This window comes from Toxotes jaculatrix, chromosome 23 (genome assembly GCF_017976425.1).
Source record: "Toxotes jaculatrix isolate fToxJac2 chromosome 23, fToxJac2.pri, whole genome shotgun sequence".
Taxonomy (NCBI): Eukaryota; Metazoa; Chordata; class Actinopteri; family Toxotidae; genus Toxotes; species Toxotes jaculatrix.
This window is the reverse complement of record NC_054416.1, coordinates 1,144,031-1,422,168: the sequence shown is the minus strand read 5'-3', so window position 1 is coordinate 1,422,168 and position 278,138 is coordinate 1,144,031. Positions and strand designations below refer to the sequence as shown.

Below are 278,138 nucleotides of genomic sequence, written 5' to 3'. Positions count from 1 at the left end.
CACCTGGTTTACCTGGTAAACAGGGCACACAGGTGTGGATGATGCTAGCCTATCTGGTTTGTTAATGATATCAAACTTTCTGCATCTAATGTCCGACCATGTCCTCTCGTTTTACAGTGACAAAAGCGAGTCTCACCACTGTCAACGACACTAACTGTAGTCCGGGAGAGAAAAACGGCCTCAGACACCTGTGTGGTAGAAGGCAGGCAGCCATGATGGTTTGGCCAGTGAAGCCTGCGAACAAACTCACTGACAGGGATAAACTTTCAAACGCACATGTGCAGAAAACAGGCGCAGATGCTCACATGAACGTTTTTAAAAAGCCATGAAGCGAGGCATGCGAACATGAACACACATGCACGGGACACATGAGGAGAATGAATATTGGCAGTGAGGCGAGAGAACGAGGCTGCCAATAAGTTCACGTGTGTGAGCCGATCGATGTTTAGATTCATCAGCGTCGGAGTGTAGAGGAGACGAACTCTTCCAGGTCACCTGCCTCACAAACTGCATGAACCTCATCAGTGCAGTCAGATACAGACGGAGGCTGTGTGAGGTTTGTCATTATTAATCCAGATGTTTGTTCTGATTCACATTTTCTCTCTTTGGACAGTTTGAGTCTAAACTTTCTTGCATCACATCCCTCCTCTGCGGTCTCACTTCCTGTCACTGCCCCGCCCGTCAAAATAAAGGCTGGCAAATAAAAACAGCAACAGCAACTGCCTTGCTTTTTGACTTTGACTCTCTCTCTCTCTCTCTCCCACACACACACACACACACACACACACACAGAAACACCTTCCTCAAAGCCTAGATGACTAAGCTGTGGAGGTCAAAGGTCGCACGTCAGATGTCTAGACAGCATTCTCCAGACAATTTGACATTACACCCCTTCATGATGTTATTACAGGTGTGTGTGGGTGTGTGTGAGTGTGCCTGTGCCTGTGTGTGTGTGTGTGTGTGTGTGTGTGTGTGTGTGTGTGTGTGTGTGTGTGTGTGTGTGTGTGTGCCTGTGTGTGTGTGTGTCTGTCTGTGTGTGTGATGGCAGTGATAGACAGAAGAATCCTCCTCGGACTCTCTGCAGCTCAGCGGTGCCACGTTCAACCCGCCGGTTTGTGATGTAACAAAGACGAGTCACATTAACTTGTTCAGCTAATTCTTCTAGAAACAGATGTGTTATATGTAGATGTGCAGCTCAGTGGAGAAAGGCACCTCTTGGCCTGGGGTGCAGGTTCAATTCCCACTGTTACCACCCACACTAGCAGTTATATAAACAGGAAATGTCAATTAAAGTTAAAGTTACTAACGTTTTACTAACAATGAGCAATGGAACTGACACAAACACTAAACCGGACGTAACTGACCGCTGTTGCTCAGCCGTCTGGCGTCTCTCAGCGCACCGGACGCCATAACCGATGCCGTTTGACAGTTTTAACTTGACGTTGCTATGGCGGGGTAGAAACGCCTGCAGTCGTGGCACAGCCCAGAGAATAACCACCGTGTCGCGCGGTGTGCTCTGCAACATGGCCAACTCTACAGTCTGCTGCTTAACATCTGTTCACATCTGTCAGAGCACAACTGAACTGCCAATCTAAATAAAACTCACGGGACGCCTTCTCTGGTACATAAATGTAGTGGAAACCATGTGTGTGATCGTGACAATTTTTTTGCTTTGGGTGAATGTTTGAGGTGTGAAAACTTTGAAATGAAATCTTTGCTTTCATCAGGAAAACGTAAATATAGCTTGTTGTAATCAGGCTGAAACAATCGGTCAATTAATCAACCAGTCAGTCAAACATTCATTTTTAACATCAGCAAAAAGTCATGGCCACCAGTAAACTGTTCAGTTAATATGAACATAAAAACAACAGCTGCTCAGTTTGACTGAAGAGTGAAAACCTGACTTTGCCTAACTCCTCCAGAATGCACTGAGAGGCTCTGCTTGATTGCAAAAGTCCATTAGCTCCAATTGCAGCAATGAGAACCACTGCGGTATCCAAAAAAACATTAAAAAATCCATAAACTCCCCATAAAAAATGATCACTAATCAATATTAGCCAAAACCCAGGTTATTGTGTCGGATTACGGGGAAACATTCGCCCATTAATTGCCTGCACAGGAAGTACTGGGACACTTGAGGCCATCGCAGAGTGCCACTCTTTGTGGAATAATGGCGGCAGCTGGAGGCCGTTGGATGGTGCGGTTTGATGTGCGTCTTTATCGACAGGCAGGCGAGACAAAGAACAACAGGATGTGATGGTAAAGCCACCACCTCGTGCATTTCAAACAGCACACAGCAAACCACAGTTATTCCTCTATGCTAATCCTGCCGTGCAGCATTTTCATTTCATCAGCGTCGAAGCTTGAACCGAGCTCGTCCTGTTTCTGCTCTGTTTCAGTAAAGAACCCTGATCACTGGAGACCAGGAAGTCCTGGTCGTCCCTCGTGCTTCCTGATAAAACGTTTAATTAGCTGATGTTTCCAGGCAGCAACCAGACAGATGACTTGTAGCGTGAGTCAGGGCGAAGCCACGGGACGGAGATACGGGAAAAAACGCCGACCATGTCACAGATGCAATATCTGGTTCACAGAAACAGAATCAAATCCAATGCACCTCACATTTTCATTTTTCAAACACACACAGCCTGGATTTACCAAAAGCACTGTAAAGAAAAAACCTCCCATCCTCATAGCACTGTTTCCCTGTCAGAATCTACATACATGACTGTGTGTGTGTGTGTGTGTGTCTGTTGACGCCTGATGCTGCTGTTTCGAAGGACTCATGATGATGTCGTTCTACACATTGATTAATATGACTCTGCTACCAGCTGTGTGTGTGTGTGTGTGTGTGTGTGTGTGTGTGTGTGTGTAACGTATCGTGGAATAGGTTGCAATCATTTGCCTCCTGAAAGCCTCATTGTGACTGTTATTATAGATGAGGAGGAGAGAGTAGATGGGATGAAGGGAAAGAGAGGAGAGGAAACAAGGAGATGAGGAAATGAAGAGAGGAGAGAAGGACAAGACACAAGGAGAGGAAAGGTGAGGAGAGAGGAGCAGAGGAAATAAGAGGTTAGGAAACATGAAGAGTGGAGACAAGAAAAAGGGAAAGGAGAGAAGAAGGAAGGAAACAAGAGCAGAGGAAAGGAGACGAGTGAGAGGAGAGGAGATTCTGCCATATGAATGACAGGAATGAGGGGTGTACGGTGAAAATGGTGAGGTCAAAGGAGGTGAGAAAGCAGGGAAGGAGGGGGTGAGGACAGGATGATTGGAAAAAGGAAGATGCGAGCAGAGGATGAGAAGGAGGAGAGGAGTAGTGAAGTGGAGAGAAATGAGAGGTGAGGTATGGCCCAAACTGAGGAAGACACGATGAACAGAAAACGATGAGATGTGGCCTGTGGAGAAAGAGAGAAGGAGGAAAGAAGAAGTGAGGTGAGGTAAGGAAAAGAGGGAGAGGGAGGGGGAGGGAGGAGATCTCACAAGAGGTGGAATCAGAACTGAAATAGAAAATCAAGCAGAGGGAGACGAGAGGAGGGAAAAGGAGGTTGCGTGAGACTCTCGACGTCATGGCTCAGGCTTCGACTGGAGCGCTGGGAGGAGAACGAGGGAACGGAGAGAAAACAGGAGGCAGATGAGTAAAGAAGGAAACAAGAATGAACAAACGATGGGAGATGAATGAAGAGAAAGACAGAGAGAAGAACAGAGGGAAAGACGAGGGGACAAAGAGACGCGATGGAGGAAGATGGAGGGGTGAGCCGTATGGAAATAAGGATCATCAGCGAGTGATGACAGAGAAAGGGAAGGAAAGATAGAGGAAAATACAGAGAGCAGAGCCACACACGGTGGGATGAAGCACACTGCCTGTGTTTCACTCTGCTGCACAAAACAATCACAGGCCGAGCACCTCTCTCTCCATCTATCTGGAAAATACAAAAAATGAGTGGAGGAGGAAGAAAGAGGGAGAGAGGAAGGCAGGAGTGATCAGGAGAGAGAGAGAGAGAGAGAGGGAGAGAGAGAGAGAGAGAGAGAGGCTTGTGATTGTTTAAAAAAAGTTCTCGCCCACGCGGGTCAGAGCCGAGCAAAAATCACAAACCGTAAAAAGGAAAAAAAAAAGTTTCTCTCTCAGGTCAAAACCTGCTCCAGGTTACACACACGCAGAAACACACACATTTACACACACAATGTGCACCTGCACACCTGCTTAATCAGCACACTCAGCAAAACCGGACAGTTAAAGACCGGAAGTCCCCAAAAAAACTGGCTGTAAATCCACAGGGCACCTTTAACCTGAAGCTAACCAGGTGTTAGCCAGGTGTTAACCAGGTGTTAGCCAGGTGTTAACCATAAGTTTGCAGGAGATCAGAAAACACTAAGACCAATTCTTTATCTAACAGGTAAATGGGTCATTTTGGAGGACAGTGACAAACCACCCATTTTGTCATTCAGGTACAAGGACATGTTAAAAAACCACACACACACACAGACACACACAGACACACACACACACACACACACACACAGACACACACACACACACACACACACACACACACACACACACACACACACACTGGGCTCCAGGTGCTCTTTATTTCTCACGTCTACATTTCAGATCAGCAGTGAAGCTGCAGCCATCTGCTGATAACGCTTGACAGTGCAGTGATGCACAGATAAAGTCAGACCACAGACAGATGTACAGACACCACTCATCCTGTCAGTGCTGCCATTTCCCATCCCGAGGCACAAACTGGGGAGGATTAGCTGATACTGGAGACCAGTCTGCACCATACGCTCCGCCGCCGACAGTTTTAAATCTACGGAGCTCAGATAGGATCTGTTTTTTTCCCTCTCTGCCTGACATCATTCCTGATGTGAACCTCTGGCTCGTCTCTGCACTCCACAGAGCTGAGCCTCAGTCGCCTGATAAATCCTTTCTTTAAGCAAACATTCATATTAAAGCCCTTTCTCCCTCTTTGAGTTCTCCAGTTTTACTCTGTTTCATCACTTCATCTTTTTTTCATCCTTCGGTCCCTCCCCCCTCTTGATCGCTCCTCACCCTTGTTGACTATTCATGTGCTGAAGAAGTCGTCGTATCGCTGTTTTCTTATTTATTGTGTGTTTCAGGAGGAAGACACACCTGCATCACGGGCCACAGCAGGTTGGCAGTAGCTGCATATTTCGAATGCATCCATCTCTGCAGCTGCTGAGGTAACATTTGGAGGCTGGGTGGAGGAGAGGGGGGGGGTCACTGAAGTGTGAGCTGTTACACAATCGACACCATCAGGACAAACATCACACGGCTGAAAAACAAGAAAAACACTGACACTTCATCGTCTCCTGGGAGACGTTCAGCAACAAAAAAAATAAAATGAAGGTGGATGTTGGCTCCTGGTCTGGTGCTCGCAGTGGTGAAGTCAGTGTGGTGATGATCTGTCGTGTGAGCTTCTCCAGACAGTGTCTGCATTTTGCTCATTCGGCCTTCAGTGAATTATTCTTATTATCAACAGATCTATTTACTAGTTTGCAATGACTTGTTCAATCTAAATAAAACTTTTTTTTGTCCAAAATTAATCAATCAATCAATTAATCAATTCACTGCCTCAGCACTTTTTCATATCAACAAAATCTCTGCCTGACTCACCTGTTATGTTTTTAACTGTGGCTTCACACAGCTGCCCAGCAATGACCACACTGACCATTACTCTGCTGCTGTTATCATGGTAATTAAGTGTGATGAACAGTTGGATCAGGATTATTTTACCGTGCTTCTGCTTTCTTCATGTTAATGTCAGGTTTCTCTCACAGAGGCAGGAGCTCAGCCTCAGTGTTTCCAAACTGCTGACAAGCTGATGTTTTATAATTAGCTAAAATCTCGAGATACAATTGGGCACAGTTATTGTTCATCTGCTGCTGGATGTTCATGTTGTAGTTCTGCGGTTTGCCATCTGTGCTGAGGCTCTGTACGTGTGTGTGTGTCTGTGTGTGTGTGTGAGAGAGAGTTGCAGCAGCACAAACTTAATGTTTTGCCTGACATTTAGTAGGAGGCTGCACTTTCCTTCAGGTGGACAGGGGAAACACTTAAGAGGCCTGGCGAAGGGTTTAATATGCAGGGAAAACCCTTTGGGCCAGCCAGCGCGCCGGCGTGCACGCGAGGCACGTAAAGCCACAGCAGCACACACACACTCACACACACACACACTCACTCACACACACACACATTCTGCAGCTTCATCCATCTCTCTTTTCTCTCTTTTTGTTTATTCCTCATTTGTGCGCGCTCGTATACACATACTAACGCACACACACACACAGGTGTGTATATGAATAGAGCAGAACTGCGCCGTCGCTCACACACACGCACACAAGCACACAAGCACACACACGCGCAAAGACTGCGAAACCTCCACCTCGTGCGCACTCAAAACGCACGAACGCGCAAAGAACAGAGCCTACAGAGACCCACACAAACTCTGCAGCCCGCCTCTCTCTCTCTCTCTCTCACACACACACACACACAAAACACACACGAAACACACACTAGCACACACGCACTCTCTGCACCCCCTCTCTTTCCAGCATTAGTCAATAGAGTCAGGATACATAAACCACCCACCAGTCACCCAAAGCATCTCCCAGCCAAACCATCTCTCTCTCCCTGCACAGCACAGTTCCAACCTGCAGCAGCTTCAGCACATCCACGGCCACACAACCAGCATCTCACACTCCCAGATGAACACACTCCCAGCACGAAAACACACGAAGCATCACCAATTTGAAAAATCAAGGCATTCAAATAGGATTCTGGGTAACAGCAACATATCCGTGTGGCTCATCGGCGCGTATAAAAGTGATATGAAGGTGTAATATAGTCAGGACATGTGGGGGGGATGGAGGGAGCGTTTCTCACAATAACACAAGATTTACAGAACAAATTCAGAGAGGCTGCACAGATAAGCCCCAACACGCGAGGAAGGTTTTAGCTAAGGACAAAACCAAAAACGGAGCCAAAGTGCTTCTGAGAAACCTGAATTCAGCAGAGACCAGGCGCAGCCTCACGGTTCCGCCAGGTTAAAACTGATGTTCCACATTATGGCCGACGTTTAATTTGGGAAAAGCGGGCTTAGCGTGACCACAGGTAGCAGTACCGGCTCCGGTCCACCGGCGCTTCAGTTACATTTTTCACGGCCACAGCTGTAGTTAATTAATCCATTATGGATGCTTACAGGTGTTAATTCGCCTGGTTTGAGGTTTGAATCCGGATTTGAAAACCAAAGAAAGAGAAAAACAGTCGGTGTTTTGGTGTCTCTTACCTTTTTCGGAGACCGTCTCTCTCCGCCTGTGTGGAAAAACAAAAATAAACCGTTGCTCTCCTCCAAATTAACGATTAGTCCCTTCTCCCCGGGGGGGCTCGCGCACCTCACGTGCGGCGGTTTCTCACTCGCTCCTCTCTCTCCGCTCACTGCGTGTATCTGTCTGTCAGTCTCCTCTTTTCTCGCGGGATTTCCTCCTCCGCCTTCCTCCTGTCTTCTTCTCCTTCTTCTCCTCCTCCTCCACCTCCTCCTCCCTTCTTCTTGCGCTCCGCGGAATCAGCCCGTCCTCCTCGCGCCACCTGGACGGAGACGGAGCGGCTCGCGACGCTGCTGCTCGTGGTGCTGATGCTGCCTCCCCGTGCGACCCATCCTGATGCTGCTGCGGGAGAGAGCAGAGGATGGAAATGAGCTCTCTCTCTCTGGGTCTCAGTCCTGGAGCTACAGGTGATGGACAGATATGTTTCCAGCCCATAAACAGGCTGATGGCGCAGCTCACGGGTTCATTACACAGCGAGGCTCCATGCGGATCGTCCTGGTTCCTGGTTGGAAACCGGCAGGAGACAAACTACATCTCCTCTCCCTGCCCACGTTTCTGTAGATTCATCTTTTCTGCAAAAACATATGATCAGGTCATAAATAAATTATGATGCATTTTATTCCTTAACACACAGTTTCACAGTTTCCCCTTTCGCTTCCCTCCTGGTTGTTAAAATCGTCTCATTCTTCACCGTCTGTAAATGATGTTTACTCTGAGAGGAGCAGTCAAACAGAAGGTTTTATGTAGTGCCACCTTCTTCTCCTTTTATCACTCATTTATATTTTCGCACTTCTCCACCCACTTTTCCATGGGGAGAGCACCCTGTGCCTTTTTTTATTCAAACCCATTAAAAACCTCCCAGACCTTGTCAAAGGGATTTATATTTGGTGTTATATTCCTTTACTGAGCTGTGTTTAGAGACGTTTGTCCAGGCCTCTGTTGCTAATTAGAGCTGTCAATCATTGCCAGGGGGCGGGTCCCAGGTGCACAGGCCAGCTGGAATTTGGAGAGCGCTGGCTGAATGTTTAGGAGGCTTCGAAGCAAAGGTCCCGTTGGACCTGCACTGAAAGTAAATGAAGCACTTATTCAAACAAAAGTTCACTAGTTCCTGTCTCAGAGCATAGACTGTATAAGACATGGACGTAGCACCCGTGACGTCACCCATTGGTTTCGGGGAGTCGGTTTCATGACCAAACCATGGGCATTTGAGCTGCGCCATCTTGGATTTTAGTGGGAGTGTTCTTTCCATATTTGGCGGAGAGGCGGTTACTCTACGGGTCAGCCGGCGGAGAACCCGCCCACTTAGCTCGGAGCAACCAAGCTATCCTATGGCTAATCAGCTAATCAGCCAGATAGGCTAACAAGCTAAGCGGCAGCTACACGCAGCTACATCCACCACAGGACAGTCCCCGAGTCCGACCCGACTAGCTCGAGCCCGTACGACCGCGACACAGAGCATACAACAGAGATCATAATGTTGCTGCTGTGTTTTAAACATTACTGTTTCAGATAGAGAGGTTTTAGGTGGAGCTGCAGGGTTTGGTGGAGTTGTGGGGGGAAATTTATTTTTAGCCTGTTATTTAACTGTGAAACAATCATTATTATTTCATATTGATAAAATATATTAAAACGTTATACGTATAACGTATATTAGAACATTATTATTAATGATAATAATATATTAAAATGTTTAATATTTACCGGTTTTCACCGCTGCCTCCATCCACTATCCACTTACAGTTACAGCAGCACACAAACAACAGCAGCCGCTGACTGACGGAGCTGCTCTGTCCATGCAATGTCGGACTTTTTAAACAGAAAAATAAGACGAAATAAAATTGTAACCTAGTATTCCCACAATAAACGGACTCTTAGAGCACAGAACACACCGCAACAGCGTTCCTAACATTAGCTGCTCCTCTATCTGTACCAGCAGCGACCATGAATCAGCATAAACTAGCAGCAAAATATGCTAATACATGCTAATTAGTGCAAATATCCAGGTAAAATAGAAATTTACTTACTGAGAAAACTGCAACACAGACTCCTTCGACGGTCGGTTAGTACAGTCTACACTACAACAAGCCATATTGTCACAAAAACCTATCCGAATATTGGCAAACAAACACGGACACTGCAGCCCCTGTCAACCGCTGGAGGTAGCCAGAGGTCTCTGGATGTAGCCGCCTAGCCCAGCCGATGCTTTAGCAAAGAGCTAACTGCCAGTGTCTGTCTACAGAGCTGTTACTCAACGTAACCACGCCCTAATTTATGTAAGAATTTTAAGCTTAAATAACACTAAAACGGTTGTGCTACAAAAAATGTACCAGGCTGTAAATATGTTTTTTTTACAGTATGTACATTTACAGGCTAAATATGTTTTTTTAAAGTTGGCTCTTTTAACATGGGGGTGGAGAATTGCTCACTTCTGGAGCCAGCCCCCAGTGGCAGCCGAGGAACTGCAGCTTTTTGAAACCTACAACTTCCCCCTTGTCTCAGAGCAGTAATCAGGGAAACAAACTGTACATACACTACAAGCGTCCTTGTATTCAGAATTTACTTTGGCTGTTTGGATGCTAAAATTAATTTTTTTTCATCCACGAATCAGTGATTTGTGAAATATTTTTGTGAAAATATGTTTCTGCCATTTGTTAGTAGCAGCCCTCTGTGTTTTTCACATTGATTTGACATGTTTCCCATGCCTGTCCACAGTAATACCGCTGGTCTGAGTTGGCTTGAGAAAGTTGCCCTGTCAGTGTAGGCTGCACCATAACTGCTCACCTGAGAACAGGTTGCTGATAAATTATTCATTTCCTCTAAACTTCACGTGGAAACACTCCACTTTACACACAGTGTGACCTTACATGAGCAAATCACAATATACATTTGGTAAATAACACTCACTTAATCTACACCCCCCCCCCACCCCCCCATACTTGGTCTAGTCCAGTGACATTGCTGATGATGTCACCCAGGGCATAAAGACAGGAAGTGTTTGGGCACCTCCTCCTTTTGTCCCTGGAGCACAAGGTGGCACATGGTGAGCAACAAAGAAGGAAACTTATTAACTTATGAAACACATCAGTTAAACCAATGAACAATAACTAAACTTAACAATATTCCTCTGTGTTTTACTGTAACCAGCAATGATGATGTGAACTGTAACTAAATCTAATGTAAAACACAAACAAACCTGGAATATTGTGTGTCTGCAAGCTACAGATCAGTGGTGGAACTATGGCTAAAACAAATGATTAACTTAATGTGCACTTCAGCGATGAAGGGGTGAAAAAAGGGGGACAAATGGAGTCTCACCCACTTTGTCACACGTGTAAAGAAAATGTTGCCCTGAGCATTCTCAGGTTTAGGCACCTTAGTTTGCTTGATAGTTTGGTTTTTTGTTTGTTTTTTTTTCCAGTAAAACACATCATGTCCTTGTCCATGTCCATCTGTTAGACCATGAGGTCCAACAGTTGGGTTCTTTTAACCATGACTGCTGTTTCATTTTATCCCAAAGCCACAGTCTTTACCTTAAAACTACTCATGATGTTTGTTTGTCTAAACTGAAATGAAATCCTAACCACAGGGGGGTTTCTCATTTTGGAGATCAGTCATAAATGTTGGGGTAAATGTTGCTTTTTTATTTCTGATAAAAAGCTGAAAGAAAAATAATTTAGCTAGTGGGTTGACAGTGATATGCTAGTGCTAAGCTAATGTTATCATGTTGAAAAGAGTTCTGATATTACAGTAATTTTGTCCACATCACCAACCGCTGTGTAACTATACAGGACAATACACTGTCATCGCATTGAATTCACTGCATGTACTAATCTCGTCTGGTGCTAAATGTTCCAAAGGGAATGAATGAATGTCTGTGTGTGTCTGTTTGTCCGTGTGTGTGTGTGTGCGTCTGTGTCTGTGTGTGTATGTGCATGGGAACACGTATAATCCATCATAACGCAGACACCTGGTGCCTCTGCCATTACTCCTGCTTTGGTCTGGACTGTGTGTGTGTGTGTGTTGTGCTCAGTGTGTGGGAGTCAGTATCCATGGGACACCACCTGATTCAATTACTGGATCATCATGAAGAGATGAATGGAAAGGCAGAGAGGGGAGGAAAGGAGAGTTAGAAATAAGGAGTAAAGGGACACAAAAGAGGAGGAGGCAGACACGAGAGGAATATAAAGAAAAGTAATCAAAGAAGGGCAAGAAAAAGATGGATGAGGAAAAAGAGGTTAAAATAGAGAGTAAAAATGGAGGGAGTGAGGAAAGAAAGATTGGACAGGGGGAGGCATGGATGTGAAGAAAAAGTAGATGAATAACAGAGCAGGGGGAGAAGAGAGGAGAGGGAGGGAGGGGGAGGAAATTAAATGAAAAGAGAGATGGATGAGAGAGTGGAAAGATGGAGGAGACAGAGGGTTGTTCATCTGTGTGAGTATGTGACATTTTCCAGGACAGCCACTTGTTGAGGTTAAAGCGTTGTGACGAAAGTGTGTGTGCGCGTGTGTGTAGCATTTGGCTCAGATGGATCAGTCTGAGCTTAATCAGTGTCTACACACACACACACACCGAACCTTTGAGGTATGCTACCATATAAGCAGAAGCCTGGAAAACAGGCTCAGCAATGAATGAGATGAGTGTGTGTGTCTGTGCGAGTGTGTGTGACTTTACATGTACTGACCTCTGTCCATCTCACCTGTATTTATATTTTCTTAAACTTACGATTTGTTTACCACTGCTGTCGTCTTTTAAAAAAAAAAGTTTTTGAAGGCATAAAAATTCTCTGATGAGAAGAAGAATTTGTGTCTGATGTGTTTAAAGAGTCTACAGTGAACAGTTTTGGCCGATATTCATTTCAGAAGTTCAGCTGCTGAACAGAAAGTCTCCTTCACCGAAAAATGAATCCTGACACATCAAATGTCCCCCACGGGGACCCAAACGTTAGCGTCTGGTGGATTTATCCAGTCATGAAATTAGCTGAGCTGATGCTTCATCTCCCCCTGCTGGTGAATCTGTTTGCTACACCACAGAAACCTCCTGTTCCATAAAATTGTCCTGCAGAACCTTGTCTCATTGAAGCCCTTCAGGCCGCCGGCTCACGAGTCCAGCACCCAGATGAAAGTCTGGAGAGATGGAGCTCAGTTTGTCAGAGCTTTAAGGATGTGAGTTAAATTCTTATTAAGCTCACTGTGAATGATGAAAGCTTCATTTTTCTTCGAGCCGGTTGTTGTAGTGCAGCCAAAAACTCTTTAATGTTAACGGGGGTACGTTAGCATTAGCCACAGCCAAGCTAATCATGCAAGCTAACAAGTGGAGGAGACAGGAGAAACAGCTTTCACAGAGATGGATACCAAGCTAGAAAAGGCAATTATAATCGCAGTGGTGAAGGCCCCACAGGGCATCAGCAATGCATTGTGGGACACAGTCGATATGGACTGCTGAGAGCCCCCAGAATGCATTGCTACTCAAAACAGTGTTCTGTATTTGAGAGCAGCTGTTCTTTACAGTGACGGGGTTAATTTCCTTTTGCTACTTCATCCTTGTCCTTCACCTCTACTACATCTTTATCTCCTCTTTCTACTGCTCCTCCTCCTCCTCAGTCACATCTTCATCCTCCTCCTTCCTTCTCTTCCCCATCTCCCCTCGTTAACCGCTAACGAGAAAGTGTCAGCCGTGCCGTTCTGGTTAAACTGTGTGATTTACCTTGCTAACCGCTTCGCTTTGGTCCGACAAGCAGCAAATTAGGCCTGTGTGTGTGTGCTGTGTGTGTGTGTGTGTGTGTGCTGTGTGTGAGTGTGTGTGTTTTAATGTGTAGCATGAAGAGTGTCTCAAATGTGTGCATATGTTTTGTACATCCAGTTTATGTGTGTGTGCTTTTATCACTTTGCACCCAATTAAAATAAGAAGAGAAAGAAACTGAAGAAATAAATGAGAGAAAAACAAACTGGAAATTGAATGTGCAAAAATAATATGTTGAAAATGAAAATAAATAAATAAATTTGTAAGAATCAGAGAGGCTAACTGTAGAAGAGAACATCCCTCGTATGTAAAAATGATCTGTGTCATTTCAGGGATGATGAAAACGGTTTGGCAGAGTTGACGATGATCTGCTACAGCTGGTCTGTGTTCAGCCCAGATCCCTGCTCTGACAGGACTCTCCCATCATCTCACACACCTGCGAGTTTAACGCTGAATTCATCGAGAGCAAAGCAACCAGCAGAAGGGGGAAAGGGGCAGGCAGACATGAGTGAACGGGTGATGGAGGAAACCGTGACTGGAAACATTTGTCCTGTTTAATGTTTGGGAGGATCCATCTTGTTGTTTATGTTGTTTCTAAACCTCCTGCAGCGCAGACGCACTCACAGCGTTCCTCTCTCATCACAGGAAGAAGCTGGTTTAGCTGCTAAACCTTAAAACAACGGGTCAATGCACCACAAAGAAATCTATTCTAATTTCAGGTCGACTTTAATGGAAACCAATGCCTGAAGTCTGATCAAACGATTACACTTCATTTCAGTTTCCTGTGTGCACTGAAGATTGGTCTCTACGCTTTCAGTTTTAGCTGAAAATGTCCTGCTTGCTCTGTTTGTTTTACTCCACAGTAAGTTGCATGTCGCAGTTTGAAACCAGTTCGATCCTGCCTGATGCTCTGGATCAGTGTGTGCCTGTAATCTCCTTACTGAGTGGCCTCTGGGGTGTGTTCAGATGGTAACAAGCTGGGTATCTTCAGCAGAGGGCAGAGGTTGAAGGAAATGGCTCTGAACTCCATGATGTCTTTACATAAGACCATAAAGCCGGTCTCATGTGAATAGAGGGCTTTACAGGACGAATTCAGTCGACTGGAGGATTAGAAAAAAACAGCTCTCTCTGTCTCTTCCTTCCTCTCTTCATCCTTTCTTCCTCTCCCAGAGCTTTTCTCTCCCCCGTGCCTGTTCTGTCATTCATCCTCCTCCCTCTTCATCCGTTGCTCTGTCTGTGTCTCTCTGTGGGTTTTCGTGCGTAAAAACCCAAATTGCTGGATTACGACAAAGTCACCTCGCCCTCGCACTTCAGCTCTCAGACGAGGGACCAAGGACGAAGGTTTGTTTTATCTTTGTAGGGACATTTTTCACCAGATGGCCAATGTACTATGCACTCTTGTTCTCCATGTCTTTTCTCACGTTCTCACATGAAGAGTCTGACTCTGCAGAAAGTGAACTGTTTGCTGATGTGACTGAACTAATATCATGATTTCCTTCTCTGACTTTAAACAGATTTTTTTTGGTACTTTTCAACTAATAGAAATGTTGACGTGATAAATTTTCTATTTAATCTACCTTTTAGTCTCTGAAACACTCCTCTCTTTCTCTCAGAGGCGGAGTGAGTTCAGTATGACCCTGATGGAGGGAGGAGAAATTACAAAGCTTTTGGGGGAAGAAAGAGCAGAGAAGATCTCATGGCGAGCTCATTTCTCCAAGTCCAGGTGAAGGCAGGTCCACTTCGTTTTGGGGGCAGGTGAGATAAACTTGTGTGGGATGATTTAACAATGAGGCAGACGGGACTTGTAAACAGGTGGGAGGGGATTTCAGCAGTAGTGACATCTCTTCACCTAATGCTGTTTCATTTCTTCTTGCAGAGCTCCACACATCGATGGAAAGGATGGAAAGAGACGGAAAGAGAGACGAAGTGGAAACAGGGTGAGAGCTGTGTTAGAGTGAATAAATTCTGGTGAGTTATATCCTCTCCTCACCACACAAACACAGCCGTCGTCCTCCTTTCACCTGACCTGGCAAACAGATTGGCTTCCCATCCTGAAAAAAGCCACGGTACCAATCCCATCAGCCCCGGCTTCCTGTGCACACTACACTCTCATCCTGTCTGTGCCTGGACTCCGCTCAGTGTGAACAGATAACAGTGCTAGAAAAGATGAGGTGGGGAGGAGGGGGAGTGTTTTCATCAGATGAATGCAGTTTCAATTTTTCATTTCCACAGGGTGGAGAGATGGCGAGGGGATAGTGTGTGTGTCTGTGTGTGTGTCTGTGTAGAGAGAGGTGAAGGGGAAGTGAGTGTGAGACAGTGAACTGAAGTCAAACAGACACAAAACACTGAAAGAGGCAGATTTAGTTTCACTAAATATTCTTGGAGGCAGAAATAATCTTATCGGCTGCGTCACCCAGGTGGCTGCTGCACTGGCTGAGAGCTAAAGCCTCAGGGGGCAGTTTTCATGTCGGCGGCTGCAGTGGATAATGTGGGAAAGTCACATTAAAATTGACTGAACACCAGGTGGCAACAAAACACTGCAAATATCACTGGTGTATTTCTACATTCCTTACTTGCACTTTACATCCACGTCTGTGCAGAATCATTAATGCAGTGAAGCATCTGAAGTGCATTTTTTGGAAAATTCCTGATTTGTTAATAAGGATATTTAAATAAAATCGATTTGACTTCACTTTGTTAAGTTCTTGTAACTTGTTCTGCTGTTTTTCTACTTTATCAGTGTGAGAGTTCATTGGAAAAAAACCAGAGTCAGACTCCCCTCATCAGCTGTGTGATCAGTTTTCCATCCATCACTGTGAACGTACAGGATTCAAATGACTGGTGCGCATTCAAATACTCCCTGAGCTCAGAGCACCTGTCTGCTGCTTGTGTCTCTGCGTGTTCGGAGTTTTGTTGTTTTAATCGTGTCTGTGGTGTGCTGGGTTGTCTGGATGCCCCTGAGGCGTTCAGGTCAGGCCACATCTCTGATGTACCGGCTTAAAATAGAACAATATGAGCTGTATAGTCTGTCACAGTCAGCTTTTCTCTGGTCTCGTGTGTTTTCATGGATGGCAAAGCTTTTTCCTGTCAGAGAAGAGCAGTGTTCTTTACATTAATGCCATTCAAAGTGCGGATTTTGGTTAAATGCTAAAAATAAAAAAATATATCCTGTCTCAGCATTTAGCTTTTTCATATTAAGAAAACGTTGGCAACAATTTTGATAATTGATGAAGTAATTTTTAATAAATTGTTGAAAACTGACACCAAACGTCAGCGCAGACTTCAGACGTACCAACTTCACAGGACTTCTGTTTAAAATTCTTTGCCATGTCACAGCTGGAACGAATGCTCTGTAATGCTGTTGATGCACAAACCAGCAGCAATTTATTGTTGAAATCTCTGAAACTGACGTCACTTTGTTACTGTCGATGTGTTTTATATGCAAATAGCAGTGAGTTTGTATAAGTACTGAGGCTGCATTACACAGACAGTACAGTATGTCTGCAGCAGATACTCAGACACAAGAGTCCACAAAGAGACGACACAGAGGGAGGAAGGTCACAGACAGATCCTGATCAGGTTGGTCTTCTTATTACTTTGTAATGTCATCATCTCCATCTTTAATCCACATTCATGTGGACGACTCAAATGCACCTTAAACTTTATCTCACTGTTTGGACACTTGCACAGTTTAAGCTGTAATTTTAAAAGGAACAGAAAGACATGCAGTAGATAGAACTTAAACATTTTCTTTTTCTCTCTTCCAGACATGTCAGTAAACTCTTCCTCCTCCTCCTCCAGTCACTCCCTTCTTCATCCTCACCTTTCCTCCATCAACTCCTCTCTTCCTGTTGCTATTAATTGCTTCATCACCAGACCAGGCTCCTTGATTTTCACCTCGTACAACATCACCTACATCCTCCTCCTCCTCCCTCTCTCCATGTTCATCCTCTACCTGGGCGTCCAGCGATGGCGACAACAGCGTTCGTCCTCCACATCAGCAAAGACGAGTCACTCTGACATCTTCACCTACCACATGGCCACTGTGGAGCTGATTGGTGTCTTTGGGAATTCCCTCTGCTGCACTGGTGTCTACAGTGGTCATTTAAATTACTTATTTTTGGGGACATATCACATGACTTTCACCTGGTATGGAGAGACATTCTTCCACCTCCTGACCTGTGTGGAGCGCTACCTGGCTGTCGTTCATCCCATCATCTACCTGAGCCTGAGAGAAGAGAGAGGGGTCAGAATCAGAAATATCACCATCGGCTGTGTTTGGATGTTTTGCTTTGCAGGGACATGTCTGTATATTATGAGCAATGTCCTCTTAATTTCAGATTTGTGTGTGTTGATTTTCTCCTCTGTTGCCATCTCCTTCTTCAGCCTCTCTGTCCTCTGCGCTCTGATTCGTCCAAAGCCAGGGGAACAGAGCAGGGACAGGCAGAGGGTCGACCAGTCAAAGCAGAGGGCGTTCTACACCATCATGGCCATACTGGGGGCTCTGCTCCTGAGGTGGATTGCTCAGCTGATTTGGGTTGTCCTTTATTCATTGGGAGAAAGCGAGAAATGTGCGTTAATGACCTTTCAGGTCTGGTTTAATCTTCCCAGCGGTCTGGTGTTACCTCTTCTGTTTCTGCACAGATCAGGAAAACTAGTGTGTTAAAGTCAAATCAAGTCAGTTTTATTTATGTAGCACTAAATCATAACAGAGTTATCTCACGTAGAGCAGGTCTAGGCTATTTTCTTCGTAATATAATATCTGATTTGTCTGTCATAGTTTGTAAATAATGTCTTTAAGTTTTTGTCTTGTGTCCATATTGTCTCGTGATTTCCGCTTTTATTTTGAAATCTTAACTTCTCTTGTTTCAGGCTGCTTGCCCTTCCTTCACGTTTCCCGCCAGTCTGATTTTCTTCCCCACCCTGATGGTTTCCAACTGTTCCCCATTATCTTGTGTGTATATATTGTCTGTGTCTCCCATTGTTTGGGAAATAAAGTTCTTACTTCTGATTTTGTCTGTGGAGTCGTGCTTTTGGATTCAGGTCGTGACAGAACGAACTGGCCAGCATGAACCCAGCTGACTCAGACCATTTAACGGCGGCCATCCGATCCCAAGGCACCGGTCTGAACCAACAGGGAGATCAGATCTCCTCCCTGCGTCGGGGCATGAAGGAATTTTCAAGCGGCCATGACCTCCCAGGCTTAATTCACTTTAACCGACTCAGCTTTGTGTTGACTTACAGGCCGGGGTACAGAAACACCAGGCCAGATGCCTTGTATCGCCTGTTTGACCCCGAGCCTACTGCCAAGGATCCTGAACACATCCTACCACTGAACTGTGTGGTAGGAGCAGTGCCTTGGCAAATAGAATCTGAGGTGAAGCAAGCGAATGGTGACAGCCCGACACCTCGTGGATGCCCAGATAGTCGAGTGTCTGTCCCCGTTGCCATGCGTCCACAGGTGATCCAATGGGCTCACACCTCTCTGCTCACCTGCCACCCAGGGTTCAAAAGGACTATGCACACCATTTCCCAGAGGTTCTGACTACCACCCTGAGGCTAACGTCCAGACAGAACACCTGACCAGGAGCTGGAGACGTGCCTCCGGTGCCTAGTGTCCCAGAAACCGGCCTCCTAGAGCAAGCATCTGTTATGGGTGGAATACGCCCATAACTCACTCCCTACGTCAGCCACCGACATGTCCCCGTTCCAGTGCATCTTCAGGTATCAGCCCCCTGTCTTCGCGGAGATGGAGGAGGAGGATGTCACTGTTCTATCTGTCCACGCCATGGTCCGGCACTCCCAGCGCATCTGGGCAACTGCTCGCAAGGTCCTCATCCACAGCATGGACCCCATGATGAGGGCTGCTGATCGGAGGCATTGACAGGTCAATGGCAGCTGCTGTCTGACATGATGATGGTTTGTATGATCAGTAAAATCAATTACAGACACAGGTGTGATTAAAACAACACAACCACACTTACAGAAACAGCCACGGAGCACGGAGCAGGTAATGACTCTGACTGATTTGAATACACAACGTACTTTGTCTACACATCATTTCACTTCTGACATGAATTTGTATAAGTACTGAGGCTGCATTACACAGACTGTACAGTATGTCTGCAGCAGATACTCAGACACAAGAGTCCACAAAGAGACGACACAGAGGGAGGAAGGTCACAGACAGATCCTGATCAGGTTGGTCTTCTTATTACTTTGTAATGTCATCATCAGACTCTACAGAAACTTTGTACTGTTGTGCTTCAAGATTTAACCCCTCCATGTTTCACTACTGTCTCTTTATTTTCTCTCTCTCTTCCAGACATGTCAGTAAACTCTTCCTCCTCCTCCTCCTCCAACCACTCCCTTCTTCATCCTCACCTTTTGTCCATCAACTCCTCTCTTCCTGTTGGTGATGAGGCAATAAATAATTGCTTCATCACCAAACCAGGCTCCTTGATTTTCATCTCGTACAACATCACCTACATCCTCCTCCTCCTCCCTGTCTCCATCTTCGTCCTCTACCTGGGTGTCCAGCGATGGTGGAGACAGCGTTTGTCCTCCACATCAGCAAAGACAAGTCACTCTGACATCTTCACCTACCACATGGCCACCATGGAGCTGGTTGGTGTCGTCGGGAATGCCTTGTGCTGCAGTGGTGTCTACAGACGTAATTTTAGCATATTATTTTTGGGCTTAAATCCTATGAGCTTCACCTGGTATGGAGAGATGTTCTTCCACATCCTGACCTGTGTGGAGCGCTACCTGGCTGTCGTTCATCCCATCATCTACCTGAGCCTGAGAGAAGAGAGAGGGATCAGAATCAGAAATATCACCATCGGCTGTGTTTGGATGTTTTGCTTTGCATGGACTTCGGTCTCGAACATGAACAATGTCATCTCAATTGTAGATTTGTGCCTGTTGTTTTTCTCCTCTGTTGTCATCTCTTTCTTCAGCCTCTCTGTCCTCTGCACTCTGATTCGTCCAAAGCCAGGGGAACAGAGCAGGGACAGGCAGAGGGTCGACCAGTCAAAGCAGAGGGCATTCTACACCATCATGGCCATACTGGGAGTGCTGCTGTTGAGGTGTATGTCTAATTTTACATGGGCTACACTGTACACTTTTAGACCAAGTCACAATTGTGTGTTAATAACTTTTGAGATCTGGTTTAATCTTCCCAGCAGTCTGGTGTTACCTCTTCTGTTTCTGCACAGATCAGGGAAACTAGTGTGTTTAAGTCAAATCAGGTCACTTTTATTGATGTAGCCCTGAATCATAACAGAAGTTATCTCATATAGAGCAGGTCCAGACTGTGCTCTATATAAGATTATTCACAGAGGCCCAACATTTAGCTCCTGAGTAAGAACTTGGCGACAACAGAGAGGAAAATCAAAGGATTAGATCAGATTTTCATCAAGAAAATTAATGAAGTATAGAGAACAATAGAAAAATTCTTTGGCTCATATAACCTGTCATGTTACTGCAGTGTCACTGAATAATCTTGAATAAAAAACTAAACAATGAGTCTGAAAGGGTTTTATTCAAATGACTTTGCGTGGTTTTATTTAAAGATTTTCTGTGCACCAGGAAAAAGTGTACAGAGAAATCTGTAATACCATTAGAACATCTGTGCAGAACATCTGTCTGGTCTGAGTGCTGATGAGGTGAGTGGCAGCTGCTGTCTGACATGATGATGGTTTGTATGATCAGTAAAATCAATTACAGACACAGGTGTGATTAAAACAACACAACCACACTTACAGAAACAGCCACGGAGCACGGAGCAGGTAATGACTCTGACTGATTTGAATACACAACGTACTTTGTCTACACATCATTTCACTTCTGACGTGAGTTTGTATAAGTACTGAGGCTGCATTACACAGACAGTACAGTATGTCTGCAGCAGATACTCAGACACAAGAGTCCACAAAGAGACGACACAGAGGGAGGAAGGTCACAGACAGATCCTGATCAGGTTGGTCTTCTTATTACTTTGTAATGTCATCATCTCCATCTTTAATCCACATTCATGTGGACGACTCAAATGCACCTTAAACTTTATCTCACTGTTTGGACACTTGCACAGTTTAAGCTGTGATTTTAAAAAGAATAGAAAGACATGCAGTAGATAGAGCTTAAACATTTTCTCTCTCTCTCTCTCTTCCAGACATGTCAGTAAACTCTTCCTCCTCCTCCAATCACTCCCTTCTTCATCCTCACCTTTCCTCCATCAACTCCTCTGTTCCTGTTGCTATTTATTGCTTCATCACCAGACCAGGCTCCATGATTTTCACTGTGTACAATATCACCTACATCCTCCTCCTCCTCCCTCTCTCCATCTTCATTCTCTACCTGGGCGTCCAGCGATGGTGGAACCAGCGTTCGTCCTCCACATCAGCAAAGACGAGTCACTCTGACATCTTCACCTACCACATGGCCACTGTGGAGCTGATTGGTGTCTTTGGGAATTCCCTCTGCTGCAGTGGAATCTACAGTGGTAATTTAAATTTATTAACTTTGGGGATGTTACACATGACTTTCACCTGGTATGGAGAGATATTCTTCCACATCCTGACCTGTGTGGAGCGCTACCTGGCTGTCGTTCATCCCATCATCTACCTGAGCCTGAGAGAAGAGAGAGGGATCAGAATCAGAAATATCACCATCGGCTGCGTTTGGCTGCTTAGCTTTATATGGACATATCTGTCAGTTCTTGACAACGTCTTCGTAATCATGGATTTTTTCATCTTCATTTTCTCCTCTATTGTCATCTTCTTCTTCAGCCTCTCTGTCCTCTGTGCTCTGATTCGTCCAAAGCCAGGGGAACAGAGCAGGGACAGGCAGAGGGTCGACCAGTCAAAGCAGAGGGCGTTCTACACCATCATAGCCATACTGGGAGTGCTGTTTTTGAGGTGTAGCTCCAACCTGGTTTGGGCTGTGGTGTATATAATGAGAGAGAATGAAATCTGTGAGATAATCACCTCTGAGTTGTGGCTGAATCTTCCCAGCAGTCTGGTGTTACCTCTTCTGTTTCTGCACAGATCAGGAAAACTAGTGTGTTAAGGTGAAGTCAGTTTCTTTATGTATCACTAAATCATAACAGAGTTATCTCATGTAGAGCAGGTCGAGGCTGTATTCTTTATCATATTATTTCAGAGACCTCACAATCCCTCATGAGCAGGAGCTTGGTGACAGTGAGGAGGGAAAACTCTCTTTAACAGGATCAGCTGGAGAGTCTTTAGAGACTTGTTGGTGCAGCCTGATGACAAACATCTGCAAGAATCCAACGCAGAAGCAACAAAAGCATGGACACGTTTGCTGCTTGTGTTGGACACAGGATGTGTGTGATGTTTGTGATGTTGTGTAGGTGAACGAAGGCAGATTTTGTTGATTGATATTTTTTCCTCTGGTAATTAACGCTGTTCTTTTCTCTTTAATTCGTTCCAGTTGCTGTAAATCTTTGGCTTCAGTTTCCTGTGAAAAACACATAGAAGCTGTCATGTTACTGTGTTTCACTGGATAATCCTGATTAAACTAATCACTAAAATGACTCTGTGCCTGTTTGTGATCCTCATCCTGAGTCAGTGTTGTATTTAGAGAACATCTGTGCAGAACATCTGTCTGGTCTGAGTGCTGATGAGGTGAGTGGCAGCTGCTGTCTGACATGATGATGGTTTGTATGATCAGTAAAATCAATTACAGACACAGGTGTGATTAAAACAACACAACCACACTTACAGAAACAGCCACGGAGCACGGAGCAGGTAATGACTCTGACTGATTTGAATACACAACGTACTTTGTCTACACATCATTTCACTTCTGACATGATTTTGAATAAGTACTGAGGCTGCATTACACAGACAGTACAGTATGTCTGCAGCAGATACTCAGACACAAGAGTCCACAAAGAGACGACACAGAGGGAGGAAGGTCACAGACAGATCCTGATCAGGTTGGTCTTCTTATTACTTTGTAATGTCATCATCTCCATCTTTAATCCACATTCATGTGGACGACTGAAATGCACCTTAAACTTTATCTCACTGTTGATACTGGATTTTAAACTCAGTGGTTTTCCCACAGACTCTCTACAGAAACTTTGTAGAGAGTCTGTAGAGCTGAACTGCAGAGTTGGCTGATAATTCACCAGTTCTCCATGTTTCACTACTGTCTCTTTATTTCCTCTCTCTCTCTTCCAGACATGTCAGTAAACTCTTCCTCCTCCTCCTCCAGTCACTCCCTTCTTCATCCTCACCTTTCCTCCATCAACTCCTCTCTTCCTCTTGTTATTTATTGCTTCATCACCAGACCAGGCTCCTTGATTTTCATCATGTACAACATCACCTTCATCCTCCTCCTCCTCCCTCTCTCCATCTTCATCCTCTATCTGGGCGTCCAGCAATGGCGGCAAAAGCGTTCGTCCTCCACATCAGCAAAGACGAGTCACTCTGACGTCTTCACCTACCACATGGCCACCATGGAGCTGCTTGGTGTCGTCGGGAACGCCTTAAGCTGCAGTGGTGTCTACAGTGGTCATTTAAAAATATTAAAATTTGGTATTTTGCACATGAGCTTCACCTGGTATGGAGAAACATTCTTCCACATCCTGACCTGTGTGGAGCGCTACCTGGCTGTTGTTCATCCCATCATCTACCTGAGCCTGAGAGAAGAGAGAGGGATCAGAATCAGAAATATCACCATCGGCTGCGTTTGGCTGCTTTGCTTTGCATGGTCATATCTGTCGGTTCTTGACAACGTCCTCGTAATCATGGATTTTTGCATCTTCATTTTCTCCTCTATTGTCATCTTCTTCTTCAGCCTCTCTGTCCTCTGCGCTCTGATTCGTCCAAAGCCAGGGGAACAGAGCAGGGACAGGCAGAGGGTCGACCAGTCAAAGCAGAGGGCATTCTACACCATCATGGCCATACTGGGAGTGCTGCTGTTGAGGTGTATCTCCTGCCTGATTTGGGCTGTGGTGTATATAATGAGAGAGAATGAACACTGTGAGTTAATCACCTCTGACTTATGGTTTAATCTTCCCAGCAGTCTGGTGTTACCTCTTCTGTTTCTGCACAGATCAGGAAAACTAGTGTGTTTAAGTCAAATCAGGTCACTTTTATTGATTTAGTCCTGAATCACAACAGAAGTTATCTCATATAGAGCAGGTCCAGACTGTGCTCTATATAATATTATTCACAGAGGGGGGTGAATTTTTTGTAACACAACCGTTTTAGTGTTATTTAGGCTTAAAATTCTTACATAAATTAGGGTGTGGTTACGTTGAGTGACAGCTCCGAAGGCAGGCACTGGCAGTTAGCTCTTTGCTAAAGCATCGGCTGGGCTAGGCGGCTACATCCAGAGGCCTGGGCGGTGTGGGCGGGGGGATTTCAGAGAAAGATAATATTACTTTGTCTCAAATGAGGATAAGGATTAGATCAGATTTTCATCAAGAAAATTAATGAAGTATGAAGAATACTAGAAAAATTGTATGGCTCATATAACCTGTCAAGTTACTGCAGTTTCACTCAATAATCTTGAATAAAAAATTTAAAAATGAGTCTGAAAGGGTTTTATTCAAATGACTTTACGTGGTTTTATTTAAAAATTTTCTGTGCTCCAGGAAAACAATCAGAGCAGAAATATTCACGCAGCTTTGAGTTTCATGAGCAGAATTTGGCAGAATTCCCTGGAAGGTTTTACCTCTGAAATGTTGGTGGACAACTCACTGATGCTGAATTCAAACTGCTCAATTTCACGTGTGGTGCAAAGACGTAGCAGCATCTCTCAGCACCTGACCACTGAATGGAATAGAACAGACTTTACTGTCATTACACAGTCATGTTCAACGAAATTAGGTCTGAGTGCTGATGAGGTGAGTGGCAGCTGCTGTCTGACATGATGATGGTTTGTATGGTCAGTAAAATCAATTACAGACACAGGTGTGATTAAAACAACACAACCACACTTACAGAAACAGCCACGGAGCACGGAGCAGGTAATGACTCTGACTGATTTGAATACACAACGTACTTTGTCTACACATCATTTCACTTCTGACATGAGTTTGTATAAGTACTGAGGCTGCATTACACAGACAGTACAGTATGTCTGCAGCAGATACTCAGACACAAGAGTCCACAAAGAGACGACACAGAGGGAGGAAGGTCACAGACAGATCCTGATCAGGTTGGTCTTCTTATTACTTTGTAATGTCATCATCTCCATCTTTAATCCACATTCATGTGGACGACTCAAATGCACCTTAAACTTTATCTCACTGTTTGGACACTTGCACAGTTTAAGCTGTAATTTTAAAAGGAACAGAAAGACATGCAGTAGATAGAACTTAAACATTTCCTCTCTCTCTCTTCCAGACATGTCAGTAAACTCTTCCTCCTCCTCCAATCACTCCCTTCTTCATCCTCACTTTTCCTCCATCAACTCCTCTCTTCCATTTGGTATTAATTGCTTCATCACCAGACCAGGCTCCTTGATTTTCACTGTGTACAACATCACCTTCATCCTCCTCCTCCTCCCTGTCTCCATCTTCGTCCTCTACCTGGGCGTCCAGCGATGGTGGAACCAGCGTTCGTCCTCCACATCAGCAAAGACGAGTCACTCTGACATCTTCACCTACCACATGACTACTGTGGAGCTGGTTGGTGTCGTTGGGAATTCCCTCTGCTGCACTGGTGTCTACAGTGGTCATTTACATTACTTAGTTTTGGGGACATATCATATGACCTTCACCTGGTATGGAGAGACATCCTTCCACATCCTCACCTGTGTGGAGCGCTACCTGGCTGTCGTTCATCCCATCATCTACCTGAGCCTGAGAGAAGAGAGAGGGATCAGAATCAGAAATGTCACCATCGGCTGTGTTTGCCTGCTTTGCTTTGCATGGTCATATCTGTATACTATAAGTAATGTTCTTTTAATTGTTGAGCTGTGCGTCTTGATTTTCTCCTCTATTGTCATCTCCTTCTGCAGCCTCTCTGTCCTCTGCGCTCTGATTCGTCCAAAGCCAGGGGAACAGAGCAGGGACAGGCAGAGGGTCGACCAGTCAAAGCAGAGGGCGTTCTACACCATCATGGTCATACTGGGAGTGCTGCTGTTGAGGTGTATTGCTCAGCTGATTTGGGTTGTGCTTTATGCTTTGGGAGAAAATGAGAAATGTGAGTTAATTATGTTTCAGGTCTGGTTGAATCTTCCCAGCAGTCTGGTGTTACCTCTTCTGTTTCTGCACAGATCAGGGAAACGAGTGTGTTAAAGTAACCAGTTTCTTTATGTATCACTAAATCATAACAGAGTTATCTCATGTAGAGCAGGTCTAGGCTGTATTCTTTATCATATTATTTCCAGAGACCTCACAATCCCTCATGAGCAGGAGCTTGGTGACAGTGAGGAGGGAAAACTCCCTTTAACAGGATCAGCTGCAGAGTCTTTAGAGACTTGTTGGTGCAGCCTGATGATAAACATCTGCAAGAATCCAACGCAGAAGCAACAAAAGCATGGACACGTTTGCTGCTTGTGTTGGACACAGGATGTGTGTGATGTTTGTGATGTTGTGTAGGTGAACGAAGGCAGATTTTGTTGATTGATATTTTTTCCTCTGGTAATTAACGCTGTTCTTTTCTCTTTAATTCGTTCCAGTTGCTGTAAATCTTTGGCTTCAGTTTCCTGTGAAAAACACATAGAAGCTGTCATGTTACTGTGTTTCACTGGATAATCCTGATTAAACTAATCACTAAAATGACTCTGTGCCTGTTAGTGATCCTGTTTTCCTGCTCTGTGTAGAAACAGCAGGATCAGATTAAAAAAAACTTTCAATGTCCCAACTACTGACCAATCAGATCACTGGAAAAACATCTCTCAGCACCAATGAAAAGTGCACACTTCACTTCAGTGTCTGCCCACAGCAAGGATCCATGATGAAGAAATTATTAGAGACTGCAGGTATTGTTTGTTTGTTTCTTTGTTTGTTTTTGTTTTTTCAATAAACACTGAGTTGTACATGTTCCACAACAAGTGTACAGAGAAATCTGTAATAGCATTAGAACATCTGTGCAGAACATCTGTCTGGTCTGAGTACTGATGAGGTGAGTGGCAGCTGCTGTCTGACATGATGATGGTTTGTATGATCAGTAAAATCAATTACAGACACAGGTGTGATTAAAACAACACAACCACACTTACAGAAACACCCACGGAGCACGGAGCAGGTAATGACTCTGACTGATTTGAATACACAACGTACTTTGTCTACACATCATTTCACTTCTGACATGAATTTGTATAAGTACTGAGGCTGCATTACACAGACAGTACAGTATGTCTGCAGCAGATACTCAGACACAAGAGTCCACAAAGAGACGACACAGAGGGAGGAAGGTCACAGACAGATCCTGATCAGGTTGGTCTTCTTATTACTTTGTAATGTCATCATCTCCATCTTTAATCCACATTCATGTGGACGACTCAAATGCACCTTAAACTTTATCTCACTGTTGATACTGGATTTTAAACTCAGTGGTTTTCCCACAGACTCTCTACAGAAACTTTGTAGAGAGTCTGTAGAGCTGAACTGCAGAGTTGGCTGATAATTCACCATCAGTTTACTACTATGAGGAACTCTGTCACATTATATCTGCTCATTTGGTTTGTTGTTAACAACAATATCTATGTAAACATACAGTTACTGTTGTGCTTCAAGCTTTAACCCCTTCATGTTTCACTACTGTCTCTTTATTTCCTCTCTCTCTCTTCCAGACATGTCAGTAAACTCTTCCTCCTCCTCCAATCACTCCCTTCTTCATCCTCACCTTTCCTCCATCAACTCCTCTCTTCCTCTTGTTATTTATTGCTTCATCACCAGACCAGGCTCCTTGATTTTCACCGTGTACAACATCACCTACATCCTCCTCCTCCTCCCTCTCTCCATCTTCATCCTCTACCTGGGCATCCAGCGTTGGCGACAACAGCGTTCGTCCTCCACATCAGCAAAGACGAGTCACTCTGACGTCTTCACCTACCACATGGCCACCATGGAGCTGCTTGGTGTCTTTGGGAATTCCCTCTTCTGCACTGGAATCTACAGTGTTAATTTAAATATATTTAATTTGGGGATGTTACACATGGGCTTCACCTGGTATGGAGAAACATTCTTCCACCTCCTGACCTGCGTGGAGCGCTACCTGGCTGTCGTTCATCCCATCATCTACCTGAGCCTGAGAGAAGAGAGAGGGATCAGAATCAGAAATATCACCATCGGCTGCGTTTGGCTGCTTTGCTTTGCATGGTCATATCTGTCGGTTAATGGAAGTGTCCTCCTAATCATGGATTTGTGCATCTTGATTTTCTCCTCTATTGTCATCTTCTTCTGCAGCCTCTCTGTCCTCTGTGCTCTGATTCGTCCAAAGCCAGGGGAACAGAGCAGGGACAGGCAGAGGGTCGACCAGTCAAAGCAGAGGGCATTCTACACCATCATGGTCATACTGGGAGTGCTGCTGTTGAGGTGTACCTCCACCCTGCTTTGTGTTATGGTGAATATAATGAGAGAGAATAGCAATTGTGAGTTACTGACCTCTGAGATGTGGTTGAATCTTCCCAGCAGTCTGGTGTTACCTCTTCTGTTTCTGAACAGATCAGGGAAACTAGTGTGTTAAGGTGAAGTCAGTTTCTTTATGTATCACTAAATCATAACAGAGTTATCTCATGTAGAGCAGGTCTAGGCTGTATTCTTTATCATATTATTTCCAGAGACCTCACAATCCCTCATGAGCAGGAGCTTGGTGACAGTGAGGAGGGAAAACTCCCTTTAACAGGATCAGCTGCAGAGTCTTTAGAGACTTGTTGGTGCAGCCTGATGACAAACATCTGCAAGAATCCAACACAGAAGCAACAAAAGCATGGACACGTTTGCTGTTCTTTTCTCTTTAATTTGTTCCAGTTGCTGTAAATCTTTGGCTTCAGTTTCCTGTGAAAAACACATAGAAGCTGTCATGTTACTGTGTTTCACTGGATAATCCTGATTAAACTAATCACTAAAATGACTCTGTGCCTGTTTGTGATCCTCATCCTGAGTCACTGTTGTATTTAGAGAACATCTGTACAGAACATCTGTCTGGTCTGAGTGCTGATGAGGTGAGTGGCAGCTGCTGTCTGACATGATGATGGTTTGTATGATCAGTAAAATCAATTACAGACACAGGTGTGATTAAAACAACACAACCACACTTACAGAAACACCCACGGAGCACGGAGCAGGTAATGACTCTGACTGATTTGAATACACAACGTACTTTGTCTACACATCATTTCACTTCTGACGTGAGTTTGTATAAGTACTGAGGCTGCATTACACAGACAGTACAGTATGTCTGCAGCAGATACTCAGACACAAGAGTCCACAAAGAGACGACACAGAGGGAGGAAGGTCACAGACAGATCCTGATCAGGTTGGTCTTCTTATTACTTTGTAATGTCATCATCTCCATCTTTAATCCACATTCATGTGGACGACTCAAATGCACCTTAAACTTTATCTCACTGTTTGGACACTTGCACAGTTTAAGCTGTAATTTTAAAAGGAACAGAAAGACATGCAGTAGATAGAACTTAAACATTTCTTCTTTCTCTCTTCCAGACATGTCAGTAAACTCTTCCTCCTCCTCCAATCACTCCCTTCTTCATCCTCACCTTTCCTCCATCAACTCCTCTCTTCCTGTTGCTATTGATTGCTTCATCACCAGACCAGGATCCGTGCTTTTCACCATGTACAACATCACCTACATCCTCCTCCTCCTCCCTCTCTCCATCCTCGTCCTCTACCTGGGCGTCCAGCGATGGTGGAGACAGCGTTCGTCCTCCACATCAGCAAAGACGAGTCACTCTGACATCTTCACCTACCACATGGCCACCATGGAGCTGATTGGTGTCGTTGGGAACACCTTAAGCTGCAGTGGTGTCTACAGTAGGAATTTAAATATATTAACTTTGGGGATGTTACACATGAGCTTCACCTGGTATGGAGAAACATCCTTCCACATCCTGACCTGTGTGGAGCGCTACCTGGCTGTTGTTCATCCCATCATCTACCTGAGCCTGAGAGAAGAGAGAGGGATCAGAATCAGAAATATCACCATCGGCTGTGTTTGGCTGCTTAGCTTTACAGGGACATCTCTGTATATTATCAGCAATGTCCTCCTAATTGTGGAGTTGTGCATCTTGGTTTTCTCCTCTATTGTCATCTTCTTCTGCAGCCTCTCTGTCCTCTGTGCTCTGATTCGTCCAAAGCCAGGGGAACAGAGCAGGGACAGGCAGAGGGTCGACCAGTCAAAGCAGAGGGCATTCTACACCATCATGGTCATACTGGGAGTGCTGCTGTTGAGGTGTATTGCTCACCTGATTTGGGCTGTGTCGTATTTAATGAGAAACAATGAAAACTGTGACTCAATCATCTTTGAGATCTGGTTGAATCTTCCCAGCAGTCTGGTGTTACCTCTTCTGTTTCTGCACAGATCAGGGAAACTAGAGTGTTTAAGTCAAATCAAGTCACTTTTATTTATGTAGCCCTGAATCATAACCATTTAGTTTGTTACTTTGTTTGTTTGTTTTTTTGTTAACTGAACACTGAGTTGTAGATTTTCTTTTAGATCATGAACAAGTGTACAGACAAATCTGTAATACCATCAGAACATCTGTACAGAACATCTGTCTGGTCTGAGTGCTGATGAGGTGAGTGGCAGCTGCTGTCTGACATGATGATGGTTTGTATGATCAGTAAAATCAATTACAGACACAGGTGTGATTAAAACAACCCAACCACACTTACAGAAACACCCACGGAGCACGGAGCAGGTAATGACTCTGACTGATTTGAATACACAACGTACTTTGTCTACACATCATTTCACTTCTGTCAACTGTTGATCCTAATGGACCAATAAGATGAATTACAGATGGATCACTTTATTGTTGAAATCTCTGAAACTGACGTCACTTTGTCACAGTCGATGTGTTTTATATGCAAATAACAGTGAGTTTGTATAAGTACTGAGGCTGCATTACACAGACAGTACAGTATGTCTGCAGCAGATACTCAGACACAAGAGTCCACAAAGAGACGACACAGAGGGAGGAAGGTCACAGACAGATCCTGATCAGGTTGGTCTTCTTATTACTTTGTAATGTCATCATCTCCATCTTTAATCCACATTCATGTGGACGACTGAAGTGCACCTTAAACTTTATCTCACTGTTTGGACACTTGCACAGTTTAAGCTGTAATTTTAAAAGGAACAGAAAGACATGCAGTAGATAGAACTTAAACATTTCCTCTCTCTCTCTTCCAGACATGTCAGTAAACTCTTCCTCCTCCTCCTCCAGTCACTCCCCTCTTCATCCTCGCCTTTCTTCCATCAACTCCTCTCTTCCTTTATTCATGCACTGCCTCATGTCCACACCAAGCTCTTTGATTTTCACCTCTTTCAACATCACCTACATCCTCCTCCTCCTTCCTCTCTCCATCCTCGTCCTCTACCTTGGTCTCCAGCAATGGAGGAAACAGCGTTCGTCCTCCACATCAAAGATGATGAGTCACTCTGACATCTTCACCTACCACATGGCCACCATGGAGCTTTTTGGTGTGGTTGGTAGCGCCTTCTGCAGCTGTGGAATCTGCAGTCATCTTGTCAATATATTCAATGTGGGGATGATCTTTCTGAGCTTCACTGGGTGTGGGCAGATGTTCTTCCACATCCTGACCTGTGTGGAGCGCTACCTGGCTGTCGTTCATCCCATCATCTACCTGAGCCTGAGAGAAGAGAGAGGGATCAGAATCAGAAATATCACCATTGGCTGTGTTTGGCTGCTTAGCTTTGTATCAACATGTCTGTTGATGGTATCCAACGTCCTCGTAATCATAAGTTTGTGCCTCTTGATTTTCTCTTTGATCGTCATCTCCTTCTTCAGCCTCTCTGTCCTCTGTGTTCTGATTCGTCCAAAGCCAGGGGAACAGAGCAGGGACAGGCAGAGGGTCGACCAGTCAAAGCAGAGGGCGTTCTACACCATCATGGCCATACTGGGGGCTCTGCTCCTGAGGTGTACCTGCAATCTGATTTTGGTGGTGATGCATGTGTTGGAAGAACATGCCGAATGTGTGTTCATGACCTGTCAGGTGTGGTTTAATCTTCCCAGCAGTCTGGTGTTACCTCTTCTGTTTCTGCACAGATCAGGAAAACTAGTGTGTTTAAGTCAAATCAGGTCACTTTTATTGATTTAGTCCTGAATCATAACAGAAGTTATCTCATATAGAGCAGGTCCAGTCCGTACTCATTTAGTACATTTAGCTCCTGAGTAAGAACTTGGTGACAGCTACATTTTCACAGTAGAATCAGATATGGCTCTGGATGTTTGGATGTTTTGTTTTTTTTTTAAAACCTTTATTGATGGATTTTATTCTTCTGGTAACTAATTTGTTCTCTCTTTTTTTAATTCCAGTCGCTGTAAATCTTTAGCATCATTTACCTGTAAAAAAAAATACAGATTAAACAAATATAAAATGTGTTTTAAAAGGTTTTATTCAAATTACTTTTTCATTTAAATATTTTCCTAAACAAGCACAATGTTTCACCAAATTACAGACACAGGTGTGATTAAAACAACACAACCACACTTACAGAAACACCCACGGAGCACGGAGCAGGTAATGACTCTGACTGATTTGAATACACAACGTACTTTGTCTACACATCATTTCACTTCTGACGTGAGTTTGTATAAGTACTGAGGCTGCATTACACAGACAGTACAGTATGTCTGCAGCAGATACTCAGACACAAGAGTCCACAAAGAGACGACACAGAGGGAGGAAGGTCACAGACAGATCCTGATCAGGTTGGTCTTCTTATTACTTTGTAATGTCATCATCTCCATCTTTAATCCACATTCATGTGGACGACTGAAGTGCACCTTAAACTTTATCTCGCTGTTTGGACACTTGCACAGTTTAAGCTGTAATTTTAAAAGGAACAGAAAGACATGCAGTAGATAGAACTTAAACATTTCTTCTTTCTCTCTCTCTCTTCCAGACATGTCAGTAAACTCTTCCTCCTCCTCCTCCAATCACTCCCTTCTTCATCCTCACCTTTCCTCCATCAACTCCTCTGTTCCTGTTGATATTTATTGCTTCATCACCAGACCAGGCTCCTTGATTTTCACCTCATACAACATCACCTACACCCTCCTCCTCCTCCCTCTCTCCATCCTTGTCCTCTACCTGGGCGTCCAGCGATGGTGGAGACAGCGTTTGTCCTCCACATCAGCAAAGACGAGTCACTCTGACGTCTTCACCTACCACATGGCCACAGTGGAGCTGATTGGTGTCTTTGGGAGCACCCTCTGCTGCAGTGGTGTCTTCAGTGAGCATTTCCATTTGTTGAGTATGGGGATGAATTTTTTTTCCTTTGCCTGGTGTGGAGAGATATTCTTCCACATGCTGACCTGTATGGAGCGCTACCTGGCTGTTGTTCATCCCATCATCTACCTGAGCCTGAGAGAAGAGAGAGGGATCAGAATCAGAAATATCACCATCGGCTGTGTTTGGCTGCTTTGCTTTACAGGGACATGTCTGCTGATGGCAGCCAACGTCCTCGTAATCATAAGTTTTTGCCTCTTGGTTTTCTCCTCTATTGTCATCTCCTTCTTCAGCCTCTCTGTCCTCTGTGCTCTGATTCGTCCAAAGCCAGGGGAACAGAGCAGGGACAGGCAGAGGGTCGACCAGTCAAAGCAGAGGGCATTCTACACCATCATAGCCATACTGGGAGTGCTGCTGTTGAGGTGTGCCTGCAATCTGACTTGGGCTGTGCAGCTTTTGTTGAGTGAAAATCCAGAATGTGTGTTAATGACCTGTCAGATCTGGTTTAATCTTCCCAGCAGTCTGGTGTCGCCTCTTCTGTTTCTACACAGATCAGGAAAACTAGAGTGTTTAAGTCAAATCAGGAACTAGGCTCTGAGGGTTAATCTGCCTCAACCGGTGGAAAGAGACAGAGAGAATTAAAATTTTAAATTAATTAAATTAAATAAAAAAAAACTAAATTAGAAAAAGAGAGAGGACAGAGACAAAGACATGATTCTGGATCTTAACACCAGTTTATATACAAAACTTATATCGTTTTTTTCCTGATTGATTTTTGTTCTTCTGATAACTATCAACTATTTTCTCTTTAATTAATTCCTGATGAAACAAAATGTGGTTTAGTTGGTGTTATTTGGCAAAGCAGTCATTTCCACGCAGCTTTTTCTTTAATGAATTGTTCATGTCAGATTTCACTGTTAGGCACAGTCGTGTTTTCTGTGAGTATTTATGTCAGTTGTCCAAACACCAGGCCGAGTCCAGTCAAACAGAATTATTTTACATGGAAATAAAAGATGACAGAAACAACATCACCTCGCTCTTTCTCTGATCCAGTGACACTGACTTTTCGTCTGTGATCTTGTTTGGACCAACTTTTGACCTTTTGACCTTTTGACCTGCCTCTTGTCCCCGTTTTCTTCCCCTTTGTCTCCAGTTACTGGACTTGTGTCCATGGATACTGGTCCCCAATGTAATAATAATGTTTGTGTGTGTGTGTTTTGTTAATAAAACTCATGTGAGAGACACAGGTAGGAGCAGGACTGTGGCTGTTTTTGCATTCTGCAAATCCAACAAAGATCACATGTTTAGTTTGTGAAGCTCGCTTCTGTTTTTGGAAAAAGGCAAATATTTCCAAAAATTTTTCAGGTCAGAGGAGGTCAGGGGTGCCAGGGCGCGGCTGCCGGGGCGGCTGCTGGGGGGTCGTCATGCATCCAGATTGTGGACTGAACCTGCAGAGGAGGCACAGTTCAGCTGCATTACATTTATGTAATTATATTATCAATTCCTCCTCCTCCTAATGATTTTTTTTTTTTTTAGAATAAACATTGAGCCGTAGTGTACGTACGTGATGCTGTGTGTCCTACACTGTACATGGGGAAGAAGAGCAGGAGATGTTTTGGACTGAGAGGGTTTGATTTGTCGGATTTATCTGATGCTTCCTGTGGGAAGGGAATTTGTTTGGTTCAGTTGTTTACACAGCAAAATAATTGGGGCTTTCCAACATGCAAAAAAGCCTCAGTCCTGCTCCCATCTGCCTCCCTCATGTGCCTGTGTGGTACAATTCATTCGGACAAGAGAGGAAGATCACGCACGAGTGCTGCTGACGAGGTGGGTACATCTCAAAACTCTTGTGCCATATTAAAGTAATATTCACTTCAAGGGAGAAGGTTTCTGTTGAGTTATATTAATATTAAAATGTATTGTGTTTTATATATTTTATGACAGAAATATGGTGAAGTCAATAACAGTAAAATCATTTTAAATGTGTGGTATCTTTTTAATCATGTAATTTGCAGTGTCATATCAAATCACGTTGCTTTTACTGGGATCAGTGATATTACTAACGTTCACTTGAGATTCTTTCTTCTTTAAAATAGTTTTTATTAACTTTTCTGAAGCATCTTTTGAAATTTCCCTCAAACATTTTTTAATAACAAACCCTAAAGAAAGTTCGAGCACTTCTATCAGATCTCTTGCAGTGAAACTTGAGTCGTGCTGTTCAAAGGTTTTTAATTTTATCAATAGAAAGTTAAAACAAAATAAAAGTATTTTAATGTGGAAAATTCCTGGGACTGGCTGTTCCACTTTTCCAGGTTATTCCGTGATCATCATTTTCACGTGTGCATGTGTGATGCTCTGAATTTGGTCCTGTACATGCGTTTGCTTTTTTCCTGTAAATCCGTCATGCGTGTGCACACCATATGAAGCCAGTGCAGTAATGAACTTACAGCCCAGATTAGACTGTAGGATATTTATTCTTATTTTTCCATTTGACTGTGCTTCCATCATGCTCTTCTTCTCTCTCCCTTCATCTCCTCCTCTTTAACTCCTCTTCAGGCTAAGTTATGTCAGCCAACTCCTCGTTCTCCTTTCCCCTCAACCTGACCTCCACCAACTCCTCCCACTGCGCCACTTCATTCGACTGCCTTCACTCCAGAGCTGCTCAGTTAACCAGCATCGCCTTCAACATAACCAGAATCCTCTTGCTGTGCCCTCTCTGCGCCCTCGTCCTCTTCGTGGGTCACCAACGATGGCGGCGGCAGCGCCCTGGCACAATAATAAGCCACGCTGATTTCTTCACCTACAACATGGTCGTCATAGAGATGATTGGTCTCTCGGGATGTGTCGTCAACTGCTGGGCCAGCTACTCCAATGCTCCATCAGTAATGGTGGCGGGGGCGATTATTTTTGCCTTAACTTTCCCCAAACAATTGTTTTGCCACTGCTTGACCTGCATTGAGCGCTACCTGGCCGTGGTTCGTCCCATCACCTACCTGGGCCTGAGAGGGCGGGGCTGGGTCAGAGTCAGATACATGAGCAGCGGGTTTGTGTGGCTGCTGTCTGCTTTATGGGCGTATTCAATCAATCTGAACATTCCTGCACTAACCACCGTACCATTTCTCTGCCTGTTAGTCATCTCCTTGGTTGTCGTCTCCTTCTGCAGCCTTTCTGTTCTCCATGCTCTGAAGAGTCCGGGGCCGGGGGACAAAGACACAGTCAACCAGTCAAAGCAGAGGGCGTTTAACACCATCATGCTCATTATGGCAGTGGTCTTGCTGTGGTTTGTAGGGCTTCTGGTTTGCTTTGCACTGGCCAGCTCAGGGCTGTTGAACAGCAGTGAGTATTGTGTTGTGATGATGTGCGGATTCTTGCTGTCTCTGCCCAGCAGTCTGGTGTTACCTCTGCTGTTTCTGCACAGAGCGGGAAAACTGCCCGGCTGTTTGTACAGCGCCGAGCAGGAGCCCGGGTTAGATTAGAGCACAGTGATATGCTAGGATAATTTTAAATGAGCTCCCAACAGGTTTATACATATAAAGCTCGACAGCTAACGGGCGGTTAGCATGAAATTAGATAGGCTGTTGCTGTGTGTGTCGCCTCAGTGTATTTTCTCCTGTAGGTTTTTAGAACTTGTTGCTCAGAACGTGTGTCTAATTATTGCATTTCCTGAGTTTTTGTTATATTAGTTTAAACAATACATTTACATCCATTCCACTGTGTGTGTTATGAGTTGATAGTTGAGTCGGTGAGAAGCTGTGAGGCTGTGACCCCAACCCAGACACACCTGGATTTATTTCAGCTGGAATAATAATAAAACATGAAATGAAAAAATACAGTGTGTGCTGTTGATCTCAGTGTCGTTGTTATTGGAAAGCATTACCTGCAGTCACAGGTGAGACTGAAATAACACGACAGTGCACGCAGGAACACCCGCAGAGAACACAGTTAATGGCTGATTTGGATACGCACCCGACTTTGGCTTCACATCATTTGAATTCTGTCATCAGCTGAATTGATTTATTGTTGAATTAGCTGATAAAATGATTCTCTATTCAAATAAAGGAATAAAGGCAGGAAGGTAAGTTTGGGTCTGTGTGATGTGCAGTCAGGTTGTGTGAATGTGTGTCTCTGTGTGTTCATAACATGAGATTTCTCTACGTAAATTTTACATACACGCATTTATGTATATGATACGTTGGTACATAATCCATTTGATCTGTTACGGTGATTGTTTATTTATCAGTAGCTTATTCACTGCATGTCAGTCGCTTTATCACTGTCACAGCGTTTTCTATGCAAATAAAACCTTATGTTTGAATTTGAATTGAACTCGGCGGAGGCAGAGTGAGTCTTCGATATAAAGCCAGAACAATGTACCTGGAGCGAATACTTACAGAGGTGAGTCCACAGAGGAGGAACGCAGGGGCCGAGGTCAGAAACAAACACGGGTACGGTTGGTGTCTCTACTACTTTTTAAAAATCATCATCTTTTCAAATCCACAACACTGAGGACGACTGTGCACAGCCGATGCTGCGTTTCGTAAACTCAGCGGTTTGCCCACAGAAACTTTTCTCTACAGTTTCTCTACAGAAAACAAGCTTTGCAAACGGGGGGCATGTAGTTTTAAAGAGGTGGGCACTGAGCAGGCACAGATCATTTAATGAATGATGTGTAACGCTAAATCATTACAGTTCCCTTTAATTCAGGAATTTGTGTTTTAGGTTGATATAAATAGCCTTTGTTAATTTGGCATTTGGAAATTTACACAGCATTTTTTATTTTTTAGCCACGTGGAGGAAAAGCAACAAGCTGCAAACACATTCACATGTTTCGACCCTGTAAAGTTGTGACGGGAACATGGGGATGACCTCGCTTTAAACCCAGCCACAGTTCAGCCAGCTCGGTTTTATCCATTCAGCCCAAACACTCAGGCTCTTTAGAAATTTATTTAAGGAAAAATTTCAAACTGTAACTGGCAGACAGAACGACAGAGGACGGATGAATATACATAGAATTTATACCATTTAATTTTCATGTCTCTCTCTCTCTCTTCCAGACATGTCAGTAAACTCTTCCTCCTCCTCCAATCCCTCCCTTCTTCATCCTCACCTTTTCTCCTTCAACTCCTCTCTTACTTTAAACATCTATTGCCACATCACCAGACCAGGCTCCTTGATTTTCAACTCGTACAACATCATCTACATCCTCCTCCTCCTCCCTCTCTCCATCCTCGTCCTCTACATGGGTCTCCAACGATGGCGGCGGCAGCGTTCGTCCTCCACAAAAGCGGCGATGAGTCACTCTGACATCTTCGCCTACCACATGGCCGCCATGGAGCTGGTTGGTATCTCTGGGAGCATCCTCTGCCTCTATGGTTCCGACAGTGGACATTTGGGGTTTTTAGAGGAGGGGACCTTTACTGTGTTCTTCAACTGGTGTGGAGAGATATTATTCCACACCCTGACCTGTGTGGAGCACTACCTGGCTGTCGTTCATCCCATCATCTACCTGAGCCTGAGAAAGGAGAGAGGGATCAGAATCAGAAATATCACCGTCGGCTGCATTTGGCTGCTTTGCTTGGCTGCAACTTGTGTGTTGAGGATAGAGAGTCTCTTCTTGATCATAAATTTTTGCGTCTTGCTTTTCTCCTTTATCGGCATCTCCTACTGCAGCCTTCCTGTCCTCCGCGCTCTGACTCGTCCACGGCCGGGGGACCAGGGCGGGGACAGGGACAGGGTCGACCAGTCAAAGCAGAAGGCATTTTACACCATCGCGGCCATACTGGGAGTGCTGCTGTTGAGGTTTTCAGCTAATCTGAGTTGGGCTGTGCTGTATGCGAGGAAAGACAGCGACTGTGTGAAGATTTCCTCTCAAGTCTGGTTTAATCTTCCCGGCAGTCTGGTCTTACCTGTTCTGTTTCTACACAGAACAGGAAAACTATCATGTTGTAAACACAACATCAGAAACTAAGACGACAAACACATTGGCTTCACTGATTTGTTTTGCCTCCCAGGGCCAGTGCAACTCCAAACATCATCACATCTGTCTTATTAATTCATTATGGATAATGTGTTAGAAAACAGTTGTCTGTTTAAACACCCTCTGGTTTCTTCTCCACCTCCCACTGAGGCCTTTACCTGCTAAATCGATTGTTATGATGCTGCTTTACTTTACTCACCTATACAGTTGCTTATTTTTTCTGATGTTCAGTGGGTTTATCAGAGCTTGTTTGCTGAAAACAGTTGACTGGAGAAGTCAGAGATCGAACCACGGAACCTTCCGAATGGTGGACGACCCGGTCTGCGTCCTGAGCCACCGCCGTCCCCGTCCCCAGTCTACAGCCACGCAAGCAGCTAATTGTGTGTTAGCTGCAGCATAGTGTTTGCAACCCCAGCTACCACCATGATTCACCAGTTCATATACACATATATAAAAAAATAAATGAAGAAAACCTTTAAATGGTTTATTGTTGATTAATTTAATTCTCTTTAATTAATTCAAGTTGCTGTAAATCTTTGGCATCAGTTTCCTGTAATAAGCACATGAACCTGTAATGTTAACGTTGCTTCACTAAATATTCATGATTAAACAACTATGAAAAGTGGTTTGAATTATTTTATTTAAATAACTTTACATGTTGCTCACAGGGTAAATAGTAATTTCCACACCAAAGTTTACATGCAAATAAATGACAAATATAGCTTGTATTTTATTCCTTTAGATAGCAGACAGGGAGACAGGGAACAGAGGACGGGGACTGAGGGCAGAGGGACATGGGGAATGAGACGTTAGCTCTGGCCAGATGCTATTTTCATCGATAAAATGACTCGTTTCTGATCTCATCCAGATTCCGTGTTGTGTTTACAAGCCGGCAGTTTTCCAGCTCGGTGCAGAAACAGCAGCGGCAGAACGTAACTGCTGGGCAGAGAAAACCACATTCCTGAAATCTGCACCACACAGGCACCGCTGCGGCTCAGCAGAGACGAGGATGACAGCGCGTGGCAAACCAGATTCCCCCCAAACCTCACCAGCAGCACGGCCAAAATGGCCGTGATGGTGATGAACGCCCTCTGCTTTGATTTGTCAACCTTTCCTCTGTTCCCGCCTCCTTCCCCCGGCCCTGGGCGAATCAGGATGCGGAGAACAGAGACGTTGCAGAAGGAGATGATAATCAAGGAGGAAACCATATTCCAGAACAACAGGATCATGTTGTAATCCCTGTTGAGAAGAAATCTTAACGCAATCATCCCAGAGGACAGTAACCAAACACACCCAGTGGCAATATTTCTGACCATGAACCTGCCTATCTTACTCAGGCTCAGGTAGGTGAAGGGGTGAACGACAGCCAGGTATTGCTCAACACAGGTAAGGACATGAAAGAACATGTTCACACTCGAGATGATGGTGAAAATGTCGCACCCCACCCTCATCATCCTGTCATGATGAATGAGGCCACCACAACTGCAGAAAACAGACCCACAGATGCCAATCATCTCCATGGCGACCATGTGGTAGGCGAAGATGTCGGAGGGATTCACCTTTGCGCTGCCATGATGTTTCTGCCAACGCCAGAAACCAAAGAAGAGGATGAAGCCGGAGAGAGGGAGGAGGAGGAGGATGTTGGTGAGGGTGAGGGCCCCGAAGATGGAGGAACCAGGCGTGGAGCCGAAGCAGCTCGTGCGGGAGGAGTTGCGGGAGTTGAGGGAAGGGTGGGGTTCAGGAGGGAGGGAGGCATCTGGAGAAGAAGAGGAGTAAACGTGCATTTCCATGGCGCTGAAGAAGACTGGAGGAACACAAAGGAGAAAAGAATCATGTTACACTCACCACTCTGCTGCTGTGGGTTTCTCTTTTTTAACAGAAACGTTTTCATAATCTGAAAAGCCCAGCTTTAAAAGGTCTGGAGCGAGACTTTTAATGTGAAGGGTCAGGAGGAAGTGAGGAAAAGAGGCCGCTGCCGTACAAACTGAAATAAGACAAACCATAAATCTATTTACCTGTAGGTTGAATCAGTGAGTGACTCCCTGAGTACGATGCGTCTTTAAACATCCAACATCTGCACGTTATCAACAACAAGTGAACAGCGAACAAACATCTATTAAATATTAAAACATAAAAGAAATGTCATGAGTAGCCACACGTAGCACAAGCGTGTTGAAAAGTAAACGAATAACATCAATAAATAAAATATATTCTCGATTATCAGTGTGACTCATTAAAGGAACCAACCTTCAGGACCGTCAGCAGTGTGCTGTGCTCTCTGTGTCTCCACATTCACTGACTGATGAACACTGGTATCTGGCCCAAATATTTAATAGGTGTGTGTGTGTGTGTGTGTGTGTGTGTGTGTGTGTGTGTGTGTGTGTGTGTGTGTGTGTGTGTGTATAAGACAGATGAAAACAGAAAATTAATGAGTTATTTATTTTGTCATCATTTCAAAGGCAAATTTTCCCGGAGCGCTGCGTTCAGGTGGACTCGGGACATCAGCACCTTTCACCACTGGGCCACTGGCATCGAACACAATCCATCATTCCTCAGGTCAAAAACCTCCATAACTTATTAATGTATCTGACAATCAAACGCGTGCTAAATCACGTGCTCATTCAAATCAGCTCGGAGCACCTGTGTACACTGCTGTGTGATTTAAATTCAGCCCATTCAAACAAAACATCTTTCATTTTTCTATTTTCATGCAGGACAAACTCTGACACCGAACAGGGTGTCAGGTGTCAGGCTGATTTTGTGGGAAACGTGTGAAAAATGATGCACAACACTTTGTATTTTGAGTTTGATTTGATGTAACAGTTATTTAACTCAGAGTAAACATCCTTTAACTTCAATAACAGGATGAAACAAAATGAAGGCTTGAAGGTTTTTTTTATTTCTGAGCAGTTTTCTGCAGAATGAACGTTCACTTATTGTTTAGTAGGATTCTGAATGCACACATTCACTTGTATTAGCATTTTCACATTATTGTGTTATTACTTTTACTGAAGTATGGTAAGTCTGACAAATGTCCATATACTTTTAACGATCCCTCTCTCCCTGTGTCCATTAACGTGGCTGTTTGACAGCATTCAAATGAGCTGCAGCTAAAACTGGTGCTTATTCAAATCGAACAGTGTCATTAAGCCCAGAGCGTGTCCAATATTTTCATACCTGGAAAATCTGGTAACCAGAGTGTACCTGGACATTTTCACACATTTTCTGCAGTTTTGTTTCGGTCTGGCTCATGATGAACAACTCGATTTGTGTTATTCCTCCTCCTTCCTCCTGTTAGTTCGTCGGCCTACTCTTGCATCTTAAACTTTTGTCGTTGTTTTTTGTTTTCACTCAGTAAAAATCTGAGATTTTAGAATTTTCAAACAATTTTACAATTACTCAGTGAGACTCAGTTCAGATTACCTGCATTTTATATCATCTTTCTCTTCAGCTTCTGTAACATGAGAAACCTGAGGCACAAAATCAGGGTGAACATCTGTTTTCAACCTGTTTTTAATCAGTTTATAACCAGTTTTTAAGCAGTTTCACCATCACTAATGAGCCTGACGTTTATAGAGTCAACCAGAGCTTAAGGTAATTCACAATGATTAATTCAAACAGCAGTAAATTAGTTACAACAACCTCCTGTAAACTTATATTCTAATTTACTGCATCTGATTCTTCACTCTTTCGTCTCTACTCTGATGCTCGACCTGACTCAGTGTTGTTTTTAAAAAATGGCAGTTTTCCTGCTCGGCGCAGAAACAGCAGCGGCAGAACGTAACTGCTGGGCAGACAGAACCAGGTCCCTGAAATCAGCAGCACACACTTGTCGATGTGGCTCAGTGCTGCTGAGAACGCCACCAAAACGGAAAACAGCTGACCTCCGAACCTTAACAGCAGAACTCCGTTTATGACCACGATGGTGTGGAACGCCCTCTTCTTTAATTGGTCCACCTTCTCCTTTTCCCCGCCCCCCGCCCCCGGCCCTGGATGAATCAGAGTGTGGAGAACTGACAGGCTGAAGAAACAGGTGACAACAATGGCAAAACCCAAGAAGATGGCAAACGGGACTATGGGGAAGTTGGGGCTGTACACAGCCGTCAGCCCCACCCATCCAAAGGACATCAACCAAACAACTCCAATGATGCTATCTCTGAGTCTGACCCAACCTCCCTTTCTCAAGCCCAGGTAGAAAATTGGATGGATGACAGCCAGGTAGCGCTCCAGGCAGGTGAGCATGTGAAAGAGCATCTGTCCAGGTATGACAATGCTGAAAATATAAATCCCCACCAGCTTAATCTGTGGTGTGTTAGTGTAGGTGCCTGAACAGTAGAAGCAGCAGCCCAGCACGGCGATTAGCTCCATGGCAACGATGTTGTAGGTGAAAAGATCCAAGTTGTTCGCCGTCGCAGCAGAGGCGGAGCACGGCTTGCGCCATCGCTGCAGCCCCAGGTGGAGGACGAAGATGCAGAGAGGGAGGAAGAAAAGGATGTAGCAGCAGGCCAAAGCGGCGAAGATGTGAGAGCTGGCTGTGATATCAAAGCACTCGTAGATCAGAAGGGAGGAGGAGGGAGGAGGATGGAGTGAGAGGTTAGAGGAGGAGGAGACGGACATGTTTGACGACACGTCTGGTTATATCAGAGTCTGAGTGAGAGGCTTCTGGAGGAAGAAGAGGACAGAAAGCCACTGTGGAAAGGTGATGGGAGACAGAGAGAAAGACAAAAGTCAGAAACATTCTTATGATTCTTTTCTGTCAGTTATTCTCCATCATTACAGCCTCAGCAGCTCAGGACTCTTCAAAACAAAACCTCTTCTTGCAGCAGATACACTGGTCCAGCAGTTAGTTTTTGGCACGTCAGACCAACATTTCATGACTGTTTAATAAAATAATAATAATAGTGTTGAGCTATAGAAACATTACAAACAAACATTCAGGAGTAAAACCAGGAAACCTCACATTAAAATGAAGGATTTAGGAAATGGATGATTTTAATTTCTATCATGAAATAAACATTTCTCAGATGCTGAAAGTCTGATCTCCCGTCTCCGGCCCAGTCATTACCTTCCTGCTGAAGGAGGAAAGAAACTGTGGAACATGATCTGGCACCAGGTCGTCAACTGCCTAACTGAATACTATCATCTAATGTCTCTTTGATATAATGTTTAGGAAAGGCACTCACCACTCCAGGAGTGTTTGATTCTGATCCTCCGCACGTCCAAAGTCACTGGACAAGAAAGAATATCAGCTGGAAATGAATCAAAGTGTGTGTTTGTACAAGTGAAAGAGAGATGACAGCAGTGTGAGCAGTGTGAGCTTTTTGCATTTTGCAAATGTTCTTTCTGGAGTAACACACACAGGGAGGTCTGAGCGCAGGGTCAGGTACACAGTGTGTCTAACCAAACCACCTCGCTATCCCAAAATATAACATCCAGTCTAAACAAAGACACAAAGACTTTATAACAGCCAGAAAATGAAAATACTCACTATGTGAAGTTTGGATGTTTTTATTTTTTTTAATAGAATCACATCTTTGAAGCCATATTAGTTCTACTCCACACCAAACATTCGACTTTACTACACACTTCAGCGACAAATGTGGAAAATTTACAAATGATAAAAGTCTGAGACCAGTGATGTATTTGACATGCAAATCTCTGAAGATGCTTGATTTAAATTCTCCATTAAAACGAACATTGGACAGGTGGGATTTAAATGACAATGTCAACAAAGACTGCTGTGCAGTCAAATGAAGCAGTGTCATCCAGTGAAGCCCAGAGCGCCTGCTGCTGTGCCTGTGTGGAGCTCTGTGACACTGTCACCACGTCCAACACGGAGGACATTTAGTCAATGTCCCTCACTCACAGTCCAAACTCTTCTCACATGAGTCGAGCCATGTAACTGAACTCGTGGTCGTACCATGACGGCTTTAAATTTCCAGACATGATAGATTCTGTTTATTTTTCTGTAAAGTGCTAATGTGATGGTCAAAATCATAATCCTTTATCTACCACAGATTGACCTGTCCGTCAGAGAACAGATTGCTGTCTCATTGGTTAGTTGCTTTATGTGCTCCTCCTAATAAAATCACCCACATGTCACAGGAAACACTTTGGTCTTTAGCCTGATTCAGTGTTTCTCTTACAGCTTGGTAGTTTTCCTGCTCTGTGCAGAAACAGCAGAGGTAACACCAGACTGCTGGGCAGAGAGAACCAGACTAAAGACTGTGACAAAGCACATGTCTCAGGCTCACTCATACTTTGTGAAGTGTACATGGCCGAGGTGAGTATGTTCCCTCCAAACCTCAAAAGCAGCACTCCCATAATGGCCATGATGGTATAGAACGCTCTCAGCTTTGATTGGTCAATCTGCTGTCCGCCCCCAACCCTGTCTGCTGGCCCTGGACGAATCAGGACACAGAGAACAGAAAGGCTGCAGAAAGTCATAACAAATAACGTGAGGCCCAACATCAGAAACCCAAAGACTGAGATGGAAACGCTGTCTGTTATGCCTGTGGAAGCTGTCGATACAAAGCACAGCAGCCAAACAAAGCCAATGCTGATGTTTCTGATTCTGATCCCTTTGGCGTTCCTCAGGCCCAGATAGGTGACGGGGTGAACCACAGCCAGGTAGCGCTCCACACAGGTCAGGATGTGAAAGAACAGCTGTCCGGTTAAGTTCATAGACAAAAGGTAGATACCCATCATCACTATCTGTGGGACATGAGTGTGGACACCACAAAGGGAGACGATGCACCCGAAGCTGTTTATCATCTCCATGATGACCATGTGGAAGGTAAAGAGGTCGGAGTGGTTGGTCGTCGTGCCGGAGAACCACTGCCACCATTGTTGGCGTCCCAGGTAGAGGATGAGGATGCAGAGAGGGAGGAGGAGGAGGACGCAGGTCATGGTATAGGCTGTGAGGCTGAAAGTGCCGACGGCTGAGATGAGACAGTTGTACAGAATGATATAGATGTTGGAGGAAGAGGAGGGAGGAGGAAGGAGAGAGGCATTACAGCAGGAAGAGGAGTTGGCCGACATAACTGTGGGTAAGGGACAGGGACAGAGAGAAACACAGGGAAAGATGGAGAGTGAGAAATCAAATCAGTGAGTGGAGGCTGTGAAATATGATTTAAAATATGATCTAAGAAGAAGAAATGAAAGTGATGAAACTTTGATTGGATCTAAGTTTACTGTCATAGGAAGAGTGTTTAAAAAGCAGCATTAGTCAGCTGCCAGTTTAACATGTAAGAAGAAAACATGAGGACATTAAACTGGTCATGAATTCAGTAAAACACACTCACCTTGTCCGTGGGTTTTAGCTCCTGATCTCTCTGATCTTCTCTCCCTTCTGTGTCTGGACTGTGTCCCAGTGTGTCCTCTTATGTTTATGTTAGTCTTTGTGCGCATGTGTGTGTGTGTGTGGATATTGTTGTCATTCACTTTGCATTGATTGATATTTGCAGCTTTAAATTGCAGTTTGTCATCGTTCTCACTCACAGCTGCAGAATAGCTCCACTCCACCATGTTGCTCAAGAGCACGTCAGCACTGACAGTTTCTCAACACGACATTATATCCAGTGTGAAGGTAAAATACAACTTTACTGCAAACACAAACCAACAAACAAACAAAAACAACACAAACATGAACCAATAAAACCTCATATCTCTACATTTGATTATGTTTTCCTTTGGTTAGATAGTTGAACCACTGCACTCACAATTCATCAACACACCAACATTGTGTATTTCTTTATCACACAGTGTGTAATTGTCCCATATGTCTTCACCATTCTTCACTCTGTCTGTCCATTAAACTTCATGTTTGACAGGATTCAAATGAGCTGTAACTTAAAACTGGTGCTCATTCAAATCAGACAGTGTCATTAAGAGCAGAGCACCTGTCTGTCTCTGCCTGTCACGTGTTGTTTTAACACACAATCAGTCTATAAACCAGATTTTAATCCAGTCTTTTACTGTTTGGGTAAAAATTATAACCATTTAGAGTTTGTTTAATTCAATATACTATGTGAATCATCCTGACTGCTTGACTACTTTGACCTTAGTCCTGACTGAGGGGTTTCTTACAGCACGGTAGTTTTCCTGCTCTGTGCAGAAACAGCAGAGGTAACACCAGACTGCTGGGCAGACAGAACCAGACTATAGACAGTGACAAAGCACACGTCTCAGGCTCACTCATACTTTGTGAAGTGTACATGGCCGAGGTGAGTATGTTCCCTCCAAACCTCAACAGCAGCACTCCCATAATGGCCATGATGGTATAAAACGCTCTCAGCTTTGATTGGTCAATCTGCTGTCTGCCCCCAACTCTGTCTGCTGGCCCTGGACGAATCAGGACACAGAGAACAGAAAGGCTGCAAAAAGAGATGACAAATAAGGTGAAGCCCAACATTAGAAAAGAGAGGACTGCCATGAAAGTGTTGTTTGTGTTGCTCACTGAAGCTGTCATTACAAAGCACAGCAGCCAAACAAAGCCAATGCTGATGTTTCTGATTCTGATCCCTTTGGCGTTCCTCAGGCCCAGATAGGTGACGGGGTGAACCACAGCCAGGTAGCGCTCCACACAGGTCAGGATGTGAAAGAACAGCTGTCCGTTTAAGTTCATAGTCAAAAGGTAGATACCCATCATCACTATCTGTGGGACATGAGTGTGGACACCACAAAGGGAGACGATGCACCCGAAACTGTTTATCATCTCCATGATGACCATGTGGAAGGTAAAGAGGTCGGAGTGGTTGGTCGTCGTGCCGGAGAACCACTGCCACCATTGTTGGCGTCCCAGGTAGAGGATGAGGATGCAGAGAGGGAGGAGGAGGAGGACGCAGGTCATGGTATAGGCTGTGAGGCTGAAAGAGCCGACGGCTGAGGTGAGACAGTTGTACAGAATGATATAGATGTTGGAGGAAGAGGAGGGAGGAGGAAGGAGAGAGGCATTACAGCAGGAAGAGGAGTTGGCCGACATAACTGTGGGTAAGGGACAGGGACAGAGAGAAACACAGGGAAAGATGGAGAGTGAGAAATCAAATCAGTGAGTGGAGGCTGTGAAATATGATTTAAAATATGATCTAAGAAGAAGAAATGAAAGTGATGAAACTTTGATTGGATCTAAGTTTACTGTCATAGGAAGAGTGTTTAAAAAGCAGCATTAGTCAGCTGCCAGTTTAACATGTAAGAAGAAAACATGAGGACATTAAACTGGTCATGAATTCAGTAAAACACACTCACCTTGTCCGTGGGTTTTAGCTCCTGATCTCTCTGATCTTCTCTCCCTTCTGTGTCTGGACTGTGTCCCAGTGTGTCCTCTTATGTTTATGTTAGTCTTTGTGCGCATGTGTGTTTGTGTGTGGATATTGTTGTCATTCACTTTGCATTGATTGATATTTGCAGCTTTAAATTGCAGTTTGTCATCGTTCTCACTCACAGCTGCAGAATAGCTCCACTCCACCATGTTGCTCAAGAGCACGTCAGCACTGACAGTTTCTCAACACGACATTATATCCAGTGTGAAGGTAAAATACAACTTTACTGCAAACACAGACCAACAAACAAACAAAAACAACACAAACATGAACCAATAAAACCTCATATCTCTACATTTGATTATGTTTTCCTTTGGTTAGATAGTTGAACCACTGCACTCACAATTCATCAACACACCAACATTGTGTATTTCTTTATCACACAGTGTGTAATTGTCCCATATGTCTTCACCATTCTTCACTCTGTCTGTCCATTAAACTTCATGTTTGACAGGATTCAAATGAGCTGTAACTTAAAACTGGTGCTCATTCAAATCAGACAGTGTCATTAAGAGCAGAGCACCTGTCTGTCTCTGCCTGTCACGTGTTGTTTTAACACACAATCAGTCTATAAACCAGATTTTAATCCAGTCTTTTACTGTTTGGGTAAAAATTATAACCATTTAGAGTTTGTTTAATTCAATATACTATGTGAATCATCCTGACTGCTTGACTACTCTGACCTTAGTCCTGACTGAGGGGTTTCTTACAGCACGGTAGTTTTCCTGCTCTGTGCAGAAACAGCAGAGGCAGCACCAGACTGCTGGGCAGACAGAACCAGACTCCGGACACCAGCAGCCCACACCTGACATGATCACTCACCGCCAAGGAGGAATGAATCACGAGGACAACTACATGTCCCCCAAACCTCAGCAACAGAGCTGCCATTATGGCTGTGATGGTGTGAAATGCCCTCATCTTTGATTGGCTGATCCTCTCCCTGTCCTGGCCCCCTTCCCCCGGTCCTGGACGAATCAGAGTGCGGAGAACAGAAAGGCTGCAGAAAGACACAACGGCGATGGAGAGAACTGAGAGGAGAAAGAATGGGACGGTGCTGAAATTCGAAGTCAGAATTAGGCCGGACGATGCAACACAACACAGCCAAACGCAAACGATGGCGACATTTCTGATTCTGACCCCGTCTCCATTCCTCAGGCTCAGGTAGGTGATTGGATGAACCACAGCCAGGTGGCGATCCACGCAGGTGAAGATGTGAAAGAAAATCTGTCCATTTGAGGTGATGGAGAAAACGCTCACACCCACTGTCATCAGCCACTGCACACTGACACAGGCACCAACACAGTAGAAAGCACAAGCAAAGGTGCCAATCATCTCCATGGCGACCACGTGGTAGGTGAAAATGTCAGAGTGACTCGACGTCGCTGCCGTGGAGGCTGAGCGCTGCTTCTGCCGCTGCTGGAGACACAGGTAGAGGACGAGGACGCAGAGAGGGAGGAGGAAGAGGATGCTGGTGAAGGAGAAGGCGGTGAAGATATAAAAGCTAATTCTGAAGTTAAAGCAGACAGGTACGGCCTGATGGAGAGAGGAATTAGAGGAGGAGAGGTGAGGAGGAAGAAGGGAGGCATTAACGGAGGATGAGTTGATGAGCATAGCTGTTTATACAAAGTTGAGAGGAGGAGGAAGAAAAGAGAGAAAAGAAGAAACAGGATGAGAGGGGGAGAAAATAGCAGAAATAATCAGAGAAATACACAAATGAAATAAAAGTTCGTCAATAAAAAGTTATTGTGATAAAAAGGTTGATGTAATTTTTTTACTGAATCAGAGAGACAACAAAACATCAATGTAAAGGTCTAAATAAAAAACAGACACTCGCCTTTGCTGAGGTGTCTCTTCTGGTCCACAGTGTCTCCGAACTGGACTGCAGACCTCTGACATCTCTTCCAAATATAGTCTGCTGTTTGCGTGTATGAGGACGGACTGCAGTCAGTGTGTGGGTTTGTTGCATGTCACGAAGCCATTAAAGGTATCTTATTTTGTACTGATATCATATCATTTAAATCTCAGAAGGCAAATGTCCTGTCTCATGTTGTTTTAATGTAAGAACAGCGTCGGAGCTACAGCGTCACAGCAAAACCTCTGAGCGTGTCACATGTACACGGGCCATCAGCGCACATGTGCAGCATATGTGAGACGTCAGAGAGCAACGCACGCCGATGTAGCACTCACACAGAAGGTCAGAAGAAGAAGAGGAGGAGGTTTGAGAACACACTGAATTCTAAACTCAGGAGCTAACTTCATACACAGTCCTCTGACGTAGGTGGACTTCATTATAACTCTACATTAAAATGACCATTGGACATGATTCAGGCGAACAAACAAAACAAAGATGTTGTATATTCAAATCAGACTTAACATGATATTGTTGCGTGTCGTGAAACTGGTTTGGATATTCGTGGGTCCCAGTGACCCTGGTGATTTAGGTTCATAATTCTGAGTTTTTTTCTGTTCTCCTCCTGGTTCTCTCCGCTGGTTTGTTTTGGTTAGGTTTAGGGAATGATGGTGGTCTGACTAAAGTCTGGCTTTGGGATTATTTCAGTAACCTCTTATGTTTTCTCACTTTGTTGTGCAGCTTATTCTAAAACCCGCCTGTCCCCCTTCATGCTGATCCTCGTCCTGGCTCGTTGTTGTTCTTACTACACGGTAGTTTTCCTGCTCTGTGGAGGAACAGCAGCGGTAACACCAGGCTGCTGGGCAGACAGAACCAGAAACTTGCATCGATCACCACACACCGATCGCTGTTGCTCATATGCGATGAGGTGTACAATGCATTGCAAATCAGACTCCCCCCAAACCTTAACAACAGTGTTCCCAGTATGGCCACGATGGTGTAGAATGCCCTCTGCTTTGATTGGTCGACCCTCTCCCTGGCCCTGCCCCCTTCCCCTGGCCCTGGCTGCTTTAAAACTCTGAGAACAGAGAAGCTGCAGAAAGAGACGGCAGCTAAGGAGACAAGCTGCTGCACGAAATACACCATGAGAATGATATCGAGGGCGTTTAGAGCCACGATGCCCATCTCTGCACAACCCAGCAGCCAAATACACCAGACGATGACGTTTCTGATCCTCAACCTGCCGCCATTTCTCAGGCACAGGTAGGTGATGGGGTGAACCACGGCCAGGTAGCACTCTGTACAGGTTAGGGTGTGAAAGAACATCTGTCCGCACGAGGTGATGAAGAAAACATGGGACCCCACCATCATCATCTCCAGCAGATCAGCGTAGACACCGATGCAATAGCAGATGCCTCCCAAGAGACAAATCATCTCCATGACAACCATGTGATACGTGATATAGTCCCAGTCACTTGCCGAAGCAGAGCAGCGCTGCCGCTGTCGTCGGCAGCCCAGGTGGAGGACGGCGACGGAGAGAGGGAGGAGGAGGAGGACGCTGGTGACGGTGAAGGCAGTGAAGATGAAATTTCCAACTCTGGAGCTAAAGCAGTCGAAAAGGAAAAGGGTGCGGGAGGAGGTGGAAGAGGAGTTGACTGACATGTTGGAGGCCTGACAAAGAGGAGAAGGAAAGGAGGACATGTAGTCAAAGGATGGGAAGAGAAAATATCAAACTTTAAACTGACCTTTATTTCTATTTTTAATCTGCAACTGGATCTGCATCAAAATACACATGATGGTAAACTGTCATTGTTTTTATTTTTGTAACCTACATCCTGGCATTATCAAGATTTCACACAAAGACAGGCATTAGTCTGGAGTTTGAAGTTTACCTTGAGGAATCGTCACGTTTTGTTTTTTAATTTTAAGGAAATTGAAAATTAAGTAAGAGTCATGAAAGTTTATGTCATAGAGGCCTAAAGGGGGAAACTGTGTGGTGTCATTTCATCAGCGTCCACACGGTGGTGCTGTCCACACGGTGGTGCTGTCCACACAGTGGTACTGTCCACACTAAGATCAAACCAAATCAGTTTCTACATTTACAGGGCCACTGAGTTTCCTCTCTAACAAACAGACAAAGACTCTCTTCTCATCACAGGTGATCGGGGTCAGAAGACCAAGTCTTCCTCATTCAGTCCCTTTAAATCGAACTTTCGCCAAATAATCACAAGAGAAACGCTGCCATCAGCCAAAGGAGCTTTGGGATCATCCGTGAGATCAACTGTTGCACAAACTCAGGAACCTTTGGGAAACAAATCCAGCTCATTATTAAATCATCTGCACGAACAATACCATGTTGTTTATTTGTCACTTGGTTCTTATCCATTTTTTTTAGACTTCACTAAATTTAATGGTGTAATTTATTTTGAAAGGGCTGAGTTCTAAAAAAACACTGACAAGCATTAAAGGACTGAACAGATGTTCTGTAATTTAGTTGGTATGGCCTACAACTGTAAATCATCAACTCATCAATCATCTTTGCTGTAAATGTTGAAAGTATACCTTATAATCACAGCTCTGTTGTCTTTGTCTCTGTGTGCTCTGCTGAGTGAACAATTTATGGATTTAATTACACAAAAAATCCCAATAATCCTGACACTGAGCTGATGGTCGTCTTTTCAAACACTCGCTCAAACATTAATCACTAAACTGAAACGCTGAAATATTTAAAAAATACTTTTCTTTATGAAGGACACTCACCTTGTCAGAGTCCAAGACTGCTCAGAACTGGCATCTGATCCAGATGCACTGTATATTAAAAGGTGTGTGTGTGTGTGTGTGAGTGTGTGTGTGTGTGTGTGTGTGAGTGTGTGTGTGTGTGTGGGGGGGGGGTTACAACATGCAAAACCTTTCCAGACTTTGTGATACTTTTGACACGGTTCATTTCTGCAGGCAAATGTTTTCTCTGCTCTTCCAGGGAGACGAGAGGAACATTAAACAAATTCACTCATTCATTCAGACCAGTGTTACACGTCTAATTTTACTGGAACTTTATTGATTTGGAAAAAAAAAATAGAAGCAGATTATAGTTTAAAGCAAAGATTAGCTGAAGTCTTAGTATGAAACCATCAGTCGTGATTTATTTCGTATCTGAGCTGACATTTGTGTCAGTTTCCAGTTTTATAATGAACTGATGCAAATGTAACATGAACATTTGACCCAATTCAAATGACTTTTATGTAAGCAAAGGCTGATATTCAAATCAAACCCGGTGATTTGGCCCAGAGCGACTGTCTGTGTTATTTCATTCAAATATGAGCCTGAAGGTAAAAGATTTCATGGACAATGTGTCGTTTTCTTTTTGTTTGCTGTTGTTGTTGTTGTGTTTGATCGTGAGTTTAGATCATGGATAGTGTTGATCTTGTTTTCTAACCGGCCTCACAGAGGCAGAATCCTTTAACACACCTCAACTTTATTATAACTCAGCATCAGTAAAAAATCAGTAGAAGTCATTTTTCCTGTGTGTCACATTAAAGTCACACTGAAGTTGATTTTACTCATCAGGAGGCTGCAGCTCTTTTTTCAGTTTATTAGCATTATGGGAAATGTAGGCTGCAGCATTTCTGAAGCTTAGGTGACTACAAATCACCGCTGAACCATTTTTGGACCCTTCTCCTTATATGGAGGAAGAATAATCGGCTTTATGATGATGCATATGGACAGTTTTCCTGGACTGCGCTGAAACGACCACCTGTGACACGTGATGCTGCTCTGCCGGCTCCAGGTGTCAGAGCGTGAAGCGCAACTTTTACTGGCAACTTTCCCCAACAACTGCTGATTTAAAGGTTTTTCCAGTGTCCACAGTTTGTCCAGAGAAAACTTTGATCGCGTCATTTTTTCCACACATTGTCTGAAGAGCAGCGAGTCTCCCTCACATCCACGGGGGGAGTTTCCTGTTATACTGAGCGGGAGGAGGAGGGAAAAGTGGGAGGAGAGGAGAGAAGGAATGTCTGAGCCGAGGCATTGTGTTTGGTTGTCCCAGAGAGAGAGACAGAGAGAGAGGGAGGAGGGAGGGACGTAGAAATCCTCTCTGAAGGAGGTGTGATCGTTCACTCAGCCGTCGACGGAGGAGCAGCTCCTTCGTCCCTGGATGGAAGCAGCTGAGCCGGGGCTGGTTTCAGCTGAACTTCGCCTGAAAAACGGATAAACCGACCGGACGCCTTATCAGCGGATCTCTGAAGTTTTTCTGAACTGATCGGAAGTCTGATCGACCAACCGATTTAAGGATCAGCTGATCTGAAGCCCGATTAAGCCCGAGTCTCACTCGTTTGATTCACCAGTGGACTGGTTTGGCACTTGATTGGTCGAGTCTGACCGAAGGCTGGGAATCCCCATCAACTAATTGGAAGCCTGATCAGCCGCCGAGGAGCCGGGCTGATTGATTGATAGATTGATTGATCGATCGATCGATCGGCACAATGAGTGGAACAGGGGAGGTGATGTGTGAAGGCTGGCTGCGAAAATCTCCGCCTGAGAAAAAGCTCCGGCGTTATGTGAGTGCTTCACTTCTCTTACACTTTTTAAGAAAACAGCTCAGGGGTCTGTTTGTTGTGTGTCTTGGCTTGTTTGTTTGTTTGTTTGTTTGTGCCTTGCTCAAAGGCACAGGACTGTTCCTGGAAACTCTCCTGTGTAGTTTTTTTTTTTTTTTTTTTAATTAAGTTTGAAGGTGAGCTCTTGGTTTCAGCACTGTTTACACACAGAGTCATTTCCTACATTTACAGAGTCACAATCATAAACTAATAAAACGTTCTGCAGCTGTTCCAGGCTGGACACACACCGATGGTAGAGTTCAGCTTCGGCTGTTTCTCAGCATGGCTGGCTGAAACACACCAAACTGCTCTGAGCTGAAGTTATCTTTTACTGACCTTTAACAGGAGTCGCTCAGTTCCAGACACCTGCTTAGTGACCTGTCACTCTGGCCACGGGGAACAGCCCAGTTTGTCTGAGGCGTTTCTAACTGGCTGATACTGTGACTGCAGTGTGAAGGACAATTCAAATCAGCACGAGGCTGTTTGTCCAGGGGCAGCACAGCTCGCTTTCCAGTAAAGAAGCAGAACACACACACACACACACACACACACACAGGCTGCATATCTCACATACCATGCCAGCGAGTTGGGCTGATCACATCTCTTCTCTCCATATTTTCCGTCAATCTGTCTTTGTTTCTCTCTTTGTTTATGTTTTTTTTTTTGACCCCTCTCTGTCACTTTCTCTTTCATCCGTTCACTCTCTCTTCCTCTTCTTCTCCCGTCACACCTTCTCCTTTCTCGGAGACGCTGAGCACATGTAAGGACAGTGGAGGAGGAATAAACAGGGCTGAGTCGGTCGGGAAACAGACGAGAACCGAATGAAAAGACTCCACAGAGGTTTATCCCTTTTTATTACAAGAACTCCGATTCCCACAATCCCTGTTATCTGACATCAGCAGTTACAGATGAAGTCCTTCCTGAACAGGTGGAAGAGAAGAAGAAGAAAACAAGAGTAAGAAGAAGGAGAGAGAAGAGAAGAAGAGGGGCTGCGAGCGAAGAGCCCATTGTTCAGACTGTATACAGTCAGTCATGATGGTATATACAACCCAGTGTGTGTACACACACACACACCGTCTGGCCAGCTGTGTGTCTACTGTCAACACACACACACACACAGACGCCTCATAATGGCAGCAGCAGGCTGAGTGTGTGTTCATGTGTTCATGTTAAGTACTGGGCCAAAGTTCGTGGAGTGAACCTCATCATACACTCCCTGTTCTGTCTAAAAGTGTGTGTGTGTGTGTGTGTGTGTGTGTGTGTGTGTGTGTGTGTGTGTGCGCGCGCCCTGAGTTATGTAATAAACTAATCGCTCTCAGCTGGGCCTGTTTGGAAGAGGGGGCCTCCCTGAAGATTTAGGTTTGGAAACACACACACACGTTAGGTCAAACACAGTGTAAGGAAAGCTGGCTCTGTGAAGGTTCGAGTCCTGTGATTTCACAGTGAATCGTGTTATTTTAAGTTCCTGTTGATGGTTTTCAGGGAGTTTCGCGGCTCCTTTCGCAGCGTCTGCAGTGATTGGCATCAAACTGAAAGTGTTGCGCGCTCACATGTCTCCAGTTTGGAGAACTGTGCGGAGGCAAAACAAGGAACAACAGATCCGTGGATGAGGAACTGGATGGCGGGTAAATTGTTTTTCAGGTCTGGTGTTAATTTTGGTCTGGAGGCAGGACGGAGGAAGCGTTATTTTAGATCCATTGTGCCCTTTTCCTGCCAGGGTCAGAGGTCAAAGGAGGAAACCAAACAAAAGTAGAGGAGAAGAAATGAGAGAGAAAAGGATAATATTACTTTGAGGAGCTGGAGGAAACACAAGCAGCAGCTTCCACAGCTGAATGTCAACAGTAAAACTGGGGTGCCTTAGCATGCAGTTCCTCCTCTGACCACGGGGCGGGGCCTAACGACAAGTGAACCACGGGAGAGGTTGCCGGTGAGACGGCAGACGGTATCCATCGTCTTTATGGATGAGAAAAACAACACTTTCAGTCGTTCGCCTCTGTGCGCTCTGCTCTGCAGTGTTTACCTTTCTCCTGTTGCTCCCCGTGAGGAGAACTTCAGGTGTGCAGACACCTCAGCACACCTGTAGACCACCTGTATCCCAGCTAGATTTATTCTGATCAACTGTGCACTGATCACATGTTTTATAAGGAACCGGTGAACAGGAATTACTGACTGAATCACTGACACCATTCCACACAAAATATCTACCTCTTAGCAATTGATGACTCACTAAGATTCAGTCGTTATTAAGGACTTTAATTTACAGTCATCTGGTGCAGCTTAGCCCTGTGCCTTTAATTATAGGAGCCCCCCCCCCCCCCCCCCCCCAATTGCTTTTATTTGTCCAGCAGCCAGAAGACTGATCATCAAACAGAGTGGGGGGGGGGGGGGCAGAGAATAAACACACACGTCCACTGCCAGCATTTCCTGTTCAGCAACTTCCTCTTCCTGTCCGTGTTTGGAGAGAAAGCGGGGGAAATGTGCTCTACGGTATTTAATCACTGTGCTTTGATCATAAACACACACGCGTCTGTCTTTGTGGGGACATACGTTGACATGTCCTGACCCCTCACCCAAACCCAGAACCCAAAACCCAAAACTCCAACCTGAACCTGAAAACCAAGTGTTAACCTTAAACCACCACACAGAGTCACGTTGGTGTTGTTGAGAAACACTATTAAACCTGGATCGGAAGAAATGGATCTGGTTTGTTGGACAAGTGGAAACTCACGGGTACACACACACACACACACGCACACACACACACACTCAATCCAGTGTTTCCAGTCGCTCTTGCTCACCAGTTTTTTCTGATACTTTTGAAGCTTGGTTTAATTCTCTTCCTCCTTTAAACAGATAAACAATGAGATTATTATGTGGAAAGTGTGTGTGCGTGTGTGTGTGTGTGGTGTGTGTGTGTGTGTGATGTGTGTGTGCGCACATGCTGTTATCAAATTTAAACCCATCTTCATGCTCTGCTTCAAACCTTTAAATAATCATGACGTGTCTTTTTCACAGACTAGCTACACACACAATCACTCGCCCCACATGCACACACACACACACACACACACACATACACACACTGGTGGTGAGTCACGTCTGAAATATGAGGCGTCATTGTGTGGATCGCTCATGAGAGATGGACCCTACCCACAATCCTCAGTGTATGATGGCATCAGCCCGAGAGCAGTGACAAACATTTAGCAGTTCACTGTGTGTGTGTGTGTGTGTGTGTGTGTGTGTGTGTGTGTGTGTGTGTGTGTGATGTTACCATTCATGTGCACTGGAGTGTAAAACTTCTGACATGGGAGAGAGAAAGAGACCAACACTGTCTTGAAAAAGTGTGTGTGTGTGTGTGTCTGAGAGAGAGAGATCTGATAATCAATAACCAATATATAATCTATACATCCGTTCTGCCGCGGACTCCCTGACCGTGACGTCTGTGGTAATGACCGTGTCTCTCTCTCTTCCTGCAGGCGTGGAAGAGGCGCTGGTTCGTGCTGCGAAGCGGTCGACTGAGCGGAGAACCGGACGTCCTGCAGTACTACAAGAACCAACAGTCCCGCCGACCAATCAGGACCATCAACCTGAACCTGTGTGAACAGGTAAACGGACGCTGACACGAGCCTGTCCCACACCACGCTGCAACATGGTTTTTACTTATTTTCTGTTCGTCTTTCACCTTCTTGTCTCATCCCCCCCTCTGTGTCCCCCGTCTGCCTTCAGGTGGACGCCGGCCTGTCGTTCACGAAGAAGGAGCTGGAGAGCAGCTTCGTTTTCGACCTGAAGACGGAGGAGAGGATCTGGTACCTGGTGGCCGAGTCTGAGGAGGACATGAACCGCTGGGTGTCCTCCATCTGCCGGCTCTGTGGCTTCAACCCCACTGATGAAGGTACGACGAAGATCAGTTTGGACAGACAGACGGACGGATGGACAGACGGACGGATAGATAGATAGATATTCCTCACACCTTTCTTGTTTTGCATTTGAAATGGATAAGTGTGTGTGTGTGTGTGTGTGTGTGTGTGTGGGTTGTAGCTGAGTCAGTGTGAAAGCTAGTGGGAGGAGAGAGAACATGAGATGAGAGAAATATGGACTTCGGGATAGTTTGTGTGTGTGTGTGTGTGTGTGTGTGTGTGTGTCCATGACTCAGATGTGTGTGTGGTAAAATGTGTTTTCATGTTAAACACCTTTGTCTTGTTCAGTCATTTGAACTTTGTCTCGTTGCTTTTGCAAAGACTTTAATACCCACAGCTCGTCGTTCTGCTCGTATTCACATTGTGGTAACTCCTCTTCATCATGTGACACACACACACACACACACATGACTCATGGTGTGCACACAGGATCATTTTAATTAGCTCCGATCCAGAGCTGGAAGAAGGACTGAACGTCACACATGAAGACAAACTGGGACTTGGAGCAGTTTCTCATCTCTACATATTGTCCGCTGACTTCTCCTTTGGTTCAGTTCCAGAGAGACCGGCTGTCTCTGGCCTGTCCTCCGTCACCACAGTGACCAGCGGCACTGCCGCCATCACCACGGTAGCCGGGTCGGTCCCACCCCCCTACGACCCTGTGAGCGTGCGACACCTGGAGCCTGAAGGCCACGCTGAAGAAGACTACCTGTGGTTATCACACTGCCAGAGCCACATCAGGTGAACACACACACACTGTTCCAGCCTCCTGCCTACACACCTGTATCCTTCTTACTCGCAGTAATTGTTATTTCAGACACAGTGCTTCAGTATATTACATTCAGAACTGAAACAGAGGATAGTTTAGGCTCATGTCTGAGTAAAGTGAATATAAATTACACCAAAGAAAACAGCTGACGATGAATCAACTTGACTTAATGTTCAGAGTTACAGGTTCAGACGTGCTGAGTCTGAGGGAGGGGATTAGAGGTTTATCTGAGCCTGGATCACACCCACACTCTTCTGAAAGTTTGTCTTCACTAAGCTTCACAGGACAGTTCATCAGAAAAACACAACAAAACTTGTTTTCCCCCTCAGTGTGAATAGTTTGGATTTGTTTGTGTTTTAATGTGTTTTTTGGTGAACTGTCCCTTTAAATCCTGACCTCACTCTGTTATTTTGGTATCTCTCTGTCTCCAGGCCTCCTTTAGGTTCCTCCACCTCTCTTGAAACCGACTACAACGACAGCCTCTTCCCTCCTCCCTCTGCCACCTCCTCCTCCTCCTCCTCTTCCTCCTCTCCTTCCCTGCTTCCCAACGGCCTCCAACTTCCATCTTCCTCTTCCTCCGGCTTTAGGACGGCTCCATGGAGCGTTGCCTCCATGACAGGTCCTCTCAGCCAGTCTCTGGATGCCAGCATGACCTCTGACCTCCAGAAGCGAGCAGGCAGACCTCGTTGTCACCCTTCCCCTCACCCCAGGAAGCACTCCCTGGATTTCCACCTGCGTCCCATGGCAATACCACTCAGTGATGGTACACACTCCAACGTGCATCCAAATATACACTCATACACCACCAGCGGTTACCAGGTCCCCCGGCCGGCATCCACCCCACAACCACGACCCGCTCGCCGCCCGTCCTCGACCCCGAGTGTGGACTCTCTAACCCAGGCGGAGCTCCATGCCTCCGCCCCGACACCTCCTCCACGCCCGCCAAAACCCCATGCGATCGCAGCCCAGGGAGAGAGCTCAGCTGTGGGCACGGGACCTGCCACACTCCCCCGATCCACGTTAGAGCCTGAGAGGAAGGATGGATACGTGGAAGGGGGAGGTGGAGGTGTGCCGAGGAGTAACACCGTCAGTATACCGGGACGCACACAAACAGGTAAGAAAGGAAGAGTGTGTCCCGACTTTCATTGTGTGTGTCTCCACCAACTCCAGAGAAAGATATCGTCTGATTGGCTCACCAGCTAATCACTAAATCAGCTGTTAATATAAACAAAATGTTAATGGGGCCTTAGCTCGAGCAGCGGAAGCTAGCAAAGCTCAGGGCTTACTGGTGGCTGCTGCTGCAGAGGGTTTTAAACCTGGTGCGTCAGAGGAGATCACAGAGCACCACGGTTATAAAGAGGCTTTGTTGTGGCAGCGTTGATGGATTATATCCTCACAGCTGAAACAATCTGTGCCTGTTTGCACCTTCATTTGATTGGCATTAGCTTCATTAATACGAGAACTTTGCCCCCAAAGCAGCACAGAGAGTTTATTTCAGCCAGATCTCTGTTTGGTAAAAATGAACATTGTTCAAAAACTGACGATTCACCAGTCTCTAAATTCATACGTGCCCGGGCTTGATGCTTTGAACAGTCAGATCTGGTCAAGCTCTATTTCCACTCAACATTAAACATGTGTGAGAGATAGACACAGCAGTTTTTTATTAGATTGTCTAAAAGCTGCACAAACACAGGGATGTGGAAATGTGTAACAGGAATAGTTTGAGCGTGAGGCTGCTGTGTAAGTGCTGAGCTTCAGGTGGTTCACTGCACACGTCAGTCCCTGTGCTCTGTGTTTCAGGCTGTGAGTCCTTTCACGTCCCTCGGTCGCTGTCTGACAGAGCGAGCATGTTTGAGTTCAGCGAGAGCTTCAACAGTTACTTTGTGAGTTCAAAGTTTTAAAATGTCGATAATAAAACCAAACATCTGTGAGATTATTCCTGCTCTTCCCAAATTATGTTTTTTCTTATGCATACCACTCTGTCATTATCAGCTCTGATGCTGGGTATAAACATTTATCACCACTGATAACATCTAATTTCTTTGATTACATGATGATGAAATGTATTCTGTTTATCACAGAGCTGATTTTTATTCAAAGCCATCTTACTCAGTGATTTAAGCACAAAACGTCCCTGGGTGGGCTCGAACCACCAACCTTTCGGTTAACAGCCGAACGCGCTAACCGATTGCGCCACAGAGACGTGTTTTCATATGCTTATTGTTTCAGACAAATCATAACAAACTGTCGACTTCTGTAAATCTGTCTGACTCTTCTTCTTTCCCTCTCTCTCAGTTTAATAAAGGCATGGTACCTCTGGGTAGTGTTTGCTCCGAAGATGACGATGTGGACGAAAACTACGTTCCCATGAGCGCTGCCACCACTGAGCCTCCTGTTGCTCCAAGGTTAGTCAGAAGATCCATGATATGATGAGACTGTCATCATGTTTAAGAATGGACCTCTCCAACTGTAAGACTTGTCTTTATTGAGACGTAGATACATTCGTTATGGCGCAATCGGTTAGCACCCTGACGTAAGCACCCACATGGACTCACCTCAGGATTCCTGTGGCGGCCTCTCAGATTCAGCTGAAACCTCTTCAGCATGAGCAGAAGCTGTTAGGGATCCCTGGACCTAATTAAAAAAATCAGGACACTTAAATTTCTAATTTCTTCTTCTCTACCAGGGTGCCTCCACCTCCTCCCTCTGACGCCTTTGTCCAACTCCAAGATGGCAACTACGTTCCCATGACGCCCCTCACCCTTCCCCCTCCCACTCACCCCCCCACTGCCACAGGTGACCTGGCTTCCCTGGGTAGACAAGTGCCTCCACCCGTCCACATGGGCTTCCGTAACTCCCCCCTGACTCCAGCTGCTCCCCTCACTCCGCCGCTACAGAGGAATACCACGAACGCTGCCAGTGGGTCAGAGGTCGAAGCCATGCCACCTCCAATCCACCGCAACCTGAAACCACAACGCAGAGGTGAGTACGAACATGTCAGGAATTCGTAGCTAATGTTATTTGGAAAACAGGAAAACTGTGTTTAGATATGTAAGGGGCTCCGGTGTGTACTGTTTAAGTGCCATACTGTGTTTTTATATGCACTTACCTTGAGTACAGGCACACATCACTACCCATACAGGCATGTTCTGATTTCTGTAACCCTTTCACACACCTGATTTTCACTCAGAGCGGCGACACAAAACGTCCCTGGGTGGGCTCGAACCACCAACCTTTCGGTTAACAGCCGAACGCGCTAACCGATTGTGCCACAGAGACGTGTTTGTGTGTCTAAACTGGAGGGGGTGTGGCCTCGATCTTCAATCCTTACCCACCAGCATTTGTTATTTCTTTTACTACTTGTTGCCTGTGGAGATCAGGCTGGGTAATAAAGGAGAACTGTCAGTAATGGCATTTTAAATTTTACATTCATCTGCAATAAATGGATTCTCTCACAGTGCAGGTGCAAATAGACACTTTCACTGATGTCACGTGTTGATTTAAAGAGAGAACGTCCCTGGGTGGGCTCGAACCACCAACCTTTCGGTTAACAGCCGAACGCGCTAACCGATTGCGCCACAGAGACAAGTTCTGGTTTGGAGGGGAAGTGGGGTGGTCCCACGCTTCGATCCACATCTGTCTGCATTTGCTGTTTCTGCTACTATTGGTCTACGGATATAATTCAGGCCGGGCAAGATGGCAGAACTTTTAATCACGACATTTTAAACTTTACCTTCATACAGAATAAACATCTAATAATTCACATGGTGCAGGTGTAAGTACAAATTGCAACTGACAGCAGAAACCAGTTTGTTTATTGTGCTGAAACACAAAACGTCCCTGGGTGGGCTCGAACCACCAACCTTTCGGTTAACAGCCGAACGCGCTAACCGATTGCGCCACAGAGACACCTTTGGCCCCAACTGAAGGGGGTGTGGCTGTGATCTTCTATCCCCGCCCACCAGCATTTGATATTATTTTACAATGAACTCTCACTTTACAAAAGAGCATTTGTTGCTCTGATTTGCCTGAAAATTAAAAAGGAGATTCTGTATTTTAACAGTAAGCATTCCCATTGATTCAGCTCCTGCCTGATGTTCTCCGCTTTGTGATGTTGTGTGCGACTGCAGGGACGTGTGTCACTCAGCCTGCGGACAGAAGCGATGGACAGACCGCTGGAGGACCGACACACAAAACGAGAGGTGCTAAGACCGACACTAACTGACCAGAGTGAAAACACAGGACACAGCAGCAGCTGAAACCGACACTGGCTGCACCTCTCACATAGATTACATTCCTGACATAACAAGTCACAGCTCACTGTTTCCAGAGCCTTCAAAATGTTTTACTGACTTTATCAGAAGAGTTTCAACTGAAAACATGTTGTCAAAGCAGGAATTTAAAAATATTTGGCACTGAACAGAATCCAGGATGCTGCAGAATCACTGCGGATGTTTTTGTGTTTCTGATAGGTTTGTCACTTGAGAACAGTCCAGCAGGTAAAACCGTTTCCGTTAGCCGCAGCTTTTAATTCTGATCACTGCGTTTAGGGTTAGAACAGAATGAGTGATTTTCAAATCATTGTCGTCTCGGCACCAGAAGAACCAGCTGAAGCGGACAGTGAGGCGGCTCCAGGGCTTCTCTGGTTAGATCCAAAGATTCTGATCCTGCCGATTTCGAAACCAGTTAAAATCTGAAATGTCAGCAAACGAGTCTGTTTCTGTTCCTGAATCAGTCGTTTCTCCTCTCATTCCTCCCTCCCTGTCTCCGTCCGTTGCTCGTTTCTCGTCTTGCTTGTTCCTTTCAGCCTCATTTTAATTATTTACCTTCTTCCACTTTGCTCAACGAGGCTGCAGTGCAAGGACACGACAGTCACACACACTCAAACACGCAGCGTCATATATACAGAGCTGGAGCATTAAACATGAATAACATTTCATTTCGTTTGAGATTTTACTTCCTGTAAAGAGCTTTTATTTTCTCAGTGTCAGTGTCTTCGTCCTGTTTTACTGACAGGTAACAACAGTAATTCAGACATGTTCATGTTCAGACAGTTAGCTCCACGAAGCTGATCGTAGTCCATCTTGGTTTATCTGCAAATCAGCAGTCGCTGCATCAGATGAAATCTCTGTCCAAAATATTTCATTACTGATTTATAAGTGATTTATAAAAAGATTTGGCTGCTGGGGTTAATATTTAATCAGTTTACCAGTGTCCATGAACGAGTTAGACCTGTCCCTGTGAGACGTCAGCGTAGACCCTCAGACCCAGCCTCTGCCTACCCACCCCCTGATGCACCAAACTCTGCTGAACGTGATGCACAGATAAAGATGATTCTAATCTTTTTCTACTCTGACAAATAAGCAAATGAAATTGACAGATAAGCAAAAAAAAAGTTCTGTGGTTAAAAAGTAATAACTTCTCTGCGTCTCTGTCTCCCAGTCAAACCAGCTCCCCTGGACATCGCTCCAATGCCGCAGGACTGGCAGGAAGTCCCTCCCCCTGTCCGCTCACCTGTCACAAGAACCTTCACACGAGAGTAAGCTGGTGTATGTGTGCGACAGGAGCATATAGGACATGTTACAGTGAGCTCTGCTGCCCCCGTGTGGTGCTGCAGGTTATTGCTACTCACCTGAGTAAGGAAGGAAAAGCAGAATGTTTTTTTTCATTAATCAGCTATTAAAATATCTACGGATTGATTTTCTGTCAATCAGCTAATCAGCTGCAGTCATCAGTTTGTCTGAACCCCATGATCAATTGATCATCAGTGTATTCATGTATTTCACGTAATGTGTGTGTGTGTGTGTGTCAGTCCCTCCAGCTGTCGGTCAGTCAGGCCGAACTCTTCTCACAGCTCGTCCCCGTCCTCCGACTCAGACGAACCTGATGACAGCTACGTCTCCATGTCCACCTCCAACCTCAGTTTCAGTGCTGGGGAGCCGGTAAACACCCCCCCCCACCACACACACACACACCACCACCATCACCTCTCCATCTTTCATACCCCCCCTTTTTATTTCCTTTCCTCTTTATTTCTTCTTCTCCTGTTTTCTATTTGTAACACATTTACTAAATTCTGTGTGTGTGTGTGTGTGTGTGTGTGTTTGCAGTCTCTGAGGCTTATGCTGCACAGGGCCTCAGAGGGCGGAGTCAGCAGCCCGTTGCTACGGCGAGGCAGAGGCGACAAACAGGTGGAGTACCTTGACCTGGACCTCCACACTGGGCGATCGACACCAACACGACAGGTAACGCTGACACAATATGGTTTAATTTTTTTTATTCTGTTACATACAGTGCAACTCGGTTTGGATCCGGTTCTGATCATTTTCCAATGTCTGGTCAATACATATAGAAATGCTCAGTTTTATCAGGTGAGAGTTCGGCCAGTAGAGGGCGTCTGTCTCCTCCAGCCCTGTGGAACTCATGAAAATCACGTCACTGTCTTCACCTGATATATACTTCATATGTTTACTTCACTGAATATCTATATTTATATGTTTTATACAAATATAATTTCTACAGTTTATTGATAAGTGAGTTTATGAGTTTGTCCATTGGCTGCTGTGTGTGTACCCAGAAACGCTCCACGGAGGAAGGTGGGAACGACGGCAACACGCAGGCCGGAGCCGATGAGGAGCGTGCACGGTGTGAGCGTACACGTGTGGACTACGTGGTGGTGGACCCCAAAAGGACCAAGGCCCTGAGAAACACCAGGGAAGCATGGCATGATGGGAGGATGTCCACAGAGAAGGAGAAATGCTAGAAATCCACAGGAAAACAAAAAACAGACATGCTTTCTTTAAAAGTAATAAATGACATCAGAGGCAGACGTAATCTGTGCAATAAAATAAAATGAAATTATTAGGAGTTTATAAGTTTTAACTAATGCTTCACTAGTGTAAAAACCCCCTGAACGTTACGTGTTGGAAGGACTCTGGAAGTCTCTGAGTCTGTGCCGAGTCTGTCTCCCACTACAAATGGTTTCGTTTTTAAAGACGACTCAGCAACTTCTTAAAATATTAAATGCAGTTTTTAGAGAAAGTATTCAAACAGGTAGAACTAGTGTGTTCTAGTTTTGGCGTTGGATTAACCCACATTTGTCAGTTTAGTGTCTTACTGGTCTAAATGTGTGTTCAGTTTCTAATAGATAAGATACGCCTTTATTAGTCCCACAGTGGGGAAGTTACTTCCTCAGCAGCAAAGAGGAAGATACAGTAAGATACGGGCACTCAGAATAAACAGAAGATCAAGCTGCACCTCCGTCTGTCTGCACACGAGTCAAACCAAGCATCAGAGCTGGGATTTTAAACTTCATGTTTCCTGCTGAATGAGAGAAAAACATGTTGAACTGTGGCAACAAATCAGACGTTTAATTCACGAATGAATTTCATCCTGCAGCGAGGGATTGTGTCAGATCAGATCCGTCCTCGCGACGGGTTTAATGTTACTGCTGAGTTCATTCATTCATTGTGTGAAGTGTCCCCAGAGCAACGACTGTCCAACTGAATAAACAACTGAACGCTGCACAGCCCTGGACTTCCTGTGTGGTTTTCTGTGGGGTTTTTTTTTTTTGAATTTCACATGAAACAAAGCCGAATCTGAATTCGAGCAGCAAATGAAGAGAGGGGAATTTCAGACTTCCCTTCAGGTTCTTCATGTTGTTGCTATCTTTAACAGCTGCAGGGGCTGTCTGCAGGGCTGGAGTGGGCAAAGGAACAGGTTGATAATGTGATGAATCACTCTGACTCTGAAACTCTGAAGCGTAATGTGAGGGGGCGTGTCTCGCCTGCTGTATGACCACATAAATGTCCCCCGGAGCTTTCAGGTGATTTATTTGAACAGAGGCAGGATGCAGGACAAACACACTCTGCTCTGCTGGAAATAAAAGGCTCATCTAAGAACGTGATTTTCTGCTGGTAAGAAATTATATATCATGTCTGAAGCCTGATTCTTGTCTTCCTTAAGCTAACAGGAAAATAAAGAGTAAAACAGAAACTTTTTTTTGAATGAACTGTGTTTTTCACCCTTTGCAGCTGCTGCTACAGGATTTTTCTCTGACAGGAAGAAGATGGTCTGCTGCACCCTGCTGCTCGTCGCCCTGACCTCACTCGTCTGTGGTTAGTTTGCTCCTTCAGATCATTTTACATGAAGGAAAATGTTCAGATTTAGAGCATCAGTGACCTTTGACCTGCTTCCTCTCCTCCTCTCAGGTGTGTTCTTACCTCACAGCGTGGCTCTCAGATACCAGGCCCAGGAAAACAGCAGCATCACGGTGGAATGGTGCTTCTCATCAAAAACAGACATTTCAGTCTCCTCTCTTAAGATCCACTGTGTGTTGTTACCACAGATAAAGGTGTTTTATCATCTGGACAACAGTGTTGAGGAGCCTCAGGATAAGCAGTTTGCAGGACGTGTGCTGTGCGACAAAGACGCTCTCAGCACAGGACGAGTCCGACTCCAGCTGTGCAGAGTCAGGAGCGGTGACTCGGGGGTGTACCTCTGCAGGATGGCCACTGAATCAGGCAGGAAGGTTGAAGAGTTCTCACTCAACATCACTGGTAAGCTGACTGATGTTTGTACACAAGTCTGCTGAAAGGTTAGAGACCGGCTGGTGAACACAGCAGAGCATTTAGCAGCGAAAGAGCCTGATATTTCCCTCATGGGTTGGTAAAGACCAATGAGTATGTGCTAATGAGTACGTGCAGGGAAACTGAGTCTGAATGAAAGTGAAACCAAGTGAAGAGACAGAAAACGAAAGTGTCTTTAACTAAAATCTAAAGCAGGTTGGTTTTGACACAGGAAGGTGATGCACGTCCTCCTCCTCTGATGATCAAACTCTTCTTCTGTGTCTTCACAGCTGCCGTTGGTCAGTCCACACCAGTGAGACCAAACCCAGGTACGGTGGTGACGGATGGATCGTCCTCTCTCGTGGACCGGGCGACAGCAGCAGCCACAGTGGTAGCTGTTCTGACTGTGTGTCGCTGATCTGTGGCTCTGTGCTGCGTCTGCAGGGTCTGATTCGGTGATGGGACATGAACTGTGTCAAATCACTGCAGAGTTAAGTTCACTCACATAAACTGAGAGAAAAAAACACTGTTGAGGATAGTGCTGGTGCACACTGCTGTCCCATAATGCAACTCACCACAGAAATGGAGAAGTCCCCACGGCCTGCAGGGTGTTTGAGCCTGACTGAGCTGATTGTGTAACAAGCATCAGGAAACGTTTGTGTGTGTGTGTGTGTGTGTGTGTGTGTGTGTGTGTGTGTGTGTGTGTGTGTGTGTGTGTGTGTGTGTGTGTGTGTGTGGAGAAATCTGTTCATATTTGTTCTGTTTGTATTTTAATGTTTTGTTTTGTTTTGTTTACTTATCTTGGTTTGACCTCTGTTTTTATGTTTATGTCTGAAGCTCCAGTGTTAATAAAGTTTGTTGTTGTTTTTGTTGATAAACTTCAGATGTTTAAAGACTCACACACAGAAGAGTCACAACAACTTCAGTCATAGAAACAAGCTTTTATTTACATTATTTACACATATATATTCAAATATAATGAACCGTGTATTTTAACAGTGTCCATCAGCAGATAAAGGATGAAGATTTAATCATACTGATGATGATGATGCTGATGATGGTGCGATTCTTTCTCTGTCCCAAACACGACAGAAAAAAGTGTCTCTGTGGATTCAGTTTTTATTTGTGTGACTCTTTTTTTTTCTCTCCTTCGTTTCTACTTCCGCTTCCTGTCCTGTTGCGCCTCAGGTGCACGTGTTGTGTGGAAGAGTGTTTGGAGGCGTGAGAGAAAATCAGATTATTCCACGTGTGGAATGAGGATCCGGGGCAGAGGTGGGCCAGACACGGCGGTTCGTCACCTAAAACACAAACACACACACGGTGAATGTGTGCAGTGATCTGTGCGTAAGTTTTTGGGCACTCATTAAAACTAAACGCCAAACCACACACACACACACACACACACACACACACACACACACACACACACACACAAACAAACACACGCGCGATTTGATCACGTTACACAGTTTATTTACTGAATAGAGTCTGAAGTCGGTAGATGTGTGTGTGTGTGTGTGTGTGTGTGTGTGTGTGTGTGTGTGTGTGTGTGTGTGTGTGTGTTCCCACTTTTAAATTACACCAAACGTCCCATTTTTCCACCTGCAGCAGTGAATGTGACCTGAAGGTGTAACTCGTTGTTTTACTCTGGAACAATGATGCAGAGCTGATGAGGGATTCTGAGGTTTGGATCCAGAAGCACAGAAGCAGCACAGAAACCTCCTGGACTTGATGTGTCAGCAGAGTTATCTACTCTCCACTGTTTCTCATATTTGTGCTTTGTGATGTTTTACCTACAGGTTTTATTGTGTGGGAGGATGTGACCCAGTTTAAAAACTGCGTCACAATGAAACTGAAAGTAAAGAAACATCTTTTGGCGCTGAGAGCAGACGCCATCTTGTCCTGTGTTGCTCAGAGGCAGCACAGCCGTGTTGTGGTTTTCTGGTTTTCTTTTCTCCGGCTTCTCGCTGCAGGACGGCCTGATGAAGGATGTCAGTCAGGGCAGCTGGTTTCCCACTGATGGTAACTGTGATGCTCTTCTGTTGTGCACTGGGTGAGTAGCTGTTAGTTTCATCAGAGATCGCGGTGCATGAGTTCATAGTATTACGGTGGTTTAGAAAGAGAGAAGAAGAACTGAGAAATACAGAATTATACACAAGAAGAAAGAAAACAGTCCTGTGTAACAGAAATAATGTTTTATTGAATATTGATCAGTGACACTGAACCAGCAGAATTATTTTATGTGTGTGAGATTTGTGGTTGAAGCATTTATCAGTTTTACTGTAGCATACTGCACAGTAATGCGTGCGTGTGCTGCACTGTGCCTCTGAGTGAGTGTTTTACAGATTTAATGGTCCTGAAAGGCTGGAGACCACCAGGTGTCACTGTGCTGCAGAGTCTGGTGGAGTCCTGTGAAGAGCTCCACGGTCTCGGTGTGATCTCTCTGCCTCTTGTTGTTCGTTTCCTTTATTTTGTGTGTGTGTCGCCCTGTTAACCCCCTGCAGGTGTGGGTCCGTTCACGGTCAGTGTAGCTCAGGACGTCTACCAGGCGGAGGAGCGCAGTAACGTCACGCTGACATGGCTCTTCCCTGTCGAGGCTGACATGTCTGCTCGCTCACTGTACATAGACGTCACGTGTGTGACAGTGAGCAGGAGGGTTTACCTTTTTGACAGCAGCTATGGAACTGACGTGTACCCCGATCAGCTCTACGAGGGGCGGGTGCGGTGCAACGCAGAGCTCGCCTGGAAAGGACGGATCGAGTGTGTCTTCACTGATCTGAGGCTCAACGACACAGGCACCTATCAGAGCATTGTTGTCGTTGACAAGCACAGCAGCCACAAATCATGTAACCTCAGTGTCACAGGTAAGAAGACACCTTGTCTGTCCCTCACCTCGTCTGTCCCTCACCTCGTCTGTCTCTCACCTCGTCTGTAAATTTATGGTCTAATTCAGAGTTTTTCTCTTTGCAGCAACCAGCATTCAACCTGTGCACGAGACATCGAAGCCAGAGGGCCGGGGTAGGGTCATGCTGTATGTGGGCTTTGGTGTGTTTACACTTACAATACTCAGCGTCCGTTGTCTGACTTTTGTGCACATTCTGTAAAGTTTACAAGCTCAAGTTTCCCCTCAGGAAACACTCCGATAGTATTTCCCAAATGTGAGCTCCAGATTGGCCTTACTACCTCATATTACCAAAATTCGGTTACAGGTCACTACTGCGTTTACCTTGAATTCATTTACCTTGAATTTATTTACCTCTCTCCCTAATGTTGCTGCTATTGTAATTTGCCAGAGTCTCTGTACCTGTTCCACTGAGCAGTGCACCTTTTGTTTTTAAAGAGGCTGAAAATGAGGACTGACTGCGTGGCGTCCTGACCAGGTGCTTCCCACATGTGTTATATGGGTTCAGCTGCTAAGAACTGGTTAGAGATTCACTCTGGGTCTGGTGACATGTTTGGCTCTGTTTTCTGGGCCTAACATGTCATAAACCAAGCAGAGTCCCATCTCCCGTTCCTTTAGAACCCAGCACTGTGCCAGACTGTGATTATAAAGCATCATGTGCAAGCTGTTCCTCATCTGTGGAGCAGTTTATATTTTGAAAGTAGATGTGCAGCTAAAAAGCTACAATAGCTGCCTCCACAGAGTGAGTCACTGTTTGCTAAAAGGCAGGTTGCACTGTGGGAAATGTAGGATCCACTCATATTAGGACAAAAACCGTCAGGACGTCTCGGTCTTTGCTGCTTTGACGATGATCTTTCTTTTTTGTTGTCTCGTTTGTTGATCAGTGAACTGATCAGTCATCAGCTTGACGTGACGTGGAGACGGTGTGGGTGCACTGTGAAGTGGGTCGGGTTCAGAGGACACTGATGTCTCACTGTAGGAGAGCACTGAGCTCACAGGCCGGAGACACTAACGCACGTTTGTCACAGGCTGCACACGTGGTCTGAATCCAAAAATCTACCTCTAATGGAAACGTGGGTCAGTGTGACAGTGTAACCTCACTGAGACGATCAGAGAAAATCAGTGTCCACCTCTTACTTGAATGTCAGGTAGTTTTTTTAAATATTACGCCAAATTATCAGTAGAGTTGTTCTGCACTCTGGTGTCATGGACCCTGAAACATAAATGTTTTGTAGCCGTTAGCCAGCAATAAGCACACAGGGCTTCCTCCATGATCCCATAACAAGATTGGTTTCCCGTTTCATAATGAAGTTTCTCTGTTGTTTTCCCCCGAAATATTTTACATTGTTTTAAACCAGTGAGTGTGAGGCCTCCCAGATTAATGCAATGTAAATAAAGCACTTTATGAATCCTGTGTATATGTGGATTCATCAGTTATTTTAAGTTCTCGTCTGTGTAGTTTCTATAATTTTGCTTACACTGACAATTTATACAATGTATTTTGTAAATGAATATATAAAATACATCTATATATAATCATATTGTTGTGTGATTCTTATGTGTAGCTTGCTCCCACATATAAACTTCCTGTTTACATGGGACGTGTTTTCATCACGCGTAACTTTCTCTGGGCTCTGAATTCTGTAATGATTTCCCCTTTCTCAGTCACAGTAAGATCAATGTGACACACATGGAAAGTTTATTTGTGTATATTTCAACAGATTGTTAATCTGTCTCTAAGTGGAAACTCTAAATGAAGATTAATATATGTAAAGTCAGTTTTATCCAAAGCAAATGATAGCAGTGAGATGTATTTTTATATTTTGCTTTATTTCCTACAAAAAATCAATTCTTAACTGTCAGTATGTTCAGTTATTGTTCTCTCTGTTGTCCCATCAGCTGTTCACTCAGTGAATATTCACTGTAACAGGAGACAGGTTCATATAAATGTTTAGTAAATATTGTAATGTCAGAAGTTCGTTCATGTTTAATTTCATGCAGTTTAAAAGGTTTATTTAAAAAAAGCTAATAAATAATATATTAAAAAGGTATTAGAGTACAAAATCTATTTAAACTGTATCACGTTAAAAAGCGCTTGTGTTTCACGTGTGGTATTTTATTTTGGAAAATTTTAAGGAGGTCACATGACCAGAGTTTATTTTAAGGCAGACGGAGCGAGGAATTGTGGGTTAGAGACGGCATGGACGGAGAAACACGCGGCGGGAAAGCAGCGTCTTCTACATGTGATCCTAGCGGCGCACACGGTAACTGATGGAGCTGTTTGTATCGTGTAAAACATTGTTGATGGACTTTACATGGACTCGGACACATTTTCATTGTTTTTATTTTATTTAAGCACATTTCTGTCGTGCTAATGTGTTTAGCCAGTGCACCGTTGAAAACTAGCTTGAACGGCTTGAAAGGGAGTTGGAAAGATACGCGTTTTTTAAAAGTTGTCCTTTCTTAGTTTCCGTAGTTTTCACGCAGAGAGAGAGAGCTAAATAAACTTGAGTGGCTTCAGGATGAAGAGCGCTGTGGCTCTTCTGTGTGTGAGTCTTTAACCCTTGTACCACCCTCGGGCATTTTTGTACATTTTTTGCCACTTTTTTTGGATTTTCAGGATTTTAACCCTTTAAATGCCAGTTTAATTATTTGAATTATTAATTATTTATTATAAAAAACACAAAACGTTAAATATTTTCCATATAATAAACAGTAGGAGGATGGAGCTTTGGTGGTGATTAGAGTCTTTAATATGTCAAAGATTAACAACAAAATTCATTTGATTGCATTAGTAGTTTTTATGTAGTGCCAGATACTAACACTGGGCACCCTCGTGTCAAAAATGGCCCCATTGACTTCCATTAAAACCACATTTTTTAATCTCACTGCTATCACTGTATAAAACCATGCATTCTCTAATGTTAGCATTTCATTCTGAAGAAAATGGCTGATATTTTACATTTTTACTGTATTTCATCAGATTGAACTGTTTTCCCTTTGTAGGCTGACGCATGAAATACTTATATTTTTGCCATTGTTTTCTATGGAGCCATGTGACCACCAGGGGAAACCAAGAGTGATTTGTGCGTGCGTGCCTGCGCGTGACACACACACACAAAAAAACATACACACACACCCTCTTTCAGTCCTCACTTTCCCTCTCTGTCTCCTCAGCAGGAGCGTTTGTAGAGACAGAGGGGAGCCACAATGCCAGCGATTTTGGTGTGAGGAGCGATGACCGAGGTCACCTCAGTGTCACAGGTAAGTGGACTCAGCTGACTGCTTCTTCTGTCTGACTAACAGTCGCACACACAAAAATATTCAGTTTACAATGAAATGAACCAGAGAGAAGCAGAAAATCTTTACACCTGAGAAGCTGGAACCAGAAAATATTTACTAAGATTATTTTTCTTTCAGCAGCAGTTTAAAGATTTAAATCACCCACATTTTTATGTCCCTTACAGCTGCTGCTGATTCCCCCAGACCTCACAGACCCACTGTGAACCCACTGCCAGACAGTCGACAAAAGCTCGACATCTATGGTAGACTGGGACTGGTGGGAATATTAGCAGCAGCAGCTCTGCTGATCAAACTCTGGTTTTTCTCAAGAGCAGAGGGAGACACAGAGAGTCACCTCCCTCAGTCAGGAACTCCTATGTAAGTTTTCCCCTCTGTCAGAGGGAGAGTACAAACAGTCTGATTTGCCTAATAAAGAAGGGGAAAGAAAACAACGGTAACCTTAGGGATGCACCATATTTCTTAGTTTCTCTAAGAGTTAAAGACATTCATAATCATATCAGTACACACACACGGAAAACTAGATCAGACAGGCCTGACTTTTTAACTATGTTTTAGAGTAGGCATCCTACAAAAAAGATTTTTGAACCACGAGCCTCTCATGGCATGTTTATGAACAGACTATCTGCAAATTCACCATTAGAATGTGGGTATAGTTTTTATTTTTGTAACTGAACAACACAAAGTGAAAGTCTTCTCCATCTTTCTGTCTGCAGCCGTGCCTTCAGGGTGTTTGGGGTGTGATTATTTTCTGGCATCCACACCCAAGTGTCTTATGTGCTCAGGCCAATGCAAGTCATCAGCAGAGTCCTAAAGTAAGTCGACATTTAAACATCTGAAGTGTTTGATGAGAACACAGTCCATTCACTTAACTACTTAGCACTCCTCTGTGGTCCCCAAAGCTTGTTAACCACAGTTTTCCTTCTGGCCAACCAATCGGTGCAGTGTCTGAGAGATTATTTAAATAGAGGTGTTCAGACATTTACTCAATGAATTGTTTCACCACTGGTTCAGACAAAATGTTGAAACATGATGAAGAAACAAAATAGCTTTGTTTTCCTGTATCCATCAAGTTGAACACTTGTGATCATTAATTATGACTGAAAACAAAAAAAAGATCCATATTTCAAAGTGTTTTTGTAAACATACCTACAATAAGTACTATACAGTATGTTGTCATTTTAATCTCGTGGATGATCATGTTCGTGAAAGGTTTAGCAGAGGATGTCGACCACTGAGATAAACCTCCCAAAGCAGTTTTTTTCTTTTCATTTTTCCTCCTGGTCTTTGTTACCTTTAAGAAATCAGTAATTCTATAGATGTGGGTGTATATGTACTATATGCTTCTGTATATGACAAAGAATTGTCAAAATAATCATTTCCGATGGCATCCTCTTTTGCTCATCTGTGTAGGTATGCGAGAGCTGGTGACAGTATTGTCAGACATCTTGCCGATGATTGCAAATGTTCTTGTCCTCTACGCCTTCGTCCTCCACATTTTCGCCGTTGTGGGAGTTCAACTGTGGGCAGGGCAGCCGCTGCTTCCTCGGAGAGGACATCCCCAAGTAAGGAAACTGCATGGTCAGATAACCTACCAAATGTTCTCAATTACTTAATAATAGTTTGGTCAATGTGTTGCCTAAAAAAGGTGAAAGAGTAAAAATCACTTTTGACATTTGTTTTTTCTAACCAACAGTCCAAAACCCCAAGAAAGGCTGTTTAATTTATAATACACACTGATTCATTTATTTCATTTTTTTGTGTTGAAACTGAAGAAATATAGTTAAAACTATATTATTATACAATAAATGCTTAAAACGGCATGTAATATAGGTCAGTTACAGAATGTGCGTGAACTTATTTATACGAATATATATATGAACTATAAAAACTGTGAATCGTTTTAGTCTAGTGATTCTAGTGTGAATAAGCTGTTATCTTTCTTTTTCTGTCTAGAAAGTACAACGTGTCTCTAGCTCCATACTTCCAATCTAAGTATGGTATAAAAAAAAGCCCATTCATTTGTTCGAATGGCAAGAATGGGATGCGGCTCTGCCATGATGTGCCACCTTACACCAAGGATGGGGAAACCTGCTCACTGGCGGACCCTGCATTAGCTGGAGCCAGGGTTAACGGCTGTGTGAACTGGAACGCGTTCTACAATGTCTGTCGTGCCGGGGACGACAACCCTTACATGGGAGCCATGAGTTTCGACAACATCGGCTATGCCTTGATAGCTGTATTCCAGGTTAGAAAGGCTTTGATATGTGCAGGAATATATTCAGATGGAGACATGTCGCAGCAAAAACACAGAGAACAGGGAGTTTAAAATATCTGGGCGAGGCCTTGTTTGGACCTTGAAACTGCATTTTGACAATTCATTATGGTAGCATGGATATCTGAATTTTGAGAACTTCAGAAATCAGACATTACATGAGGATGTGGAACTCTGTCATCCTCCATTATACTCTTTAGGACATAGTTTTGTATTTTGCCCTGATGTGTTTTTCACTGTTTAGTTGTTCAGCATGTTTATAAAAGTTTTGCTACATACTAATGTACTAACTTTTGTTTTAATAATTTTCTGTCTCTATCCTCCTGCAGATTGTCACACTGGAAGGATGGTCAGAAATCATGGCTGCTGTTATAGATGCTAATTCCTCCTGGCACTTTACAGTTTTTCTGATCATCACCATTGTAAGTAAATCAAATCATGTTTTGGTATATATATATATATATATATATATATATATATATATATATATATATATAACATACCTGACTATGTGGTGGACATTTTGAAGAACCAATGAATTTGGAGAGAGAGTTAGAAAATGCACAAGAAAGGGCATGAAAAAGAGAGAAACCACCCACCAAATCAGACATTTACAAACTTTTTTTATGCCAAGTGCCAAGAACCTCACAACATCTCTCAGGGCTACATTAAATTTAGGCCAGTAATTCTTAAACATATAAAATGCTCATGTTGCTGATGCAGTTTAGCTGAAGCAAAGTTTTCAAACTAGTCACCGTTTTACTTTCCCAATCAGATGGGCTCCTTTGTCATGGTGAATGTGTGTGCAGTTGTCATTGCCACACATTTCTTAAAGACAATGAAGAGAAGGACACAAGAGCCGCATGCTGGCATTATCCCAGAGACCTGCTACAAAATAGTCTCCTGGCTGAGGACGATTATCACAGAGACCTGCTACAAAATACGTCACCATTGTAAGTAAATCAAATCATGTTTTGGCTAACCGCTCCACGGCTCCATTAGCCGATAGTTAGCTTTAACGTCTAAGCCGTTACCCTTAACGGCTAACCGGTTATCATATTCATATAACGCCATGGTCCGAGGCAGGTGAGTTGCATGACGACCGTTGCTTGGTTTTTGTTTAACCACTGCCACCATCTTGTGGCAGAAACACGTCACTGCAGCTTAGAACGTAGTTTTTCTGTCATCATAGATGTCAGATGTCCTCTGAGGGAAAAACACACTTTACATGGCTGTGATTGTAGCTCACAGTGTTTTTGCCATCAGCATTAAGGCTTGGTGTCCTGTCCTTTGCTCACTTTGGAATCAGCAGGATAATAAAGAGAAAGGAGCATGGTGATGACTGAATGAAGTCACACTGTAGGTTTTCCTTCTTCTACCTGGAACTTTGATCTCAGGTGTTTCTGACTCTTCACCTCTGTCTCCTCTCACAGGAGAAGATGATCAGCAGGATCCTGCAGCTCATCATCCTGCTCTGTATATAGTTGTACATATTGTTCTCCTCCCTGTTTTTGTTTTATTTTACTTTTATTTATTTGTTTATTGTTATTATTTTTTAATCTTTTCATATATTTTTTAATACATTTTAAGGTATAGTTTATGGATAATAAATTGTCCATAAATTAGAAGTTGTCAGTTTGTCTCGTCCTCTCTTTCCCTCTGTCTCCTCAGCAGGAGCATGATTGTATATAGTATTGTACATATTGTTCTCCTCCCTGTTTGTTTGTATATTTTTAAATACTTTTTACTGTAAATACTGTTTATAGTTTATATTTTGTTGCATTGTATTAGAGTTGATAAGTTCTTCCAGTCAGTTGTACATAAACTAGTAGAAATAAGTAATCAGTTTGTCTGGTCCTCTCTTTCCCTCTGTCTCCTCAGCAGGAGCATTTGTATTGACTGTCACACAGAGCTGCATTTTCCAGTACAGTCAGTGACAGAGGCTGCTCTGTCCTCAGATACCTGGGTTTGGTGTCTCTAAGTGGAAACTCTAAATGAAGATTAATATTTGTAAAGTCAGTTTTATCCAAAGCAAATGATAGCAGTGAGATGTATTTTTATATCTTGTTTATTTAAAAAAAAAATAAACAATTCGTAAAAAACAAATGTAGGCAAAAACAAACATTGAAAATATTGCAAATTAAAACACAAAGGCCAAAAAGCAGTTTGTCTAGTATCACACACAGAGACATTCATCATCTCACTGATTTAAAGTGTAAATGAATGTATGTTGTTTTACAGATTTTGAGGAATTACTGAAAAAAACTATAATACAGAAAACATATTTACAGTAACTGTGGCACAAATACTATTTGGTCGAATTCGCACCACAGAAATATGAGACACGGATTCATACTAGTTTGCTAAGAAGACATTTGTGTAGTTTGAGAATCAGAGTTTAAGGCTGTGTTCAGACTGACCATAGTGCTCCATCAAAAACATGGGCTCATCATTCATTTTAAAAAGACTACTGTGACAACCGTGGCTGGATGACCGATGGGCCTACGGGCACAGGCCCAGGGGCTCAAGAGGTCAGGGCGTCCGAGCTTCTGTATGAATTGACTGTTGACGAGTCTCAAAGGTCCATTACAAGATGCACAATACTAACAAGGAGACGTAAAACAATTCCAGAGAGACAAAACAACTAAAAAGAAAGAAATAATAATCACAATGAGACTCAAGGCGACTACCAATCTTGTAAAGACACCAGCAGTTTAGCTAGTCTCTGGCTAGCTATTTAGCTAGCCAACGGTTAGCACAGGTTAACTGAGCAGACTGAGTTTGTTTGCTGTAGAAACAGGAGCTGAGGACAGGAGGGTAACTGTGTCAGAGGTAACCTCCATCTAGAAGAAAAAAATAAAATAAAAATAAAACATTATCAGACCATTCAGCCTGAAGTGGAGAACGCATACAAACACGGCGCAACAACATGGTTTAAGCTAGCTTTCTGTTTAATAATAATCCATCCTAGCCTGGAGCAGGCTGGAAATGGAATAGAAAAATGTCCCGCCTTTTAAAAGACACAGTCCTTGTCTCCGTGTTGATCTTGGGCTCATTACTGAAGGTGCAGAGCAGAGGAGGAGGAGGTGAAGGAGAAGGGGGAGAAGGGGAGGACAGAGGAGGTAGCTTCAGAGGAGGTGAGGAGCTGATCGCACCACGCCGGCTCGTCCAGGTTTATCTCAACAAATGGGTCACTGGAGCAAACGGCTGATGAAAGGATAAGGAGAAGAGAAAAGGAAGACACAAGTATGACCACGAGATTTTATGAAGGTCAGGAAATATGAGATTTTTCAGTTGCATTATGGGTATTGGATGGAGCTTTTCTTTTTTGCATTTCACTATTACTGGAATTGTCTTCCACTGTCCCACAGCTTTATGGAAATGCAGCACTAAGTCTCTGAAGTTTCCCTTTGAGCCATAACGTGAGTTTTGTGTTTGAATTTTCTGTTCGTGTGTATGAAAGGATCTTACATGGGTTGTTGTTGTTTTCGTTCTGCGGTACCTCTGCCGAAGCATCGAAGAGCAGGTTTGTGCTGCTGGGCGCGTCTGATGTCCTGTCAGCCGGGTCATCGTCTGACGAGGTGCTGCCCTTACTGGTGGGCAAAGTCTTGAGACCGTTGGCATCTGGCTGTTCCTGTGGAGCTGCAGAGAGGGACCACACAGGTAAAGGTAAGGCAAGCTGTAAAGCTTTTCTGTTGCATCAGAGTTATTGAAATGATCTGGACTTGATGAATGTGACCGTGGGACATGTTCAGTGCATGCTGGGTAACATGGCTGAATTTAGATCATATGGATCAGAAACCATAGCTCCGACCCATGAGATGAGGATCAAACTTTCAGACTGGGTGCAAGTTGTCAGAAGAAGCCAAAGAAGCTTAGGATTTCGTACCGTTGTCTCCAGCGGAGCCCTTTTCCTCTGACTGTAGACTTGTGCCGTTGGTTACTGGTGGAGGTGAAAGGTCATCGGTTGTCGTTTGATCTTTAGGGGCCGGTCGATCTGAGATACAACACGCGCAAACCATCACACAGAGTCAGGACAGTTTTATACACACTCATGTTGATTTAAATGCAACCACACACACACAAACACACACCGAGATCATCCAGGTAGACGGGTTCAAAGGTGCCGGTGGGTTCGTTGAATTGATTGATGATGTGATCCGGACGCTGAAGGTCAAACGAGTAAGTCTGGACCAAAAAATACACAAGCAAGTTAAAACACGGAACATAAGGGCGTCTGGTAACTATCTTAATTGTTGCATGATACAGTGTGAATTATGAGTGTGGTGTGAATTATGAATTTTAAAGGGAAATGCCACCAAAAAATAATCTCTGCCTTTCTACAACTCGTTGCCCTACCCTGGCGACTCTCCTGAGAAAGTAGAGGATGGCACACAGGACAATGATCACGAGGATGATCAATACCAGGATCACGTAGCCTGGAGACGGAGAGTTTGTTTTCAGTTAAACAGTGGTCTTTATAACAGTGGGCTTCATAAAGGTTAAAGATAGTAATCGTACAGCCTCCTTACCCCAGAACGAATGGTCCGAGCCTTCAGGCGTTGTTGAAAGAGACAGACAGCTGGTTACTGCTCAATTAATTGATTAATGATGAATAATAATTGTTTATACATTTTAAGACAACAGTGAAAATGCCTGTCAGAATCAGTTTTCATATCAGCTGCTTTCTGTTGTACGTGACGAAGAAAAGCGACGAGTCCTCACACTCGTGAAGCTGGAACTGATGTTTGGTGTTTTCACTCTGACAAACGAGTGAAATGGTTTTTTAAAAATAGCTGTTGATTCATTTTGTTTCAGCTCTAAATATAAAAATCAGGAAATGTGATTTCAACTTTGGTTTGTTGCTATTGGGAAAACACACTTTTGGAAAAGCTTTGTGTATGTGTGGCAGCACTGTGCATGTAAAGAAATGACCTACCACCCACTGGGTGTGTGTCTGAACATGTGTGTTACAGTTTGTTAGAGCAGTGAATGTGAAGGCGTTAGCGTGTGTCTCTGCAGCAGCCAGAGAATGTGAGCATGTGATGGCTGTGGTTTGACACACAGGAAGACAAACTGAGGTGCGCGACTCGTGAAGCTGCCTGTGCATCTGCGGCAGCGACGTACCGGGCTCTGGGTTTGGTGAGGTGCTCGCTGTTGAAACTGTCGTACTGCCAACTCCGCTGCCCTCCCCCACACTCCTGTTGACCGGAGAGGTCACCGGTGCCTTTGTGGAGACATTGCCCTCCGCTGTCGTGTTTATCTGAGACCCACCTTCACCGTTCATCTGTAAAAGATGCCACAGCTTAGTTCCATGTTCAGTTTTTCTGATGTGATCTATCACAGGTAAACTTTATTTAGGGCCTGAGCGACTGACAACAGCTTCTACTTCAGATAAACTGGTCTGGCCTGGTTGTATGGTCACGTTACAGGTGGAGTCACAACTCTAACATAAATGGCTCACGCTGGCACCAGCGTACCGTACCGTAATATCACGCTCATCTGTTGCATTCTGTGATGATTGGTTCTGAGAGGACAGAGAGTCCACCGTGGGCTTGATATCATTAGTTTTATTCTCAGTGTCAAGGGACGGAGAAGCGGTGACGTTGGCAGGGGAACCTGTGTCAGACATCGAGAAGACGTACAGAATCAGCCAGGTGTTTCCTATACAGCAGCAGGTGTGGTGTGACGGCAGGGCAGGACAGGACAAGGTAGGACAGGACAGGACAAGGTAGGACAGGACAGGACAGGGCAGGACAGGACAAGGCAGGGCAGGGCAGGGTAGGACAAGGCAGGGCAGGACAGGGCAGGGCAGGACAGGGCAGGACAAGACAGGGCAGGGCAGCAGTGGTTCCCACAGTGGACGTCAACTTTTAGCACATAAAAAACAATAAGACAGAAGTCCAAACTGGTGGACCAGTGATAGTCCGTGGTCCACTTCACGTCTGGTTCCTGGTTTGGGAACTAGTGCAGCACAGGACAGGACACAACCCACCCTGATCCACAGCGAGTCACATGTTAGCCCATTGTTACTGTACCTTCATCCGGCTTGTTAAGTGGTGGTTCAGTCTTGGCTTCTTGTCCCATGGACATCGAAGAAATTACTAGAACTGAGACAGAAAGAGAAAAGGATGATGGGAGAAACGTAAAACAGGAGGCAGAGGCATGCTGGGAGAAATGTATATATAGATATATAGTATAAGCTTAAGTGCCTAACACAGGCACACAGTCACTTTCAGTATATATATTTCAGACAGAGGACAGAGAAAAGATTGTACAATACAGACTGAATTCACATACATTTTACTCCGTACACTGTGACCTCTGACCTTTGACACTGGTGATCTGGATACTGAAGCTTATAAGCTCTATATTTTATGTAAACAGATTTTTTTTCAGGTTTTCTTTGGCTAAACAAACCAGGCTTTTTAAAAAATGTCAGCGTTGGTCTCCTCCTTATTTTCACTCATCTTTTCCTTTCTACTTCCTGCGTACGGCAGGTTTCCAAGTCCTTCAGTGAACCTTCAGATCATTTAAGTACAGTCAAGTGTAGATTTAAAAAAAAAAACAAGCCCTTTGAAATATTTTTAAAAATAAATCATCATTCGTGGAAGCAACTGAAATAGAGATTTCAGCATAATCAGCGCGGTCAGCAGCGAAACCACGAAGCCTCCGCAGCGTCTCATTCAACTGACGTGGAAACAATCTGCAAGTGGGCGCGAGAGTCCTGATGTGCTGACACATTTAATGCTCTGCTTCTGCTTTTTCACTTATCAGTAAATCTACTTTCTGTGCATGTTCAGTATCACTGAAAAAACTAACCAAAACAAACGAAAAGAATAAAAGTGAGTAAAGTGAGAGAAGGAAGAGGGAGACGAGGGCAGGTTCACAGCTGAGAGCTCAACTCACCGAGGACGCAGAGTCGACTCCACAGCTCCATCGTGGTGAAGAATTTGCTTTTCTCTCTCAGTCGGGTTCAGTTTCTCAGCGACGGTGGACGATCATCAGCGAAGGCTTTTGACTTTCTCTTTTATTTAGTTTTATTTTGTTCCTGTTTCCACGACCCTTCTGCTTTCCCTCTGTTCTCGCTTCTTCTCTCTGAGCTCTCGGCTTTGTGCTCTCTCTTCCTCTCTCCACCTGCTCTTTCTCAGTATCTCTCGACCTCTCCTCCCCCTCCCCTCTTCCTACCTCTGCAGCTCTCAGTCTTTTTTCATGTCTCTCTCTTCCTCCCTTCCTTCCTAACTGCAACTCACTGTCTCATCTCTTCCTATTTGCTTTCTTTACTCTCCCTGAAATTTGAACTTTGCAGATGTTCTTTTTTAGACGACCATGAAAATCTGTGAAAGCATCGCTGCTTTCTATCCTGTTGTTTAGTTTAATTTATGAAACTGCATCAAATTCTCTTCACGTGTTTTATGTGAAAAATCTCAGTCAAATAAATGTGGTGGAGTAAAAAGTACGATATTTCTGGCATGGAACGGAAAAACTCGAGAGCAAGTTCCTCTGATTTATACTCAGTGCACTTGATTATTTTCCACCATTGCTATACTGTATGGCCAAAAGTATGCGGACAGAGAACAGTGACCCGGGCTGTTCCCATTAAATCTGATGAGGAGATAATGCTATGACATTTTTGATCATGCTGATCCTCCAGCTCTGTCGCTGCAGTTTGAGGATGTTCCATCACCACAGTGACCGTGTGTACAAAGCCAGCCAGGACGCTGACTGGCCTGTAAGCTGGAGCTAAAAGACTGTTTGTATCAGCAGAATAAAATAATGCTCATTATTCTGCACCGACATGTTCAGTGTCCACATACTTTGGTCCTGCAGCGTATCTCTGATTCTCCTTTACCAGCCTCTCCCTCTCTTTATCTCCACCTCTTTCCTCGCACTCTCGTTCCTGTACAGTTCAACCTTTTCTCCTCTAACCCCCCCCCCCCCACCCCCCATGTCTCAGCAGCTCGGTCCCTGCAGTCTCTCTCTATGTCTCTCTACCCTCAGAATCTCTCTCAGAAGCAGGAACTGAGTCATCGACCGCAGCACCAGCTCCAGATCAACACAGGATGCTGGCTACGTTTTTCACATCTTACCAAAGTAACACATTAGCAGGACCTGTCTACAGCCAATTTTCACTTTGTCGTGCCTGAAGCCTCAACGTTGAGCAAAGAGGATCAACACGCACGTCTGTCAACTTCACAAAATGGCAGACGCATTCTACAAGCTGTTGAACACCATCGCTTGGTGCTTTCATTCTCATTTTACTGTTGTGTTTTGGGAGATTTTACTTTTTATTTCAGATTAACTGAAGACTTTCATGCTACACATTAAGAAAATTATCTAAAACTTTCATTTTTTTTTTGTTATAGGCCAAACAGTGAAGATGCGACGCCGACAGCAGCTCCAGTGGAGTTTTAAGGTAACAGCCTACATTAGGTGTCAGTGTCCGGGTGGTGGAAGTGCTCACTGTGTGTTCTGTAAGGTGTTGAATCAAAGGACAAACTGAACTCACACATCAAAAGTATGTGAAGTACGGTCACTGTATTTCACATCCTGCTTTACACGTAGTCAGTGGTGGTATCTTAGAATGCAACTAATGATGCATCAACACATGCAGCATTTTAAAGTCACTGCTGCTCGAGGTGGATAGTTTTAATCTACACAGAAGCCTCTAGTTTTACAAGTTGATTCTGTGTTTACATGTAAAATCTGCTCTCCACCTCTGCATGTGTGTAGTCAGTGTCAATACATCAGGCAAGAAAATCAGAACGAATGAGGGGGAATACAGTACAGTTTCATGAAGCAGATTCTAAAAGTTTACATGATTACACAGTTCAACAAAACGTCATCACAACAAGTGTGATAGAAAATGCTCTTTAATGTGCCAGCATGCACAGAACCAGGAGGAGACAGACCAGACAGGGGAGATTGAGGTCAACTTTGGAGGAGGAGGAGATGGAGCTGGTGTTGACTGTAGGTAGAGAGAGAACAGGTAAGCCATTAAAATGCAGCAAAATAGGTGTAAAACAACACTCACAGGACATCACACAGTAAGCAGCACAGGGAGTTAAATGTTTGATGCTGGAAGCTCGGTGACGTAGAGAGAAATCCAAGGCCTGCTTTGCCTAGTTCTGGTTGCTAAGCTATGATTGGGAGTGTAGGCCATGTTGCTGTCTAATGCTGCGCTAACATAAGGAAAACACCAGAGGAAACACAGACCAGAGGAGGCTGAGGTTACCTGAGGAGGAGAGGTTGAACAGGTCGTAGTACTCAAATTCGTATAATGAAAAGTTGAAATGCATTTCAACATAGTTATCTTCTCCCCTTGATAAGATGAGTGTGGCAGCTACATGGAAATAAAGACATAAAGAAGAATTCAAATTGTCATCATTTTTTGCTTGTGACCCCATAAAACCCCATGTGTCAGGGCGGAGTTACAGGCATGAAAAATGTGAGAAGCCTGAAAAATAAACTTATTTTGTGAGACATAATTTTGATTTTCTAATATTTTAATAGTCGCCTCTGGGCCTTTGTATGGGTTCTGACAGCCAGGTTAGGAAGCGTAAAGTGTAAAACCTGTTTTCCTGGAGCATGTCAGCCTAATATTTATGGATGTTCAAAAACAACAGTCAAACTCAAACATAATTACCATTTAAAATGTGTTAACGTTTCTCATTCAAATGATAGAAAAGAGAAGTAGTACTGAAATGATAAAGAGGAAACTGTGAGAAAAAAAGCAGTGAAAGTTCAAAGTGGTAAAAATTCAGAATGAAATTTTTTTGTGCTGATTAGTTAAAGATCAGAACATGATTTGTTTTTCTGATTTTTCCACATGTACCTTACTGGACTGATCAAGCGACTCAACTAAAAGCCACATTATAAGTTAGAATTTCATTTCAGAGAGATCACAGTTAAACACAGTTCACAGACTCACCGAGAGCCAACATCAGCAGGTAACCCTTCATCATCACCATCATCACCCCTCGTCCTCTTCGTCTTTCTCTTCAGATGAAAAACTTAGACCACCTCCCAGCTGACAGAAGGCTGCCACTGTCTCTCTACTGTTTGTGTCTCACTGTGTCTCTCTCATCCCTGTGTTCATATATATTTAAATTAACAGCACCTGACAGGAACTAGCTAACCACAGAAAGCTTGGGACTGTCACGTACAGTCTGCAGTGCTGTGCAGAAGTTTTAGGATCTAAAACTAAAATGAGGAAGTTTTTGAAAATGCTGTTGTTTTATTATTCTTATTATCCATCCATCTTCTGTACTGCCTGAACAGGGTCGCAGAGGAGCTGGAGCCTGTCCCAGCAACCGGTCAACATGGTTGACACACAGAGACAGACAACCACACACACACACTCACACCTAGGGGCAATTTAGAGTAGCCAATTAACCTAATGTACATGTGGGAGGGGAAAACCCACAGAGGCACAGGGAGAACATGTAAACTCCGCACAGAAGAGCCCAGACCAGGGGGTTGCAGATGTGCCGAACTTAAATATGATGACGTGATATGATATCAGCATTTTAGCTGCAGACTGTTGCATAAAGTTAGTAGCTGAACATTGTTTCATGGCACTTTTAGACCAGGGACGCCTCCAAATACATTAAAGACCCTGGTGAAGCACTGAATAATGAAAAATAATAAAGACATGTGAACAGTCAGAAAGAAAAAGACAAAGCATGAACAACCTGTGGGATATTTTATGGCCTTCTGAAAATCTGATCATCAGAATCAGATTATTTTCACATCACATTGGCAATATTTTTTTCCAAAAGGAAAGATGAGACGAAGAAAAGTGTCATAACAGCAGTTCACCAGCGAGTGGCAGTATCGCCACTCAGCGGGCTGAGCCGAGAGCTGAGCAGCTTCGGGTGAACAGCAGATAATGTCACTTTTTCAGGCGGAAAAGGGCAAAAATAAAGAAAAGAAATTTTGTTCATAAAAAATCACACAGTTTACATTAAAAACAACACAACACAGTGATACACGTGCAAATGAGATAAACCCAGGTCTGATATTTGCATCTTAATTTCATGTTTGCATCTCTGTTTAATGCACTAAAATCTCATTGTCAGTTGAAATAAGGCTCTGTCGTTACTCTGTGAGGGTGTTTGTGTTTGTGCATATAAAAGACACATCAGGAAAACAAGCTCAGTTCCATCATTTCAGCTGCAGCAATGAGAAATAACAGACAAGTGAAGCCTCTGTCTTTTATATTATTAAGAAAAACAGTGAGGAAAACTATCTGCACTGATCCCATAAATATTTAGAAAACTGAAAATGATTCATCTTCAAAATAATCTCCAGCAGATCATTTTCACTGCCATAAATATCAAAGCTCGTGGGGAAAACATCAAAATATTCAAGTGCTGCCAGGATGCATGAACAGAGTGTGTGTGCGTGTGTGCGTGTGCGTGTGCGTGTGTGCGTGCATAAAAACAATATAATTTACTCACATGTTGCATTGCCCTTTGAGAAGTAATCTCATCTGTGTGTTTTGTGCTTGTATGTTTAGGACCTTTACGATCCCTCAGTCTTCTGCTCGTGGCCGTTTAGCAGCTTTCGGACGTGCCTTGCTCACAGGCACATCGGTGGCAACACTCCCATTATTCCTCGGCAGAACAGTCCAGTGCGATGCTGTGCTCCTGGGCGATGGCGGCCAGCTCCTTGAGGAACTCGGCGTACAGGACGATGGCGAACACCCGGCTCTTGGACTGGGGGGGGATCGGAGGGCAGGACGGCAGGACGCTGAGAGGAGGCAAAGCCAGAGCGTTCCTCACAGATCCATTAGGAAGAGACGGGTCCAGGATGATGTTGCCGCCCTGAGACTGGAGGCTCTCTGAGGAACAGGAGGAAATGTGACAGTGAAGGTGAATCGATCTGCTTCACACAAAGTTCTTGTCTGAGAACCTTCAGCTGCAGAGCTTCGTATCCTGTTTGTGTGTGTTTGTGTGTGTGTTCATTAACCTCTAAACTTGCTGTCCTGGTCTTTAGCCAACAGGAACCTCCAGGCCTGGGTCACCAGGGCTGGATAGTCTGGTCTGGCTGCCACGTAGCGCTCAATCTGAGCATGCACCGACACCAACACCTACAGAGACGAACACGGGAAAGTAATAAAAATATTATCCTTAAAAACATGAGAGAAATAAATGGAATCAGGCAGACGCGTGCGGATGTTACCTGATACAGTGTGCGTAGGTTGGGCTGGTGTTGTGTTGTGTCTGTGCTGAGCAGGAAGTATCTCAGCAGAGGTTGTGGGTACGACGCCAGCTGGGCCAGGATGCCCGTCACCAGCAGGTTTACAGCGATGGAGTTTTCTAGAAGGTTCTCGAGCCGGGACAACAGGACGCTGATGAACGGACCTGGGACACCACAGGTCAGTGTGAGTATGAACTTTAATAAGTTAGTCTCAGCTTTAATGTGATTCATTTTAAACTCTACAACGAGAATTTTGTCTTCCAGCTTGACTTTTATATACAAACATTTCTAATCCACAATGAAGACGTAGTGTACCAGAGGACTCACAAACACACCTGTAAATGGAACTCCATGCCTCCTGCTGTCCTTCTTACTGCTGCTCCTCATCTCCTCCTCCTCTTTCTCATCCATCACCTCCTCCTCTCCCTCCACCTCTCCGACATCCCACGCGGTGCTAAAACCTAATTCTTCGCTGAGCCCCTCTTCCTCCTCCTCCAGTTTTTGCCTCAGCGCCACGATCCGCTTCCTAAATGTGCTGATGTCATCTGTGATGTCGTCACAGTCTGGATCCACCCCGACAGAGAGCATGAGTTCATGGTACTGGGACAGGAAGTCGTCGTTATCAGAGACTTTGTCATGAGGCAGCTCTGGAGACTTGGCTTTGGTGTCAGAAACCAAAGGGTGATGTGGTTCAGATTCATAATGGCCGTTGGGTAAAGTGTTTGTCACTAAACGCGGCGTGGGATGTTGTGTGTTGTTGTGTATATGCTGTTGGTGTGTTGTGTGCTTGTGATTGAGGTTGCAGCTGAGCATCTTCACCTGGGCATCTTCATCAGCATCATCACATTCTTCGATGATGTGATTCTTTGCATTGAAACCATTGATGATGACTTGATGTCCCTTCGGCTCTCCTTGTACATCTGTCTTGTTTGTCTCAACTTCTTCCTCCCTCCTTCTCCCTGTCTCCTTTCCACAGTCCTCACTCCTTCTCCTCACCTCCTTCCCATAATCTTCACTCCTTCTTCTTTCCTCCTTCGCTCCTTCCTCGCTCCTCCTCCTTGCCGACATGATACTGTTAACTGTTTCTATGACCGTCCTCCCTGTTGTCGCTAACATTGTTGTTATCGTTGTTGTTGTCGTCAGTGCCATCGATGCTCGCTGGCAGTTTGAGATGCTTCCACGTGCCCGTCGATTCGCTGCCATGACTCGCTCCAAAATGGCCGCCTTTGTGTCTTTCTGGGCGACTAGATCATAGACCAGGACATCGTCCTCAAACTCAGATTCCTCTACATACGAGCCGTGCACCAACTTGATCGCACTGCGTCGCATTTCCTGGATGTGTTGAGGAGGTAGAGGAGGAGGCGGGACTGTGGGAGATGTACCCACAGTCCCACTGCCATTTGCTAACCCTGTGTTTATCAGCGAGGATGAAGACAGATCGTCGTCTGCAAAAATGTCATCCCACTCCAGCTCCAGGGCAGAACTGGCTCTTCCTGCCTGGTTTCCCATGGAGACGGTATCTGAGGAGGAGGGGGTGGGGGAGAGGGCCGAGGGGGGAGGAGTGACGGCCAAAGAGCAGATGGAGTCACTCTTGACTCGCTGAATGATTTCGTCCTCATCTTCTAAGTCGTCCTCTGGTGTGTCAGATCGGTATTCGTCAGGCGAAGGGTTGATCCCGTCGTACGGGGCCGACCAGAGCCGACATGCCCTGCAGGAAAACAAAACTCATCAGAGCTTAAGATGCTGGACATCAGGATTACTCCTAATGATGCTGCTCATCCTCTGACTTTGCCACTATTTTCCTTTAAACTGACCAACTGTCCCTCATTTCATGGGAGAGGGGAAAAAAAAACATCAGACACACTGACCTGTGGGACGTGGAAATGGCCTGGTGGGCGTCCCTAAGGTAGTGGAGGTAGTTGACGTCCATCAGAAAGTCTGAACCTCGGCAGTAACCAACACTGTCGGATACTGACAGATCTAACAGACAGAGAATCAAAGTCAGTACATGCATGTGAAAGGGTATATGTATTTGTGTTGTACATGTGTTGGTTGTACTGACCTGCTCCTTTGGGCCAGTGGATGTGCTCCGAGTGTGTGTTTGCGTTTGTGTTGTGGAGGTACACGGGGCACCAGGAGGGCATGAGGAGCAGGAAGGAGGCAGCACCGGAGGAGTAACAGTCTCTCTGCTTCAGGGAGGAGCGCTGCTTCCTGCTCAGGTGGCTGCAGGGAATCAGATACCTGAGGACGCACAGACGTGTTAGCATAGATCATCTTAGTCGAGTTTCTTTGTCTAAATCCAGGAATTATGTTTGTCCTGCCTGAGACAGTTTGACCAAAGTCCAGACTGACCTGAACACCAGCTGCAGCATGACGTCTTCACAGAACAGACCAATCAGAGTCCTGAACAGAGCCAGCGACACCGTACCCAGCTGATGGACGCACAAAAGGTTCAAGTTCATCTCACTTACTGGGATAAAGAATCATCGAATGGCAGACTGTAGATCCGTGTGTGTTACCTGAAAAGGTGTGTTGACCCTGCTGACCAGTGTGTCCAGTATGTGCACGTTGTCGTGCGTGTGCAGCAGGATGAAGGACAGGAAGGTCTGGAGGAGGGCGGGCTCAGAGATGGAGCGCAGGAACAGATCCAGGTACGCTGTGGTGGTCATCACCTCCTCCACCGTCAGCTGAACACACACAAACACACCTTTATGTAAACATGAGTGTGACTGAATACAACAGTGTTCAGCCAGGATTACAGAAACTTTATTAACGACTGGTTCTGCTACCTTGTGCAGAGCAGGAGCCAGAACAGGAACCAAGAAGCCGTTGTAGATGTAACCCAGCAGCTGAGACCGGATGGAGGGATGAGCCACCTGAGGGACCAGATACAGACACACAGTGATAAACGTTCTGTTTTTAAATTGGCTGCACCATTATCCATAGCCTTTGTGTGTCTGTGTGTGTTTGTGTGTGTGTGTGTACATTACCTTGGTAACAGCACTGCAGAAGTCCAGTGAGTGCAGGAAGTGGACAAGAGCTGGAACCTGTTGACCCAAACATCAGGTAAGACACACACACACAGGCAGGAAGCATTTGCGGACTCAGATTCATCCATTCATTCATTCCTTGTTTCATCCCGTCACTCGCTGCATGGTTGTCATGGTTACCTGCTGCCAGTCGGCCTGGTCCAGACTGTGCCAGTCTTCGCTGTAAACCTGCAGACGGGCAGGAAGAGACGAGTACAGACCCGAGAGACCTGTGGCCAGCACCTGTAAACACACACACACACACACGGGTTAATTCTTCAGACATCATTAACATCAACATAAACGGTGGCGGTGGGGGTGGGGGTCAAACAGCTGCAGTCTCGAGTCTCGTTAACAATCGGGCAACCGTCCAATCACGTGCAGACTTACTAATCCCTCTCTGTGTACGAGCCAATCTCACGCTGATTTACTAATCTGCTCTCCACATAAAGATTGAGGTCAGAGTGTGGTCACATGGGCTTAAATCTGAGACACACACACACAGGTGGCACGTGCTTAAGTGTCTTTGTCACCCTTTCACATAAACACAAACAGTAAACTGGCAAGTGATGGGGCCAACATGGCCGACACAGGAAGTGTCCACACCTGTGCACAGGTGAACAAAAACTGCTTCTCGTCTTTCAAAAATATGAGAAGGTATCTTTTTTTCTATTTTTAAATCAATATTTTTACAATTTTTCTTTACACAAACTTTTTCCTGCTAAACTAACAACATTCCCATCAGCCTCAGCTGTAGTTTGTGTTTACTGCTAATGTAGAGCTGCATCTGTCGTTTGCTTTTCCCTCTTCCCCCTTTTCCTGTCGTCCTCACCACATTTTCATCTCGACTGCCACTGAATGTTTTCACTCTTTATCTCCATTTCTCTGTGTGTGTGTGACACACACCCACACATTCCAGCCGCCCCTGATGAAGCAGTGTGAGCTCATTAGTTAATTACATAACTGTGATAATGAGATTACAGTGCAGAGGGGAGATGAATGGGGACAACAGACTCATGCAGCCACCTGAAATTGAAGAGTTTTTCTCACTTTTAACATTGAGTGAAAAGCAGCAGACGTACGACGGCCATGAAACGTGCAGAGGCGTCGCCTCCTCAGTTATCTAGGAATGAACCTTCAAGGTTTAGTGATGAAGGATTGTGTGTGTTTGTGCACTTACAGGACAGAAGTATGTGTTCTCGCTGATGTGCTGGGCGACTCGAGGCTCAGAGGCCGACAGAGACATGATGAGCAGCAGAGCGTCTCTGGCCTGCTGCCCAACCAAACCCTGTCTGAGGCAGAGAGGGATAATAAAGGTTTTTTTTTTGTATACTAACTGTGTGTATGTGTTCACCTGTGTGCGTATACCTACCTGTGTGTATATGGTATGAGCAGGGAGAAGAGGAGGAAGTTGGCGGCTCCCTGGTCCTCACTGGTGTGGAAGAACAGTTCCAGCACTGACGGATCTTTGACCAGAGCCACGCACAGCTGGTTCAACAGGAGGACCAGCTCCGCCTCCACCACCCCGCCGCTGTCTGCAGAGGGGACGCAGGTGCTTAGCTAACCAGGTAACTGATTAAACATCTTACATCTGCACCTGCAGCATGTGAAACACTTAATTAATCCCTTAAAACCAATTAGATGTCATGAGACAGCTAAACCAACATCAGGACCTGCCCGGTGCGAGTTGGCCTTTAAACTGATTATTTACTTTAAGCAAAGGGAAAAGAAAGTAAACAAACAAGCGTATTTCTCCTCCAACTCACCGGTTCCTGCTCCAGCACACGAGGCCAGCAGCATCATGAGCGGCCGTAGAACAGGTTTGTGGTGCAGCAGAGGCTGTCTGGCCTGAGACAGAAGCATCTGGTACATCCTGAGCTGCTCCAGCTTCATGTCCTCAGTGAACTGTCTCCTCAGGCTCCACAGAAACAGCCTCTCCATCACACTCTCCAGAACCACAAACTCCAGGATGGGACCCATCGCTCCTCCTGGTATCAGGGCATCAAACACATCAGACCAAATACAATCCAGCAGCGTGGCAGGATGAAGCTCGTTTTGTTTTGGTTCTCTGACCTTGTCCTGCCTCTTCCTCCATCAACAGGAAGAGCATGTGTTCCACGTAGTTCTGGACGGCGCTGGCTTCGTCTGCCGGGATGGGGCCGAGGCGTAACGCTCCAGAGCCGCCACTGCTGCTGCTGGCATAACCAGAGAGGAAACTCAGCGCACCACGACCCGGCTCGTGCTTCTCCAGGATCTTCACCACCTGCAAAGGGAGATTGGACCCACATGATGCATGTTAATGCATATGGATCTCTGAAACTGATCTTTGATCCAAGGGTTTTAAGCTGCAGTTCCTCTATTGACCACTAGATCATTAATATCAATGTTTTGCATCATAAACAAAAAGATTTTAACAACAAGATGATGATGCATGAATGAGAGAGAGAGAGAGAAGAATGTAATTCACTGTCTGGACTTGGGTTAACCTTTGACCTCAGCTGCTTCAGACAAGGGCCACACACACACACACATACACACAATGCACTTGCACACACACAGACATAGAGTGTGTGTGGGTTTTCTTGGCGGGTGTAGAGAGAGGCTTGTTCTAAATGGATCCTGTGTTTAAGGGCCAAAGTCTGGGTCATTAATGCTCACACACACACACACACACAGACACACACACACACACACACACACACACACACACACACACACACACACACACAGTGTCTGCCAACCATTATGAGGAAAATAGGACAGACTGAAGAGACTGAGGCTGAGAGGCAGAAGAGCAACAAAAAATATACCCGACAGTAAAGTGAGTTTTCTGTCTGAGAAGTGATTGATTGATTTAATGAATGATTGATTGACTGATAAACTGATGGAGGATGGGTAGTAGACGAGTTGATTACCTGTGCCCAGTGGTTCTTAAACACGATCATGCAGGTTTCCGGGTCCACGCCTTTCAATGTGAGAGACTTCTTCCGGTTGCCCCCGACAACCACCGAGGCCATCATATTGATTGGCTGCCAGGTGGCTATAGCATGTTCCTGTTCAGTGTGTGGGCGGGGGTTGTGGGATGTTGGCTGTCTGATGTGAGGACAGGGGGCATTAGCTGGCTCTCTCAGCCCAGGATCAGGCTCTTTGCCTGGCCTCTGCAGGCAGTAGCTGGCCTGCAGGACACGGACAGAGAAGACACATGATTATCTGCAAGACTGTCAACCTGTTGTCCAAAGCTTTTAACCTGATTTCCTGAGCCATTGGTTTCATTTCATTTCACCACGTTATGAGAATCAACTGGCAGAGAGCTGCAGGAAGATAATCCATCACAGCGAACGTTATTTTTAGCCACAGCCCTGAGGATGTCAGCGTCGGTTGCTGAAATATCTCAAATCTACTGGATGGATTCAGATGAAATTTTGTACAAACACTATTACCGTCCACCTCAGGGTGAACTGTAATAACTGATAATCCCTTAACTTCTCATCTATCGCTGTCATCTGAGCTTGTTGTGTATCTGCAGCATCCAGTGAATTTATTTCTGAAGTGTAACCGGAGATCTTCACCTCTTTATTTTTCTCTCTGTCCAGAAACTAACAACAGCCGAGGCCAGAACAGGAAGTGTGGGTCGTCAGCGGCAACAAGCAAACAGGAAAAGTGGTCCGAACGAGTCCGAGTCCCACCCTGGGCGTTCCAGGACATTCCATGAATTCCCAGGGAGTTCTCCTCTAGACGTCCTGAGAGACAGAGACAGACAGAGAGAGAGACAGAGAGATGAGTGAAGGAGGGTAATCTGTCTGACTGACACACATACACACACACACAATGACAACTTTAGGATCCAAACAGGAAATTGCACACACATGTATAGACACACTCAGATTAGAGGCCCAGATGGTGAAGGATGGATTTTTAAACTGTGTGTGTGTGTGTGTGTAAGAGAGAAGTAATCTGAGATGAGACAGTGATGTTTAATCCCAAACCACCACCATGAGTGTGTGTGTGTGTGTCCTTGTTAAAGTCAGACAGTCACATGCCATCACACAAACCAGGGATTAAACACACACACACACACACACACACATAGACCAGAGGTGTTCAGATCATTTCTGACCCACTTCATGATTCGTGTTTTCAGGCCTTTAGCTGATTGAGATTTAAATGAAATGATGAAACACCTCGTTCCAGCAACACACACACACACTGAACTATTCTCAGTGTTTGCACAGGTTTTGTATTCCCACAAATTTTTTCTCTGTGATGAGACAAAGCCAACCTGAAATCTGTGCAGCTGCACGTTTCTCACAGAAAACACAGGTGGTTTGTGGTTTGAACTGAAGACACTTGAACGCACCATCACGCAGTGTGTACAGGTCAGCGAGGGTCACTGAACTGTGAGTGTGAGCACATGCATGCTACACCTTCTTAATACTTCTTACATCACTCACACACACACACACACACACCAGCGTTACTCAGCAAAACACACACACAAGAGAATACCAAGTCAATAGAGTAAATCAGTAGATTACAGTGGAATAGACATTAATTACAACAGATGCCTCTGTAATTTTTAGCTCTATAGTTACAGTCTATTCTATTCTATTCTACTTTGATTTCTATTAGTCTAAAAGCTGAATTGTTTCTATTTTCTGTGTCTTTGTATGTCCCTCTTTTTGTTTCAGTTCTGTACTTCATCTGTCTCCTCTGTACTGATTCAGCTCAGTAAAGCCCTCATGACCTGATTTGTGTTTTCTCTTTTAAATTATTTTTACTCTAATCACTTTCTCTGTTCTGTCTTTATATAAAGACAGAACAGTATATATATGGTTCAGAGTGAATAAAGGACACTGAAAATGAATAATTATATATATATTTATATTTATAATTTGTTTTTTTACTCTATTTTGTTTTTAACTGTCAGCTGCTGTTTCCTGCATATAAAACACCTCCAGTCTGATACTTTTGACATGACATTATATTATATGACCTTATTCTGAAGTGATATCACAGCATACTGTACTTTCCAGACTCACCTGCACCTGTTTGGGTTGACAGACGGATCTGACCTCGGCTGTTCACAGATAAAGGACCTCAGTCTCTCTAACTGTAAAAACAAAAGTAAAGCGGCGCCAAACTTTACAGAGTCAAAAAAAGAAAAAACAGCAAAAACAAATCCCGAGGTTTCTCGTTGTAAATCTGACACTTGAGTTGTTTTAAGTCCAGACCGACACCGTTTCTGACCGCGGCTCTGTCCCTGAGGCTTTAAGCCGCTCAGCTGTCAATCACTCTGCTGCTGGCTGCTAGGTAACCATGTAATCCCGCCCCCGCGTGCAGTAAACCACGCCCCCAAAGACGCATGAGACACAGGGTATAGTAATAATTACTACTGAATGCTATATCTTTAGAGTCAGCTATCTGTGTGTGTGTGTGTGTGTGTGTGTGTGTGTGTGTGTGTGTGTGTGTGTGTGTGTGTGTGTGTGTGTGTGTTATAACGTCTGAAACGTAATGTTAATCATGGGGACCTGCACACACACACACACACAGTAAACCCCCGCTGTGTGATGCTGTTCATGAGGCTCCGTTAATCACCGTGGAAACGCAGGTTAATGGCTGGTGTTGCAGGACAGCAGGAGCCATTAATCTGAACAATACACACAGGTCATCTGGATCACAGCCAACAGCCTCATCCTCATCCATCACGATGAAGCTGATAAAGTGTAAACTGTGTATATATGTTTTCATACCTCAGTAATTTAAAAAATAATCTTAAAACACTTTTTCATGAATAGGAAGGAGTGTAAGTCCAGTTTAAGACACTTTTACATTAGTGGAATCAGTTGAATGTGAAACCTGAAGTTGGTCAGTGTTTGCAGTTTATGTTTCTGTACTGATATTTTTCTGTGCACAATGTGTTTTTTATAAATTGGGTAAAGACTGAAACAGATTCAGTCCACTTACAATGTCAGACCTGTTCCACTAGAGGTCAGTGGTGGTGTGTTGTTTCTTCTCCACACTCACCTTTGGATGGAGCTGTCAGTGCTGCACTCCAGTGGCAGAACACTGAAACTACAACTGACTGACTGATCATTGGAGAAAATGTGTTATGGTTGTTTGACCTTCACTGTGCAGAATGATGCACACGCAGATCTTGTTCTCACATTCATCTGCTTGAAGGACTTCAAAATGAAACTTGACACAGGTTTCCTGACTGGTCTGGCTGCATAAGGGACACAAATGAAAACACATTATCCTCAGTGCCAACGACTGCAGCAAGTCCAGACCTGATAATAACTGTTTACATTCCTTCATGTTTTCAACACTGTCATTCTGAGTCACTGTGTCTCGCTCTCTTTCTCTCTGTTGTGTCAGTCATGTAATGACTTTAGCAGCTTTGTTCTTTCTTTCATTTCACTTCAGTTTGTTTTTATTGTCCACAAAGGAAATTCACCTTAAAGTGAAGTGAAACATAAGCACAGTGACAAAACATACACACAAAATAAACCGCCTGTTGTCATAATCTGCCTTTTTTTTTAATTTGTGTATTTATTTTGCATTTTTAGCCGTACTAAATGGATGGTAAAACAATCAGTGTTTAATTGTGTAGCACTTTTCATACAAAAATGCTTTACACAAATCCCCCATCCCGCCATTAACCCCAAGATAAGAAGATGATAACAGGGAGGATCTGTTGAAGTGACTGAAACCAGAAATCAACCAGACGTATCAAAGTAAAACCAGAAATCCAGAAAATAAAAAATAAAAATAAAAAGTACGAATAAACTGATCAATCACTAAATAAGCAAACTTAAAAAAAATTAAAACCCAGACCTAAAAGTAGGTCTAGAGTTTGCTTTGTAACTATCAACATGCTGGTTTTAGTTGTTTTGTGTTATTGTGTTTCTCAGTTGTTGTTTGATTGATTGGGAGTCACTGTTGCTCCATAAGCTAATTGTTTAAGCTAATTGTTTTGTCCGCCATCTTTTTTTTTTTTCTCTTCAGTGGTGACGTCAGGCGGCCGGAGAGCGTGCGGCTCCGTATCTTGAGCTCGCGACCGGGGAGCCGGAGGTGGGGGGACCGACGGAGAAACTCTTCAACCGAAACCCAACACAACGACAAGCGTTGTTTTACCGAGGCAGCAGGTTGTAACGTGTTTTACGCCCCCGTAGCTGCTGAACACCGAGCCGAAGTGTTTCACGGATCCTGGAGGCGGTTTCGGGCTTGAAAGTTGACCGTGTTTGGATGAACTTGTCCCGAGTTGTTGTGGTGGACGTTAGCGACGACTGAACGGGAGGCGGAATAATGCCGTGGCTACCGCTGTCCCTGTTCTGACCCGGCTCCATTTTCCCCCAGACAGCCGGGACACGAAAAAAAGAGAGGATAAAGGAGGAAAGAAAGTTGGGAAAAAACAACTGAAAGAGAGGAGAAATGGCCGAGGCACGGTCTGAAGAAGAGGAGGAAAACATGATGAGGGACACCCGGGAACAAGTGGTCCGACGACAGCCAAACAGCTCCGGAGGTAAAACGGCTAAAAATGCTAACTTATCTCGTCTGTTTGAAACTGATTCCACCTGATGTCGACTACTTTTATCGATATATGTTGGAAAAATAAGTTGTCACAAGTCAACTGGCAAGCTGGCCGTGAGAGTAAAAACCTTAAACTGAAGCTGTAGATGCTCAGTTATCAGAAAGACTGTCCGAACATTTCTAAGGCTCAGAATAGTCCTGTAATTTGTTTTTACTGTTATTTTCGTGGAGTTACAGTGTCTCTGTGGTGATGTGGGTGACTTTAAGACATTTGGCCACAATGGGATCCTCCTTAAGGATCCTCCAGTTCTGTGATATTTGTAGTGTCCCGGTAAAATCTCTCACAGGACTGATTAAACTGTTTGTCCAAGCTGCACTAAAAATACCTGTAACTGAAACCAGTTTCAAATTATAAACTAAATTTTGGGTTTTTGGACTTTTGGTTAACAAAACTGATATTTTTGACATTTCATTTTTACATTTCATATACCAAACAAGTAATCGATTAACTATGCAGGTAATTACCTGATTAATCAATAATGAAAATTAGTTTGCATTAGCCAACTATTTTTACAATTAATTGATCTGGTCCCTTACTAATTAATTAAGAGAAAAACTGGCAAGTTAATTGACAATGAAAGAGAACACAAAGATCTTACAAATTAAAATTTCCTTTATTAAAAACTTCCTTTAAAAACACAAACACACAGGTTTATTCTTAAACTACTGATTGTATATGACTGTGGGTGTAACCTGCTTGAACCCAAAGCCATAAATTCTCGTATCAGTGTGCGAACATGTCATCATTTGGGCTAAAGTTCACACATGCAGGCATAAACACACACACACACACACACACGCATATATACACAGAAACATTCCCAGATGGCTGTAATGGTGCAGGCCTGTGCCAAGACTTACAGCCATTAGTTTAGTGTACGAGTCCTCCCTCTTTGCCTTGTTCGCTCTCTCTGTCTCTTTCAGGGAAACAATGAACTTACAATTTATTTTATTTTGATTTATTATTTGCATATAGCTTAGCAGGGGATTTTATCCATGTTGCCCTCTCCTAACTGGCAAAGATCACTCAGATGCTCACAGAAATGCTTTGTTTCTTGAATGAACTTGGTGCCATTCAGTGCTCATTTTTCAGCTCAGCTTTAGTGTGAATCAGTGAACAGTTGGAGACTTTCAGCGAGTTTTCCAGTTACAGTCTGCTGCAAAGGAAGTGATGCCAGTTTGTTTGGCGTGAGCAGAAGAAGAAATAGGAAATTAAAACTGCACCGACAGGTGATATCAGGTGACAGTTTATCTGACAGGGAAGTGCATTACAGAAACCCTGCAGTAATGAGAGCTGGTGCATGGTGCATGGTAAAAACACACAGATCTGGGAGCATGTGTTGCTCAGGGTCTAAGTCAGCTGGTGTTGTGCAATTAAAGTCAAGCATGTGACTGTGACAAGCTGAGGTCACTGAGTTTTCATTAGATGTGTTTCAAACGTGTGCTTTTCATCAGATACTTTTATTTTTTTTACGCGAGAAAGGAATTTTGATTCGTAATTTAATTGTGTGTGTGTGTGTGTGTGTGTGTGTGTGTGTGTGTGCGCAGCAGTCCCACACTGTCTGTGGTGAATTTTTCTGGCGTCTGAAGTGAGTTGTCTTTAGCCTCTCCTTAGCTTCGGAAAATGCTGCTTAATCACAGCGTTGAAAGTCTCTGGCTGTTTAGCATCTATATGCTCCACTGTGTTTTACCAGCTAGCAGGTTAGCCAGTTGCTAACTTTGCCAGGCAGGAGCGGTACAGTGGCTTTGTCAGTGCTTTTGATTTGACAGCAGGAACCAAAACAACAAAAGGTGCTGAAATGTTCCACGTAGCTGAGAACTGTAGAACCAGGTGATGTTATGTTACTACATGCGAACCCTTTAATGGTTTTATCCTCATTTGATCCATTCTTAGTATAAAAATATTGATTATAGCAGCTGTAAGGAAGTGTAGTCTGATGTCATGATTGTCAGCTCTACTGAAGTTTCCTTGCGCACAGCATTAAATCCCTTTTAGCTCCAATCTTTGACCTCTGACCTTCTCGTGCCAAACGAGAAGCCCAACAGATGACGAGCGCGGAGGGAAATTTGCTGCGCTGTGCATTTGCATGTTTGAACGCAGCTCCAGCAGAAAGCTCAACCAGCCTGCTGCAGGACAAACATCTGGAAGTGTTAAAACTCCTGATGACTCCAGCAGAATCCCACAGCAGCCAATCACAGCCTGGCCTCACGTATGCTCTCTGCCAATCGGAAAGCTGGCCAGCGCAGACGGGCGGTCCGGTTAGAGTTTTAGAGACGAAGAGAGCATAGAAGAAGAAGACAGAGCAGAGAAAAGAGAAAATTTTACTTTTGCCATAGCAGAATAGGAAGAGACGAAGCGAAAGAAAGAAGTGTTGGCAGAATATTTTCCAAACACATCAGTGTTCAGTGTGTGTGGACACTACACGGAGCCAAGCTGACCCGGTTATCAGTGGGGGTGTGAAGAAAAGGACAGGAAAGGAGGTAGGAAAAGGGAAAATGTCCACACTGACAGAAAAAGTCCAGTCCTATTTCTTTTCCTTTTGCCTTTCTTTCTCCTTCCTTTTTTTTTTAACCTTGAGAAGGTGATGTCAGGAGATTCAGGTGAGGACACGTTAATCCACAGTCTTTTTTTATCTTTTCCCTTCCTTTTTGTTGCTGCTCAGTGCTTGTCTCTGTGGTGATCACCTGACCGTCAGACAGGTGTGGTGACGTCCTCCTTCTTGGATTTTATTTTGATGTTGTTTTATGTAAGTGGTGTTGTTTTTATATGAAATTGAAGTTAGCATTTTGACAGTGTCCATTTTTTAAACATATGAGACTGATTTGTTCTTCATTTAGAGGATTTTTAATTTTCCTGATATTTAAGCTGTGATAACTAGTGCCAATACGACCAGAGTGTCTGTACCAAACCGTACCAAACCAGGACTTTACTCTTGGGACATAAACGTGTTTTAACCAAATTTTTTCATTTAACAAAATATGCCAAGTTGCTGAAGGCATCAGTGTTACTTAAAGAACAAGATTGGCCAGTGTCAAACAGGGTACCCCAGAGCTCAGAGGCAAAAATTCAAAACGTGGTCTTCCCTGGCTCATGCCCCATCCACCCACCAAGGTTCCTGCAAATCAGTTCACTGGTTCTTGTGTAATCCTGCTGACAAACACACAAACCAACAAACAGTGACAGGTAAAAGACAGGTAAAAACACAACCTCCTTGTGTGGAGTACGAAATTGTCTACACTCAAAAACAATAGAAGAGGCTCTTCAGATGCACAAAGAACGTTATACCATATGTGCAAAAACTGGGGAGAATCATTACAACTGTTGAAGTGGTTATCAATATGATTTGGGCGTGATGATTGATCAGATCAAACTGGACCCAGTCTGTTCCAGTCAGTCTTAAAAATCCAGTTGCTGCCAGTAGTTTATTTCCTCAGTCCTAAGGTTTATGCTCCTTCCTGGAAGCCAGCTGTTCCTCAGGTTCATCCCAAGCTTAAAAGGCGGCTCCTCACTGAGATTTTCTCACAGAAAATCTCTTTGTATTCTGCTTTATGAAGCTTTTGATCGTCACACCTCTCCGTGGGTTGAATGAGTGAGTAAAGACCTTCTTTCTTTCTCTGCAGGTCGTCCTGACCGACGCAAGCCCGAGCACCGTCACAGGTAAGACGTTTCTCATTCTTCACCCTCTTTGTCTCGCTCGGGAGTTTGGCCGAGAGGAGTAACTGTTACCAGGAAGTTTGCAGTTAATGTGACCCATGTGTAGACGCTTATGACCGAGAGGGTGTTTGATGTTGAAGTCCAGGTGAAAGGTCTGATCTCTTTGATCTCAGCCTGTCGTGACAGATGTTTTACAGTAGAATAGATCAGTAAATTTGTCCTTCAGCTTTAAAAGCATCACAGAACATTTTCAGTCACACATGTGCTCCTTGGGACTGTTTTCTTCAGTATCCTCACAGACTACTTTCCCCCCTTTGGTCTCTGGGTCTGACACACTCCTGAAAGTATTTTGGCTGTTGTCCGGTTGGCATGGCAACTAGCTGGAGAAGTCACAGGGTTTAAAGACCGTGTGTGTCTGTTTATTGGGGAAACAGAGCCTCGGTCTGAGTTTATTTCTCTTTAAAAACAACTGTAACTAGAGAAACAACAGGTTGTAGAAAAAGTAGGAGATTCACCATGAAATCATCTTTGAGCCTGCAGTTTCTGGTGGTGCCAAGTAAATACTCATCAGGACTATGTAGGTGTTATGTTGTTTTACTGTTGTGTGTTGGAGGTTTGACATTGGACCAAACTGAACTGCAGCTGTAGATCAGTTAAATATACTTACATAAGGTGCAGAGTTTTCTTTTAAACAAACAAAAGTTATATTTATATTCAGTGTTTCACATATTTTGATTGTGTGTCCTGGTCCTCGGTTTGTTACTGCCGCCAGCTGTTTATCAGTCAACATGAAACCAGTGTGTGCATATATATAATATATATAATTTTGTTTGTTTTTTTGAGTCATAGAGACTCACTTGTCCTGCTGTGTTTGTGTTTTAAATCAGCCTCTGAGCTGCTGGACCATCAGTCGCACACGCCCCAAAATGATGTAATGGGACAAGCGAAAAAGCTGCGGCAACATTTGCCGAACAGAGAAAAACTGCGTTAGCAAAGAGGGATCAGTGTTCACAGAGTGGACACCTGAACAAAGTCTAAACACTGAAATGTTTTTGTTTGGTCCAAACCTTTTTCAGTGGATAGGGACAAACGTAGAGAGGAGGATCAGAGCAGGATTTTTCCCTCTGTTTGAAGTGAAGCAGTGAGTTCTGGAGTTGTTGGAGATGTGTGGGCAGCGTCAGGGGTGAGTCATGTGTGTCTGTTCATGGTTAGAGGCTCTGTGGCACACAGAGAAAGAGAGAGCAAGAGACACGACCAGAGACCCAGAGAAAGACAAGAGACCAATTAAACAATTAAAAACACAGAGGGAGAGAAACAGATGCAGAGAGACGTCTGACCTCCTCTGTTTCCTATCCTGCCTAGCAACAACTGTTTTTCCATTTCAGTGGGAAGAATGCTGGCTCGGTTTCTGGCTTTCCTCTGATCCTGGAGCTCCTGAGGTCTCTCCGAATCATTCTGACAGTTTAGGTTTCAGGCAGGTGGAGTCTGGGAATTTGATAAACACTCTTAAGGGATGACAAGGAATTTTTTCCAGGTTGTCTCTCTGGGATGTTTAGAAAATTGAGCTTTCAGCTGATTTATTTATTTATTTTTTTGCTCCAGATGATTACAAAGGGGGAAAACAACATTTGCTTCAGAACAAATATTGCTGTTTCACATTTAATGCCAATTCAAGAGTTCAGCCCTGAGAGCTGATGATGGATCTCAGCTCAGCCTCTAGCATGGCTCTGGGGCGCCGGTCATGTGATGGGTCACGTGACAGAAGCGTGTATTTATGTTAAGTGTGCAAAGGGTTTGAACAGTATTGTGTATGAATAGATAAATATGAGTGTGAAGCAGTGTGGAGCTCACAGAGGAAGGAAAGGTTAAAAAAATGGAGAGCTCCAGCACCGAGGACTGGGTGGGACGACCAAGCTATGTTTATCATTGGAAAAGAGAGAGAGTGAGTGATTTACAGGGGGAGAGAGAGGTGAAATAATGTGACTCATGGTTTCCTCCCCCCTCTTTTCTTTTTCTTTCTGTAGCCAGGGTCCTCTCTCTTCCATCAGAGCTGCCATCAAGAGAAGTGAGTACTGATCCTCCAGCTCCTCATGAAGTCCTTCTTCTTTTTCTGCTTTTTGTTCTTAGATGATTTCAGTGCAGTGGTTTGCAGAGTCAGTTATGTCCAGTTAAGTGTTCACAGTGGTGCCGTGAAGAAAACACAGTGTATGAACATTTATGGAAGTGGGTGTTGTGAATATCATGAATAAATAATCAAAAGAAAGTATGCACAGAAACCACCAAAGCTGTTCCATTCAATGTGGAAAACATATTTACAGGAACATAAAGAAATCCAACATGCAAAGTCAGATCAGTCTTTGCTAACTTAGTGTAGCTGGTAACACTGGGCTTGTAAAGATTAGTATAGAGTGGATGTCAAGCATCGAGTCTGAAACTGTACGAGCAAGAGAAAGATGGTAATATGTCAAACAGCTTTGTAGGAATCTGAAGTCCGTTTGAATTGTGGCCTGGAAAAGTTTTTTTTTCTGTTTCTCTTTTTAAAAACAGAAAATATGCATTTTGACCTTTTGTGGGGTAATAAAATCCAGCTGGACGGTCACCAGTCTACTGTTTAACCACATGTATTTATGGAACAAGTGATGGAAGAAGTATTAAGATGTTTCTATTATTACTGATGCATCGAGATATTAGCATCAACATATGAGCATAATTTTATATGTTCAAAGTGGCTCTAAATTTTAAATCTAACTATGCATCATATTTCAATGAAAGTACAAGCACCTCAGAATTGTGCTTGAGTGAACGTGTGTGTGTCCCAGTGAACCTTTGTTGTTCCTGATTCCCCACATTTTTTTGTACAGGTCACCACACATGCAGAAAATGCAGCCAGAAAAACTAGATGTTCTCCAATTTAGACATTTCCACATAAGCTGCTTCATATACTGTATTCTGTATTCTAAACCTGCCTCTTCCTGCACTTCATTGATGCTGTGTGATGCTTTAGTTGACTGTATTTAACCCTGTTCTGTTATCAATCAGCCTCCACCAGGCCGACCTCTCTCTCTGAGACGTCCAGAGATAGAGACAGAGAGCGAGACAGGGACAGAGACAGGAGGTGAGACACTAATGGACTGAAATGGTTTTGTTACATATTTGTGCACACACAGATTCCCTAGTGTTCAAATTGAATCCGGATGATCTGGATAACTGGTGAGAAATCTTCCTTAAACAGGAAACGGAGGAGTCAAAGCCAGATTATCTTCTGAACAGCTGCGAGTCAGACTCAAAGATATTACAGCCTCTTTCCCTTTGTACGTAATATCACAGATAACAATCATCTTCAGAGGCAGATTAAAAAGGCCAGTAGTGACTAGAGTGAGAACCTGTTTGCTCTGTTGTTCAGTTTTATTATGTTGATGCTCCCTGATAAATTTGTCCGGTCAGGAAAAAATATTTTTAGTTAACAAACGTCACCTGCTCCTGACCTCCTTGTCAGGAGCAGTTTGTGGATTTGAAGCAGCATAAACATTTATAAACCATTCACTAATCATTAAACCTCTTGTTACGATGTGTTGCTCACTTCAAACTGAAGCCACAGCTGAGTGAAATTTCTTTCATTTATTTGAATGAGTTTCTTCTTTAATTTAAAACATTATGTATTTTTTTAGACCTGAGTGTTACCTAACGTACACCTGGTAGTCAGACGCTCCCAAAAATGAAAATGTGCAGAAGAAAAAGTTGATTTCCTGCACATTGTCAGCAAATAGTTTTCTGACTGTGCAGCTGAAAGAAGATTTCCTTGCTGTAGCAGTCTGTCACAGTTTTATGTTTTTGACATTATGTGTATGCACGTGTTGATTTCCCTGTATTTGACTTTCTGTTGTCCGTACCTGTTGCCAGGCGACCAGAGATCACTATCCTGTCTGCGGAGCCGCTGGCCTCCACGTCCTGGTTCCCAGGGGCCTCTGGAGGATTCCCACCTCCCCCTCCTCCTGCTGCACAGATCTGGGGACCCACAATCCCTCCGTCCGTACAGGTAACAATCTGTTTGTGATCTCAGTGTGAATGAATATGGATTTTAAAAATCCTTATTTGAGTGTTTGTTATGTGGAGAATCTGTGTCCTGTTAAAACTAAAACTAAAAAACCTCTCATTTTTATAAAATGTTTTTTTGTTTTTCTTTTATTTTCTGTCATTCATTTATTCTTAAAAATCTTCTTTGTTTCTTGACTGCATAAAAACTAATAAATTAAATATTTACGACTATTTTCGGTTTTTATAGGTATTTTTATGTCTTCACCTTTGTGCTTCCTTTGTGAACTTACAGTACTGTATGAATAAAGTTTATTAGTAGTAAAGTTCAATTTTATTATTATTATTATTATAATTATTGCACATTTATTGACTTTCTCATTTATCTGGTTTGACTTCTGGGTCCAAATGAGACGGTACACTTTATTTACAACCTCCTAATCCACACTGTCTGCCTTATTACTCTAATTTAAGAAATTGTACTTCAGACATTAAAAATATAGTTAATAATTTTTATTGGCCAAATTGGGAATGTGGGTGGGAACCGGAGCACCCGGAGAAAACCCACACCGACACCGAGGGGTGCAGTGCAACCACTGATCCACTGTGTGGCCTTTATGAAGAGGGGGGGGACACTGAGAAAGCTGGAGTAGATGTTGCTGCAGGGCTGGTGTTCTGCTTCAGGGGAAGACAGCGATGATGAATGAGAGTGAAAGTCCAGTGTTGTTTAACACTTCTGTCCATGTAAACTTGGAGCCAGCGTTCCTTGCGAGTGAGGCTGAGCACTTCTTGATGGAGGCTTGCAAAAATTCAAATTGTCCAAATGTGGGGGGAAACCGGAGCACCCGGAGAAAACCCACACCGACACTGAGGAGAGCAGTGTTACCACTGATCCACAGTGTGGCCTTTTTTTACATTGAGAAAGTATTCACACCCCTTCACTCCTTCAGGTTCTTCCATGTTATAGCCTTTATAAAGACTGTAACATGGCACAGTCTGAAAAAAGTGAAAAGGTGTGAGAATTGGGGTTGGGGGGCAGGGGTTATATGGAGATCAAATCAACGCCATGATGGCGAAGACAAGGAGAAGACCACAAACAATTGCAATGATTTGAAGCACGTCTTTCCATGTAAGCTTGTTGGCGAGTGCCTCTGAGCACTTTTCGATTTGATCTTGCATAATTTTAATGAAGACATTGTCCACAACAGGATCGTGTAGGACTAATAGGGACTCCACCGAGCGCCTACCACAAAATTTTTTGTCCAGTTCTTTCAACACGGACTTGCTGACTTTCTTGACCTTCTTGGGGTTCGGGCAGAAGCCTTCAGTGATGGTGGCGTCCTCCATTGTCTGCTTCACCAGATGTTTGGTGCGAGAGAGCAACTGTTCTTTACTTAAGTTCTTCAGAGCGTGACACTTGGTCAGCACTTTAACTGTCAGCAGGGTGACAAACACCTTGAGATGATCACATTCTGCCTCCATTTTTAACTCAAGATCAGAGGCAGCAGTATCAGCACACTCAGCTGTTTGATGTGTGTCCACTGTGATCTTGGAGCTGTCTCCCCTCTCCATGGCTGTCTGTGGTCCATCTTCTCCTGATACTCCTACCTCTGTTGTTGACTCACTATCAGAGGCAGCAGTATCAGCACACTCAGGTGTTTGAGGTGTGTCCATTATGTCCATGAAGCTGTCTCCCCTCTCCATGGCTGTCTTTGGTCCATCTTCTCCTGATACTGCTGCCTCTGTTGTTGATTCATGATCAGAGGCAGCAGTATCAGCACACTCAGGTGTTTGAGGTGTGTCCATTATGTCCATGGAGCTGTCTCCCCTCTCCATGGCTGTCTTTGGTCCATCTTCTCCTGATACTGCTACCTCTGTTGTTGATTCATGATCAGAGGCAGCAGTATCAGCACACTCAGGTGTTTGAGGTGTGTCCATTATGTCCATGGAGCTGTCTCCCCTCTCCATGGCTGTCTTTGGTCCATCTTCTCCTGATACTGCTGCCTCTGTTGTTGATTCATGATCAGAGGCAGCAGTATCAGCACACTCAGGTGTTTGAGGTGTGTCCATTATGTCCATGGAGCTGTCTCCCCTCTCCATGGCTGTCTGTGGTGTGTCCTCTTCTGTAACAGTACTTGTTTGGAGTTGTACCATTGTGACTGAGATCTTTGAACTGTCTGAGAAGCTTTCTCGTCTTCAGTAAAGTCTGTGAGAGACCTGGTGCTGGTTATACATATATATAGTGTCACATCATCAAAGGTACATCAAAGGTACAGACACATGTGTGACATGTTACATGGATCTCCTTGGCAGCCGACATATGTGATGTCACAGACATCAAAAGTACAGACACGTGTGACATGTGACATGGATCTCCTTGGCAACCGACATATGTGATGTCACGTGTCATGTGATGTGTGTGAGAGTTGAATATGTATAGTTAAAACCCACTGAGATTACTACAACAGGATCCCTCTGAGCTTGAAACTGGCCTGAAAGTGACTTTCAGGATGTTTACACCTGACATTTGTGAAGCTTGTTTTGGTTTAATGTTTTCTGAGCGTGTCTCTGCTCACACACTATAGTTTATAAACAATGAGTACACAATAAATGTTTATACTGTGTTGCAGTAAATGTCGTTCTCCACGAGAGTATGGTCTCAGATCTTTAACAATAAACCGGGTTATTGAAGCCGTTGTTGCCTTGGCTCTAGCCGAGCTGTGGTTGTGTTTTGGCTAGAAGAAGTCTTGTACGCCTGTGTCCTGTCGTGTCTTTGTGCTAGCTATGCTAGCCTCCTCATCGCCTGTTTCCCCATGTCGTCTCACCGAGTGAGTGGTGAGATCTGTCGTACTACCGGTGTATTTTACAGCGGTTTTATCCAGTGCTCCATTCCTCATATAAAATCCAAATTTCTTCCACACCTTTGACTTGACTTGACGGTGCGTTGTAGATTGTGTCGGTATCGGACATTTTTATTTTTCCCTCGCCAACACAGTGCTATCTGATGTCTCGCGAGAGTGTTACGGGAAGGTGCGCGAGAGAGAGAGGGGGGGGGGGGGGAGATGCCGAGAGGGGACATTAAACCGATTTATAACTTTGCAATCGGGCCATGGGCCGGTGCATCCAGGGCTCTGTGTACCGATGCACTCACATCTTTTAAATCAAAACCGATTTTCCAACTCAAATCGGTTATTTTTTTACAACCCTAATTCCTATGTATTTACTTATCTTGTACTATAGTGTTCTGTCTTAATACTTGATGTGTTTTGTTCCTGCTCAGGGACTACAGATGAAAATTAGCTGGTAGCTAACTCTGGTGTGGCTGAGAGCTATGCACCGTCCCTGTTAAATAAATAAATAAATAAATACAAATACAAATACCCATCTGGGCACAGATAATAAACACCTGATCCTGAGTCCTTTAACAGTTTAAAATCACATGAAGTTTCCATAAATGCCTCCACTATCTGGAATGATATATCATATACCAGCTTTTTCCACATGCTTTTAGAATTTTTCCATATATGTCAATGCAAATGGATTTGAAAATGTTTTCTTTTGTGGAATAAACCTTCCCTTGAGAATAAGACAAGCTTACCTCAGTGTGCTGTTTTAAATGTGAATGTCTGAGTTTGTGAGTGAATCGTGAGCCATTTCCATGAGGTGTTTATTTTAAATGATCAAATCAACAAATTATCGTGCAGCTCTGTGTTCCCATCTCATCCGTCAAGTTGTTGGAATAAACAGATGGAAAATACTGGCTGCCTGGAAGTCATGAAATCTGGCAAATCTAACACATCTCTGCAGCAAAAAGCACCAAAAGATCTCCACTAAATTATCAATTAATCTGCCAGTTATTTAAAAATTAATTGCTTAGACATTTTGTTTTTATTATATATATATATATGAAAACTCAAGGTGAAATTTGATCATTTGAGCTTCATCTGTGTTATGTTTCTCTTCCTCAGCCTCCTCCTTCCTATGAGGAGGTGATCAGGGAGAAGACACAGGAGCAGGTTCTCCTGCCTTCTTCTTCCTCCAGCTCCTCCTCATCCTCGTCGCGTCCCGTCTCCACGATAACCATCGCCACGCAGACTGATCCAGGATCTGCTCCTGATACCCACGAGCCACAGGGTGAGTGGTGCTCACTTCGTTTGTGTGTTTCATCAGTGTGTTCTGTCATGTATTTATTATTTGTTAGTAAATATTTGTAAGTAGAAATAGTCTGTTTTTGTGCAGTGGGAAGACCAGTAAGACCACCACGACCGCCTCTCCCCCACCCTCCCAAATCATCTCACACTGATGACATCACCACCACCACCAGCCAATCAACACACACCTCCCTTAACAGTGACTGTGTGAGACCAAACACACATGTTGAGAAGGTCACAGACACCTCCGCCAACACCCAGTGCTGTGACATCCTCACTGACCTTTGTTCACCTTTGACCTCAACCACTGGTGCTCAGACTGACCAATGGGATCAGTCTGTTGTGGCTGTTGACGTGGCAACTCCTTCTAACTCTTCTTCTCACGTCCAGTTAGAGCGTCCTAGACCACGTCCCCGTTCTAAGCTAGGTGTCCAGCCAATCAGCAGTGAGGTTAGAGTTCAGACATTGGTGAAAATACGTGAGGACGGTTTGGCCACGCTAGCCGCCCGCACAGGAGCTGACACCGCTAACCAAGAAGTGAGCCAGGGGAAGTACCTGCAGGAGCTGCTCGAGGCCTTCAGCTCAGACGACTGGGGTTTCCCTGATCACCACAGCGACAGCAGCGGGCACAGCCAATCAGAGAGTGAGGAAGGAGACGAGGAAGAGGACAGGGAGGACATGGCAACTCTGAAAGCGAGGATACAAGCCTTTGAACAGCAGCAGCAGGGGACTGATGTGAGCTGTGGGGACAGTAACAACAGAGACTTTGTTGTCACAAAGAGACCTGAACCCCGGCCACGCCCTCGTCTCCAGGGGCAACCAGCGAAGTCTGCCCCTCCCATCGTCGCCCCAAAGCCCAAGAACTTTTCACATGCTCCGAAACCATCCAGCAAGGTATTCTGGGAAGATGGCGGATTGGCGGCAGTGGCGGCAGACTCGGGTGGTACAGACATTCTGAAAACAACTGAATCCCCATCTGCAGACTTGAACCCTAAACCCCCAACTTCTACTGAACCAGCACCTTCCTGTGCCCCAAAATCTGTTCCAGCACCGCAGCCCCTCAAAAACACAGAAAAACCCCCAGTAACACCAAAACCCCAGACTGCCACAGAGACCCTCCTTAGTATCTCCTCTGCCTCTGCCTCTGCCCCGGTCCCGGCCCCAAGGCCCCCACCACCCAAACTCACCCCCTCTCTCAGTGACGCTCCCTCCCCATCCAACCCCAAACCCCCACCGAGACCTCCAGTCGCCCCTAGGGCCAGCATGGGAGCACCACACCAGGATAAGGGCACCGCAGCTGAGCCCGCTACCCCAGCTCTGCCTCCGAGACCCTCAGTGGAGGTTGGCAGTGGAGCACAGACAGAGGCTCAGGCTGGAAGTGATGAGACGCAGGAAACTGCAAACCAAACTGGTGAGTGGTTAATGACATTTTGTTTAAAGGTGAACCCAGCAGTCAGTTATGTCTGCTGACCTCTGCAGGCAGCTCGCAGGAACTCACAAAACATATTATCTGTATTTTGTTCCAAGTGGCCTGGAAAGTGGGTTTCGAAAGAAAATATATTTTATCTTGAAATAATGCAACGGTAGAACGGGATAAAATCTTGTTTTTGTTTTTTACCAGAAACTGTGATGAAGAATTATAATGTTTGTAAAATGTTTGTGCTCTAAAGGTGGATGTCGTTCATCACCAAGGCCTGCTGGGTAATATCTGTGAAGCTGTCTGAGTCCTGGACTGACTGACCTTTTATTTTCCTCTTATTTATTTTTGTTGTCGTTTCAGTGAAAACAGGAAGTGTTCGTCCAGGCATCCCGACCAAACCAGCAGCGCTGACCTCACCACGCAGAGCCAGCGGTAAGTGTGTGTGTGTGTGTGTGTGAATGCTAAGCTGGATGTAGCTGTGGTACAATGGAGCATTTAAAAGCTTACAGACATAAATCTTGCTCATTATGTGGCAGAAATATGCAAACGTGGAGAGATTTAATGTGTGTGTATGCAAGTTTGTGTTTGTGTGTGTGTGTGTGCGTGTGTGTGTGTGTGTGTGTGTGTGTGTGTGTGTGTGTGTGTGTGTGTGTGCGACAGAAGAGGGAGAGGGGGTTATATTATGCAATCCAAATGTTGTGAAAGAAAAAGCTGCGATTGTGTGTGAAGAAAAAAGCCCCCACTGTTTGTGAGCTGTGAGTGTGTGTGTGTGTGTGTGTGTGTGTGTGTGTGTGCCACATTATCGGTCTACTTGGCTGATAATTCCCATGATGCAACTAGCCAGGCTTCACTGGCCGTCTCACACAGCAGCAGCTAGATAAGAGGAATTGTTGTTGTCCTGTGGTTTATAGATTTCTCGGCTCTAAAAACTTTCCCGTCTCCACCACTCAGTTGTGTAACCGGACGCAGTTTCAGTATCAGTATGAATCTGTACTTGTATGAACTTGCGGGCTGTATGTGTGGTGCGTGTTGTTACCTTGATCTGGGTGTGGCGTCCTCATCACCTCCTGTCACAACCGAAACTACAGGATACTGACTTCGAGCTAACGCCGGCCATTGTGTATGACGCACGCAGCTGTTTGATCTGATGTGTAGTCTGACTTTTTTTTTTTATTTAACTTCTCCAGCCCCACATTTGGCCCCAAAACCCACTGGAGCCTCACTACTGGCCCCAGATCCAAACCCAGTCCCAGCCAAACCTACAGCTGCCCCAGCTACGCCCCCAAAACCATCAGGACCAGCCGCTGCTCCGGTTCCAGCCAAACCCCCAGCACCAGCACCAGCTCCGGCCCTTAGGAAAGGGCCTGTGGTCCAGACCAAAGCTGAAACCACCAGCACTGCTGACCCAAACTCATCAGACCCTCCTCTTCCTCCACGGTGAGGAAGAGTTTTGCTGAGCAAGATAGAAGATAGAAGTTTAATGTAAAATCAGATGAGTTTTTTTATTCTAAAGGACAAAATTGTCTTTGTATCACAGTTTGATTATTAGGCAGAAAGAAGGACAGCTTCTCGTCCTCTTCAGTGTTGAAGGTCAGTTCACCTGACTCTGTCTTTCTGTCCAGGCCTTCAAGTGTCAAGTTCCTCCCCCTTCGTCCTCCACCAATCAAATCCATTCCTGGGCGTCCGCCACCTCCAGCCGTCAGCTCAGCTTCCTCCGTCAGCCAGATCCCTCCTCCTTCCAGGACCAGTCCTGCTCCCTCTGTCTCACCAGCCAGCCAGTCTCCACCTTCACAGACCGCTCCACCACCTCCTTCTGTAACAGCGAATCAGCTGCAGACTCAAAGGGTCTCAAAGAGAGGACCGCCTCTGCCCCCCCGACCTAAACCAGGACATCCTCTCTATAGCAGCTACACAGTATGAGCACACACATACACACGCACACACATGCACACACAAAATGTGAGATCATAGATTTTAGACTTGTCATTTTGCCGCAGAAACAGGAAGTCCTGATTGTCCTGGACGACCCCACCCCGGAGCCCTCAGAGCGTCTCTCAGATGAAGGAAAGAGTGAGACCACCATCACCCCCCTCATTAACCCATCACAGTGTCTCCTGGACTTGGACACCCAACTAGAGCCCGTCCTCGATCAGGACAGCCAGTCAAAACCTGCCTTGGAGGACCTCAGCCTGCCTGAGTCCCAGGTATTGGAGCAGCTGGCGAGTGTGTTTCCCTCAGTTTAACTTTTTGTTTTGCTGGAAACACGTTGATGATAGTTTTGTTTTCCTTTGTGGTTTAGTCCATTCTGCCTGTGCAGCCCACTGAACAGAAAGAGCAGCCAGACCCTCCTCCTGTCAGGTCAGACACACAAACACACGTCATGATAAGCTACATACAAACCCGGAACTGTAGAACACCTTTGTTTTATTATTGATTTCATTTTGTGCATGTTTTCTTTGACGCGTGTGTGCGGCAGTGGTCCTCGGTGCATCGCCTTGTTTGACTATGAGGGAGAGGAGGACGACGAGCTCACCTTCTCGCAGGGCGACGTCATCGCCCTCCTCGAGCTCATAGGGCAGGAGTGGGGGCGGGGCCAGATCCACGGGCGAACTGGAATATTCCCCCTGAACTTCACTGAGGTGGTGGAGCCGCTCCCACAGCCGGCGTTATCACCAGGGGAAACGACAAAAACCACGTCGATGGATCCTGTGATAGAACACAGCGGTGCGCTGAAGAATCCTGTTTGCTTTCCTTTTTCCTTTGTTTGCTGCTGTTTATTAAATTAATTACAATAAAAATAAATAAATATAAACCAAATATAAAGACCAGGTCACATCAGGAAAGGGGCACAGCAAAATGTGTCTGTGCTTTGCTGGAGAGAGGAAAGACCGAACAGTCCAACAACTGCTGATGTACCTCTTGTAAAGGAGCAGTTAGAGAGACGTAGCTCCCCAGATACACAGTTTGTTTGTGAACAGGTTTATTATGGAGCAAGCATCTTGTTAAAGTGGAGATTTCTCATCTTTAGATTTGAATGTAATGATCTTTTTCTTTTTGTACATTTGTCCTCAGCAGCACCAGAAACCTCAAAGGACGCAAACTCAGAGGTGAGTGTGTTTATCTGTGTGTGTGTGTGTGTGTGTGTGTTTTACTGTTGAACACAGATTAGACAGCAGTGCTGCAGTTAGTTTGTAGTTCAACATATTTCATATTTCCTACTTATTACATGTTCTGTGTTTTCTGTTTTTCCATTTAAGGTCAGATTTCACATTATTCCTACAAGGAATGTTGCTAAAAGTGTGTGTGTGTGTGTGTGTGTGCGTGTGTGCGTGTGCGCGTGCGTGTGTGTGTGCGTGTGTGCAGGCAGAGGAGTGGGCTGTGGCTGTGTTTGACTTCCCCGGTCAGGCTGCAGAGGACCTGTCCTTCCACAAGGGGGCGCTGATCCGAGTGACTGAGCACATCGACGCTGAGTGGAGGAGAGGCAGACTGGAGGGGAGAGAGGGGCTTTACCCCGCTGCCTTCACACAGCCCTACCAGGGTAACAACACACGAGGGACAGAGACACACAAAAATACGGTCTGAAGAAAACACAGTATCCAGACACGGGACAGGCACATCAGTCAGTAATGGAAACAGGTGTTCTCTCTAACCACAGCTTCCTCTTCGTGTTTCCAGTCCAACCAGTTCCCGTCCAACCAGTTCCAGTCCAGCAGTCCGCGGTTAAAGGAGTGGCCAAGGCTCTGTTCGACTTCACCGCAGAGAGCGAGGAGGAGCTCACACTAAAGGTGAGCGAGCGTCTTTGACATGAGGAAGTTTCATGTTTCCATTCTGGACACAGACTGGTATTTAAATCTTTTTGTTTGTTTACCAACAAGTCTGTCCCTCTTCCTGTCCTCCTGCAGGTTGGTGACATTTTAACACAGGTGGAGTCTGTGGATGAGCAGTGGATTTTGGGAGCTGTGGGTGGGAAGCGTGGGATTGTGCCTAAAAACTACATTTCACTTCTCTGACGAGGAAATCCTGAAAGTCGGACATGTAGTCACATTGACTCCTTGATTGACGACCCTGACCTGACATCGCCATGACAACTAAGACTTTGCTCTTCTCACTGTTGTCATGACGACGACAAAGAACAGGATGGACCTGTGCTGCCTTAACGACCGACTAAAACTGATATTATGATGTTGAGTTTTGTCTCCTTGTCCCGTCGTGTTGTGACGCGTCCCCCGTGCTCCGGTGGGACTCTGTGGGACATTTCCTCCTGGGACTGGATTTGACTTTTCTCTTATTGACTCCCGCTCTCGACTGTTTTAGCTCCGCACTAGTGTGATGGGACATAACGGACCAACGTCCAGGTGGGACACGGCTGGACACCTGCGTCTCAGAGGCGCTTTTAGACGACTTCAGCGTTTCCTCTTTGTGTCTGATTACAGATGTTTAGCTAAATTTAATGGTGTGGGTGGAAACGTTTTCCGAATCAGGCCAGCGTGTAGCATCGGAACTGGAACTCGGCTCAGCAGGTTTGGAGAGGAGGACTAATTCACTTCAGCTAACTCCGTGAAAACCTAAAACTACATTTATCTTAAACACAGTGATTCTAATCCAGAGCCAGTTTTCCTAAATATGTTTAACTCGTAGACTTTGCTGATCTGAGGCCTTTAAAAACGCCACCTAACGTTGACTGAATGTTTTGTGACACTGGTCGGTACCTGTAGCTATTTATGAAAGATTCAAAAGATTCTTTTTATGTTGCACAAAAAAACTTTTTAAAAAATGTTTTACATTCCCTAAACTTTGAAGCTTGAACCAGATCCTTTTAGAAAAACAACACTAAGTCTGCTCTTCATCTGTTATCTACACATTGCTCATACATAGATTAGAGCTGACCAACGCACACAAAGCAAAGTGCAGAACAGCATGAGCCTCAGCACAACTCTGCTGTAGTGAACCATCGTTTATTCACCAAATCTTTGGCAGAGAAGTGAAATAACGTGTATTTAATTTGTATTCAACAGATTAAAACTAAAGCTGGACACTAAGAGCGAGCAGCTCAGCATGGAGCTCAGTTATAGAAGCTTCAATAAATATATCTACATATGATGTTAACTGCTTTTCTTTTCTTTGTTTGGAGACATCATCACAACTAATCTGGTGTCAAGTCGTCAAAGAGCAAACCTTAACATGTGGCATCTGTTGGACTGATTGTTCTCCGGAGGGAATGACTGTGACTCGCGTGTGTGTGTGTGTGTGTGTGTGTGTGTGTGTGTGTGTGTGTGTGTGTGTGTGTGTGTGTGTGTGTGTGTGTGTGTGCGTGTGAATCGCTCTGATGTGTTATGTAACCAAACATTCCAACTTTTTAATCCCAATAAAACTTTGAGGCTTTTCAGTAAATCTTAGTTTTTACTTTTTAATAATTCTTTTTACGCAGCTAGTGCGAGTTGTCAGACCAAACTCTTCAAACTCAGCTCTGACTAAATGACTGGAAGCTGAAACAGTAGATTTTGTTTTATGTTCCTGTAGAAATATTACGTTAGTGAGTTTAGCAGGAAGGCGAGAAAGACAAAGGCACTGCGGGATCGATGCGATGCCACTGCATCTCTTTTATTTTCACAGTTGAATGCATCTTTTCTTGGTTCAGATCAGGGTTTTTGTTTTCTCCGAACGCTCACACCCAGATCCCAGCAAACATACATGTTTCATATCAACACACGTCACATCACAGATCATTGTCAGCATTAAAACATGTCCACAACATGTCCTCAGAACACTGTTACTCTCGCGTCTCCTTCCACTTCAAGCTGGGACTAGTTTTCCTAAAAGCATCTCACGGAAAAGACAGACAGCTGAGCTTTAATTCAGATTTTAAAATGCCCCCAGTGCATCTGTGCTTAATGTTCCAGGAACCTTTAAAATGAAATCATTTCAGAGCCTTCATACTTTCACGGGCGTCATGTTTTAACTGGACTGAACATAAATCAGACTCAGAGATTCCTTTCAGGAAAACCAGCCCAGTGGTTTAAATCCTAATTTGTCTACTGCACTTCATTAAAAAAAAAAATCTGCTTCTGTCTAAAATGAGGCATGATGTGAAATGATCACACACACATTGCATCTGATAACAACACACACAAAGGGCCTAACACCTGCAGCCACCCTGGGTCTAACTCAGGGTTTAATCCATTTTCTGTCAATTTCTGGATTTTAAAACATCAGATTTTTTTTTTTTTTTGCAGCTGCAGCTCCACACAGCAATAATCTAACTACACAACTACAACACACAGTGTTAATGTTCTGTGATTGACTTACAGTGATGAATTCAGTCAAGGAAAAATAAGTTTACGAAACAGTTTCTTTTGCGTAAACAGAGAGCAGGCGTCTTCACATCGACACACACTGATAGAAAAATCTGACCCAGCTGTGGCTGCACCACAAACACCATCAACAGAAGGCTCCTCTCGGTTTGGTATAAAGCAAAGAGAAAAGAATTAAGACTACTGGGTTCATAGCAGGCAGAGAAGGTCAGAGGCCGAGCCACTGATTAAACGTTTGGCTGCAGCTCAGCTGAATTTCGACGGTTCATAGCCACGACTTCAGCTGCTCATCCCGCCAAACTCTTTAATCAGAGGCTCCGGCCACAGGTAAAGGCCATGGAAAGGTCGCGGTAAGGTCATAACACTGCATCAGGTCAACACATTCATCCATATGACGACTGACACTTCGTTTCAAGTTTAAAATAAAAAAAAAAAGGCCGACCCCCTTCCCTTAACGTAGACACACACACACACAACGTACTTTCCCCATTTCCACGTGATTTGAAGCTAAAACGTTACGTGGAAATCAAATACCAACACACACACTTATTTACACACACACACAGCTTTCCTTCATCCTTATGACTATAATAACCAGTAACTGACAGCATGATGGATGTGTGGATGGAGCGATATGATTGGTGGATGACCCACTACGTCACATCTCACAGACACGTGACCATGTAAAGAAAGAGATCCGTCACCGTCCGGTTCTTTGTTGCTACCAGATCTTTGTTGAACTCTTTCGTTACAGTTCGCCGACACCCTTCAGAAACCTTGTTTATTTTTATTTTCTGCTTGTTTTTTGTATTTGAATCAATAACTAACTAATTTTTACAGTGTGAAAATGTTTCCATATCAATGTGGAAAATCTTTTTTTTTTTCTTTTTATTAAAGTTACGGTGTCTCTTTGGGAAAAACAAGGTTTTTTTTCTGGGTGCTGACACATCATGTCTGTGATGAGATTATTTCTTTTAATTGTAGAACTTTTTTTTTTTTTTTTTTAACTGCTACTGTTTCCCTACTTCACAACAGACTCACACAGACAGACACCAACAGACAGAGTGATATTTACAGTATTTACAACATAGTTTATCCTCCGTAAACTGCAGGTGGGAGGTGATGGTCTGGACTGAAACGTGCCTTTTAGCTCAGTCATACTGCAGGTACGAACCTCAGACGGCTGTGGAAAATTTTTTTCTTTTTTTTCTTTTTTTTAAATCGTGAGGTTTGAAAGTCTCTTAGTTAATTTGAGATACAGTACGAAGCCTGGGGGACAGGTGAAGAGGACACTGAGTGTATGTAGAGAAGGCTCATTGTTTTCATTTTTCAAAACTGAATCACTCAACTCTTTTTTTCTGATTCTGGTTTTTAAAAAAAAATCTGTACAACCAAAATTCAAGTGGAGATCAGGTTTTAAAAATATAATTTGCAAAGCGGTGGCTCTGTTATTAACCATCCGTGTGCACTGTCTCAGTTTTCTGTTGGCCTCCTCCGGGTTTACTGCGTCTTCCTGGATCAGAAAACACCTTTAAGATGCGTGCGAACACAAAATCCATTCAATTTAAGTTGAAAGGAACAGTTTGACACTTAGCCTAGCTTAGCATAAAGACTGGAGGCAGGGGGAAACTGCTAGCCTGAGTCCCTCCGTTCAAAAATACCTTTACTAACGCCTCTAAAGCTGAATTATTATGAAGAGAAACATGCTGTGCTGTTTCTTGGAAGAGCACCAGTTTTCACGTGTGTGTATTAAACAAATAAAATATAACATGTTAAGTAATGATCTTTATTGGTTCTGTTAGGTGCGGTTTTTAACTGTGAACGGAGCTGAGCTAGTTTAATCACCTCCCGGCTCCAGCTCCATACTTAGATTTAAATATGTCAAACTAAGGTTTATTTTAGCTGAAATCTGTAAAAGCTGAAGACAATTAGCCTCATGTGTTAATACAAGTGCTGCGCTCTGAGCTTGTGGAGGAAAGGGGGAGGGATTCGTCAGCAGCGTAAACAGGCACAGTACTCGAATCCTTGGAATTGTGGGCGCCACGTAGAAGAAATGAGAAACGTCCTTCAGGCCAGCAGAAGGAGAGCTGGAGGGCAAAGGCAGGAGAAATGGGACGTTTCCCAGAATAAATGGAAGACATCCTGGTCGCCAAGAGGCAGCGACTGCAGAGGAAATAATCCCCAAACCAGAGGCAGAGTTTTGTAAATGAATCAGTAGTGAACGTGGACCGAGGCCTTTTCTCAGGGCCTCAGAGTTCAGTCTCACTCAGACCAGACGTAATGGCCATTTTCAAGAAATGGTCCCATGAGACACTGGGTAGTGAAACAGTCCAATAGCACCTTCATGGTGTTCCAGTGTTGATATGGTTTATGTCCTTTAAGCAGCAGTGAGGTGACTTCATTAGTGTCTATGGGAATCCTCTACCAGAGCAAAATGGACCTTTGACAGACGTCCAGTGGAGCTCATCAAAGAGGACGGAAATACTTTCCAGGACAGCAGCGGAGACGGGACTTGAGGATGGGACTGTTCTGGGCCAGAGCTGAGGACAGTTTTCAGGCAGCAAATTAGAAATAATACTAGAGAACTTGATTTGCCTCCAGAGGAGCAGACAGCACGTGTCCCAGACCAGAGGGGGACAGACCTGGCCAGGTTCCAGCAGGTGAGCGAGCCTGTTCGTTTTCTGCAATGGAAAAAGGAACAGGTTCAGGACCAGATCTGTGGGAACTGGTCTCTAGAAGAAGCAGCAGGATTTGTGTGGTTTTCAGTAGAAGAAAGAGGGATGTGTTTTAGTTCAGAGGTGGAAAACTTTCACTAAACTGTTCAGTTTCCAGAGGATGAAATGGAACTTGTCCAAGAACAGTGGTGAGGACACTTGTTTGGTTTCCTGTCCTGGACTGGATGGTGGTGGACTTGAAAATCATTGGTTTTCCAATCATTGGCTGAAGCAGGATGTGTCCTGGACTGGCAGTGATGGAACTCATTTAGCTTTCATTGGAAAAAAACAAAACAAAAACAGGGAACTGGTCGGGTTCTAGACCAGAGGTGAGGGAATTTGTTTGGTTTCCAGTACTGGTGATTCCTGCTCTGGTTCCAGTGCGTCTCCACTGGTCTGGTCTTCAGTGCTGCTCACAGTGTTGGAGTCTACGGGAGCCTCATCCTGCACGAAGACACCGGCGTCAGTGAGAGGTTTTAGTGTGAAAGTTATCTTACTGACAGAAGAAGCTCGAGCGCTTTTATTCTGAAAACCGTGTGCAGGACTTGTGTGTTAACGTGTTTGCATGTGCTCTTACCGTCACCCAGGGGTGCGACAGGACCTCCTCAGCAGTGAACCGCGCATCGACGTTCACCTGCAGCATCTGACTGATCAGCATCTGAGGAACAGGTCACGTGACAGTTAACAGTCTGAACTGATGTTCCACTGAACCTAATGCTGAAGCTGTGTGATTTTAGAAACGGTGTTTGTGTTTTGAATCTTTTAAATTGTGAGGAAACATTTTAAATTCATCATCTGCACTAGTTAATACCTCTAATCCCACCCAGAGTGTTTGTGGGTAATTATTTATTCCCGTTCAGTAACAACAGTTTTCAGAAACAGATTCTGTGGAGTTTGTTTTGTAGCAGACCGGGTCGCGTTGAAAGCTTCGCCTGACAACGCGCTTCCTGTCAGTAAAATCAGCGACTGGTACCTTTGCAGGCAGACTGATGCTGTCCCAGTCCGGAGACGGAAACTCCAGCTTCCCTCTGAGGATCTGATCAAACAGCTCCTCCTGGACGTTGTTCTCACTGAGGGACAGGAGGAAAATGAATTAGCTGGACGAAAACGATGCAGGTGTTTATCCGTCGGCGGCGTAAAAAACATTTCAGTCTAATAGAAAATAAGACACTGCATTAGTAAAATACATGACTGAACATTAGCTCCAGCAGAAGTTTGTGTTCACTGACCTTCTGAATGGAGGGAATCCACACAGCAGGATGTAGGTGATCACTCCTGCTGCCCAGATATCAACCTTCAGACCATAACTACACACACACACACACACAATAATAACATAATAATAATGTTTGGACTATTAAATCATTTAATTATAATCTAAACTTTTTGGTGACGTGCTTTACAGGACAGGTGAGAAGACACAGCGTGAAACTTCTAACTTCTGTTGAACCTTGTCTGGATTTCAGGATCTTAAAGTCTGTCACGTTGAAACACACAGAAACATGATCTCACCCGGTCTCTGCGATGATCTCCGGGGCAACGTACGTGGGCGTGCCGCAGACCGTGTACAGCGGCCCCTCCACCACCGTCGCCAAACCGAAATCACCCAGCTTCAGCGACTTCGTGCCGTCTGGATATTCACACACCTGCAGAGCACAAACACCTGAAACCCTCCCAAAGAATTAAACTAAAAACTCTGTGTGTGTGTGTGTGTGTGTGTGTGTGTGTGTGTGTGTGTGTGTGTGTGTGTATGTGTGTGTGTGTGTGTGTGTGTGTGTGTGTGTGTGTGTGTGTGTGTGTACCAGCAGGTTCTCGGGCTTGATGTCTCTGTGGACGATGTTCATTCGGTGCAGGTACTTGATGGCTCCGGCCAGGTTGAACACCATGGCGCTGGCGTCACGCTCGCTGTACTTGGTGGAGGAGGTGATGGCGTCGAACAGGTCTCCACCCTGAAGGAGACAGAGGCGTGAAAACAGTAACCGATACTTTAAACTATCAGAGAGGAAGCAGAAGCAGAGGAAGAAGAAGAAGGTGACGCACCTTGACGAGCTCCATGACCAGGAACAGCTGAGAGGGCGTTTCATCCACCTCGATTAGCTGGATGATGCTCGGATGTCGAACCCTCCGCAGCACCGCCACCTCGTTCTCTATCAGGTGCTCCTGTTCTCACACACACACACACACAGTCTCAGGGTGTGATGCTCAAACAGTGAACAGTACATGATGTAGATTATATGTCGGTGTTACCTTCCCACAGCAGCGAGCTTTGTCGATGATCTTCAGGGCGTACTCCTGTCCGGTCGACCTGTCAATCAAAAGACAACAGGAGCTCGTACATTAATCGATCAAACTGAACATCATCTGAATTTTCCTCGAGTCGTCACAGTCTCAACAGTTTAACTGAGCCAGTCGTGATTACACTTTGTGATCCTCACCTCTCCACGCACTCCTTCACCACCGCAAAGTTTCCGTCTCCGATCACTTTACCCACTTTGTACTTCTCGTTGATGATGGATGAAGAAACGGATCGATTCCCGTTGACTGCGAGAACGAGAGGAGAGATTTCTCGTCTTTACTCTGGATTCTGATTTTAAATTTCACTGATAAGCTCAACGCTGAACCCACAGCCAGAGTCTGTTCGTACACGCACCTTCCACAGTGGCGTCGTCCGGCTGCTCGGCCTCTCCGTTGACATCGGTGGAGGAACCGCGACGAGGGGAAATCTGCAGAGGAAAATCAGAGACTTATTTTTAAAGCATGATCTAAAATACAACTAAATTCAAAACACGAGAGAGAAACCGACAAAGGACTGAGATCTGTGTGTTTTCTGACGTTAATGGTGAAATAACAGCAACCAATCAAAACCCAGATCGGTCAGTCAATCTGACCTTGAGGCTGCGTCGAGTCCCGGGGCTGGTGGGGGAGGGGCTGGACCTGGATGACTTCCCTGCTGCCTGTGATCCTGACGCCTCATTGGCTACAGACAAAAGAAAGGAACCGTGTGATTGGTCAAAGTAATTTGGGTCAAAACCGGCCCGAGTGATCAGTGCTTATTGATTAGATCTGGTAAGTTCACACCTGGGCCAGGAGACTTCGTCCTGGACGGGCCTTTGGGTGGAGTCTTAGAGGAGGACAGCCCGGAGCTGCTGGGAGTCTTGGGAGTTGTAGTTTTCTGAGGGACAGCGGTGCGGGATGCTTTGGCCCTGCACTCTGAAGACGCAGAAAGAGACGGAGGGGACCCAAATCAAACAGTGAAGCTTCCTGACATCTTTAACACGTGTGTGTGTGTGTGTGTGTGCATATGTGTGTGTGTGTCTCACCATTAACAAAAGCCTGTGTTTTGCTGCTGTGTGTGAGCACAAAGTCGTCCTGGGCGTAACGAAATTTCTCAGGCCCACACGCCATGAACACATCGTCATCCCCAAAGAAATCCTGCAGACAAGTCAGCTACACACACACACACACACACACACACATTGATTTGTCAAAGTTCTGGAAACACTGTGTTGTTGTACATGTAACTGTGTGTGTGTCTGTGTGTGAGAGAGACTAAGCAGACGACAGCTGGGAATATTCAGATCACGTTTCCTGCTGCCAACGCTGCAACAGGACCTAACACACACACACACACAGAAACAAACACACACACTGAAACAAACACACTCTGTGCTGTCTAAGAACTGTCTTGAGGATTAAATTGCACATCAAAATGTCCTAGATTTAGGCAGAGAGAGAGAGAGAGAGAGAGGAGTGAACTGCTGAAGAAAAGATGGATCAGCGGAGGTGTGTGTGTGTGAGGTGTGTGTGTGTGAGGACAGATTAAACAGAAAAGCAGTTCAGGCCCGGTCACACCAGCCAAAGTCAAACACAACTCCTGACTAAACATTTGGTTGTAGAAGCGGCTCGCAGGGCGAGCTGAAGCGAACGCAGCTGCGAGCGAACATCATCCCGTTTGTCTCGTCTCTTCTCCCGTGTTCATGTCAGAACACAGAAAGGAGACGGCCGCGCCGCTGAGGAATTTTAATGCTGTACAGTTGCTGGGAAATTGGCCTCAGCACAAACAAGTGTGTTTCTTTGTGTATTTCCACAGTAACTTCACACTTCCTTCATTCATCTCATTCCTGTTTCATCCTCTCCCTCCTCCTTTCCTTTCCTCCCTCCTTTTGTCCTCGACTAAACCTCACACTCCGTCTCTGTCCCATCGCCATTGCTCGCCCCCCCCTCCCCCCCACCCTCCTGCCACTGTGTGTGTGTGTGTGTAGAAGGGGGTTGTTACTGGACGGCTGGTTGCCATGGTAACCACACTGCTGTGTCAATGTGTATATGTGTGCACTGCATGATGGGGTTTCTGCATGAAGTGACTGCACAAACTGAAAGGGAGGACACACGCACACACACACACTCTCCTGGCTGTGTCTGAAAAGAGTGAAGCCGTCTGAGTTGCTGCCTTCAAAATAAAAGCCTTCGCTGTTTTGTTTTGTTTTGTTTTGTTTTGTTTTGTTTAACATGGAAAAAACATGTAAAACATGAGTCTAACGTCTCTAACTGCAGCTGAATCCAGTTCAGTTATTCCCAAAAGGTCTGTAACTACTGATTATTTTCATTATTGCTTAAACTACATGCTGCCACTTTATTAATGCACCCACACAAATATAGAAATAAAGGTCTAATGACACCGTGCTTTTACTTTGACACACTCAGGCCGTTTGTATGGTTGTTGCTCTTTCGTTTTGTGTGTTTTGTGCTGATCTGACTGATTTTTATTGGCACCAAAGCACTTTTCTATCAACACTGATAAGGTCTGACAACTGGCTGACATAATGGATGCTTTTATTCTGAAGGCAGCGTACGCTTACATTACTTTTATTTTTCATCTGAGCAAATGCAAACAGTTTTGTGCCGACAGGATAATGTGTGTTTTTGTGGGTGGGCTCGGTACACGTGTGCGACTGTGTGTGTGTGTTCGTCCGAGCTGTGTTCACTGCAGCGAGCCTCCTTCAGTCACAGCCCTCTGCTGTCTCTGCTCCTCGTCAGCTCTCTGCTGTCATTATGTCTTATCTGTAACTCCAAAGGAAGTGTGTGTGTGTGTGTGTGTGTGTGTGTGGTAAAAATAGCCACGCCAGTGAACGTGTGATAAGTTTAAATCCACAATCCTCAACTCAATGCGAGCGCACAAAAGACTTCCTGAGAGGATCCGAGCGTCTTCAGAGAGCTGACTGTCGCAGCTTTAAACCGGAACCACGTTCAGCTGGAAGAACCAAGTGTCAGGCTTCACAGAGACTGAAGTCGCTGTCCCATCATAATCCGGACATTTCACACATTTAATAATACGACTTTCAGTAATAATAATAAAATAATAATCGTTAGTTGCAGCCCTGGCCTTCTGTTGCACACCGTGCCTCATGTCCTGTCTCACCTGTTTTCCGTCCAGCGTGTACAGCCTCTTCACAGCCCCAGAGTCCAGCTTGATGGCCTCCGTGATGTCGGCCAGCACCTGTTCAAAGGAGTGAGCCGTCTTCTTGTTCAGCAGGATCCTCACGGCCTTGCGAGGCTTCACGCCGCTGCGGATCACCGTCACCAGCTTGGGCTTGATGAAGTCTTTGCTCTCCCTGGCCTCTCGACCTTCAGGGCGCTCTTTGGAGCTGACGGCGGTGCTCGCCGACACCCCAGTGGATGCGGTGGCGGACCGGGTCGAGCTTGCTGTGCCTGTCCCGGTACTAGCCCCGGGTTTCCAGCTTGGGATGGAGATCTTGGTGTAGTCGACCTTCCGGTAAGGCTCATTGGAGGCACAAACGTAGCACTCACCTGGGCAGAGAGAGGGCGAGAAGCAGTGAAGTTCATTTTATTTATATGATTTTACAATCTGCACAGCACACGACAACTGTTCGCCTGACTGTAGTCAAATGAAGTGCGGTAATAACATAAGCCGTGTGTGTGTTTGTGTGTTGGTATGTGTGGCCCATGGATGGAGCGAAGGCGACAGCAGATGTCAGATTCGCTCCCGTCTCTCTCTCTAAGCTGCAGACGTCAGGTGGAAAACCGAGCGTCCCGTCGCTCAGAGAAACTCAGAACCCAAAAAGATTCCGGTTCCTTTCGTGTGTGACACAGAAAAGCATCAAGGCCTCAAATCTGAGCAGGAGGCAGCAAATATTTGACACATCGCTGCAGCTCTGTGCGCTCACCTGTTTTACCTTACATGGGTAAAAATGACTCACCTTTCTGTATCTCAAGGCAAAACTCACTATGTTTTAGCACACACACACAAACCTGTCTGCACCTGTATCCCTCAGAAACACACACTCTCTGTCTCTGTCTCTCTCCAGGGATTGTGTGTTTGACCTTGTCTCTCCAGGTGGACGGGACTGCCCGGGGTTTTTATTCAAAAACCCGTCCGACACAGAACACCTTCAGAGGTGACAGGTTCAGTTCCTGCTCAGGGCCACGACAACACAGGTGTTTTATCGTACAACATTTTAATATTTTAACATGATCTGCTTTTACAGCGTCTCTGGCTGAGCGGCTTCCTGTTCCTGGCACTCACCCTCATTAGTGGACATTACCACCAGTCACACGTCGATACTGATGATAAGTGATGTTACTCAGCTCTGGTCTGTTTCAGGCTAAATGACTTTGGACGAGGGAGGAGGAGCGCACGGGCTTCAGAGCTGCTGCTGTTTTGGATGTTGTCAGATTTTTCACAGGCTGTTGTTTGTGGTTTGTTATTCAAAGGTTGATGGTTCAGGAAACTATGGATCTGATGGTTTGGTCTGTTTAGAGTTTAAGATGAGTCTGTATTGATTGTGGACTAATGATGCTGCTGTTGATGTACACAGAAATAAATAATTCAAGCGTGTTTTCACAGCAAAGACGGAGACAGGAAGGAGACAGCGTGGACGTTTAAGGAGGACAGATGAGCTGATTGATCGATGAAGGATGGGACAGGACCATGATTCACTCCTACGTAACGTTACAGTGGATCAGAAGTTCACTGATACGAGATAATCTGGGTAAAGAGAGTCAGTGGCAGCAGAGACGAGGGGAAGACGAGTTTCTCACATCCTTTGCTCCTGGTTAGGACATTATTTGACTATTTTAATGGAACTAAATGGTTTATTCCAGCAGGTCAGCTGATTATAAGATATCACCAAGTGCATTTCATCTTGTTAGTTTGATCCAAACAAAACCCAAAATGTAAAAACCACAACTTGTGGTTTCATGGCCAGGAGGTGACCTCCATCCAGAGAGTTTCACTATTTCTTAAACATGAATTAACTGTGAACAAAGCTGGGTAACAACAGGACTGTGAGTCTTACCTTCCACCAGCTCGTCCATACTGGTGATCTTCTTGCTGCCATCTATGGTGTAGATTGTGCGCACCCCCTGTGGCAGATGCAGGTTATCCGCCAGCGAGCGCGTCAGCTCCATCAACAGTGCATCGTAGGAACGGAACCGATCACTGGAGACGGCGTACACCAGGCCCTTGAAGTACCGGTCCCCGTTGCGGTAGAACCGGACCTTTTTGGCCCGTTTCTCGGAGGTGAGCGCCTGCAGGGTTCGGGTCCGGTAGTAGCTGCAGTTGGCGCTGTGGGCGGGGCTGGGAACCAGGCTACTGCCCCTGGAGCTGGGGCCGGACCCCCCACCGCCAGCGCTGCTTGTGGAGTCATCTCTCTTGGCGCGGGTGGAGCGTCCCCGGCGAACCTTGTCACGTTCGTCAAAGTGCTCCAGCTCGAGGGTCTTACTCAGAGACATGATGAATACTGATCCAGTAGCGTTCAACAGAGTCCCTACTACATACAATTCATCTTCCAACAGCGGTGAATAAGGCTTTTATTCTGGTTGCGGGTTTCTTGGAGAAATAACTTGTCTCTACTTTGAAAGTGGTTTTAGATTCTGAAAATCCAGCTCTAACTCCAAATCTTGTTCTACGTGTAGACTTGCTTTGTAAAATGCTTTGTAGTCCAAATGACTGAAGAACCAGCAAAAAGAAAATTTGTTTTTTGATTACCTGGTTCTGGTCCTGCCCGAGGGACAATCCCAATAAAAAGATGGACAGTCTCTAGATCAGGTAACCCTGCTGTAAATCCAGCTGCACGCTCTTCCCTCCTAAATCGACTAAATCCAAAAATCCAAGTATTTCTTTGACGCTTTAACCCAGAAATGTACAATGGTCGATCAGGTCAGGCTTCAGCGTCTTCCTGAAGGCCTCTTCAACACAGGACGTAGATGGACACCATCCATGTGCGTAGATTATTTCCCAAAGTGTGCAGCTGTAGTTCTGACACTGGTGATGATGGTGGTAATGGAAAGGTGGCTGGATTTTCTTGTGCCTTATTTTAACCTCAGATAATGAACGTTGTAGAGCAACTCCGCGGTTTTCCTGACAAAGGTCAACCCTGCTTTGTGATTTGGTCGTGTCCTCGCAGTAACCGTCCTGCAGTCTGAGCAGCCCAGCGGTATCCCCACCGTTCTGGAGTTAAACCCGGCACATTGTTGTCTGGACCTGGTACACGCACGCTGAGTCTCAGCAGTCCAGCTGGGGTGTAGTCCTTGTAATCCCTTTTTTTGGAGGGGGGGTTGTTATCGTCCAGTGTCCTTAACATCCCTCCATCACTGACAAAAAAAAGGAGACAACAGTCACATGGTTTACTGAGAACACAGATCTCCCTGTCGACCTGGGATACAGAGATGCAGCCGGCACATTCGGTTACCTCTCCAGGTCCAGGATGAGACCGGGATTTATGAGGGTTTCAGCCATTTAAGGATTCTGAGGACTGAGCACAGCACCACAGACTCTGGGCTTTCATCGGGAAATCATTACACCTCTGCCTCTCACAGCGTTTCCCTGCACAGTACAAAGAAATTCCTGATAAATGAAACGTGCAAAAGAGGCAGTGGGTGAAATGTAGTCACCATATTTTAGTGACATTAAATTTCCTGCAGAGCCACAGAGAGAGAAAAAAGGTTCATTGATCTCCAGTCAAATTAGATTTATCTGGAGCCGAGAACCAAATCTGAAGGTGCAGAGGAATAAAACCTGCTCGTCTCCCTCTTCATCTGATAAACCGATGGACTTTATCCATCAATCCGCCCAAACACTGCTGAGCTGTGCGGACACACACACACACACACACACACACAGAGGGAGGCACCTACCAATAATGCCGTGAAACCGGTTTGTTGCTATGGAGGCTTTCTCCTCTTCCCCCGGTGCAGTGTTCCGGTCTGTGCCCGTGGATCCGACGGCTCCAGGCGAACTTGAACCGCTGCGACCGAGCCGACCCGGTCCAGGCCGGTCCGCTAACCCGGGATGCGGGGATGCAGCGGCTGCGGGCAGGCTCCACCGGCAGAGGACCGGGATGCACCGAGACAGACGGCGGACAGCAGCATGGCCGCTGCAGCAGAGGGAGGAGAAACCGGCTGCGCACCCCCTCCCCTCCCTCCGCGGCTGTACGTGAGAACAACGTCCCCCCTCCCTCCCCCTCTCTCTCTCCCTCTCTCTCTCAGCTCTTTGTGTAGCTCGCTCCACCGTCTCTCGCCTCTCTCTCTTTTGTCTGGCTCGGTTAGTTTTACTGTCCTGACTGTTTCCATCATTATACATTACACAACTACACAACCAAACAAACACACACAAACACACAGTCACGTTTTATTTTAACATTTTATTCATTGTCTCCTTCAACTTTGAAAATTAAGTGATAATGATCAAACTTTAAATCAGTTCAGCTGTGGACTCTGTATGCAGTGTTACTGTGTTGTAGTGTGACATGTTTATTTATTTATGTATTTATTGTTTAAGGTTATTTCTAATGGAAATGTTTACTGTGGTGTTATATTTCACGTTGCTCTCAGATGTATTCTCTCCTCTTTCTTCTTTTATTGAAATCAGGCTCTTGATGTGCTTCTGGATGAAGAGACCCCACCCTCAGGTTTTTTTTTTGGGGGGGTGTTGACAGCTGGGACTCGAGGCCGCCAGACTGCCCCGCCCCTGTCAGCCAAACCGAGCCAGTCAACCATTCATCCAAATATGACGAGGTGAACAAGCCATTATGTTGTAATACACATGAACCGATGAACAGGGTGAAGTTCGGGGTAGAGCAGCTCGCTGAACCGACTGATTCTAATGGATAGCAGCGGTTAATCCTGTGTAGAGTTCTATGAGATCGCTAAAAACATTGGTGAGAACAATTCAGTAGACAGGACATGTCCCAGCCACCTACTTGCAAATCTCCACCTTTGGTTTTCTCGTGTTAGTTCAGTGAAAGCTTGTTTATCGAAGCTGACAAAGCAATGCAGAGGAATCAGGGTGAAGTTCAACGGCAGGATAGAGCGGCTCGCTGAACTTCGTTTTGAAGGTGTGGAGGCGAATCCGATTGTCGGAGGAAACTCTGTAGAAGGACAGAGTGCCAGCCGGCCAATCCAGATACACCCCCACCCGACTGGAGCGCGAGCAGAGAGAAGACACACTGACACTCTCATTGTTGTTCATAACAAAACAACCATCATTAGAGCAAATCAGACTCCAAGATTTTTCATTGCTTCCCAGCTTGCAGTCATTTGTACCCCCCTTCCTGCCAGTGGTTCTGTATGTTACCCCGATGTTGAACGGCTCCAACACATCAACCTCCCAGTAGTGGCGCTGATCTAGACCCTGCTTACACAGCACCTGTGGGAACTGATCAAACCTCTCTGGGTGCTGGGGATATGACTGCTCCTGCTCCACCCAGGTCACGTTTCTGTTCCCTTCAGAGAGGAGCAGGTTCCTGTGGACGGTGCTGGGGTCCCAGGTGAGCTCACAGGCATCTGGAGGTAAGAAAAGACTTTATTGCAGCAGAAGTTGAACCATTTCTGTTTTCAGCTACAGGTATGGAAGCTGCTAAGCTTGTTTCTTGTTTTGCAGACCACCGGCTGACACTGTGCTGCTGTGTTTGAAGCCCCAAAGGTTCACAAGGCTTCGTCTACCCATCACCAGTAAGAGCACGGAACAGTAACAGGCATCCTTCCTTTCAGCAAACACACAGATACTTACATTTCTTAAAGCCTGGTATCATTCTGTGACTTCCACCGTGTCCGAAGCTGTGGAGAAAAATATGTCTTTAAATTTGTGGAAGCGGTAAACAGAAGTTGTTGGAAACCAAATAAAGTGTTTATGGTTCTTCCTTTCACAATTTCAGGATTGGCTTTGCAACGAACATACAACACTGATTGTATAATTACTTGAGGATGCTGAGCTTGAATCGTGGATCGTTCCTGAGCTCAGAGAGAAGCTTCTCTCCTGAGGCTCCTGGATGGTTGTAGCTCAGGTCCAGTTCTGTCAGATGGGAGGGGTTGGACTTTAGAGCTGAGGCCAGAAAAGCACAGCCTGTCTCTGTGACCAGACAACCGGACAACCTGCGAAAACACAGCAAACAGGTTTAAGACGTGTTAAATGAAAAGGCAGATTTGATCTTAGAAGGAGTGAGAAGTGATTTCCTTTACAGTGTTTGGTGATGGTAGCGTAGAGGCAGAGAGCATCATGGCCCAGTTCACACTGAAAAGTGGATCACATGGAGCAGAACTCTGAGATTCTTATTTCAGCCATTACCATTATATTACTTACCTCAGTGTCTCCAGTCTGCAGCACTGACTCGACAGTCCATCACAGAGAAGCTGCACTCCTGAATCTTTCAGGTCATTGTTGCTCAGATCCAGATGTCTTAGAGCCGAGTAGGAGAACTTGAGAACAAAGGCCAGGGGCTCGACCCACTCTGTGGTCACTTTGCAGTCGGCAAGTCTAAGAGTGGACGTTAAAGTTAATACGTAATGAGAAAGCAGTAGCTTTACCTACGAATAATCACAGGGACCGAAGATAAACCTGCTCTTTCATGGTTGCAACTCATACCTTCACAGGTCACAGTACAAAGAGCTTCATCAAACTGCATCTAGATTCCCACACTTGAGCATGTATGTTGAAAATGACAGGCAGACCACATTACTGTTCAGGAAATTATGAATTAGATTTATTGAATATGATTTATTGTCTAATATGATTTATTGTATAACATGCTACATATTGTAGTGAAAATGAACTTACATGGCCTTTTTGCTGCTCCTCACTGCTGGTATCAGCCTCCTTCTGCCCTCGTCTGATGTGTTGTAACTCTTCAGGTCCAACACATCCAGATCGTTCTTCGATACCTGCAGCATGTAGGCCAGTGCAGAGCAGTACAGGGGACTCAGCTCTGTTTTTGGACGATCTGTCGACCTCAGATATTCTGTAATTTCATCTTTGACTTTGTGGTCTCTCATTTCAACCATGGTCTGGAAGAGAACGATGCAGCTGTCTGGACAGAGGTCTTTCCGTCGGATGGATCTGAGATAAGTCAAGATTTTCTTCTCAGTATCTTGGCTTGGGTCCGGCGACGTCAGCAGACCTCGGAGGACTCTTCGGTTGGTTTCAACCATGAGGCCAAGAAGGAGTCGCAAGAAGTAGGTCAGGTGACCATTGTTCTTCTCTAACACTTTATCAACTGTCATCTTTAGAAGATCAAGTAAAGTGTGTTCTTCGGCCTTCACACTGAGGAACTTGCCAATCTCTGTTGTATTCTTGTTTGTCAAACAGTCGTAGACGTAGAGAGCTGCAAAGAACTCCTGTACGGTCAGATGAACAAAGAAGAGAACCTTTTTCTGGGAAAAGACTTCTTCCCGAAGAACTGCATTGCAAAATCCAGAGTAGACAGATGCTTCTTTTATGTCAATGCCACAGTCTTCCAGGTCTTCCTCATAGAAGATGAGGTTGTTCTTCTGCAGCTGAACAAATGCAAGCTTACCGAGTTTCAGAAGAAATTCTCTGTGTGTCCGCAGAAGGCTCTCCGAGTTCTCCTTTGTCTTCCTGTCATATTTTCTGCTTCTGCGTTTTGTCTGAGCAAACAGGAAGTGTGCCATCATCTCTGTCAGAGTCTGAGGAACTTCAGCTTCCTTGCTTTCATCAAAAACTTCCTGAAATAACATGGCAGAAATCCAGCAGAAGATCGGGATCTGGCACATGATGTCCAGACTCTGTGAAGACTGGATGTGAGAAATGATCCTTTGAGCGAGATCCGAGTCATGACCAAATCTCCTCCTGAAGTATTCCTGTTTCTGTGGGTCATTGAAGCCTCTTATCTCTGTCACCATGTCCACATACTTTGCCGGGATCTGATTGGCTGCTGCTGGACGGGAAGTGATCCAAAGGTTTGCATCAGGAAGAAGGTTACCCTTGATCAGGTTTGTTAGGAGATTACCCACAGATGTTACTTCAGTGACAGATGTTACTGGTTTCATGTTGTCAAAGTCCAGTTGAAATCTGCTTTCATCCAGGCCGTCCAGTATCACTGTAACCCTGGTTCTGAGGTAATCCTCTGACTCTCTCATACTGCAGAGCACAGGGTGAAATTCAGTCAGGAGCTGGTGCAAACTTTTCTCACCTGTACTCAGATTCAGCTCTCGGAAAGCAAGACAGAAAATAAAATCAGTATCCTGGTTTGCTTCCTCCTCGGCCCAGTCAACAATGAACTTCTGCACAGCAAATGATTTTCCGATGCCTGCGACGCCCTTCGTCAGGGCCGTTCGATGAGTTTTCTCTTGGCCAGGCGAAGGTCGGAAGATTTCACTGAGCTTGATTTTATATTTAGACGATAACTTTCTCTTCAGTTTACGTTCAAGGTCCCTGAATTCGTGCTCTGCATTTGGCCCTCCACTCTCCCCAGTGGTGATGTAGAGCTCTGTGTAGATGCTGTTCAGGGAGTTCAGTTGGTCACCGTGACCTTCATACGTCAAAGTAAATTTCTTTTTCATTGAATCTTTAAAACTCTTCATTGCTTTTGAAAGATGGCTGTCCCCTGTAACAAGGAAATGCATGATTCCAAATTTCAAAAACATAATTTTAGCTACATCATGCAAAATAACAAGCAAACACAAAAATCTTCTTAAGTTTTCTTTTAAAGTTTGAACGTACTTTTGGAACCTGACAAACTCACCTCTGTATTCAGAGGTCTCTCCCTGCTGTTCAGGACCTTTTCTGAATTTCTTGCTGCACTTCGGGCAGGGGCGGTCTGCTGGTGAATCAGACTGGTCCCAGTCTGAGCTGACACACTGTTTGCAGAACCAGTGTCCACAGATGCGTTTGACTGGATCCCTCAGAACATCATCACACGCTGAACAGCTGGACGGCTCCACGGTCTGCTGGCTGTAAAACAAATGTCACGTTATTCTCTGCTGGATCTCAGTGAGCTCTGGTTCAGAAAGCTTTGGACAAGTGGAAGGAAAATGAGTAAAGCTAAATTATTTTAAGAACCATAAGGAGATCAAGATCCATAACATTAGATAAGAGCGGGTAGGACAAGAGGAGCAGTTCATCAGCATCAGTCTGATCATGAACCTAACTTTAAAATGCATAAGGTGCAGGTCGTCTTGTTTACAGAATACTTTAAATTAAATTACCTTTCATGTCTAAAATTGATCGGGGGGTATCTGGATGAGTCGCTCTTCATGGAGACAACACTGGGAGATTTGGACTCAGTTTCACTTCGTCTAGGACTAAAATCAGAAAATGTTTAACCACTGCATCCACTCAATATCTCATTTCCTCAATAGATTTGAATTTTTTCTGCTTCTGGAAAAACCAGAATACTTTAAAATTACCTGTGTTTTTCTCCAATTCCAAAATTGATAGGGGGGTGCCTGGAAGAGTCACTCTTCATGGAGACAACACTGGGACCTGTGGACTCAGTTTCACTCCACTGTGAGCTAAAGACAGAGATTGGTACTTGAATGCATCGCTCTTCATAGAGACCCTTTATCCATATGATTGTAAACATAACAGAATGTTTAATTCTACACACACAGTGGAGACGTTTTACAGTGTGTGTTTTTCATGTCCCATCCATGACAGGCTGTAACATTACCTGACTGATGGCTCAATGTCGCTGCTCGTTGGCTCCTCAGATGCCACAGAGTCGGTCCTCTTCCTCTTTACCCTCCCAGCCATCTCTGCTGCTGCAGCTGAAAACACCCACAAGATCATTTCAACACTCTCGCAAAGGAAAAGGGTTTGTGAAGGACAGATTCCAGCTTTCTATCAGTTTCCATTACATCCATAGAAGCAATAGAAGAAATAAGAGCTAAATACGATTCAGTTTGTTTGTCATTGCAGAAATGAGACAGAGGAGCAAAGGTTTCTGAGACAAAGCCTGAGTGTGCAGACAGAGCAGGTTAGAACTGACATTAAAACGTTTAAAACTGTATTACAGCAGAAGCTTAAGCTGTAAAATATATAAAATAATAAATAATAGTAATATATAAAAGTAATATAGTAGTAATATATAAAATATGACGTAACCCCCCCCCCCCCCCCCCCCCCCCCTCCCGAAACCTGTTTGCAAAGTAAGTGGTTTGACCTGTTTCCATAGACCGTGTGAAAAAAGGTTGTTTCAAACGTCACATGACTGAGTGAATGACTCATATTTGAGGAGAAGCGTCTTTAAAAGTTTGAAGTTTCGGATGGTACCTGAGCAGCTGCCCTCGCGCCTCCGGGGAGAAAGATATGCGCATATTCCATTTCCTCTTTTCTGCGTCCACATTTATATTTTTGTAGAATAATGTACGTTTGTGCAAACGCTTTTTTCTTACTCTCCGTTTCTGTTGTTTCATGTTTTGTTTTGTTTTGTTTTGTTTTGTTTTGTTTTATTTCTTGTTGTGTTTCTCAGCTGGAGCAACTTTACGGAACAGGCCGTGGCCTTGTCTCGCTTCACCGCTCCGGATCATGGACTTCCCCGCTGCCGCGTTAAATTCAGGGTGTGGACATTTAGTCACAGTGTTCGGTGAAACTAAAGATTTCTTGAGACCAAAATACGTTTGGTGTCCCGTACAGAGCTTCTGCTGCGAGCTGGGCCGCGTTCAAACGGCCATTTTTTACTTTTTATGTCAATCTCAGAGTAAAATGATGCAAACTTCGGTCGGTCAGTGCGGAAAAACCGCTCCGGCAAGTGTGGTTCACCGGAGCGCAATGAACCGGAGCGCCGGTGGAAAATAACAGGCATAATAATAAAGAGCCACTTACACGTTTTTTTAATAACAGTCCTCAGCTTTTTCAGAGACAACAATCTGCACGTCGAACAAAATGGACGTGAGGACAGAAATTTACTTTCACTTTGGATGTTGGTCAGAAAGCGGAAGGACTCCAACATAAAAGTTTCAGCGCCAGTAATTAAATTTTAGTTTAACATATATAAACAATCAGACTGAGGCTGCTAATCAAATAATAAGCGATAAGTTAATAATAAGTTAATAAATTTCCCATGATAATATTTCTGTGTCCAATTTTTATTTCTTTAGTCAAAGCACAGAAATATTTGAACGGAGTAAATCTACATTGGGCCGTTTCTGCTTTTACCTCAGTAAATTATCTGAACACGTCCTTCACCAGTGTGTCTGAGACACTTTGGCTCCTTATGAGTCATTTATATAGTCAACAGTCAAACCTCATTACACGTAAGACTTCCTGTTTTGCGTCTTCCTGCGGACCAGACAGACTTTTACTGGAAAACACTAACGAACGTGTGCGGTGACATCTGCTGTACAAAAAGCCACGACAGCGCTGAGCTGCACAGATATTAACCTGGATGCTCACCCTCCGTTTTATTTCATGAGGAATCTGAGGCTGAGCTGCTTGGACATTAGAAGTAATGTGATTAAAAACATTCATCGTCTTTGTTTTATTTTTCTCTTTTTGTTCTGAAGCTAAAGTTTCGGCTTCACACGCGCAGTTATAGAATAAAACTAGAATATTCTGGTCACTGTAACACTTCAAACAGCTGAACCCGTTCAGTGATCCTGCTGCATTTTAACTGGCCTTTGCTGCCACCTAGTGGAGAAAAGTGCAAACGACAAGTTAATGGTGAGAGATTGAAGAGCTTTAAACTGTCACAGAAACTAATAATCCTGATTAATGCTTCTGTACCAGAACATAACTCATCAACCAGACTGGTTTTTATGAACATATCAGTCATATCCTCAGTGTGTAATAAAACCCCCACACTGCTCAGATGTCTTTCATTTGCTCATGATTTAATATAAAGATACAGAATATTCACACGTGAAAAATATATATTTCAGAATGTGTAAATACACTGGTGATAAAAACCATCTTTCACTCAGTCCCAGAAAAATTAGCCTCAAAGAAGCCAGACAAACTTTGGAGCTCACAGCTTCACCTGAACAAAACTTTGATTCCAGCTTTTCAGACGACGGCTCTTGAACCTTTTGCAAAAGTAAATGAATAAATCATGATTCTTCAGCCGTTTTATTTATTTTTCTCCTCAAATTCACTTTTTTTTCTGATGGACTGTGTGGAAATTTGACCAAAAGTTTTCCCCCTGTGTGATGAACACATGAATCCAGTCGAGTGTGAGCCTGTGAAATGTTGACATGAATTTTACATTAATACAGTAATACATGAATTTTGAGCTGGCTTCATGAGGTTAATGTGAAATCTCTTAGTGTAACATTCAGAAAACAACTTTCACGAATACATTGCATCAGACACTTAATGGTTAGAACTGTTCGAGCAGAAGGTTTGAAACTAATGAACATAATTACAAAAACAGGTCAAACAAAAAGAGAAATGTTGGACAGTTTTTGTTAAGCATTAACAGTCTCATTCCTGTACCTAACACAACTTTTACAAACACGACACAAATGAAATGAACACAGTTTAAACATAATACATGTTGCTGCTGCCAAAGCTAATTAAGTTCAGCTGAGATAAAGTTTTAAACGACATCACGTTTCAGTTAAAGCTGACTGGAGACGATGTTTTGTCTGATTAGATCCACGTTAGCGTGAGAACGTGCTTATATACCGTCTCCATGTTTCTGTTTTTAGCCATGCTAGCAGCGTGACTCTGCGGATGGCAGTGTCAGACTTTGGTCGGGACTGAAATATCCCAACACCTATTGAAATGATCGACAAGAAATTTAGTTCATGGTCCTCAGAGGACGAATAAAACTGAAGTTGGTGACCCTCTGACTTTTCTTCTAGCGTCACCACGAGGCTGATGTTTTGGTATTTAGCAAAATGTCTCCGTTACCGGCTGCGGTGTCGTGGCTTTCACCTCAGCTGCACTTTGCTTTTGGTGCTAACTGTCAAAGGTTTGCATCTTAACACAATAAACTGAGATAGCAAACGTTCTAAATTGCATGTTAGCACTGTTACTGTGATCATGTTAGCATACGCATTAGCATTTAATTGAAATACTGAAGCATAATACTGTACATTTGTTTCTGCTGTATAATTAGCATAGATGGATGGTGTGTTTATATAACACGCTGACAGGTACATGGTTTATTCAGGTGGGTGTAACTGAGCTACATGTAACTGCAGGTTGATAGTGTAGAGGATTTTGAAATAATCGATGAATGAAAGAGTGGCTGTGAAAGAGAAAGAAATGCTACATATCCAGGCAGAGCTCTCTCTGCTTTTGTGTTTATCTACATGTACTTTAGCAAGAAAATGTTATAAAGTTATCAAAGGTACAGCCACTAACTGAAAGCATTAAAAAAAAACATCTTACCTATTAACATACCTACACATCAACCCATCAAAAGTGCTTATATCTGTAAACTCCTCATCTCTAAAAAGTACTGATCTGCTTTGTACAGGCTGAGCATTGCCACAGTTGGCTGACATTTAATCAAACCTGTACAGGTAAAAGCTGACTGGTAAAACCTGTACACAGAAAAGTTAGACCTGTATAATTTCCTGTTAGTTGCAAACACGCACACTGAAATTTAAAGGTTCGTACAATCTACGATTAAAGTAAAGCAGAAGCTTCTGACTGTGAAAATTCATCCATGAGTTTAGACTTTTCATGGGAAATAATCTGGAGTTGTCTCTGGCAAAGGCACAGGTCTGACACAGAGACTGATGGGGACCTGTTTGAAACTCAAAACCACTTTGTATTTCAGCCAACTCACACAGCTGCAGCTGAGCATAACCACAACAACACAACACTTAACCACAACAGCTGCTGTTTATTGTCTACAATTAGTCATTTCTAACACATTACTATGTTTAATGTTCCACTCTGCTACAGATAGATGTTGGATTAATATTCTATGCAGTCTGTCATGTAAATAATTACCAACCATGACAGCTTTTTGCTTCTGTGCTCTGTTTCCTATCATAGCTGTAATCTGCTGAGCACACAGTATGCACTAACTGTTCTGTAATCTGAATGCTGGCCCTCTAACATCGTCCACTTCCTGTTTGTAGCATGCTCTATATGCTGAATGTCCTTCTCCTCCATTCCCAGCTGTCCTATCTTCCTCCTTTTCCTCCTTTCACCCAGCCCGGCCCTCAGCAGGAGGGTCCCCCGTATGAGCCAGGTTCTGCTCAAGGTTTCTAGGGTTTTTTTTCTTACCACTGTTGCCTTAAGTGCTGATCTGGGGTCAGGCTCTGGGTCTCTGAACTACTGTATTGGCTTGATCCTGTCTATCGTTCATCCCTGTATTGTATTTTGAATTTTGGATCAAGAACTCATCACTGTTATCTGGATGGATGGTTCATGTGTTCATGAATTTTCAGATTATTCCCCACTGTCCCTGACACAAACAATCATAATCTGACAACTCAAACTTTGCCTCGGTTGCTTCAGACTTCTGCCGTTGTTTGCCCGTGGTCTCTTACCCGACAACTGGTGCTGTCAGGCAACCAGTCAAAGAGCTCCCCCACTGACCGCCTCATTATTCAACATGCACGGCCCGCCACCAACACTGAAACATGCAAACTGCTTCAAACTCCATTACTACTTACAGGAAGCTGGTGTGTTGGCCCTCTGTATCCTATTGCCTCTTCCTCTCTCTCTCTCTCTCTCTCTCTCCTCAAATTCCCCAATTTCGAAGAAGCATGCAAACCTGGCAACTTGATTCTAATGGGTAGCAGCAGTTAATCCTGTGTAGAGTTCTATGAGATTGCTAAAAACATTGCTGAGAACAATTCAGTAGACAGGACATGTCCCAACCACCTACATGCAAATCTCCACCTTTGGTTTGCTCGTGTTAGTTCAGTGAAAGCTTGTTTATCGAAGCTGACAAAGCAATGCAGAGGAATCAGGGTGAAGTTCAACAGCAGGATAGAGCGGCTCGCTGAACTTCGTTTTGAAGGTGTGGAGGCGAATCCGATTGTCGGAGGAAACTCTGTAGAAGGACAGAGTGCCAGCCGGCCAATCCAGATACACCCCCACCCGACTGGAGCGCGAGCAGAGAGAAGACACACTGACACTCTCATTGTCATTGTCTAGGACTCTTCGGTTGGTTTCAACCATGAGGCCAAGAAGGAACTGCATTAAGAAGTCCAGGTGGCCATTGTTCTTCTCTAACACTTTATCAACTGTCATCTTTAGAAGATCAAGTAAAGTGTGTTCTTCGGCCTTCACACTGAGGAACTTGCCAATCTCTGTTGTATTCTTGTTTGTCAAACAGTCGTAGACGTAGAGAGCTGCAAAGAACTCCTGTACGGTCAGATGAACAAAGAAGAGAACCTTTTTCTGGGAAAAGACCTCTTCCCGAAGAACTGCATTGCAAAATCCAGAGTAGACAGATGCTTCTTTTATGTCAATGCCACAGTCTTCCAGGTCTTCCTCATAGAAGATGAGGTTGTTCTTCTGCAGCTGAACAAATGCAAGCTTACCGAGTTTCAGAAGAAATTCTCTGTGTGTCCTCAGAAGGCTCTCCGAGTTCTCCTTTGTCTTCCTGTCATATTTTCTGCTTCTGCGTTTTGTCTGAGCAAACAGGAAGTGTGCCATCATCTCTGTCAGAGTCTGAGGAACTTCAGCTTCCTTGCTTTCATCAAAAACTTCCTGAAATAACATGGCAGAAATCCAGCAGAAGATCGGGATCCGGCACATGATGTCCAGACTCTGTGAAGACTGGATGTGAGAAATGATCCTTTGAGCGAGATCCGAGTCATGACCAAATCTCCTCCTGAAGTATTCCTGTTTCTGTGGGTCATTGAACCCTCTTATCTCTGTCACCATGTCCACATACTTTGCCGGGATCTGATTGGCTGCTGCTGGACGGGAAGTGATCCAAAGGTTTGCATCAGGAAGAAGGTTACCCTTGATCAGGTTTGTTAGGAGATTACCCACAGATGTTACTTCAGTGACAGATGTTACTGGTTTCATGTTGTCAAAGTCCAGTTGAAATCTGCTTTCATCCAGGCCGTCCAGTATCACTGTAACCCTGGTTCTGAGGTAATCCTCTGACTCTCTCATACTGCAGAGCACAGGGTGAAATTCAGTCAGGAGCTGGTGCAAACTTTTCTCACCTGTACTCAGATTCAGCTCTCGGAAAGCAAGACAGAAAATAAAATCAGTATCCTGGTTTGCTTCCTCCTCGGCCCAGTCAACAATGAACTTCTGCACAGCAAATGATTTTCCGATGCCTGCGACGCCCTTCGTCAGGGCCGTTCGATGAGTTTTCTCTTGGCCAGGCGAAGGTCGGAAGATTTCACTGAGCTTGATTTTATATTTAGACAATTTGTCCGTTTTCAGTTTTCGTTCAAGGTCCCTGAATTCGTGCTCTGCATTTGGCCCTCCACTCTCCCCAGTGGTGATGTAGAGCTCTGTGTAGATGCTGTTCAGGGAGTTCGGTTGGTCACCGTGACCTTCATTCAGTTTCGGATGGTACCTGAGCAGCTGCCCTCGCGCCTCCGGGGAGAAAGATATGCGCATATTCCATTTCCTCTTTTCTGCGTCCACATTTATATTTTTGTAGAATAATGTACGTTTGTGCAAACGGTTTTTTCTTACTCTCCGTTTCTGTTGTTTCATGTTTTGTTTTGTTTTGTTTTGTTTTGTTTTGTTTTGTTTTGTTTTATTTCTTGTTGTGTTTCTCAGCTGGAGCAACTTTACGGAACAGGCCGTGGCCTTGTCTCGCTTCACCGCTCCGGATCATGGACTTCCCCGCTGCCGCGTTAAATTCAGGGTGTGGACATTTAGTCACAGTGTTCGGTGAAACTAAAGATTTCTTGAGACCAAAATACGTTTGGTGTCCCGTACAGAGCTTCTGCTGCGAGCTGGGCCGCGTTCAAACGGCCATTTTTTACTTTTTATGTCAATCTCAGAGTAAAATGATGCAAACTTCGGTCGGTCAGTGCGGAAAAACCGCTCCGGCAAGTGTGGTTCACCGGAGCGCAATGAACCGGAGCGCCGGTGGAAAATAACAGGCATAATAATAAAGAGCCACTTACACGTTTTTTAATAACAGTCCTCAGCTTTTTCAGAGACAACAATCTGCACGTCGAACAAAATGGACGTGAGGACAGAAATTTACTTTCACTTTGGATGTTGGTCAGAAAGCGGAAGGACTCCAACATAAAAGTTTCAGCGCCAGTAATTAAATTTTAGTTTAACATATATAAACAATCAGACTGAGGCTGCTAATCAAATAATAAGCGAAAAGTTAATAATAAGTTAATAAATTTCCCATGATAATATTTCTGTGTCCAATTTTTATTTCTTTAGTCAAAGCACAGAAATATTTGAACGGAGTAAATCTACATTGGGCCGTTTCTGCTTTTACCTCAGTAAATTATCTGAACACGTCCTTCACCAGTGTGTCTGAGACACTTTGGCTCCTTATGAGTCATTTATATAGTCAACAGTCAAACGTCATTACACGTAAGACTTCCTGTTTTGCGTCTTCCTGCGGACCAGACAGACTTTTACTGGAAAACACTAACGAACGTGTGCGGTGACATCTGCTGTACAAAAAGCCACGACAGCGCTGAGCTGCACAGATATTAACCTGGATGCTCACCCTCCGTTTTATTTCATGAGGAATCTGAGGCTGAGCTGCTTGGACATTAGAAGTAATGTGATTAAAAACATTCATCGTCTTTGTTTTATTTTTCTCTTTTTGTTCTGAAGCTAAAGTTTCGGCTTCACACGCGCAGTTATAGAATAAAACTAGAATATTCTGGTCACTGTAACACTTCAAACAGCTGAACCCGTTCAGTGATCCTGCTGCATTTTAACTGGCCTTTGCTGCCACCTAGTGGAGAAAAGTGCAAACGACAAGTTAATGGTGAGAGATTGAAGAGCTTTAAACTGTCACAGAAACTAATAACCCTGATTAATGCTTCTGTACCAGAACATAACTCATCAACCAGACTGGTTTTTATGAACATATCAGTCATATCCTCAGTGTGTAATAAAACCCCCACACTGCTCAGATGTCTTTCATTTGCTCATGATTTAATATAAAGATACAGAATATTCACACGTGAAAAATATATATTTCAGAATGTGTAAATACACTGGTGATAAAAACCATCTTTCACTCAGTCCCAGAAAAATTAGCCTCAAAGAAGCCAGACAAACTTTGGAGCTCACAGCTTCACCTGAACAAAACTTTGATTCCAGCTTTTCAGACGACGGCTCTTGAACCTTTTGCAAAAGTAAATGAATAAATCATGATTCTTCAGCCGTTTTATTTATTTTTCTCCTCAAATTCACTTTTTTTTCTGATGGATTGTGTGGAATTTTGACCAAAAGTTTTCCCCCCATGTGATGAACACATGAATCCAGTCGAGTGTGAGCCTGTGAAATGTTGACATGAATTTTACATTAATACAGTAATACATGAAGTTTGAGCTGGCTTCATGAGGTTAATGTGAAATCTCTTAGTGTAACATTCAGAAAACAACTTTCACGAATACATTGCATCAGACACTTAATGGCTAGAACTGTTCGAGCAGAAGGTTTGAAACTAATGAACATAATTACAAAAACAGGTAAAACAAAAAGAGAAATGTTGGACAGTTTTTGTTAAGCATTAACAGTCTCATTCCTGTACCTAACACAACTTTTACAAACACGACACAAATGAAATGAACACAGTTTAAACATAATACATGTTGCTGCTGCCAAAGCTAATTAAGTTCAGCTGAGATAAAGTTTTAAACGACATCACGTTTCAGTTAAAGCTGACTGGAGACGATGTTTTGTCTGATTAGATCCACGTTAGCGTGAGAACGTGCTTATATACCGTCTCCATGTTTCTGTTTTTAGCCATGCTAGCAGCGTGACTCTGCGGACGGCAGTGTCAGACTTTGGTCGGGACTGAAATATCCCAACACCTATTGAAATGATCGACAAGAAATTTAGTTCATGGTCCTCAGAGGACGAATAAAACTGAAGTTGGTGACCCTCTGACTTTTCCTGTAGCATCACCACGAGGCTGATGTTTTGGTATTTAGCAAAATGTCTCCGTTACCGGCTGCGGTGTCGTGGCTTTCACCTCAGCTGCACTTTGCTTTTGGTGCTAACTGTCAAAGGTTTGCATCTTAACACAATAAACTGAGATAGCAAACGTTCTAAATTGCATGTTAGCACTGTTACTGTGATCATGTTAGCATACGCATTAGCATTTAATTGAAATACTCAAGCATAATACTGCACATTTGTTTCTGCTGTATAATTAGCATAGATGGATGGTGTGTTTATATAACACGCTGACAGGTACATGGTTTATTCAGGTGGGTGTAACTGAGCTACATACTGCAGGTTGATAGTGTAGAGGATTTTGAAATAATCGATGAATGAAAGAGAGGCTGTGAAAGGGAGAAGAAAGAAATGCTACATAGCTCGGCAGAGCTCTCTCTGCTTTTGTGTTTATCTACATGTACTTTAGCAAGAAAATGTTATAAAGTTATCAAAGGTACAGCCACTGAAAGCATTAAAAAAACACATCTTACCTATTAACATACCTACACATCAAACCCATCAAAAGTGCTTATAACTGTAAACTCCTCATCTCTAAAAAGTACTGATCTGCTTTGTACAGGCTGAGCATTGCCACAGTTGGCTGACATTTAATCAAACCTGTACAGGTAAAAGCTGACTGGTAAAACCTGTACACAGAAAAGTTAGACCTGTATAATTTCCTGTTAGTTGCAAACACGCACACTGAAATTTAAAGGTTCGTACAATCTACGATTAAAGTAAAGCAGAAGCTTCTGACTGTGAAAATTCATCCATGAGTTTAGACTTTTCATGGGAAATAATCTGGAGTTGTCTCTGGCAAAGGCACAGGTCTGACACAGAGACTGATGGGGACCTGTTTGAAACTCAAAGCCACTTTGTATTTCAGCCAACTCACACAGCTGCAGCTGAGCATAACCACAACAACACAACACTTCAGCTGAAACGCCGCAGCTCCACAGACGTTTTAACGTTGTACTGAAAAGACAGAGCAAACATTAATATGACAAGACTCACTACTGCATGTTCTCTGTCTGTGGTCCTGGCTCCACAGACCTGCTGCTGTTTATTGTCTACAATTAGTCATTTCTAACACATTACTATGTTTAATGTTCCACTCTGCTACAGATAGATGTTGGATTAATATTCTATGCAGTCTGTCATGTAAATAATTACCAACCATGACAGCTTTTTGCTTCTGTGCTCTGTTTCCTATCATAGCTGTAATCTGCTGAGCACACAGTATGCACTAACTGTTCTGTAATCTGAATGCTGGCCCTCTAACATCGTCCACTTCCTGTTTGTAGCATGTTCTATATGCTGAATGTCCTTCTCCTCCATTCCCAGCTGTCCTATCTTCCTCCTTTTCCTCCTTTCACCCAGCCCGGCCCTCAGCAGGAGGGTCCCCCGTATGAGCCAGGTTCTGCTCAAGGTTTCTAGGGTTTTTTTCTTACCACTGTTGCCTTAAGTGCTGATCTGGGGTCAGGCTCTGGGTCTCTGAACTACTGTATTGGCTTGATCCTGTCTATCGTTCATCCCTGTATTGTATTTTGAATTTTGGATCAAGAACTCATCACTGTTATCTGGATGGATGGTTCATGTGTTCATGAATTTTCAGACTATTCCCCACTGTCCCTGACACAAACAATCATAATCTGAAAACTCAAACTTTGCTCTGTGTTGCTTCAGACTTCTGCCGTTGTTTGCCCGTGGTCTCTTACCCGACAACTGGTGCTGTCAGGCAACCAGTCAAAGAGCTCCCCCACTGACCGCCTCATTATTCAACATGCACGGCCCGCCACCAACACTGAAACATGCAAACTGCTTCAAACTCCATTACTACTTACAGGAAGCTGGTGTGTTGGCCCTCTGTATCCTATTGCCTCTTCCTCTCTCTACCTCTCTCTCTCTCTCTCTCTCTCCTCAAATTCCCCAATTTCGAAGAAGCATGCAAACCTGGCAACTTGATTCTAATGGGTAGCAGCAGTTAATCCTGTGTAGAGTTCTATGAGATTGCTAAAAACATTGGTGAGAACAATTCAGTAGACAGGACATGTCCCAACCACCTACATGCAAATCTCCACCTTTGGTTTGCTCGTGTTAGTTCAGTGAAAGCTTGTTTATCGAAGCTGACAAAGCAATGCAGAGGAATCAGGGTGAAGTTCAACGGCAGGATAGAGCGGCTCGCTGAACTTCGTTTTGAAGGTGTGGAGGCGAATCCGATTGTCGGAGGAAACTCTGTAGAAGGACAGAGTGCCAGCCGGCCAATCCAGATACACCCCCACCCGACTGGAGCGCGAGCAGAGAGAAGACACACTGACACTCTCGTTGTTGTTCATAACAAAACAACCATCATTAGAGCAAATCAGACTCCAAGATTTTTCATTGCTTCCCAGCTTGCAGTCATTTGTACCCCCCTTCCTGCCAGTGGTTCTGTATGTTACCCCGATGTTGAAAGGCTCCAACACATCAACCTCCCAGTAGTGGCGCTGATCTAGACCCTGCTTACACAGCACCTGTGGGCACTGATCAAACCTCTCTGGGTGCTGGGGATATGACTGCTCCTGCTCCACCCAGGTCACCTTTCTGCTCCCTTCAGAGAGGAGCAGGTTCCTGTGGACGGTGCTGGGGTCCCAGGTGAGCTCACAGGCATCTGGAGGTAAGAAAAGACTTTATTGCAGCAGAAGCTGAACCATTTCTGTTTTCAGCTACAGGTATGGAAGCTGCTAAGCTTGTTTCTTGTTTTGCAGACCACCGGCTGACACTGTGCTGCTGTGTTTGAAGCCCCAAAGGTTCACAAGGCTTCGTCTACCCATCACCAGTAAGAGCACGGAACAGTAACAGACATCCTTCCTTCCAACAAACACACAGATACTTACATTTCTTGAAGCCTGGTATCATTCTGTGACTTCCACCGTGTCCGAAGCTGTGGAGAAAAATATGTGTTTAAATTTGTGGAAGCGGTAAACAGAAGTTGTTGGAAACCAAATAAAGTGTTTATGGTTCTTCCTTTCACAATTTCAGGATTGGCTTTGCAACGAACATACAACACTGATTGTATAATTACTTGAGGATACTGAGCTTGAATCGTGGATCGTTCCTGAGCTCAGAGAGAAGCTTCTCTCCTGAGGCTCCTGGATGGTTGTAGCTCAGGTCCAGTTCTGTCAGATGGGAGGGGTTGGACTTTAGAGCTGAGGTCAGAAAATCACAGCCTGTCTCTGTGACCAGACAACCGGACAACCTGCGAAAACATTTGGTTTATCAGTGTCCAGGTTCAGGATGCCTTCCAACATACAACAGACGAGCATTATGGCTGAAAGAACAAGACATTTTCATTTATTTAAGGGCATCCCAGTAAACACAGACATTTTTAATTTGCAGCAAGTTGATGTCTTGTCCACCCATTTGCATTATGGCACGTTAATGGTGATATGAATACACAGTGTACCTCAGTATCTTCAGTCTGCAGAACTGACTCGACAGCCCATCACAGAGAAGCTGCACTCCTGAATCTTTCAGGTCATTGTTGCTCAGATCCAGATCTCGTAAAGGTGAGGAGGGGAACTTGAGACCAAAGGCCAGGTGTTCAACCCACTCTGTAGTCAGTTTGCAGTCTGCTAGTCTAGGGGTGGATAACATGGTTATAATATAAAGAAAGATGTGCGACTGTTTAAAGATATAAATTTAAAACATTTATGAAGCATGTAACTCCCATTGAGGACAGGGAGGACACAGCAGCAAACAGGCTGCCCTTACAGTCTCATTGGTGGAACTTCTTGGGATTGTTTTAAGCCTCAGAAGATCAACAACTCAGGAGTGAAAGAAATACTGAAACCAGATTAATTTACATATGACAATGGAAAATGAACTTACATGGCCTTTTTGCTGCTCCTCACTGCTGGTATCAGCCTCCTTCTGCCCTCGTCTGATGTGTTGTAACTCTTCAGGTCCAACACATCCAGATCGTTCTTCGATACCTGCAGCATGTAGGCCAGTGCAGAGCAGTACAGGGGACTCAGCTCTGTTTTTGGACGATCTGTCGACCTCAGATATTCTGTAATTTCATCTTTGACTTTGTGGTCTCTCATTTCAACCATGGTCTGGAAGAGTACAATACAATTGTCTGGACAGAGGTCTTTCCGTCGGATGGATCTGAGATAAGTCAAGATTTTCTTCTCAGTATCTTGGCTTGGGTCCGGCGACGTCAGCAGACCTCGGAGGATTCTTCGGTTGGTTTCAACCATGAGGCCAAGAAGGAGTCGCAAGAAGTAGGTCAGGTGACCATTGTTCTTCTCTAACACTTTATCAACTGTCATCTTTAGAAGATCAAGTAAAGTGTGCTCTTCGGCCTTCACACTGAGGAACTTGCCAATCTCTGTTGTATTCTTGTTTGTCAAACAGTCGTAGACGTAGAGAGCTGCAAAGAACTCCTGTACGGTCAGATGAACAAAGAAGAGAACCTTTTTCTGGGAAAAGACTTCTTCCCGAAGAACTGCATTGCAAAATCCAGAGTAGACAGATGCTTCTTTTATGTCAATGCCACAGTCTTCCAGGTCTTCCTCATAGAAGATGAGGTTGTTCTTCTGCAGCTGAACAAATGCAAGCTTACCGAGTTTCAGGAGAAATTCTCTGTGTGTCCTCAGAAGGCTCTCCGAGTTCTCCTTTGTCTTCCTGTCATATTTTCTGCTTCTGCGTTTTGTCTGAGCAAACAGGAAGTGTGCCATCATCTCTGTCAGAGTCTGAGGAACTTCAGCTTCCTTGCTTTCATCAAAGACTTCCTGAAATAACATGGCAGAAATCCAGCAGAAGATCGGGATCCGGCACATGATGTCCAGACTCTGTGAAGACTGGATGTGAGAAATGATCCTTTGAGCGAGATCCGAGTCATGACCAAATCTCCTCCTGAAGTATTCCTGTTTCTGTGGGTCATTGAACCCTCTTATCTCTGTCACCATGTCCACATACTTTGCCGGGATCTGATTGGCTGCTGCTGGACGGGAAGTGATCCAAAGGTTTGCATCAGGAAGAAGGTTACCCTTGATCAGGTTTGTTAGGAGATTACCCACAGATGTTACTTCAGTGACAGATGTTACTGGTTTCATGTTGTCAAAGTCCAGTTGAAATCTGCTTTCATCCAGGCCGTCCAGTATCACTGTAACCCTGGTTCTGAGGTAATCCTCTGACTCTCTCATACTGCAGAGCACAGGGTGAAATTCAGTCAGGAGCTGGTGCAAACTTTTCTCACCTGTACTCAGATTCAGCTCTCGGAAAGCAAGACAGAAAATAAAATCAGTATCCTGGTTTGCTTCCTCCTCGGCCCAGTCAACAATGAACTTCTGCACAGCAAATGATTTTCCGATGCCTGCGACGCCCTTCGTCAGGGCCGTTCGATGAGTTTTCTCTTGGCCAGGCGAAGGTCGGAAGATTTCACTGAGCTTGATTTTATATTTAGACAATTTGTCCGTTTTCAGTTTTCGTTCAAGGTCCCTGAATTCGTGCTCTGCATTTGGCCCTCCACTCTCCCCAGTGGTGATGTAGAGCTCTGTGTAGATGCTGTTCAGGGAGTTCGGTTGGTCACCGTGACCTTCATACGTCAAAGTAAATTTCTTTTTCATTGAATCTTTAAAACTCTTCATTGATTTCGAAAGATGGCTGTTCCCTGTAACAAGGAAATACATGAGTCCAAATTTCAAAAACATAATTTTAGCTACATCATGCAAAATAACAAGCAAACACAAAAATCTTCTTAAGTTTTCTTTTAAAGTTTGAACGTACTTTTGGAACCTGACAAACTCACCTCTGTATTCAGAGGTCTCTCCCTGCTGTTCAGGACCTTTTCTGAATTTCTTCCTGCACTTCGGGCAGGGGTGGTCTGCTGGTGAATCAGACTGGTCCCAGTCTGAGCTGACACACTGTTTGCAGAACCAGTGTCCACAGATGCGTTTGACTGGATCCCTCAGAACATCATCACACGCTGAACAGCTGGACGGCTCCACGGTCTGCTGGCTGTAAAACAAATGTCACGTTATTCTCTGCTGGTGCGGAGCTTGATCTCTGAGTCTGGTTTCTCTGAGGTTCTTCAGTCCACCTGAGGTCCAGTTGAACCATCTTTGGCCCAGGGTCTTAAGCCTTAGTTCTACCACTGAAATGCCATATGACGGCAGTGACCTGGTGAAAACAGAGACTCGGCCCTGGGAGCACAAGCCAGTAAAACAATACTCAAGATGCAGGACATTTTGTTCAGAGAATACTTTAAATTAAATTACCTTTCAAGTCCAAAATTGATCGGGGGGTGCCTGGATGAGTCGCTCTTCATGGAGACAACACTGGGAGATTTGGACTCAGCTTCACTTCGTCTAGGACTAAAATCAGAAAATGTTTAACCACTGCATCCACTCAATATCTAATTTCCTCAATAGATTTGATTTTTTTCTGCTTCTGGAAAAACCAGAATACTTTAAAATTACCTGTGTTTTTCTCCAATTCCAAAATTGATAGGGGGGTGCCTGGAAGAGTCACTCTTCATGGAGACAACACTGGGACCTGTGGACTCAGTTTCACTCCACTGTGAGCTAAAGACAGAGATTGGTACTTGAATGCATCGCTCTTCATAGAGACCCTTTATCCATATGATTGTAAACATAACAGAATGTTTAATTCTACACACACAGTGGAGACGTTTTACAGTGTGTGTTTTTCATGTCCCATCCATGACAGGCTGTAACATTACCTGACTGATGGCTCAATGTCGCTGCTCGTTGGCTCCTCAGATGCCACAGAGTCGGTCCTCTTCCTCTTTACCCTCCCAGCCATCTCTGCTGCTGCAGCTGAAAACACCCACAAGATCATTTCAACACTCTCGTAAAGGAAAGGGGTTTGTGAAGGACAGATTCCAGCTTTCTATCAGTTCTTATCCAGATCATTTCATCATTTTATCATTTTCCAGGTGTTTCTTGTTAATTCTGACTGTTTTAGGTGAATTTTCATGTCTTTGCATTATGCTGCCATTTTCCATTACATTCATATAAACAACAGAAGAAATAAGAGCTAAATATGATTTAAATATGTTTGTTTGTTTGTCATTGCAGAAGTGAAACATAAGAGGAACAGAGGTTGCTGAGACGTAGTCTGAGTGTGCAGACAGAGCAGGTTAGAATTTACATTAAAACGTTTAAAACTGAGCTAAATTTCAGGTTTAAACAGCAGATGTTATTTATTTTGTTGTGCTGCAGGTTCCAACTTCACTGAAATATGGTTAAAATATATAGTATTATATTTTTAAAAAATCAATATGGATATATGATTTATAAACATAATACAAATATTATTATATTGTAATTATATTCTCATATGATCAATGTAAGATAATAAAGCCTGGAAGCTGCTGAAACAGCTGCAGTTTGTGCTGGAGCCTGGAAAAACCTTAACTTGTTTACTTTAGTGCGTGTTTATCAAACGTTGATCAGACATATTGTTTTCTGTAGATTTCTCACGATAACCAGGATTAAAACAACGCGTGATCGTATTATTATTGGCTCAGTTTTCGTCATAAACTTAAATTTGAATACGTTTGCCCACAAAGTTTTGCAGCAAACTCGTCTTCCTCTGCAGCGCCGGAGCTTTTCGCTCTGCTGCGCACTTCAAAAGCTCAGGACCCAAAATGTCTGCAGACTTTCAGGCTTCAACCCGAAGCACGAACCAACCGCACAGTCCGCCCGCACACAGGGTCACACGAGAGGAAAACAAACAAACAGCGACTTACTTTTACCTCAAACTGTTACCGTCGCTCGCTGATGCTGTTTGGATCCAGACAGAGTCAGTAAAAGAAACGCGATCCCGCCGTTAACGGACATTTTATCATGTCAACAACACTGACAGGGGAACTCCCCGCCCTTTCTTACTTTCGGTTTCGATCCCCTCCTCCATCAAAACAAACTCAGAGAAATCAGACGGAGTGTGATCACAAATTATCAACAGATGAAAAATAGGATTTATATCTACAACGATTTGTGCGTAATTGTTTGGGTCCTCGCTGACACTGATCCCCAGTTCACACACACACACAAACACACACACACACACACACAAACACACACACACAAACACACACCAAACACATCTGATCATTTGGTCTTTCAAAAACTTTCCTCTGTAAACAGATGTCTAACGTGTTGGGGAGCTGGGTGTTTTCCTGTAACTCATCCTCTCATCAGTTTACGTGTTCATGTTGCTTATTGTGGTATTTGTGCGTCCACTGCATCTTTCGTGCCCTGGCCCTCTGGATTAACGTTAGGTAACGTTATCTGAATGCTGTGGCCCCTGCAGCCGTTCAGCCACCATCACTGCTTATCTGTTACCCCCACTGAAGCCAACAGCCACTGGCCAGTAAACTCACTGCTATGATAAACCTTTCTCAAATGATGTCCTATGACCGTCACATAAGAAAAGCTTACGTGAGTCCAACTTTATAGAAGTGCAATAACTTTACAAATAAATAAACATAAGGTAAAGAAGCGAGCGTCTTAAAACTAACAGCTGTCAGAGAATACAGGAGGCTGTGCAGCTGAGGCTCACACACTGTAAAGCAACAATCAAAGGCAGTGACAGAACATGCTTCAGTTTGTGTCTTTGTCCTTTAAAGAAACAAATCTTCTTTAAAAGCAGCTTTGCTCACTGATGAGGAGAAGCCTTTGTTTCTGCTGTTTGCACTGCACCTTTAAACAGAACCACTGTGTGTGTTCCTGGTACTCTTTAAGAGTAGTATAAGCATCGTGCTGTAACACACAGCAGCCTCTCACTGTCAGCCCCCAGGTGGGTTCATTCATGCACATTATACCACCTCTGGAAGCAGAGCTACGTTTTCTTATGTTACTTTACTTTATGTCTTTCAGTACATTACGACACACATACTGACCTGTCATCTGAAAAAAATGTGAACTACACAACAAGACAAACCCACAGAATCACCCAGAAACTTCCCAAATTCACTTACTACAAGAAAATGAAATGCTTCCAAAACTTAAGTTAAATCATAAATGAACAGTTACCTTTATAATCCTTTGACTCCTTCCGTGTTAGTTTGATATGAGAAGCTGTATCACTGTGGTCGCCTGTCACAGTTTAGATGAGAGGGCAGATAAAAACAGAAACATGGGCCTCAGCTGTAACTTCCTACTTCCTCTGAACCGTGGTCAAACTGATGGAACAGAGTGTTCCTGATGACATTAAAGCTGTTTGATGGACACAATTATTTTACTCTCTGAAACTCACAGAGTTCACGATCATGTTTGCTGATGTCGTTTACATGCAAAATCTGTTTTAAAAACCTCAGAAACTGTACTTCAGAGAAACACTATTAAAAAAAAGCTTGCTGCACTGGAGGAGCCTTTACTGCCAACACATTAAAGGATAAATCTGGCAATTCTGTCAACAAATCCTGAGAAAAGACCAAAACCAGGAGTGTGTTAGTCCATCTTTCCGTACTGTCAGACCCCTGAGTCGATCCAAACTTCAAAATGCTTCTTCAGAAAGTCCTCATCCAAATTGAGGATCTGAGGATCGAAGACCTTAGACACAGTTCGAAGAGTTTGAAATATTAATTTATTGTGAATTAAAACAAATAATGAAACATGGATCAATGACACTTCAGCACCATAGGAGTGAAAAACCAAGACAACAGCTTGCTGCTCTTCTGATGAAGCCATCAAATATCCCTTCCTTTCAACAGCTACAGGCACATTTATCAAAATGACATCAATCTGACATCAAAATACAGATTTCAAACATTTAAAACTCGGTTATTATTTTAAAATATTACCAAAGTTTCTCAACAAACATGGCTTCTGACGTCACAGAGTGCAGACTCTTTCTCTGCCTAGTCTCAATAAATTAGCTTCTTTCTCATAAATGTGGACACGACTTTATTTTTTTGGTTTTAATACAGAATCGTGTCGTGCAGTCCCACCCCTGGATGCGTGTTTGCTGTGATGTCGCCCTGTTATTGGACCCCGCCTGCCTGTGGAGGGGAGCTGTCGCTGTCGTCCTCCCAGGACGAGGAGGTGAATCCTGCAGGAGCTGAGATGGAGTGGGGGGCGTGGGTGTGGCCTAGGCCTTGGTACCGTCCACTGGAAGAAGGGGAGGAGGGCATCGATGTGGCTGCCGCTGCGACAGGGTCCTGGGAGGTCGCAGTGAGGAGGCCGGTGTGTTCGGTGTGTTCAGGTCGAGTTGCTGAGCCGAAATACATCTTGTTGGGGCGACCCAGGAAGGTACGACCTGATTTATATTTTTTAAATATAAAAGAATTGAGCTGCAGTGTTAAGTTGAGTAATCAGAAAAAAAGAATGATCAGATTAACAAGATTATCAGTAAATATACTCACCAACATGGCGGACCTGCTCTGTGACATCGGCTCTAATATCTGAGAAATCCCACATGGCCAGAAAACTGTCGAAACATGACCCCTCCTCTGCTTCCTGGATGGAGGGAGGGACGGAAGAAAGAGGGTGGGAGAGGATGGACGAACAGGACTGCATTAATACACGGTGTCACAGACAGATAGATAGACATAGTGATGTGATGGACAAAGTGTTTACCTGTACGTAGGGCTTGTAGGTGAAGGTGTAGTGATGAGCAATGGCAGCCAGGAACATCTCAATGCAGATGATGAAGTCCTGTGAAAAGATCCAAAATAATTGACTGTTGTCTCAGAGGCTCCATTTTTGTCCTCTGGCTTTTGAAGACTTTCAGGGAGTCCTCTGTGCATGGAAAGTGAATACTTACTATAACATTACCAAAGTTTACCAAAACCAAGTGCTGCACTTGTAGCAGAGTATTTGTACGCTGTGGCGAAAATGGATGTAAATATCATTAAAGCAGAGGACCGGAAGTTCGTCTTTTTGTTCTCTGCTGTCAAGTTGAGAAACTTAAACTGTGAGTTCTCTTTTAGCAACAACATCACAGCTAAATATCAGCTGCTGCTGTTCACATGACTGCGAGGAAGCAATATGATTCGTTCGTAAATGTGTGTACCTGCAGTCCAGTGGCCACGGCCTCCACACTGTCCCAGTCCCAGGTGTGTTTGTCGGAGATCGCGCCTACCTTCACCAGGAACGCGATTAAAACAGCCTGCCTGAAGAGAGAGAGGGGAGGGTGGGGTGAGTGCATCAGCACAGTTTACCTCCCTCCTCCCTCCCTCTCCCCTTCCCTCCATCCTCACCAGAAGGAGACGAAGACCACGAGTTTGACGCAGAGGAACTTGCCCACAGGCCTGATGGGAGTCAGCTCCTCTTTAAGAGCTCGGTACAGCAACACCAGACAGTACATGGCAAACTGAAGAGAGACGGGAGTAAATTATGAACTCCTAATGTCAGACAGGAACGTGCGTGTCTGTGTGTGGGACGCGTCTTTACCAGCTGAGATATGTTGTTGATTATGACCAGGTAGGACCAGGCGTTTCTGAAGCTGAAGTTGGCTTCATCATAAACCCCGCACAGCTGACAGATGCTGGGGACAAAAGAGGAAACACCGAATTAGCCTTAACATTTCACAGGATGTCAGAAGACGAGTCAGCGTTTCCAGAATAGACGCAGTACTCGCAGCTTGCGTCTGCTCTTATTAGCAACATGCTGCTGACGCTATTCACGGCACCAAATCATCATTTTACATCTACACACTGTTAAAGTGTGGCCAGTTTGTTCAAGCCAAACCCGGAGCCTGACCTTTGACCTTCAAAACACAGAAAGTATCCACGAGCTAGTCTGACTACAGTCTGAACAGTGGTGTTGCCGTGGCTACCACAAGTCACGTATGAGAAAGTTTCAATGGTGTCGCCATGGCTACAGGGAGAAAGCTTCGATGGTTTCCTCACGGTTGCAGTGAGAAACGTACAGCGCTATCACCGTGGTTACGGGTCTGACCACCGTGTACTGCAGGACTCCCAGCTTGCACCTGAACAGCAGCACCCTGGCAGAAAAAAAGAAAGGAGAACAATTTAAAGTCCACGTGTAGCTACGACATCCATCAGCCCATCGTACACTGTGACACCGGAGGTGCAGCTTACTCCCCCATGGGCCACGGCGGGCAGCAGCAGAGCGGGGGCAGGTGCGGCTGCTGCTGCTGCACCTCCAGCATCAGCACCAGGCTGGGGTACTGGTTACTGAGGAAGTTCAGCAGGAACACGAGGAAGTTGTAGATGACGTAGGCCTCGTAGCACTCCCTGCACGTGTCCACGTAGATGGCCAGGCTGGGATATCGCAGAGCCAGCCACTGGGGGGCACCAAGGCCATACAGGAGTCACAGGACAGAAAGAAGAGTGTGTTACTGAGGAGTGTGTTTCATCAGCGGTGAAGTGGACTGATCACTGTGTGTTAGTGTGTAAATGTGTGTGTGATAATGACTCACACTGTCCAAACTGTAGATCGGCACCATCCATAGTATCCTAGTGGAGAAAAGCCAGAGACGGAGAGTGTCAGGGTTGTGTGTCTGTGTGCGTCTGTCTCTGTGTATCATCCCCTCTGTTCTGTTATTGTTAAAGGAACAATTCACCCAAAAATGAACGCGCAGTATATTATGCATCATTACCAAGTTACTGTGACTGTAGGCGTCTTCGGTGCAGCAGAAGCTGTGACTCATCTCTGTTTCCCTCCAAACGGTGGCTGATTATTTAACTCTTTCATTTTGTGTCATGAACTATTCAGAGGAATCTGAGGGACATTTTCTAATTATTACAGCTGTGGAAAGTCTGTGAAATTATGATCTGACCTGATGATCGGTTTCTGCAGCTCAGGCTGGGTGTAGTGCACCATGTGCTGCAGAATCCCCCACAGTGAAACTGGGATGGTCAGAAAAACGAACACGCCGGCGATGAACCAGGCTTTGCTGTGAGTCCCAACCTGCACAGAGAGAGAGAGACAGAAACAACAACTCAACAACCTCTAACTCATCGGCAGTGATTTCTGACATATGAGGTCCAGGCTTGATCAAAGGGGGCAGCTGGTCTGGGTGGGTGCAGATGAACCTTGTCTTTCTGCAGTTCCCAGATGCAGAGTGGCAGCACGGCCACCAGCAGGAGAGCGTAGAGGACCAGAACCAGCGGGCGGATCCACTTCCTCCACTCCGCACACGAGCACGGCATCACGGCTGCTTCACCCTCAGACTACAGGCACATCCTGAACCACAGGCCGGGGCAGGAGGGGGCAGATACCAGGCAGTGAAGTAAGAAGGAAACAGGTGAGTGAGTGGAGGTGACAGGTGAGAGTCAATTTTAAGAGAAATCTCAGTGTGTGTGTGTGTGTGTGTGTGTGTGTGTGTGACCACGCCCCGAGTCCACAAGATCCAAATAATGTGAAAAAAAAACATTTCAGAAATATTTTTGAAGCATCTTCAGAAACTGCATGTCTTTTCTATTAGGAACAGACTAAAACACATGAGTCCACACACACACACACACAGGTATCTGTTAAACCTTAAAAATGTCATAAACAAAAATATTTATCCTTAATATCTCCACAGTTAATTAGCATAAAGTGCAGTGAGGTCAAACGCAGCACAGAGTGTTTACAAAGATTTTTTTTTTAAATTTACATTAAAATGAAAAATTATTAGTATTATTATTATTTTAAATGGAGGCTTTGAGGAAGTGAAACAGTTCCAATGAGATTAACGCTGAATAAATACTGACGGACAGAAGAGATGCTGAAGCTGAAGATGTTCACTCAGACCGACGCTTGGCCTGTTTTCCTCCTCGGTCCCGCTCCTGTTACCAGGCAACGCATCTCTCCTCCGCCCGACCACGGCTCGGTTGATCAGCCGATCAGCGGCCCGATCGATCGGGTGATCGATCCGGTAACCCGTCACAACAGCCGACCGTTCTTCAGGCGGAACAGGGAGGAGGCGGCTGTCCGCGTTTTGTGCTCCCCGTTTCCCGTGTTTACGCGCCCGCGTCACCGGGAGGAATCTGGACCTCCTCGCTCACCGTCAGTCACGTGTTCGGCAGCACAGACGCACAAACAGGCGATGAACTGTGACATCTCAGAAATATTTTTTAATTGTTCGGATTTTTCACATTTAATTTTTTTCAGCTGTCACAGTTCAGAATACGACAAAATAACACAACTGACTGATGCAGTTATTTCTTTAAACTCCACAAATAAGAGAAAAGTTTGACTCAGCTGATCAGAGAAATAACTCTCATCCTGCAGAGGAGCCCTGATGGATTTTAACCGGAGGACGTAAAGATACTTCTACACCTTCATCAGTTTACCCACAGTGCATTGCAGCCACTACAGCCACGGTCATGCCACGATAAAAGCAAACACACACACGTAAATCAAAACTGGTCTTTAACGCTCTGAGAATATAGCTTTATTGATAAATGCATGACCCAGGAAACACAGCATTCACTAATAATTCATAATAATTATTCATTAAGTCATGGTGGCGTTGAAAAGACATGTTAACAAACACTGACAGATTTCAGTGGCAGCTGCTGTGGACATTCCTGATGCACAGAGGACGAATGCTGTGTCCACCACAAAGCTTCGCATTGTGGGGTGTAATGGACACAACAAGCCTCTGGGGGGTGCTAGTGCGTTTTTAAACTCCAGACACGTTTTCTCCCTGTGCAGGTAGAGCTGCGGGGGAGTATTTTAAATATACAACACAATAATAAATACACCACGTGGTCAAAAGTAAGTGGACGTGAACATGTGATTCCGACAGTAATCTGCTCCAACAGCCTCCACCAGTCAAACAGAAGCAGCCTCAGACCAAAACCTGCGAGAAAGCACGTGAACACAGCCGTCCACATACTTCTGGCCGCATAGTGTATAACATATCACCACACAATTATTAGTTTGTAATAAAATATAATTTTTAGAGCTGAATAAATATGTTATAAAAAGGTAAAAACTACACATTAGTGTACTGGTATAGTCCTTTGTATAAACAGAGTCACACAGCAGTGTGTGTCTCAGTGCAGGGTTGTGTGGTCGTTGTCATGGCGTTGTGTTGCAGATGAAGATGCGGACTCTCACGCTCTCTCAGTGCTCAGTGTGCTTGTACTGCAGACTCGTCCCATGGTTGAGAGGCAGCATACTGTTAGAGAAAGAGCCAGAATAACACCAGCAACACAGACAGGACTATGGAGGGGGGGAGGGAGAGAGAGAGAGAGAGAGAGAGAGAGAGACGGTGGGTGAGGATTAAAGGGGGACTCCAGCGATTTAATATTTCACCTCAATGAAGTTGGGAACTCAAAAGAGACAGATGTTTAAAAAAGAATTGTTAAACTCTAAACAGCAAACACTAAGGCATCCTGAACTGTGTTCCCCTGCGTGGTAGAACTCCTACATTTCCCATAATGCAACTCTGTGACATCTTTTCATGAGAAACTCCTATGTATACATCCACCTCCTCATCTTTCAAACTCCTCGGCTCCGGTTTGTAATGTAGGTTTTTGTAAATATGGAATCGTGAAATCCTGAAGGCGAACTTTGCCTTGCGCTTTAGGCTACTTCTGAGCTAAGTGTTGCGTGCGTGCAGGGCTTACTGGTTGTAATGGTTTGTTTAGGGCGACCTGTTGTGTGAAACATCTGCTTTGTGGGAATCGAGTCATCACAGCACGCACGTAAAACTTATTTTAAGTTTAAAAGTCCCCGTAGATGATGGCTGGATGATTCGGAGATCAGTGCTCACATCCAGCCCAACTGTGTAAAACGGTGGAGTGCCCCTTTAAACCACTGTCTCTGCTCATTTCCCACAAGTCCTTTATCCAAGGTCTCTGTCCTCAAGATACTTGCAATCCCAGAACAGATGATAGCGTCTTTCAGCCTCTATCTCCCTCTCTCTCTCTCACTCTTATCTTATGTTGTGTATGTCTCACGCCCTCTGACCCTGTGACCTCGCGGTGATGTCACGCTGACTCGGGGAAAAGCAGATTCACAGCTGTTTGGTTCGTTCGCCATCATCACCACAACACGCTCGACCACGAAGCACGGCGGCGTTTGGTTTTTACCTTGAAGCAGTTTTTGAACTTCTTGGAGACGGAGTAGAGGATTATGGGATTGATGCAGGAATTGATGGTGGCCATGTTGATACTGATGTAGTCTAGCACCAACAGGAAACTACAACCACAGAAGAAGAACACAGAACATGAGCTGCATTCACAACAACCACAACATTTTTAATGACGCTTAATGACACTTTTTTTTTGTGAACATGTTTCTACACCTACTTTAATAAGTCGCAGCGATGTGCATCATGGGGTTTGTAGGTGGTCCACTTCAGCAGGCGGCTCAGATGCAGCGGAAACCAGCACAGAGCAAAGATCAGCACCAGGCAGAGCACAGACTTTGCTACTTCTCTGCGCTGTAGAGAGACATTTACCTTTGTCAGGGACGTCGAGATAAATCGAATGCAGCAGTACAAACCGTTTTAGGGAGGTGGTAATATAATGGTTGTTTGTGCTGCTGTTGAACCGTCTTGCGTTACATGGCCACGTGCTTCTATTATTTCATCCACAGACTACATTAGTTTCAGCTGGGTGTTCCTAATAAACTGCCAAATGTGTGTATACATGAGATGTGTGTACGTCTGTGTGTGCACACGCCTGTTTTAGGTGTTTGCTCAGTGAGATCCTCAGACTTCCTTCCTGGTGTGTGAGCATCTTGCAGGTCATCAGGCCGTAGAAAACAGCAGAGCAGACCAGAGGAACGCAGAAGTAGAAGCCAAACAGCCACCAGTCCTTCGCATCCTGGTAGAACTGGAACACACAGAGACACACGTGTGCAGGACACTGCAGAGACTTTCCTGTCAAAACTCCTGAGACGAACATTTAGCCAGGAGCAAAGAGAAAACGCATTAAGTCTCTTTGGAGGCTTTTTGAACCCACTTAGAACGTAGACTGTGGTTTAGCACCAGACTTTGGAGGCTCCTCAGGGGCCTCATTCACTTCTTGTGAAATTCTAAAATCATCATTATTGGGCGCGAGCTTCAGTCAGCTGTTAAAATGACAGCAGGTCAGCTGACCCAGCTTCAGCTTCGAGTGCCCGGGCTCAGTTTGTTTGTTTCAGTCACAATCTGGAGACACAAACAGGAAATGAAGTTCTAAACTGTCTGCGTTAAAGAGACCTCGCCCTGAAACACAACAAATATGTCCTGGAAATGGACGAGAGCGTCCACTCGTCTCCCCACACGGACCATTCAACATCCAGATGAACCCGGGTCTAACCCTCTGCCCCGAGTCAACAAGCTGAATTCAACTTTTTTAGAGAATTTTATTTTTTACATAAATAAAAAGAGAATGTGATGATGTCGAAATGGTAACTGCACATTTCCAAACACATTTCTTTGTAGTTTTCTCTCTGTAATCAGAAGGAGCATCAAAACAACTTCAAAACACACACACACACACACTCACCCTCATGAAAGGCGTGTTGGGCTGCAGCATGCAGGTCGTCATGTTCATGTTCTTGTAGTTGAAGGTGACCATGTTGAAGCCGACGGCCTCCGGCACAGCCAGCACTATGGACAGCAGCCAGATCACCACTATCTCCACCGCCGTTACCGTGGGAACACCTTTGCCCTGTATACGAGACCAGGACGCCACCGCACGATACCTGGGTACAAGGTGTGACAGTTTCACAAATGTACTGTATGTTAAAAAAAAAAAAGATTTATTCTTTCAGGATAAAATATGAATGTGTTTGTTATGCTGAACTGTCAGTTTATTGAAGTTTGGTCCTCACTTCTCGACTCGGTTTTAGGTTTAAGGATCCGTTGGCGAATGTTGTGGTGTGGTGGTGAATGTTACCTGTCCACGCTCAGAGCGCACAGGTTGAGGACGGTGATGCCGACAGAAGCTTTCTGCAGGAAGGGGAAGAGTTTGCAGAGGAACAGCCCGAACGAGCTGTCGGCAAACGGCCACCTCATCGCCAGGAGCTGCACACACACACATTAACATATTAACAGAATATCACAGGGTCAGTGTGTGTGTGTGTGTGTGTGTGGTGTGTTATCTCAGTTTGTGGGGTATTTTAGTGCTGCTATCAGTGTGACACTCAACCTCCCGCCTGAGACACACAACACACACACAGATACTGGGGGAAGCTGTTTTTCATTCAGGTCCTGCTGAGAGGTGAAGCTACAGGAAGTGGAGCTGCTTATTGATTATTGTGTCATTATTGTGAGAAACTAATACTTGTAGACATCCACATGAATGGGGAAGAGTATAATTGTGCTGTACCTTGTAGACGTGGATAGGTATGTCGATGGAGATGTATATCAGGTCTCCCAGGGCCAGGCTGGCTATGAGAGCATTGGGCCTGTTCCTCATGTTTTTATTTTGGTAGATAATCCTCAGCAGGGTGGCATTTCCGATGATGCCCACAGCAAAGATCACGCAGGACACCACCGTGTTGATGTACTTAAAGGCTGTTTTTATAGACGTGTCTCTGTGACATTTTGGGGGCGATGCTGTGCGTGTGTGAACTGCCCGAGATGAGTTGGAGGAAGACGGGGGCTTGTTCGCAGTCGCTTGCACCACATGTGGCTCTCGGTCTGAGGCCTGGATAAGACGGTCCACTCCAGGTCCAAGAGGTGGGTCGGTGCTGTAGAAATCAGGCAGGTCCGCCATCATCTGATCTGATAGGGCTGGCTCAGATGAGAAGTTACTGTGGCAACCAACTGGAGCTACAAACGCCAAACACCAGACGACCAGCAGCACAGGAAACATCCCAGGTATGAGTGAAGGCCTGGAACCCGACCTGGGTCCCATTCCCTGCTTGCTGTGACTCCTGAACCAACTCCCGAGCGTTCCCGTGACAGACTTTGTAACTTCAGAACTGATCTGTCTGTGATTGTAGAACCTGGTTTAGATCCGACTTTTACCACAGAACATGTTCAAGAACCTGTTCTGATTCCTAAAACCCCACAACTGTAATTTCAGAATCAGTGCTGAAGTAAGTTCTTGAGGGTGTAGATGTTCTCAAGGCTGAAGTCAGAGCAGAGACGGTGTCAGGAATGAAGCTGGGTGATTCTGGATCAAATGAAAACAAGACAGGAGGTTGGTTAGAAAGCACAGCTCTGCAGAATGAAAAAAATATTTCCTTAGACTCTTAGTTCAGATCTGAGATTTCTCAAAGAGCTGGGGTTTGTAGCTTAAGTGTTTTTCTTTTTGAAGTAGCAGGAAAAAAATGTTAGGAATCTCACCTGTTTGTGTTTTTTAGTCTCCGTCTGTGATTGGTGGTTAAATTTAATTAAATTAAATCCAGACTCTTCACTTCAGTGTAAATAAGAGGAGAAGAAGAAGAGTGAGCTCTGCTTGGTCCAGACTGAACTGAAGAAGTCTGAGTGACGGAGCTCGGTTTTATTCTCTCTCTCTCTCTCTCTCTCTCTCTCTCTCTCTCTCTGTCTCTCTCTCTCTCTCTCTCTCTCTCGCTCTCTTTCTGATAGCCATGAATACTCGCACGCCCCCACCCCACGGTCTCTTCCCCCTCCTCACTTTTTTCTCTTCATTTCCTCTTCATCCTTCGTCAGCTGTTGCTTCACATTTTTTCTCATCTTTCATTCCTCCTCCCTTTAAGTTAAAATAATAATAATAATAATAGTAAGAAACAAGTTTACACAGTTCTTTATTCTCCATTTGTTTATCTCTGTGTTTACTGTAACAAACAACACACACACACACACGCACGCACACACACACACACTCACTTACTGTAATTGAAACCAATCCAGTTTTAACCCAATTTTCCCACTTAAGAGTTTGTTGATAAAACACTGTTGTGGAAATTGAGGCAGTAAAATTTATTGCTGTGTTTGAACGACAAATTTTACTTTATTGGCGCGTTTGAACACGAGCGATGCCTGAGTCGGTTTATTACACCAGGAGTTTAATGTTCATCTCTGAGGCCGTTCTCCTGACTTTATTCCAAACTCTTCCACCATCTCAGCCAACATGAGAAACATGAACATGAGCCAAATACTCGAAAACAATATCTGAACATTTACAGGGGTTAAGTTAAAAGATCCATTAAACTGTTATTGACTGAGATGTTATTAAAACTTTTTATGCACTTGGTGAAACAAGCACTGGTTTCACCTTTTAAAGCAAGACAGCGTAACGTGATTTCTGTTTTGGGAAATGACTGAAATTCTTCTCCGAGATGCTCGATTGCTTCGTTTTCTGAGATGATCCTGGAGGTTTCTCCCCGCTGTCCATGATCTGCTGTGACACAACAGAGGTTTAAACATCTGTCGGTGACACGCAACCTGTGTCAGTCCTGAACAGGACACTTTCCTGACAACAACACGTGCAGTGCGTGTTGTGTTTACACATCTGTATCACGTGTGTATTAGTCTGAATCAGCCTACGGACGTTCATCCAGCCTTTCTCTTCTATGTCTGTGTATCTGGAGGCAGCCGTGACCTCTGACCTTCTCTCAGACTGACTTCAGTTCAGTTTAAATCAGTCTGACCTTTTACCACAGAAAGTTCAGATTCACTCAACGTCAGAGCTAAATTTGGTTTTACAAAGAAGTCTGTGTCACTGTGTGTGTGTGTGTGCGTGTGTGTGTGCGTGTGTGTGTGTGTGTGTGTGTGTGTGTGTGTGTGTGTGTGTGTGTGTGTGCGCGTGTGTGTGTGCGTGTGTGTTGTTTGTTACAGTAAACACACAGAGATAAACAAATGGAGGTTGTACGTGACTTGAACCATGCAGCCACACAATGAGATCTCTCTGCCACACACACACGAACAGACACACAACATCCAACCACACACACAAGGCTCAGAGCCCTTGAGCAAGGCATTAGTAGATGGCTTTACAGCCTGTTTACATCCGTTTATCTTCTCCTTTATTATCAGTGTGTGGAGTATTTCATGCCCTGTTACCATCACATCACATCATGTCTGCTGCGATATCAGAAATCTCGACATGCATAAAGCAACAAGTAACAAAAGAGAAGGCCAAATGTATTTTGCTAATTAGATTTGACTTAGTTCACTATTTCCTGACTTTACAGCTGAGATGAAAAATGTTTATTGTAACTGTAAAAACTGTTTGTTGAAGGTTTTTATTTGAAGTGGAAACACACAGTCGTTGGTGTCAGACCACCGACTTTGTGAACAACAGTTTATGTAAAAAAAAAAAGGTTTAATTCTCACTTTTCTCTTCTAAAGCAGTGCTGGTTAATGAACAAATTACACTTGGAGCTAATTAGAACGAGAAGAACAAACGAGCCAAATCCAAAGAGTCTCATCTGTCAGCAAATCAGACCCAGAGACTGTGAACACGCGACAGAGAGAAGCAGGAAACAGCCTCTGTGTCTCAGCTGCTGCCGATTTCCACCCTGAACGTGAAACTTTATGAGGAACTCTTTGAAGAAACGACACACATCCACCACCACAGAGCGAGTATGACAGAGTTTCCATCCCAGCTGTGGTGAGATGGAAAAGTTTTACATCCAGCATCTGAAAAAAGCGTGTTTGGTTTTTACCCTGACAGGAAATTGTCTGTTATTCCTTATATAATTCTTTTTCTGTAACATACAGCTTATGTATCACTGATTTAATGTTCTCTGTCCTTTTAATATTATCTTTGATTTAAAGAAAATTGAAACTGAAACTGAAATTTAAAAGGACTTAACAGGATTGAGAGGAAAGATGTGTAGAACAAAGAGAAACTGATTTGTGAGAAGCTTCGAGGTTTTCAACATCAAAGCTGCAGCTGCATCATAAACCAGGAGCTTCAGAAACATGCAACATGTAAACATAACAGCATAAACTACACATGTTACAGTAACATGTAAAAAGACAGACAGCTGTTGAAAACCAGAGGAGCCTCAGGTGTGTGTGTGAAGCAGGTAATCAGGTGCTCTGTACTTCGGTGGTAGAAACCTTCATGACGGTGAACTGTTCGTGGCTCGTCCCCGCCTCTGAGGTTTACTGATTTCTGAATGGACCCGGGCAGCGGGCACGAGCTCAGCCATTCGTCCGTGCGTTGTCACGCGGGCCGCCCTGCCCCGCGTTGCCACGGTGACGGTCGGCGTTTTAGAAGCGAAGTTCCGGTTTCAGCTGCCCTAAGTTCACGGTCTGTTTTCGGCTTTAAACTGAACTTAGCGTCATGAGGATGAAACCACGAGCTTAAATACGAGTTTTACTAAAACAACAACGTTTGTCAAGTGAAGTTTGAGACGGTGAAGTTCGCGCAGGGTGAGTTTTACCGGTAAAAAGCTTCACTTTAACCAAGCTAGCTCAGTGTCTGGGTGAAGGACAGATACAGGAAGGTAACCTGCTTTAGTCAGGAGCTCTGACCAATGCTGTGTCAAGGTCCACTTACTGTTATTTTCCCGAGCTTTCAACCACCTGTCAAAAGAGTTTGAGAACACCTTTAAATAATCCAGCATCTCAGTGTTTCTGAAAGTAAAGCAAAGAACAAATAAACCTTTAACTCATCCAGCAGCTGAACACGCTCCTGACGTTCTTTCTACAATGGAAACCACGTGTTTTCCTCTGCTTTCCTCAGCTCCATGAGGTTTAGGTCTGGAGACTGTGCTGGTCTTCATCACGTGAAGATGAACCTGCCTGGGCTCTAAATAATGACTGTTCACAGGTACAGAGAGAGTTTGTCTGCTGGCTGCTCGTCTTCATGGCCTCTGTCTCCTTTAGTTTGACCGACAAGGTGAAGATGGACTCTGCTGTAACACGGCGGCGCTCCGGGCCGTTTCTACCGGACATCACCACCAACAGCGTCAGATGGAGGAGAAGCTCCCAGAACAGGTGTGTTTCAAAAGAGACCACACAAACAAGAAGTGGAAAAGCATTTGTACTGCATTAATAACTGTGTGTGTGTGTGTGGTCTGCAGGACGAGGCTGGAGCAGGAGTCCCTACAAGCGAGATCAGTGTCCAATAAATGGGCTCAGATCTTCTCCAAGGAAGAAATCGCACAGTGAGTCCAGTCTCCACGGTAACCAGCTGGACAAACAAATTCGGGTTTATTTCTCCGAGAGCTGTTGTTGTTTACCAGCCGCTGTGAGGATGCAAGCGTAGAGCTTAAATCAGGTGGGACGGAGGTTTTCACCCAGAGTCGTGAGGTTTTTCACTCGTCCTCTCACGTTTTCCTTTCTCCAGGTTCAGAAACAGCGTGAAACAGAACATCTGTGTGCAGATGCTTCAGGAGGGCTACCACAGGTGTGTGCTCTGCTCCTGTGACGGAGACACGCTGATTTATGGGAACTTCAGTCAGAATATCTACGCTTTGATTGGCTGTTGGCTTATATAAACACACACACACAATAATTTATTCTCTCATTCTTCTCCCCTCTCTCTTCCCCGTCTCCCTCTCAGGTCGTTCTCTGAGCTCTCCTTTCTGCTGCAGTCTGAGCGAGACCGGAGGGCGGCGGCTGAACCTGGTTCAGCTCTCAGGCTTCAGACTCCACTGGAGGAGCAGCAGGATAAGCTGGAGACCATGAGGCAGCACCTGAGCCGGGCCGAGCAGGCTGAAAGGATCGGTACGCGCAGGCACACCTGCACATGCAACTTAATTTAATAAATATGCACATAATAAAAGTTTGGAGTTTTGTTACTCAGCTTGGAAGATAGAAAGACATTTATTGAGGCTAGCAGGTTTTCCCTCACAGTGTTTCCCTGTGTGTGTGTTTGTTTGTGTGTGTGTGTGTGTGTAGGTTCGTGGTCGGTGGTGTGTGAGCACCGTCTGGTTTTGGGTCAGTACTTCTCAGCTCCTGAAGATCTGTTGCTGAGTTTGTACTTCTACCACAGCTGTGCAGACAGAGAGCAAGGGGGGCGCTCGAGACCAGCTACCGAGGCCCGGGCCTGCATGGCTGAGCTCTACCTGCAGCAAGGTGGACAGCACACACACACATACACACACGCACGCACACACGCACACACACGCACACACACTGAATCAGAAAGATCGTCTCGGCCCTGCAGGAGACCTGGAGGAGGCGAGGCACCAGGCAGAGCTGTGTCTAAAGCAGGCTGAGGACGGCGGCTGGCTGGACTCGACCGGTCGGCCCCTGAGGCTCCGGGGCCGTCAGGCACTGTGGAGGATCTACAACCAGCTAGCTGAAGTTTCACTGGACGCGGCAAACTACAGCGAGGCTCTGGAGCTGCTCCACAAGGGCCACAGCATGGCCACGGAGTGTAGGTGTTCTCAGTCAGCCTGTGTCTGAATGCATACATGTTGAAACAGTAGGTGGTGTGTGTGAGAGTTTGTGTTGGGACAAACGAGGCTGACTTATGACTTATGTCTGTTTCAGCTGAAGATAAACAGATTGAAGGGGAGGCCGCCTATCGACTGGGACTGGCCTATCAGCGCACAGGAGACCATGACACAGCCAAAAAGGTAAGAAGGTACCTGAGTGTGAGATCGGCCTGAGGTGTTAAAATCAAGCTGCGTCTCAACGCCACAAATCACAAATGTGTAGTTTGACTTTTAAAAAGATTCAGTGATTTTCCAAAGTCAGCTGCTCGCTGTAGCTTTTATCAAACAAACAGGAGGAAATTATGCTTTTGTTGGGGACAGTTTTCAGATTAATTCACTTTTGGTGCTGTAGTGAGCTCTAAGGCTCAGGGTACTTGTTCGTAAAATAAAAATATAGACATGTTTAAAAGGAATGTGATAGTTATTTTTGTGTGTAGTAACAAAACTGTGTGTGTCCAGTTATTCAACACCTGCATGCAGATTTGTGGCACACTGCAGGACGCTGATGGACTGGGAAAGGCCTACAAGGCTATGGCCAAGTCTATAGAGAGGTACACACACACACACACACACACAGTCAAATCACTGTGTGTGTTTACATGGACATGAGTCCTCACTGCACGTCCCCTTACACATGATGAACACTTACCTGTGCCTACCTGCCAGTGCCAGTACAGATGTTTAATGTGTGTGTGTGTGTGTGTCTGTGACAGTGAGGGAAACATAAATGAGACAATCCAGTGTCTGCAGAAGTTAGTCGACATCATGCGAAGCAACGGACTGCAACCCAAGATGGCGGAAAGCTGCCTGTGTCTGGGCAATATCTACTTCACCACGGTATCACACACACACACACACACACACACACACACACACACACACACACACACACACACACACACACACACACACACACACACACACACAAATGTTCTCACAGATCTAAAAAAAAAAAACATCTTGTTTTAAGTGATTATTAGCTTTATCAAACATTAAAAATTTCATTCATTCATTGCATTAGAATTTATGAACCTCAGGTTATTTCTAACAATGAAACCTTTGTTCTTTTCACTGGACGTTGAACTGCAGCTCCCTCCTTCCCTCCCTCCCTCCCTCTCTCTCTCTCTCTCCCTCTCTCTCTCTCTCTCTCTCTCCCTCTCTGTAGGCTCAGTACAGAAGAGCGTGCGAATGCTTCCTTCAGAGTTATGACGTCGCCTGTAACATAGGAAACATGGCTCTGCTGCAGAAAGCACAGGTACACTCAGACTTCATACTGTTACACTGTCTCACTACAGGCTCCATTTCATACAAGCAATGACAACAACACTGTAAAGACTGATAGAAAAATCATCTAACACCCAGCAGACACCACTGTGTCTCCTCATACATACTAACAGCTGTTCCTCTGTCCGGCTCTGCTTCTGTCAGGTGTCGGTGGGCAGTGCTCGTGCTCACTCCCTGATCAGAACATACGCCGCTGACGTGGCGTCGGCCTCGCCCACGGCCCTGCAGCGACTCATGACCTGGAAAAACACCAGAGGGCATCAGGATCTCAGCCTGGACTCGACAGATCCGGCAGCCTGGTACTAACTCAGCAGAGAATGAGACTGGTGAATACAAGTAAAACCAGTACACTGTCATTTATTTCTTCAGACAGACACTTTGGTGTAGAGAATGTAAAGAAACACACAGAGTTTAATATGTTGCAACTGTAGCTGCTTGATATATTTTATGCATCACACACTGTAAATTTATTAGAGAAGTTCCTCAGTCCCCCGCAGGGACCCAGTGATCACACAGTCAGCTGTATCAACCAAAACATCCTGTGAATGCAACACTCCACGACGTGGAAGTATGACAGACTTTATCCTGAGCACATGAACGCACCTGATGGTTTCCAAATCATCTGACGTCCAGTTTGAGAACGATCTGTGCACCAGATCACAGCTCGTGTCAAAATGGTTTAAAATAAAATGTGATTTACGATCTCACTGTTGGTGCATGTGGATTTTATTTTTTCATACATATTTTGCATACATTTTGCCTGAATAACACTAATGCCAGTGAAATAAAAATGTACTGAATCATTAGAAAGAAACTGGTACAATTTTATTGGTATATGTAGTTTTTATAAAGATTATAAAAACATTAGAGGCGTTTATCTTTTTGTACCATCAAACTCTACAGAGCTACGTTGGGAAAGTTAGGAAAGATTTATCTTCCATAATAAAAATAACGAGCAAACACTGTTTTAATATTCTTTTAATTATCTAATAACTATTTCATTTTTAATTGTGTGAGCACATTTTATTTATGGACTGTTACGTTTTGACCTGTGTTACGGTAATCAAAAATCTGCTGCGCCTCTCTTTCCGTCTTTACGGCCTTGCTGAGGCCCATGTGTCCGGAAACAGGCTCCGGTTGTTCTGCTTGTGTTTTGTGACAGAAAAGCGTCCGGAGGAGAAGCAGAGGAGTTGTAAAACTTGGGTCCGGCTGGTGTGACGGGGGGGCCGGCGGGGTGATCTGGTGAACCCCGGGGGCTGAAACATGGGCCTTCTGGCGCGGATACGGAAGGAATGGTTCATCATCGGGATAGTGCTGGTCATTTTATCGGCCAAACTGCAGCCCAGCGTCGGCGTCAGGGGAGGTGAGTGGGTCGGAGTTTGGGAGCCGCTCAGTCTTGGAGTTGACCATAGTTCTGAAAAATATCTGTCTGTGGATGAAACTGTCTAACAAACAGCAGGACCCTGTTACAGTAACCAGCAGAGTTACAGAGGCTACTTTGGGGATTTTGGTACCAGGCTTGGAAAGAGTTTCCCATCTTTATCTTAACTTTTTGCTCATGGTCTCACAGTATCTCGTAGGAAAAGACTTTAGTTCTTAAATTAACAGTTGTGAGTCTCTAAAATAATCGGCATGGGAGTGGTTTTCTAAGCGGCATTTTACTTTGAACAAAATCCCAACTTTTAGAATTTGGATAACTGTTTCTCTCGTCGCGTCAGGGACGACGGACTGTGGGAACTGCAAGAAAAGTGATCCACAAGTTGTGATTTCTGCTTAAAAACGGATTACCTCGTATACATTAGAAATGCCGAAATAAAGTTGGAATCTTATTGATTATGGTAATGTATAAATTGATGGCATAGTTAATGAGTATGTCCGTGCAAAATCACGATCATTGTAAATTTCAGGGTTTTCTAAACGGAAAATGGTTATTAATGACAGAAGAGAGTGACGCATTGGAACTTGTTGACTCTACCTCACAGTGGTTCCTGTGTGTGTGTGTGTGTTTGTGTGTTTCCTACCTGGCACTGGAATGACACGTTGCATTCAGAAGCAGTCATGTCAACACACCCCTCTGCTGGATGTCACCTAACAACTCCGCGATCCCGTGTGCGCGGGCACGATGAAGTTGTCTTACTGCCTCACATCGTTTACTCACCTGTTTACTCATGATAAAACTTGGCAGTGGGTTTTGTCAGGTGTGACTTACCTGAGGTGGCCTCTGTGGCACCTGCCTGTTTGGGGAGAAGGGAAAAGCTTCACAGTGAATTCACTGAGGAGAACTGAGACAGTCACTTAACTGATAAGCGACACTCAGTCACACTTCCACATCTTATCCTGGAGATGAGATAAGCTCCTGTGCTGCCACTGTAAGGGCGCTGCCTTCAGGTGCTGCTTGTAAACTCTGGCCGTTGCAGCCAAGTGCTTCTTCAATTTGCTTTTGTCTTGGCTGCTGCTGCTTTCTGTTTTAAATCAGATCCACAGTCAATCCTCATCACAGAGACAGAAAAATCTAAATGATTACAAAAGCAGGTTTTGAATTTTCAACATTATTATTATTTATTTTTTATCTATACTATCACATTGTGATGAAATTCATATTTTATAATAATTTACATCATTACATACATAGCACTGTAGCATACTTTAATCCATGCTTAATAATAAACAGTGTTTTCTTTTCTGCTGTCTGTCCCTCAGGTCCACTGAAGCCAGAGATCACCGTAGCCTACGTTGCCGTCTCGCTCATTTTCTTCAACAGCGGCCTGTCGCTGAAAACAGAGGTAAGAAGTCTGATCCTCTCTGTGCCACCTGACCCCACTGATGCGTTCAGGTGACGTTTGGAAAAGATTCCTGTGAGAAATAAAAGTCTGATCTCTGCAGGAGTTGACCAGCGCGTTGCTTCACGTTCGCCTCCACCTCTTCGTTCAGTCCTTCACGCTGATCTTCTTCCCGCTGGCCGTCTGGCTGCTGCTCAGAGTGCTCGCACTCACCGCCATCGATCAATGGCTGCTCAGAGGGTAGGAGGAGAGTGTGTGTGTGTGTGTGGTGTGTGTGTGTGTGTGTGTGTGTGTGTGTGTGTGTGTGTGTGAATGCCATCCTTTATTCAAGTCCTTACCTCACTGTACCTGAAGGGTGAGTTATGTAAGATGAAAGACCCACATTCACTACTGCTACAGGCAGTGCTCTGTGTGTGTGTGTGTGTGTGTGTGTGTGTTTCCCCTTAGATTCCAAACTGTCCATGTAATGACAGAAAAGAGACAAACTGATCTGAAATAACCGTGTTGTCCTGAAAGCAGCCTTTCAGGGTCTTGGTGTAGGGACTCTCCACGCCACACGGGGGCGCACTGAAATTAGAGATTAATTCTGAGATGCCACCGTCAGTGGTCCAGGTCCACCATCAGTGAGGATGTTCATGTTCCTCCCTCAGTGTCTGTTGTTGTTGTTTTTGTTTGTTATGGTCCATGACACCATCACGACCGCCTCCGTCCTCGCATCTCTTCCTCACATCTTTATCTCATCATCCTCACTTCCTGCTCGAGAGTCATGTGACCAGTTTTTATTTGTTCTAGTTTGTTAAAACTTGCACCTGCTGCTTAATGAACATCTTTACGTGGCCTTCTTCTTCTTCTTTCTTTTTCATCCTCATCCTCCTCTCCATCCTGCTGTTGTGGTTTCCTAGGTTACAGACGGTGAGCTGCATGCCCCCTCCAGTCTCCTCCGCTGTTATTCTCACCAAGGCTGTCGGAGGCAACGAGGTAACACGCTCACATGTCAGCAGGTTATTGTCCTGCAGTGTTTGACGAATGGTGTAATATTGAAAAGTGATAAGCATGTTGGCATGTTGTTGTCATGGTGACTGATTGTGTGTGTGTGTGTGTGTGTGTGTGTGTGTGTGTGCTTACAGGCTGCTGCCATCTTCAACTCAGCGTTTGGAAGCTTCTTGGTAAGATGTTGGTTTGATTTGTAGTTTTGGTTTTAGGGCTAAGGTTAGTGTTGGTGTAACGTTAGGTTATGGTTATGGTTATGGTTATGGTTATGGTTAGGGGTTAGCAGGTTAACAGGAGTGTGAGCTCTGCGGGGAGTCGAAGCTGTGATCGTGTCTTTCTCTTCCTCAGGGAATCATAGTGACGCCGCTGCTGCTGCTGCTGTTTGTGAGTCTGAAAACTCTGTGGCACCACACTCACCTGTACTCTTCACCTGCATTACACTCCATTAACAGCATTATAAACTTCATTATACTCCATTACATTATATTCCACCAGCTAAGTTAATCAGCAATGAAAATCCGATATAACTCGTTTTAATCGGTGTCACGTTTTTTCCTCCTCCAGCTCGGCTCTTCATCCTCCGTTCCCTTCTCCTCCATCTTCTCTCAGCTCTTCATGACCGTGGTGGTGCCTCTGATCCTGGGTCAGGTAGGAATGTGTGTGTGTGTTATACAGAGAAAGTTAGATGATGTCTGAATGTTGTACAAAGGAACTGTGGTGTGTGTGTGTGCGCGCGCAGGTGTGTCGAGGTTTCCTCAGGGAGTTTCTGGAGCGGAGGAAGCCTCCTTTCGGCGCTGTCAGCAGCGCCGTCCTCCTCATGATCATCTACACCACCTTCTGTGACACCTTCAGTAACCCCAACATCGAGCTGGATCCCACCAGCCTGCTGCTGGTCGTCCTCATCAGTCAGTACAATCTGTCTGTGTGTGTGTGTGTTTGAGTCACAACCACTTCCTGTGGGAAAACACTAAATAAAAATAAACAAAATTACAAAATTGGATTTTGTGAGTCTGAGTAGTGTCAGTTCACGGTGGGTGTCGGGTCGATGCTGTCAGAGTTTCTTCTGGATAAAGAAGTAAAAGTCCTTCACTCTCTCTTGTTCTCTGCAGTTTTCTCCATCCAGCTCAGCTTCATGCTGCTCACGTTTGCCTTTTCTACCAGGTGAGTCTCCTCCTTCCATCCACCTGTCAAGCTTTCACAGCCTTCACCTTTTTTTGCTAAGATTTCTGTTTTGTATAAAAAGACAAAGACAAGCACATATGTGTAGTAAAGACGTGTAGTGTGTAAAGTTTATACTCAGTAATGAGTCAGAGGTCAGAGGTCACAGCTTCCAGGAAACCAGGGTCTGAGGAGAGAGAAGCTTTAACGTGTTGGTCTCTGCAGGTCGGGCTCGGGATTCAGCCCTGCAGACACCGTCGCCATCGTGTTCTGCTCCACACACAAGTCACTGACTCTGGGTAGGTGCTCACACACACACACACACACTCACACACACACACACAGAGATTTTGTGCGCTGGATAATGTCAGTGTGAAGCTGAAATGACAGAAATGTGAACAGAAACAGAACGTGTTGCTCCTCAGCCACAGGATCGTCTCTAAAAGAAAATCTGTCCTGTTTGAATGTGCAGTGTGATGAGAGACTAACACACAAACTCTCAGCCTCTTTATTATTTTGGGGAATTTGAAGCTTTAAACTTCTAAAATTTAGAAATAACTTTTAAAGACAGAATTGAAAGAAAATGTCATTTAACTGGTGAAAGACCAATTAAAATGTGTCAAAATAATAAACGACGGAATATATGAATACGTTTTTTTATGACTAGTAAAAATAAAGTTTGAGAACATGTTGATGTTGTATGCGGTGAATTTAATGAGCTCAGAATTTCCACAGAGACACTTCATCCTGGATGAAGGCAGGAAGAAATATGGAATATGAAGTTAGAGAGCAGAGAGATGTCACGTTGGTTTACATGAAGTGGAATTAAAGATCACTTTCTTTCACTGCCAGCCTTTTTATCCAGGCATCTGAATATCATAGCAGAATATCTCCTTTACTCGGGTTTAATCCATCCCTGTCCAGGTATCCCCATGCTGAAGATCGTGTTTGAGGGCTACGAGCACCTCTCTCTGATCTCTGTCCCTCTGCTGATCTACCATCCGGCTCAGATCCTGCTCGGCTCCGTCCTCGTGCCGACCATCCGTGGCTGGATGAGCAGCCGGCAGAAGGTACGGACTCATCACAGCTGAGATCTCGCTGCTCGGGTCTCAGGGCCTGAGGACGAGGCTCCAGTTCTCACCATAAACCTTCCTCCTCCTCAGATAGTGCTCTTCATTCCAACATTAACCTCTTCACCTTGTCTCCTCTCCTACAGTCTAGTCTGTTGTTGAGATAGGGCCGCATCCCAACACTACTGCCCTGAGTGAGTAGAGAACTGGCTTCGAAACAACAACTTATTTAACTGATTTAATTTAAAAAAAGAAAGCGACAGTTTAATTCTCCTTGGTTTTCACAATCAGAGCCGATCTGTTGTGATTCTGTGACAGTGTCTCCAGCAGTTACTGAACTGGTTTTAAATTCTGCTCCCTCAGTTCTCTGAGTATTAACGAGATCTGAGCGCAACAGCTCCCCCTACTGTCAGGAAAACACCCTGCAAGCATCTCCTGCTGGACTCACTGCTGCAAACTCACCAGCTTCACTTTGATCGGGCAGCAGCCGGGTTGTTTTGGGTTGGTGGTGGTGTGTATGAGGATGATGATGATGATGACGTCAATCACCGGTCAAGTCTTGCAGAACTACTGAAGTTTGACATGAAGGGATTCTAGCGGACCTGATTTAAGAAACCACATGTACTATGAAAATGATGTTTTTCTAAAAATCACTGCAGAGAGCGGACACTTTCCAGAGTACTTAAAGGGTCAGTTCACCCATTTTACAATAAAGTTTTTATCAGAGGTACAGCTGCTCAAAATGCAGTTTAACTTTGACAGATAAATCCAATTCATTCATTCACCTGCCGGTGGCGGCGGAGGATTCACTGACCAGACTTCCTTTGAAAATTCTCACATTTTCCACAGAATGTGGATCAGAGTATCTCACTGTCTGCTTCCCCTCTCTCTCTGCTCAGGCGCTGAAGCTGTCAGCCCTCCAGCCCATCTGACGAGGATGAAATCAGCGTTTCCATGGTGTTTGTACTGTGATACAAAGCAGACTAAGGTGGAGGGAGACAGTAGTCACACGTGCCTAATATCAGCCAATCATCACCTCACTGTGGTGGAGGAGACAAGGCTCGCAAGTCACCTTGATTTTCTCTGTTTCTACGACAACGAAAAACTCCTGTTCGTGTTTCCATCATAAATATTCTTTTATATTTAAAAGAAGCAAAAGTACACGTTTTATTTTTATACGGAAAACCCAAATAATCCTGGAAAAGGAGCACTGCTGTTGTTTTTTTTCTTTTTTGTTTTTTGAAAAACAGCAGCTTCCAGCAGGAACAGGATGGGTGGAGTTACTGGGACCATGTTTTTTTTTATTTTTTTTGCTATTTTCTACATTTTTCTACTCTGTCGTTTGCAGCTTTCACTGCCAGAAAATGTGGACGTTTGTTACCTTTATGTTCTCAGTAGAAACAAACCAATGCTGGATGATCTGACCTTTGATATACGTTATAATATCAGTAGCTGTTTGGATCTTTGACACTTTCTGAAATGAGGTTTGTGTTTGTTGACAGGAAGCAGTCCTGTGGTGAGGGGACGGTGCTGACTTAACAAATGATCAGTCCAAGTAATGAAGATACGACATGAACATTGTGGTAGGGAGTCAAAATATCGTCACCTTTCCTGGATCTATGCAGATTCTTAGCTCTCTTTTATTCACAAACGGACTTAATCTGTTTTTTATGCATTTGTCTGGATCATAATCCGCACAAGTCAGACTCTGACCAAGTATGTGGTTTTTCACTTGGAACAATAAGGAGGCAGGAGTCTAAGGTTTATGATCAGGGCTGCTGTCCAACACAGGAAAGATCAGAATAAAAACATTGAAATTACCTAAAGTGCACAAAGTATTTAAGTTCTACATGTGCATCTAAGTCTAAGGGATGTAATCACGTTTACAGTCATTTCATTTGGCATTATTCTCCAACCAAAATATTTAAGTTCAGTTTTAAGAAATGAATGTCCTGGAAAAGTCTGGGGTGGTGAATCTAAATCTGTTGGAGCTAAATCTTTATGGCCTGGTAATGTATGCAGCGTTTTAGAGGCCTGGAACCAAATTAATAGAACCACCTTTCCAGCAAGATGACAGTGAATGTATTATCAGTACAACAAATCAGATCTGCAACACGTCGCATCCATGGAAGACTGTTATTCTCGTTCCATCCATTCCAGGATCACTGTATTTTTAGACAGTGTCGACTGATTTGGGACGTTCAGGACCAAACTGATTTACTTGTATGATCAAAGGGCAGGACGTTGCTCAATAGAAATTATTCAGTGGTCTCACTACGTAGACTTCTTGTATTTTACATGAATTCTGATTGTCCTTGAACTTTCTATTAAAATCCTTAAGGGCTTTCAGGCTATATAAGGGCACATCCCCCTGACAATCACTCGTCAGTTGTGTTTGTTGGAATGCAGCATGTGTATGTGCAGGTGTATCTAATGGCTCATCCCCAGGATCAGACACGTTCTGGAATAAATCTTTGTATTAGGGTAAAAGACTGAGACTCACAGGGAAGTTTTGGAAGCTCCTTCATTTCTCTGAACCAACTTGTTTTGGACAGATGGCACTTCTGTCACATCATTTGGTGAAATAATAGTAAAATAAGCCCTGCCGACAGACCCTGGAGGCCTCGTGTCACTTCTATCACACAACCAGACCCAAGTGATTTGAAGTGACTAAGCAACCAGCACTGCCATCCATAAATCCTTACACAAGAGCTAAAATAAAGAAATACACAATATATAATACTGAAAATATACTTTATAATGAAGTGCATCCATAGGACATGACAGTTTACAAAAGCACAAAGTATAAAGGTTTAGTATTAGTGAGGCAGCATCCTGAATCCACATCCAAGTGCTGCATTTGAACAAGTTATCTAATTATGTATTAAAAAGCTGGATTTACAACCGTTGTGACGCTATGCTCATACTCGTACTGTGATGTATGGGTGTTTATGCATTTTCTATCTATCTTTCTGATGCATGCTAAAAACAATAACAACAACCACAACAAAAAGTGCCCACCAAATGGTGTATGTCATCCTTGCCTCGTCTGTAAATTTCCTACTTTCTATCAGGAGGCAGATTCCAGTTTTAGTTCTCTAAACGTGTTGGAGGCAGGAATCTCCAGAGACCAAAATATTTGCCAGGAACATTTTCTTCATTTCAACGAGTTAGTTATTTGAAAAACTTCAGAAGAGGAGACTTTGGTCATGAAAGAAAACAAGATTAAAACTGTTGGTGCTCATCAGATTTCACTGATTTACCACAGACATTTTAACCTGGCAGTGTTGTTACAACAAGAGTTGAGGGGTTGAGACCTTTAATGTAAACTGTAAACTGACTTGAAAGGCATGCTAGGCTAACTAGCTACCAATAACCAAGATACTAAGATACCTTCTTTGTATGCTGAATATGTTTTGTTTTGTGTTTTATATGTTTTTTCTTAATATCGTTTTCTTTGTTCATACTGGTTAAGTTCACTTCTGATTTCAGGACATATGTTGGTATTTAAAACTGTTCATTTCTACATGTATTTATGTGCATTGCTTGTATTTCAGTCTCCAGGTGATGCCAGTATATCATACTCTGCCAGAAGCACAAAACTGTTCTCTCTGATTCTTCGGACTCTGACCAGATCTCCACACTCCTGGACATGGATCAGCCCTCTTTCTCCTCTCCCGTACTCTCTCTCCCTGTCGTTCAGAGTCACCCCAGTCTGTTTGCCACAGGCCTGACGGTACATGTACCTCATTCCAACCACCAGCACCATGCCCAAACCTGCAGAGCAGCCCAGCAGCATGCCAAGCTCCCAGGCACTGTGTCTGGGGATAATGTCTGGATACTTCCCTTCCTTGTTTGGAGTCCCAGAGGGATTAGAAGGACGTTTGGGTTTCATATCAGTGTTGGCAAGGTTCGGTTTCAACTCATGGCCAAGATTTAGTTTGAAGTTTGGGTCGAGGTTTGGATGGGGTTCAGGGTTTGGGTGAAACACTGTCCTTTGTGTTGATGGGGTGAGGTTGGGCTCAGAATCAGATGGTGCAATGTAGTTCTGAATTAGCAAATTCTGACCCGGCGTGAGCTTCTGGGACGGCACGGGAGAAGAGGAGGTCGCGGGGGGGTTGTAGAGAGAGCGAAGAGGAGCTGGAGAGGGTCCTAGGTGAGGGGAGGTAGACTGGGAGGACATAGACAAAGAGGAGGTGACAGATGAGAGAAAAGAAGATGTGGTAAAAGTAGAGATGGATGAGGATGGATGAGATGAAAGGGGAGAAGATGCAGAGGAAATGGAAGAGGTTGATGAGGCAATCGAGGAAGGAGAGGCAGAAGAGAGCGCTGGGGAGATGGTGGAAAAAAAGGACGAACCTGCGATAGACTGGGAGGAGGTTAAGGGAGATGAGGAAGGAGTAGATAATGAGACTGGGGAAAGCAAGGGAGCTGCTGGTGGATGGTTGGAAGAGTTTGAGGAAGGCATTGGGTGAGTAGGGGAAGGATGAACAGAAGGGAGATGAGGAGGGATGGAGATTGGGGATGGAGAGGGAAGAGCAGAAAGGGCAGGAGCTGTTTTGTGGTGGTTCTTCATGGAGGAGGACAATGTAAACAATGCTGGCATGTAAAATGGATGTATAGATACCAGAGGTGGAGCTCTAGAGGGATAAAGAGGAGTGGTGGAGCTGGGATGATTGACTGGCTGGTCTGTCAGGGGAAAGTCCTGAGATTGAGTGGGGATATTTTGGTGCAGGGCTTTGGGATAGCTGCTCAGAGGACCAGCTGTTTGAAGCTGAGGGTGAGATGGACTCGTTTGGCTTGGACTGTTTTCAGGCTGAGTTTTGGGTAAATTACTCACAGACTTGTAGGATGGGAGGTGTTTGTGTGGTAGGGGCTGGAGGGATGAAGTTGTGTGGGAGTGGAGAGAAGACTGTGGGGCAGGAGATTTGGACTGGAGAGTGGGGTTTGGTACAGAGATTTTGGACTGGGAAAAGAACTTGGGTGGAGATGCCTTCGAGAAGAGAAAGATCTGACTAGAAGCTGTTTGTGATTGGAGAGGGGGCTTGGATGGGGAAGTTTGGACCTGAAGAAAAGGCCTGGGTGTGGAAGTTTTGTGATGGAGCGAAGACTTAAGGCGAGGATTCTGGGGCTGGGGCAGCAAGTGGCTACCCATTTCATCCTTAATTAAACTCATTTGGGACTCCGTTAGGCTAGTCCTCCACGGCTGAAAAGAACTACTCTGGGTCTCGAACTTTACTGAACTAGTCTGGTCCTGGATTTGGTGTCTTGGATTGTGAGTCATGGGTCTTGGGGGATTTGTATTGTGAAATCTGTGGTTGGTTGAAGGTGTAGATGTGGTGATGGTTTGGGGTTTTAAAGTGGTGTCTTTTGTTTCAGGAACTGTGGGCCGTTCTGTACTCTGGAACTTTATCTTTGCTTCTTTTCTTTCCATCTCAACATCCTTTAGATGGGGGAACGAGGCAAGGGAGCGCAGCAGGGAAAGATGACTGGTAAAGTTTCCGGTGGAAACTTTTGTGGTGTTTGGCAAAAGAGTGGTGGTAACTTCCCCTTCTGTAGCCACAGGTGAGGAAAAAGAGGTGGTTACAAGAAGGTGGTTGGGCAAGAATAGAGGGCTCTTGGGGTCCTCGGTATGAGTAACAAGGCCTCCTGTGTCACTACCTGTTTCTTCAGTCACACCTGATCCTGAAGTTGCTTTGCTTTCAGTCTCACTGCCGCTGGTAGTATTTTGAAGAGTTTCTGAAGTCTTAGTGCTGTTCCTTTCATGGATCATTACATTAGTGAGGGGGTCCTCTCCAAGGGATGCCAAAGTTGCAGAGCTGCTCATCTCCAAGAGTGGACGAGCAATTGTTTCTGGAGATTTGTAGCTTTGGGTTCCAGTGGTCTTTGGTGTAGGACGTCCTACGGTTGTAACAGGGCTGGCCGCCTCGTTTGCTTGTTTGTTTGATTCTCTGTGGGCTCTGAGAGCTGGGAGGCAATGAGGTGAGAAAAAAAGCAAGTATTAGTCTCAGTGAAGTGTGGATAGAGGAACAGGAAGAAGGATGTACAACCTCTCACTGTTCATGTTTGCAGACCTGGTAGAACAGTAACTTCATCTTCCTGCAGGACAAAAATCAAACTTCCTCCATCCACCCCTGTGGTGCTACTGCCGTTCCAAGATCTACGACTCCCATCATGCACCACTGCGGACTCAATGCCTGCCCAGTACACAAAGTAGGACTGTACCACTGTGATGCTGGAAAGACCGACAAAGAGGTTTGTTCATTATTGAATATAATGCAGTTGTGCAAAGAAAAACCTGTAATAACAAAGCAGACATTGACATTAGCATATTAGCATTACATTAGCAATATTAGCAGACTTTTACTTACTAGAACCGTACATCTCCCATGGGTGCATCAGGAGCTCTCCACACAAACGAAAGGTTTCTCTTCAGCTGTTTATCAGAGTGGGTGAGAGTGTCGCCCTCCGAGAGGCAGCGCAGGGTGTGGGTGCCGGGGGGAGTGAGGGTCCAGGAGCCACCCACCAGTAACGGGCCCACTCTCGCAGACCTGACCCCAGCTCCACTTCCACCTACGCCCCCGGCACCTTTCACACTGCGAGCCTGGAGCAGGAAACCCATGAAGTCTCGAGAGCTTCGCACAGTTACTGAGGATACAGGTATGGAAATAGAGAAAAGAGAGGAGAGTAGGTTAAACTGGGAACACTGGTGGACTAGGGGCTTAAAGGGTCTACCATGAACAAGCACAGCGTTGTCCAAATTCAGACAGGGACCTTTGCTGCATGTCATTTGATTTCACTCTTTCATAAATGCATAAATAACTGTCACGGCAGGTATTTAATTGATTAGTTAGCTAACTGTGAGTTAAATAATCTTAAATTACTACCTGTGACTAACTGTCCCGGCAGGTAAGAAGAGGCAGATGTGCGCAGGGTGACGTGGCTGTGCTGCGGGTCCTGGGGTTGAGCGCGGATGTGGCCGGGAATCATTTCTTGACAGGAGGTGTGGCTGCCACCACGGGAAAACGAGACGGAGGTCGGAGCCAGTGAGAATAAGACCACACCCACTGCGAAACATTGCAGGGTAGACGGCATCTCTACACACACACACACACACACACACACACACACACGTTTAAGGTTTTTGGTGGTGCAGCTACGACAGCATTTTGTTCCGTTTGTGGGATTTATTGACAACAATGAAAGAACAGTATATCAACAGACTTACTGATAATCATGACTTATTCGTGCGAATGTTATCTCACCTGTGCACATTCAGGTGTGTTTCATATCAGTATTGAAATAACAATAATCCCGGTGTTTACTCACGATGGTGTAAATTCATCTGAATCAAATTTAAGATAAAATTAAGCAGCAGTGAGGAGACAGGACGGTGTGTCTGAGAGGACACTGGTCTAACACTCAGAATAAACAGTCAGCAGTGATGAGTAGAATCAACTTCAAATCCTGTTTTTTCTGATGAATTTGATGTTGCTGTTCTTGCTCTGCTCCTTATTTTCTGAGCAATGAATCTACAAATGAATGAATGACTGGTGCAGCATAAGCATCCATACCTCAGGGAGCAGAAACCTTCAGGAGAAAAGCTCGTCCTCTTCTTCTTCTTCCTCAGTTTAAAGAATCACCTGCTCGAGTGTGGAAAAGACTCTGGGCTGTTTGAATCCGGACAGAGAGCAGCGAGTGTGGGTTTAAAGTCTGAAGCATGTGAGGATGAGCTTGAAGTTTTGAGGGATCTCAGGGTCCAGGATGTGGAGGGAAGGAGGAGGAGTGGGGTGGGGGGGGCGTAGATCCAGAACATGCAGAGCTGCAGGTCTTATCCCTGAGTCCATCACATGCAGCTTTAACAACAATTTGGTACCATTAATTCTAAACTGGGATTAAAGCCTTTAATTAAAAGGTTAATTCATCGTGTCATTGAAAGTCTTCGTTCGCCTGTAAATCACTGAAAATCTCCAGAATTCAGAGAAAAAGTTCTGTAAAATAAAATAAATGACTAAATGACACATAAACATAGTTGTACTGTAGATTCACTGATAAACACACAAACTTCAGAGGGTATCCACAGTCTTTTCTAGAGGGGGTTTCTCTGTAGGATTAGCCCCTTACACACACACTCACACACTAACAGGATGTACACCAGCTGTGGCCACCTCCCTCCAGGATTTCTATTATTCTCTTCTTTCTGTTTTGCCCCCCCCTCACTCCCTGCCCCCCACTGGACCTGTGCCTCTGGGGGAGGTGGGGTGGTTTGTCCCCTATGCAGCACTTTGGTTATTTTTCACACAGGTTTCATTATAAATAATATGGATAGTGGTTTTTTTTTGTGAAGTGGCTTTTATTTTGAAGTTTTTCTGACAAGCTGCTTTTATCAGATCAGTATGAACAGCGAGGAAGTAAAAACTCTTTTTCCTTATCTGACACCTGTTAACACCAACATACATGCGAATCAAAACCAGTCCAACACTATAACTAAATGTCCACTTAATACAGTTCTACTTGTTTTTAGCTCAAAGCTCAAGAAAAACAGAAAAGTTTAACTAATTAAACAGCCTCTGTTAGCGAGATCCCATTCTTTCATTCATTTTAATATTTTGTATGACCGTTTTTATTTTTGATGACAGGTTCGTTCTTCACAGATGCTGGAGGGGTTTTGTTTCTCTGCTTTAAAATATTTCCTGTTGGAATCGAGTCTGATCAGATCATAGTTTTCACTGTTTCCTTCTTTTTTTTCTATCGAGCTTCTCTGTGAATCTTCTTGTCTTTCAGTATTTGGGTTCATTGTGCTATCTATAAATGTCATCTCCTCCTATCAGCACACACCCACCTCCATGCGTCACAGTCAGGAGTCCTGGGCGGGTCCATGTCAAAAAATCCGGGACAAACAAATGTGTCCCGGTGTCAAAGAACGAGCTGCTGACATTCACCAGGCTGCTTTTCCTGTTCTGTGCTCAAGTTTAGTCCTGCACTTCTCTGAGCAGTGTGTGGTCTTCTTCCTGGATTCATTTGGACCTAATGTAAGGTGAAGCAGTTTTCAGTCATTTAACATTTTGGTGATTTTGCACAGGGTGGTAAGTGCAGAGGCTCATTTGGGAACAAATATGAAAACGGGAAAAAATAATAAAATATTCTAGAGAGTGAATATTGATTGTTTGCTTGTGCCTTGTTTGTTTGTGTGTGTCAGTTCGGCTTCATGTTGAACCAAACAGTTTTAAGCAGGTTACTGCTGTTTTGCAGAGGGAGCACTGCGGTTTCAGGTGTGACTGGGTGGTGTATGGCTGACAAAGCTCACACAACAGGTAGGAAGGCAGAATGTAGCGTCAGGGCTCAGAACTGGCTCAGCAACAACAGGCTGCTGTCAGTGTTTGTGTAATCTTTCACAGTTCAGATAATGAAGCAGTGCGAGTGGAGATAGGTAGATAAGTTTCGCTTTATGTTTTTTATGATTATCAAATATACAAAACCTTCGGTTGATAGTTAAATATTAAACTGGTTTTTGAGGTTAACACTATGGAATGTTGCTCTTCAGCACACGTAGTATGAAGATTAAGGATTACCTGTTTCCTTTGAGTAAAAAACTGAAAACATTAAACATTAAAATATAACATTAAAACTGACTTTCTTCAGTTAAATTCGGATTGAACTGAGATCCTTATTATTGGTCCTGCAGCTTTAAAATCGTTTTGAATTTGTTTCTTCTTTGATAAAGTATTTTTTACAGTTTTTCTTTTTTTCTTTGCCCTGACTGAAAAAATCTCGCAGTCAGTTCTTCTCTTCATTACCTGCGACTTAAATCAGGAGATCCACTAACATTCAAACAGATTTGTATTGTATGTATGTGTGTGTTTACAGGTAGATGATGGTGTGTGTGTTGGTGCCTCTCTTCCTGATTGGGACGTTCAGCTCGGTGTCCTCTGCAGGTAAGAAAGGGCCCTTTATCTTATAACCCGCTCCAACATGCTGACGATCAAATTATAAAGATGATGACTGTTCCTCTGTAGTGGGTTTGTTTGTCACCTGAAAGGCTCTTTATGTGTTTTCTAATGGAATAATGCATCAGCAGGGTGGGAACCAGCCTCTCTGTGCCCACATCAGTGGCTCCTGTTTGGGCAGAGATGCTTTGCTTTCTACCCTGTGTGGAGCTCGTGGAGCAATGCTAAAGTAAACTGAGAATAAAACACACTTTACTTCACAATTCAAAACATTAAAATAATGTACAGGTTTCGTGTGGCTTAATGTGTATGTGTGTGTGTGTGTGTGTATTAGTCTTTGTGCTCTCAGACAGGTAGTGACCTTGTGGCGCTTCACACACCTGAGGAGAGACATTTTGTGCGTCAGATAACAAACACACACGTTCCCGTGTGGCTGGGTGGACACCAGGCAGAGCAGGTGAGCGGTAGTTTCTGGGTGTGGCCTTGTGTCTTCTTCTTTTGATAACGCCCGCGTCCCTCGTCTTTCTGTTTTTCTCTCTGAAGAATGGCTCTTGGTTTTGGAGCGACAGCTCCCCCTTCAGGATCAGCGGCTGGACCGATCAGAAGAGGGGGGAGACCACAGAGGGCGGTGTTTGCATGGAAATGGAACCAATAAGTAAACAAAAAACAATAATTGTCGTTAATACAGTGAAAACATGGGATTTTTTTTATTGAATATTTTCGACACAAGCAGTCAGTTAGCATCATAATGCTTTGCACAGGTACATTTTTCATTGTAAAACAACAGTACTGACAAATACATAGAATAAATAAGAAAGTTCTAACAGCGACAAACACACAGACACAGACAAACACAAAGATTTACCTCCAAAGCGACACATCACTACAGTTCGTTATTAGTATTGTCTAATATGTAAATACATTTTAAAATGGAGCTTAAACCAAATGCCAACTGACCTTTGTTTTTAAAAATATGGAATAAAATAGAAAGAGCTAGTTAGGTGTAAACAAACAAACAGTTGTGCGTGTTCGTGTTCAGGTGGACGGCTGACCAGCGCCCCCTGTGGAGAGCTCAGATTCTACATCTGCTCCATCAAAGCCGGGTGAGCTGACGTCCGAAAAACATCCAGGATTATTTACTTTAAGGGATTCTCCAACTAAACAGCTGTTGTTTGTTTGTTTTCATCATCATCTGTGGCCTCTTAAAAGATGTTACCCTGTCACTGCTTATTAACCTGAACATTGAGTGACTGTTTGTAATGGTCTTTGTTTATGTCCAGCTCCAGTTCCACCGTCTGTCCCAGCAGCAGGAAACAGGCTGAGCCAGGTGAGACTTTACTGGTGGTGTTAATATCCCAGTACAGCAGCCATCTAACACATTTACTGCTGGGCCAAGGTCAGTTTGTTTTTGATGGGAGTAACAGTTTGTAGGTCATTAAACCAAAGTACTGCACAAATTAAAATGGCCTGATGATGGCGCTAAAGGTCAGTTCTAAGTCCTCCAGCTGTCTCTGTCTCTCCGTCTCTGTCAGACATCGTCCCCGGTGTGAGCTTGTTTGATATTGTGTGGAGTTACAGCGACTTGCTGGCAGAGGAGGTCCTCCACTCGTCCTCCTTCCTCAGAGATCTACGCTCCGGTCAGCTGACGGAGCGCTGCTACACCAGCTTCATCCAGCAGGAGGCGCTCTATCTGCACAGAGTCAGCAGCACACTGGAGGTCAGAGGTCATCACTCTGTCCTTTTAGTCTGTCCTTTCTTTCTTCCTGTCTTTCTGTATGTTTTTTTTTCTTTCTTTCAAACATGATATCGTAGTTTTATTTATTAACTCCATACAAAGTTCTGTATGTATTTGCTAAGCTGATTTAAATGGATGTAACTTCAGTATAAACACTACACGTGGTTTTACTTCCTTATCTTTGATTGTTGTTCAGTTCCTCCATTTTCGAGAATATTGGCTCAACTGTGTACACATCAAATTATTTGAATCATATTTTTTTTTAACTTGAAAAACATGTAAAAAGGGTTGGAGCAGTTTTTTCACAGTAAAAATATGAGACAAACAACACAATGAGAGCAGGAAACCTTTTATTATCAGCCTTTATTTATTAGTCTCCAACATGTCCTGTTGCTGGAGGACAAATTCATCTCTGAGGCTCCTCCTGTATCATCATACAAACTGATTTGGGCTCTGGTTTGAGTGACCTGATGTTTGCTCAGTGCTGTAAATGTGATTTTGTTTCCCAGTCTGAGGTGAACTGGTGTGACTGGTTGGTGAGGTAAGCATCTTGTTTTCCTCCTGCAGGCGCTGATTAGTCGTCCACAGGAAGCAGATGACATGAGATCACTGCTGCTGGACACATTTAAACAGTACAGCAGCAGAAACCAGGTGAGAGGCACCGCCCAGCTGGATTAACCCTGTGCAGTCTGTGTGTGCGTCAGTGAACGCTGAGCATGTTTTATTCACAGTAAAAGAGCTTTATTTATATATGATGTGGCGACAGGCTCAGAAAACCAGTCGAAAGTGCTGATGTGGTGCTTTCACACATATCTGGTTTCTGTCTGTCAGTAGTTTGAAAGAAATTTCTTGTGAATGATTAAAATTCTCAGTGATTTACAGACTCACAGAAACGAGTTGGAATGAAATCACTTCACATGTAAACAGATGGGTTTATAGTTTTATTTCTTACATGCCTCTGCTGCATGTGAGTGTAGAAATACTGAAACCTCATTAACCTTACATTACTGTGTCATTTTTCTTGTACTTTTGGTTCTTGGCAGCTTTATGTTTGGTTAAACTGATAAAGGCAGACTTCTCCCTGAGTTTGAAAAAAAGACACCGTGCATGTGGGATAAGGGTCCCTGCATAGGAAAACCTAAAATGAACCTGGACCCCCAGAGGGTTAAAAATGGCTCATATAAAAACCCTGTCATGTAAAATCTTCATCATCTCCTCCTCCAGAGCCTCCCCCCTGCACTCCCCCCACAGTGGCTCCACTTGTCCCTCCAGTCCTTCCACTCGGTGGTTTTGGAGGAACCGATCTATTGGCTGGTGGCTCTGTCGGCCCGGGCCCGCCTCCGTAACTTCTTGGCCCAGGAGCTGCTCCTCTACGAGCTCAGGCCCGAGGCCCAGTCGGTGTCCGGGTCTACGGCTGACTCCTTCTACCAGGAGTGGACCAAAGACAGTGTGAAGGAGGTGGCCTGGACCCACAGGTGCATGCTAACTGTTATCACACTGTACAGCAGCCATGGAATGTAATGAAAGTGCAGACACTGTAGTTATTATTATGTTAACTGGTGACTGTTTTTATAACCAATTAATCATTTAAGTCAATTTTGAAGTAAAGGTCCTGCAACCAAAGAGTCACTGAAGTACGTTTATGCAAGTATCGTCAGATAAATCTGCCTTTGTGACTCCCACTGACACAGAAGAGTAAGTTCAGGAGGCTGAGCAGGTGTTTTGTGTTTGACCGTGTGTGACAGGTTCAGAAGGATGATGGAGGAATACCAGAACAAGATGGACGTGTTTAAAGCCATCAACATCTTCAGAGAGCACATGATCAACCAGAAGCGTTTCTACAGGGCCGTGTAAGAACGTCTCCGTCTGTATACATATATCTGTGTCTCAGTCAGTGTGGGTCTTTGACAACATGTGTTTCTGCTGCAGAGACTGTGATGCTGAAGATGACCGGTGATGAAGAGGAGGAGAGCAGGGCGGGGCAACTGGTGAGTCATACTGGTTACAAGTCATTTAGCTTGATTTATTTTTAACAGTTCGGCTGCTGAGGTATGAGACAACCCCTCGTCCCTCTGTTTTCAGCTCTTCTCTGGACTGAAGCAACAGTTTCTTGTAACAAAGACTGAAACTCTCCATCAGGACCGAGGGAAAAAACTCCAAACCCCCTCGAGTTTGCTTGTAGAGACAGCAGTGAATGCAACACAGGCCTCACCATGATGCATTTCACAGTAAACAGTACCTTCTTGTGTTATCGCTAAACGTGATAATGTGTGTTAATAATGAGTAAGACTGAATCCTCTTTCCTGTGGAGCTGAGTGGGCGTTTCTTCTTTCTGTCACAGTCAAGTAAAAAACTCAAACAGTGAAAGAAACTAAACGTAAGTGAGACGTTTTATTTGTTGTTTTCTGTTTCGTTCACACACAGTTTGTAATGAGCGAGTGACAAACATCAAAAACAGCTCTCTGTCTCCCCCCACAGGCTGAATCAGGACACTGCGCATAATAATAAACACGATTACAACTGCAAAATGCTCCTGTAGCATCTGACCCAGTACTCCCAAAACTACTGTCACTGATGTTACACTCTACTATTACCACCACTCCTTAAACTTCTACTGCTACTACCAATACTCTCAGTACTTCTGTTATAACAACCTGTACTCTTACAGATACTATTATTACTGCTAAGCTTGGAGTACTTTAATCTACAAACCTCAGGTACTTTATAATTCAGTAACAGTTTATATACGCTGAGCTGAATCAACTGACAGAAATTAATCGATTGAAATGAATAAATGAATTATTTTTGACACATGACCGTTGTGCTGTAATCGGTAATAGTGTTGGACATTTCTCACTATTTTCTGAACTTTTACAAACTGAACAAACTGAGACACAGAGAAAACGATCATCTGTTGCAGTCTCATGTTACTCTGCATGAGTAATAATAATGTAATAAATATGATATAAAGCAGTATAACAGTCGCTGGGGCCATTTTTCTGCATAGAAAATCACAGTAAATAAAAAAATAAAGTCATGATGGCAGCAGCAGAGCCTCTCTGCTCCATGGCTGGGTTATTTGTTATCAGCAACGTTAGAAACGCCAACCTGTTTTCTTACCTCTACACCCCGAACCCTGAGGTTCTGCTTTCCCTCAGGGGCCCGACATCAGACTTCTGCCCCTGGAGCCTCCCGGGAGGACACTCCGGCCGTGCCACCTTCTACTTTATCTGCAGGAGACTGTGGAGTCTGTATTTCACGGGAGCGGTCACCTGAACGGTGTACGGTACGTTCGGGTGCGCGCGTGTGCTGCTGAACTGACCTGTGTTCAGTCCGCGTGCACGTTTAAAGGTGGCAATATGTTGGGCCCGCGTGCGTGGGTTTGCGCGCGCGTGTGCCCGGGTTCACCCGTGTCCTGCCCTTGTGCTGTGATCCGGCGCGTGGACACACTGCATCCCTCGCTCTCTCTCTCTCTCTCTCTCTCTCTCTCTCTCTCTCTCTCACACACACACACACACACACACAGGGAGAGCAGGAGAGAGAGAGAGAGAGGAGGCGGAAACCTCCATCTGCCCTGCTCGGTGACCGACCCGTCATCCTCGGGCTCGGGGAGGAAACGGATCCCGACCGTTTTAATCCGTGTTTTACTTTCACACCGTAAATGAGGAGAGACCGCGGAGGACAATGTCAGAAAAGCAGGCGGGAAAAAATGAGGGAATTTCACATGGATGAATTCTATAGTCTATATATAGGCTATGCCCCGGACTGCACCACCGAGCGCACCGCCGCCGCCACCTGCCCTCCCGGTACCGGTAAGTCACGGAGGAAAGCTGAGCTGGGAGCGAGCCGCCTGTCCCGTCTGCGGCGGGTTAGTGCTAACAGTGGCCGGTTATCGATGCTAACTGACCCGTGAAAATGACTTTTGAGGTCTCGTGAGGTCGGGTTACCGTTCAGCCATGTTGCAGGAGAGAGGGAGGGAGGTGGGGAGGGGAGGGGGGCAGGAGGTGGTGGAGGGGGGGGTAACGGCTGGGCTCCTGACACCTGCCCTCATTCCCGGTAACCGGAGAGGGCAAGAAAAATCCGTTAAAATGTGTAAATTGGCGGTTGAGCGGGACCTAACAGCCCGCCGTCATCCCACACCGGGAAATGACTTTCTGACTCGGTGTGGCGGGGAGTCCTGAGTGCCGTTCAGCCATGTTGTAGGGGGAGGGAGAGATAACTAGCTAACGGCGGGGCTCCGGGGCTTTTGACACCGACCGACCGACACCGAGGGGGGAGAGGAGGAGGGAGGGGAGGGGAGGGGGGTTATGGAGCAGACCGGTGCCCGGTGATTTTCGCCCCCCGGTCGGATGCGGCCGCGGCGGCAGGAGCCCGTGCTGTGTCGCCTAGAGACGGAGGCAGGAGGCTGAACGAAACGGGGTCGACGAGGGTAGAGAGTGAACCGAGGCCATGAACGGACCGTCGGTTTATTTTATTTTATTTTATATTATTTTATTTTATTTTATTTTTGGGTTCCATTTAAGAATTTCTTCTTTTTGTATTTAATTATTTTTTACGTGTTAATAAAATGAAATTTATAATAGATTTCATCTTCCAACATTTTTAAATTGTTTAAAATGTTGATTATTTTTATATATTAGTTTTTTATATATAAAATATATTATTATTTTCTATTATAAAATTTCATTTTGTGATATTATTTAGCGCAGCAACTAACTATTCTTTTCATTACCGAAGTTTCTCGACTAATCGTCTATAAGATGCTAGAAAACAGCAGAAAATGTTCCCGCAGAACTGTGTGAAGTCCAACAGTTCACAACCAGAGACATTCATCCAGAGACAGCACATGTATGTTCATTTATCCAGTCCTCAGAATACTTGTTTTAATTGACAGATCGTTGCAGCTCTAATATTCACCCTTCTGTCTAATTAAATTACTTCATTAACCTGTGACAGGTAGCTGTTATTTTTTATGTAATAACACAACAGGATTTTTTTTTATTATAAACATTTTAGTAGAAAAAAAGAGAATGATGTGTTAATTATTATATTCTTTTCAGTGCAGGGCCAAGAAGTGATCATAACAGCTTGTGGCAGGCGGAAGTGATCATTGATGGTTATTGATCATAATTGATGATTGTTGGCAGGAAGGTCAGGGCAGGAGACAACACAGCAGGGTCCGTTACCATGGCGATAACAGGGATGATTTATCTCCTTATTATTGGGCCTTTTCCATTCAATAATTTATTCATTCACAGATTCACTTTGTTCATGTTCCTTTTTTCTTCTTCTCCTCTCCATCCCCTCATCCCTTTATCCTCCCCCACCTCCCCCCCTTCTGTCTCCATTCTCTTCTGTCCTCTCTCGTCCTTCATCCTCGTTGTTCCTTTTTCTCGCTCTCTTCCTCTCTCTATCCATCTTCTTTCCTCCGTCTCCCCTCTTTCACCTCTCTTCCCTCCACCCATCTCTCTCTCTCTTTCAGGTCAATGAGATCAGCAACAGCTCAGTCTGAAGAGCAAATCCTCCCTCGTTTTCTCCCTCTCCAGTTTCTCCTTTACCTCCATCTCCCCTTCTTTCTCTATCATGCTCTCCTCACTTCCATATGATGAAAAACACAGTCGTCTTATTTTAGCAACACTGCCTTCCTCCTCCTCTTCCTCCTCCTCTTCTTCCTCCTCTTCCTTCTCTCTTGCCGTCCTCTCTTCTGAGTTTTGACTCCCTCTCTTTTTACAAACACACACACCGGAAAATGAAGCGTGGGTCGAGTGTGTTGCAGCCTCCCTCTGATGCAGCCAAACGACACACACACCCTGCGAACGCACACACAAAGGCACACGCTAGTGGTGACGCTCGTGCCCTGAGTGTGTCCAACACACACACCAAGCACACACCGGACACACACGCCGCAGGTTCAAGTCCCTTCCCAGCAGCCACCTCTCTGTTCAGCCCTGATGTCAGCACCAAGATGGCGTCCGACCTCCTCATCAGACTCTCAGGTAGCACTCACACACACACACACACACACACGCGCACACTTCACCTAAACACACAATTGCAATAATTACTTTAATTATTGATTATATTTTCAATTAATCAATTAGTGTAGGAAACATCAACGCGAGGGACCGTGACATATTCAAGTGTCTTCTCTCTTTCTGTCTTTTTGTCCAAATACCTGAAAACATTTAGCAAACAATGAGTTATGACACTGTCGAGGCTGATCGAGGCTGAACTGATCGTTTCAGGGTTTTTTTCTTGTAAACTGACTGAAAATTAAAATATTTCACTGTATGTTACACATTTACTTGATTAATCAAACAGTTACTATATTATTTCATAATAAAAACAGCTGTTGCAGTCCTAATATCCTTATTATCATCCGTTAGTGTATTTGTAATGAACACTACACACATGTACCATATGGCCAAAAGTATGAAAGACGACTGAGCACCATCTATACGTCAGTAGATCTCTGTAGCCAGGTTCAGAGTGGAGGCCGTTACAGCAGCAGACTGAACGTCAGTTCATGGTTCCCGCAGCCACATGTCCGACCGACCGCGTGAACTGGCTTTATGTGACCAACAGTCACATAGGGGGGTAATGCTTGGGTGTCCACATACTTTTGGCCATGTAACATTCAAACCTATCGTCTTATGGTGAGTGCAGTTGTCAGGCTGTAACGTGAACTGTAATCTATTTACAGTCAACTCGAATCAAATCACGCTCAGCTCAGCTCCCTGTGCATCTCTCCCTCTCTCTCCTCAGAAGCCACCCAGAAGGCCCAGGTGCACCCTGGGAGCCGAGCGGAGGCGGAGCCTCAACAGCGCGAGGCCCTGCTGGAGGTGCGTGGCGGCCAGCAGGATGAGCCCGGCCTCGCTCTCTCACCGGACGGCCCCGGGGCGAGTCCTGAGCCGCCGTCCCTCTCACACACTCCTGATGGCAACGCCACTGCAGACACACTGGCCTCAGACCTGCTGAGGAAGCTGGCAGGTACAGCTGTGTGTGTGTGTGTGTGTGTGTGTGTTAATGTAATGAGACTTTCTCACGTTGAACATGTCTGGTAGTGGGTGAGCACACACACTGACAGATTTCCCACCAATCACAGAGCGTCAGGAGGTGAACTGCCATGGCGTCAGGGTCAAAGAAGAGGAAGAGCCAATCGACGTTGACGCAGTGGTGGTCTCTGACCTCATCCGAGATCGACCAGTTGCAGAAGAGATGACCACACCTTCCCTTAAGATGGCGAGCCACCATCTCCTCACCATCAAAACAGAAGAGCAGGGTCTGAGTGGCAACAAGACGACTGGGCAGTTTCACCCTGGAGCCAAAATGGCAGAGCAGCGTCTCCTAGGCCTTAAAATAGAAGACAAATTTTTTAGTGTGGGCTGCCAGTCTGGCTCAAAGGCAGGCGATAGTGTTGTCTCTGGAGCCAACAAGTGTCATTTTAGAGTGAAAAAGGAAGATAATGGCGTCCCTGGGCCCAAGATGGAGGACCAGTTTCTCTCTGGGCCCAAGATGGAGGACCAGCTTCTCTTTAAAGCCAAACTTGCAGAGCGGCCTTTCCCCGGCACAAAGATGAGCACCAGGTTTCTCTCTGGAGTCAAGATGGAGGACCAGTTTCCTTCAGGGGTCAAAATGGAAAACCATCCCCTCCCTGAAGCCGGGATGACGGACCGGGTTTTTCCCAGAGCAAAGACAGAGGAGCAGCTTTTCTTTGGGGCCAAGATGGAAGACCAGTGCCTCAGAGCTGTGCTGTGGCAGGACATGTCAGTGAACCTGGCCTCCACGCTGCTGCACCAGCTCTCAGGTAACACACACAAACACTTTCACTCGCTGAATTTTCATTTTTTTATTTTGCAGTTGTTTGTTTTTCGGTGCTGATTAATTTTCTGTGCCTCTCTCTTCAGAGAGGGTCAGTAAATCCAACAGTCAGCTGTTGGACAGATCGACTCCACCCATCAGAAGCAGGTAACAGCGCACTTCCTGTCATCAGTTTCTATTCTCATGTGGACGGTTTGACCTCTGACCTCTGACTGCAGGGGCAGGGGCTTTGTTTTGACAGGACACGTGTGCGTGACTGTGTTTGTGTGTGCTTCTGTAGTCCTGTTCTGAAGGTGAACGTGGACCCACTCCGTTCGTCCCCACCTTCGAGCTCCCAGGAACCTCCACAGGGTAATTTTACTGCGCACACACACAGAGAAACACACACACAGCCGAAGGTGTGAACACGCACATCACCGTCAGCGTGTTTACATGAAAACACAGAGACACTGTGTGAGAGCGCTCAGCAGCTCCTGTCTGAGGCGTAGATCTCTGGATGTTGACAACTGTCTCGTGGGAATGTTTTTCATTCAGATCCTGAGTCCGTGTTATGCTTATCATTGATTTGCTGCCTTGCCAATCTCAGTGTAATATGGAATAATGAAAAATGACACTGTCAGTCAGAGCGGAAGGATTAAAGGAGCTAACAGGCTCAACGTTACCACCGAGCCGCTGATGCAACACAGTGTACTTTAGAATTAAAGGACACGGCTGGTGATATTCTAACTTTTTCCTGCCGTCGTCGAATCCCATGAAAACACCAAAATCAACAACGTGTTCATCCACCTCTCAGTCCCATCTGCTGCACTCAGCTCCGAGCTCATCGGCTCCTAACGAAGGTGTAAATCTGTAAAAACTCGTGAGGATATAGTTTCAGTAATCTCTTGAAACAGCTGGACACCACAGTGTTTTAGTTTGGTAGCTCTGTCTGTGAACACTGCCCAAAAAAACTGATATTTAGCAGATAATTTTCTCACCTTTCCTCATATATTAAAAGGGAGTTTGTCTGAGACATTATTTTGAAATTATTATTACCCACTTTATTAATCTCATTCCAGTCTCTTCCTTTAGGAAACTGCTCCTCACTCCCTCAGATTAGTTTTAACCATCACAAACACTTTTATCCCGGCTGCACTGGCACTATTAAATAATCACTTATGGGGAATTTGAGCATTTAGTTTGCCTGCAGTGTTTTTAATGCAGCTTTATTGTTATTATTATTACTTTTTAATGATTGTCTTTCATTTACTGTTTTTGTCTGGCTTATGGATTTACGCTGCCGACACATTGCCCTTTGGGTTTATAATAAAGATGATACCGAAGTGAACTGAACTAAACACACACTCACAGGCTACAGTCACAGAGAAGTCTACCCATAATAACTTCCACAGGGACTCATCATTAGCAGACTGTGGAGTGCACAGAAAATAAAAATAAAAATATGGCAGAGGAAGATGTATTTCATGAATCGCCTCGCAGAATAATAAACTCTCATTCTTTTTTTTTTTTCTCACAGAAACGCAAACCAGCGTCAGCAGAGATCAAACCACAGGTTGCTCTTACTTCTACAGGTAACACACACACTCTGCTACTATACTTGTGAGGACCCCCGGTGATATAGTTGGGTCCTTAACCTCAAACCTCAAACCTCAACCTCAAAATATATATTGCAGTCTCTTAGGACGATGAGGCTCTGTGAGCTTGCACTTCGAGCTAAATGCTAACAGGCTGTTTCCAGGTGAAATGTTTATCTGTTATCGTGTCACCCCGCCCACCTCCAGGTGTCATGTGTGCGGGTTTGAGACGGAGGGGCGTGCCCTTTTCCAGAGTCACATGACGGAACACCGCCAGTGGGAGCACGGCTCCTACTCGCTGCACTGCTGCGTGTGCGACCACTCGACCAATCGGGAGGCAGAGATGAGGGCTCACGCCGACACACACATACAGGGCGACTCAGGAGCCAGTGGAGACATGAGGTGGGTTCATTTTAGTGTGTGTGTGTGTGTGTGTTTTACTCTGGCTGATGTGAACGTACTGTGTCTGTTACAGTAATTTACCTTTACACTGAACCTGTTTGTGCTGTATCCAGGGAGCCAGCGCTCTGTTGTGTCTATGATCCAAAGCCTTGATGGTAACGTCTCAGTAACAGACACATGTGACAGCTCCTCATGTCAGTATGGCACAACAGGTGTTATTCATGCATCTGAGTGCAGGTGTTGTGTTGTAATAAGAGTCCAGTGCAGGGCTCTGGACTGATGTGTGTGTTCTCTTTGTGTGTTTCCGTCTGAATTTCTCTTCCATGTGTGTTGTGTGCGTGTGTGTTGTGTGCGTGTGTGTTGTCTGGGGACGGGATTTCCATGGTCCTTATCCACTTAATTTTCTTGTGTGTGTGTGTGTTCCACACACACGTTTTCTGGTCATGTAATATGTGTGTGTCATTAACCCCTCCTGACTCCCAGATGCCCCATCACCCCTCTTGCCGCCGCCACCGCCGCCGCATCCAGCAGCACTCCGGCAGTTGCCATGGCAACCCAGCCGGAGAAGAGCACCTCTGAGCATCGCTGCCGCATCTGCCAGAGGTCGTTTCCAGGGCAACAGGAGCTGCTGGTTCACTTCCAGGGTCATCGCCAAGGCAACCAGTACCGGTGCGACCGGTGCGGCCACCTGACGCGGACAGCCAACAAGCTGGTGGAGCACGTTCGCGTGCACACGGGGGAGCGGCCGTTCACCTGCGACCTCTGCCCCTACAGCGCCAAGCGGCGGGACAGTTTGCGCCTGCACTGCAAGGTCAAACACGCCGCGCACGTTAACGGGAACGCGGCGGATGCGCCCGGGGACGTGCACACACACCGGTCGTACGTGCACGGTGACAATCAGCGCTCAAACAAACACGTCCAGCGGCTGCACACACCGCCCAACACGCACACTGCTGCAGCCTCCTCCTCCTCCTCCTCCTCCTCTCTTCCTCCTCTTCACCCCTCGCTCTCTGACCGGGCAGGATGGAGGGATTTGTCTCCTCTCCTCCCCATCACGACACTCATCTCTCTGAAACCACGCTCTCCTTCTTCACCCTTCTCCTCCTCCTCCTTCTCCTCGTCTTCCTCCACCAAACACTCCTTTCTCGGTTACCTTGGTCTGACAACTTCTTTATAAATGTTTTTTTCTTTTTCTCCTCCTTTTCCCTCCTCTCCTCCTCCTCCCCTCCTCTTCTATCCATCCTCTGGACTGTTGATGGATGTAAAGCTCTGTAATGTATCCAAGGTACTGTCACTCAACACTATGTATGAGAATGTCAAACAGCTACTGTTATGCTCAATGCACTGAAAACACACAGATAAGGAACGTTTTGAATTTATTGAACTTTTGCATCATGCTCGTGGTTTTGCTGCATTCCTGCCTGCTTTAGCTTCATATAATCACTGAACTCTTAGCTATTTAACTGTGTGACATATTTATTGCCTGTCTCTCGTGTCCTTCTGAAACCCTGCGTTTAAAAATCCTCCTCTTACACTCATTTGCACAAAAAAATATGAGACACTTTAATATGAAGATCATTTACTGTTTTGTTGTAGAGAAAGTCTTCGTCTTTTATCGACTCCTAACGTTTTCTGAACAGAGATGTTCAGTTTATTATCACAGAAGACCAGAAAATATTCTCCTTCAAACAGCTGGGATCAGGATTTCTTTGGTATTTTTATCAAAATTGTTGCTGAATAATTTCTAATAAATTTAAAGTATTAAAATTCATTATATCCATTTCTAAACGAGAATCACTGCTGTCTCTTCCATCGTGAGGATTTTTAAGGGTACAGGGTTTCTGGGAGACAATGATGATATTTCTAATATTTGTGTTGTATATTGATAATGTATTTGTGTTTACATAACCACACGGGGCTCCTGAGAGTCGAAAATGTCTTAATTTAAAGTTGCACTATATGTAGTTTTGCTGAGATAAAAAAAAATAATAATAATTTTAGAAAACTTAACCTTTTTTTTTTTAAACACTATTCACAAAAGCAGAAAGTCCAGTGAAAGTGAATGTGGACCAGTTGAAAACCAGTTTCCCTGCAGCTTCAGTCCAGGGATCCAGTTTCCTCTCTGATTGTTATCTGCTTCCTAAAATCTATATTTTAATCAGTAACATGAAAACAGTGAATTAAAAAACACGGATGCAGGATTATTCCGTGTTTACGTCACACACGACGGATGATAAACCAACGGAAACGTTTCCACATTTGCGACTTGTGAGCGTTCACGTCGTCGAACTGCTCACGAAGCTCGTGTGATACTAAACTACATCCATTCAGCTTGGGTTTCGTTACACTGAACATCCATGTTTGTTTGGTTTTCAGGCACAAAGTGACATGAAAATGAGTCGCGATCTGCTGCAGGTAACGCTGCCTTACTCCTGCTCATGCAGCTGTGTCACATCTGTAAACTAAACTGTGGCTGCAGCTGTAAAACATCAGCATCAAAAGAATGAATTGAAAGCTAACTCGCTAGCTAAAGTGAAAAGGCTCCTCAGCTGTTAACAGCAGGAATAAATAACAGGAACATTTGCTCAGTCAATCATCAGGTTTTTCATTCATGTTTTTCATACTCGTATTTTGGTTGTGATGAGCAAAAGGCCGAGTCTGGTTCCAGGTTCCAGACCTGAATCTTCCGCCCGTGTCTCAGACTTCGTCCAGTGATTCAAATAGTTCTGGTGTTGTGATCATTGACGGCTGTTTCTTCAGCTGGAAAAACAACTGTTCAACCGTCCTCCAAGAACGAGGACACCCGTCTTCCTGTGCCGGGGGACGGGGAAAAAAAATGCAGACAAGTGCGACTGACATCAGTGCAGCTGTGAGAAAACAAAACAAAAACGCAGCGGCGTCCTCGTCGGTTTATTCTGATTATCAGGTTGAAAAGGCTAAAAGAAATTGTGTTAGCTTTCTAGTTAGTTTGCTCGCTAGCTGAGAGGTTGACTTCAGACTTTGTAAACTCAAAAAATAATTTGCACATTATAATAAATAAAGGTTTGATAACGTCACATCTTTATTTATTTATTATTGTTTTGTGTAATTTTTATTCTTATGTAATTTTTTTTTTTTTTTTTTTAGACATTTTGCATGTTAGCAGTGATTTTACATACCTGGGGGGTGAGGGGTTGTTGGGCTGTGCCACCCCTGCCCCCCTGCCCCTCCCCTCAGGCCCTGCCTCTGCTTCTCATGTGGCCACATAAAGAAGATCATGTTACAGCACAGGAGCCGGTGTTAAAGAAGTCTAATCTGAGATTTTACAGGACAGTTACTGTTGTGCTGTTTAACCTGAGACACCTGGATAAAATCCCTCGTTACACTGCTGCTGTTTGACACGACAGAGCAGCTGAAACAGAAAACGGCTCAGATTCTGGTTCAGAAACCAGAGAAAAGCAGAATTTAAGAGGCATTTTCGAGAGAAACCAGGGATGAAGGTCACACACCACACTCACCAAACGAGTGGGAGGATAAGTGTCAATCGCCATGGGTCCTGTCCCCTCCTCGCCGGTTGCCACGGTTACCTGGCATGTTGTAGGTCTCCATGGCGGCAAGCGGGAGGCCGGTCGATTGGCTGGGAGCAGCTCCGGGCTCGCCGAATCATCGAGCAGCGTGGAGGCTGGGGGAGGGCGAAAAAAACTCTCAGTCACATGCACACAAAGGTCATTATTAGATTTCAGCAAATGGTATTAGTGGAGAGGAAAGGGGGGAGAGAAAATGAGGGAGGAAGGAGAGCTGGTATGTGGAGGAGGAGGAGGAAGATAAGATGTGAAAGAAGAGGAGACAAAAATGAGATCAAGTGTTAGAACGAACAGGTGAAGACGAGGCCAAAAGGATGAAAAAAGGACAGAGGAGGAAGACAGGAGGTGACGTCCGAAGGTCAAAGGTCAAGGCCTGATGGAGAAGGGCAGATGCTGTTAGCTTTGCACTGACATTTGACAGACAAAGAGACGGTTTGTCTCTGTTTGTTATGGACGTCACATCAAGCTTGAATATTTCATGTGTTTGTGGCGGCAGGAAATGTTCTAAACTCCCCGTCTGACATTTTGGGAGATCAGCTGATTCGCTGTCTTGCCGAGAGTTAGATGAGAAGCTAACGCCTCTCTCACATCTGCTCAGTAAACATGAAGCAACAGCCAGCGGCAGGTTAGCTTAGCTTAGCATAAAGACTGGAAACAGGTGGAAACAAAGGTCCTCATTAGCTCCCATACAGTTATACTGGTTCGTTTCCATTTACCTGCTGCAGGGTCATCAGCTCCTGAACCAAATTTCAAGGCGATCGGATAGTTGTTGAAATATTTTACCCAAAACCACAAACGTGAACCCCATGGATGGTGCAGGAGGACAAGTCCTTTTTAGGATTCATCCTCTGGGGACCATGAATGTCGGCACCAACCTTCATGGCAGTCTGTCTGATAGATGTTGAGCTTTTTATGCACAGTCTATGATCTGTCTTACAGTTGGAGATCTGATGCCCCCAGCTGGTGGAGCTGAGCACGTTCACCCATGTGACCCTGTGGGATGCCGGACAACTGCGGTTAGTATCGTTCATCATGCTAACCCTTCACCTCACGCTTGAATGAATGAATAACTGAAGACCATGAACAAGACAGGAAGAGCTGAGTCCAGATCAGTGGTCACGTTACACACACACTCACAGTGTTAGCCAACACCCAGCCCCTCTCTCTGCGTCTCAGCCCGAAAATCAATACTGCTGTGTGTGACAGGAAGAGATGGAGGAAACACACAAGTCTGGAAAAAGGAGGGAAGGGAGGGATGAGAGGAGGAGATGGAAGGTTAAAGAGGAGGTGGAAGGAGAGATTAGCCGGTGAAAGAAAGAAAAACATGTTTTTTGCTCCATTATATCTGAAGTTATTTATTATTTTACAGATTAAGATTTTACATACAAAACATATGATGGGTTTATAAATTGTGACTCTTTGTTCAGTGGAAAAAATGTGAATCAAATAATTTTATTTCTTAAATTTATTCTTTAAGGCTTATTTTCTTTAAAAGAAATCTGCTGTAAGAATATCCCAACTTTTCTTTTTTAAATGCAAATCAACTTGTTTAAAGTATTTTCTGAAATAATGTTCAGACTTTTATTAAAATAATTCTTATGCAGTAATCTGCTTAATTTTTTTTTTTTGCTTTCATTCATGGGTATTTTTTAGCTAAAGATTTAAATTTCAAACAAAAGCATCTTCTCTGCAGAAGTTACAGATTTTTTCTCACTTGTTTTAAGAAAATAAAGTTGTTGGGACTCATAAATTTAAACTATACAGACGGTGAAGTACATTGGTGATGTTTTAGTAATTTAACCACTTGCGTTAGTTAGTTGGGACGTCAAGCTTGGCAGAGCTAAATGCATAAGTAATTATTTTCAAAGTAAAAGGCATCTTGACAAGAACGGCTTGTACACACTATGTAAGAGAGTTGCTAACTTTGAAAAGCTGCGTTTTAAACATTTGCATCAGATTCTCCTCAGACGTGTGTTTTACCTTCTGGTTTCTGAGCTGCTGTGGTGGTGCTTGGTTTTGTGTGTCTCGCAATTTCCTTAAATGTTTCCAGGAATTGAATTTTTGCTTCACTAATGTGTTGAAATCAGTGGTTAAAGAAGAAGTCAGATTTTTTTATTTTACGAAAAGTGGCAACACCACAGTGTAGAAATACTGTTACAAGTAAATTTTTTTGCATCCAACCTCAAAATATAATTAAATTACCAAATGTACTCATTGTGCAGAATATAATCCTATTGGATTATAATTATCATTCATGTACTGTACTTTCTATTGAATATCTGAATCTACAAAGTAACTAAAATATATGTAGGTGAGTAAAAAGTTCGACATTAAACTAACGAACTTGTTTTCCTTATATTTGGTACCAAATTCTATATTTCCAGACGTTTTTAACGAGGTATTTGGGAAATAAGAGACCCCTAAATCACTGGGTTTTCATTCAGTCTCTCTTCTTCTGCGCCCTTTATTTTCAGTGAGTGCCAGTTTCCGGTCCTCCCAATGCTGTGCAGCTTGACGCAGCCCACAGGGGGCGCTGTCCTGCGGTGTTTCCACTATTTTGTCCTGTGGTCCTCCGCGCGCGATCTTTCTGCCGGATTTCCCCTGCATGTGATTGTTCTGCACCACGACCTGAACACGCCGGGTAAAACGTACAACACGTGCTCGGTATCAGTCGCATTTCTAATTATTACTAATGTTCGTCTTTGAAGTTATAATCATTATGAAGGGGTTTTTATTTTGATGGCCCCGCTGACAGGGAGCGGACAGAAAGTTGTTTTCGGTATTAAATACAGTCACATGAGTAATTTTATTACAACTGGAAATTAAATTTTACTAGATCTGACCGGCTAGTTGCATTTTTTTTGTTCCAATTGTCGAACAGGTTTATAGTTAAATCTCGCAGCCTTTACTTTGGTAGGACAGACAGGAAAGGCTTCGACCCATTGTGGCTAACTTGAAAGAGTAGACGAAGAAGGGGGCGTGTTGCTAGGTGTTAGCCTGCTTGCTAACAGCGAGCTAAAGTTGTACTTTCACTTTCCGATGGTCAGGAACATCTTGTTTGGGACGAGCAGAGCTTTCCTGGAAAACGAAACTAGACGCGTCGTTTCCGTCTCTGACACTGTTTGGGTCGTAGATGTGGTTATTTAACCGCTTTTGGTGGCGATATTGACAACTTGCAGCCGGTGGCGTGTAAAAGTTTTAACCGCTAGCCGTCAAAACCGTCAAACACGCAGGTAGCGTCGTTTCACCAGCTAGCTTCAGCGGCTAGCGCCCGGTAGCATGGACGGCGGCGGACACATGCATAATGATGAGAGGGTGGCGGAGAAATTAATGGACGACCACCTGAAATCATTGGGTTTGCATCGGAAGAAGATAGCCAAAGACGGGTCGTGCTTGTTTCGCGCTGTCGCCGAGCAGGTAAAGTAATACAAGTTAAAACAAAGCGCTAGCGTTAAGTTTCTGACTAGCTAACTGAGCGCAGGTGACCAACTGGACTCGGTCCGTTTGTTGTGCTAATGCAGGCTAACACGTTTCTAATGTTGGCCGGAATTAAAGTTAAACTAAGAAATAACATGGCCAGCAACGTCCCAGAGTTCATGGTAAACTATTTTAAAACTTTGGACTCGTAAATATTTAAATTGCCACTATTCCAAACGGAATGCTTAATGAGTTGTTGATGCAGTGGTGTGGGTACTGCTGGATTAGACTGACTTAGTTTTAGCTAACAAACTGCTAGCTGAATGTGTATGTGAGTAGTGTCAGGTGAGCTGTAATTGTGACTTTTAATACTGATGACCTTTGCCCTCCTCCAGGTGCTGCATTGCCAAAGCCTCCACACTAAAGTTCGTGCCAAATGTGTGGAGTTTCTGAAGCAGAACAGAGAGAGTTATGAGGCGGTGAGAACACTGTTGGCTCCTTCGACTGACACACAACTGTGGTTTTCCCTGGACTGAAGAATTTCTGTTTTCATATTTTAGTCTGAAGTTGGATTTAATGATGTTTTGTTAAAATGACGCAGCATTTAGAGAACATACTGTCGGTGTGTGTGGAGCTCAGCAGTGAGTAATTTAACTGGTTTTCCCACCAAAGGTTGTGTTGTGTTATCAGCACACAATGTTCTCCTGCAGCAGCATTAAAGCAAAAAGAAGCAGAACACTGAAGTTATATTTCTGCATACAATATACTCAGTGCAGTAACAATGAAAAATCCCTGTTATGTTTCCCTAAAGCACAAGAATCACAGTATTAATTATAAATGAAAGTACAACCTTTTATTAGTAAGAAATTATAATTATAATAATTAAATGACTATTAGATTAAGAGTATAAACAAAACAAAGTGACCTCACCAGTGTAATAAACTCGTCTCTGAGCTTTAATCGATCGTAGATAAGAGGGAAATGTAAAAACTGTAAATAATTCGGAGAGTGTGGGGTGAGACAGCAGGTTTGGTTTCTGTCTTTGGGTTTATCTGGGGCTGAGCGACAGGAGGAGGAACTGAAAGCAAAAGGCGTTTTTACGATGGTGATATAATCACATCATCCCGCGGCCTCGTCTCGAGCTGGGGTTGACTACATTTCCCAGAATGCCGATCATGTTGCCTTCAGTCAAGTCTGGGTGTACAGGTGGAGGCATGTGACTCAGAGACAAATTACTTTTTATACTTGAGGCGTGTGTGTGATGTGTCATGTGACTGCAGTGCATTCTGTTCTGTTTCCTGACATTAAAGGTTGAAGGTAGAATTAACAGAATGAATTTCTCTGTATGACTGGTAAACATCCTGGGAAAGTTTAGATTAACACATTTCTACAATCATACTCAAATTATCTAGAAAAATGAGAAAGCAGTGAAAAATGTCCGTCACTTTTTCACAGAGCCTGAGCTGATTGTTGGAACCTAATAAATAATAAGTTTTCTCTCATGTATGATGATGAAAAACAGCAAATATTCACCGTTGTGAAACTGGATCCAGATAATGTTCGCTGTCGTCCAACTCATCAGATTATTTCAGCTCTAATTCGCAGGAGTTTTTCTTTGAAAGGTTAAACCTGGCATTTTAAAAAAAATATATATTTGGTAACGAATTTGAATGAAAAAACCAACAATGTGTTAGTGTTATTATTTATTATTTAAATCTTTTCCAGCTTCTGCTTTAAGTGCATTTCTTCCTGCTGAAGAGAAAACACAGCTTATAAACTTACACTTTAGTTTAAAAAGAAAAAAGGTTTAACAGTTTAGCAGCTTGTAGTTTTTAGCAAACACATTAACAACTGATTGTCATCTTCGTCTGCGTCGTCTGAGCTCACTGGTGTTTCCTGTTTTGCAGTTTATTGAAGGTGACTTTGACGATTACCTGGTGAAGCTTCAGGATCCTCAGGTAAAAAAAAAAACTGAGATTCACGACTGACTCCTCGTTTGGAGTGGATCTCAGTGATTTACCGAAACTATCGCTTTCTACTTTCTTTGTGATATTTATCAACGTACGGATGGAAATTGAAAATGCAGTGAAATTGATTGGCTTTCTGTTTTTCAGCAATGGGTGGGAGAAGTGGAGATCAGCGCGCTGGCTGCCATGTACAAGTAAGTAAAATGTGGATTACCGATTAAAGCCTGGCTGATGCAAAGTAAAAAAAATAATGAGGCTCTGGCTCTCATTTTTTAAAATCCCTTGTGACTGTGAGTCGTGATACATATGTTGAATTTACTTGTCGTATTTCACGTTTTACTTCAATGAGAGAAGAGACGCCAGTGATGAGGACTCTGGAATCTGTTTGGATTCATGTGATCTCAGTGATAGCTGATCCACGTTTACAGATGTTTGTGTCTCTCTTTCTGTGTCTGTAGGAGGGATTTTCTGATCTTTCAGGAGCCTGGGAAACCAGCCGTCAACATCACAGACAACAACTTCAAGGACAAGGTTAGACTGAGACACGTCCAGCTAATGAAACTACATTTAAACTCGAGGTCTTAAGCTTTTCTGCCTTTCTCCTCCCACTGATAAATCCGCCGTTTCAGCTGAGCTCTGTATGTTGTGTTTCCAGTCAGGAGAGGTGATAGTGGTGTAATAGTGTAGGTTCTGATCATAAAGAGAAAATCACTGGATTCAAGTAGAACAAGAAAAGAAAAGTGTAAACGCAGGCGAAAGAATTTGCATAAATCAGGAATGTGAGAGAGAAACTGTCAGCCTCAGGTTTTACGAGCGATTTGTCTTTGTCCTTTTTGTTCATGGTTTCAGGAGGCAGTGCTCTGAATGATAAGATAAATGTTCATCATCCGTTTCCGTTTTCACAGCAGCTTTGTTTTTTTTCCTCTCCCTCAGGTGCAGTTGTGTTTTCTGAACGGGAATCACTACGACAGCGTTTATCCCATCAGCCGCATCAAGAGCGCTGCTCTCTGCCAGTGTGAGTGTGTGTGATCAGATTCACCTGCACAGATGTTTCTCAGTCCGAGACTCTGGATGTCAGAGTCACATCTGAAAACTTTAGCTACAGCTCAGCAACGACGTTCATATGTTTTTTTTTTTTTTTAGTATTAATGTTTATCACAAAATGGCAGAGGTGTGTAAAGTCTGTCTGCGTGTCTCCTGCAGCCGTCCTGTATGAGATGCTGTACGACGGAGTGTTTAAAGTGGACCGGAACTCTCTGGGGCCGTGCCATCGGGTCGGCCGACCCAACGACGTCCTTAGCGACGACAGCATGCCCGTCTGCGCCAGCAGCGACGATTCCGACCTGGACGCAGGCGAGACACCCTGGTAGGAAACTCCTCAGCTTCTTTTAAAACATTTTTATTGAACTGATTTTTTTTTTTTACTGACATTATAACGAGGAACGTCCTGAACAAATGTCTTCCCGGCGCTGATCTGAGTGTCATTACATTTATGTTTACTCATTCTCTTGCTTTCTTCCCTACGTACTTTTTTATTTACATATTCACTCATTTTATATTTATTTCATTTGTTGAAGTATTTTGTTGCATAATCAGACTTTTTGAAAAACAAAACTTTTGCACGCGGCCTCACGATGTGTGTGTTTTATGATACAGGGTGGAAAATGGAACAAGCACCTCTTCTTCTTCTTCTTCTTCTACACGACACAACCAGAGCTACAGGGTAACACAAACACACACACACTGGAGCCACTAAACGGCATTAGACTCTACATATTTGCTTACCTGCCTGATAACACTGAATAACTCTGTGTGTGTGTGTGTGTGTGTCAGAGCCGTGGGCGTGGTCGGCAGCTGCCAGAGAGGGTGAGACGTTCGCTGAACCCGACTCTGTTCAGAAACGTAGACTACGACGTCTGGCACAAGAGCAAGAGAGGTGACGCACAAACACACAATGTGCATGTGTGAAGTGTCGTCGTTGTGAAAGTCGACTTATTACAAAAAGCACAAGACTTTATTTTCAGCTACTTGAAATTGAGTCATTAAATTTAAACATCAGAATTTTTGTGCACGCCTCAGAATAATGTACCAAAAAAAACAATTCATTTTCTGTCTTATTAACTAAAACATAAATTGTTTGTTTTTTCTTTCAGCCCAACAGAAGATGGACTACCGCATCGCTGCTGGGATGCAGTACACTGTGGGCGACCGCTGCCAGGTGTGTGTGTGTATCCAGAGCAATTTAAATTCTGATTTAAAGTCTGTTTGTGTTCTTATTTACATTATTTGTTTGCGTGTGTGTGTGTAGGTTCGCCTTGAGAGCGGCGGACGTAGCTACAACGCAACCATCAAGGAAGTTCCTCCCAACAACAACATGGTGACGGTTTACATAGAAGAACTGGGCAAGAGGTTGGTCCTGCTAACACCTGTAAAACTCTCCATCGTTGAACTGACGAGCTAATGTGATGCTGTAACTACAAATATAAATAAAGTTTATTTTCTACTGTTAGAAAAAGTAAATGTAACGTTAACTTTTCCCAGAAGTTGTTATTTGAAGTAAAGGCTTTGCTTTCACGTTCAGATGCATTTATTGTAAAGCTCACGGAGGAACTGAGCAGTAGCGTCATGCATGTCAGCTCGGTTACTGTGGCCCGGCGACGTTTGGCTGATAAGGTCAGATTAGCTTCAGCTGTTTGTATCTTTGTGTCCAGACACGTCCCTCTGTGGAGTCTGCTTCCTCCCAGCGATGAGGGCAGCTGGAGCACGGTCGTCAGCAAAGACAAGAGGCTCAGCAACGGACACGGAGGTGATGGGAAAACACACACAGCAACATATACACGAAACACACATTTATAAAAGCCAAGGTGTGTTTGTACTGAAATATCTTTCACTGTGTGTCTCAGATTGGGAGGAGAGGGGTAAAGGCAGAGGCAGGGGGAAGCAGGTCCCACCGTCCTCCTCCGTTTCCCAGGCTACAGCACCGAGCTCCAGTGGGCGTGTAGTGAAGCAGCACTCATGGCCCCCGCAGGCCACCGTAGAGGAGCAGGGAGGGGCGAAAAGCAGCAGGTCAGCGTGTGTGAACAGCAGCTGTGATCAGTGTTTTCATATTAACAATGGATCAGACTGTGTGTGGAAGGTGTCGCTCGTAGAGACGAAGCTGAGTCTGCCGCTCTAATCCGACTTAAGGAGCATTTTAGCATCTTTCAGCTGGTTGTTGTGGTTTTGCCAGAAACTTAACAGTCCTGGTTCAGTGCCTCCGCTCTCACTGCGCCCTGTTCGGCGGCAGCAGCAGATGCTTTCAGAGAAACAGCTGTGAAAATGCCTCTGTCCACCTGCTCAGCAGCAAACTGCAGACAGACACAGTCAGTGCAGCCAGATATTTCCCTCAGCAGCTGGCAGAGACCAAATATTGGACTCAGGTGGACACAAACGCGACTTTAAATGAATCCTAACTTTGCTCTGTAACTGCTGGAAGTGGAAATATGCAGCTGTTTGCCAGTGAATCTGAGTCTGGGAACCTGTGAAATGTAAAGGTTTAACTGAAAACGTGTTCCTGCAGGAAGTCTGTGAGCTCGGCAGAGGCGGCGTTCGGTCTGACGAAGGAGCAGCGTTTGGCCAAGGAGGAAGAGGAGAGGAACGTGGCGTTGGTGGAGATCCAGCTCAGAGACGAACACAGCTTCCCCGCCCTCGGGGTGAGTTCAAAGGCTCTGAGACGGGGTCAGATAGACGTGACCTGAGAAACTTTTCCTCCAGTGAAACATGATGTTTTAGTCTTTTCACACTGTGTCTGAGTTACTGCCTCAAATATGTTTTTTTTTTTTTAATTCCCTTCAAACTCAGACTGGGGCGCAGGGTGATGGAGGGAGGAGGAAGGGGGTAGAGAAGAAAAGATCCCAGAGAAACAAGATGGTGAGTGTGTGTTCAGACCCAAACGGCCCTGAGTTTAAACGATGCACAAAGGTTTGTGTTGTTTCAGGTGTTTGTCTGTTGTGTTTTAGTGAAAAACACTGAATGTAAACGCAACTGTTCATTAAAAAAAACTCCACAGAGAACTTTTCATTTTTCCTTCTCTTCACTGATTTTTCTTTCTCTTTGCTTTTGTAGAAAAGTCCAGTTGAAGAGGTCAGAGCAGCGTCTCCCTCTGCTGGCGAACGACCCAAATCCTCCACCCCACCACCTGCAACCACGACTGCTACTACTGCACCTACTGCCAATACCACCACACCCACCAGCCCCGCCCTTCCTGCTGCAAAACCTGCTGCTGCTGCTTCGTCTGCAAGTTCTAGCTCGAGTCCAGCTTGGCTGAGCTCGCTCAAGGCTTCGACGCCCAGCGTAAACATGGCCGCCACAGCGTCTGGCTCTGCTTCCACCCCGACACCCACCCGTGCTGCCCCGACTGCTAAAACAAATGCACAGTCTTATGCTTTAGCTGCTGGAGCTACATCGAGTTCTCCTCCTCCTGCTGCCGCCCCGAGCACTAAGGCCTTTATGACGGGTGGCGCTCCGCCTGCCTCCGTCCCGTCCTCCGCCACTATCTTCTCCTGCCTCACCCCTGTCCTCCCTGCTGCTTCATCACCCCCAAATCCACCCGCCCTTTCCTCTTCTTCTCCTCCCCCCTCCTCTTCTTCCTCACCACCTCCTAAATCATCTGCCTCCCCTCCTCCTCGCTCTTCAGTGCCACCTCCCACTTTCATCGCTCCCATCGCTCCCTCTCCCATCATCGCTCAGGGCTTCCTCCCTCCCTCCTCTCTCCCCCGTTCCTCCCCACCCGTCTCCTCTCTCCCGCACTCCCCCAGTCCACCCGCCTCCTCCTCTCTTATCCATCATGCAGGTAAAGTCGAGGAGGCTCCACCAGCAGCAGCACAAACTCAAAGTAAGAATCTTTCAGTCAGATCTTTGGTTTTCGGTCTTGGTGCCGCTGCTTCGTTTCCACATTTTTTCTCTTTATTTCAGGTTCTTTGCCGGATTTCGGAGGCTCTCAGGCGGCATCTCAGACCTTCCAAAGCCAGACTTCTCTCTCCCAGATTCATCCCCAGGTGTCTCTGCCCCCAAACCAGAGCCAGATCTCTGTGTCCCAGACCCAAACCCAGGCCTCAGTGACCCAGGAGGGTATTCAAATGCAGTCCTCACTGCCGAAGATCCAGACTGAGAGCCAGGCTCCTCCACCCCAAAGCCAAACCTTGATGCCCCAGAAGCAGATTCCTGAGGCCCCGTCCTCTCCCTCACCTCAGTCCCTCACTGAAGCGACTCCCGCTGTACCACAAAACCAGATCCAGGCATCTGTCCTCAAGACCCAGGCTTCCCTCCCTCAGGCCCAGTACCCCTCCCAACTCCCACATCCCTCCCTCTCTATCTCCACCTCCCCGACCCACCCCTCTGTCCAAATCCAGACCCCCAGCACCCACAATCAGACAGAAGCCCCGCGCCCTCCAGATCAGCACCCTCAGCCCGAGTCACACCCTCCTCTCTCTCATCACCCCCAGTTACTTTCTGCTCATCCCCTTCCTCCACCTCACCCTCAGTCCCTCCCAGGAGCTGTTCCTCTGCAGAAGCTGTCCCAGCTCTACCAGGACCCCCTGTATCCTGGTTTCCCCCAGGGAGAGAAAGGCGACATAGCCCCGACTCCACCCTACTCATCCAGCAAGTCGGGGGACGACCTGCCCCAAGGTGAGCTGGGAAAAAGGAGGATTTTCTCTACCAGTTTATCTGCTGATTGTTTCTTAATTGAATATTTAGTTTATATAATGTCAGAAAAAAGCTCCTAAGTCCCACAGTGGTGTCTTTAAATGTCTAGTTTTGTTTTACTAACAATAAAAAACTCAAAGATGTTCAGTTTATCATCACACCAGAGAAATAACCAGGGAGTTCTCAACATTTTTGCCTGAGAAATGATTTAAATGATCAGTGAATAATAATAATGTTTTGGTGTGGTGTTGTTTTTATTGTTTAAAGATGAGTTAAGTCTCTGAAAGGTGTTTGTTTCCAATCCCTTGTTTGTTTGGGCCGAATTCACCAGGAGTGAAAACGCTGGAGCCACACAGCGTTTTCAGCAAAACCACGATCAGGAAAACTGATTTCAGTTTTTCTGTTGATATTTTTGAGATGATAGTTTATTCGATGAGCAGATATTTTCTAATTTTAGCTTCTGGATTCCTGCTGGCAGCGCTGCTGTATACACGTTTTTATGGGTTCATTTATCTTTTTCTGTAGATGTCAACATCTTGAGGTTTTTCTTCAACCTGGGTGTCAAGGTAAGAACGAACTAGAGCAAACATGTTTATGGTGAAAGCTCATGCTCTTCAGTTGAAACGTAAATCCACATTTCATACTCTCTTTATACAGTATGCACTTAATACAGATGTTAACAGCGTTCTGTTGAGTTACTTTGCAGTTAGTACACATGAAGTCAGCATAGTAATGTTTAATTTTCAGAGGAATAAGTGTGAATCACACATCTGAACTGGGTTAAAGCCTGAAACTACATCAAACTTTTACTGGTACAAAAAGCAGAAACTGAAGTTTATCCCTCTTCCCTCCAGGCATTCTCCATGCCCATGTTCCCTCCCTACATATACCTCCTCCCCCTCCAACAGGCCCATGCCATGCACCCCAAGCTTCCCTCCCGCTCCCCTTCCCCTACTCCCCACTTCCCTCCTGCCAGCGCCCCCACCAGGCACCAAGAGTCGTACCCTCAGTACCCTCCAACTTCAGCGTCTGCGCTGCCTCAGTATGAACACCAAGCCCCATTCACTGAACCCCCCCATCCCAGTGAACCCTCCTTCAACCAGGCCGGGTACCCCATCACCCAGCCTACACCCCATAGGGTGCCCTGCACTTCGCTGCAATGGCAACAGCACCAGATGCCTCCACCCAGAAACTCCAGCTACCCGGTTGTGTATCCCTCCACAGCTCCAACATACCCCGTTCCCCCTCCTTCATCCCAGGGGTACCACCCAGGTCAAGGTCCAGGACACTCGCTGTACCCCCCGACAATGCCTCCGTACTCCCCATCCCCGCTGGGATACCAGTCCTCATCCACTCCTGAAGAGCTCCAGGTGAGTCAGGGAGCGATGGAGCAGCTTCAGTCCAACAATGGAGACACAATGCCTGCGCACGGGCCCGGACGAGTCCCTGCTCCTTTGGAGGGTCCAGCTGCTGCTAACAACAGAGTGATGGGAGTTCCTGGAGGAAATGGATTTGGTATGGCGACAGTTTTTTTTATGAAAGAAAATGTCATGAAATTTTAAAATTCAACTTTCAGGCTTACAATCAAATCTTTTCAGTGTGACTCATTAACAGAAACCTGTAGGAGTTCTGGGTAATGAAGTCCTTTTTCATTTCATGCACTTTCTGCTGAATTTTTCAGTGCAGTTTTTTTTTTTTTTTTTTTTTTTTTACACGAAGTTGATCTTTTCCTGCGCTTTGTTCCAGCGCTGAAGAAAGAGCAGGGAGACAGTGGGACCAGAGCGGTGCTGCTGGTGGACCCGCCGCTCAACAACACACCAATAGTACGGACCAACACACACATAAAACAACAACACAGCACTAGTACTGACTAACATCATCTCACAAACATGATATATGCATGAAGCCGTAGTAGGAAAAAGAAGTAAATGTAGTAGTAGTGATAGATGTGTCGTATCTCTCTCTCAGGTCGCTCTGGTCTCAAACTGTGATGTCAATGATGTCCCCGTCTCCATGACAACCATGAAGCCCAGCAGCACCCCCGGCTCTCCATCACCTTATGGCATCATCTCCCAGACAACCGTTTGCGGTGACAACAACACCTCCCTCGCGTACCGCGTCCACCAAAAGACATACAATCCCAGCAAAACGTTCAAGGTGGGCCACTTGTTGACTCCTCCCATGGCAGAGGCTCTGTCAGTGGGCTGCAGCACAGAGGACAGCTGGGAGGAGATGGAGGGATTCAGACAGGCAAACATGAGCATCAGAGGGTCAAGGAGAAACTACAGAGGAGGAGTGAGAGGGAGGGGGGGGTCCCATGATGGAGGGAGAGGGGGGCAGAGGAGGAGGCAGGGAGGAGAGGCAGGGGCAGGGTTTAACTTTGTTCAATTTGGCCCCTCCCACAGGGGACGGGCCTGGTAAAAAGGCTCCAAGCTGTCAGCCAATGAGAGGAGACAATTTTTTTCTTTCTTTCTTTTCGTTTCTTCGTCTGAGCTTGTTTGGTTTCAACTTGTTCTTAATCCTTCTTTTTCTGCCTTTTTCCCCCCTTCGTCACCACGTGGAGGTCTGATAGGTGGATGTGTAAACTGTCCCTGTAAATGTCTTGCTGTCATGTTGTCTTTGGCAGAGTTGGGAAAAAAATCTGAAACTCTACTCCAGTGCTTCAGGGTGTCAGAATCCTCCAGCTAGCTGTAGAAACAAACACTATCAAGCTCCTTATTAGCTAGCTAATAAGCTTAGCATGTTAACAAGTGCATGGTTACATGACTTTCTGAGAAGTTAAATGTGTCGATTTAAAGGACATCTGCGTTTGCTTTGAGTAGGACTGCAACCATTAGTATGTCTTTTTTTCTGTTAATCAGTAAATTGTTTGGTCAAGAAAGCGTCAGAACCTTTTGAAAACTATTCTTCCCAATTTCTCAAAACCCAGCGTGATGTCTCGGAAATATGTTTTGTCCCAAAAACAGCCAAGAACCCTGTAAGTGAATTAAGTTTTCTTGTGTCCCTTAATTCCAGCATGTTCACAAAACACTAGACATATAAAAATATTTCAGCTAAAAAAAGCATATACCAGGTTCAGCGAGCTCCTCTTCCAAGCATCTGTTTGCACTGCGAGCTTAAAACAAACCAGTTTTAAGAGGATTAAAGTGACAGAAAATCAGATTTAATCTGATTTAAGTTGTATTGCTGCTATAAAACTACAGCAGACAAATTGTTTAGATTTGTATTTTTTAAATGTTTGTCATGTTGCTGCTGGTTTCATGTTTCTTCTTTTTCTTTCGGGCCTTATTTTTCTTGTGATCGACTCCAGACTCTGTAGAGATTCAGTGCCTTAACGTTTCCTACTTTTACTGTCTGATTTGAAAAACACTGCTGTACATAGCAAAGGCTGTCGTTCTTTGTTGGATTTTCTGTGTGACTGAAAGAATAAAACTTTGGTTCAAATAGTGCTGTTTTGGGTTCTCAGGTTTAATTAGAATGGAATCATGGCATTTTCGTGCCTTACTGTAGTATGACATTTATCCCTTTTTGATGGGATGATACTGCAACGTTTTTAACAAAATTGTCGTTCGTTGCTATCCTGATATGTTTTAGCACGTTTTCATACCTTACAATACTGTTTTTATAACATTTTGGTGGCTTAATATGCTGTGATGTTTTTGACGACATTTTCATGCCTCACTATATTATGATGTCTGGTACAACATGAAGTTATTTTCATTAGATTTTGTTGCCTTACAATACTATAATGTTTTTTTTAACCAAGCTTTAATGCTGTGCTATACTGCAGTTTTAGATCACATTTGGATGCTTTACTGTGCTGACACTTTTGACCAAATTTGAATGCCTTGATAAACTGACATTTTTGACCAAATTTGGAAAAATATCAATATCAACCTCAAAATGTGCCAAAAAACGTCATAGTATAGTAAGGCGTTTTTTTCGGCCAAAAAAAGTCAACATTTTTTTCGACCTCAAAATGTCATAAAAAACGTCATAGTATAGTAAGGCGTTTTTTTCGGCCAAAAAAAGTCAACATTTTTTTAGACCTCAAAATGTCATAAAAAGTCATAAAAAACGTCATAGTATAGTATGGCGTTTTTTTCGGCCAAAAAAAGTCAAAATTTTTTTCGACCTCGAAATGTCATAAAAACTCATAAAAAACGTCATAGTATAGTATGTCGTTTTTTTCGGCCAAAAAAAGTCAAAATTTTTTTCGACCTCGAAATGTCATAAGAACTCATAAAAAACGTCATAGTATAGTATGGCGTTTTTTTCGGCCAAAAAAAGTCAAAATTTTTTTCGACCTCCAAAAGTCACAAAAAACGTCATAGTATAGTATGTCGTTTTTTTCGGCCAAAAAAAGTCAAAAATTTTTTCGACCTCAAAATGTCATAAAAAGTCATAAAAAACGTCATAGTATAGTATGTCGTTTTTTTCGGCCAAAAAAAGTTAAAATTTTTTTCGACCTCCAAAAGTCATAAAAAACGTCATAGTATAGTATGGCGTTTTTTTCGGCCAAAAAAAGTCAAAATTTTTTTCGACCTCCAAAAGTCATAAAAAACGTCATAGTATAGTATGTCGTTTTTTTCGGCCAAAAAAAGTCAAAATTTTTTTCGACCTCAAAATGTCATAAGCAGTCATAAAAAACGTCATAGTATAGTATGTCGTTTTTTTCGGCCAAAAAAAGTCAAAACTTTTTTCGACCTCCAAAAGTCACAAAAAAGGTCATAGTATAGTATGTCGTTTTTTTCGGCCAAAAAAAGTCAAAATTTTTTTCGACCTCGAAATGTCATAAAAACTCACAAAAAACGTCATAGTATAGTATGTCGTTTTTTTCGGCCAAAAAAAGTCAAAATTTTTTTCGACCTCAAAATGTCATAAAAACTCATAAAAAACGTCATAGTATAGTATGGCGTTTTTTTCGGCCAAAAAAAGTCAACATTTTTTTCGACCTCAAAATGTCATAAAAAGTCATAAAAAACGTCATAGTATAGTATGGCGTTTTTTTCGGCCAAAAAAAGTCAAAATTTTTTTCGACCTCCAAAAGTCATAAAAAACGTCATAGTATAGTATGGCGTTTTTTTCGGCCAAAAAAAGTCAAAATTTTTTTAGACCTCAAAATGTCATAAAAAGTCATAAAAAACGTCATAGTATAGTATGGCGTTTTTTTCAGCCAAAAAAAGTCAAAATTTTTTTCGACCTCCAAAAGTCATAAAAAACGTCATAGTATAGTATGGCGTTTTTTTCGGCCAAAAAAAGTCAAAATTTTTTTCGACCTCAAAATGTCATAAACAGTCATAAAAAACGTCATAGTATAGTATGTCGTTTTTTTCGGCCAAAAAAAGTCAAAATTTTTTTCGACCTCAAAATGTCATAAAAACTCATAAAAAACGTCATAGTATAGTATGGCGTTTTTTTCGGCCAAAAAAAGTCAAATTTTTTTTCGACCTCCAAAAGTCACAAAAAACGTCATAGTATAGTATGTCGTTTTTTTCGGCCAAAAAAAGTCAAAATTTTTTTCGACCTCAAAATGTCATAAAAACTCATAAAAAACGTCATAGTATAGTATGTCGTTTTTTTCGGCCAAAAAAAGTCAAAATTTTTTTCGACCTCCAAAAGTCACAAAAAACGTCATAGTATAGTATGTCGTTTTTTTTCGGCCAAAAAAAGTCAAAATTTTTTTCGACCTCAAAATGTCATAAAAAGTCACAAAAAACGTCATAGTATAGTATGGCGTTTTTTTTCGGCCAAAAAAAGTCAAATTTTTTTTCGACCTCCAAAAGTCACAAAAAACGTCATAGTATAGTATGTCGTTTTTTTCGGCCAAAAAAAGTCAAAATTTTTTTCGACCTCAAAATGTCATAAAAACTCATAAAAAACGTCATAGTATAGTATGTCGTTTTTTTCGGCCAAAAAAAGTCAAAATTTTTTTAGACCTCCAAAAGTCACAAAAAACGTCATAGTATAGTATGTCGTTTTTTTCGGCCAAAAAAAGTCAAAATTTTTTTCGACCTCGAAATGTCATAAAAACTCATAAAAAACGTCATAGTATAGTATGTCGTTTTTTTCGGCCAAAAAAAGTCAAAATTTTTTTCGACCTCCAAAAGTCATAAAAAACGTCATAGTATAGTATGTCGTTTTTTTCGGCCAAAAAAAGTCAACATTTTTTTCGACCTCAAAATGTCATAAAAAGTCATAAAAAACGTCATAGTATAGTATGTCGTTTTTTTCGGCCAAAAAAAGTCAAAATTTTTTTCGACCTCGAAATGTCATAAAAACTCATAAAAAACGTCATAGTATAGTATGTCTTTTTTTCGGCCAAAAAAAGTCAAAATTTTTTTCGACCTCCAAAAGTCATAAAAAACGTCATAGTATAGTATGTCGTTTTTTTTCGGCCAAAAAAAGTCAAAATTTTTTTCGACCTCAAAATGTCATAAAAACTCATAAAAAACGTCATAGTATAGTATGTCGTTTTTTTCGGCCAAAAAAAGTCAAAATTTTTTTCGACCTCCAAAAGTCACAAAAAACGTCATAGTATAGTATGTCGTTTTTTTCGGCCAAAAAAAGTCAACATTTTTTTCGACCTCAAAATGTCATAAAAACTCATAAAAAACGTCATAGTGTAGTATGGCGTTTTTTTCGGCCAAAAAAAGTCAAATTTTTTTTCGACCTCCAAAAGTCATAAAAAACGTCATAGTATAGTATGGCGTTTTTTTCGGCCAAAAAAAGTCAAAATTTTTTTAGACCTCAAAATGTCATAAAAAGTCATAAAAAACGTCATAGTATAGTATGGCGTTTTTTTCAGCCAAAAAAAGTCAAAATTTTTTTCGACCTCCAAAAGTCATAAAAAACGTCATAGTATAGTATGGCGTTTTTTTCGGCCAAAAAAAGTCAAAATTTTTTTCGACCTCGAAATGTCATAAACAGTCATAAAAAACGTCATAGTATAGTATGTCGTTTTTTTCGGCCAAAAAAAGTCAAAACTTTTTTCGACCTCCAAAAGTCACAAAAAAGGTCATAGTATAGTATGTCGTTTTTTTCGGCCAAAAAAAGTCAACATTTTTTTCGACCTCGAAATGTCATAAAAACTCACAAAAAACGTCATAGTATAGTATGTTGTTTTTTTCGGCCAAAAAAAGTCAAAATTTTTTTCGACCTCAAAATGTCATAAAAACTCATAAAAAACGTCATAGTATAGTATGGCGTTTTTTTTCGGCCAAAAAAAGTCAAATTTTTTTTCGACCTCCAAAAGTCACAAAAAACGTCATAGTATAGTATGTCGTTTTTTTCGGCCAAAAAAAGTCAACATTTTTTTCGACCTCAAAATGTCATAAAAACTCATAAAAAACGTCATAGTATAGTATGTCGTTTTTTTTCGGCCAAAAAAAGTCAAAATTTTTTTCGACCTCCAAAAGTCACAAAAAACGTCATAGTATAGTATGTCGTTTTTTTCGGCCAAAAAAAGTCAAATTTTTTTTCGACCTCAAAATGTCATAAAAAGTCATAAAAAACGTCATAGTATAGTATGGCGTTTTTTTCGGCCAAAAAAAGTCAAATTTTTTTTCGACCTCCAAAAGTCACAAAAAAGGTCATAGTATAGTATGTCGTTTTTTTCGGCCAAAAAAAGTCAAAATTTTTTTCGACCTCGAAATGTCATAAAAACTCACAAAAAACGTCATAGTATAGTATGTCGTTTTTTTCGGCCAAAAAAAGTCAAAATTTTTTTCGACCTCAAAATGTCATAAAAACTCATAAAAAACGTCATAGTATAGTATGTCGTTTTTTTCGGCCAAAAAAAGTCAACATTTTTTTCGACCTCAAAATGTCATAAAAACTCATAAAAAACGTCATAGTATAGTATGGCGTTTTTTTCGGCCAAAAAAAGTCAAAATTTTTTTCGACCTCCAAAAGTCACAAAAAACGTCATAGTATAGTATGTCGTTTTTTTCGGCCAAAAAAAGTCAAAATTTTTTTCGACCTCAAAATGTCATAAAAAGTCATAAAAAACGTCATAGTATAGTATGTCGTTTTTTTCGGCCAAAAAAAGTCAACATTTTTTTCGACCTCAAAATGTCATAAAAAGTCATAAAAAACGTCATAGTATAGTATGGCGTTTTTTTTCGGCCAAAAAAAGTCAAAATTTTTTCGACCTCCAAAAGTCATAAAAAACGTCATAGTATAGTATGGCGTTTTTTTCGGCCAAAAAAAGTCAAAATTTTTTTAGACCTCAAAATGTCATAAAAAGTCATAAAAAACGTCATAGTATAGTATGGCGTTTTTTTTGGCCAAAAAAAGTCAAAATTTTTTTCGACCTCCAAAAGTCATAAAAAACGTCATAGTATAGTATGTCGTTTTTTTCGGCCAAAAAAAGTCAACATTTTTTTCGACCTCAAAATGTCATAAAAACTCATAAAAAACGTCATAGTGTAGTATGGCGTTTTTTTCGGCCAAAAAAAGTCAAATTTTTTTTCGACCTCCAAAAGTCATAAAAAACGTCATAGTATAGTATGGCGTTTTTTTCGGCCAAAAAAAGTCAAAATTTTTTTAGACCTCAAAATGTCATAAAAAGTCATAAAAAACGTCATAGTATAGTATGGCGTTTTTTTCAGCCAAAAAAAGTCAAAATTTTTTTCGACCTCCAAAAGTCATAAAAAACGTCATAGTATAGTATGGCGTTTTTTTCGGCCAAAAAAAGTCAAAATTTTTTTCGACCTCGAAATGTCATAAACAGTCATAAAAAACGTCATAGTATAGTATGTCGTTTTTTTCGGCCAAAAAAAGTCAAAACTTTTTTCGACCTCCAAAAGTCACAAAAAAGGTCATAGTATAGTATGTCGTTTTTTTCGGCCAAAAAAAGTCAACATTTTTTTCGACCTCGAAATGTCATAAAAACTCACAAAAAACGTCATAGTATAGTATGTTGTTTTTTTCGGCCAAAAAAAGTCAAAATTTTTTTCGACCTCAAAATGTCATAAAAACTCATAAAAAACGTCATAGTATAGTATGGCGTTTTTTTCGGCCAAAAAAAGTCAAATTTTTTTTCGACCTCCAAAAGTCACAAAAAACGTCATAGTATAGTATGTCGTTTTTTTCGGCCAAAAAAAGTCAACATTTTTTTCGACCTCAAAATGTCATAAAAACTCATAAAAAACGTCATAGTATAGTATGTCGTTTTTTTCGGCCAAAAAAAGTCAAAATTTTTTTCGACCTCCAAAAGTCACAAAAAACGTCATAGTATAGTATGTCGTTTTTTTCGGCCAAAAAAAGTCAAATTTTTTTTCGACCTCAAAATGTCATAAAAAGTCATAAAAAACGTCATAGTATAGTATGGCGTTTTTTTCGGCCAAAAAAAGTCAAATTTTTTTTCGACCTCCAAAAGTCACAAAAAAGGTCATAGTATAGTATGTCGTTTTTTTCGGCCAAAAAAAGTCAAAATTTTTTTCGACCTCGAAATGTCATAAAAACTCACAAAAAACGTCATAGTATAGTATGTCGTTTTTTTCGGCCAAAAAAAGTCAAAATTTTTTTCGACCTCAAAATGTCATAAAAACTCATAAAAAACGTCATAGTATAGTATGGCGTTTTTTTCGGCCAAAAAAAGTCAAAATTTTTTTCGACCTCCAAAAGTCACAAAAAACGTCATAGTATAGTATGTCGTTTTTTTCGGCCAAAAAAAGTCAACATTTTTTTCGACCTCAAAATGTCATAAAAACTCATAAAAAACGTCATAGTATAGTATGGCGTTTTTTTCGGCCAAAAAAAGTCAAAATTTTTTTCGACCTCCAAAAGTCACAAAAAACGTCATAGTATAGTATGTCGTTTTTTTCGGCCAAAAAAAGTCAAAATTTTTTTCGACCTCAAAATGTCATAAAAAGTCATAAAAAACGTCATAGTATAGTATGTCGTTTTTTTCGGCCAAAAAAAGTCAACATTTTTTTCGACCTCAAAATGTCATAAAAAGTCATAAAAAACGTCATAGTATAGTATGGCGTTTTTTTCGGCCAAAAAAAGTCAAAATTTTTTCGACCTCCAAAAGTCATAAAAAACGTCATAGTATAGTATGGCGTTTTTTTCGGCCAAAAAAAGTCAAAATTTTTTTAGACCTCAAAATGTCATAAAAAGTCATAAAAAACGTCATAGTATAGTATGGCGTTTTTTTTGGCCAAAAAAAGTCAAAATTTTTTTCGACCTCCAAAAGTCATAAAAAACGTCATAGTATAGTATGTCGTTTTTTTCGGCCAAAAAAAGTCAACATTTTTTTCGACCTCAAAATGTCATAAAAAGTCATAAAAAACGTCATAGTATAGTATGTCGTTTTTTTCGGCCAAAAAAAGTCAAAATTTTTTTCGACCTCCAAAAGTCATAAAAAACGTCATAGTATAGTATGGCGTTTTTTTCGGCCAAAAAAAGTCAAAATTTTTTTAGACCTCAAAATTTCATAAAAAGTCATAAAAAACGTCATAGTATAGTATGGCGTTTTTTTCGGCCAAAAAAAGTCAAAATTTTTTTCGACCTCCAAAAGTCATAAAAAACGTCATAGTATAGTATGGCGTTTTTTTCGGCCAAAAAAAGTCAAAATTTTTTTCGACCTCAAAATGTCATAAACAGTCATAAAAAACGTCATAGTATAGTATGTCGTTTTTTTCGGCCAAAAAAATTCAAAACTTTTTTCGACCTCAAAAAGTCACAAAAAAGGTCATAGTATAGTATGTCGTTTTTTTCGGCCAAAAAAAGTCAAAATTTTTTTCGACCTCGAAATGTCATAAAAACTCACAAAAAACGTCATAGTATAGTATGTCGTTTTTTTCGGCCAAAAAAAGTCAAAAATTTTTTCGACCTCAAAATGTCATAAAAACTCATAAAAAACGTCATAGTATAGTATGGCGTTTTTTTCGGCCAAAAAAAGTCAAAATTTTTTTCGACCTCCAAAAGTCACAAAAAACGTCATAGTATAGTATGTCGTTTTTTTCGGCCAAAAAAAGTCAAAATTTTTTTCGACCTCAAAATGTCATAAAAAGTCATAAAAAACGTCATAGTATAGTATGGCGTTTTTTTCGGCCAAAAAAAGTCAAATTTTTTTTCGACCTCCAAAAGTCACAAAAAACGTCATAGTATAGTATGTCGTTTTTTTCGGCCAAAAAAAGTCAAAATTTTTTTCGACCTCCAAAAGTCACAAAAAACGTCATAGTATAGTATGTCGTTTTTTTCGGCCAAAAAAAGTCAAAAATTTTTTCGACCTCAAAATGTCATAAAAACTCATAAAAAACGTCATAGTATAGTATGGCGTTTTTTTCGGCCAAAAAAAGTCAAATTTTTTTTCGACCTCCAAAAGTCATAAAAACGTCATAGTATAGTATGGCGTTTTTTTTCGGCCAAAAAAAGTCAAAATTTTTTTCGACCTCGAAATGTCATAAAAACTCATAAAAAACGTCATAGTATAGTATGTCGTTTTTTTCGGCCAAAAAAAGTCAAAATTTTTTTCGACCTCAAAATGTCATAAAAACTCATAAAAAACGTCATAGTATAGTATGGCGTTTTTTTCGGCCAAAAAAAGTCAAAAATTTTTTCGACCTCCAAAAGTCACAAAAAACGTCATAGTATAGTATGTCGTTTTTTTCGGCCAAAAAAAGTCAAAATTTTTTTCGACCTCCAAAAGTCACAAAAAACGTCATAGTATAGTATGTCGTTTTTTTCGGCCAAAAAAAGTCAAAATTTTTTTCGACCTCAAAATGTCATAAAAAGTCATAAAAAACGTCATAGTATAGTATGGCGTTTTTTTCGGCCAAAAAAAGTCAAAATTTTTTTCGACCTCGAAATGTCATAAAAAGTCATAAAAAACGTCATAGTATAGTATGGCGTTTTTTTCGGCCAAAAAAAGTCAAAATTTTTTTCGACCTCAAAATGTCATAAAAAGTCATAAAAAACGTCATAGTATAGTATGTCGTTTTTTTCGGCCAAAAAAAGTCAAAATTTTTTTCGACCTCCAAAAGTCACAAAAAACGTCATAGTATAGTATGTCGTTTTTTTCGGCCAAAAAAAGTCAAAATTTTTTTCGACCTCAAAATGTCATAAAAACTCATAAAAAACGTCATAGTATAGTATGTCGTTTTTTTCGGCCAAAAAAAGTCAAAATTTTTTTCGACCTCCAAAAGTCAGAAAAAACGTCATAGTATAGTATGGCGTTTTTTTCGGCCAAAAAAAGTCAAAATTTTTTTCGACCTCGAAATGTCATAAAAACTCATAAAAAACGTCATAGTATAGTATGGCGTTTTTTTCGGCCAAAAAAAGTCAAATTTTTTTTCGACCTCCAAAAGTCACAAAAAACGTCATAGTATAGTATGTCGTTTTTTTCGGCCAAAAAAAGTCAACATTTTTTTCGACCTCCAAAAGTCACAAAAAACGTCATAGTATAGTATGTCGTTTTTTTTCGGCCAAAAAAAGTCAAAATTTTTTTCGACCTCAAAATGTCATAAAAACTCATAAAAAACGTCATAGTATAGTATGGCGTTTTTTTCGGCCAAAAAAAGTCAAATTTTTTTTCGACCTCCAAAAGTCATAAAAAACGTCATAGTATAGTATGTCGTTTTTTTCGGCCAAAAAAAGTCAACATTTTTTTCGACCTCGAAATGTCATAAAAACTCATAAAAAACGTCATAGTATAGTATGTCGTTTTTTTCGGCCAAAAAAAGTCAAAATTTTTTTCCCACCTCAAAATGTCATAAAAACTCATAAAAAACGTCATAGTATAGTATGGCGTTTTTTTCGGCCAAAAAAAGTCAAAATTTTTTTCGACCTCAAAATGTCATAAAAACTCATAAAAAACGTCATAGTATAGTATGTCGTTTTTTTCGGCCAAAAAAAGTCAAAATTTTTTTCGACCTCCAAAAGTCAGAAAAAACGTCATAGTATAGTATGGCGTTTTTTTCGGCCAAAAAAAGTCAAAATTTTTTTCGACCTCGAAATGTCATAAAAACTCATAAAAAACGTCATAGTATAGTATGGCGTTTTTTTCGGCCAAAAAAAGTCAAATTTTTTTTCGACCTCCAAAAGTCACAAAAAACGTCATAGTATAGTATGTCGTTTTTTTCGGCCAAAAAAAGTCAACATTTTTTTCGACCTCCAAAAGTCACAAAAAACGTCATAGTATAGTATGTCGTTTTTTTCGGCCAAAAAAAGTCAAAATTTTTTTCGACCTCAAAATGTCATAAAAACTCATAAAAAACGTCATAGTATAGTATGGCGTTTTTTTCGGCCAAAAAAAGTCAAATTTTTTTTCGACCTCCAAAAGTCATAAAAAACGTCATAGTATAGTATGTCGTTTTTTTCGGCCAAAAAAAGTCAACATTTTTTTCGACCTCGAAATGTCATAAAAACTCATAAAAAACGTCATAGTATAGTATGTCGTTTTTTTCGGCCAAAAAAAGTCAAAATTTTTTCCCACCTCAAAATGTCATAAAAACTCATAAAAAACGTCATAGTATAGTATGGCGTTTTTTTCGGCCAAAAAAAGTCAAATTTTTTTTCGACCTCCAAAAGTCACAAAAAACGTCATAGTATAGTATGTCGTTTTTTTCGGCCAAAAAAAGTCAAAATTTTCTTCGACCTCAAAATGTCATAAAAACTCATAAAAAACGTCATAGTATAGTATGGCGTTTTTTTCGGCCAAAAAAAGTCAACATTTTTTTCGACCTCAAAATGTCATAAAAACTCATAAAAAACGTCATAGTATAGTATGTCGTTTTTTTCGGCCAAAAAAAGTCAAAACTTTTTTCGACCTCCAAAAGTCACAAAAAACGTCATAGTATAGTATGTCGTTTTTTTCGGCCAAAAAAAGTCAAAATTTTTTTCGACCTCAAAATGTCATAAAAAGTCATAAAAAACGTCATAGTATAGTATGTCGTTTTTTTCGGCCAAAGAAAGTCCAAATTTTTTTCGACCTCAAAATGTCATAAAAACTCATAAAAAACGTCATAGTATAGTATGTCGTTTTTTTCGGCCAAAAAAAGTCAAAATTTTTTTCGACCTCAAAATGTCATAAAAACTCATAAAAAACGTCATAGTATAGTATGGCGTTTTTTTCGGCCAAAAAAAGTCAAAACTTTTTTCGACCTCCAAAAGTCACAAAAAACGTCATAGTATAGTATGTCGTTTTTTTCGGCCAAAAAAAGTCAAAATTTTTTTCGACCTCAAAATGTCATAAAAACTCATAAAAAACGTCATAGTATAGTATGGCGTTTTTTTCGGCCAAAAAAAGTCAAATTTTTTTTTGACCTCCAAAAGTCATAAAAAACGTCATAGTATAGTATGTCGTTTTTTTCGGCCAAAAAAAGTCAAAATTTTTTTCCACCTCAAAATGTCATAAAAACTCATAAAAAACGTCATAGTATAGTATGGCGTTTTTTTCGGCCAAAAAAAGTCAAAATTTTTTTCGACCTCCAAAAGTCACAAAAAACGTCATAGTATAGTATGGCGTTTTTTTTCGGCCAAAAAAAGTCAAAATTTTTTTCGACCTCCAAAAGTCACAAAAAACGTCATAGTATAGTATGTCGTTTTTTTCGGCCAAAAAAAGTCAAAATTTTTTTCGACCTCCAAAAGTCACAAAAAACGTCATAGTATAGTATGTCGTTTTTTTCGGCCAAAAAAAGTCAAAATTTTTTTCGACCTCAAAATGTCATAAAAACTCATAAAAAACGTCATAGTATAGTATGGCGTTTTTTTCGGCCAAAAAAAGTCAAATTTTTTTTCGACCTCCAAAAGTCACAAAAAACGTCATAGTATAGTATGTCGTTTTTTTCGGCCAAAAAAAGTCAAAATTTTTTTAGACCTCAAAATGTCATAAAAACTCATAAAAAACGTCATAGTATAGTATGTCGTTTTTTTTCGGCCAAAAAAAGTCAAAACTTTTTTCGACCTCCAAAAGTCATAAAAAACGTCATAGTATAGTATGGCGTTTTTTTCGGCCAAAAAAAGTCAAAAATTTTTTCGACCTCCAAAAGTCACAAAAAACGTCATAGTATAGTATGTCGTTTTTTTCGGCCAAAAAAAGTCAAAATTTTTTTCGACCTCAAAATGTCATAAAAACTCATAAAAAACGTCATAGTATAGTATGTCGTTTTTTTCGGCCAAAAAAAGTCAAAAATTTTTTCGACCTCCAAAAGTCATAAAAAACGTCATAGTATAGTATGGCGTTTTTTTCGGCCAAAAAAAGTCAACATTTTTTTCGACCTCAAAATGTCATAAAAACTCATAAAAAACGTCATAGTATAGTATGTTGTTTTTTTCGGCCAAAAAAAGTCAAAATTTTTTTCGACCTCCAAAAGTCATAAAAAACGTCATAGTATAGTATGTCGTTTTTTTCGGCCAAAAAAAGTCAAAATTTTTTTCGACCTCCAAAAGTCACAAAAAACGTCATAGTATAGTATGTCGTTTTTTTCGGCCAAAAAAAGTCAAAATTTTTTTCGACCTCAAAATGTCATAAAAACTCATAAAAAACGTCATAGTATAGTATGGCGTTTTTTTCGGCCAAAAAAAGTCAAATTTTTTTTCGACCTCCAAAAGTCACAAAAAACGTCATAGTATAGTATGTCGTTTTTTTCGGCCAAAAAAAGTCAAAATTTTTTTCGACCTCAAAATGTCATAAAAACTCATAAAAAACGTCATAGTATAGTATGGCGTTTTTTTCGGCCAAAAAAAGTCAACATTTTTTTAGACCTCAAAATGTCATAAAAACTCATAAAAAACGTCATAGTATAGTATGTCGTTTTTTTCGGCCAAAAAAAGTCAAAATTTTTTTCGACCTCAAAATGTCATAAAAACTCATAAAAAACGTCATAGTATAGTATGGCGTTTTTTTCGGCCAAAAAAAGTCAAAAATTTTTTCGACCTCCAAAAGTCACAAAAAACATCATAGTATAGTATGTCGTTTTTTTCGGCCAAAAAAAGTCAAAATTTTTTTCGACCTCCAAAAGTCACAAAAAACGTCATAGTATAGTATGGCGTTTTTTTCGGCCAAAAAAAGTCAAAATTTTTTTCGACCTCCAAAAGTCACAAAAAACGTCATAGTATACTATGTCGTTTTTTTCGGCCAAAAAAAGTCAAATTTTTTTTCGACCTCCAAAAGTCATAAAAAACGTCATAGTATAGTATGTCGTTTTTTTCGGCCAAAAAAAGTCAAAATTTTTTTCGACCTCCAAAAGTCACAAAAAACGTCATAGTATAGTATGTCGTTTTTTTCGGCCAAAAAAAGTCAAAATTTTTTTCGACCTCAAAATGTCATAAAAACTCATAAAAAACGTCATAGTATAGTATGGCGTTTTTTTCGGCCAAAAAAAGTCAACATTTTTTTCGACCTCCAAAAGTCATAAAAAACGTCATAGTATAGTATGGCGTTTTTTTCGGCCAAAAAAAGTCAACATTTTTTTCGACCTCAAAATGTCATAAAAACTCATAAAAAACGTCATAGTATAGTATGTCGTTTTTTTCGGCCAAAAAAAGTCAAAATTTTTTTCGACCTCAAAATGTCATAAAAACTCATAAAAAACGTCATAGTATAGTATGGCGTTTTTTTCGGCCAAAAAAAGTCAACATTTTTTTAGACCTCAAAATGTCATAAAAACTCATAAAAAACGTCATAGTATAGTATGTCGTTTTTTTCGGCCAAAAAAAGTCAAAATTTTTTTCGACCTCCAAAAGTCATAAAAAACGTCATAGTATAGTATGGCGTTTTTTTCGGCCAAAAAAAGTCAAAATTTTTTTAGACCTCCAAAAGTCATAAAAAACGTCATAGTATAGTATGGCGTTTTTTTCGGCCAAAAAAAGTCAAAATTTTTTTCGACCTCAAAATGTCATAAAAACTCATAAAAAACGTCATAGTATAGTATGGCGTTTTTTTCGGCCAAAAAAAGTCAAAACTTTTTTCGACCTCCAAAAGTCACAAAAAACGTCATAGTATAGTATGGCGTTTTTTTCGGCCAAAAAAAGTCAAAATTTTTTTCGACCTCAAAATGTCATAAAAAGTCATAAAAAACGTCATAGTATAGTATGTCGTTTTTTTCGGCCAAAAAAAGTCAAAATTTTTTTCGACCTCAAAATGTCATAAAAACTCATAAAAAACGTCATAGTATAGTATGGCGTTTTTTTCGGCCAAAAAAAGTCAAAATTTTTTTCGACCTCCAAAAGTCATAAAAAACGTCATAGTATAGTATGTCGTTTTTTTCGGCCAAAAAAAGTCAAAATTTTTTTCGACCTCCAAAAGTCATAAAAAACGTCATAGTATAGTATGGCGTTTTTTTCGGCCAAAAAAAGTCAACATTTTTTTCGACCTCCAAAAGTCACAAAAAACGTCATAGTATAGTATGTCGTTTTTTTCGGCCAAAAAAAGTCAAAATTTTTTTCGACCTCAAAATGTCATAAAAAGTCATAAAAAACGTCATAGTATAGTATGTCGTTTTTTTCGGCCAAAAAAAGTCAAAATTTTTTTCGACCTCCAAAAGTCACAAAAAACGTCATAGTATAGTATGTCGTTTTTTTCAGCCAAAAAAAGTCAAAATTTTTTTCGACCTCAAAATGTCATAAAAACTCATAAAAAACGTCATAGTATAGTATGGCGTTTTTTTCGGCCAAAAAAAGTCAAAATTTTTTTCGACCTCCAAAAGTCACAAAAAACGTCATAGTATAGTATGTCGTTTTTTTCGGCCAAAAAAAGTCAAAATTTTTTTCGACCTCAAAATGTCATAAAAAGTCATAAAAAACGTCATAGTATAGTATGTCGTTTTTTTCGGCCAAAAAAAGTCAACATTTTTTTCGACCTCAAAATGTCATAAAAAGTCATAAAAAACGTCATAGTATAGTATGGCGTTTTTTTTGGCCAAAAAAAGTCAAAATTTTTTCGACCTCCAAAAGTCACAAAAAACGTCATAGTATAGTATGGCGTTTTTTTCGGCCAAAAAAAGTCAAAATTTTTTTCGACCTCAAAATGTCATAAAAAGTCATAAAAAACGTCATAGTATAGTATGGCGTTTTTTTTGGCCAAAAAAAGTCAAAATTTTTTTCGACCTCCAAAAGTCATAAAAAACGTCATAGTATAGTATGTCGTTTTTTTCGGCCAAAAAAAGTCAACATTTTTTTAGACCTCAAAATGTCATAAAAAGTCATAAAAAACGTCATAGTATAGTATGTCGTTTTTTTCGGCCAAAAAAAGTCAAAATTTTTTTAGACCTCCAAAAGTCATAAAAAACGTCATAGTATAGTATGGCGTTTTTTTCGGCCAAAAAAAGTCAAAATTTTTTTAGACCTCAAAATGTCATAAAAACTCATAAAAAACGTCATAGTATAGTATGGCGTTTTTTTCGGCCAAAAAAAGTCAAAATTTTTTTCGACCTCCAAAAGTCATAAAAAACGTCATAGTATAGTATGGCGTTTTTTTCGGCCAAAAAAAGTCAAAATTTTTTTCGACCTCAAAATGTCATAAACAGTCATAAAAAACGTCATAGTATAGTATGTCGTTTTTTTCGGCCAAAAAAATTCAAAACTTTTTTCGACCTCCAAAAGTCACAAAAAAGGTCATAGTATAGTATGTCGTTTTTTTCGGCCAAAAAAAGTCAAAATTTTTTTCGACCTCGAAATGTCATAAAAACTCACAAAAAACGTCATAGTATAGTATGTCGTTTTTTTCGGCCAAAAAAAGTCAAAAATTTTTTCGACCTCAAAATGTCATAAAAACTCATAAAAAACGTCATAGTATAGTATGGCGTTTTTTTCGGCCAAAAAAAGTCAAAATTTTTTTCGACCTCCAAAAGTCACAAAAAACGTCATAGTATAGTATGTCGTTTTTTTCGGCCAAAAAAAGTCAAAATTTTTTTCGACCTCAAAATGTCATAAAAACTCATAAAAAACGTCATAGTATAGTATGTCGTTTTTTTCGGCCAAAAAAAGTCAAAATTTTTTTCGACCTCCAAAAGTCAGAAAAAACGTCATAGTATAGTATGGCGTTTTTTTCGGCCAAAAAAAGTCAAAATTTTTTTAGACCTCAAAATGTCATAAAAACTCATAAAAAACGTCATAGTATAGTATGTCGTTTTTTTCGGCCAAAAAAAGTCCAAATTTTTTTCGACCTCAAAATGTCATAAAAAGTCATAAAAAACGTCATAGTATAGTATGGCGTTTTTTTCGGCCAAAAAAAGTCAACATTTTTTCGACCTCCAAAAGTCATAAAAAACGTCATAGTATAGTATGGCGTTTTTTTTCGGCCAAAAAAAGTCAAAATTTTTTTCGACCTCAAAATGTCATAAAAACTCATAAAAAACGTCATAGTATAGTATGGCGTTTTTTTCGGCCAAAAAAAGTCAAAACTTTTTTCGACCTCCAAAAGTCACAAAAAACGTCATAGTATAGTATGGCGTTTTTTTTCGGCCAAAAAAAGTCAAAATTTTTTTCGACCTCAAAATGTCATAAAAAGTCATAAAAAACGTCATAGTATAGTATGTCGTTTTTTTCGGCCAAAAAAAGTCAAAATTTTTTTCGACCTCAAAATGTCATAAAAACTCATAAAAAACGTCATAGTATAGTATGGCGTTTTTTTCGGCCAAAAAAAGTCAAAATTTTTTTCGACCTCCAAAAGTCATAAAAAACGTCATAGTATAGTATGTCGTTTTTTTCGGCCAAAAAAAGTCAAAATTTTTTTCGACCTCCAAAAGTCATAAAAAACGTCATAGTATAGTATGGCGTTTTTTTCGGCCAAAAAAAGTCAACATTTTTTTCGACCTCCAAAAGTCACAAAAAACGTCATAGTATAGTATGTCGTTTTTTTCGGCCAAAAAAAGTCAAAATTTTTTTCGACCTCAAAATGTCATAAAAAGTCATAAAAAACGTCATAGTATAGTATGTCGTTTTTTTCGGCCAAAAAAAGTCAAAATTTTTTTCGACCTCCAAAAGTCACAAAAAACGTCATAGTATAGTATGTCGTTTTTTTCAGCCAAAAAAAGTCAAAATTTTTTTCGACCTCAAAATGTCATAAAAAGTCATAAAAAACGTCATAGTATAGTATGGCGTTTTTTTCGGCCAAAAAAAGTCAAAATTTTTTTCGACCTCCAAAAGTCACAAAAAACGTCATAGTATAGTATGTCGTTTTTTTCGGCCAAAAAAAGTCAAAATTTTTTTCGACCTCAAAATGTCATAAAAAGTCATAAAAAACGTCATAGTATAGTATGTCGTTTTTTTCGGCCAAAAAAAGTCAACATTTTTTTCGACCTCAAAATGTCATAAAAAGTCATAAAAAACGTCATAGTATAGTATGGCGTTTTTTTTGGCCAAAAAAAGTCAAAATTTTTTCGACCTCCAAAAGTCATAAAAAACGTCATAGTATAGTATGGCGTTTTTTTCGGCCAAAAAAAGTCAAAATTTTTTTAGACCTCAAAATGTCATAAAAAGTCATAAAAAACGTCATAGTATAGTATGGCGTTTTTTTTGGCCAAAAAAAGTCAAAATTTTTTTCGACCTCCAAAAGTCATAAAAAACGTCATAGTATAGTATGTCGTTTTTTTCGGCCAAAAAAAGTCAACATTTTTTTAGACCTCAAAATGTCATAAAAAGTCATAAAAAACGTCATAGTATAGTATGTCGTTTTTTTCGGCCAAAAAAAGTCAAAATTTTTTTCGACCTCCAAAAGTCACAAAAAACGTCATAGTATAGTATGGCGTTTTTTTCGGCCAAAAAAAGTCAAAATTTTTTTAGACCTCAAAATGTCATAAAAACTCATAAAAAACGTCATAGTATAGTATGGCGTTTTTTTCGGCCAAAAAAAGTCAAAATTTTTTTCGACCTCCAAAAGTCATAAAAAACGTCATAGTATAGTATGGCGTTTTTTTCGGCCAAAAAAAGTCAAAATTTTTTTCGACCTCAAAATGTCATAAACAGTCATAAAAAACGTCATAGTATAGTATGTCGTTTTTTTCGGCCAAAAAAATTCAAAACTTTTTTCGACCTCCAAAAGTCACAAAAAAGGTCATAGTATAGTATGTCGTTTTTTTCGGCCAAAAAAAGTCAAAATTTTTTTCGACCTCGAAATGTCATAAAAACTCACAAAAAACGTCATAGTATAGTATGTCGTTTTTTTCGGCCAAAAAAAGTCAAAAATTTTTTCGACCTCAAAATGTCATAAAAACTCATAAAAAACGTCATAGTATAGTATGGCGTTTTTTTCGGCCAAAAAAAGTCAAAATTTTTTTCGACCTCCAAAAGTCACAAAAAACGTCATAGTATAGTATGTCGTTTTTTTCGGCCAAAAAAAGTCAAAATTTTTTTCGACCTCAAAATGTCATAAAAACTCATAAAAAACGTCATAGTATAGTATGTCGTTTTTTTCGGCCAAAAAAAGTCAAAATTTTTTTCGACCTCCAAAAGTCAGAAAAAACGTCATAGTATAGTATGGCGTTTTTTTCGGCCAAAAAAAGTCAAAATTTTTTTAGACCTCAAAATGTCATAAAAACTCATAAAAAACGTCATAGTATAGTATGGCGTTTTTTTCGGCCAAAAAAAGTCAAAATTTTTTTCGACCTCGAAATGTCATAAAAACTCATAAAAAACGTCATAGTATAGTATGGCGTTTTTTTCGGCCAAAAAAAGTCAAATTTTTTTTCGACCTCCAAAAGTCACAAAAAACGTCATAGTATAGTATGTCGTTTTTTTCGGCCAAAAAAAGTCAAAATTTTTTTCGACCTCCAAAAGTCACAAAAAACGTCATAGTATAGTATGTCGTTTTTTTCGGCCAAAAAAAGTCAAAATTTTTTTCGACCTCAAAATGTCATAAAAACTCATAAAAAACGTCATAGTATAGTATGGCGTTTTTTTCGGCCAAAAAAAGTCAAAATTTTTTTCGACCTCCAAAAGTCATAAAAAACGTCATAGTATAGTATGTCGTTTTTTTCGGCCAAAAAAAGTCAAAATTTTTTTCGACCTCCAAAAGTCATAAAAAACGTCATAGTATAGTATGGCGTTTTTTTCGGCCAAAAAAAGTCAACATTTTTTTCGACCTCCAAAAGTCACAAAAAACGTCATAGTATAGTATGTCGTTTTTTTCGGCCAAAAAAAGTCAAAATTTTTTTCGACCTCAAAATGTCATAAAAAGTCATAAAAAACGTCATAGTATAGTATGTCGTTTTTTTCGGCCAAAAAAAGTCAAAATTTTTTTCGACCTCCAAAAGTCACAAAAAACGTCATAGTATAGTATGTCGTTTTTTTCAGCCAAAAAAAGTCAAAATTTTTTTCGACCTCAAAATGTCATAAAAACTCATAAAAAACGTCATAGTATAGTATGGCGTTTTTTTCGGCCAAAAAAAGTCAAAATTTTTTTCGACCTCCAAAAGTCACAAAAAACGTCATAGTATAGTATGTCGTTTTTTTCGGCCAAAAAAAGTCAAAATTTTTTTCGACCTCAAAATGTCATAAAAAGTCATAAAAAACGTCATAGTATAGTATGTCGTTTTTTTCGGCCAAAAAAAGTCAACATTTTTTTCGACCTCAAAATGTCATAAAAAGTCATAAAAAACGTCATAGTATAGTATGGCGTTTTTTTTGGCCAAAAAAAGTCAAAATTTTTTCGACCTCCAAAAGTCATAAAAAACGTCATAGTATAGTATGGCGTTTTTTTCGGCCAAAAAAAGTCAAAATTTTTTTAGACCTCAAAATGTCATAAAAAGTCATAAAAAACGTCATAGTATAGTATGGCGTTTTTTTTGGCCAAAAAAAGTCAAAATTTTTTTCGACCTCCAAAAGTCATAAAAAACGTCATAGTATAGTATGTCGTTTTTTTCGGCCAAAAAAAGTCAACATTTTTTTAGACCTCAAAATGTCATAAAAAGTCATAAAAAACGTCATAGTATAGTATGTCGTTTTTTTCGGCCAAAAAAAGTCAAAATTTTTTTCGACCTCCAAAAGTCACAAAAAACGTCATAGTATAGTATGGCGTTTTTTTCGGCCAAAAAAAGTCAAAATTTTTTTAGACCTCAAAATGTCATAAAAACTCATAAAAAACGTCATAGTATAGTATGGCGTTTTTTTCGGCCAAAAAAAGTCAAAATTTTTTTCGACCTCCAAAAGTCATAAAAAACGTCATAGTATAGTATGGCGTTTTTTTCGGCCAAAAAAAGTCAAAATTTTTTTCGACCTCAAAATGTCATAAACAGTCATAAAAAACGTCATAGTATAGTATGTCGTTTTTTTCGGCCAAAAAAATTCAAAACTTTTTTCGACCTCCAAAAGTCACAAAAAAGGTCATAGTATAGTATGTCGTTTTTTTCGGCCAAAAAAAGTCAAAATTTTTTTCGACCTCGAAATGTCATAAAAACTCACAAAAAACGTCATAGTATAGTATGTCGTTTTTTTCGGCCAAAAAAAGTCAAAAATTTTTTCGACCTCAAAATGTCATAAAAACTCATAAAAAACGTCATAGTATAGTATGGCGTTTTTTTCGGCCAAAAAAAGTCAAAATTTTTTTCGACCTCCAAAAGTCACAAAAAACGTCATAGTATAGTATGTCGTTTTTTTCGGCCAAAAAAAGTCAAAATTTTTTTCGACCTCAAAATGTCATAAAAACTCATAAAAAACGTCATAGTATAGTATGTCGTTTTTTTCGGCCAAAAAAAGTCAAACTTTTTTTCGACCTCCAAAAGTCAGAAAAAACGTCATAGTATAGTATGGCGTTTTTTTCGGCCAAAAAAAGTCAAAATTTTTTTAGACCTCAAAATGTCATAAAAACTCATAAAAAACGTCATAGTATAGTATGTCGTTTTTTTCGGCCAAAAAAAGTCAAAATTTTTTTCGACCTCCAAAAGTCAGAAAAAACGTCATAGTATAGTATGGCGTTTTTTTCGGCCAAAAAAAGTCAAAATTTTTTTCGACCTCGAAATGTCATAAAAACTCATAAAAAACGTCATAGTATAGTATGGCGTTTTTTTCGGCCAAAAAAAGTCAAATTTTTTTTCGACCTCCAAAAGTCACAAAAAACGTCATAGTATAGTATGTCGTTTTTTTCGGCCAAAAAAAGTCAAAATTTTTTTCGACCTCCAAAAGTCACAAAAAACGTCATAGTATAGTATGTCGTTTTTTTTCGGCCAAAAAAAGTCAAAATTTTTTTCGACCTCAAAATGTCATAAAAACTCATAAAAAACGTCATAGTATAGTATGGCGTTTTTTTCGGCCAAAAAAAGTCAAATTTTTTTTCGACCTCCAAAAGTCATAAAAAACGTCATAGTATAGTATGTCGTTTTTTTCGGCCAAAAAAAGTCAACATTTTTTTCGACCTCGAAATGTCATAAAAACTCATAAAAAACGTCATAGTATAGTATGTCGTTTTTTTCGGCCAAAAAAAGTCAAAATTTTTTCCCACCTCAAAATGTCATAAAAACTCATAAAAAACGTCATAGTATAGTATGGCGTTTTTTTCGGCCAAAAAAAGTCAAATTTTTTTTCGACCTCCAAAAGTCACAAAAAACGTCATAGTATAGTATGTCGTTTTTTTCGGCCAAAAAAAGTCAAAACTTTTTTCGACCTCCAAAAGTCACAAAAAACGTCATAGTATAGTATGTCGTTTTTTTCGGCCAAAAAAAGTCAAAATTTTTTTCGACCTCAAAATGTCATAAAAAGTCATAAAAAACGTCATAGTATAGTATGTCGTTTTTTTCGGCCAAAGAAAGTCCAAATTTTTTTCGACCTCAAAATGTCATAAAAACTCATAAAAAACGTCATAGTATAGTATGTCGTTTTTTTCGGCCAAAAAAAGTCAAAATTTTTTTCGACCTCAAAATGTCATAAAAACTCATAAAAAACGTCATAGTATAGTATGGCGTTTTTTTCGGCCAAAAAAAGTCAAAACTTTTTTCGACCTCCAAAAGTCACAAAAAACGTCATAGTATAGTATGTCGTTTTTTTCGGCCAAAAAAAGTCAACATTTTTTTCGACCTCAAAATGTCATAAAAACTCATAAAAAACGTCATAGTATAGTATGTCGTTTTTTTCGGCCAAAAAAAGTCAAAATTTTTTTCGACCTCAAAATGTCATAAAAACTCATAAAAAACGTCATAGTATAGTATGTCGTTTTTTTCGGCCAAAAAAAGTCAAAATTTTTTTCGACCTCCAAAAGTCAGAAAAAACGTCATAGTATAGTATGGCGTTTTTTTCGGCCAAAAAAAGTCAAAATTTTTTTAGACCTCAAAATGTCATAAAAACTCATAAAAAACGTCATAGTATAGTATGGCGTTTTTTTCGGCCAAAAAAAGTCAAAATTTTTTTCGACCTCGAAATGTCATAAAAACTCATAAAAAACGTCATAGTATAGTATGGCGTTTTTTTCGGCCAAAAAAAGTCAAATTTTTTTTCGACCTCCAAAAGTCACAAAAAACGTCATAGTATAGTATGTCGTTTTTTTCGGCCAAAAAAAGTCAAAATTTTTTTCGACCTCCAAAAGTCACAAAAAACGTCATAGTATAGTATGTCGTTTTTTTCGGCCAAAAAAAGTCAAAATTTTTTTCGACCTCAAAATGTCATAAAAACTCATAAAAAACGTCATAGTATAGTATGGCGTTTTTTTCGGCCAAAAAAAGTCAAATTTTTTTTCGACCTCCAAAAGTCATAAAAAACGTCATAGTATAGTATGTCGTTTTTTTCGGCCAAAAAAAGTCAACATTTTTTTCGACCTCGAAATGTCATAAAAACTCATAAAAAACGTCATAGTATAGTATGTCGTTTTTTTCGGCCAAAAAAAGTCAAAATTTTTTCCCACCTCAAAATGTCATAAAAACTCATAAAAAACGTCATAGTATAGTATGGCGTTTTTTTCGGCCAAAAAAAGTCAAATTTTTTTTCGACCTCCAAAAGTCACAAAAAACGTCATAGTATAGTATGTCGTTTTTTTCGGCCAAAAAAAGTCAAAACTTTTTTCGACCTCCAAAAGTCACAAAAAACGTCATAGTATAGTATGTCGTTTTTTTCGGCCAAAAAAAGTCAAAATTTTTTTCGACCTCAAAATGTCATAAAAAGTCATAAAAAACGTCATAGTATAGTATGTCGTTTTTTTCGGCCAAAGAAAGTCCAAATTTTTTTCGACCTCAAAATGTCATAAAAACTCATAAAAAACGTCATAGTATAGTATGTCGTTTTTTTCGGCCAAAAAAAGTCAAAATTTTTTTCGACCTCAAAATGTCATAAAAACTCATAAAAAACGTCATAGTATAGTATGGCGTTTTTTTCGGCCAAAAAAAGTCAAAACTTTTTTCGACCTCCAAAAGTCACAAAAAACGTCATAGTATAGTATGTCGTTTTTTTCGGCCAAAAAAAGTCAAAATTTTTTTCGACCTCAAAATGTCATAAAAACTCATAAAAAACGTCATAGTATAGTATGGCGTTTTTTTCGGCCAAAAAAAGTCAAATTTTTTTTTGACCTCCAAAAGTCATAAAAAACGTCATAGTATAGTATGTCGTTTTTTTCGGCCAAAAAAAGTCAAAATTTTTTTCCACCTCAAAATGTCATAAAAACTCATAAAAAACGTCATAGTATAGTATGGCGTTTTTTTCGGCCAAAAAAAGTCAAAATTTTTTTCGACCTCCAAAAGTCACAAAAAACGTCATAGTATAGTATGGCGTTTTTTTCGGCCAAAAAAAGTCAAAATTTTTTTCGACCTCCAAAAGTCACAAAAAACGTCATAGTATAGTATGTCGTTTTTTTCGGCCAAAAAAAGTCAAAATTTTTTTCGACCTCCAAAAGTCACAAAAAACGTCGTAGTATAGTATGTCGTTTTTTTCGGCCAAAAAAAGTCCAAATTTTTTTCGACCTCAAAATGTCATAAAAAGTCATAAAAAACGTCATAGTATAGTATGTCGTGTTTTTCGGCCAAAAAAAGTCAAAATTTTTTTAGACCTCAAAATGTCATAAAAACTCATAAAAAACGTCATAGTATAGTATGGCGTTTTTTTCGGCCAAAAAAAGTCAAAAATTTTTTCGACCTCCAAAAGTCACAAAAAACGTCATAGTATAGTATGTCGTTTTTTTCGGCCAAAAAAAGTCAAAATTTTTTTCGACCTCAAAATGTCATAAAAACTCATAAAAAACGTCATAGTATAGTATGGCGTTTTTTTCGGCCAAAAAAAGTCAAAACTTTTTTCGACCTCCAAAAGTCACAAAAAACGTCATAGTATAGTATGGCGTTTTTTTCGGCCAAAAAAAGTCAAAATTTTTTTCGACCTCAAAATGTCATAAAAAGTCATAAAAAACGTCATAGTATAGTATGTCGTTTTTTTCGGCCAAAAAAAGTCAAAATTTTTTTCGACCTCAAAATGTCATAAAAACTCATAAAAAACGTCATAGTATAGTATGGCGTTTTTTTCGGCCAAAAAAAGTCAAAATTTTTTTCGACCTCCAAAAGTCATAAAAAACGTCATAGTATAGTATGTCGTTTTTTTCGGCCAAAAAAAGTCAAAATTTTTTTCGACCTCCAAAAGTCATAAAAAACGTCATAGTATAGTATGGCGTTTTTTTCGGCCAAAAAAAGTCAACATTTTTTTCGACCTCAAAATGTCATAAAAACTCATAAAAAACGTCATAGTATAGTATGTCGTTTTTTTCGGCCAAAAAAAGTCCAAATTTTTTTCGACCTCAAAATGTCATAAAAAGTCATAAAAAACGTCATAGTATAGTATGTCGTTTTTTTCGGCCAAAAAAAGTCAAAATTTTTTTAGACCTCAAAATGTCATAAAAACTCATAAAAAACGTCATAGTATAGTATGTCGTTTTTTTCGGCCAAAAAAAGTCAAAATTTTTTTCGACCTCAAAATGTCATAAAAACTCATAAAAAACGTCATAGTATAGTATGGCGTTTTTTTCGGCCAAAAAAAGTCAAAATTTTTTTCGACCTCCAAAAGTCATAAAAAACGTCATAGTATAGTATGTCGTTTTTTTCGGCCAAAAAAAGTCAAAATTTTTTTCGACCTCCAAAAGTCATAAAAAACGTCATAGTATAGTATGGCGTTTTTTTCGGCCAAAAAAAGTCAACATTTTTTTCGACCTCCAAAAGTCACAAAAAACGTCATAGTATAGTATGTCGTTTTTTTCGGCCAAAAAAAGTCAAAATTTTTTTCGACCTCAAAATGTCATAAAAAGTCATAAAAAACGTCATAGTATAGTATGTCGTTTTTTTCGGCCAAAAAAAGTCAAAATTTTTTTCGACCTCCAAAAGTCACAAAAAACGTCATAGTATAGTATGTCGTTTTTTTCAGCCAAAAAAAGTCAAAATTTTTTTCGACCTCAAAATGTCATAAAAACTCATAAAAAACGTCATAGTATAGTATGGCGTTTTTTTCGGCCAAAAAAAGTCAAAATTTTTTTCGACCTCCAAAAGTCACAAAAAACGTCATAGTATAGTATGTCGTTTTTTTCGGCCAAAAAAAGTCAAAATTTTTTTCGACCTCAAAATGTCATAAAAAGTCATAAAAAACGTCATAGTATAGTATGTCGTTTTTTTCGGCCAAAAAAAGTCAACATTTTTTTCGACCTCAAAATGTCATAAAAAGTCATAAAAAACGTCATAGTATAGTATGGCGTTTTTTTCGGCCAAAAAAAGTCAAAATTTTTTCGACCTCCAAAAGTCATAAAAAACGTCATAGTATAGTATGGCGTTTTTTTCGGCCAAAAAAAGTCAAAATTTTTTTAGACCTCAAAATGTCATAAAAAGTCATAAAAAACGTCATAGTATAGTATGGCGTTTTTTTTTGGCCAAAAAAAGTCAAAATTTTTTTCGACCTCCAAAAGTCATAAAAAACGTCATAGTATAGTATGTCGTTTTTTTCGGCCAAAAAAAGTCAACATTTTTTTAGACCTCAAAATGTCATAAAAAGTCATAAAAAACGTCATAGTATAGTATGTCGTTTTTTTCGGCCAAAAAAAGTCAAAATTTTTTTAGACCTCCAAAAGTCATAAAAAACGTCATAGTATAGTATGGCGTTTTTTTCGGCCAAAAAAAGTCAAAATTTTTTTAGACCTCAAAATGTCATAAAAACTCATAAAAAACGTCATAGTATAGTATGGCGTTTTTTTCGGCCAAAAAAAGTCAAAATTTTTTTCGACCTCCAAAAGTCATAAAAAACGTCATAGTATAGTATGGCGTTTTTTTCGGCCAAAAAAAGTCAAAATTTTTTTCGACCTCAAAATGTCATAAACAGTCATAAAAAACGTCATAGTATAGTATGTCGTTTTTTTCGGCCAAAAAAATTCAAAACTTTTTTCGACCTCCAAAAGTCACAAAAAAGGTCATAGTATAGTATGTCGTTTTTTTCGGCCAAAAAAAGTCAAAATTTTTTTCGACCTCGAAATGTCATAAAAACTCACAAAAAACGTCATAGTATAGTATGTCGTTTTTTTCGGCCAAAAAAAGTCAAAAATTTTTTCGACCTCAAAATGTCATAAAAACTCATAAAAAACGTCATAGTATAGTATGGCGTTTTTTTCGGCCAAAAAAAGTCAAAATTTTTTTCGACCTCCAAAAGTCACAAAAAACGTCATAGTATAGTATGTCGTTTTTTTCGGCCAAAAAATGTCAAAATTTTTTTAGACCTCCAAAAGTCATAAAAAACGTCATAGTATAGTATGGCGTTTTTTTCGGCCAAAAAAAGTCAAAATTTTTTTAGACCTCAAAATGTCATAAAAACTCATAAAAAACGTCATAGTATAGTATGGCGTTTTTTTCGGCCAAAAAAAGTCAAAATTTTTTTCGACCTCCAAAAGTCATAAAAAACGTCATAGTATAGTATGGCGTTTTTTTCGGCCAAAAAAAGTCAAAATTTTTTTCGACCTCAAAATGTCATAAACAGTCATAAAAAACGTCATAGTATAGTATGTCGTTTTTTTCGGCCAAAAAAATTCAAAACTTTTTTCGACCTCCAAAAGTCACAAAAAAGGTCATAGTATAGTATGTCGTTTTTTTCGGCCAAAAAAAGTCAAAATTTTTTTCGACCTCGAAATGTCATAAAAACTCACAAAAAACGTCATAGTATAGTATGTCGTTTTTTTTCGGCCAAAAAAAGTCAAAAATTTTTTCGACCTCAAAATGTCATAAAAACTCATAAAAAACGTCATAGTATAGTATGGCGTTTTTTTCGGCCAAAAAAAGTCAAAATTTTTTTCGACCTCCAAAAGTCACAAAAAACGTCATAGTATAGTATGTCGTTTTTTTCAGCCAAAAAAAGTCAAAATTTTTTTCGACCTCAAAATGTCATAAAAACTCATAAAAAACGTCATAGTATAGTATGGCGTTTTTTTCGGCCAAAAAAAGTCAAAATTTTTTTCGACCTCCAAAAGTCACAAAAAACGTCATAGTATAGTATGTCGTTTTTTTCGGCCAAAAAAAGTCAAAATTTTTTTCGACCTCAAAATGTCATAAAAAGTCATAAAAAACGTCATAGTATAGTATGTCGTTTTTTTCGGCCAAAAAAAGTCAACATTTTTTTCGACCTCAAAATGTCATAAAAAGTCATAAAAAACGTCATAGTATAGTATGGCGTTTTTTTTGGCCAAAAAAAGTCAAAATTTTTTCGACCTCCAAAAGTCATAAAAAACGTCATAGTATAGTATGGCGTTTTTTTCGGCCAAAAAAAGTCAAAATTTTTTTAGACCTCAAAATGTCATAAAAAGTCATAAAAAACGTCATAGTATAGTATGGCGTTTTTTTTGGCCAAAAAAAGTCAAAATTTTTTTCGACCTCCAAAAGTCATAAAAAACGTCATAGTATAGTATGTCGTTTTTTTCGGCCAAAAAAAGTCAACATTTTTTTAGACCTCAAAATGTCATAAAAAGTCATAAAAAACGTCATAGTATAGTATGTCGTTTTTTTCGGCCAAAAAAAGTCAAAATTTTTTTCGACCTCCAAAAGTCACAAAAAACGTCATAGTATAGTATGGCGTTTTTTTCGGCCAAAAAAAGTCAAAATTTTTTTAGACCTCAAAATGTCATAAAAACTCATAAAAAACGTCATAGTATAGTATGGCGTTTTTTTCGGCCAAAAAAAGTCAAAATTTTTTCGACCTCCAAAAGTCACAAAAAACGTCATAGTATAGTATGGCGTTTTTTTCGGCCAAAAAAAGTCAAAATTTTTTTCGACCTCAAAATGTCATAAAAACTCATAAAAAACGTCATAGTATAGTATGGCGTTTTTTTCGGCCAAAAAAAGTCAAAATTTTTTTCGACCTCCAAAAGTCACAAAAAACGTCATAGTATAGTATGGCGTTTTTTTCGGCCAAAAAAAGTCAAAACTTTTTTCGACCTCCAAAAGTCACAAAAAAGGTCATAGTATAGTATGTCGTTTTTTTCGGCCAAAAAAAGTCAAAATTTTTTTCGACCTCGAAATGTCATAAAAACTCACAAAAAACGTCATAGTATAGTATGTCGTTTTTTTCGGCCAAAAAAAGTCAAAAAATTTTTCGACCTCAAAATGTCATAAAAACTCATAAAAAACGTCATAGTATAGTATGGCGTTTTTTTCGGCCAAAAAAAGTCAAAATTTTTTTCGACCTCCAAAAGTCACAAAAAACGTCATAGTATAGTATGTCGTTTTTTTCGGCCAAAAAAAGTCAACATTTTTTTCGACCTCGAAATGTCATAAAAACTCACAAAAAACGTCATAGTATAGTATGTCGTTTTTTTCGGCCAAAAAAAGTCAAAAATTTTTTCGACCTCAAAATGTCATAAAAACTCATAAAAAACGTCATAGTATAGTATGGCGTTTTTTTCGGCCAAAAAAAGTCAAAATTTTTTTCGACCTCCAAAAGTCACAAAAAATGTCATAGTATAGTATGTCGTTTTTTTCGGCCAAAAAAAGTCAACATTTTTTTCGACCTCAAAATGTCATAAAAAGTCATAAAAAACGTCATAGTATAGTATGGCGTTTTTTTCGGCCAAAAAAAGTCAAATTTTTTTTCGACCTCCAAAAGTCATAAAAAACGTCATAGTATAGTATGGCGTTTTTTTCGGCCAAAAAAAGTCAAAATTTTTTTCGACCTCAAAATGTCATAAAAACTCATAAAAAACGTCATAGTATAGTATGGCGTTTTTTTCGGCCAAAAAAAGTCAAAAATTTTTTCGACCTCCAAAAGTCACAAAAAACATCATAGTATAGTATGTCGTTTTTTTCGGCAAAAAAAAGTCAAAATTTTTTTCGACCTCCAAAAGTCACAAAAAACGTCATAGTATAGTATGTCGTTTTTTTCGGCCAAAAAAAGTCAACATTTTTTTCGACCTCGAAATGTCATAAAAACTCACAAAAAACGTCATAGTATAGTATGTCGTTTTTTTCGGCCAAAAAAAGTCAAAAATTTTTTCGACCTCAAAATGTCATAAAAACTCATAAAAAACGTCATAGTATAGTATGGCGTTTTTTTCGGCCAAAAAAAGTCAAAATTTTTTTCGACCTCCAAAAGTCACAAAAAACGTCATAGTATAGTATGTCGTTTTTTTCGGCCAAAAAAAGTCAACATTTTTTTCGACCTCAAAATGTCATAAAAAGTCATAAAAAACGTCATAGTATAGTATGGCGTTTTTTTCGGCCAAAAAAAGTCAAATTTTTTTCGACCTCCAAAAGTCATAAAAAACGTCATAGTATAGTATGGCGTTTTTTTTCGGCCAAAAAAAGTCAAAATTTTTTTAGACCTCAAAATGTCATAAAAACTCATAAAAAACGTCATAGTATAGTATGGCGTTTTTTTCGGCCAAAAAAAGTCAACATTTTTTTCGACCTCAAAATGTCATAAAAACTCATAAAAAACGTCATAGTATAGTATGTCGTTTTTTTCGGCCAAAAAAAGTCAAAATTTTTTTCGACCTCCAAAAGTCATAAAAAACGTCATAGTATAGTATGGCGTTTTTTTCGGCCAAAAAAAGTCAACATTTTTTTCGATCTCAAAATGTCATAAAAACTCATAAAAAACGTCATAGTATAGTATGTCGTTTTTTTCGGCCAAAAAAAGTCAAAATTTTTTTCGACCTCCAAAAGTCATAAAAAACGTCATAGTATAGTATGTCGTTTTTTTCGGCCAAAAAAAGTCAAAATTTTTTTCGACCTCAAAATGTCATAAAAACTCATAAAAAACGTCATAGTATAGTATGGCGTTTTTTTCGGCCAAAAAAAGTCAACATTTTTTTAGACCTCAAAATGTCATAAAAACTCATAAAAAACGTCATAGTATAGTATGTCGTTTTTTTCGGCCAAAAAAAGTCAAAATTTTTTTCGACCTCCAAAAGTCAGAAAAAACGTCATAGTATAGTATGTCGTTTTTTTCGGCCAAAAAAAGTCAAAATTTTTTTCGACCTCAAAATGTCATAAAAAACTCATAAAAAACGTCATAGTATAGTATGGCGTTTTTTTCGGCCAAAAAAAGTCAACATTTTTTTCGACCTCAAAATGTCATAAAAACTCATAAAAAACGTCATAGTATAGTATGTCGTTTTTTTCGGCCAAAAAAAGTCAAAATTTTTTTCGACCTCCAAAAGTCATAAAAAACGTCATAGTATAGTATGGCGTTTTTTTCGGCCAAAAAAAGTCAACATTTTTTTCGATCTCAAAATGTCATAAAAACTCATAAAAAACGTCATAGTATAGTATGTCGTTTTTTTCGGCCAAAAAAAGTCAAAATTTTTTTCGACCTCCAAAAGTCATAAAAAACGTCATAGTATAGTATGGCGTTTTTTTCGGCCAAAAAAAGTCAAATTTTTTTTCGACCTCCAAAAGTCACAAAAAACGTCATAGTATAGTATGTCGTTTTTTTCGGCCAAAAAAAAGTCAAAATTTTTTTCGACCTCCAAAAGTCACAAAAAACGTCATAGTATAGTATGTCGTTTTTTTCGGCCAAAAAAAAGTCAAAATTTTTTTCGACCTCAAAATGTCATAAAAACTCATAAAAAACGTCATAGTATAGTATGGCGTTTTTTTCGGCCAAAAAAAGTCAAATTTTTTTTCGACCTCCAAAAGTCATAAAAAACGTCATAGTATAGTATGTCGTTTTTTTCGGCCAAAAAAAGTCAAAATTTTTTTCGACCTCGAAATGTCATAAAAACTCATAAAAAACGTCATAGTATAGTATGTCGTTTTTTTCGGCCAAAAAAAGTCAAAATTTTTTTCGACCTCAAAATGTCATAAAAACTCATAAAAAACGTCATAGTATAGTATGTCGTTTTTTTCGGCCAAAAAAAGTCAAATTTTTTTTCGACCTCCAAAAGTCACAAAAAACGTCATAGTATAGTATGTCGTTTTTTTCGGCCAAAAAAAGTCAAAATTTTCTTCGACCTCAAAATGTCATAAAAACTCATAAAAAACGTCATAGTATAGTATGGCGTTTTTTTCGGCCAAAAAAAGTCAACATTTTTTTCGACCTCAAAATGTCATAAAAACTCATAAAAAACGTCATAGTATAGTATGTCGTTTTTTTCGGCCAAAAAAAGTCAAAATTTTTTTCGACCTCAAAATGTCATAAAAACTCATAAAAAACGTCATAGTATAGTATGGCGTTTTTTTCGGCCAAAAAAAGTCAAAATTTTTTTCGACCTCCAAAAGTCATAAAAAACGTCATAGTATAGTATGTCGTTTTTTTCGGCCAAAAAAAGTCAAAATTTTTTTCGACCTCCAAAAGTCACAAAAAACGTCATAGTATAGTATGTCGTTTTTTTCGGCCAAAAAAAGTCAACATTTTTTTCGACCTCAAAATGTCATAAAAACTCATAAAAAACGTCATAGTATAGTATGGCGTTTTTTTTCGGCCAAAAAAAGTCAAAATTTTTTTCGACCTCCAAAAGTCACAAAAAACGTCATAGTATAGTATGTCGTTTTTTTTCGGCCAAAAAAAGTCAAAATTTTTTTCGACCTCAAAATGTCATAAAAACTCATAAAAAACGTCATAGTATAGTATGTCGTTTTTTTCGGCCAAAAAAAGTCAACATTTTTTTCGACCTCAAAATGTCATAAAAACTCATAAAAAACGTCATAGTATAGTATGGCGTTTTTTTCGGCCAAAAAAAGTCAAAATTTTTTCGACCTCCAAAAGTCATAAAAAACGTCATAGTATAGTATGGCGTTTTTTTCGGCCAAAAAAAGTCAAAATTTTTTTAGACCTCAAAATGTCATAAAAAGTCATAAAAAACGTCATAGTATAGTATGGCGTTTTTTTCGGCCAAAAAAAGTCAAAATTTTTTTCGACCTCCAAAAGTCACAAAAAACGTCATAGTATAGTATGGCGTTTTTTTCGGCCAAAAAAAGTCAACATTTTTTTCGACCTCAAAATGTCATAAAAACTCATAAAAAACGTCATGGTATAGTATGTCGTTTTTTTCGGCCAAAAAAAGTCAAATTTTTTTTCGACCTCCAAAAGTCACAAAAAACGTCATAGTATAGTATGGCGTTTTTTTCGGCCAAAAAAAGTCAACATTTTTTTCGACCTCAAAATGTCATAAAAACTCATAAAAAACGTCATAGTATAGTATGTCGTTTTTTTCGGCCAAAAAAAGTCAAAACTTTTTTCGACCTCCAAAAGTCACAAAAAAGGTCATAGTATAGTATGTCGTTTTTTTCGGCCAAAAAAAGTCAAAATTTTTTTCGACCTCGAAATGTCATAAAAACTCACAAAAAACGTCATAGTATAGTATGTCGTTTTTTTCGGCCAAAAAAAGTCAAAAATTTTTTTCGACCTCCAAAAGTCACAAAAAACGTCATAGTATAGTATGTCGTTTTTTTCGGCCAAAAAAAGTCAAAATTTTTTTCGACCTCCAAAAGTCAGAAAAAACGTCATAGTATAGTATGTCGTTTTTTTCGGCCAAAAAAAGTCAAAATTTTTTTCGACCTCCAAAAGTCATAAAAAACGTCATAGTATAGTATGTCGTTTTTTTCGGCCAAAAAAAGTCAAAATTTTTTTCGACCTCCAAAAGTCACAAAAAACGTCATAGTATAGTATGTCGTTTTTTTCGGCCAAAAAAAGTCAACATTTTTTTCGACCTCAAAATGTCATAAAAACTCATAAAAAACGTCATAGTATAGTATGGCGTTTTTTTCGGCCAAAAAAAGTCAAAATTTTTTTCGACCTCCAAAAGTCACAAAAAACGTCATAGTATAGTATGTCGTTTTTTTCGGCCAAAAAAAGTCAAAATTTTTTTCGACCTCAAAATGTCATAAAAACTCATAAAAAACGTCATAGTATAGTATGTCGTTTTTTTCGGCCAAAAAAAGTCAACATTTTTTTCGACCTCAAAATGTCATAAAAACTCATAAAAAACGTCATAGTATAGTATGGCGTTTTTTTCGGCCAAAAAAAGTCAAAATTTTTTCGACCTCCAAAAGTCATAAAAAACGTCATAGTATAGTATGGCGTTTTTTTTCGGCCAAAAAAAGTCAAAATTTTTTTAGACCTCAAAATGTCATAAAAAGTCATAAAAAACGTCATAGTATAGTATGGCGTTTTTTTCGGCCAAAAAAAGTCAAAATTTTTTTCGACCTCCAAAAGTCACAAAAAACGTCATAGTATAGTATGGCGTTTTTTTCGGCCAAAAAAAGTCAACATTTTTTTCGACCTCAAAATGTCATAAAAACTCATAAAAAACGTCATGGTATAGTATGTCGTTTTTTTCGGCCAAAAAAAGTCAAATTTTTTTTCGACCTCCAAAAGTCACAAAAAACGTCATAGTATAGTATGGCGTTTTTTTCGGCCAAAAAAAGTCAACATTTTTTTCGACCTCAAAATGTCATAAAAACTCATAAAAAACGTCATAGTATAGTATGTCGTTTTTTTCGGCCAAAAAAAGTCAAAACTTTTTTCGACCTCCAAAAGTCACAAAAAAGGTCATAGTATAGTATGTCGTTTTTTTTCGGCCAAAAAAAGTCAAAATTTTTTTCGACCTCGAAATGTCATAAAAACTCACAAAAAACGTCATAGTATAGTATGTCGTTTTTTTCGGCCAAAAAAAGTCAAAAATTTTTTTCGACCTCCAAAAGTCACAAAAAACGTCATAGTATAGTATGTCGTTTTTTTCGGCCAAAAAAAGTCAAAATTTTTTTCGACCTCCAAAAGTCAGAAAAAACGTCATAGTATAGTATGTCGTTTTTTTCGGCCAAAAAAAGTCAAAATTTTTTTCGACCTCAAAATGTCATAAAAACTCATAAAAAACGTCATAGTATAGTATGGCGTTTTTTTCGGCCAAAAAAAGTCAAAATTTTTTTCGACCTCCAAAAGTCACAAAAAACGTCATAGTATAGTATGTCGTTTTTTTCGGCCAAAAAAAGTCAAAATTTTTTTCGACCTCCAAAAGTCACAAAAAACGTCATAGTATAGTATGTCGTTTTTTTCGGCCAAAAAAAGTCAAAATTTTTTTCGACCTCAAAATGTCATAAAAACTCATAAAAAACGTCATAGTATAGTATGGCGTTTTTTTCGGCCAAAAAAAGTCAAAATTTTTTTCGACCTCCAAAAGTCACAAAAAACGTCATAGTATAGTATGTCGTTTTTTTCGGCCAAAAAAAGTCAAAATTTTTTTCGACCTCAAAATGTCATAAAAAGTCATAAAAAACGTCATAGTATAGTATGGCGTTTTTTTCGGCCAAAAAAAGTCAAATTTTTTTTCGACCTCCAAAAGTCATAAAAAACGTCATAGTATAGTATGGCGTTTTTTTCGGCCAAAAAAAGTCAAAATTTTTTTCGACCTCAAAATGTCATAAAAACTCATAAAAAACGTCATAGTATAGTATGGCGTTTTTTTCGGCCAAAAAAAGTCAAAATTTTTTTCGACCTCCAAAAGTCACAAAAAACGTCATAGTATAGTATGGCGTTTTTTTCGGCCAAAAAAAGTCAAAAATTTTTTCGACCTCCAAAAGTCACAAAAAACATCATAGTATAGTATGTCGTTTTTTTCGGCAAAAAAAAGTCAAAATTTTTTTCGACCTCCAAAAGTCACAAAAAACGTCATAGTATAGTATGTCGTTTTTTTCGGCCAAAAAAAGTCAACATTTTTTTCGACCTCAAAATGTCATAAAAACTCATAAAAAACGTCATAGTATAGTATGTCGTTTTTTTCGGCCAAAAAAAGTCAAAATTTTTTTCGACCTCCAAAAGTCACAAAAAACGTCATAGTATAGTATGGCGTTTTTTTCAGCCAAAAAAAGTCAAAATTTTTTTCGACCTCCAAAAGTCACAAAAAACGTCATAGTATACTATGTCGTTTTTTTCGGCCAAAAAAAGTTAAAATTTTTTTCGACCTCCAAAAGTCATAAAAAACGTCATAGTATAGTATGGCGTTTTTTTCGGCCAAAAAAAGTCAAAATTTTTTTCGACCTCCAAAAGTCACAAAAAACGTCATAGTATAGTATGGCGTTTTTTTCGGCCAAAAAAAGTCAAAATTTTTTTAGACCTCAAAATGTCATAAAAACTCATAAAAAACGTCATAGTATAGTATGTCGTTTTTTTCGGCCAAAAAAAGTCAAAATTTTTTTCGACCTCAAAATGTCATAAAAACTCATAAAAAACGTCATAGTATAGTATGGCGTTTTTTTCGGCCAAAAAAAGTCAACATTTTTTTAGACCTCAAAATGTCATAAAAACTCATAAAAAACGTCATAGTATAGTATGTCGTTTTTTTCGGCCAAAAAAAGTCAAAATTTTTTTCGACCTCCAAAAGTCATAAAAAACGTCATAGTATAGTATGGCGTTTTTTTCGGCCAAAAAAAGTCAACATTTTTTTCGACCTCAAAATGTCATAAAAACTCATAAAAAACGTCATAGTATAGTATGGCGTTTTTTTCGGCCAAAAAAAGTCAAAATTTTTTCGACCTCCAAAAGTCATAAAAAACGTCATAGTATAGTATGGCGTTTTTTTTCGGCCAAAAAAAGTCAAAATTTTTTTCGACCTCCAAAAGTCACAAAAAACGTCATAGTATAGTATGGCGTTTTTTTCGGCCAAAAAAAGTCAACATTTTTTTCGACCTCAAAATGTCATAAAAACTCATAAAAAACGTCATGGTATAGTATGTCGTTTTTTTCGGCCAAAAAAAGTCAAAATTTTTTTCGACCTCCAAAAGTCATAAAAAACGTCATAGTATAGTATGTCGTTTTTTTCGGCCAAAAAAAGTCAAAATTTTTTTCGACCTCCAAAAGTCACAAAAAACGTCATAGTATAGTATGTCGTTTTTTTCGGCCAAAAAAAGTCAAAATTTTTTTCGACCTCCAAAAGTCACAAAAAACGTCATAGTATAGTATGTCGTTTTTTTCGGCCAAAAAAAGTCAAATTTTTTTTCGACCTCCAAAAGTCACAAAAAACGTCATAGTATAGTATGTCGTTTTTTTCGGCCAAAAAAAGTCAAAATTTTTTTCGACCTCAAAATGTCATAAAAACTCATAAAAAACGTCATAGTATAGTATGGCGTTGTTTTCGGCCAAAAAAAGTCAACATTTTTTTCGACCTCCAAAAGTCATAAAAAACGTCATAGTATAGTATGGCGTTTTTTTCGGCCAAAAAAAGTCAACATTTTTTTCGACCTCAAAATGTCATAAAAACTCATAAAAAACGTCATAGTATAGTATGTCGTTTTTTTCGGCCAAAAAAAGTCAAAATTTTTTTCGACCTCAAAATGTCATAAAAACTCATAAAAAACGTCATAGTATAGTATGGCGTTTTTTTCGGCCAAAAAAAGTCAAAATTTTTTTCGACCTCCAAAAGTCACAAAAAACGTCATAGTATAGTATGTCGTTTTTTTCGGCCAAAAAAAGTCAAAATTTTTTTCGACCTCCAAAAGTCACAAAAAACGTCATAGTATAGTATGTCGTTTTTTTCGGCCAAAAAAAGTCAAAATTTTTTTCGACCTCAAAATGTCATAAAAACTCATAAAAAACGTCATAGTATAGTATGGCGTTTTTTTCGGCCAAAAAAAGTCAAAATTTTTTTCGACCTCCAAAAGTCACAAAAAACGTCATAGTATAGTATGTCGTTTTTTTCGGCCAAAAAAAGTCAAAATTTTTTTCGACCTCAAAATGTCATAAAAACTCATAAAAAACGTCATAGTATAGTATGTCGTTTTTTTCGGCCAAAAAAAGTCAACATTTTTTTCGACCTCAAAATGTCATAAAAACTCATAAAAAACGTCATAGTATAGTATGGCGTTTTTTTCGGCCAAAAAAAGTCAAAATTTTTTCGACCTCCAAAAGTCATAAAAAACGTCATAGTATAGTATGGCGTTTTTTTCGGCCAAAAAAAGTCAAAATTTTTTTAGACCTCAAAATGTCATAAAAAGTCATAAAAAACGTCATAGTATAGTATGGCGTTTTTTTCGGCCAAAAAAAGTCAAAATTTTTTTCGACCTCCAAAAGTCACAAAAAACGTCATAGTATAGTATGGCGTTTTTTTCGGCCAAAAAAAGTCAAAATTTTTTTCGACCTCAAAATGTCATAAAAACTCATAAAAAACGTCATAGTATAGTATGGCGTTTTTTTCGGCCAAAAAAAGTCAAAATTTTTTTCGACCTCCAAAAGTCACAAAAAACGTCATAGTATAGTATGGCGTTTTTTTTCGGCCAAAAAAAGTCAAAATTTTTTTCGACCTCAAAATGTCATAAACAGTCATAAAAAACGTCATAGTATAGTATGTCGTTTTTTTCGGCCAAAAAAAGTCAAAACTTTTTTCGACCTCCAAAAGTCACAAAAAAGGTCATAGTATAGTATGTCGTTTTTTTCGGCCAAAAAAAGTCAAAATTTTTTTCGACCTCGAAATGTCATAAAAACTCACAAAAAACGTCATAGTATAGTATGTCGTTTTTTTCGGCCAAAAAAAGTCAAAAATTTTTTCGACCTCAAAATGTCATAAAAACTCATAAAAAACGTCATAGTATAGTATGGCGTTTTTTTCGGCCAAAAAAAGTCAAAATTTTTTTCGACCTCCAAAAGTCACAAAAAACGTCATAGTATAGTATGTCGTTTTTTTCGGCCAAAAAAAGTCAACATTTTTTTCGACCTCGAAATGTCATAAAAACTCACAAAAAACGTCATAGTATAGTATGTCGTTTTTTTCGGCCAAAAAAAGTCAAAAATTTTTTCGACCTCAAAATGTCATAAAAACTCATAAAAAACGTCATAGTATAGTATGGCGTTTTTTTCGGCCAAAAAAAGTCAAAATTTTTTTCGACCTCCAAAAGTCACAAAAAATGTCATAGTATAGTATGTCGTTTTTTTCGGCCAAAAAAAGTCAACATTTTTTTCGACCTCAAAATGTCATAAAAAGTCATAAAAAACGTCATAGTATAGTATGGCGTTTTTTTCGGCCAAAAAAAGTCAAATTTTTTTTCGACCTCCAAAAGTCATAAAAAACGTCATAGTATAGTATGGCGTTTTTTTCGGCCAAAAAAAGTCAAAATTTTTTTCGACCTCAAAATGTCATAAAAACTCATAAAAAACGTCATAGTATAGTATGGCGTTTTTTTCGGCCAAAAAAAGTCAAAATTTTTTTCGACCTCCAAAAGTCATAAAAAACGTCATAGTATAGTATGGCGTTTTTTTCGGCCAAAAAAAGTCAAAAATTTTTTCGACCTCCAAAAGTCACAAAAAACATCATAGTATAGTATGTCGTTTTTTTCGGCAAAAAAAAGTCAAAATTTTTTTCGACCTCCAAAAGTCACAAAAAACGTCATAGTATAGTATGTCGTTTTTTTCGGCCAAAAAAAGTCAACATTTTTTTCGACCTCAAAATGTCATAAAAACTCATAAAAAACGTCATAGTATAGTATGTCGTTTTTTTCGGCCAAAAAAAGTCAAAATTTTTTTCGACCTCCAAAAGTCACAAAAAACGTCATAGTATAGTATGGCGTTTTTTTCAGCCAAAAAAAGTCAAAATTTTTTTCGACCTCCAAAAGTCACAAAAAACGTCATAGTATACTATGTCGTTTTTTTCGGCCAAAAAAAGTCAAAATTTTTTTCGACCTCCAAAAGTCATAAAAAACGTCATAGTATAGTATGGCGTTTTTTTCGGCCAAAAAAAGTCAAAATTTTTTTCGACCTCCAAAAGTCACAAAAAACGTCATAGTATAGTATGGCGTTTTTTTCGGCCAAAAAAAGTCAAAATTTTTTTAGACCTCAGAATGTCATAAAAACTCATAAAAAACGTCATAGTATAGTATGTCGTTTTTTTCGGCCAAAAAAAGTCAAAATTTTTTTCGACCTCAAAATGTCATAAAAACTCATAAAAAACGTCATAGTATAGTATGGCGTTTTTTTCGGCCAAAAAAAGTCAACATTTTTTTAGACCTCAAAATGTCATAAAAACTCATAAAAAACGTCATAGTATAGTATGTCGTTTTTTTCGGCCAAAAAAAGTCAAAATTTTTTTCGACCTCCAAAAGTCATAAAAAACGTCATAGTATAGTATGGCGTTTTTTTCGGCCAAAAAAAGTCAACATTTTTTTAGACCTCAAAATGTCATAAAAACTCATAAAAAACGTCATAGTATAGTATGGCGTTTTTTTTCGGCCAAAAAAAGTCAAAATTTTTTTCGACCTCCAAAAGTCACAAAAAACGTCATAGTATAGTATGGCGTTTTTTTCGGCCAAAAAAAGTCAAAATTTTTTTCGACCTCAAAATGTCATAAACAGTCATAAAAAACGTCATAGTATAGTATGTCGTTTTTTTCGGCCAAAAAAAGTCAAAACTTTTTTCGACCTCCAAAAGTCACAAAAAAGGTCATAGTATAGTATGTCGTTTTTTTCGGCCAAAAAAAGTCAAAATTTTTTTCGACCTCGAAATGTCATAAAAACTCACAAAAAACGTCATAGTATAGTATGTCGTTTTTTTCGGCCAAAAAAAGTCAAAAAATTTTTCGACCTCAAAATGTCATAAAAACTCATAAAAAACGTCATAGTATAGTATGGCGTTTTTTTCGGACAAAAAAAGTCAAAATTTTTTTCGACCTCCAAAAGTCACAAAAAACGTCATAGTATAGTATGTCGTTTTTTTCGGCCAAAAAAAGTCAACATTTTTTTCGACCTCGAAATGTCATAAAAACTCACAAAAAACGTCATAGTATAGTATGTCGTTTTTTTCGGCCAAAAAAAGTCAAAAATTTTTTCGACCTCAAAATGTCATAAAAACTCATAAAAAACGTCATAGTATAGTATGGCGTTTTTTTCGGCCAAAAAAAGTCAAAATTTTTTTCGACCTCCAAAAGTCACAAAAAACGTCATAGTATAGTATGTCGTTTTTTTCGGCCAAAAAAAGTCAACATTTTTTTCGACCTCAAAATGTCATAAAAAGTCATAAAAAACGTCATAGTATAGTATGGCGTTTTTTTCGGCCAAAAAAAGTCAAATTTTTTTTCGACCTCCAAAAGTCATAAAAAACGTCATAGTATAGTATGTCGTTTTTTTCGGCCAAAAAAAGTCAAAATTTTTTCCCACCTCAAAATGTCATAAAAACTCATAAAAAACGTCATAGTATAGTATGTCGTTTTTTTCGGCCAAAAAAAGTCAAAATTTTTTTCGACCTCAAAATGTCATAAAAAGTCATAAAAAACGTCATAGTATAGTATGGCGTTTTTTTTGGCCAAAAAAAGTCAAAATTTTTTTCGACCTCCAAAAGTCATAAAAAACGTCATAGTATAGTATGTCGTTTTTTTCGGCCAAAAAAAGTCAACATTTTTTTCGACCTCAAAATGTCATAAAAAGTCATAAAAAACGTCATAGTATAGTATGTCGTTTTTTTCGGCCAAAAAAAGTCAAAATTTTTTTCGACCTCAAAATGTCATAAAAACTCATAAAAAACGTCATAGTATAGTATGGCGTTTTTTTCGGCCAAAAAAAGTCAACATTTTTTTCGACCTCCAAAAGTCACAAAAAACGTCATAGTATAGTATGTCGTTTTTTTCGGCCAAAAAAAGTCAAAATTTTTTTCGACCTCAAAATGTCATAAAAACTCATAAAAAACGTCATAGTATAGTATGGCGTTTTTTTCGGCCAAAAAAAGTCAAAATTTTTTTCGACCTCCAAAAGTCATAAAAAACGTCATAGTATAGTATGGCGTTTTTTTCGGCCAAAAAAAGTCAAAATTTTTTTCGACCTCCAAAAGTCACAAAAAACGTCATAGTATACTATGTCGTTTTTTTCGGCCAAAAAAAGTCAAAATTTTTTTCGACCTCCAAAAGTCATAAAAAACGTCATAGTATAGTATGTCGTTTTTTTCGGCCAAAAAAAGTCAAAAATTTTTTCGACCTCCAAAAGTCACAAAAAACGTCATAGTATAGTATGTCGTTTTTTTCGGCCAAAAAAAGTCAAAATTTTTTTCGACCTCAAAATGTCATAAAAACTCATAAAAAACGTCATAGTATAGTATGGCGTTTTTTTCGGCCAAAAAAAGTCAAATTTTTTTTCGACCTCCAAAAGTCACAAAAAACGTCATAGTATAGTATGTCGTTTTTTTCGGCCAAAAAAAGTCAAAATTTTTTTCGACCTCAAAATGTCATAAAAACTCATAAAAAACGTCATAGTATAGTATGGCGTTGTTTTCGGCCAAAAAAAGTCAACATTTTTTTCGACCTCCAAAAGTCATAAAAAACGTCATAGTATAGTATGGCGTTTTTTTCGGCCAAAAAAAGTCAACATTTTTTTCGACCTCAAAATGTCATAAAAACTCATAAAAAACGTCATAGTATAGTATGTCGTTTTTTTCGGCCAAAAAAAGTCAAAATTTTTTTCGACCTCAAAATGTCATAAAAACTCATAAAAAACGTCATAGTATAGTATGGCGTTTTTTTTGGCCAAAAAAAGTCAAAATTTTTTTCGACCTCCAAAAGTCACAAAAAACGTCATAGTATAGTATGGCGTTTTTTTCAGCCAAAAAAAGTCAAAATTTTTTTCGACCTCCAAAAGTCACAAAAAACGTCATAGTATAGTATGTCGTTTTTTTCGGCCAAAAAAAGTCAAAATTTTTTTCGACCTCCAAAAGTCATAAAAAACGTCATAGTATAGTATGGCGTTTTTTTCGGCCAAAAAAAGTCAAAATTTTTTTCGACCTCCAAAAGTCACAAAAAACGTCATAGTATAGTATGGCGTTTTTTTCAGCCAAAAAAAGTCAAAATTTTTTTCGACCTCCAAAAGTCATAAAAAACGTCATAGTATAGTATGGCGTTTTTTTCGGCCAAAAAAAGTCAACATTTTTTTCGATCTCAAAATGTCATAAAAACTCATAAAAAACGTCATAGTATAGTATGTCGTTTTTTTCGGCCAAAAAAAGTCAAAATTTTTTTCGACCTCCAAAAGTCACAAAAAAGGTCATAGTATAGTATGTCGTTTTTTTCGGCCAAAAAAAGTCAAAATTTTTTTCGACCTCCAAAAGTCACAAAAAAGGTCATAGTATAGTATGTCGTTTTTTTCGGCCAAAAAAAGTCAACATTTTTTTCGACCTCGAAATGTCATAAAAACTCACAAAAAACGTCATAGTATAGTATGTCGTTTTTTTCGGCCAAAAAAAGTCAAAAATTTTTTCGACCTCAAAATGTCATAAAAACTCATAAAAAACGTCATAGTATAGTATGGCGTTTTTTTCGGCCAAAAAAAGTCAACATTTTTTTCGACCTCAAAATGTCATAAAAACTCATAAAAAACGTCATGGTATAGTATGTCGTTTTTTTCGGCCAAAAAAAGTCAAAATTTTTTTCGACCTCCAAAAGTCATAAAAAACGTCATAGTATAGTATGTCGTTTTTTTCGGCCAAAAAAAGTCAAAATTTTTTTCGACCTCAAAATGTCATAAAAACTCATAAAAAACGTCATAGTATAGTATGGCGTTTTTTTCGGCCAAAAAAAGTCAACATTTTTTTAGACCTCAAAATGTCATAAAAACTCATAAAAAACGTCATAGTATAGTATGTCGTTTTTTTCGGCCAAAAAAAGTCAAAATTTTTTTCGACCTCCAAAAGTCATAAAAAACGTCATAGTATAGTATGGCGTTTTTTTCGGCCAAAAAAAGTCAACATTTTTTTCGACCTCAAAATGTCATAAAAACTCATAAAAAACGTCATAGTATAGTATGTCGTTTTTTTCGGCCAAAAAAAGTCAAAATTTTTTCGACCTCCAAAAGTCATAAAAAACGTCATAGTATAGTATGGCGTTTTTTTCGGCCAAAAAAAGTCAAAATTTTTTTAGACCTCAAAATGTCATAAAAACTCATAAAAAACGTCATAGTATAGTATGGCGTTTTTTTCGGCCAAAAAAAGTCAAAATTTTTTTCGACCTCCAAAAGTCATAAAAAACGTCATAGTATAGTATGTCGTTTTTTTCGGCCAAAAAAAGTCAAAACTTTTTTCGACCTCCAAAAGTCACAAAAAAGGTCATAGTATAGTATGTCGTTTTTTTCGGCCAAAAAAAGTCAAAATTTTTTTCGACCTCGAAATGTCATAAAAACTCACAAAAAACGTCATAGTATAGTATGTCGGTTTTTTCGGCCAAAAAAAGTCAAAAATTTTTTCGACCTCAAAATGTCATAAAAACTCATAAAAAACGTCATAGTATAGTATGGCGTTTTTTTCGGCCAAAAAAAGTCAAAATTTTTTTCGACCTCCAAAAGTCACAAAAAACGTCATAGTATAGTATGTCGTTTTTTTCGGCCAAAAAAAGTCAACATTTTTTTCGACCTCGAAATGTCATAAAAACTCACAAAAAACGTCATAGTATAGTATGTCGTTTTTTTCGGCCAAAAAAAGTCAAAAATTTTTTCGACCTCAAAATGTCATAAAAACTCATAAAAAACGTCATAGTATAGTATGGCGTTTTTTTCGGCCAAAAAAAGTCAAAATTTTTTTCGACCTCCAAAAGTCACAAAAAACGTCATAGTATAGTATGTCGTTTTTTTCGGCCAAAAAAAGTCAACATTTTTTTCGACCTCAAAATGTCATAAAAAGTCATAAAAAACGTCATAGTATAGTATGGCGTTTTTTTCGGCCAAAAAAAGTCAAATTTTTTTTCGACCTCCAAAAGTCATAAAAAACGTCATAGTATAGTATGGCGTTTTTTTCGGCCAAAAAAAGTCAACATTTTTTTCGACCTCAAAATGTCATAAACAGTCATAAAAAACGTCATAGTATAGTATGTCGTTTTTTTCGGCCAAAAAAAGTCAAAATTTTTTTCGACCTCAAAATGTCATAAAAACTCATAAAAAACGTCATAGTATAGTATGTCGTTTTTTTCGGCCAAAAAAAGTCAAAAATTTTTTCGACCTCAAAATGTCATAAAAACTCATAAAAAACGTCATAGTATAGTAAGGTGTTTTTTTCGGACAAAAAAAAGTTAAATTTTTTTTCGACCTCCAAAAGTCATAAAAAATGTCATAGTATGGTAAGGCGTTTTTTTCGGCCAAATAAAGTCAAAATTTTTTTCGACCTCAAAATGTCATAAAAAACGTCATAGTATGGTAAGGCTTCAAAATCAGACAAAAAAAGTCTAAATTTTTTCGACTTCCAAAAGTCATAAAAAACGTCATAGTATAGTAAGGCGTCAAAATCGGACAAAAAAAAGTCAAATTTTTTTTCGACCTCCAAAAGTCATAAAAAACGTCATAGTATAGTAAGGCGTTTTTTTCGGACAAAAAAAGTCAAAATTTTTTTCGACCTCCAAAAGTCATAAAAAACTTCATAGTATAGTAAGGCGTCAAAATCGGACAAAAAAAATCAAACTTTTTTTCGACCTCCAAATGTCATAAAAAACGTCATAATATAGTAAGGCGTTTTTTTCGGGCAAAAAAAGTCAAATTTTTTTTCCAACTCAAAATGTCATAAAAAACGTCATAGTATAGTAAGGCATCAAAATCGGACAAAAAAAGTCAAAATTTTTTTCGACCTCAAAATGTCATAGAAAACGTCATAGTATAGTAAGGCGTCAAAATCGGACAAAAAAAGTCAAAAAATTTTTCGACCTCAAAATGTCATAAAAAACGTCATAGTATAGTAAGGCGTTTTTTTCGGACAAAAAAAGTCAAAATTTTTTTCGACCTCCAAAAGTCATAAAAAACTTCATAGTATAGTAAGGCGTCAAAATCGGACAAAAAAGGTCAAAATTTTTTTCGACCTCCAAAAGTCATAAAAAACGTCATAGTATAGTAAGGCGTCAAAATCAGACAAAAAAAGTCAAACTTTTTTTCGACCTCCAAATGTCATAAAAAACGTCATAATATAGTAAGGCGTTTTTTTCGGGCAAAAAAAAGTCAAAATTTTTTTCCAACTCAAAATGTCATAAAAAACGTCATAGTATAGTAAGGCGTCAAAATCGGACAAAAAAAGTCAAAATTTTTTTCGACCTCCAAAAGTCATAAAAAATGTCATAGTATAGTAAGGCATCAAAATCGGACAAAAAAAGTCAAAAATTTTTTCGACCTCCAAAAGTCATAAAAAACGTCATAGTATAGTAAGGTGTTTTTTTCGGACAAAAAAAAGTTAAATTTTTTTTCGACCTCCAAAAGTCATAAAAAATGTCATAGTATGGTAAGGCGTTTTTTTCGGCCAAATAAAGTCAAAATTTTTTTCGACCTCAAAATGTCATAAAAAACGTCATAGTATGGTAAGGCTTCAAAATCAGACAAAAAAAGTCTAAATTTTTTCGACTTCCAAAAGTCATAAAAAACGTCATAGTATAGTAAGGCGTCAAAATCGGACAAAAAAAAGTCAAATTTTTTTTCGACCTCCAAAAGTCATAAAAAACGTCATAGTATAGTAAGGCGTTTTTTTCGGACAAAAAAAGTCAAAATTTTTTTCGACCTCCAAAAGTCATAAAAAACTTCATAGTATAGTAAGGCGTCAAAATCGGACAAAAAAAATCAAACTTTTTTTCGACCTCCAAATGTCATAAAAAACGTCATAATATAGTAAGGCGTTTTTTTCGGGCAAAAAAAGTCAAATTTTTTTTCCAACTCAAAATGTCATAAAAAACGTCATAGTATAGTAAGGCATCAAAATCGGACAAAAAAAGTCAAAATTTTTTTCGACCTCAAAATGTCATAGAAAACGTCATAGTATAGTAAGGCGTCAAAATCGGACAAAAAAAGTCAAAAAATTTTTCGACCTCAAAATGTCATAAAAAACGTCATAGTATAGTAAGGCGTTTTTTTCGGACAAAAAAAGTCAAAATTTTTTTCGACCTCCAAAAGTCATAAAAAACTTCATAGTATAGTAAGGCGTCAAAATCGGACAAAAAAGGTCAAAATTTTTTTCGACCTCCAAAAGTCATAAAAAACGTCATAGTATAGTAAGGCGTCAAAATCAGACAAAAAAAGTCAAACTTTTTTTCGACCTCCAAATGTCATAAAAAACGTCATAATATAGTAAGGCGTTTTTTTCGGGCAAAAAAAAGTCAAAATTTTTTTCCAACTCAAAATGTCATAAAAAACGTCATAGTATAGTAAGGCGTCAAAATCGGACAAAAAAAGTCAAAATTTTTTTCGACCTCCAAAAGTCATAAAAAATGTCATAGTATAGTAAGGCATCAAAATCGGACAAAAAAAGTCAAAAATTTTTTCGACCTCCAAAAGTCATAAAAAACGTCATAGTATAGTAAGGTGTTTTTTTCGGACAAAAAAAAGTTAAATTTTTTTTCGACCTCCAAAAGTCATAAAAAATGTCATAGTATGGTAAGGCGTTTTTTTCGGCCAAATAAAGTCAAAATTTTTTTCGACCTCAAAATGTCATAAAAAACGTCATAGTATGGTAAGGCTTCAAAATCAGACAAAAAAAGTCTAAATTTTTTCGACTTCCAAAAGTCATAAAAAACGTCATAGTATAGTAAGGCGTCAAAATCGGACAAAAAAAAGTCAAATTTTTTTTCGACCTCCAAAAGTCATAAAAAACGTCATAGTATAGTAAGGCGTTTTTTTCGGACAAAAAAAGTCAAAATTTTTTTCGACCTCCAAAAGTCATAAAAAACTTCATAGTATAGTAAGGCGTCAAAATCGGACAAAAAAAATCAAACTTTTTTTCGACCTCCAAATGTCATAAAAAACGTCATAATATAGTAAGGCGTTTTTTTCGGGCAAAAAAAGTCAAATTTTTTTTCCAACTCAAAATGTCATAAAAAACGTCATAGTATAGTAAGGCATCAAAATCGGACAAAAAAAGTCAAAATTTTTTTCGACCTCAAAATGTCATAGAAAACGTCATAGTATAGTAAGGCGTCAAAATCGGACAAAAAAAGTCAAAAAATTTTTCGACCTCAAAATGTCATAAAAAACGTCATAGTATAGTAAGGCGTTTTTTTCGGACAAAAAAAGTCAAAATTTTTTTCGACCTCCAAAAGTCATAAAAAACTTCATAGTATAGTAAGGCGTCAAAATCGGACAAAAAAGGTCAAAATTTTTTTCGACCTCCAAAAGTCATAAAAAACGTCATAGTATAGTAAGGCGTCAAAATCAGACAAAAAAAGTCAAACTTTTTTTCGACCTCCAAATGTCATAAAAAACGTCATAATATAGTAAGGCGTTTTTTTCGGGCAAAAAAAAGTCAAAATTTTTTTCCAACTCAAAATGTCATAAAAAACGTCATAGTATAGTAAGGCGTCAAAATCGGACAAAAAAAGTCATACTTTTGTCCTGATAAATGAATAAATGAAGAAGTAGAGCTGTAATGAACAATTTTTACATCAAAAATCTATTACTTTTTGTATTTCTACAAAATATGACAGCATATGGAGAAAATTCACATAACTTCCCACCATAGGTTCCCAACAGATTCAGGTGCACTTACAAGTAATTAAGAAATTGTTACTGTAGAAATATTTGGTTGTTAGACTTTAAACTAAGTTCTGTCAATGTTACATCGCTATTGGGTGGTTCTGCACTTGTGATGTGATTGAGTTAACTTTTAACTGTTGTTCACTGTGATCAGTGAACACAGTGAACATCAATCACACAACTTGAGCAAGTTTCAAATTTCTGCTCATAGATTTTTATATTCTCCAGAAGCCAACAGATCAACAGGGAAAAAAATGCCATCTCTTAAAATTCACCTTATTTCAACTGGTTTTAATATTTGATTTTACGTCCTGCTCTGTTTTCTAGCTTTGTTCTTTTAACACAATTTATTAACTATGTTTTTTTAGTGTATCTAGAAAAGCTCTGGATAAATGAAATGCATAGCTTTAATTATAAAAAAGCAGATTTCTGATGGTTCTTCTGTCTTACATCTTAACACACTCATGTAAAGTGAATTCACAGGTGTAAATACCTTGATGGAGTTGAGCTTGTTGATGCGCGGTCTGAAGTTGTTCGGGTCTCTCCTGAATGTGATTTCCAGCAGCGACAGAAACCGGTTCATCCCCGCTAACAGACCCTGAGGCCTGATGAACAGAAAACAAACTCAGTTTTCACTTCACTAAGTATTTAGTTGTTGCCGTGATAGTTTTAAAAAATGTCTTTGTTGCTTACGTGTTTGCTGCGGTCTTCTTGGAGGGAATACCGTCAAACACGATGACTCTGTCAGCCAGATAGGTCGCCATGATGAAGTCGTGCTCCACCACGAACGCTGCCTTCTTCATCAAAATCGGCCAAAAAAAGTCATACTTTAGTATGGCCTCAAAATGTCAGAAAAAACAAAAAAAAAATTATGACTAATTAATTAGTCTAGTTACAGTTTTAGTTATTATGACTAAACATACAGTTAGTCACAATTATCTCTATAGACACTGTTACAGTTAAGGATATAGCCCTTAGTAGGGCTGGCTCAGGCAACTGAATCATCCCCTAGTTATGCTGCTATAGGCCTAGGCTGCTGGGGGACATCCCATGATCTACTGCGCACTTCTTCTTCTTTCTCTTTCTCTCCTCAGACCCACTCTCAAATTTATTAGCCTTTATTACATGTCATTAACTCTGTGTCCTCTCTGTCCCGTAGTCCTGTGTTTGTTTCTCTCTGGTCTCTCTGTACCTTTCTGCAGGTACCTCTGGCTCCGGAGCTGCATGTCTTGTGGTCCTGGCTCCACCCACCTGCTGCTGTTTATTGTTTACAATGATCTATTTCTAACATGTTTAATGTTCCGTTCTGCTACAGATAAATATTGGATTAATATTCTTTGCAGGCTGTAATGTAAATAATTACCAGTCATGACAGCTTTTTGCCTCTGTGCTCTATTTCCTATTATAACTGTAATCTGCTGAGCACACATTATCCAGTAACTGTTCACTAACTGTAATGTAAATGCTGACCCACTAACATTGTCCATTGTCTGTATTATGCTGCATGTCTTTCTCCCCCTCTCCTCCATTCCTAGCTGTCCTATCTTCTTCCTTTTCCTCCTTTCACCCAGCCCGGCCATCGGCAGGAGGGTCCCCCATCTGAGCCAGGTTCTGCTCGAGGTTTCTTCCTGTTCAAAGGGAGTTTTCCTTGCCACTGTCGCCTTAAGTGCTGCTCTGGGGTCAGGCTCTGGGTCTCTGTAAAGCGCTTTGAGACAATTTTTGATTGTGGAAGGCGCTATATAGATAAAATTGAATTGAATTGAATTGACATTTTGAGGTCATAGTAAAGTATGACTTTCTTTGGCCTTTTTTGAAGCCTTACTATATTTTGACAAATTTGACTGCATTTGGTCGCCTTACAACCATTACAGACATAATAAATTAAGAGAGAAACTGTTCTGGGTTCAGGTATTAACATTTTATTATCAGTTGTTGTAAATGCATAAGTGTTAAAATACGCTGCTTAATGTTTCACAATGTTGCTGGCTTGTGAATTCAGCCCAGTATGTTCAGGCTGAGATACAGAATGCAATGCATTTTTTACTTTCAATGTTTCACAACATTGCTTGCTATTGAACGCAGTCTAGAACATAAAGGCAGATTTTTTTAAATTTCCTTTTTTATACTCTTATGCTTTTAAACATATATGTTGTTTCAACACAGCCTCCAGCATGGTCAGGCGGGGGGGGGGGTGTGGGGGGGTGGGGCTGTGCAGGAAGTCACAGTTGGTCACACAGGAAGTTGTCTTAGTCATCTAGGAAGAAATAGTTTCCACTCTTCTTCTGTTCGGTGTCCTAGAATAAACAAAGGTCAAAGATCAGTGCATATACGAGCCTGACTTGACCAGCTTTCAAGATTAACAGATTTCACTTTAATTTGGTGATATCAGTCTTAACATTTTGTTTTCGTCTCTGTAATTTTTAACCATGTCTCGATTGGTTTCAGAAACATTTTGTTTAAGGACTGCAGTACAAAATGAGGCATTTACAGAAACAGATTTATGTGCAGTCCTGATAAATAAATAAATGAAGAAGTAGAGCTGTAATGAACAATTTTTACATCAAAAATCTATTACTTTTTGTATTTCTACAAAATATGACAGCATATGGAGAAAATTCACATAACTTCCCACCATAGGTTCCCAACAGATTCAGGTGCACTTACAAGTAATTAAGAAATTGTTACTGTAGAAATATTTGGTTGTTAGACTTTAAACTAAGTTCTGTCAATGTTACATCGCTATTGGGTGGTTCTGCACTTGTGATGTGATTGAGTTAACTTTTAACTGTTGTTCACTGTGATCAGTGAACACAGTGAACATCAATCACACAACTTGAGCAAGTTTCAAATTTCTGCTCATAGATTTTTATATTCTCCAGAAGCCAACAGATCAACAGGGAAAAAAATGCCATCTCTTAAAATTCACCTTATTTCAACTGGTTTTAATATTTGATTTTACGTCCTGCTCTGTTTTTTTAACACAATTTATCAACTATGTTTTTTTAGTGCATCTAGAAAAGCTCTGGATAAATGAAATGCATAGTTTTATTTTAATTATAAAAAAGCAGATTTCTGATGGTTCTTCTGTCTTACATCTTAACACACTCATGTAAAGTGAATTCACAGGTGTAAATACCTTGATGGAGTTGAGCTTGTTGATGCGCGGTCTGAAGTTGTTCGGGTCTCTCCTGAATGTGATTTCCAGCAGCGACAGAAACCGGTTCATCCCCGCTAACAGACCCTGAGGCCTGATGAACAGAAAACAAACTCAGTTTTCACTTCACTAAGTATTTAGTTGTTGCCGTGATAGTTTTAAAAAATGTCTTTGTTGCTTACGTGTTTGCTGCGGTCTTCTTGGAGGGAATACCGTCAAACACGATGACTCTGTCAGCCAGATAGGTCGCCATGATGAAGTCGTGCTCCACCACGAACGCTGTCTTCTTCGCGTGGAGGATGTATCTGCAGACAAACACAAGCCGGACAGAGAACGTAAGGATGTGAAGGACAAGGGGAAGCGAGAAAAAAGTGACGGATGGGAGCAAAAGTGAGAGGGAACTGTGTCTGACCTCTTGATGACTCTGGCGGCCATCAATCTCTGCTCAGAGTCCAGGTAAGCCGAAGGTTCGTCAATCAGATAAACATCAGCTGGTTTCCCCAAACACAGAGTGAGAGCGACTCTCTGCAGCTCACCACCAGACAGGTTCTGCACCTGAGGGGGGAGCAGAGGGGGGAGGTTGATTGGTCGAGATCTGAACCTATAAAAACCAACTTCAGCAGAATGAAAACTGTCTTTATTTCTGTTTTCTGTAAATAATCAACATCTCAGCAGGTTTAAAGATGAGGAGACAAATTATGTGTCGGATTGGCTGAAATATCTCAACTATCAGATGGACTGCGATGGTTCATGTTCCACATTAAACACCTGTCAATAACAGGACAACTGCTCTACACGTCAGTTTAAGGGCGATGACGCAATACACTGGCCACTGATCAACAGGTGGCGGTGACACAGGTATGTGGACAGTGTTAGATTTAAAATACTTCATCGCACTTATTAGTGCTGTATGAAACGACAATTAGATTTGTGTTGTATGAATTTGTGTTGAGTATGACGCCACTCTGTGGTTGTACGTATTGATTAGTGCTGTGGAAACAGACGTTACGCTGAATTTATGCAGACTAAAGGCAAACGTGCAGTTTGAGTTTGCACTGACTCAGGACCGTGAGACGTAAAAGCCCTGATGTGAGTATCTGTGGTCCTTACATTCACACGGACCCTTGAATGAACACATTGAGGTTGCCTAGCAACAGTAAAACAACTGACACTTAAATGAATGAAAGCAACTTAAAACACACAACTATGGTGTGTGTGTGTATGTGTGTGTGGTGTGTGCGTGTCTTACATCCTGGTCTATGATGCTCTCGATCTGCAGCGGCTTCATGACGTCGGTGATGAACTGCGGGTGAGTGTAGGCGTCTCTGATCTTCTCGTGCAGCAGAGCTCTGACGCTGCCCTGCACACACACAGACACACAAACATTTCAGTCGCACAAACTTCACAGCTTCAGATGAACTGTTTCTGTTTACAGAGGCGCCGGGAGTCTGAAGCTTTTTTATGGATTATTATCTGTTGGAGGAGGTTTCGCCAGGTGACGGACGAAGCTCTCACATCAGTGAGGAAAAGACAAAACTACAGCAACAGGACATCAGATTCTCAAACATGAACTTTTCTGCTTTTCTTACATTTCTTTGATCATAATCTGAGTAACTCTGCATTTGTTGGTTGGACAAAACATCGAGGCACCAGCTTTGACTTCCTGGTTCCTATTTGCTACATTACATTATTTAATCCATGAATAAAATGATCAATAAGAGAAAATAACTAAAGTTTCTTTATGTTTCCTGTGATGGATCAACCTGCTCTTTATTTGCTCTGATTTTCCTCCTGAACTACAAAGAAGGAAGGAGTTAAATTTGGTAATGTCTTTAAAAAAAAAAACAGCAGAATGATCCTTTAACAGACTGAGAATATGTAAAGTTTCATACAAACAATCACTGAGCTGATGAAGAAACTGATTCAACAAACCTTAAACTTCGGGCTGATGGTTTGAGGCTTGTAGCTGACGTTCAGGATGGGAACCTCACCTCCCCCGTCAGGTTTGAGTCCTCCAGCCAACATCCTGATAAATGTTGTCTTCCCTGTGCCTGCAGACACACAAACACAAACACAAACACATAAATTAATACACACAATAAAGAAATGCATATATATCATTCGTTTAAATGGCTGAGTGTGATTTGAGTTTGAAGCAGACGACGTATCCTGATGAAATCTGGCTCAGGTTCACACATTCAAACACAAAGGAAGCGTACCGTTCTCTCCCAGCATCACCATGATCTCCGAGTCGGTAAATTCTCCTCCTTTGATCTCCAACGTGAACTCGCCCATCGTCTTCGCCATGTCTGGATACTGAACAACAGCAACAACAACAACAGGTCAAACATCTGCTTTTTCTGCAGGCGTCACCTCAGAGCACACGTTACTGCACGTCTGTACTCAAAAATCATAACTTATTGGATTAATGACGACATTTTTAACCCACAAGAAAAAGACCATTTATATCACAAGACAAAAAAACCTGACTGTAAGATTTCAATTCAACAAAACGATGATGATGAGAAGAGAAACAAAGTGTAGAGAGAAAATGGGAAGGAATGAAGTAAAGAAGAAAGGAGGGATGAGAAAAAGGACAGAAATAGGTAGTGAAGTAGGGGACGAGTGGGAACAAGAACAAGGAATAAAGTGTTAGAGAAAGGAAACAAGGTTGGAGGTGAAGGTCGTCACCAAACTGAGGACGAATAAATGAGTGAAAAACTAAAACAAAAAAACAGAAAAGGATAAAACCAGATGAGCCGAACAGACCTGGTAGTGCCGGAGTCTCTTCACTTCCTCCTCGTTGGCCGTCTCAGCCACTTTGAAGACCAGCGAGGTCTCACGGAACCTGAGGTTCTCCGTGGGAACGTAACCGTCCAGGAAGATGTTGATACCTGGAGGACGGAGTTTAAGTTAGTAAAGAAATTAAACTACTGTTTTCCCAAAATGTCGAATTATTCCTTTAATGTTTACTGCAACAATTACTGATAAACCAGATTATGAGTCACAGATCAGAGTTTTTCCAAATTAAAAGATATGTTCTCGTTTTCCCCACTGTCCTGAAAACACTGTGAGCTGTGAGTCAGTGTGAGTCTGTGTGTGATTTACCCTCTCGGACGCTGAAGGGCATGGTGACGACGCCATAGGCGCTGGGGACTCCATACAGGCAGCAGATGAAGTCAGACAGGTAGTCCAGCACACTCAGATCGTGCTCCACCACAATGATGTACCTACAGAGAGAGACACACGTTTTCTATTCTGCTGCTGCAACATAACATATTCCCTTAGGGGGTCAATAAAGTATATCTATTTATGAGAAAGATAAACAATCAATATTATTGACCAAACCAGAAAATGACCAGCAAATGAAAAATCATGTATAAACAACCAGACTGATTTGGCAGAGTAACGCTGTAAATGAGTGGTTTCACCTGTCCGGGGTGATGAGGGAGCGGATGGTGATGGCAGCCTTCAGCCTCTGCTTCACATCCAGGTAACTGGACGGCTCGTCAAACATGAAACTGAGGGGAGAGACAGTAAAGTGGGTGAACATGGCGGCGAGTCTGTGCTCTGAGGTCAGAGCAGAAACAATAAATGTGGAGCTGCGACTCATCGTTTCCTCACATGTCGGCCCTCTGGATGCAGACGACGGCGCAGGCGAACCTCTGCAGCTCCCCTCCGGACAAGTCCTCCACGTTCCTCTCCCGCAGGTGACTCAGATCTGCCCGGCAACAACACAGAAAATAACCAATTGCAATAATGAGAACGTCAGTTTTGACCCAACCTTTAAGTCATAATTATATTATTTTATTTAAGCAAAGCTGCTTCTGGGTATTTTTGATCATATAAAAAAAAATATATATATATATATATATATATAGACTGATTGATTAATTAATTATTTAATTAATAATAACCACCATAAAATAATAAATTGCAATACAACATCTTTAAATTCCTCAGGGTGAACGGCCCTGTTCTATGTCCTTACCTAGCTGTTCACAGACGAGATCTTGTGTGTCTGTGTCGTCTTTCCTGCTCAGGATGGCACCTACTGACCCCTGGAGGCAGAGGAGAAGAATTACAACCACTGCAGCATAAAAACACCAACACTGATGAAAACTGTCCCTGAGGAAACGCGTCCTGCTCGCTTACCTTCACGGTCTTTGGGATCTGGTCGACGTACTGCGGTTTGACGATGGCCCGCAGGTCGTCCTCCAGGATTTTGGTGAAGTAGTTCTGCAGCTCAGATCCCCTGAAGTAGGTCAAGATCTCCTGCCAGTCTGGAGGATTCTGGGACAGAGAAACACAAACAGCCACACAAACAATCAACATGCAATCAGGAAAACAGCATTAATACCTGTAATCTGTCTGGCACAGTTATTCCCGTCTCACAGAAACAGGCGGTTTATTATAATGTCATTTCAAATATGTGTGTGTTATTTCTGTGTAACAAAGACCTTCGTAAACACTGTTAAATGTTTCTGTCGAATTTTAATCTTTTATGACTAAATTGGGTTTTTCTTCTTTTCCTGTGCTTTTATTTTGTCGCCCTGTGTGAAACACTGTGTAACCTGAATGATAATTATCAATATGACACAGCCACTTAACTAATCCTGATTCAACTGGAGCAGATCAGTAAATCAAGTAGTTTTGATTAAGACCTTGTCATAGATTTGGCCTCAGTGACATAACCTTCATAACACGTATGTTTCTAACCATAATCATCCTGTAAGACTGTATTTTATGTTTAAGTTACTAAAGCAGTAAGTGGAGATGTATATTTATTAAAATTTTAAGAAACACGTTTGGCTTAATCTCTGACTTTATTCTTAACAGGAGCTCAAGATGATTTATGACGATTGTTGGTCAAAGAGCAGCTACACCCACATTTTATCTCATCAGCACAGCACCGCTCTGAACACCAACCACACTCAACACATCACAACACAGGCCTGCACAAGTAAATCCACCACACCTGACAGCAACATGACTGTGTGTTTGAACACTCACATCATATTTCCCCAGGTTGGGTTTCTGTTTTCCAGCCAGGATCTTCAGGGCTGTGGACTTCCCGATACCATTGGTCCCCACGAGCCCCAGCACCTCACCAGGCCTGGGGATAGGCAGCCTGCACACACACACTCCCATTAGGACTACAGCTAATCTATGAGCTCATATACACTGACATAACGGTTATTACAGGACTGACACACACTTCCATTCCTCGCCCTCGTCTCTTTCAGTGTGATTCAGGTGATACGGTTAAGTTCTCACACATTCAGTTGCATATCCAGGCAGCAATAATGTTGCTCCAGTCAACATCTTCCACATTATACAACCCAATAAACAGGGAATGATCTAAATCATCAGAGTATGTAAAACAGTGTGGAAGGGTTTGAGCAGCTTACCGGTGCAGTTTGAAGGAGTTGGCACAGTATCTGTGTGTGGTTTCCTTCTCCAGGTTGCTTGGCAGGTTCACGATGGACAGCGCTCCAAAAGGACATTTCTACAACACACACAAAAAAAACATCATCAGAACAACAGACTACAACGCGAAAAAGGCTGTAACGATCCCTCAAAAAGAAATCACTCAGATTGATATCATGGTCAGAGGTTTTATTTCTTACAACTATTCTTGATTTTACAGGGACTGCTAAATAAAAACGGTAATATGAGGTACACACAAAGTGTGACAGCACTTAAATTTTCCTAAAGAACAAATAATAAAATACACAGAGAAGAACAGACACCAGCATCGCTAGTTCTGTGTTTTCAGACCAGATCACTTCACACACAGAAACACATTTTTACCTTAATGCAGATTCCACATCCTATACACAGAGACTCGGAGATCCACACAATCTTACTCTGTGGCGTCACTTCAATACACAGCTTGCCTGCAAACACACACATTGGAATACAAATTCACAGTTAGTGGCAGCTCCTTGTATTTTCAGGGGTTGAAGCTCAGTCTACTTTTGAACCGTTAAATTTGTCGGTGAGCACAAGCAAAGCGATCACTCACCCATACGGACCACGGGGCAGCTCTTCTTGCACTCCTGACGGCATTTCTTAGGTTTACATTTGTCATGGTTGACGATGGCGATCCTGGTGTTTTTATCCGCCATGATGGAGGGCTGGAATGACGGACGCTAGCACCTGTGGAGCTGAGAGACAAGGACAAATAAAGCAACAAAAACAGACTTATTTGGAGAGCTTCATGCTGAGTAAAGCAGGTGGAGAAAAAGAAGCTGAACTCTGGTGACAAATCATTTTATGCAGAGCTAATGGTGATTATTTAGATACCAAACACAGCAGAGAATATCTAAACGTAAGAGAGTGGTCAGACTCGAACCTGTGTCCACAAGCACACTATTAACTCTGCTGAAGCAACACATTCAATTCTGAACAAACATGCAAAGCTTTGAACAATGGGCTGCCATACGTCCACTACCACAGCCCTGAACCAGCCTTTACCTGCTCCTGAATGTAACCAAATACAATGTTTTCTGGCTTTGATGCAGATCCTGGTGTAATGGGGTTTGATTTCAGGCCTGAATGAAATGGATTACAGCAAATATAGCAGCTAGCAAACCAGTCCAGTTGCCGCTTTGCAGTCTTTTGCGAGGAGAGAAGAGTCACCACACTCCATTTAAATATCTGGCCTTTTGTTGTTACCTTACGTCTGAACGTACAACGCCTGATAAAGCGTGATCTAAGGCCTTTAACTGTTCACGGGTATCCTCCTGTTCAATGCAGCACACATTCAACACACAGAAGAGGAAGATACTGGCTTAAAAATGAAGATTGTGACTTCAGTTAATCTGTAATTACTTCAACATCTCACCGGCGAAACACAACGTGATGGGCGGTGGCGACCCGCACCAAATTTGGATCTGTCCTTAAATAACCCTATGATATGATCGATCGACAAGAACCGTACAGTTCGTACATTAAAACATACATTGTCAGAGCGCAAGTGCACTTAAAGTTGAACAACTGAACGGAATTTGGAGTACGATCCCCAGAAAACGTAGTCTTCTTGGGGCCCTTCTGCCCACAACAGCAGCTGCGTTCGAAAACTACACTGAAAGACAATCAACCAACTCTTCCTATGCGTTCAGATCGGCTCATCAGCTGTTTTATAAGCTTTACTGGAGCTTGATTACACAGTTAAGGTCGATTTTCAGAGGCTACTAGCAACAAGCTAACTGCTAGCTTCCCATTAAACGACACTAGCAACGGAGGCCCCGCACTGACAGCTGCTCCGTGGCAATACGAGCCCTAAAAAGCGACAAAATTCACAGCGACGACTCAAAAACTCACCCCTGTTCGGCTCCCGTTCTCCGGCTTGGAAAAAACAGACGAGAAAAGACGTATGGAGACAAATAATCGGGAGTGAAACTTCTTTTTTCCAGCAACGTGTTCGTCTCCTGGAAGCCGGCTGGAAAGATGGCGGGAGCAACGCAGAACGCGCGCGACGCCGGCGGTGACGTCATTAAAAAGCGACGCAAACTTATAAAAGCGAGAGTAGCAGGTGAAGCAAAACGGGTTTTAGCTCAGTCTGTGCCGCCTTACAGCTCATGCATTGACGCAGCGCCCGGGAGATTTCTACTATCCCTCATTGTAAGTTTAACCTACACTTTTATCGTAAGCTAAGTTTTAGTGGCTTGGAGGCAGCCTACTGTAGAGAAATATTAGCTCCTAGCAGCTTGCCAGGGAGCCACACCAAACTCCATTCAAATTTTGTGTATTGCTTATATGCGTTTCACACGTTTGCGAAAATAACAGGGACTCAATACACCTATTAAGTAAATAAGATTCTACTAGATGTGTCACTTTTATGCTCAATTTACTTCAAGTAATTATTCATTATCATAAACAATTAAGTCCGATTCTGCAGTTAAAGTTTTTTAATATGCAAGAAAACGTCTCAATGTCAGAAATTTGAAACGAGTTTGGCGTTAGCGTTTGCTGACCTCGTGTTTTTGTCTTTCTCCGCGGTCAGAGGATGGCGACCCCGAGCAAGACACCACCCGGCGCCGACCCCAAACAGCTGGAGCGGACGGGGACGGTCCGGGAGATTGGCTCCCAGGCGGTGTGGTCCCTCTCCTCCTGTAAACCCGGTCAGTGCCAAACCCAGCAAACAATTAGCTGTGTGATTACAGAGTGACTTATGTAGCCTGGTGTCATTTAGACTCTCTGTCCACCCGTGTCTAGGTTTTGGAGTGGATCAACTGAGGGACGACAATCTGGAGACTTACTGGCAGTCAGATGGATCCCAGCCTCACCTGGTCAACATTCAGTTCAGGTAACACGAGTCATGTTCACTCAGTACAAGGGTTTCTGGATTTTTGTGTGTGTGTGTGTGTGTGTGTTCACTGTCCCTGATGGTTTTTATTTGCTTTGTTCAGGAGGAGGACAACAGTGAAGATGCTGTGTATTTATGCAGATTATAAATCTGATGAGAGCTACACACCCAGTAAGATCTCTGTCAGAGTGGGCAACAACTTCCACAACCTGCAAGAAATCAGGGTAAGAACAGGAGAACGGAAGCGTTACAGAGTTTCGTAACCAGTCAAAGGATTTACTTTCCTCTCATCTGTCTGTTCTTCTTCACTGTAGCAGTTGGAGATGGTGGAGCCCAGTGGCTGGATTCACATCTCTCTGTTGAACCAGGTAAGAAACTATTTCTTTAACTTTAATTTAACTTTAATTTAACTCTGGGATTCTGGGTAACGAAGCTCAATGCCTTTTTTTTTTTTTTTTGGTACAGACTGATATGTATCCATAGCTCCACACATCCTCCTTCAGATTTAGGAAAACATGTTTGTAAGGTTTTGGAACAAAGAAAGTTTGCTGGATAAAAGCATCAGCACTGACCTAACAGTGGGTTTCTGTGTCTCAGCGAACAAACGAGCCCATCAGCACCTTCATGATCCAGATCGCGGTGTTGGCAAACCACCAGAACGGCAGAGACACTCACATGCGGCAGATTAAGGTCTACACGCCGGTGGAGGAGAGCTCCATCGGGAAGTTCCCACGATGCACCACAGTCGACTTCATGATGTACCGCACGATCAGGTGATCTGGACTGAGATGTGACCGCCTGACCCTCTGTGGCTCCTGGGAAAGTTTGGGGAAAATGACATGGACTGAGATCAGGAGCTGCTGCTGTGCCTCCATAGAAATCTGATTTGATCAGTCTTGTACTGGTTATATAATAAAGGTTTTGTCAAATGTGTTTTCTTAAAAATACAGTGCTGATGTTTTAAAGCTGCCAATATTTAATATATATAAATTTGACTGTAACAGTTTGTTCTTCTCAGAATGGAAAAACCTCTTTACACCATCAAATCCCTTTGTAAAATGATGTAATGTTGTTTTTACACAGAAAAACGAGCTCCTCCTCTGATGTGGCTGTTTGTATGAAAGTGAAACACATAATCAGATCTTGATAAATCTGGTTCTGTTTTGATGTTCAGGTTTCAGATTTGGATTGAATCTTAGGCAGGAAGGTAGATTTCAAGTTTTTGGACTAAAACTCAGAAGGATTCTCAGTTGTGATGCACAGGTTTTAGTCCTGCAGATCAGTGTGACTTAACCTGCAGGACTTCTGAAACATGCTAAGATAAACCCAGCACTCGTTCACTTACCTCTCAGCATTTATCTAAACCAGGACAGGAGCCAGGCTGAGTCATTACGAAGCCAAAAAGTTGGGTTTGTTTACAGAGTAACTTCTGTGCCTACAGGCTGTCATCTGCTGTGGATTTGTTACTGAACGTTGAATTAAATGTGAATTAAATTTGCCAAACAGTGACTGTGTTCATGTATAAAACAAAGAAAACTCTCTGGTTACAGGAAAGAATAAAAGATCAGACTCCAGCAGATGAAAAAACACGTCTTTTTGCACTGTTTGTTGGACAAAATAAACTGAATAAGGAGCATTTTTAACTTCAACCCAGACAAAAACAGATTAGTCATGAAAAATAAAAGTAATTATTTGCTTCCTTGCAGAATCAGATGAGAAGCTTAATACAACTCTCATGTCTGGAAAGTGAAGATGAAGCTACAGCCAGAGCCAGTTTTATCTGGTTTGTTTAATCTGTACAAAAACTAAAGTATAACAACAACAAGCCAGTTCTTCCATCCCAAAATGTCAAAGTGTTCTTTTAACATAAATTAACTGTATTAGTGAGTGAGACGTGTGAATAGTGATAAATTAACATCACACTGGATTAAACATGCAATTGAGCGTCTGAGC

The 278,138-nt window shown here is 42.0% G+C and overlaps 19 protein-coding genes, 2 long non-coding RNA genes and 4 other non-coding genes across 59 annotated transcripts; 12 read left to right on the top strand and 13 right to left on the bottom strand.

The window, feature by feature from the left end:
• The first annotated feature begins 13,425 nt into the window (after positions 1-13,425).
• LOC121177082 lies at positions 13,426-18,063 on the top strand. 2 transcript variants are annotated; one of them, XR_005893159.1, is made up of 4 exons: positions 13,426-14,424; positions 14,697-14,838; positions 14,960-16,662; positions 16,851-18,063. It is a non-coding gene; the product is annotated as an uncharacterized LOC121177082 (long non-coding RNA). The 2 variants fall into 2 exon arrangements; XR_005893158.1 differs by having other exon boundaries at positions 13,426-14,838.
• A 344-nt stretch (positions 18,064-18,407) lies between these two features.
• Positions 18,408-20,552, top strand: LOC121177152. The gene is made up of 2 exons (XM_041031369.1): positions 18,408-19,284; positions 19,409-20,552. The coding sequence occupies exon 2, from the start codon at positions 19,411-19,413 to the stop codon at positions 20,350-20,352; it is 942 nt and encodes a 313-aa protein (XP_040887303.1). The 5' UTR covers positions 18,408-19,284; positions 19,409-19,410; the 3' UTR covers positions 20,353-20,552.
• A 34,176-nt stretch (positions 20,553-54,728) lies between these two features.
• LOC121177115 (GRB2-associated-binding protein 1-like) lies at positions 54,729-67,453 on the top strand. Of its 2 annotated transcripts, XM_041031331.1 has the most exons (14): positions 54,729-55,207; positions 58,720-58,848; positions 58,970-59,135; positions 59,715-59,901; positions 60,361-61,043; positions 61,730-61,812; positions 62,225-62,334; positions 62,616-62,911; positions 64,060-64,131; positions 64,402-64,428; positions 65,372-65,468; positions 65,742-65,871; positions 66,040-66,174; positions 66,507-67,453. In XM_041031331.1, exons 1-14 carry the CDS (start codon positions 55,133-55,135, stop codon positions 66,690-66,692), a joined length of 2,376 nt encoding a protein of 791 aa, XP_040887265.1. In that variant the 5' UTR covers positions 54,729-55,132; the 3' UTR covers positions 66,693-67,453. The 2 variants fall into 2 exon arrangements, with proteins under 2 accessions (XP_040887265.1, XP_040887266.1); XM_041031332.1 differs by lacking the exon at positions 64,402-64,428.
• trnan-guu lies at positions 62,059-62,132 on the bottom strand. Its single transcript has one exon. It is a non-coding gene; the product is annotated as a tRNA-Asn (tRNA).
• trnan-guu lies at positions 63,135-63,208 on the bottom strand. The gene has a single exon. It is a non-coding gene; the product is annotated as a tRNA-Asn (tRNA).
• Positions 63,442-63,515, bottom strand: trnan-guu. Its single transcript has one exon. It is a non-coding gene; the product is annotated as a tRNA-Asn (tRNA).
• Positions 63,765-63,838, bottom strand: trnan-guu. Its single transcript has one exon. It is a non-coding gene; the product is annotated as a tRNA-Asn (tRNA).
• A 2,251-nt stretch (positions 67,454-69,704) lies between the features above and the next one.
• Positions 69,705-78,815, top strand: LOC121176752 (voltage-dependent T-type calcium channel subunit alpha-1I-like). Of its 4 annotated transcripts, XM_041030809.1 has the most exons (11): positions 69,705-70,549; positions 71,001-71,360; positions 71,467-71,514; positions 74,576-74,662; positions 74,866-75,058; positions 75,415-75,513; positions 76,112-76,263; positions 76,655-76,946; positions 77,303-77,395; positions 77,749-77,926; positions 78,407-78,815. In XM_041030809.1, the coding sequence occupies exons 1-6, from the start codon at positions 70,486-70,488 to the stop codon at positions 75,440-75,442; spliced, it is 780 nt and encodes a 259-aa protein (XP_040886743.1). In that variant the 5' UTR covers positions 69,705-70,485; the 3' UTR covers positions 75,443-75,513; positions 76,112-76,263; positions 76,655-76,946; positions 77,303-77,395; positions 77,749-77,926; positions 78,407-78,815. The 4 variants fall into 4 exon arrangements, with proteins under 4 accessions (XP_040886743.1, XP_040886744.1, XP_040886746.1 ...); XM_041030810.1 differs by lacking the exon at positions 77,749-77,926; XM_041030812.1 differs by lacking the exons at positions 69,705-70,549; positions 71,001-71,360; positions 71,467-71,514; ... (1 more) ...; positions 74,866-75,058; positions 75,415-75,513 and adding an exon at positions 73,596-73,662.
• Positions 78,816-79,042: 227 nt separating this feature from the next.
• Positions 79,043-84,107, bottom strand: LOC121176750. Of its 3 annotated transcripts, XM_041030807.1 has the most exons (11): positions 83,883-84,107; positions 83,012-83,083; positions 82,459-82,592; positions 82,101-82,260; positions 81,506-81,526; positions 81,333-81,412; positions 81,068-81,161; positions 80,863-80,970; positions 80,445-80,615; positions 79,984-80,180; positions 79,045-79,816 (listed from the first exon to the last, which is right to left on the bottom strand). In XM_041030807.1, exons 1-10 carry the CDS (start codon positions 83,911-83,913, stop codon positions 80,029-80,031), a joined length of 1,023 nt encoding a protein of 340 aa, XP_040886741.1. In that variant the 5' UTR covers positions 83,914-84,107; the 3' UTR covers positions 79,045-79,816; positions 79,984-80,028. The 3 variants fall into 3 exon arrangements, with proteins under 3 accessions (XP_040886742.1, XP_040886741.1, XP_040886740.1); XM_041030808.1 differs by having other exon boundaries at positions 79,043-80,180; positions 80,476-80,615; XM_041030806.1 differs by having other exon boundaries at positions 79,045-80,180.
• Positions 84,108-85,506: 1,399 nt separating this feature from the next.
• Positions 85,507-95,244, bottom strand: LOC121176749 (protein FAM160A1-like). 3 transcript variants are annotated; one of them, XM_041030803.1, is made up of 18 exons: positions 95,122-95,244; positions 94,280-94,469; positions 93,973-94,194; positions 93,579-93,741; positions 93,387-93,498; positions 92,348-92,449; positions 92,168-92,224; positions 91,967-92,053; positions 91,697-91,864; positions 91,530-91,609; positions 91,240-91,418; positions 91,046-91,157; positions 89,513-90,885; positions 89,160-89,341; positions 88,947-89,067; positions 86,905-88,818; positions 86,209-86,316; positions 85,507-85,941 (listed from the first exon to the last, which is right to left on the bottom strand). In XM_041030803.1, exons 1-16 carry the CDS (start codon positions 95,224-95,226, stop codon positions 88,586-88,588), a joined length of 3,486 nt encoding a protein of 1,161 aa, XP_040886737.1. In that variant the 5' UTR covers positions 95,227-95,244; the 3' UTR covers positions 85,507-85,941; positions 86,209-86,316; positions 86,905-88,585. The 3 variants fall into 3 exon arrangements, with proteins under 3 accessions (XP_040886737.1, XP_040886739.1, XP_040886738.1); XM_041030805.1 differs by having other exon boundaries at positions 88,436-88,818; XM_041030804.1 differs by lacking the exon at positions 86,209-86,316.
• LOC121176753 lies at positions 92,489-94,433 on the top strand. The gene is made up of 3 exons (XR_005893056.1): positions 92,489-93,522; positions 93,602-93,774; positions 94,308-94,433. It is a non-coding gene; the product is annotated as an uncharacterized LOC121176753 (long non-coding RNA).
• Positions 95,245-99,234: 3,990 nt separating the features above from the next.
• On the top strand, positions 99,235-118,642 carry LOC121177311 (SH3 domain-containing protein 19-like). 3 transcript variants are annotated; one of them, XM_041031584.1, is made up of 17 exons: positions 99,235-99,728; positions 103,418-103,454; positions 105,476-105,516; positions 106,491-106,566; positions 107,352-107,487; positions 111,452-111,617; positions 111,723-113,045; positions 113,415-113,486; positions 114,242-114,491; positions 114,677-114,968; positions 115,052-115,258; positions 115,354-115,412; positions 115,531-115,778; positions 116,127-116,161; positions 116,418-116,592; positions 116,710-116,839; positions 116,957-118,642. In XM_041031584.1, the coding sequence occupies exons 1-16, from the start codon at positions 99,638-99,640 to the stop codon at positions 116,835-116,837; spliced, it is 3,336 nt and encodes a 1,111-aa protein (XP_040887518.1). In that variant the 5' UTR covers positions 99,235-99,637; the 3' UTR covers positions 116,838-116,839; positions 116,957-118,642. The 3 variants fall into 3 exon arrangements, with proteins under 3 accessions (XP_040887518.1, XP_040887517.1, XP_040887516.1); XM_041031583.1 differs by having other exon boundaries at positions 99,236-99,728; positions 116,130-116,161; positions 116,730-116,839; XM_041031582.1 differs by having other exon boundaries at positions 99,236-99,728; positions 116,730-116,839.
• A 1,556-nt stretch (positions 118,643-120,198) lies between these two features.
• On the bottom strand, positions 120,199-130,177 carry LOC121177331 (serine/threonine-protein kinase DCLK2-like). 2 transcript variants are annotated; one of them, XR_005893222.1, is made up of 16 exons: positions 129,393-130,177; positions 127,496-127,884; positions 125,400-125,526; positions 125,158-125,289; positions 124,968-125,056; positions 124,730-124,802; positions 124,515-124,620; positions 124,327-124,384; positions 124,120-124,239; positions 123,882-124,028; positions 123,592-123,725; positions 123,309-123,386; positions 123,053-123,149; positions 122,657-122,737; positions 122,184-122,523; positions 120,199-122,046 (listed from the first exon to the last, which is right to left on the bottom strand). XR_005893222.1 is itself a non-coding variant. In XM_041031629.1 (15 exons), the coding sequence occupies exons 1-15, from the start codon at positions 129,826-129,828 to the stop codon at positions 122,398-122,400; spliced, it is 2,193 nt and encodes a 730-aa protein (XP_040887563.1). In that variant the 5' UTR covers positions 129,829-130,177; the 3' UTR covers positions 120,199-122,397. The 2 variants fall into 2 exon arrangements, 1 of the variants encoding a protein (XP_040887563.1); XM_041031629.1 differs by having other exon boundaries at positions 120,199-122,523.
• Positions 130,178-131,958: 1,781 nt separating this feature from the next.
• Positions 131,959-144,438, bottom strand: LOC121177312 (NLR family CARD domain-containing protein 3-like). Of its 4 annotated transcripts, none has more exons than XM_041031587.1 (10): positions 144,343-144,438; positions 137,001-137,097; positions 136,738-136,842; positions 136,537-136,632; positions 136,074-136,282; positions 134,150-135,935; positions 133,676-133,849; positions 133,294-133,467; positions 133,106-133,152; positions 131,959-132,879 (listed from the first exon to the last, which is right to left on the bottom strand). In XM_041031587.1, the coding sequence occupies exons 2-10, from the start codon at positions 137,081-137,083 to the stop codon at positions 132,347-132,349; spliced, it is 3,207 nt and encodes a 1,068-aa protein (XP_040887521.1). In that variant the 5' UTR covers positions 137,084-137,097; positions 144,343-144,438; the 3' UTR covers positions 131,959-132,346. The 4 variants fall into 4 exon arrangements, with proteins under 4 accessions (XP_040887521.1, XP_040887522.1, XP_040887519.1 ...); XM_041031588.1 differs by lacking the exon at positions 144,343-144,438 and adding an exon at positions 138,488-138,509; XM_041031585.1 differs by lacking the exon at positions 144,343-144,438 and adding an exon at positions 138,155-138,296.
• Positions 141,745-155,503, bottom strand: LOC121177315 (NLR family CARD domain-containing protein 3-like). 4 transcript variants are annotated; one of them, XM_041031593.1, is made up of 11 exons: positions 154,119-154,399; positions 153,087-153,183; positions 152,824-152,928; positions 152,623-152,718; positions 152,154-152,362; positions 150,230-152,015; positions 149,805-149,978; positions 149,424-149,597; positions 149,236-149,282; positions 148,642-149,009; positions 141,745-142,336 (listed from the first exon to the last, which is right to left on the bottom strand). In XM_041031593.1, exons 2-11 carry the CDS (start codon positions 153,167-153,169, stop codon positions 142,172-142,174), a joined length of 3,207 nt encoding a protein of 1,068 aa, XP_040887527.1. In that variant the 5' UTR covers positions 153,170-153,183; positions 154,119-154,399; the 3' UTR covers positions 141,745-142,171. The 4 variants fall into 4 exon arrangements, with proteins under 4 accessions (XP_040887527.1, XP_040887528.1, XP_040887529.1 ...); XM_041031594.1 differs by lacking the exons at positions 141,745-142,336; positions 154,119-154,399 and adding an exon at positions 155,404-155,503 and having other exon boundaries at positions 147,802-149,009; XM_041031595.1 differs by lacking the exon at positions 141,745-142,336 and having other exon boundaries at positions 147,802-149,009; positions 154,138-154,376.
• A 434-nt stretch (positions 155,504-155,937) lies between these two features.
• Positions 155,938-159,503, bottom strand: LOC121177369 (transmembrane protein 184C-like). Its single transcript, XM_041031684.1, has 11 exons — positions 159,372-159,503; positions 159,116-159,246; positions 158,756-158,792; positions 158,415-158,620; positions 158,243-158,317; positions 157,765-157,858; positions 157,572-157,684; positions 157,385-157,484; positions 156,949-157,026; positions 156,735-156,828; positions 155,938-156,628 (listed from the first exon to the last, which is right to left on the bottom strand). The coding sequence occupies exons 1-11, from the start codon at positions 159,486-159,488 to the stop codon at positions 156,354-156,356; spliced, it is 1,320 nt and encodes a 439-aa protein (XP_040887618.1). The 5' UTR covers positions 159,489-159,503; the 3' UTR covers positions 155,938-156,353.
• Positions 159,504-160,704: 1,201 nt separating this feature from the next.
• Positions 160,705-165,718, bottom strand: LOC121177366 (endothelin-1 receptor-like). Of its 2 annotated transcripts, none has more exons than XM_041031681.1 (8): positions 165,560-165,718; positions 164,595-165,386; positions 164,163-164,290; positions 163,770-163,968; positions 162,960-163,112; positions 162,585-162,718; positions 162,366-162,474; positions 160,705-161,449 (listed from the first exon to the last, which is right to left on the bottom strand). In XM_041031681.1, the coding sequence occupies exons 2-8, from the start codon at positions 165,123-165,125 to the stop codon at positions 161,402-161,404; spliced, it is 1,302 nt and encodes a 433-aa protein (XP_040887615.1). In that variant the 5' UTR covers positions 165,126-165,386; positions 165,560-165,718; the 3' UTR covers positions 160,705-161,401. The 2 variants fall into 2 exon arrangements, with proteins under 2 accessions (XP_040887615.1, XP_040887614.1); XM_041031680.1 differs by having other exon boundaries at positions 160,708-161,493.
• ttc29 (tetratricopeptide repeat domain 29) lies at positions 164,951-172,559 on the top strand. 5 transcript variants are annotated; one of them, XM_041031669.1, is made up of 13 exons: positions 164,972-165,088; positions 167,528-167,789; positions 169,016-169,126; positions 169,213-169,296; positions 169,479-169,538; positions 169,695-169,858; positions 170,033-170,209; positions 170,301-170,513; positions 170,630-170,715; positions 171,034-171,125; positions 171,288-171,411; positions 171,740-171,829; positions 172,003-172,559. In XM_041031669.1, the coding sequence occupies exons 2-13, from the start codon at positions 167,764-167,766 to the stop codon at positions 172,162-172,164; spliced, it is 1,389 nt and encodes a 462-aa protein (XP_040887603.1). In that variant the 5' UTR covers positions 164,972-165,088; positions 167,528-167,763; the 3' UTR covers positions 172,165-172,559. The 5 variants fall into 5 exon arrangements, with proteins under 5 accessions (XP_040887605.1, XP_040887603.1, XP_040887607.1 ...); XM_041031670.1 differs by having other exon boundaries at positions 164,984-165,088; positions 167,531-167,789; XM_041031671.1 differs by lacking the exon at positions 167,528-167,789 and having other exon boundaries at positions 164,951-165,088.
• Positions 172,560-172,942: 383 nt separating this feature from the next.
• On the top strand, positions 172,943-179,098 carry slc10a7 (solute carrier family 10 member 7). 2 transcript variants are annotated; one of them, XM_041031712.1, is made up of 13 exons: positions 172,943-173,221; positions 174,559-174,641; positions 174,742-174,878; positions 175,541-175,616; positions 175,766-175,804; positions 175,977-176,012; positions 176,193-176,276; positions 176,368-176,533; positions 176,738-176,789; positions 177,012-177,085; positions 177,711-177,856; positions 178,003-178,050; positions 178,756-179,098. In XM_041031712.1, the coding sequence occupies exons 1-12, from the start codon at positions 173,122-173,124 to the stop codon at positions 178,021-178,023; spliced, it is 1,014 nt and encodes a 337-aa protein (XP_040887646.1). In that variant the 5' UTR covers positions 172,943-173,121; the 3' UTR covers positions 178,024-178,050; positions 178,756-179,098. The 2 variants fall into 2 exon arrangements, with proteins under 2 accessions (XP_040887646.1, XP_040887645.1); XM_041031711.1 differs by lacking the exon at positions 178,003-178,050 and having other exon boundaries at positions 172,946-173,221.
• Positions 179,099-184,821: 5,723 nt separating this feature from the next.
• On the top strand, positions 184,822-192,351 carry LOC121177372. Of its 10 annotated transcripts, none has more exons than XM_041031688.1 (15): positions 184,822-184,940; positions 186,688-186,888; positions 187,109-187,170; positions 187,724-187,791; positions 187,932-188,032; positions 188,138-188,260; positions 188,347-188,458; positions 188,843-188,906; positions 189,084-189,130; positions 189,336-189,520; positions 190,106-190,189; positions 190,763-191,013; positions 191,284-191,388; positions 191,468-191,526; positions 191,621-192,351. In XM_041031688.1, exons 4-14 carry the CDS (start codon positions 187,728-187,730, stop codon positions 191,493-191,495), a joined length of 1,164 nt encoding a protein of 387 aa, XP_040887622.1. In that variant the 5' UTR covers positions 184,822-184,940; positions 186,688-186,888; positions 187,109-187,170; positions 187,724-187,727; the 3' UTR covers positions 191,496-191,526; positions 191,621-192,351. The 10 variants fall into 10 exon arrangements, with proteins under 10 accessions (XP_040887622.1, XP_040887626.1, XP_040887620.1 ...); XM_041031692.1 differs by having other exon boundaries at positions 186,688-186,893; positions 187,935-188,032; XM_041031686.1 differs by having other exon boundaries at positions 186,688-186,893.
• A 4,900-nt stretch (positions 192,352-197,251) lies between these two features.
• LOC121177375 (zinc finger protein 449-like) lies at positions 197,252-202,308 on the top strand. The gene is made up of 6 exons (XM_041031697.1): positions 197,252-197,345; positions 197,446-197,506; positions 197,640-197,710; positions 198,876-198,930; positions 199,141-199,335; positions 199,819-202,308. Exons 1-6 carry the CDS (start codon positions 197,264-197,266, stop codon positions 200,510-200,512), a joined length of 1,158 nt encoding a protein of 385 aa, XP_040887631.1. The 5' UTR covers positions 197,252-197,263; the 3' UTR covers positions 200,513-202,308.
• Positions 202,309-205,931: 3,623 nt separating this feature from the next.
• Positions 205,932-217,407, top strand: otud4 (OTU deubiquitinase 4). The gene is made up of 21 exons (XM_041031572.1): positions 205,932-206,315; positions 206,711-206,794; positions 208,223-208,273; positions 208,430-208,476; positions 208,741-208,813; positions 209,216-209,297; positions 209,486-209,648; positions 209,939-210,005; positions 210,116-210,218; positions 210,436-210,500; positions 210,591-210,691; positions 210,994-211,088; positions 211,186-211,348; positions 211,842-211,974; positions 212,123-212,191; positions 212,387-213,155; positions 213,236-213,949; positions 214,493-214,533; positions 214,822-215,482; positions 215,714-215,790; positions 215,936-217,407. Exons 1-21 carry the CDS (start codon positions 206,178-206,180, stop codon positions 216,386-216,388), a joined length of 4,149 nt encoding a protein of 1,382 aa, XP_040887506.1. The 5' UTR covers positions 205,932-206,177; the 3' UTR covers positions 216,389-217,407.
• A 47,683-nt stretch (positions 217,408-265,090) lies between these two features.
• Positions 265,091-265,520, bottom strand: LOC121177457 (ATP-binding cassette sub-family E member 1-like). The gene is made up of 2 exons (XM_041031787.1): positions 265,411-265,520; positions 265,091-265,322 (listed from the first exon to the last, which is right to left on the bottom strand). Exons 1-2 carry the CDS (start codon positions 265,518-265,520, stop codon positions 265,091-265,093), a joined length of 342 nt encoding a protein of 113 aa, XP_040887721.1.
• A 1,331-nt stretch (positions 265,521-266,851) lies between these two features.
• Positions 266,852-275,334, bottom strand: abce1 (ATP-binding cassette, sub-family E (OABP), member 1). Its single transcript, XM_041031648.1, has 18 exons — positions 275,201-275,334; positions 273,900-274,041; positions 273,686-273,771; positions 273,283-273,380; positions 272,885-273,002; positions 272,027-272,164; positions 271,863-271,932; positions 271,496-271,592; positions 271,303-271,392; positions 270,980-271,101; positions 270,641-270,765; positions 270,091-270,187; positions 269,804-269,922; positions 269,121-269,231; positions 268,284-268,426; positions 268,054-268,176; positions 267,854-267,965; positions 266,852-267,011 (listed from the first exon to the last, which is right to left on the bottom strand). Exons 2-18 carry the CDS (start codon positions 274,000-274,002, stop codon positions 266,964-266,966), a joined length of 1,800 nt encoding a protein of 599 aa, XP_040887582.1. The 5' UTR covers positions 274,003-274,041; positions 275,201-275,334; the 3' UTR covers positions 266,852-266,963.
• A 55-nt stretch (positions 275,335-275,389) lies between these two features.
• On the top strand, positions 275,390-277,756 carry anapc10 (anaphase promoting complex subunit 10). 2 transcript variants are annotated; one of them, XM_041031747.1, is made up of 6 exons: positions 275,390-275,500; positions 275,883-276,000; positions 276,095-276,185; positions 276,289-276,409; positions 276,503-276,553; positions 276,783-277,756. In XM_041031747.1, exons 2-6 carry the CDS (start codon positions 275,886-275,888, stop codon positions 276,960-276,962), a joined length of 558 nt encoding a protein of 185 aa, XP_040887681.1. In that variant the 5' UTR covers positions 275,390-275,500; positions 275,883-275,885; the 3' UTR covers positions 276,963-277,756. The 2 variants fall into 2 exon arrangements, with proteins under 2 accessions (XP_040887681.1, XP_040887680.1); XM_041031746.1 differs by having other exon boundaries at positions 276,500-276,553.
• Positions 277,757-278,138: the final 382 nt, after the last annotated feature.

Excerpts from the sequence above, each read along its gene's own strand:
- slc10a7 (XM_041031711.1), top strand. The coding sequence starts at position 173,122 with ATGGGCCTTCTGGCGCGGATACGGAAGGAATGGTTCATCATCGGGATA. Across the intron at positions 175,805-175,976 it reads CAGCGTTTGGAAGCTTCTTG|GGAATCATAGTGACGCCGCT; the intron begins GTAAGATGTTGG and ends TCTCTTCCTCAG. Across the intron at positions 176,277-176,367 it reads TGCCTCTGATCCTGGGTCAG|GTGTGTCGAGGTTTCCTCAG; the intron begins GTAGGAATGTGT and ends GTGCGCGCGCAG.
- anapc10 (XM_041031746.1), top strand. The coding sequence starts at position 275,886 with ATGGCGACCCCGAGCAAGACACCACCCGGCGCCGACCCCAAACAGCTG. Across the intron at positions 276,001-276,094 it reads CCTCTCCTCCTGTAAACCCG|GTTTTGGAGTGGATCAACTG; the intron begins GTCAGTGCCAAA and ends ACCCGTGTCTAG. Across the intron at positions 276,554-276,782 it reads ACATCTCTCTGTTGAACCAG|CGAACAAACGAGCCCATCAG; the intron begins GTAAGAAACTAT and ends TCTGTGTCTCAG.
- LOC121177457 (XM_041031787.1), bottom strand. The coding sequence starts at position 265,520 with ATGAAGAAGGCAGCGTTCGTGGTGGAGCACGACTTCATCATGGCGACC. Across the intron at positions 265,323-265,410 it reads AAGAAGACCGCAGCAAACAC|GCCTCAGGGTCTGTTAGCGG; the intron begins GTAAGCAACAAA and ends TCTGTTCATCAG.
- LOC121177369 (XM_041031684.1), bottom strand. The coding sequence starts at position 159,488 with ATGCCGTGCTCGTGTGCGGAGTGGAGGAAGTGGATCCGCCCGCTGGTT. Across the intron at positions 159,247-159,371 it reads GGGAACTGCAGAAAGACAAG|GTTGGGACTCACAGCAAAGC; the intron begins GTTCATCTGCAC and ends CTCTCTGTGCAG. Across the intron at positions 157,485-157,571 it reads GTGGTCTTCGTCTCCTTCTG|GCAGGCTGTTTTAATCGCGT; the intron begins GTGAGGATGGAG and ends CTCTCTCTTCAG.
- LOC121177372 (XM_041031690.1), top strand. The coding sequence starts at position 187,728 with ATGATGGTGTGTGTGTTGGTGCCTCTCTTCCTGATTGGGACGTTCAGC. Across the intron at positions 187,792-187,931 it reads CAGCTCGGTGTCCTCTGCAG|CAGGGTGGGAACCAGCCTCT; the intron begins GTAAGAAAGGGC and ends ATAATGCATCAG. Across the intron at positions 190,190-190,762 it reads AGTACAGCAGCAGAAACCAG|AGCCTCCCCCCTGCACTCCC; the intron begins GTGAGAGGCACC and ends CTCCTCCTCCAG.
- LOC121177375 (XM_041031697.1), top strand. The coding sequence starts at position 197,264 with ATGGAAGACCAGTGCCTCAGAGCTGTGCTGTGGCAGGACATGTCAGTG. Across the intron at positions 197,346-197,445 it reads GCTGCTGCACCAGCTCTCAG|AGAGGGTCAGTAAATCCAAC; the intron begins GTAACACACACA and ends CTCTCTCTTCAG. Across the intron at positions 199,336-199,818 it reads GGAGCCAGTGGAGACATGAG|ATGCCCCATCACCCCTCTTG; the intron begins GTGGGTTCATTT and ends CCTGACTCCCAG.
- LOC121177311 (XM_041031582.1), top strand. The coding sequence starts at position 99,638 with ATGGCCGAGGCACGGTCTGAAGAAGAGGAGGAAAACATGATGAGGGAC. Across the intron at positions 115,779-116,126 it reads TCCTGTGATAGAACACAGCG|CAGCACCAGAAACCTCAAAG; the intron begins GTGCGCTGAAGA and ends ATTTGTCCTCAG. Across the intron at positions 116,162-116,417 it reads CAAAGGACGCAAACTCAGAG|GCAGAGGAGTGGGCTGTGGC; the intron begins GTGAGTGTGTTT and ends GCGTGTGTGCAG.
- otud4 (XM_041031572.1), top strand. The coding sequence starts at position 206,178 with ATGGACGGCGGCGGACACATGCATAATGATGAGAGGGTGGCGGAGAAA. Across the intron at positions 213,950-214,492 it reads GGGGGACGACCTGCCCCAAG|ATGTCAACATCTTGAGGTTT; the intron begins GTGAGCTGGGAA and ends CTTTTTCTGTAG. Across the intron at positions 215,483-215,713 it reads TCCTGGAGGAAATGGATTTG|CGCTGAAGAAAGAGCAGGGA; the intron begins GTATGGCGACAG and ends GCTTTGTTCCAG.
- LOC121177115 (XM_041031331.1), top strand. The coding sequence starts at position 55,133 with ATGAGTGGAACAGGGGAGGTGATGTGTGAAGGCTGGCTGCGAAAATCT. Across the intron at positions 59,136-59,714 it reads CTTCAACCCCACTGATGAAG|TTCCAGAGAGACCGGCTGTC; the intron begins GTACGACGAAGA and ends CCTTTGGTTCAG. Across the intron at positions 59,902-60,360 it reads CACTGCCAGAGCCACATCAG|GCCTCCTTTAGGTTCCTCCA; the intron begins GTGAACACACAC and ends CTCTGTCTCCAG.
- LOC121176750 (XM_041030806.1), bottom strand. The coding sequence starts at position 83,913 with ATGGAGCTGTGGAGTCGACTCTGCGTCCTCG. Across the intron at positions 81,162-81,332 it reads TTCTCAGGAGAGTCGCCAGG|ACTTACTCGTTTGACCTTCA; the intron begins GTAGGGCAACGA and ends TTTTTGGTCCAG. Across the intron at positions 80,181-80,444 it reads CGAAAACAACAACAACCCAT|CCGTTTGCTCCAGTGACCCA; the intron begins GTAAGATCCTTT and ends TCCTTTCATCAG.
- ttc29 (XM_041031669.1), top strand. The coding sequence starts at position 167,764 with ATGACAGAGTTTCCATCCCAGCTGTG. Across the intron at positions 169,859-170,032 it reads CGAGCAGGCTGAAAGGATCG|GTTCGTGGTCGGTGGTGTGT; the intron begins GTACGCGCAGGC and ends GTGTGTGTGTAG. Across the intron at positions 170,716-171,033 it reads ACCATGACACAGCCAAAAAG|TTATTCAACACCTGCATGCA; the intron begins GTAAGAAGGTAC and ends GTGTGTGTCCAG.
- LOC121177152 (XM_041031369.1), top strand. The coding sequence starts at position 19,411 with ATGTCAGTAAACTCTTCCTCCTCCTCCTCCTCCAACCACTCCCTTCTT.
- LOC121177366 (XM_041031680.1), bottom strand. The coding sequence starts at position 165,125 with ATGGGACCCAGGTCGGGTTCCAGGCCTTCACTCATACCTGGGATGTTT. Across the intron at positions 164,291-164,594 it reads TACCTATCCACGTCTACAAG|CTCCTGGCGATGAGGTGGCC; the intron begins GTACAGCACAAT and ends GTGTGTGTGCAG. Across the intron at positions 163,113-163,769 it reads CCAACACGCCTTTCATGAGG|TTCTACCAGGATGCGAAGGA; the intron begins GTGAGTGTGTGT and ends TGTGTGTTCCAG.
- abce1 (XM_041031648.1), bottom strand. The coding sequence starts at position 274,002 with ATGGCGGATAAAAACACCAGGATCGCCATCGTCAACCATGACAAATGT. Across the intron at positions 273,772-273,899 it reads CTGCCCCGTGGTCCGTATGG|GCAAGCTGTGTATTGAAGTG; the intron begins GTGAGTGATCGC and ends GTGTGTTTGCAG. Across the intron at positions 269,923-270,090 it reads GGTGATGCTGGGAGAGAACG|GCACAGGGAAGACAACATTT; the intron begins GTACGCTTCCTT and ends GTGTGTCTGCAG.
- LOC121177331 (XM_041031629.1), bottom strand. The coding sequence starts at position 129,828 with ATGTCTCTGAGTAAGACCCTCGAGCTGGAGCACTTTGACGAACGTGAC. Across the intron at positions 124,621-124,729 it reads GGACGACGCCACTGTGGAAG|TCAACGGGAATCGATCCGTT; the intron begins GTGCGTGTACGA and ends TCGTTCTCGCAG. Across the intron at positions 122,738-123,052 it reads GCATCAGTCTGCCTGCAAAG|ATGCTGATCAGTCAGATGCT; the intron begins GTACCAGTCGCT and ends CCTGTTCCTCAG.
- LOC121177315 (XM_041031594.1), bottom strand. The coding sequence starts at position 153,169 with ATGGCTGGGAGGGTAAAGAGGAAGAGGACCGACTCTGTGGCATCTGAG. Across the intron at positions 152,363-152,622 it reads ATCAATTTTGGACTTGAAAG|CCAGCAGACCGTGGAGCCGT; the intron begins GTAATTTAATTT and ends TTTGTTTTACAG. Across the intron at positions 149,010-149,235 it reads GATACCAGGCTTCAAGAAAT|ATGCCTGTGAGCTCACCTGG; the intron begins GTAAGTATCTGT and ends TCTTACCTCCAG.
- LOC121177312 (XM_041031585.1), bottom strand. The coding sequence starts at position 138,281 with ATGTTGGAGTCCTTCCGCTTTCTGACCAACATCCAAAGTGAAAGTAAA. Across the intron at positions 133,153-133,293 it reads TTCAAGCTCAGCATCCTCAA|CTTCGGACACGGTGGAAGTC; the intron begins GTAATTATACAA and ends TTTTCTCCACAG. Across the intron at positions 132,880-133,105 it reads GATACCAGGCTTTAAGAAAT|ATGCCTGTGAGCTCACCTGG; the intron begins GTAAGTATCTGT and ends TCTTACCTCCAG.
- LOC121176749 (XM_041030803.1), bottom strand. The coding sequence starts at position 95,226 with ATGATGGCCTCGGTGGTTGTCGGGGGCAACCGGAAGAAGTCTCTCACA. Across the intron at positions 92,450-93,386 it reads AGAACACATACTTCTGTCCT|GTGCTGGCCACAGGTCTCTC; the intron begins GTAAGTGCACAA and ends GTGTGTTTACAG. Across the intron at positions 89,342-89,512 it reads GCATGGAGTTCCATTTACAG|GTCCGTTCATCAGCGTCCTG; the intron begins GTGTGTTTGTGA and ends GTGGTGTCCCAG.
- LOC121176752 (XM_041030810.1), top strand. The coding sequence starts at position 70,486 with ATGTCAGTCAGGGCAGCTGGTTTCCCACTGATGGTAACTGTGATGCTC. Across the intron at positions 70,550-71,000 it reads GCTCTTCTGTTGTGCACTGG|GTGTGGGTCCGTTCACGGTC; the intron begins GTGAGTAGCTGT and ends AACCCCCTGCAG. Across the intron at positions 74,663-74,865 it reads AGGTCACCTCAGTGTCACAG|CTGCTGCTGATTCCCCCAGA; the intron begins GTAAGTGGACTC and ends TGTCCCTTACAG.